At 42.8% G+C, this 288,358-nt stretch overlaps 1 protein-coding gene across 1 annotated transcript; it reads left to right on the forward strand.

Annotated features, from left to right (window-relative positions):
- Nucleotides 1-9,984: 9,984 nt before the first annotated feature.
- Nucleotides 9,985-185,601, forward strand: FGFRL1 (fibroblast growth factor receptor like 1). The gene is made up of 7 exons (XM_034064941.1): nucleotides 9,985-10,392; nucleotides 11,416-11,525; nucleotides 96,454-96,726; nucleotides 168,721-168,801; nucleotides 174,130-174,414; nucleotides 178,439-178,792; nucleotides 181,603-185,601. The coding sequence occupies exons 2-7, from the start codon at nucleotides 11,465-11,467 to the stop codon at nucleotides 182,010-182,012; spliced, it is 1,464 nt and encodes a 487-aa protein (XP_033920832.1). The 5' UTR covers nucleotides 9,985-10,392; nucleotides 11,416-11,464; the 3' UTR covers nucleotides 182,013-185,601.
- The last annotated feature ends 102,757 nt before the right edge of the window (nucleotides 185,602-288,358 follow it).

Raw genomic sequence — 288,358 nt, forward strand, 5'->3', positions numbered from 1 at the left:
ATCAGATTCAGACTTACCCTACTTTGTTGGAAAATACAGCTGAGTTTAGGTACATTGGATTATTTGGATTGATCATCCTTGTAATTCCTCCTGGCCTTGAAATATATTAATTTTTTTCCACAATGCCTGGCCTGGATTTCCATGTCTAAGGCTCAGGATGTGGTATTCCTTGAAGAATTCTTCTGCACTGTATAGCTTTACAATGTGTACAATTCCTTCTCTCCATTTATTCAAGTGCTATGCTCAAGTAAGGGTGGTTGTGCCTGTAATCTGGGTCTCTCAATTAATGGCCACATCAGGACCCAAAACGGTTCCAAAGTTCTTATCCTTTTCATATTAGCAAATGATTTATGAAGAAGACATTTGGGGTCTGGTTAGGAAAATGACTCCATAAAATTGAATGTCTTTAGTCTTGTGTGTCTGTTTTCAACTGAAATGATGATCCCTATTCCCTTGCTAGCACAGAAGAGGTAATACATCCATAAAGCTGAGCCAACAATGTATAGCAATATGCTATATATTGTCAAAACTCTTCATTAAAGCTCTGACACTAGAGTCACTGTGGAAATGAGGAAGAGAGCTTCATTTTTGGCTCCCAGATTCATTGTCCTGTTTTCCCATGGGAAGGGCTCTCACACCTTGCAAGGGCAGAGAATTTCCTCTGCAGCTGATGGGAAACAAATGTTCCCGAGTCATTCACAATGTACTTTTCCTAATGCCACTGCATGAAAATGAGGATGTCAGCTCTGAAAAACGACTCCACATATGTTTTACCCCACTTGGATATTTACTGCTCATATAGCCAGATGAAGGTTGATCCTCAAGTCTTTTCCTTTACTCTCTGCAGGGCAACCCAGGGATGAAGGGATGGAGACAGACCAGGATCCACCTTGGATTATGTATGAACGCAACAAGAAACAGACTCTGACTTGCACAAAACCTTTCATTCTTGCTTTGGTTGCAGACAGGTGAGTGCCTCATTTCTCTTGCAGGGCTCTTGTGGGTATAAAACAATAGTGAGCAGGGGGGAATGTAGTGATCTTTGTATCATCCTCTTCTCAACTGCTTGCTGGGGGTAAAGCAGCCTGTGGAGGAAGACATATCAAGTGACTTTGAATGGTTTATGCCATCAGGTAACCATCCACAAAGTGAGGATCTCCATGCTGAGGATAGGAGCAGGCAATCATCCCAGTCCCTCTCCTGCCCCGGGACATTGTCCTGCTGGCTACTACTGTAGGATCCCCTGTGCTAGGAAAAACCCATTACTGCCTTCAAATGTGCCCTTGACTTCACTGGAGTAAGGAAAAGGGGAAGTGAACCCAAGGGCTTGACCCATCAGTACAGGTTGCACTGCAGGGCTGGCAGTAAGATAAGTATGCTGCTGAACAGATTTGGTCTGGAATCAGCAAGGAATTACCCGGAACAAACCCAGCTTTCTCTGTACTGCTTTTAGGAAACTTGCATGTATCATTCAGAAACTGGGTTTCTTCACCAGCACAAACCTGGCGGTTGTAAAGATTTCTCCTCATTTCTTTTTCCTTCTATCCCTTCTTTCTTTTTGGTACTGTTTCTAGTGTGGATTTGTGGACACTCCCAGAACATCCCCTGCTCCCCTATGGGTTCTCTTGGGTTCTCTTTCCTGCAAACATCCATGTTCAGGTTTTAGTGAGAGTGTTGTTTTCCCTTTGATTTAGCACAGCCAGGAGTTATTCCATTATACCCAGACTTGTCTATTTACCCTCTAAAGCATGTTCCTTTTATTTACTCCTCCGGAGCTGCCTGTTTAATCCAATCTCTTTTCCACTGAATTACACTAGCACAATGACACCGGCCCAACAGGTTCAGCCTGGGTCATGGGTGGCAGAGAAAGGGGTGATATTCTTGTTAGATACTAACTCTAGTATTAAAAAACCCCATAGCATTTACTGGAACCAGTGAGTTTTACAACTAAAAGGGAGCTGCTGTTCCCAGTCAAAGGTTTTGCAGCACCTATCCCTGCAGAAACCAAGCAAATGAGGGTAGAAGTCTAGCTCATTTCTGCAGGAAGCCTGAGGTTTGTTGGAAGTCCTGGTAAATGGATATTCCGGGTCAGTCCAACCTGGGACCTCTTGGAAAAGGCAGCCCCCAAATTCACCCCAAAGCTCCACACCACAACCCTGGGATGTTATTCATCTGTTTGACCTCACAGCCATGTCTAACATGAATAACAGCACCCTGGTGAGCAGACCCTGGGGCTCAGAGCCAGCGCTGCAGTGGGGGCTGCACCCTGGATTGCCAGCATCTTTCTTCCCTCTGGCCTTGGGTTACAAACTGGGTGACAGCCGAGGACACCCTCTTAGGTATTTATAGCACATTTCTGCTCTTTTCCTAGTGTGTTGCATCTGGTTGCATTGCAAGACTGTCAAGTTCTTCATTATTCTTTCTTGAGAAACAGGGTTTTTTTGGTTCTTCATTATTAGTTTTATATCTTAATAGCTCTCCCAAGTAAACAGACACCTGCACTTTACAGAAACATGAGAAGATAAGTTCTCCAGCCCTTGGAGGTTAAGTTCTTATTTATATCTTTGATATACGATTTACTCTCTAGCCATCTTCCTAGTGAGATACGTTGTCACCTTCTAGCAACCCTGGATATATCTGCTGCTCACCAGGACAACAGCCAGCCCCACACTACTCCTGTTACTTTGGAAAACCAGAGCTGTGGGTTTCATAAAGGCTGGGTTAAGTAAGCAACAGATTTATCTTCGTCTAAAGATAAAAGCATTTGGCAGCAAACGTTGGCAGCCCTTGCATGTTTCCAGGGCTCCTTAGTGTGCTCTCTGCTCTTGCCTTCATGTGGGGATGGCTGTGGGGGTAGCTGCCCAGCTGAAATGGCTGTCTCTAATACCCTAGCCTAAGTAGACCTGGTGTGGTTTAACCCTGCCTGTGCCTAGGGATGGTGGGAGGGGGGGTCCCCCATGTAGGCTCTGGTGTGTCACATCCTGGTGGATTCTGTATCCATCTTCCTTGGGCTGTGGGCAAGTGGGCAGAGTGCCCAGTATCTCATTCCCTGGCAGGAATAATCATAGAATCATGGAATGGTTTGCACTGGAAGGGACCTTAAAGCTCATCCAGTTCCAACCCCTGCCACAAGCATGAACACCTTCCACTAGAGCAGCTTGCTCCAAGCCCTCTCCAGCCTGGCCTGGAATGCCAAGACTGAGCCATTGTGTTGATGTGGTTGCATGGACTGAGCCATTACAAGCCAGCACCCAGCCTGTGGCATCTGCTTCTGGGGCAGTGAATGTCGAGGAAGAATGTCCTAAAGGAAAAGCAGTGAGGATATGGATGCATCTCCCTGCAAACCTTATTGCTATACCCAAGCAGCCTGTCCTGGCTGGATCTGCACTTGAGGGAATCGAGGAGACTTTCTCAGCACACCTTAGGTGAAATTAAGCTCCTGCCAGTCCAGGCAGGATGAAGCAAAAGCCTCCTCATCAACCAGTGCTCCTGGGAAAAGACAGTGTGGTGCTGAGGTCCCACTGTCACCTGGGACACAAATCCTCACCCAGTGATGTCTGACCCCATCAAACTCCTCAGTAGGACAGCAAAGCCCTTCCACCCCGTTTCTCAGGCAGCATCCCATGCCAGCCTTGCCTATTATTTTTATTTGCATACAGATATGAAAAGCAAAGAGATTTCCAATGAGGATTGTTTCCGTATGGTTTTACGCATAGAGTAAACAAGGCATAGCTGTCGACTATATATTTAACATGTTTCTGGTGGTGTTCCCATCCAGAAAATGCAGCTGTGTTATATTCCTGATAAAGTGGAACTAATGTTCAGCTTCAGCAAGAATGTTAATAAATGAAAGACATTTCAAACAACACTGATTGAGGCAAAGTGTCATCTCCTCCCAAACTCCCCCAAATAAGGCTTTATTTTTTCTGTAGAGTTGCAAAAACTCTGGCATTGGACCTGGAAACCAGTAAATTTCTGCTCCTGGTTGCACTTGTATGAGCCTGAATTGGTTTCAGTGGGGTGGTCTGGTCACTGAGCACACGGGTTTTGCTGTTGCTTGCGCTCTGCTTACAGGTTCTTCCTTCAGATAATTTGGTTTCCCTTCATTATGGAGACCCAGACAGAAAGGGGGAGGTTGTGCTAGTGCCACCTACGCTGAGCCAGTGCCCCTGACATGCTGCATGTGGCTATTGCCTAATATCCTATCGCTGACAATTAAAACACAAACATATAGTCACATTTTTGGACCGAACTGGACAAACATTTCAAAACAGTTTATGCATGCAGATTTGTATGTTATCAGAGTGCCACACATGCACATGGAATTTATGGAAAATGCTGAGAGATTTGAAAGGAAATAGTTTGGGAAGTTGTCTTATTTTTTGGAACATAAATCCCCAAACAGTTTCCCTTAACATTCCTCACGTCTGTGCAGCAACTACTACTTGACATTGCTGGTTTTCACTCTGTCTGCTGAGCCTGGGCTTTTTTAACCCTCTTCTTTTCTTTGTTGTTTTTCACATCTCTCATGTTTGCTACATCTGTCTGCTAAACTCAGCATCAACATGGACAGACAAACTTAATTGCATGGGAGGTTGATGTGAAGGAGCAGTAGGAGGAGATTTAGGCCTTCAAAACTGTGGTCACCTCCCCAGATGAGATGTTTAGATTCAAGGATGCATATTCAGCCTTCAGCTCTGACTACCTGGACTGAGTAGCTGCTGAACAGATGAGTCTGTTGGTTTGATCAAGATTTTTTCTCACAACGATTCCAATGGCTCCAGTGGGATTATTCTTGTCCTAGCCAGATGTAAAAGGAAAGCAAAATCAAATCCTTCATACATCAGTGTCAGACTGACTCCGAGAAACCAGTGTTGAGTGATATAGAGGATAAGGGGCCTGAGGAAGGATGTGTTTATGGAGAACATTTGGAAACTTTAACTACTTGTAGTTTGAGCAGATGCTGAGTAAGGGAACTACCAGCATGAATTTAAGAGTGGAAAAGAAGAATGAGAGCATAAGCAAATTGCTTGAGGTGATGCAAAGGGATGTGAGAAAGAAGAATGAGGTACCATTAAAGAAAGCAGGAGTATAGTTCTTTTAGAAGAAGTCAGACCAATCTGACATAAGCCTTTTATACCATATTCCTCATCCAAATTGCTGAGCACCTTGCAGGAGCGTGGAACTGTTGTGCTGAGCGTCAGATGTGCTATATTCCTGGTGCAGCAGTTGTGGGGATATAGTGGTTGGGTGGAAGGGAAAATTCCCAAAATCTTGTTGGGAGACCTAATACCTATTCTTGGATCTACTGAGAGAAGCCAGACAAAAAGCAGACGAAGCCTGGGACTTGCATGTCCAAAACTTTCTCTGTGTTCTTCCATCTGCATTGCTTGTTTAAAACCATTCCTTGTGCATACCTGTCCTGCAGGAGAGGAGAATTTTGCATGGATTATGCTCTTTTATTATATTGGGACCTTCTTATACTCACTTTTAAAGGAGGGAAAGCTATCTTGGGCAAAATGGTCTAGCATAAGGCATCCCTGCCCATGCCAGGGGGTTGGAACTGGATGATCTTAAGGTCCTTTCCAACCCAAACCATTCTATGATTCTATGATACTATATTTGAAGCTGTCACCAAGGGTATATTGGTCTATACTTCTCAGGGCTGCCCTGGGATGCTCTGGCTCTCCTGCACAAGCGAGCTTTGCCTTTGAGAGAGAGGAGCTGTCCTTTGCTATAATCCAACTTGGCGACCTGAACTAAGCCGCTCAGCAGTGTGATGTGGACACTGAGACCTTGAACTTCACTTGGCAGCTCCTGGGAAGGCAGCGTGAGGGACTCGTGCTGCTCCTCCTTGGGATGGCATTCCCTGCGCGCTGCCCGCACGCTGCTCAGGGCTGTCATGTTTCCCTGGTGCCAGGGAGCACTGACACAGTGTGCCTAACCTGGCCAAGAGAGATGGGGTCTCCTGGCCAACTGGGGATGGTGGGAAGCATTTCCTGCAGATGCCATCATGTGCAAATTTAGCTTCGATGAGAAATCCAAGCACATTCTCCAGGCACAGTGAGGCCGGGCAGTGTGTGTGTGACTGGTCCTCAGGGGAAATGCTGGCAACCCTCTCCTGGTGCTACTTCAGAGAGGGCTCATTTGTGCCAGCAAAAAGCCCTGAAAGCCCCAGTGCAAGGGCCATAGGGCAGTGAGGCCTCACTGCATCCTGCACAGAACCCAAAGTTTGGTGGACAGGATATTTAACCCTGTTACCATCTTTTCTTCTTCGCCTGACAATGGTATTCACGCTTCATGTTGACCTTATGCATATGATGAACCATTTGTTTCTTTGCCTAGAGCAAAGTGTAGTCTAAGGGAATACATGTATATGTGGGGAGAAGTCATTTTTGGCTAAGAACAAAATACAGCTTTCACGACTGTATCACCCTGGTTCATCTTTCCACCTGCCCATACCTTTTCTCTGTATATTACATAGGCCTTGGTTATCACAGATAAGGAATATCACAAAACACTGCTTTCTCTGAAAAACACAGTTTCAGCCTTAACTACAGACCCAAGTGGACCAGCACAGTGACTCTGGTGGTATGCAGATGGGAAGGTGTGTGTTGTGCTCCTTGTCTGCCTGGTTGTGACATTTTCCATGCCGCCTTGTCCCACGCCATGTGCTTTACGAGAGCTGATCCACCCAGGGATATCTGCCCGATTAATCATGTTATTTATCTTTTCCTCCATGTCCAGAGTGATCACTTCATCCTAGATGGATGCTCAGGCTGACCCCACGTGGCTGCTCCCATTTGGTAACACGAGGAGGGCTGCATAAACGGGAGAATGTGCCTAATCCTGGCCATGCCCTTCCATCACCTTCACATGCTCCGTCAGCTGTGCCCAGCCACACAGTCTTGCACACCCTCTGCTCCGGTGGCATGTCCCTGTGGACCCGTGCCACGGGGCCTCGTGCTCTTGCAAGGCACCGGTGCCAACCCAAGTCACTTGGATGGCCTCAGCCCTCAGCCTGCTGTGTGTGATGGAGGAATTCAACCACCTGCAGTTTGAAAAGAAGCAGTGAAATGGGTTAAGGAATTAGAGCCTGGAGGTGTTGTGTCTGCCAGGTCTTCTGTAAAAGGCAAAACAATCAAGATGGAAGGGAGAAAATAGGGAAAAACGGAATTCTGTGATGATGGAGGTGAGCAGCTCCTGGGAGAAAAGAGGCAAAAAAGCTGGAAAGATTCCAAATGGTGGTTTCAGGCACATGAGCAAAGTCATTCTGGGGATGGATGCTCAATAGACCATCACAGCTACGCAAAACCTGAAAAGCCACGGTCTGGAAGAAGGGCTTTGGGAGCAAATGGGATACAAATGGACTGCTAGGCTCCTTCTCAGGCCACTTGGAGACATGTACTTGGTTGCTTAGCATTCTGTTTTGTTTGTCAGCTCCAGAAAGCTGTTTTCCCACAGCCTTGTCTCAGGGCCATGGAGCGCAGGAGCAAACCAGGGCTGTTGACTTTCAGACTACTCAATCATCCTGCACATTACAGCCAGCCCAGGGAAAACGTAGCTCTGCATGTTTCCTTATTTAGGTAGAAGTGTTTGGAAAACAGCATGAGATTCAGGTCCTGATAAACTAGGAGCTGTTTCAGGAATATTAATTGTCTTTGTTGTACCAGTGTTTTACAGTTATTCCTCCACCGCGGTATTGGGAATGAGATGGATGGAGTCTACAGCGTGGTTTTGGACTGTCATGCGCTCCGAAGAGCATGAAAAGTGATTGTGCTGACATTTTGGAGGCAGTAGGGGTTATTTTCAGGTTATTTAAGCATGGGGTATGGAAGCTGTGGGCTCTGTTCCCTGCCCCATGTAATCCGTTTGCAACATCACTTGGAGTCAGATTCCTAAAGAGGTTCTCGATGCCTAAAGGGGGATCTAAAGGTGTTCAGGAACCTGGATGCCTTTGAAAATCCTATGCACCACCTCTGTAACCCTTCATCTCTTGAAACTTCCCACTTATGAAAGGCTGCAGGAGGGATTTTGATGCTTTATTTGGAGGAGAAATGCCCACAATGGGAGATGTTGGAGCCTACAAAGGCACACATGGGATTTTCAGTAAGAGAGGGTGGAAGGAGTGGATCCATCAGAGGATATTTATGTGTTATGTCCAACCTGAGCTGGATGCTTGACACTGTGCTTGGGCACAGCCTGGGTTGGAAGATGGTCTCTTCTTCCAGACAGGAGCTGAGTCAGGGCCAGACAGTTCACCCCAGTCTCTCAACAGTCTGTGATAAGAAAGCCACAGTCTATGTGGGAATTAAACCTCAGGCTCTGTGCATGACCCAGAAAAACAAGGCGAGGAGCACGAGCTCTTCAGTAAGGCCCTGTAACATGGTGGGAAGCCCATTCATGATGGCCCAGTATCCTGCATCTGAGCCAGAACTGAGGCTGCTTTAGACATCAGTCCACATGGGAAGGGAAGGTTGTATAAACAGTTTTGGGGCTGGATCACCTGGATGGCAACGTCCTTGAGACAAAGTCCTTGATTCCTTTGTGGTGGAATGGAGGGGAAATGTTTCACATGCCATCCCTCGAGATGCAGCGTGTGGTCGAGCTCTCATTCTGGTACAAGTTGGAAGTGATTTTATCAGAATCCATGGCATGACTATGACCATGTAGGTCAAGTCCTGAAGGTTTGCCTCAGTCAACACGGTCTTTGAAGTCGATGAGGCTGAAGTTATTGCCTGGTTGGAGGAGTAGTCAGGCTGGGATTTCTCAGATGAATTAACTTTAATGTGGAAAATGATGATATAAATATGTAAAATATCAAAACAATACAGTCAGCTGCTTTCTTTGTTTCTGGTTCAGGGGGTTCTATGTGTCATCTTGAACGCTTTTTCACATTGATTTTGTGTATCGAGATTTAATGCTGTCAGGAAACACTGAATAAAAATATTTAGTAATAATAATAATAACAGAGGGTGTGATTCCATAATCCTATCAAAACGGACAAGATGGATGTTCAAACCACTTCTTGGCTTGCGTTTAGGGGTTCTGTGGGTGCCTATCAGCACTGGGACAGCTTAAATTTCAAGGAGGCCTTCATGCTGGAACGTAGCACATAAGAGATCTAATAAACAACAGCATCAGCAATAACGTTGTACAAAAAGCACAGCTATTGAGGCAGCTTTTTTCTTGTCATTTGTTTAGTCTGTTTGGTGAATTCTGCCAGGTTGATTTTTTGCCCTGTGAAGAGAGCAATTCGCTGTAAGAGCGGATGAATCAGCAGAGTCATGTTTGGAAGTAAATAATAAATAATAGTAACAGTTAATTTATAGGAGCAGACGCTTCCACTGTTTATTTTCCAGTTGATTTGGTTTAGCTCAGCCCCATCTCTTTCTGGCACGATTTGCATCCCAGTCGAGAGATCAAAACGACCCCAGCGATGGGTTTCAAGGAGGTGGGGGAGCTCTCTTGCATTGGGAATAGGACCTATTTCGGGGGGTTTCTCCACCACGGCTGTGGTTACGGTGTGCTCCAGAGGATGCAGGGTTAAGGGGGAGGATGCTCTGGGATATAGCGGGGCTCAGGGCCGGCACCGCGGGGTACCAGGGGCTCTCGGCACTGGGTCTCTGTCTGCCTCTCGGGCTGCGCCGGAGCTCCGAGGGCAGCCGCGCTTCTCCCCCTTCGCCGGTCCCTCGAAGGGTTAAGGGGAGCAGCGGCGCGGGCCGGCGGGGATGGGCGGGAGCTCCCGGGGATTGGTGCGAAGTTTGGAGCGGGGCGGCACCGCACCGCCCTCCGCCGCGGCTCGGCCCCCACAGCCACAAAGCCCTGCAGGGAAAGTGGCTTTATCGCTTGTTTCTCTCGCCCCGGCTCTTCCCCCCCCACCCCCCCTCCCCTCCTCTTCCCCAACCCCCCCTTTCCCTCCCCTTCCCCAGCCCCTTTCCCCTCCTCCCCTCGCTCCTTAAACGGGATTCCGGCTGGGCGAGCCGCAGGACGGCATCACCGGGCATCCCGCGGCGGCGAATCTGTCAGGTCCCCGCTGTCCCTCCCCACACACACACACGCTCAGCCCGACCCGGAAAGCAGGAAAAATAATTTACAAGGTCTCTGCCCCCCCTTTCCCCTGAGCTCCTCGTCCCAGTGCTAAAAATCGCCCCTGGGGAGGACGGGGGTGGTTGGTAAAAAGCCGGTGTGGAACGGGGGGAAGCCGCCCCGTGGGGAGGGCACCCCCGAAGGCAGCGGGCAGCCCCTTCCCGCCCCCCTTGAAGGGGGGGGATGAGGTAGAGGCCGGCTGCGGAGCGCCCCGCGGGGCGCCGTGGCCGCGGAGACATGAGGCGGCGAGCGGCGGTGATGGGCGCCAGCAGCGCACGGTGCTAGAGCCCCGCAGCAGCCAAGGTAAGTGCCCCCCCGAACCCGGCCGGGAGACCCCCGCTTGAGTCGAAGCAGAGCTGGAGGGTGTCGTGTACCCGTCCCCGTCTCCCCCCCCACCATAACCCCCGGCCCAGCCTCCCTTCCCCGACCCGAATATCCCGTTACCGGCGGGGCTGAGCCGCGCTGCGCCCCGGGTGCCGCCTCGGGGGGAGCCTCCGCCGCCCGCCCGCCCGCCCTCTCCTCCGTACCGGCTCCGCGCTGCAAGCGTCCGTGTTTGCTTTGCTGGATGCTGTACGCGGGTTGTTGTGTGTCCTGGGGGCACGGAGTGTTTAAACCGGCGAGTTTACAAGGGTGAGGAATTCAGACAGTGTTTAGAGAGTGAGAGTTTTAGGAGGAGAACAGGGTGTAATTAATGTAAAACCTGATCTACCCCCGGTTCGCGTATCGCGGCGAAGGCATCTTCAAGAAGCTGGGTAATTAAGTGCGGTTTTGCTTTGGGACGCACCTCTGGAGCTCACGGAAACAAGTGGGACTTGAGAGGGGAGAGGAAGAGGAGAAATCAGTGCTGCTCAGAGAAGTTGCGGAGTGGAGGAAGGCGAGTACCCAGAGCGGAGCCTGTCTGAGGGGCACTGAAGCAGCAACAGAAAGTTTTCTGGGCTGCTGATGGGAGAGGTAACATTCCTCCTCCCCCTTCCCTAAGTTCCTCCGCAAATTGTTAACCTGAAATCTTGTTTTATGGCCACTTGCTTTTTGTTTGCCTTTGAGACTGGTTCTGTACAGGATACCAAAGAATTATGCATTAACTGCAAACTTAGAGGAGCTCACTGGCCTCAGTGGGTTCTTGATTTATATCAGGTTAAAGCAGAGAGGAGGGCAAAGTTTTACTTGCTGAGCGCCAAGGAATGAATTACAAGTACGTTGCTCTTTCATTTGCTGTTTCTGCTCTGAAGTCCTCGCAATGGGTTTTGAAGCTCTGAAAAGTTGTGGGCAGTTTGGGGTTTTTCTACCCCCAGTATTTATTTTGCTCTCCCTTTCTCTTGCCTCCAGGTCTGAGAGGACAGTAGCCTGTGCGATACGGAGGGATCTGGTTTTCAAAATGGAATTGCAGTTCGCGCTCCTTTTAGCAGGGATAATCGCGTTCTCGGACTCGGCCAGAGGTAAGGAGCCCGTGCTCTGTGACTCGCACCCTTCCCTCCACTCCATTGGGATTACGCTCCAAAAGCACTCATGGTGCCCTCGGGAGAGACCCCGTAAGGGAGCTGCTGTTGGTGCTGTCGCCGTGAACTCTGCATGCTGCTTATCAGGGCCATTGGTTTGGATGGAGCGCGGTCCCTCTGCGTTTGCTGAGGTCTGTTAGGGGCAGGTGAACTTCCAGGGGCTTTTCTTGTGCATGTGTTAAAAACCACAGACAATTTTGAAGAAAAGCAACTGCATTCCTCTGTGGATCAGAAATACCTCTCCCCTCCCCTAATCCCTCCAGCCTCTGCCCTGTATATTCCCACTCACAACCTAAACAAACACATCCATTAAGTTCCTCGGTGACAGACAAATGACAGTTCCCAACAGCGAGAGCGTGTTTTAGCGCTGGGGCTCCAGCAGTTGATCAGATTTCAATAAACAGGTTACCCTACCAGAGGCAAATTGAAGTGCATTGACCTGGGAGTGACAGGGGGGTAGGAAAAATGAAGTTTCTTAATGGGAAGTTGCTTTAAGCAAAGCTCTGGGATCAGAGTGGATGGAGCGGTGGCTTTTCCTCCGCTCTCGCCTGTGTTGTACCTTGGTGGGTGCTGTCCTTGGACAGCCTGAATGGGAAACCATGCTTTCAGCTACGGTCACAAAGGAGGGGCTTCATTGTTCCAGGAGAATGGGGTATGGCTTTAGGATGCAGATTGCTCCAGCTGCAATTCCCAACAGTATCAGAGTTGCATGAATTGTTGAAAGACCTTTAAATCACCCAGCGCCATGGAGTTGCGAATTAAAAGATTTAAACTTGCCCTTTGCTTGGGCAGTAACTTGCCAAAAATAAACCTTGGGGCTGAGGGTAGGAAAGGAGAGGGGGAGCATTGCTCTAAAACCCCCAAGGTTTGGTTCGTGTGCTGCTTTCTTTTCCTTCTTGGCATTGGCTCCCAAGCAAATATTTTATGGAGGCAAAAGCGCTATAAAACGATTCGGCTGGAAGCTGAATGAAAAAGAAAACAGTATATAGGGTGTAAGTCCTGCAAGCTTGAATTCCAGGCAAGGTTTACAATGGAGACTCAGTTTAAGTTGTAGGCAATGGGCAGCCGTGTATGAATTAAGGTCACCTCATGGATGTCTATTATTGCAATGGACCTGAGAAGTTGATGGAGTTCCGGAAAAGATCTGAAGTGGGCAGGAGAAGACAAAAAGATGTTTGTCTCTGTAGTGAGCGGAGCATCGGCTGCTTTCCTGGCTGACCCTGTTTCAGTTCGGTTTGCACTTGTCTTGCTCAAACTCTTTTATCGCCCCTGGAAAATGAAGTGCTCTGGGCTGCTGTTGTGGGAAGACGCGATAGAAAGTTAACAGCCAATAATTGTGGGACATTATCATTTTTCCTATGGAAAAGTCTTTTTAATGTAACTTTGATAGGATCATATTGGCAGTTGGGTTATTTGAACTCTTTTGAGAGCTGGAAAATATCTTTCCTACAAGTGGATGGAGAGATGATCCTGGTTATTTAAAATGACATAGAAATAGAATTTAAAAAAACGGTATAGAAACATAGTTTAAATGATGTAGAAATAGGGTTTAAAAACCAATGTGGAAATGAAGTTTAAAACCCATGAAAACTGTCATTCATTCACATGCTGATATCAAGACAGGGAAGCTAAAGAAGAAAAATGTGTCATTGCTGTAAATATACACAAAATCCTCACTTCTAAACCCTGCTTTGGACCTCCTTAAGGTTGAGAGCATTTTTGATAGCGGAGGATGCAGATGGATGGTCAAAATTGTAAGTGAGTGGAGGTGAGATGACAGTCTTATTCTGTGCTGTCAAATATTCCCAATAATTAGATATTTACATTGGGATGATTTCAGGCTCTTGGAAAAACGTGCTGGGTTGTTAACGTGCCTGCAGATTTTTTCCGCATGTCTCATACAGTGGGTTCGGCCACTGGAGATGTATAAATGTTACCTGCTTCAGTCGCTCAGGTTTTATAGACAGCCCATGGGCCAAATCCCAGCCTGAGGTCGTGAGGCTTTCCTCTGGAGGAAGAAGGGCTCTTTGTTTTTAGCCAAACAGCTCTTAATACCTGTATCCTGATTGCAAACGAGATGTGTGTGGCCCAAAGCTGTTCCAACGCCTCCTGATCCGAGGTGTCAGAAGTTAAATAGGTGCTCACTGGCTTGCCATCAAGGGAAGAAGGTGACTGAGGAGGCTCTCAGTGAACGTACTGGTCCTTCTCATGCACTTGTATTAGGCAAAAGTACCTTGTGCTGGAGTTAGGATGTTAACTTGGAGCCGGCTGATGGCGTGCTGGTGTTGGGAAAGGGCTGTGCCATAGTGCATTTGCACAAGGGGGCAGAGTGAAGTTGCCCACGCGCTCCGGCTTTGCTATTTCCTGACAGTTGAGTGCTCAGCTGCAATCTTGCGTTAAATATTATGTTGTATTATTTTTACGTCTTCGCTTAGGTGATACCTTTTAAGGCAAAGGGCACCGCAGAGATGAGTGATTGGGCTGATGCAGCAACTTGGGTTTTTTCTTTCCTTCCCAGCAAACGGGGACGTATTTCCAGGTTCAGAGCTGTGCTTACCAGCTCTGTTTCTTCTTGTGACCCGATGTGTCACATCACTGATGCACAGAACACTGCTAGAAAAGGGATATCTTAGCAAACCAAGATAAACTCTTCAGAAACAGGCAATAAGTTCAAAGAAACCATGCAAAACAGAGAGCAGATCTGATTTTAGAGGTCCAGGTGCAGAACTTGCTGTGTCTGGAGGGATGAAGGAGAAGATACATCTGGCTAAGTTTGAACCAATGCTTTCAGGGTTGAAATTCAAAGACTTTGGCTAAGGGCTTGTCTACACCTGCAAATGCAATGGAATAACTCTTCCAAAAACCTTAATCTGGAATAATTCCTCAGTGACCAATGTTATTTTAGGCTAAGGATCTCCTGTTGAGAGCCAATACCAAAGAAGTCTTCTTCAGGAGCTGTTTTGGTAGATATCCAAGCCCCTTCTTTCCCTTGGGGGTGGAGAGAAGAACTTCCATGTGTTCAAAATCCACTCTTTGAGAACAAAACCTGCATGCTGTGGTTTTCTAAGGGTGACTATCCCTTCGGCTGACAGCCAAGGCATAGGGTAGCAGCTTCAGCCCAGTTGCCAGCTGCACCGGATAGAGTTGGTCCTCAACATAATAGTGAATGTCCGGTGGCTCGTCCCTCTTATCACTCCATCCCTGTTCTCTCCAAGCAGCCCTATACTGGACATAAAAGTCCTCAGCATCCTGCCCTGGCCCTCTTCTGTGGGGGGTGAATGCCATCTTGGCTCAGTAACCTTTAGTGACTATGTCCTGCAGCAATGCAGCTCCTACCACTCCACACCTCCGGTCGGATACAGGTAATACAATCTGATATTTTCCTGCCCATATTATCTCAGTGACACACAACGCAATATTTGTTCCAAATCTGTCAAGTTGCCATCGTATTCACATTGGTGACCGTATATGGTAACATTGGGATGTGCTTGGCTAGGTCGCGTGGCTTAAACAAGATTTCATATGGTATGCTCAGAAGTTTTTGGTAAGAGCAGCGACTCTTAGTGAGTAAACTGATATTCTGCTGGAAAGTAATTAGTTTGGATGTTGATTTCATTTTCAATGCATTGTGTAGGGAGGGGAAGAAAGGGACCTTAATTGCTTTCTGCTCTGGCACATCTCTGTGCGACACTTGGTTTGCAAACCTGGGTGATGCTTGCCTTACAGGGACTTTGCTGATAGGGCCACCTCAAAATACAGTGGTTTCTGCAGAAATAATGTTATGTGCCATTTTTGTTTCTCTGAATGTTGGAGAAAAGGGAGTAGGATACTAGAAGGTTCTTGTTGTTTTGTGGGAGAGGAGTTCTTCATTCTGGTGAACATATTTACCAGTCTGTAACTTCGGGATTTATGAGAGTGAATGGTGTTAAGCGTGGAAAAGATAAATAATGACAAGATGAGAGTGATGGTTGTTGGCTTCTGTTTTACTCCTTGGATGGTTGTTACCAAATATAACGATTAGGTAATTTCTCACTTGTGAAAGAGAAGCATGTTCAGATTGAACAGCCTGAATCAGGCTTTATGTAAGTCACTGCATATCTTCTGGTTAAGTTTGAGGCATTTTTTGAATGGTGCTCTTGGGGAACTTGCCCATGAATAATCTGCCAGCATGACTTGTACCTAGAGTCAACATGACGACCTAAGAAAATCCATCTTGTTTTCTTAAACCCTGGTTCCTCCCTTCTTCCATCGGCTGCTTTAAATTGTGGCTGAGTTTAAACATAAAATACAGTGTGCGTCATACTGGAAAATGAGGGTTGATTTTATTTTATTATTTTATTAGCAATATTACAAAAACTCAGCAAATTGCTCAAATAAATTTATATTTTCCTTAAAGTTTTTATAACCTTGTCTTCCAAGTCCGCGTGTTGCTTTGACCTTCATTAAAAGATGCAAACAGCAAATTAAAATACATCTTTCCTGTGATGAACTTGTACACAGCAAAGGCCAGACTCCAAAGCCTGACTCTTAGCCACAGGAGAAACTTTTATGTGCCGTGTGGTGGTGCTTGAGAAATGACAGGAAAACCGTTCTTTCAGGAAGAAAAAGTCATTCAAATCTAAAAAGCCAAAGTGACAGTTGCTAGCAAGAAGGACCCCACTTTTCAAGGTTTGGGACCACTGGTACTGATTTATCAACTAAAAATGAAGTTTGCCAGCTGGCATGAATTGCCTGGTACAGCTGATCTTTTCCAGTGACCTATCTAATAATTCCTGTTAGAGAGACAGTCTTGCCACAAGCAACGCTGGTATATCTGGGTGCAGAATACCCGTTATGGAATAGTGTGAATGCAGTGGAGAGGGTCACTGTCTGGCTGTGCGCCTTTGGATTAGTTATTGGAAGAGATAAAACTTTCCATTAAAAAAAGAGAATAATAATGCAGAAGTCTTCTTCTGCTTAGTTTGAATCTAAACAAAAACACCCCAACACCCTTTAGTCGCAGCTCTGTTCATTCAGTGGGAGTAGAACCAGTGGAGCTTTCTGATTTTCCTGAGACATGCAGCTTCTACTTGTGTCTGCAATGAAATGTATAATCATGCTGCTCAAAGGGTCCGTGCAAATGTATCCCAATGTTACAGGCATCAGTGGAAATGCTCCTTTCTCCTCTTTCTTTCATTAACCTGCTCATTTTGTCTTGTTTCAAGGCATTTGTCTTTTCTCTGACCTCTTCCTGTCTTTTCTGGTGGCCTGATCAAGCTGAAATGCATTTGATCTTGTTTTGAATGTTTAATTTGGATTTCCGTTCCTTTCCTTGTTCTCTGTAATCAGTCTTGACTTGGAGCTTTATTTAATAATAAATGCCCCCCGTACGTACTTAGCTGTATTTACCTGCCCTAATTTTTGCACCAAGGTGGCACAAGTAGATGATCTTAAAGTCCTTTCCAATCCTAACTATTCTATGTTTCTATATAAGGGACTTTTTTAAAGAGTAGAGCCAGTGTGCATGTAGAAGTTGCAAATACCCCTGTCTGATGCAAGCCTGTTGAGTCTGGTAACTGTGGCACTAAGGTAAGAGCAAAACATTCCCAAAAGTAAGCTTGAATAATCCGATCCTGCTGCCCCGATGTTGTATGAGATATGCAGATGCTGCCCACGCCAGTTTTAACAGGTTAGGACCTGATTCAGAACCTCTGAGTGTAGGTGCTGTGACTCCTACTCACTCCCATGGGCTCTGGATCCATCCCTGAAGGATGACTTGCATAGATTGTTTGTTATATCAACCCCTGTGTGGATCCCCCATGTACAACAGCAGGACAGATGTGGGTTAAGTGCAGTACTTTGGATCCTGCTGTTTGCCTGCTTCACCAGACAGCTTGGATTCCATATTTTTATTCCAGAAACACACTGCTTCTGCCCACTGTGGCTGGTGCACTGCCAGGGCTGAAAGCAGCTTGGAAATTCATCGCTTTAACTGCAAGAGGGGTTTATCCCCAAAAGAAAGGGTGCTGTTCTTCTGGCAGTGTTGCTAGGTGTGGAGGGGCTGAAGACTGGACCGAGTGTTATTTAGCAAGTTAATATATGCCATTTGCTGCTGAATCAATTCACATCTCTGATTTTCCCCTTATTTTTTTTCCTCCCTTTCCTAGTCAAATAAACACGGGCTGCATAGAGCTTGGTTGCTTGCCCTGATTACACAGTCTCCCCATTGTATCGCTGTAGAAACACAGTATCCAGCAGCGCTGCGAATAACCTAACGTTTTTATTTCATCCCGACCACTCCAATTTTCAGGGAGAAATTCAGCCAATAACTCCAGGCTGCTACTTCCATTAAGTGTTCAAACTTAATTTTGAGCTTCACTAAGGGAAGAAAAATGTAAATTGGGAACAGAGGCTTCTCAGAGCAGGTTAATGTTTCTCAGGATCGCTGTATCTCTGCTCTTAGCCTAAGAGTGGCTTCCAGCTTGATGTGACCCAAAATCATTTCCCCTTATGTCTGGTTAATTTATTTCATGGCAGATTTACACAATATTGGGTGTTCTGTGGGGTGACTGAGAAGTGAGTAATGCAGGAGGTGTCTTACCCTAGGTGCCACTTGGGGTGGTGGTGAGTTTGGTGGGTATTTTAGGAGCTGTCAGTGTTATGTGTATGTTAGATCAAACCACAGGAACAGCAGGCAAATGTAGAAATGTGGACTTGATTTGTGCAATAGGCATTTAAGCTCATATTCTCCTTGCTGGGTTTGCTCACACATGCCTGCAGAACGGATGTGATGGTAAGAGTCTGATACTGGAGTTGTGCAGACTCTTCCTGGCAATTGCGGGCTTGTTTGTTCTGCCCAGAACAAGATATTCTGGTGAGGAGAATAAAAGCTGGAGGAGGACATAGATGGAAATGGGAGCATTAGCCAACCTCCAAGAGAAAATCTAGGTTGAATTAGTACTGCTGTTCTTGAGACCTGGTGCAGCCAAGCCCTGGGGAGGATTTGGAGCGGGCAGCATGTGTACTCTGAGGAGGAGGCTGGGATGTGGCTTTTCCAAATCTGGGCTGTATTTCTGTTTTCAACTGAGTCCTCCCTGATGTCCTCCCCACGTATAGGTGTGATGCTTAACTGGCTTTGAGTAGAAGCATTCTGTTGTAAAAGGGGAAGGGAGGTTCCTTGTAGTAGCTAGTATTTTACTATTGCTTATATGGATTTAAATCTTCCTTTTTATAGACAGAACTGAGGATAAGTCAGCCCCAAAGGGAGGGAGAAGGGACAGTTACTCGGCCCCAACAGCCTCCTACAGCTGAACAAGCCAAACTCTCCAAGTTAGGCTGCGGCAGATGCTGGAGCAATGCGACCTGGTTTCTTTTCCTCCTTTTTCTTCTCAAATAATAGATTTATGTGCGTTGGAGTACTTGAGAAAACTACTTTTCTCTCAATTAAATGTGTGTGTTAACACTGGTTAAGCAATGACAAGTGTCAGACAAGTTACAGGTGTATGAACTGTGTGCCAAGGATGAAGGGTTAATGAATAACAGGACAAATGGCTGGATGTTGTGGAACATCTCCCCTGCAATACTGCAGACTCTGGAAGAAAGAACGCTTGTTTGGCATTGACTAGTCAATGTAAAACTAGTGGCTAATACTCCTTTAGAGTGTGGATAGCCTTCCAAGACAGAATGCTGTAGCCACCTCACTCATCTTCTGGTTGGGTCAGTGTCTCTTCAGCCAGACAAGTAATATTAGGAAGTGTTTAAGGTATCTTGGGACAGTTTAAAGTGGGAAACTGGGAGAAGAGTTTCCAATTCCAGCATCATATGGAGATCAGGCTCTGTGCTCTGATACGTTGTTTCGTATTTTAATATTCAGGGTCAAATATTGCTCTCCATTATAAAGGTGATGCTCATCCCTTTAAGTTCAGTGTGTTGTGGCTGAGTAGCTGTGAGTAGGATTTGAATTTATAACCTCACCAGAGAGGAGAAACTGGGCCCTTGTAAAACTAGGCTGTGTTTCAGTTCTGTATAGTGTGGCACCAAGCCACAGGAGGGTTCACTGTGATCTGCAATAGTTAATATAAAACTAGATTAACAGATGAGAACTGATGAGTATCTTTCCTCCTCCTGGTGTTCACAACCAATCAGAATTGCAGTATTGCTGGGTTTAATTTTGTTAAGGACTAATGAGAGTGGAGCTTTTGACTTAATGACAGGTGATTAGTGTTCCTTGACAGGTTCCATTGACAAGGAATCCTAAACGTATTAGGGAGCTATTTGCATATGCAAAGAAACTGGCTTTGGACAGTAGATTCCTAATTGCCGGATTTGTTATCTGAAAGTGTTTACCACTGCTCTCAGCACACAGCTATTGTTTCGGGGATACAAAGAGGCACAAAGAAGTAGTTGAGGTTTGTCAGAGCATTTGCTCAGGGGCTGGAGGAGCCACAAGGTAGGGATGGGGCAGTGTTTAATCCAGACCGAAGCAAGGTCCTGCTTGTATCACGAAGGCAGAACGTTTTTCCTGATTCCCTGTTTCTCAAACAGGGGCAGGCCAGAGGATTTGGAGGATTTCAAGCAGTATTTTGTGGTAGTGATGTATACAGGATTATTCCTGTCATTGGAATTTCATTGGAAACATCAGACTAGTCCTTTGCAGCTGGTGAAGTACCTTCAGGATATTTAAACTGAATAGTTGAGTGCAGGGCTCTTCTCCCCTGTATTCCTGCTGGGAGGAGAATTGTAGCTTCACTAACAGGGATGTGGATCTGTCCCTTTTCCCCATGTTTTACCACTAATCTCAAGGAAGAAAACAGCAAGGTGTACTCAAAAGTAGTCACAGCAATAGACCTGCGTATTTATAATAATCATTACTATTTATTGAGAGTTTCAATTGAAGAAGAAAGACCTATATGTAAAAGGAGCCCCCCCAAGTGCTGCTCAGCATAGGCAGCATTCCTCTTCCAGTATCAGGAGAAAAAGCTTGTCTTCCTGAAGACCACAGACCAGCTAAGTGGAGTTTGAGGCTTATTTTTCTTTTATCCTAGAAAATCCAATAAATCCAGTAAATTCTTGCAGTGTGGTCTTCCAAGAGTTTTTCAACTTCGCCTGACTCTCAGATTATTTCAGTGCCATTATAGACTAGGGGTCAAGCAAGTTAATTCCCCTAACAGTATGCTGCCCTGTTTTCAAACTGTGCTAATCAGGGGCTTGAGTCAAAGCATGGTAGTTTGCTCAGTGAAATTATTTCCCTGTTAGAAAACATTACAAATAGGCTCTGACTATTCGCATTGGCTTCAGTCACCGGAGTGTTTGCATCACATGTGGAACAAAGCCACATGGGGGTGTATCAGGGCACTGGTGGGGGCCCATTTCCCAGCTTCCAAGATTGAACTTGTGCAAATGGGCTGAAAACTAATCAAAGGAAAGAAAGAAATTGTTATGGTCACATTTATGCCTTCAGTAGGACCAAGGGAAGGCTGCGTGGAGCCCATCCAAGCTGTATCATGAATGTCCTTCCCTAAAGGAGACATTTGGTGGAGTTATTCAGTTACCTCTCCCCCTCACCTATGTGTAATTAACTCTTGTTTACTTTTTCCTCCTCCTTTCCTGAAGCTTATTACCACTGTTTAGGCAGAGGAAATGAATTAACATAATTTACTGGGATTTAGAACAAGACACATTCCCTCCCTGTACACTTACACACGCTCCCAGTTGCCCTCCCAGTGCTGTGCAGAGGAGCGTGTTTACAGAGTCTGGGTCCATTTAGGGAGAACAATACCCTGATTATGGAGGGCAGCCTTTTATTCCCAGAAACCAGAAGGAACCATTCGCTTTGAGCAGCTACTGTTCCTTGAAGGTACAGGCAGTGTGAGCTGCTGGAAGGGGGGAATAAATCTGTTGTGGACACAAACCAGCAGCATTGTTCTCTGCGGATGTTGATTTAAGGGTAGGGGTGAGAAGTGGTCTTGGGACAAACCAAATGCCAAGGTTATGATCTACCAGTGTGCAGAAAAGTGTTGTGACTTCCAATTTAATTCCCAAATAATAGATATGAGACTTCATGGAGAAGACCTTAGAGCGGCTTCCAGTACCTAAAAGGGCCTATAAGAAATCTGTAGAGGGGATTTTGACAAGGGCGTGTAGTGATAGGATAAGGGGAATGGCTTTAAACTGAAAGAGGGGAGATTTAGATTAGACATAAGGCAGAAGCTCTTCCCTGGGAGGGTGCTGAGGTGCTGGCACAGGGTGCCCAGAGAAGCTGTGGCTGCCCCATCCCTGGCAGTGCTCAAGGTCAGGTTGGACACAGGGGCTTGGAGCAGCTGCTCCAGTGGAAGGGGTCCCTGCCTGTGGCAGGGGTTGGGACTGGATGAGCTTTAAGGTCCTTTCCAACCCAAACTATTCCATGTTTCTATGATTATTGGTGCTTCCTGAGCTGGCAAGGTACTGCAGAGGCTGGGTGGGAAGAAGATGGTAATTGAGCCACCGAGTGTTTCTGTATGGTCTGAGTTGGGTTGAAAGGTGCTGTTATGTGGGAAATGCTGGTTATTTCTAATTGCAGTCATGCACCTGTGCCTGGTAGATAATGCTGGAGCCCTGTCATATGGAGCATTTGCTTCACATGATGTTGGGAAAGGTCAAGCACTTGATTTCTATCCTGCTAAGTTGGATCTTTAGTGGCACAAATAGGCCCCCCCCTTTTCCAGCCCAGCTGCAGCCACTCAGATCCTGGCAGTAAATGCTTCTCAGGTGTAATCTCCGGGTGGCTGAAGATGACTGAACTTGACTCCATCACTGTCCTGTCCTTGTCCTGCTCTGCTCCCAGCCTTTTAACTCCCTTGTGCCAGCATAAGAGCAATTCTGACCTTGCTTTTCAGTGTTTTGGGAGGTAACCTCGGCAAGAAGCCAACCTGGAAAAGAACGTGATGGATTAAATTGTTAGAGGAGCATGGCCTGAGCTCGTGGGGTGTCGCAGCGTGACCACAGGCAGCAAGCCTTTTCCATTCCCAATTATGGCAGGAAGGCTCAAGGAGGACTGTGTGTTTATGTGAACATTTATAAAATGACCCTTTAGGAATGTAAAATGCAGCAGTGTCCACAGTGCAAAATGGAGTGCCTGGAGTAGTGAATGTGGAGACTGGAAAATCAGATTTGGATCCCGGGTCCTTCCTTGGTAGATCCCATTGGAAAAAGTGCATATTACCATGGTAGAAGCTTCTCATCCAGTAGTGGTTTAGGACATTCTGAGCAGGCAGTAATTATTCCTCATTGGTTTATGCTCTTGGATCTGCTCCATCAGAGAACAGTACTTCTGTGCATTGGGAGATGACAGTTTTCACACTCTGTATCACGACAGCTTTCTGTTTGTCTCAGTGCTCCCTTGAAGTCTGGCTTGCTTTATAGAGAAATGGGAACCTTCCTTTTTCTGGCCTCTGCTTTTGGCTTCTGTGGGAGAAGCATCATTTTGGGGAGCTGGGAAACAGCAAGTTAATGCTGTCAGCCTTTGCTGACCTGCTGTGTCATTGCCTGCTTCAAGGAAGGAAGGAACTGCTCCATCATGAGCACAGCCAGCAGCAAAGACAGGCTGCAACCAGTGCTGCTGGTGTCCAAGTTCCCTCTGGTCGAGGCACAGTGTGCATCAACCCTGGTATCAAGGTGAACGTGGCCAGAGATGGAGACAGGTTTCCTCCAACCTTGGCTTTGTCTCTATGTGGACTCCTGAATTTTGACACCACTTTAGGGGGTTATCAAAATAAGACAGAGGAAAAAAAATCTGTGCAAAACATTCCATGTGGGAACAGAGCCAGTTGGCTGCACAGGTAAAGCTGCAGGGCTCCATTAACAACGCTTGTAGGGGGTTTCTGGAGTGAGGATGTTTATGTTGGCCTGTTAGACGTGGTGGGTGAATTCTGTCTGGGGATGATTGATGCATGTCTGATGTGATGAATCATGACCCTGCATCCCAGAGAAACTGTGGCTTTTGCTCATTGATCCAGTTGTTTTGTAGAGAGGGGAAGGTCCTGCTGCTTATCTCAGTATCTACATTAAGGCTGCTGGGGTTACTCCACATGGAAGGCTGAAGTCTGGTGCACCCAGGAAAATCAGAACTTGGTACTATGTGATTATAACTACTCATAGGCAGCAGGGATGTGTTTTTTAATTGAGATATCCTTTAAAATCTGCCAGATCTTCTCAGGCTTGGATGATACAAGAAGGGCAAGTACTGGTTCCCATCCTTGCATGGGACTTATTGCGTGGACTGCAATAAGACCAACAAGAACAAGGCAGTAAGAACCGCTCCAGGGTCCATCTCTGTGTATCACCACGATGGATTTCTACTGAGAGCGTAAGGTTATATGGTGATCTGTGGAAAATTGTGAATCTTGGCAGCAGTCCCTGATTCAAAATATCTGGGAAACCCTGAGCCGGGAGGCTGGAAATACATCTTTGGGGTTTCTTTCTCCAGAAGGAAAACTGGCATCGAACTTCCACTGAGACAAGTGTTTGAAAGGAGCAATGTGCAGTGCAGGATTCAAAGGGACACTGATTGAAACAGCAGCAGAGAGGAGTAAGCCTGAGTGGATTTTAATAGCCTCTTGATTTAGATCTTTTTATTTGCATACTTACAGGTGTTTTACCTCTGCAAGAGTAATGTAGATCCTATAGTAAATACAAAGAGAACCCAGCCAGCAAATGAATAACTTGTCTGAGGGAGATGAAAAATGCACCAGCATAATTGAGTAAGCTTTCTGCTGTATCCAGCCTTAAAACCGGAGCAGGGCCTTCTATGTGTGGCATGTGTTGGAGGGTATTTTGCTACAAGGTGGATATTAAGGCAGAGATCAAGGAGGACTACAACACCTAAAATGTTTAATACTGCTCTTGGAGCAGGTCAGCAAATGAGCAATGGTTTTGGTTGATAGGATGAACACAGTGTAAGGCAGAGTTGTTATTATAGCTGGTGTGACTTTTTTTTTCCAGTATTGGGGTTCCAATTGCACCAGATTGTATCAAAGCTGTTTTGTTGTGTTAAGGGCTGTCAAACCCAGAATGAATGAGGCAGCTACAGTCTTAAAGTTACTAATAGCTCTTTGTATAGAGACTTAGTTTTGCTCTGACAAAAGCTTCCTCCAAAAACCAATGTTCTATTTTACCCACATAAACCTGAGAAATGAGAGATCCCATATTCACCTGTAGCACCCTGTGCAAAGCAGATGTTGCCTTAGTAAGGATTTCTTGCTGCTGCTGCAATACTATGCTACAGGACAGATAATCTTGTGCCCAAACCCTGGGCAAGTGCCCAAGGTAAAATAGGTGCAAATGTATCATTCATACACAGGCTGAAGAGCTTGCACTGTGTACCTGATGTGGTTTGTATGTGGAATCGCAAGCCCAGGCATCCCCTCTCTGCTTGGTACAAACTTCATTGTTGACTTTAGCAAGACTTGGTCATTGCACCATGCTTGTTTTTTTATGGAAACAACTATCAAAAGTCCTCAAATGAAAAAAAAATTACAGAGATTATTAAAAATATTATCATAATTGCATTATATTAATAATAAATATATAAATATAATAATCATAAGCAGCAGCAGCAATGTGCTTCCATCTGTGCTAATAACAAGGTTGATCTAGTTGAAGACGTCCCTGCTCGTTGCAGGGAGGTTGGACTACATGACCTTCGAAGGTCCCTTCCAGCCCAAACTATTCTATGATTCTACGATTCTAAGCTCTTGCTGCTCCCTAACATTGCTCCACATCCCACTGGAGCCCATCATGGGTTTCTATTCCGTCCTGGAAAGGTGCAAAGAAAAGCCAACCTGAAATCCAGGGGAGAGGAAAAGGGTTGAGAAGGGCAAACTTTCACACAGGCACAGAAAAAGAGGCTCTTCCAAATGATTTGGTTTTTCTTGGAGAGGCTTGAGGTGGTTGGTTGTTGAAAGGGCATTTCAGTGGAAAAGGGCCAAGCAGCCCTAGGCAGAAACAACACCCTCAATTGAGAGAGATTTTTCAAACAGCAGGGCTGTTAAGAAGTAATTAAAGTCAAATAAAACAAGGAAAATAGTGTATGACACATCTGTTTGAATTCATCCTCTTCTGAATCCAGTGAAACCCATGCAGTGTAACACTGGAGACACGCAAGGGGAAGTACAAACCTGAGTACTTCAATGTACTTTTGCAACTGCAGAAGATTCTGATCTCAGACACTGTTTTTACCAAGTGTTTGAGCACACGCTTGCTTTTAAACTATGGAACTTTGCTTGTATTTAAAGAAACACTTGTTGAGGATGTGTTATACAGTATGCTACAGTTATTTGAAATACAGAGGAACTAAGTGTAGGCTAACGTGGTAGCAACTGTTTCACAAGGATTCTGATGCTGGGTTTTTCACCATACAATGATTTTTCTGGGAATGGAATTGGGAAATAACTCATCTTTCAGTTGAAGAATAAGAGAACCTAACCCATAAGGTTTCATCCTTGATGATTTTGAAGGATAGATAGAAAATACGAGTTGCGTGCGTCAACCTTGCTTAGGCACCAGAAGGGAAATAAAGAACCAAAGAACATTTTGAATTACTCCTCTAAGCCAATCCTGCTGTTTTGAAGTCTGCTTTATGATTTTTGGGTGCTGGGGGTTGCAATGCCTCTAAGAGTGCTGTGGTGTGAGGGCCTGAGCCTGGTTGTGCACCATCCACACTTACAGTTCTCTTTGCTTTGTTCCTCTGCCTCTCCTGCAATGTTAGCTTGGGAAAAACTTGGAAATAAAGAAAAAGAAAAGGAAAAAAATGACATTTTTTTGGGCCCAGCTGCATCACTTCAAGCTTTGGTGGCTGTTGAGGAAGATTTGTGAGGACTCTCTGGGGAAAAGAAGGTCAGGTCAGAGGTAGAAAGCCGCTTACCCTGCATGGGAGGCATTTATAGTGCCAGGGCAGCTCCCTGGGGAATGTCTGTCTGTCCGTCCTTCCCTCTGGGGCTGACGAGAGGCAGACAGCCTTCCCCCCATCTGTTCCCTCTGTCGTGTTATAAATGAGATGCTGAAAAGCAGCCCTTGGCCTTGAGACAGCTCTTCTCTCTCTAGCCCATCAATTCATGTCAAGCAAAGGTGTTTTATAACTATTTTATGCCATTTTCAAGAGCAGGACCCTCACAACCTTGCAAAGGCGAAGTCCAGCTCCTGTGCGAGGTGGCTGCCAAAATCTGTGAGTGGTGAGTTTCATGTGAGAGCAAACAGGGCTTTTGCTTTTTGTGATAAAAATCATAGAATCAGTCAGGTTGGAAAAGACCTTTAGATCATCGGGTCCAACCATTACCCCAGCACTGCCAAGTCCACCACTAACCCATGTCACTAAGGGCCTTTTTGCATTATTCCATGGAGAGTTGATCCAGAAAAGAGAATCGTTATTATAAGTGAGGGTGGGGAAAAAGACATCATTGTCCTTCTCCATCAGGACAGTGGTACCTGACACCAGCGTTGGACACGATCTTCTGTCTTCCATTTCTGATGTGCTTCAAAACCTGGTACCAAGAGCTGGTGGCTTTGCCTGGACTCCGTTGGTCCCTAATGACATCAAACAGCATTTTGAGTAATTGTTCACCCTTGTAGCTCTTGGCCTGTGTAATGGGTGTGAAGTCTGAGAAGTGAATTAGATAAAGAGCATACATAGCAGCATATTTCCCGATGGAGAACAGTGAGCTGATGGCGGAGGCTTTCAGGCCGTCTCTTACCCGCTCACCTTCTCCTCTTGTACCAACTTCCAGCAATTCGCCTGTGTGTTTTCTTAGGAACCAGCTTCCACCCAAAGGCTACTGGATTTCTCTTCAATGCTGGTTTCTGTCAGAGCTGATAAGGCTGCAGCCAGCCTGCAAAGATAACACAGGGTATTGAGGCTCCTTGGGTTTGTCTTTATTTGGATTTTTTAAGCAAGTCTTTGACACATGCTGAGAGCTGTCTGGAGACTTTAGGTTTAGTGGGTCTCTTTGTCTTTGGTTCCAAAATGCTTTTAGGGTGATTTCAGAGAGAAGAAAAAGAGTGCTAATGGAGCTGGTGAATTAGTGGTGTTTACTGAAGGGAATGGGGAAGATGGGCAGCTGGGGCTGGATGCTGAGAGCAGCTCTGGGTCCTGCTCTTTTGATGGCCCCAGTTGGAAAACATTCACCCCAACCAGGGTTTAAAGGGGGTGAGGAGCAACAGAGTCACCCTAAATGCCTGATCAATGGTAAAAGTGAGGAAAGCTTGTGATTCATTTTCTTTTCAACTTCCCCCCCAACTCTGGCTCTCCTTTTCTTGAGGTGTTATCCCTGTTTGGGCTGCTGGCTTATGTTAACCTGTGAGGAAATGTTTACACTTGGCTTATGTTAACCAGAAAGGAAAGTTTTGCAGCCAAAAATTGATTTACCTGCTGATGCTAATGGCTTTGTTATAGGGAGCCTGGTGAGCAAGGCAGATGCAGATAGAAAACATAACCCATGTCCTTACACAAAGATGTTTCTGTCGCCCTTGGAGTGTGAGATTACTATCCATCTTCAGCCTGAGCAAGCCCCAAGTGATGTAAGGTGTTCCCCCATGTTCACATCTTTGCAGTGACCCCGTGTGTCCCCAGCTTGCTCTCTGCCTGATGCAATTCTGTGAATGGTTGCATCATGGACCAGATTAGGACAAAGATCTGTCTGGAAATCACACCAAAAGAAAAGTCAGTCATGGTACAGCCCCTCTAGCACTGGGTTTTATATAGAATCATAGAATAGTTAGGGTTGGAAAGGACCTACAGATCATCTAGTTCCAACCCCCCTGCCATGGACAGGGACACCTCACACTAAACCATGGCACCCAAGGCTTCATCCAACCTGGCCTTGAACACTGCCAGGGATGGAGCATACCTGTCTGTTGCTTGTGACACCCCTCAGGAGGTTTGCACACATGCTGCTTTTCACTGCTATTGAATATTCACTGTTTTCTCAGTGATGTTTCTCCATGGCTGGAATTACGACGCCAAGCACCAAGTATCATTTTCAAGTTTCAGTGCAATTTGTGGGCATGTTTTAATTAGGTTTCACAGCACTGCTTGGACGAGTGTATTTTATGCCTGAAGTGTGGTGCAGGCAACCTCATAGAGAGGGTCAGGAGCAGTATGGGAACACAGTGCTTTTGTTACGCGCTTCATCCCAGCAAATCTTTCTTGCTCTTTTATGTAACCTGTCGCATATGAAAATAATTTCCAACATGCATTTGCTTACAAAGTAGCATTCTTCACACCAGAAATCCATAACAGTAGAAGAAACCGCTGCCAGATGTCTGTATTTATAGAAAACTGGCATGTTCTGTCTGGCGATGACAGAATATTTCAGGGTATTTATGAAGTGCTCATGTTTTTAGAAATACAGAAATCCATTCACTATCAGTAGAACTATTCATCAGACATCTTGCTTGCTTTATTTTAACCAGCAGAACACGTTTCTGTAGCTGATTCAGTACAAAAAAAAACCCAGCAAAAAGCTTTCCCTACCCCTCTGTCGTCACTGTGGTTCTTTTCTAGCTTTACAAACCTCTTCATTTTGGAGGGGCATCTCTGGCTTTAAAACAAATGTCACTAGAATCTCATGCAGCTTTGATGATGTACTTCTACATCAGGCATTTTTACTTGAGAAATAACTGTTCATCAGGCTGAAAGAATAATTTCTACTCCAGGAATAGATAGTGCAGCATTTTTCAGCTTTCAGAGGTTTTTTTCCCCTTAGATGCCTTGGGTAATATGGTTTAATGAGAGGTGTCCCTGCCCATGGTAGGGGGTTGGAACTGGATGATCTCAAGGTCCTTTCCAACCCAAACCATTCTGTGATTCTATGCCCCCTTGGTTGGGTTGTTACTGTGCCCAGGGTTGCACATTTGGGATCTGATCCCATTGAGAGTTAAATTTGGATTGAGCCAGAGGTGTTGGGGGGTGCAGGAGCCCCAGTGGTTAAAGTGTGAAGCCCATAAGAAATCGTGATCTAAAGATCCTAAAGAGTTCTGTTCCAAACTTCTGTAATAATGGTGAAATTGAGCCACTTGATGCCTCAGCCTCAAGGTTTTTGCTTTTACACCTGGTGTAGACATTGGAGAGTTTTCAGAGTTGAAGTTTTCAGAGCTCTCCACATTTCCTAGTTAGAACGTACTGCTGGAAGCCAGGGATGCATACCTGGCAGTACATAAATTGGAGGGATTTAGATAGGTGCCGTTATGTATTATGGTAACAAATGAGCTGTTCAGAAATATAAGCGAGAGGGGCTCCTGGTGGACTTTGCTATTGGAACACAATTGCTAATCTGTGCAATCTACATATCAAATTAATTGGGTTTGCTCAGGCTGTTGTTAAACACAGTAGCTTGCAATAAAGGCAGTGGGGGTTTTGCCTCCCTATCTTTGCTGCCTATTTGTTTTTTAGAGAAAATGCCTTTGATACATGTAAGTTATATTTCCGTGCATTACAAATGATAGATTCCTCCCCCATATCCTGTGACAGCCTTCCCTGGAGACAGACAGTCTGTGTTGTTTTAGTGAGATGAAGAAAGATTAACGGGAAAGGTTTTGCTAGTGTTTGCAGACTTCCAGCCAAAGGGAAAGGTTTGGATTGAGGATTTAGTGAGAATGAGAACTGAAAACTGCTGCTTGCACACAGGGCTCCCCTCTCAAGCGGGCAGCAGCCTGTAAGGAGCACCAGTACATCCCTGATGAACTTTGAGGGTGCAGGCTTGATGTACACTTGGCTGTGCTTCTGCTCAGGTAGACCTGATCCCCCTGCTTTTGTAGGCCTATAGATTATTTTCCTATAATGACCTATATTATAGATTATAATCTATATATATAATCTATACATAGATTATACATAATGTATATTATATAGATTATGTAGTAATCTATATAATTATGTAATAATCTATATAATACACTTGTGCTGGTGCATTGAGTCTTTGGCTGGGCAAGGAGCCTCTATACCACTGGGGTGTGTGAGAAGGTGAGTACATGTGGAGTAGGTGCTCCAGGGGATTCCTTTGTTTTTTCCAGCTTCCATGGGGCTCACCCCACCAGGCATGGACATACAGTCCTACAGCATGAAGCCAAGGCACTGTGAGAGGTGTTCAGCTTATAGATTCAGTGATCTATGTGTCGATGTCTGATCTGCCCTCAAAGTGGATGGAGATGTTAGTAAGTAGGGCACTGAGCTAGTATTGACCATCTCTCTGCAGATCGTAATGGAATTAGACACCTAAATTTAGGTGAATCCAAGAGCTGAGTCCTGGCCGTATTTAAGTTCCTAGGATAGTCAGTGGTGATGCTATGTATGGTTACTGCTCATCTATCTGTATGCAGTGGCAGTAATTAAAGCCTTTGGCTAAAGCACAGACAAGTCCTCACTGAAGTTTCTCATCCTGAGTCTGAATCTGGTTGAGCTCTAGCCCACTGCTTAGCTCCCTGATATCCCTGCTGAGGTTAGACCATCCTTACCTAGAGCCCCCACCTCCTCCCTGCTCGGTGTTGGTACCTGAGGACACATCACAGTTCACAGTGTCTGGACAGACCCATGGTACCTTTTGGCCACTATCAGCCAAAAGCTGCATCTAAGAGCTTTGCACACAAGCTGATTGCTCCTAAATGTGTCATATTACATGTATTTGAGGGAAGGGTGATCAGTTTATAACCCAGAGCTGGAAGGACTAATAGCCCTTGGGGTTTTCTCATCACCAGGAAGGAATTAGCAGCCCAAGCAGCAGGGTCTCAAGGACCTGCAGCCTTGTGTGGTGTTTTCTTTGTGGAGCACAGACAGGATGCACAGTAAAACAGTAAATCAGGTTCAAGCAGTTCTGTTTGATGAAAACAACATCATTTCACAGTGACCCTGAAAGCATTACTATTTGTTTAAGTGTCCTAGCCAGAGGGATTGTAGCTGGATTAAGGAGGAGGAGTTGTGCATGGTGAAAGCAAACTTTCTTGTCTGATTCATTACTGCAAATCCTGCCCTTGCTGACAAGGCTGGTGATGCACACAGGACTTGGTGGCCTTCACCATGGCTAGATATAGGGTTGATACAGCAGCTTCTGCTTTGTGTGAACCAGAAAAGGAGGGCATGGTGGCCTGAAGCCCCATTGTCATGAGAAGGAGCAACAAGTCATGGCAGCAGTTTGGAAAAGCCACCAATAAAAAGTGTTCTGTGCAGAGCCTTGATGGTCCCTCTGACAGCATGAAGGAGAGAAGGCTGTCCAGGCCCTGCTATACTGCAGAGCAGGATGTACCCGCATGGGACTGAGATGCATCATACCCTAAAAGCACCTTTTCATCTTGTAAAGGGTGGTGAGGGAACCCTCAGGTGCCTGCAGTCTGTCTGAAGTTAGAGGTGAAGGAGTCCTGATGAAGTCTGGTTTTGAGCACATCCTGGTGGAAATCAGGAGTGGTTTCTTTGAAGTGGTAAAGAAAAGGCTAATTTTAAGCCAATAAACGTGCATTCACCCTCAGGCTTCAGTGAATGTTAGAAGGATTAATGTGTGAACCAGCCCACTTCCTTACACAGGCAAATCTCCTCATGCTATGAAATTCAGCTTGTTGCAGAAGGCCCAGGTACCACCAAACCCCTGTCTCTTAAGGACTTGCATGGGAGGCCAAAGGTCTATAGACATTATGCTGCCTGAATGTCTGCAGATGGAGAAGTGTAATGGTAAATGAATCTATTACCCAGGATTGCTGATTTAACACCTTTCTTTTACCTCTGAAACAGGCTTCTTTCCGGGTCTTAAATCTGTGTTATCTACAGCTCCCTCGGTGTAATTGGGGATTTGGGGATTAGAGATTGGGAGCCAACATTCACTCCTGCTTTTCCACATTTTTGGAATGTGAGGGAAGAGGCTGGGGGTGGAAGAGTTCTCCTATGTGCAGTTTATTGGTGTGCCTTCGGTGGAGTTTTATTGCTTTGTTAAAAGATGCTGAGCTGTATGATTTATTAGCACTGCCACAGAGACTGTATTAATGATTATTTCACATTCCATGAGATCTTAGTGGGTCCTGCCCATGATGAGGTCAAAACGAAGGGGCATTTGACATAGTACTGCTTTACTTACAATAACAACTGATAAGGAGCCTACAAAATAAGTAAGTCTCTTTGACTGCAAGGAGCGTTATCTTGCAGCAGATATCAACACAGCCTTCCAGAGAGAACTGTTGACCCTTTACTGTGTGTTGTCAGATCTCTAAGAAGTGCCATGGCAAATCTGCATGTGTGCGCACACTTGAAAGTGCTTTTACTTGCTTAGGAACAGCCATCCCAACATACGCAATTACCCCTGACAAATGCAGGCTGCTGAACATATGGGATCATGGGGTTTGGTTGGGAATGACCAGGCCCAGTTGGTATGAAAAAGAGCTTGTAAACATTTGCTTTTCTTTTTCAGGGCTATTCTCTAGTAAAAAGTCAACATGACCCATTTGGAGCCTTCCGGAGCTATGGGTCAGGTCACTAAGCTGGGGCTGGTTAGGCTCAGATTCATACCTGAAATAGCTTGTGGTTCTTTGACTATTTCTGCTGCACATTCAGAGTTCTCTAAAAACATGTGGGTGTTTTGGACTGCAGCTTTCACATTGCTGCAGTGCTGCAGGAGCTGAAGCTTGAGGGAAATCAGTAATGATTCCAATTATTTTAATAATTAAACCCTTATATTAGGCATATATATAGGGATATATTAGGCAGAGAGCTCCATTTTGGATGATTGGCATCTAGCACTGTAGACCAGTTCCATAGGGCTGCATTTGACCTTGCAGATTTGGTTAGGCTAGCTTGGAGCGACAGATTGTTCATGGGTCAGCCTTGTCCTTGCAGCATCTGTACTGGTGGAATCATGGAATTGTTTAGGTTGGAAAAGACCTTTAAGATCAAGTCCAGCCTTAAACCTAGCACTTCCAGGTCCACTACTGAACATGTCTGTAAGTGCCACGTCTGCACATCTTTTGAATACCTCCAAGGAGGCTGAGAAAGTTGGGGCTGTTCATCCTGGAGAAGAGAAGGCTGTGTGGAGACCTCTGAGCAGCCTTCCAGTATCTGAAGGGGGCCTACAAGGATGCTGGAGCAGGACTCTTCATCAGGGACTGTAGCAATAAGACAAGGGGTGATGGGTTGAAACTGAAACAGGGGAAGTTCAGGTTAGATATAAGGAAGAAGTTCTTTATTGTGAGGGTGATGAGGCACTGGAATGGGTTGCCCAAAGAAGATAAATGCTCCATCCCTGGCAGTGTTCAAGGCCAGGTTAGACAGGGTCTTGGGCTTGGAATTAGAAGCTCTTAAGGTCCTTTCCACCTCTAGCTGTTCTATGATTCTCTGGTGACTCCACCACTTCCCTGGGCAGCCTGTTCCAATGCTTGACAACTCTTTCGGGGAAGAAATTCTTCCTAATAACCAATCTAAACCTCCACTCATGCAACTTGACGCTGATAACGCAGCAATCACACCCTGTGCTAGCTCTCCCTTGCTTCCAAAGCAGATTTTACACTGTTTTGTTAATTTTTTACAAGCTACTACTGGCCAAGCAGAGACATTCCTTGTCTGTTATTCACACGGAGAAATGCTTGATTAGGGCTTCTCTTCCTGGAAACATCAGTGAAGCTGATGCCCTGGATACTCTTCTGCAGATAAGATTAACATTGAAATCAGCATGCTTCTGACTGGCTTAGGGTGGCAGTTGCAGAAAGGCTGTTTTGGATGGAAATAAGAAGTTTTCCAAAGGATTTCCCATATAATTTGTCAAGCACCGCTTGCTGGTGGGTGCTGGTGGCAAAGAACTCACCTAATCAAGAGGGATACCTATTTTCATGTTGTTCCTTTTGCTGGCAGTGGCTGTGAGGGTTGCTGCTGTGAAGGGAATGAGTCACTCATCTGTTTGAAGCAGTGAAGAAAGGTTCAGTGTGTTCCCATTGATATAAACATGAAGCTGTGATGTTGGTGGTTTCCTTTTCTTTCTCTTTCAGTGTATTTGGTTTTCATATCAGGGAGGTCAGGAATTCATGTTTGCTGCCTTTGAGGAGGAAGGGATCATGACTTTTTTAGCCCTTTTTGGCTGCCCATCCCAAATTGCTGTCATCGGAGCACCACAGAGCCTGTTTCACTTGCCATTTTCATGGGGAACCTGCCTAAGCATTCAGCCTCATGGAGCTATTTTACTTCACTTGTTTTTATTAAAGTCACTGAGCAATACAACTGTGGAAGGCAGCCAGGCTTTGTTTCATGGCATTACAATCTGAAGGATGTGAGGATCAGTGTGCAGCATTAGAGTGGCTAGATTGTCCTGCCTGGAACAGAGCTGGGAGGTTCATCTACTTAGTCTTTTATGGGGGCACAAACCTGTGTTTGATTAAACCCATTCTAGCATCAGTCTATGTAATTATTTCCCTGCGGGCAAGTAAAGGATAGAGGGAAGCAGCTGGCATGTGATAGTCTCCTTTCAATAATCAGGAAACCTCATTTCCCAGCATTTTTCTTAAAAAATCCCACTGACTTAACCCCAGTGGGTTTTGCCTCTTTAGGGTCTCTTACTTAGCAAAATGCTGAAGTAATTCCTCTGGTATAGGACCGGTCCAGGAGAAGGTTCCTTTTCCTGCCCTCCAAGTGATGTAAGAGACTGCATCCTCCTCCATTGCACTCCACACAGGTAAATTTTCTCCAGTAAAGAGTTGTCACCTGGGACATATAAATCTAAATATAGGGAAAATTCAGATTGGATATAAGGAAGAAGTTCTTCCTTATGAGGGTGCTGAGGTGCTGGCACAGGGTGCCCAGAGATGCTGTGGCTGTCCCATCCCTGGCAGTGCTCAAGGCCAGGTTGGACACAGGGGCTTGGAGCAGCTGCTCCAGTGGAAGGTGTCCCTGCAAGTAGGAGGGGGTTGGAACTGGGTGAACTTTAAGGTCCCTTCCAACATAAACCATGCTGTGATTCTATGGTATGTGTGCATATTTAACATATAAACCCCAGCCACTGTCTTGTAAACACTTGTTGGCTGCTAGTCCTTCTGAAAGATGGAACAACGGATTTCACTCTCCAAGTAAAATCTGAACCCCAAGGGGCACATCCCCACCTGACATCAACAGCACACCATGGTTCTGTCATCATTTTTACTTTCATTGGATCTTTAATTAGAATAATAAAACCATCCTCACCCCCACAGAGACCATCTGTGGAACTGACTCTTTCTGTCTGATGCAAACCCAGCTTTTTAAAGCAGAAAACGTGTCTGAAAATAGATTGAAAGTGATGTAAAAGCCACACTCTTCAAAGAAAAACACCAACCCATTTTGCCCTCATGGTTCTGCAAAGGATTTTATCTTGTGCAAATGTGTTTCTCCCTCGGCCCCTTGCCCTCACCCGGAGCTGTAAGTCTGCTTTTGTTAGGCCACTGTTGCAGAGCTAAATCCTGGAAACGTAATTTATTCAAAGTGTTCTGCACACATGTAAATGGGCAAAACTTATTGACAGCTGAGTTAAAGTGTCTCTTTCTTCTGCGTAACAAGGCACTTCTGCTGAATCTTTCAACCGCTGGCTTTGTTCCTTCAGACGGGTGAAAAGAGCTTATAGGGGGGAGAAACAGGCAGGCAGGGAAAATACCTCTGGTTGTGTGTTGTGGTCTGCATGGTCACAAATCTGCACATGTACAGTGTGGCGGCACCTCTTCCCACACCTACATCTGCATTGCATTGCAAGGTGTATGTGTGATGCACAAATCTGGGCATGTATTTGATCATAGAATCCCAGACTGGTTTGGGTTGGAAGGGATCTTACAGCTCATCCAGTTCCAACCCCTGCCATGGGCAGGGACACCTTCCACTGGAGCAGCTGCTCCAAGCCCCTGTGTCCAACCTGGCCTTGAGCACTGCCAGGGATGGGGCAGCCACAGCTTCCTTGGGCACCCTGTGCCAGTGCCTAAAGATATAACAAGATATTAAAGATATAATGATATAAGAAGAGCTGCTGTGGCTGCATGGAAGGGCATAAGGTCAGTGTACGTGGTCCTTTGAAAAGCTCCAAGTGGCTGTTTGTCTACCTTCAACTGTATAAAATGACAGTCCCCAAAAGGCTCTTGGTATTTGTGTGTAGTATTCCAAGCACACAGCCGGCTGAGCTGAACTTTCTGCTGCTTAAGCACTCCTCTTTCCTCCTCCATACAAGGCCTTGAATTAGCTAATTAAAATCTAGTGGAGAGAGGGAACAGTCTGCAATGTGGTGAGCGCACCAGATTTCTGAGGTCATTGCTGGTACAGAGTTCCTTCACTCTGTCCCATGAAAAGATTTTTAAGTATTCATTGGAAATCTCCCATGGATTTAACTTCTTCCTTTGTTTTGCTTTGCAGCAAAAGCTTGATTGAAAGTGGCTGTGGCAGCAGTAATGCCTGGCTGAGTTTGGAGAAAACAAGCTCTAGACCCATTTAGAGGTTTCGTTTGAAAGCAGCTTCCATTATCTCCTATTAGGGGCTGTGGGTAGTAAGTAGCAGTGCGAATGCATGTGTGTGTTCATCCATTGTGACTTCTTTATCAGTTTTGGTTTTTAACCAGTGTTTTTTAGGAAGAGATGGTATTATGTTTTTATATGTATGTAGGTAATTAATGTCTGATAAACCTGAATCCAGATTCCTAGGGATAAACTTTGATGCAGGACCCTAGCAGTATTAAGCCAGTTGATTCCAGAGGTAAAATACAACTTATTCCACTCTATCCATCCCTCCTTCAGAATTTCTTCACCATTACATGGAAGAAAAATGAAGAAAATTGGTATTTTTTGCCCTCTGCTTTTTATTTTTTTGGGAAGACAAAATTTTAAAGCTAGAAATACCTCCTGGAATTGAAGACATCAGTTAGTGTAACCTGATCAAAGGTACCTCATGTTCTGTCAAGCAGTTAGCACCAAAGACACCTGTAGGGTAGAAGCAGTTCTGCCTGGGTATTGCAGCCCCACTCATTTTAGTGGTACTGGATGAAGATTTAGTTTGGCTTTGTAAAAGTGGAGTCGATCAAAACATGAAATGAGTACTTATTAACTAAGAGCATGGCTAGAAATGTTTTGTCTTAATCCTCAAGCAAATAGGGCACATGGAGGCAGTACTGGCTTCTGCAGCGTGTCTTAAGCAGGGAAGTTCTGCCTTAGCAGCTTGCTGTGCTGGGACAAAGAACTGTTTGTCAGCAGAGACTGTTTCATATAAAAATCATATTTTCAGGTGAGTTTCATTCTGGAGGCCCTTCTCTCCCCACATCCTTTCCTGCTGCTGGCTGCCTGCTCTCTTCTCTCACTTCTCTGGCTGCATTGGGCCAATCCGACTCATAACACTAATGCAACAAAACATTTTCTGCTGGATTAATGACCTGACTCTCCCTTCTTACTACATCAGTACCTAGGGAGTGACCACACCGTGAGGGGAGGAAAGACTTGGTTTGGTTTTGCTGTAGTGTTCCTTTGGATATAGGTCTCTCCAAGTTCATATAACCTAAATGCCTTCTTGGTGCTGGTGGGGGTTGCTTGGTTTCATCTTTGCATTTTGAGGCTCAGCTTGAAAGAGCTCAGATTTAGGTCTTTGAGTTCTTCATGGAAGTGAAAGGTCTGATTCTGTGGTGCCTTGAGCTTTCTATTTTTGTTAGGCTACTGATAGGAAAATGCCACTTGCTGTTTAGATTGATAGGAGAAAACAGCTCCTAAAAATACCCTTTTTGTGAGGGTTTTCCCTGACTGCTGGAGAAATGTAGGGAAGGCTCTGTGCTGGGACATGAGAGAGGCTAGAAGCAAGCCAGAGAGTGGGGGGAAAAGCAGTCAGTCTGCACTTCCAGAGCCTGAGGTGGTGGGAAGGAGTTAAGATGAATCCTATGAATCCTAAGGCAGTTTCAGACCACTCTTGTAGGTTCTCCTCATGGGTCATCCTTGCCTTGAGCAAAGAAGGTGGAGTTGGGGTGATGTTAGGCATTGTTCACCAGTCACACAATGCCTTCTTAAGCTGGAGGCTTCCTTTGAACAGGAATTTCAGCATGCTGGATGAAGCAGGGAGCTTCCAGAAGGGAATACAAGCAGGAAGGACCCTCGGGACTCTTTGGGATGGATGTTAACTCTATGCTATGGTGGACAAGAGGATGTTTGACTGTTGTCCTATGAGTCTGTCTTTCAAGAGCGAGACTCCTGGGCTGACCAAGCATTGTGCTGTGAGGATTAATATTAAATTAGCTAAAACCAGATTACCTAGTGAAGCCTCATTCTTGGAGGGGGGTGTGATGGGGTTGTCAGACTTGGGCAGGGCCTCCCTGTGGCTGCACTGATTTCTGTCAGCTTTATAAGTGCAGCCGTGAAATTAACCATTTAACCATGTAATGACTTTTTATTTGATTTAATCTTTCCAACACTATTTACGCACAAGCATCAGGAGGGCTGGGGTTTCTAATGCAGCACTTCTTTAGCTCATTTCCTGCTCAGCTGTTGTCCTCTCTAGCCCCATGTCCCCTGACCCGGTGGCAATGTGGCTTTTTGGAGGTCACATCTGCAGCTCTGCAATGACCACCTCAGCCTGCTCTGCTCCTTAGGGAGCTGGAGCCAACCATAGCCTGCAACCATCCGGCTTCTGGCTTGCTTCAGCTGTCATACTCAGCATTGACCTGCCTGCTATCGCGGCCATCAGGAACGTTATCTCTGGACCTGGTGTCTGATGAGGCCGTCCTGGGGCAGGAGCACTTACTGGAAAATGATTTATACTAATTAGGTGGCTCAGAGGTTTCTTGTGGAACAGTAGGAGGGAAGACACAAGGTCAGTCGTCTTTATTCTCCAAAAAGCCATCATCACCTGATAAAGATTCAACTGCCTTTAGGTTTTGAAGAGGATGTTTCATGCTGCTTCAGCCAAAGCGGGGAGTGAAGACTTCAATCTTGCGACCTTTGTTCTCTAAAGAGCGTGTCAAGTTTTGGCTGTGCTGCTGGCCTTGACTTTTAATTGTTGAAGAGGATGTGAGATCAGCCCTAAGTCTTTGTGCTGCAGCTTACCCGGTGGGAGAGGGGAAGTGCTGTGCTTCTCTGCACATGGCTGCCACGATTTAATGTGAAGCAAGCATAACCAGCCTCCCCTCCAAATAATGAGCTACCTCTTAAAAGCAAGAATTAAAACAAAGCAAGAATGAGATGGCTATTAGAGATGGGAAACCTGACAATATCAATAGCTGTTTTCATGCAGAGTGTTACACCATGATGCAATAGGGGATTGCCCTTAATATAGCTTGTCTTTAGCATAAATTTAATCCCCGTATGATGATCCAAACCCCACTGTCTTCCTCAGTGATGGCATGTGCTTGTGGGTATCAGAATCTGGCCTGACAAGGCTGCCTCATGTCTCAGAACCAGTTCTCACCCCACTGTGACCCAGCTGAAGCTGATGCACCAAGGGGAGGACACAACAGGATGGGTTTGTGAAGGGCTGGTATGACTATTGCTGCCAGGATTTGGGGAAAGGGACCTTGTTCTGTGTTTACATCAATCCTGATCTCTGAGAGGCATTTCTCTGCCTTGCTGTCAGCCCACCATGTGTTGTTCTGGTGGGGGAAAGAGACCTGTAGTGGTTTACAATCTCCTTTAGAAGCATATCTATAAATGAGGTGCCCTGTAGACCATGTAAGGCCATGCACTATCGCTCCATGTCTCTTGTGTGTACCATCCTGTGATTACCTGGCATCCTCCCCTTACCCCTTGTGCTGGCGTTTGCAAGGAGGCCCTTGGAAAGCAACTACCTATGCTCTGCTGGCTTTTCTAGACAGCACAAGTGATTTATTGCCTTTATATGCCTCTTTGGCCCTTTTACTTGACATAAAAACAGTGGAGTATGACTCAAAATTTCTCTGCTTCTCTGCAGAAAAGAGCCAGGCATTAGAAGGTGCTTCCTCCTTTCTCCCCCAGCATGCCAACCTTCTCACTCATGGTGGTGGACAGTCATTGTTTGGCTGATCTCACCCAGGATAGTGCCCAGTGTGTTGAGTAGTTACTGTCTTGGTTTCAGGGTTGCTGAGATGTCTCCTGTGGGGAATGGCACTCAGGAGCTATCTTGTTTTCTTGACAAACATCTCCTTACAACCTTGCTGTTCATGGAGGTGATGTGATTTTCAGGCTGGCCTGGAGCCTAGAAGTGAACTCATAGGCCTCAAGGAGCAATAAGTGCTGCAGCATTTTAACCAGCCCAGCCAAGCTCTGTGTGTGTGTGTACGTGTGTGAAAGCACTTTCCAGCAGGCTGGCTATCTGGAATGATAACCCACTTGGCCCAGATCCATTCAATTGTGATAGCAAGCTGTAATTCTCTGGTCCCATCAGAAAACCCAAGCCAAACAAAGGTATTTCCTCCTGAAAATAGCTTGTTTTAAACTGAGCACATGTCACCTGTAGTGTGTGAGTAGAACAAGCCTCTCTCAAGCTCAAAGCAAAGGAACTGCTGGGAAAGCTGAGGCCTGAGCTGGTGCCTTTGCATCAGTGAGGCATATCCCAGGTAATCAATCTGAAATCAGCTCCCCTCATTCCTCTTCCAGGTGCTGCTGCCTTTGCAAGGGTTATAGCAAAGGGATTTAAAGGCAGTGAACATGCTCATGATGGATTTGGAGGTTCTGTAAGCAAAGCCTCTAGCCTGTGGCTTGGAAACAGAATCTGTTCTTTTATATTTGCATTGTGCTCCCCTATAATTGGCTCTGGAGATGCTGGGCTGGCTCCTTTGAGAAACCAAGGAGCTTGCAAAGGTGTTGAATGATTCTAGTATGAGCTGAAAGGAGCTGTGAGTGCTTCACAAGCCCATCAGGAGTGAAAAGCCTGACTTATGGTACCAAAGCAGTTTTGTATCTGGCTAGAGCCCAAGAAGGAGGCAAGAGAGAAAGGCAAGTTTATGCATTTGCATTTTCCAAAGGTCTTAGAGCTTCAGATCATAGGATTGATGAAGGCTTTGAGTTGGGGCCCATTCTTATTTTACAGTGTCTGCAATCGTTGCTCTATTGCTGTCTGAAGAGCCTGTCAAATGGGGTCTTTGAGGATATATGCTGGGCTATGGGCTAGAAGACCTGGTGTGGGAATTGTCTGATCTGTCTTAAGTGCCTGCATTATGATGAGATGAACAGAGTCTCTCTATGCTCGTGGTACAGGGAGCTGAACACAGACAGCTGCACTGTGAAAATCTAGGCTCCTATTTGGTTTCCCAAACACAGATAACTGACTGGTACATGGGGAATCTTGGCCAAGGCTCTGTTACCCTGCAAGAATATAGGCATCCCATAGGTTCGGGGTCCTAACTGCCAGCTCCATATGGATGACCTGGGGTATCTTGTGCTGGCCTGGGCATTCTATGTGTGAAGTGACTTGAGGCCTTAAAGCCAAGAGAGTTCTCTCCCATCTCCATGTCTAACAATGGCTCTGACACTGATTTATCCTCACATGGTGGCAATTCCCTTTGGAATTATTGTGGGTCTTAGAATATGTCCTTCATTTACCACAATTTGAAAGCCCAAGGAAAATTAAAACCTGTGATTTCATATTTCTGTGCATTTTTTTCTTTCTCTTAATCCTAAATCAAGATATTTCTCCAGAAAACCTTTGTCAGCTTGCTGGAATCCGTTTAATAACACCCAAGCATGGGGAACAAGAAGGCAATATTGGGAAAATCATTTGTTTAAAACCAATGTAGTGAATTTTGGACTGACGTAAAGTAGCAGCAGCACTAAGCTAGGGCTTCAGTGCCCTGCATCTACAGCCATGATCCAGATTTTCATGGGCATGCATTGTGCTAGGGAAAGGTACCACCCACCCCAGGGCATCTCTTGCAGAGCTGTGATTTCTACCCACCTCCTCAATGTGATACGGTTGAAAAACACAGCGAAAAGGCTGGAGAACACTGTTGTTATATAGACCTCCAGCATTTTCTGTTTGCCATGGACCAGCCTGCCCTGAAAGCCCTTGAGCCGTCAGAACTTTTCCCTCTCAGCTTCCTGACAAGAGTGTGTGCACCACAGTCCAGAAAGACTCCTGCCAGGGCCCAAAAAGGAGAGACAGTGTTGCTTTGCTCGGAGTTGTCCTTGTGCATTTTCCTCCCTCTTGTTACTGAGATAAGGAGTCCGTGAAAGACTGTGCAAAGCACCATGTCGGTTTAATCAGCGTACGAGGGAGAAACTAGATATGCCCTGTTAGTGCAGTCACAGTCCAAGCATGAAATTAAGTGAAGGTGGGGGTGGATGCGATGGAGAGAAACGCTGTCCATGTCTCAAGCATGTAGCTGAGAGTCCATGGAAAGGGAGAACTGAGCGAGTGCCCTTGCAGAAAGCCTCTTGGAGCCTGGCAGGCTGGGGTTGCTGTGCCTTGCAATTATTGCACATAATAACCCAAAGTGGGTCACGCTGCTGTTTTGTGCGACGGTATTAAATGGCACTTTGGGAGAGTGTGCATGCTGATTACAGCTGGTGAGGAATGCCATCGCTGTAAGAGGGGTGGAAAAGAAGAAGTGAGTATGAAAAGATTTTCTTTGTGCCTTAAGGGATGTGAGAGTAGCGTTTTCCCCGTCACCGCAGAGATCAGTGGAGAGTTTCACTCACTCGATCCAAACATCAGACCCGGAGGCTGCATGTTGACATGGGATTTAATGCAACCTGTCTGCTTAAGTGCTCCTTGAAGACATGGGGCTGTGTGGTGGCTAATCCTTCCTAGCCTGAATTGCTGCATAGCAGTGCTGTGCACTGCCAAATGGTTCCTGTCCTTCATCCCAGAGCTGACAGTGTGATTGTGTGTCTGACACCCTTCACTGCTGAGAGAAGTGGTCCTACCTGCCTGCTGCCCCAGACCACCTACCAGCAGTGCTCTACCCATTCCTTAGTGCTGCTGTAAGCTGTAATAAACTGACCCTAATTAAAACCAACTTCAGCTACAGTAGTGATTTAGGCCAATGTGCAGTGCACCACTACAGCTCTACTTTCCCTTTATGGCTGTCTCATGTGGGTGCAGGATGAGGCTAGGTGAGCTACAAGTGACCTGGAGTCAATCCTTTTACAAAGAAGTTGATACAGGTTGAGGTTTTCCTGCCTGTCCTGCAGAGCCTCCCAGATTGATGGCTGGAAGCTTTATACCAAAGATTGCTCCAGGCTGTTGTTGTGGTTCTCTGCTCTTGATGTTCTGATGCACATGAGCCATAGGATTTTCTGTTGGTGTTGTCTATTAAAATGAAATGTCTTTTTGACAGTGTAAGTAAAAGGAAAAATTACTTAGAGGAGAATGTGATTCAGGACTCCCCTCGCAACTGGTGGAGAAGCCTTTCTTGACGCACTAATTTTGCCGTCAAGTCTGACATTTTGCATTTTCTGCAATGATTTTAAATTGCTATTTAAGCTTAAAAACCAAAAATGTTGTAAATTGAATTGCTTCTGACAATACCCAACTGTAAATAGATGTCACAAATGTGACAGTTCTTTCTGATTTGACAATTAAATGGGGAATCCACAAACAATGCTATTGCAGTGACATGCCATGCAGCCTCAATCTCTGCTGTTTAATTATCCTCTTTCTGCATACTGATGAAAGCACTTTCCAGCTCTCTCAGAATGAACACATTGAGCAGAATACTTCTATGTGCATCTTATTTTTGTCTTAAAGCAAAGAATTATTTTAGCAGCATCAGCCTACCCTTTGAGCTCTTTGTGTTCTACCTTATTCAGGCCTCTGCCCTGATGAAACTCACGGGTATTGGACCTTGTAGTGGAGAGGTCTTAAAATGCTTTACAGAGGCAGTTGGCAGCCTTGTCTCTGCTTTACAAGTCCAAGACACAGGGAAGAGCTTTCTCTAAACCAGGCAGCAAGGAAAAGAATCACAGAACAATTTGGATTGGAAAGGACCTTAAAGCTCATCCAGTTCCAACCCCCTGCCATAGGAAGGGACACCTTCCACTAGATCAGGTTCCTCAAAGCCCCACCTGATAGTGGCAGTGTTGTAGACTGGTGTTAGCTCAAACTGCTGCTGTCTGCTTTTCCTCCTATGGTTCTTCACCCAGGGCTAGATGTGCTAGCTACTAATATATGGAGAATGAACTGAATTTGACCTCGCTTATTTTGTGTGTACAATATAGAGGGTACAAATCTGAGTGTGTAATTTTGCAGATATGGAGACAATTCCCCAAAATAGGACTATGGGTGAAAGAATTTTCAGAGATAAGTGAAGACAGGGATGCTTTGCTGAAAGGGGCTTCTCCAATATGCTGCAGAATGTGATATTCTAGCTGCTGCTGCTGTAGCTGTGCAGCATCATTGTGGAAATCATGTCATGGCTCTTTTGTTTCTTATTCTTAGTTACACTTGATAGTTCTGAGTACATCAGTTCAGTGCTGGTTGGACAGCTTACTCCTGCTGTGGGAATGAGCTTTCTGTGAGCTACATAAAATCATATGGCACTTGTTCTGACCTGATGACATAGATCCTCTGCTTTCTGCCTGCTTCTAGTTGGGTTGGAAAGGGTCAGGAAGCAGCATATATATTGCTTTGGATGTAGTCCTCACTGCTGCTTTTCCCATTGTGGCATGCTGTAGGTCAGTCCCTAGCATAGGGGCATCAATCCTGCATGGCTGCAGGAATTGCTTTGCTCTGAAGCCATGCACAGAGCGTTGCCCTTCATCCAGACTGTGATCTCTGCCATTCTCCAGCTTGGTCCCCCAGATTCCCCACCTCCTTTCCTGCCCAGGCCCTTTGCATGCAATGCGGTGGTGACCTACAGAGCCGTCTCCCTGCCAGACACCCGGGCATCCTGCCAGCCGCCCTGCTCCCTTGGGCTGACAAAGGCTGGGGTTGCTGTGGGAGGAAGCGTGTGCAGCTCCCAATGGGAAAAGGAGAGCGAGCACTTTGTATCACTTGACAGGAAGGCCTCTGCTTGACAAAAGAGCGTTGCTGACAGGCTCCAAAAAGCAGCCTGGGGCTTGTGTTTCCTGAGCCAGCAAGACACTGCAAGCCTTAGTGCAGAGGGGTTAAAGAGATGGGAGCAAGAACAGGAACCTTGGGTGTTTGCGGACACTGGCATGGCTTCTGCTTCCTAGAAGGTGAGGTTTTGCCTTCATCCCTTCCAGGTTTTTCCCTGCAGCAGCTGGGGTATTCGGGATGCTTTGGGAAAGCACTTCCCCTTCTGCTCCTGCCTTGGAGGCTCGCACAGCAGTGAAGTAATCTGTGACATTCAGACAGCGGGAAGGGGAAGCTGCTGCAAAATGAAACAACAGCATCAGGAAGCGGCACCGTGCTCTTTCCCACTCCCAGCTGGGAAATGACAACACTACATTCGAAGTAGTTAATGGACAAGGCTCAAAGCCCATCGCTGGTCCAGCCCTTGCTGAGCAGCGATGGGTAATCACCTCCCTTGGCTGTCCCCAGTCGGTGCTGTCTGCCCAGTGGGCTCAGGGGTACCAGGAAGATGATACAGGCGAGATGCCAGCAAAGAGTCACTTTAACAGCAGGCGCTGCACAGTAACACCTGGCAAAACAGTTGCTTGGGTTTATAGCTTCTATGAAGACCCTGGAGGGTGTTTCTTTTACATTTCAATTCCTGCTGGTTATATTTTGCAGGAAAACCGGAGCCTACCCCCTTCCTTTTAAGGCGGCTGTTACTTTTACAGATGTATTGCAACCCAAAGTTTCACAGCCCAAATCCAGTGTGTAATGTGTCAAAGCGAGACTGCCGGAGGCAAGCTGACCACTTGGGCAGCCTTTGGAGAATGGTTTTTCTCTCCTCCTCCCATTCTCAGTGCAAATCAACCCTTGTGTGCAAGGCACTGCCTCTCCACACAGGTGTCTGAGTGCAGCAGGCTGGTCCTGCTTAGACTCATAGAATGGGTTGGAAAGGACCTTAAGATTATCCAGTTCCAACCCCCATTTCATCCATGGCTTCTCTTTAATGCACATGAAAGTGCGGGGAAGTCAATGACCCTTTTTGTTTGTTTCCAACCGTAACTTTTCTATGATTCTATGATAATCTGTGTATACAGACAGCCAACAGGCAGTTGAGCCATAGCTCTCAGGCAAAGGATGCAGTTTGTTCCTGGGGTAATATAATCCTAGAAGGAGAGATGCTTAGTTTTGTGGATGCTTGTGTTTGTTAGCACCGATCTGTCAGTGTGAGGAGGACGTGAAAGGGAGTGTGTAAGAAAGTTGAGGTATCATCTAACTGTAGGCATCTAATTTGGGTATCTAAGTGAGGACTTGGAGTGGTGTCTACTCTGTCCATTAACCACATGGGAGGGTAAAGATAGGCAGTCTAAATAGCTCCAGACATTTGAGCCTACAGGATAGCCCCTGGAGTGAAACAGTGCTGAAAATGCCATCGCTTTAATGGTTGGAATGGGGCTGGACAGTGCACCAACAAGGAGCTCATGTGCCAATGAAATGCAAGGGATCATAGCGACAGGTCTCAGTCATTATCCAGCCCTGCTAATCTGAACCAGAAATGTTTCCCTTACTTCCCTAAGAGCAAGCAAAAGCAACCTCACTTTTCCCTTCTGCAATACTTTCTCTCTTTAGGGGGTAAAGAAGAAATCAACCTGGCACATCAGGGCTGATGGCACCAGCCAAGCACCTTAACATTGACAGCAAGATCCATAGACCTTAAATCCTCAAAGGCAGATTGTATTCTTTGTTTATGTATGACTGCAATGTAAAACTAGGCAGGCAAAGCCTCTTGGAGGATGTTGTGAATGAAGTTGCTGTTTGACAGGAGTGTTTAAAAAGGATGAGTGCTTGACCGGAAACAAAATCTTGTCCACCAAAGACTCACCATGATGACTTTTGAGCCTAGGATGCAGCTTGTCTTCTGGGGATCCTAGACTGGGTTTTCCATTACTTGGAGCAGTTCTCAGGGTTAGGATACAGTTCCTGTTCTTTTTAAATCAGATTTATTCTATAGCAGCCATGTTTTTTTTTAGCATGCACCAACAATCTTAGGAAGTAACAAAGTTGGTGGAGCCCCACAAGTTGCCCCTACAGCTTCCAGCCCTTCTCTTTGCATGCTCTGACTTGATGGCATTACCCAAGAGATGCTGTCATCTCATCACTGCGCTGCCATCACTGGATATGTGGAAAGGAGAATACACTCCATGGCGTGTAGGTGTGTATTTGGTACAAAATACCAAGCTGGTCCTACATATTGCTGAGAGGTTGCTCTCGCTGTAATTGAGGGTCTCCCCATCCACTGGCTTTGTGGGTTGTCACTGCAGCCCTTCAGATGTTGGTGGCCTGAGAGGTTACCCCCATCTTCATGGAGCTGCCTTGTGCTCACACAGGGATGACATCAGTGTCTGTCCATGTCTCGGTGGGGTTTTTGGAGTTGCTTCTGAGTGTTAAAGTCAGTTTGTGTTTTGTGCCTGGTTTTTATCACCCAGGTTCCACCACTGTCAATCCTCTTCCAACTGCTTATGTTAATCCTCTCTGTGGCTATTTCTTTTCCTCTACCCAGCGCTGGTCTCCCCAGGCCTCTCATCCTGCTGTACAGCTAAATCCTGAGAGCACTGCACTCTTCACCTGCATCCTGAATCAACATGAAATGCCTGCAGTTTGTCTTGGCCAGGTGCACTAAGCAAGCAAAGATATTAAATGATGTCACCATCTACTGATGGTGTTGTTTTGGTCCTGGTTTGCTACAGAAAGCAAGAGTGCAGCTGTGAGCTGTAAAGAGGAGGCCCCTTGCATGCATGTATGTCTGGACCTGTGGTGTCCCAAAACCATGTTTCCCTATATAGTGAGTCTGATTTTGAAGTGTCTGCTTACTTATGATTGTGCAAACCTGTGTGAAGGCTGGGGTGACCTGCCCTTGGGTGATTCCTGCCCCTGCAATCAACCTGCTGTGGGACTGTGGCCAGGTCATTTCATTGCATGGTGTGTTTGCACCATACCTCATTTGATAGGGCTCTCATTCTGGCTGGGACCTTGGGGGAGCTGTCATAATCATGGTGTAAAACCCTATTGTGTCAATGTGACAGGGCTTTAACCTGTTTTGCATCACTGTAAGTGACTGTCTTGCCTGTAACAGAAGGACAAATATACACTCTCTCTTTTCTGTTTATGTAATTACATTAGCCCTGCTATAGAGAGTGAAATAAAATCAGGGACAGAGCTATTTTCCATCAGAAATCATAGCCCTATTGCATTGATATGAAAGTGCCTCACAAAGTTGTGTGGGCTTGAACATAAGACCCGAACAATCCTCTTGAAAATAAGGCTTTCTTAAGGCAATTTCCACACTTTAGGTGTTGCTGCTCTACATCAGTCTGGATTTCAAACTCTCTGAAACTGTATATGAAGCAAAATACCCACCTTCTGCCTGCCTCTGGATGGCAGGAGGGTTTCCATGCTCTTCCCTGCAGGCTGGGAAGGATATGGGCTTTAGGGGGAGTGGGCTGGATGGAGGAACAGAACTCAGGGAGCAAAATGATCTCGGTTGTGTTGTCCTCTTTGGAACAGGCTCCACATTCAGCCCAGGTCAATGAGCACTGTCTGCAGATAAAGAGCTATTCTGGTGAAGTGTAATGAGAGGGGAGGTGTAGATGCAATAAAGCCTTAAATATATGCAATACATACCCACAGCTGAGCCTCTTCTCCCTGGAATTGGAGCTTCTGATCTGTTTCAGGAAGTGGTCCTCCTTAAATTAACAAATCAGACAAAGCTGGCAGTAAATAAAGGGACTGGTGTGACACAGAGGCAGCAGCAGCTTTGCTATGGGAACACCCCACAGTAGATGGGGACACTGCCCACCAGCTTCTTAATCTGAAACCACCGTGTGCTCGTCTTGGAATGGGTTTTAAATAGCAAGTCAAGAGGGAAGACACATTTGTTTGGGACTGAGGAGGGAGCCAAGCCTGAGATAGTGCCACTTGCTGCAGTGTCTGCACAAGCACGGATGGAAAGAGAAGAGCCCCTCTTCCCATCATCCATGGATTTTTTGGCTTCAAAGGTGAATTTTTCCTGATAAATGCCTACTGGTGTGGGGGTTGGAGGAGGAAAAGTTGGCAACTGAGGTAAAGAAGCGTCTGTGCTTTATCTGATGAGACAGTGGTCCAGACTGGCTGCAATAGGTAGGTAGGGTGTGATGTAGAATGATGTCGTGGGTAGGGCATGGTGGTGATAAACTCCTGAGGTGGCTGGTGAGCATGGTGTGTATGTGTGGTGACAGTGTTAGTGGTGAGGGTGATGGAGCAGGGCAGGGTGTGACAGATGGGATAGAAGGGAAGGTCCTCGTGGTAATGGGAACTGGATCCAGGCTGTGTGCAATGAGGACGCCAAGGTTTTCAGGGGAAAAAGGATGGAAGGGACATCAAATACAAGCAAGATTTATGAAATGCAGCCTTGTTTTCTGGTGTTTGTGAACCCTTCAGCTGGCCAGGGATGGCTCTTGTCCCATCAGGTGTCCTACACTTTCATTTAAATAGTGCTTATGGGGTTTTCCCGATTTCTGCAGATGCTGCAATGGTGAATGAGGCCTTACAGCCAAAGCAGCTCTTTTGAGGTCAAGGGAGTAGAATCAGTCCATGCTCCTGAAAAAATGGTGGAGGAACCCTCTAAAGTGGGATTGTTCCAAGGTGCGAAGAGACAGGGGTGAACCTCACTTCCCAGCCTCCTGCAGTCATAAAGTCATAGAAACACAGCACAGTTTGTGTTGGAAGGGACCTCAAAGCTCACCCAGCTCCAACCCCTGCCATGGGCAGGACCCCCTCCACTGGAGCAGCTGCTCCAAGCCCCTGTGTCCAACCTGGCCTTGAACACTGCCAGGGATGGGGCAGCCACAGCTTCTCTGGGCACCCTGTGCCAGCGCCTCAGCACGCTCACAGGGAACAGCTTCTGCCTAAGAGCTCAGCTCAGTCTCCCCTCTCTTGGGCAGGTTCAAGCCATTCCCCTTGGCCTGTCCCTCCATGCCCTTGTCTCAAGCCCCTCTCCAGCTTTCCTGCAGCCCCTTTAGGCACTGGAGCTGCTCTGGGGTCTCCCCTTCAGGAGCCTTCTCTTGTCCAGGCTGCCCCAGCCCAGCTCTCTCAGCCTGGCTCCAGAGCAGAGCTGCTCCAGCCCTTGCAGCAGCTCCATGGCTTCCTCTGCACTTGCTCCAGCATTCCATAAAATTACTAAAGGTACTAAGTGTCCATTTTCACCCTTTGGAGGTTCCCTCCCTTGTCCTGGGGATTAACTGGGACATGAAGCAAGGAGGAGGTGGGTGCTGGAGCCTGGTGTCTGTCTCAATACGAAGAGGTGTGGGTCTGCTGTGTGACTGGGTTGCCTGCACTTGCGTCTCACTTGCACTCTCCAAGACATGAGCTGTGTCTTTTGAAGTGTATACCCACTTCCTTGTACCTATTTGGACCAAACAGATAAGAGCTAAACCTTCAGCCAGGAGTGCTCTCCTCATTTATTAGAGCCTTGACAAGTTAAATAGAGGTAGAGATTAAATATGAATGGGACTTATGTTGGAAAGATCAACCTGAAAGACATTAAAGAAAAGGGAGTTAAGTCAACAGGAAAGTCACCTGCCTAATGGGAGGAAAACCTAAGCATGGAAGAGGGGGGATACTGTTGGTGTTCTGGTTCCCTTGCAGAGCAGAGGAGCAGGGGGTAGGACACCTGAAAAGTGCCTGTCCTGTTTGGCATCACTCTGTTCATCAAGGGAGCTGCAGCCATGGAAAAGCACCATTACTTTAAACTTCCTTACGAGTTTGTAGTTCTGAAAACCAAAGCTGTCCATTTGTTCAGCTTACATGCAGTGCGATTAGTGGATCCTTTCCATCTGCTGACAGATTTCATCTGTCTGTCTTTAATTATTAATTGCTTAGTCTGCTAAACACCGTTTTCTCATTCATTATCTTTATTTATCATCAATACTTGTCTGATGGCATGCATGGCTGTCAAATCAAGCTAAGTATTACCAGTTCCTGGCGCATTTGTGTATTATTGCATGAGAACAGCTTTCTGCTGCCTGTTTAAATCAGAGGGAATGTGCACTCATGTTCATGACCAGATCAGGATGACTCCAGCTTTGTGTCATCATAACAGAAAAACTTGGACAACAAGCTATTTTTTGCTATTGCATAGGAAGGTTTTTTGATAATTGATGGTCTTTTTCTGTTTCTTTTTCAAAACCATTTACTGAATAAGCAAATGCCATTTTAAGGCTATTTCTTTAGCAAGGAAGTATGTTATAAATAGAAGGCAAAGTTCTTCATTCCAAGAAAGCTGCAAATCTGGACCACATCTGCTGACTTCAGCAGAGTCACACCAGGTTTGCACAACATTGCAGCTGGTCTCGTGTGTACTTAGACAAAGTTAATTCATCACTAGAGGTGATGGGAACAGCTCTGTGAAATGAAGCTTTCCTGAAACTGTTTTTGTTGAGACCAACAAACCTGTGAAGAGGTGGAAGTTCTGAGGAAAATATAAGTTGGAGTGCTCCAAGAGGCCAAGAGAGAGGAAGAGCAAGGCAGTGAGGTGCCCATCATGTTGAATTCAGGTTGCTGGCTCAAGATATGAAACTTCAGGTTCAAATCTCTGATCTTGAATAAAATGTACCTTTGAAAGAGGGGGAATGAAGGACACTTGACTCTGCATCTCCAACATTCACCGTCAAAACTGTAACTTCATTCCTGAATAAAAGCTGAAATGAGAGTAAAATGAAGAGAGAGAAGAAGGATGAATCATAGAGTCTTTGTAGAGTCATAGAATGTTTTGGGTTGGAAGGGACCTTAAAGCTCATCCAGTTCCAACCCCTGCCATGGGCGGGGACACCTTCCACTAGAGCAGCTTGCTCCAAGTCCCTGTGTCCAACCTGGCCTTGAACACTACCAGGGATGGGGCAGCCACAGCTTTTCTGGCAGTTCACATCTGGCACTAGCTGGTGCAGTATGTGCTTGTGCATTGCTTGCTGTGCTTGTGGAGATGTGCAGCCTTCCCTCTGGTGTCCCATGTGGCAGCCTTCATCCTTTTGAGAGCTTTCACAGTCACCTTAAAGGTGTGATAGCCTGCAGGACTCAGTATGTAGATCTTCCACCATCAGAGCTGGCTCCTTGGTTACTGAATGGTGGAAAGGCAAGTGGAGCTCATCCTTCTAGGTTGAAGCATGGGGGAACTGGGCTCTGCCACACAGATCCATCCTCCTTCTCTATCTTCCCTGGTCATCTGGTGTTGTGCTGGTGAGGTTGTTTATGCGTGTGCTTGGCAAATAGGATCAGTGAAAGGAACCAGTTTTAAAACCCCCAAAAGCTCAAAAAGAAGATAGCAGAAGAAACCTCCTTGAGAGCTGGTAATGCTTCCTTTCCCCTGTTGATTCTTCTATGCAGATTGTAAGCACAGAAGTCAAGGCGGGAGCTGTCTCTGGATCACAGAGTCCCTCTGATCTCACTGGCATCCTTGAAGAGATGTGTTATAAACAGGAAGGAAAGAGGGAACAGTCCAGGTCTTGTTGACAGAGAGTATGTGGCTATGTGACTATTTTTTGCAGGCAGGAAACCTTACCAGACCCAATAGCTTGGAACCTGGATGTGCTTCTGAGAGGTAGCCAACCTTTCCTAGTAGTAACCTTTTGCACTCTTGCTGTTGAAATCCTCACACTGACATCCTAACCCTGCTGGAGTGCAGCCTTTTCATTTCTTGGATGTGCCAGCGAGCTTTTCTTTTTGTTCCCCCTCCCAGTCAGTCTATTCAGTCCCTTACAGCAGGCTGTCCTACTGGGGCTTTTCAGTGCAATTAGATATTAGGTGTCAGGAGCAGATAATGGGCAAGCCCATATCAGGGGAGATGGCACTTAGCTAATCACTGGCTCCCTTTATCCTACAGGCTATTTTAGGGGGAAACAACAATGCAGGAAAACTCCCACTGTAGTGTCTGTGGCTGAGATTGGCTGCTCTTACATTGGGGTTGTGTTGGCATTTCCATTCTCGCCTCACGTGATGCTTTCCCAATGGCCTTGTTTTCACAGCTGCCCATGATTTGGAGCTGAGTGGCAAATCAGTGTAGCCACAGCTCTTGCAAGACCTCATTGTGGGTATATCTGTATTGTTTTTGTGTTGTCTTGTTTGTTTCCCCTGGCAAACCAGGGGTGTGGGGTGTATCGGAAAGGGGGATCAGCTATTTAGGATAATTAGCATCATCCATGAAACTTCCACGTGTTATATCAGAAGCATTTAGGGTTGAAATTGCATCTTTAAGTGGATTTAACCACTTGATTCCCTGAATCTCCAGCATCTGCCTAGTTTAGGTGTCTTACATCATCTTTCTGGGATCTGTTTCAGCAGCAGAGAAACAGAAAGTACGTTGAAGGAAACCTGGGATTGCTGACCTTACACAGATTCGTTTTCAAACCTTCTTTGCCTGAAACTAATTGCCTCATACTAATTAGGCCTTTCTCAGTGGTGAATTGTTGGGGAGGCAGCTGTGGGTGCTGTCAGTCAGGCTCCAAAGTCTAGCTCCTGGTGAAATGAGAGCCCAGTTGAGCCTCTCTGGTTTACAAGAGGGTTTGCTCCTCTGAGGACTTGCCCTGGGTACCGCAGCTGGTTAAAACAGTGGAGAAAAGCCAGGAGAAGCTGTGTAAGTGTGACAGTTTTGGGAAAGCAGCTTTAAAGAGAGATGGAAACTCTATCTTCCTGCTTGTTGCTTTGCCGTGTAACTCCTGAATTGCAGGAATTCCTGCAGTCCCAGCAAACCCTGTCTAATCTCTCCCAGTCCCTCACATATCGCCTCTGAATGTTTTCAATGAGTTCCCAGACCTCGTGCTTTCTTGCTCCTGATAACCAGCCATTGCTGGGATGCCAGAACCACTGCACTGCATAGTTCAGCTATCAACAAAAATACAGTGAGATAAAGGGGGGTTTTAATACCAGAGTGTCTGTGGTAATGCAGATGTCAGAGATACTCCACTGGCTTTCCCGGAGAAGTTCTTTAAATGGGTCAAGTTACTTTGGGAAAATAGTATCTAGCCCTTTTGACAGTGTTAACATCCATAAGAACATCAAGCAAACATTTCCTCCTGTTGAGGAGTCAGGCAGCCGTCAAATATACCCTTAGTACTTCAGTCTTGGCAAAGCAATACCACCTCCTCTGGGACTTTCCAAAGATAACCTTCTGGGTGCTGAGCATGTTTGGAAAGCTCAGAGTTGCAACTGAAGGTGAAAATGTGGCCTGAATGATGGGCAGTGATTCTTTTGAGAATTAAACTCATTTAGGGCCATATTAAGCCCATGAAAAAAAATAAATCTGTTAGAGGAGCTGAAAGATTTATTGAAATCACTGATTTCAATATACACTACAATACAAATACACTACAATAATTGTAGGGTTGCAGATGCCAAAGAGGAAGAATAGGGCTATTGGGTCTTCCTGCCAGACCAGGACTTTTCCCTGTGGTGCATAGTCTAGCAACCTGTTCAGTTGTTTCCAGTGATAGTTTCCCTTGCTTCCCTTCTGAGACTATTGTATTTCCTGATAGGAAAATTTAGTAACAATGACACCTAACTTCCAGTCTAAATTTTACTTCCATCCAATTGCTGGTGGATATTCAGTTTAATGGGAAATACATACTCAAAACAGAGAGAAGGGATGCCATGGGGTCCCTTAGATGATGTGCCATTGTCCATAGTACTTTCACCAGTGTGTCACTGGAGAGTAAATCTTGGCATTTATGTGTTCATGTCTGTCCATATCCACAGGTGTGGTGAATTGGTAGCTGAGATAGTTTATACAGCTTGTTGTGAGGAGCAGTTCCAAACAAGTTTTGTGTTGAGGTCTATGGCCTGTGAAATTGAGTAACGCAGGAGAGGTGTTCTTAGTGTTGAAAACAGTTCTTGGGAACCAGGATGGGCAGAGTCTCTTCCTGACATTACTACTAGTTTGGGAAAGCATCTTTAAGCTACGGTGAACTCATGAGTGAAGTAAGAGGTTTTCCCTCCTGGTCCCCATCAGAGGGGTACTCAGTCTCTTTGCAGCACAAATGACATGAAAGGCACTACTGCATGTGTCAGAGCAAATGTGCTCTAGGCATGTGGAAAGAGCAGGGCAGAGTGTGTCCATTTGGTTTCTAATGAAAGACATTTGAGCTAAGGCATTGGCATTTGAGATGTATGCAGAGCACTGTTGCACTGAGCAGTGGTGGCTTGATTGTATTTGGGAGTTTATATCTCCTATAGGTAAGGTACAGAGAATATTTGAGCTCTTTGTGCTGAAGAAGCAGTGGAGAAGTGCAAAAGGCAATGGTTAGGGAAGTCCAGGGGTTTATCTGTGGGTCTTTGACTCAGCGTGGGTCTTGTATGCCTTTGTGCTGAGTAGGGGAGGGAGAAGCAGGAAAGAAGAAACTGCAGTCACCTCCTCCATTCATGGGGATGCTATGGTTTATGGAGGGGGGTTGGCCTCAGCTGTGGAGGCAGCTGCCAGTCTGCCCCTCCTGACCGTTAGTTAATGCTTGTTAAATGAACACAACTTTTAGTTTAGGTTCAGCATTTCACTTGATAGCTCTCTGTGCAGCCACCGGGGCTGGGAAAAGGGGGGAAAGAGGAATCCCAAGAGCAAAAGCAACACAGAGAATAGTAAAGGAAGGGGAAAAAAAAGTATAAGGACATTGTTTCTAACAGCACTTAGTGGCCTAGATTTTCCTTTCACAGCTATTTCAAAAGTCTGCTTTATTGTAGATCCATTCAGCTTTTATTGGTATATAATGCACTGCGTGGTAGCAGCCACTGTTGTCTGCTCAGCTCTTAACATGATACTGTGCCAGATGGCAAGAATATAAACCTGCATTTGTACTCTGGGACTGATCAAAGTGTTTTTGCTGTTGTCACCCCTGTAACGTTGTCACAGATGTAAGGCTACTACACCCTGGCTCCCATCCCTGCAACCTTCCCATGTATAAATGCAGCACAGTGCCCCTTTTCATAGCAATATAATGTCCACATTCCTTAAATCCCAAGGATAGCCCTGTGCAGGGGAGGATGCACTGCAAGGTTGCACCAGGAGTTTTTTAGACAAGGCTTGTGCACGGGTGAGCATAGGGAGTGAAGCTGGCTGTAAGGAGGATACATCTCCACTAGATTTAAATCAGCAGCCCCCTTAGTGTAGCTGATTTACCTCAGTGGGGATCCCAGCTTGGGATCTGGGCAGAATCCTCCAAAGGAAAGGCATTTGGGAGTGATTAAAAGAAATACTGAAAACAATGATTGCTCCGTGGTTTTGGATGAACAATCCAAAGGAAGATTGGAGAGAAGCTGTTCTTGGTAGGGCGCACGGGACTGTGCATATCTATGGAGTAAAGAGAAATCTCACCCTGTGCAGGGAGGAGATGCAGGAGGATGGCACAGGGGTCCTGCTCTCTGCAGACAGTTTACTCAGAACAATTTAATTAATCTTTAATTAATTTTTCCTTTCCCATCTGCTTCCTCCCATCCTTCCCTGGCTTTCATTCCCTATTCTCACATCCTTTTTCTTGCTGAGTTTGTGCTAACACACTTCTGCAAAGAGCACTAGTAGCCCTGGGTGACTGCACCACAGGCTGCACTAAGCTCCTTCCCCTCTCTTGTTGCCTTGGGGAGACCCATGGGGATGCATTACAACATCAAACCCCATGGGGATGCATTACAGCGTAAAATTCCAGCAATATGGTCTTTACTTAGAGGGAACATTGTCTTTGCTTCAAGAGAAGGAGGGTGTCCTGTGGCCAAAAAAGTTGCATGCCTACAGCAGACAGAGGAGAGCAGATGAGGAGAGAGTCAGGAGTAGTTTTCTTACCCCTGCCCTCTAAGCAAACAACTTGTAAGGAGGAAGAGGGGGAAGATGATGTCCAGAGCCTGTAGGGAGAACGATGTCCAGAGCAATGTAGGGCTGCAGAGAGAGCAGCAGGTCCTAGGTGGGAATTGAAAGGGATCTGGAGAATTGAATCAGATGCTAATATCCAGTCTGTGGTGTTAGAGGTCTGGGAACACTACTCTTGCCTGTTACTTAAATGGCTTTTACAAGACTGCACTGCTGTAATCCCACCTTACACTGCTGGACCAGGGCCTCACAGTGTGGCAAGGTGAGATGATCCCCTTCAACATGCCACTGTGTATGAATCGCGTCTGGAAAACTGGTGCTGATGCATGTTGTGAAAAAGGCAAATCTGTCAGTTTTGTCCTCCTGGTGCTGCACAAAATTAGCAAATTTCTCTCATTTTTTCCGCTTTAGTCGTTTTTTTCAAACAGTTTGTGTTTTTCTCACATTGATGGTGAGGAGGGGAGAAGCAACCTGGATTGAGATGACTTATGGCTCCAGGGGTGGCTAACTTTGCAGGACCCTTGCAGGAAGAGCCCCCAGAGCATGCCAGCTCTAATCAGCAGAGCTTTCAAGAGATACACTGAGAAAGATAATGTTTTATTTATCCTTTCACAACAGGCTCATGGAAAACGTGCATATCCCAGACAAGGGAACTCTTTCTCCTTCCTCTGCCCCCCTTGCCCCATTTCAGGCTCCCCAGGAGCAGCTGGGCTCACTTACTCCTGCAGTCCCCAACAGTTTCAAATTCACTTCCCTCAGCGCCTTCAAAGGAGGTTTTGATAAATGCATTGCACTTTACAGCCAGCCAGGGCTCTAATTGCCAGGAGGATTATGATAAGCTTTTTTTCTTGTTTCAAAACAATCTGGAGGACAGACAGCATGCCCTCCTGGTGCAGAGCCCCTCTGCCACAGCTTGACTTCAGCTGGGCACAGGGGAGGCAACAAAGGTGCCATATTCACCCTGGTTATTGCATTAAACTGGTGGGTAGAGTATATAAGATGTAATATATAATATATAATACATAATAAATATATATAATGTATACAATACACTATATAATATATAGTACATAGTATATAACATGTATAAAACACAACAACTGAAGTATTGTCGACTGACACTCTCTGCAGGCCTATTGGTGACCTGTGATCTATGGGAGACTTTTGCCAAGGCAACTTCTCCATTTGCTGCCAAGTATCCTGGCACCTCTGGGGTCTCGGGAGTCCCAGCACCAGCCCTGCCTTATGGGCCAGGGAAGTGGAAACTGAAGAGGTCTGTCAGCCCCTAGGAGTGATTTCCTTTCTCCAGCCATTAGTTATTCCACATGTTTTTGTTATGGTGGTTTTTTTTTATCTAAAGGACATTCTTGCTCCTTTGCTGTGAAGTTTAATGACACTGTCTGGTTAAAGAATAATGCAGAGGGAAAAAGCAGAGCTGCCTTCAGTTGTGATCTAAAAATAGGGAAACCTACACCATTAAATTGAGAGGATTTAGAAGCATAACCATAAAGCCAAGAAGAGTTTGCCAGGAGCTATCAAGTGACACAGATTTCAACTCCTTGCTTCTTCTGGTTTTCTTCTTTTAAAGGTGAACTGAACAAGCTTAGGTTTCTGTTTTGCTGCTTTTGACTATAAAGAGAGTTCAGGGACTTCTCACTGTGACAGTTATCGATAGAGTTTCCTTTGCAATTTTTATTGATTTTTTTTGTAATATACTTCCAGCTCCTTACCATCAGCAGTAAAAAGGCTTTGTAAGCTCTATTTAACCCTTAAATATCCCAGTCTGGGACTGATGTACCTGAAATCTGTCTGGGAAAGGAATTAAAGGACTTGTAACCTAGAGGGGAGGGAAAAGACTGGTTTAGTGGTTACCTTTCTCCTCTGGAGTGTAACAAAGTATGGTTTAAACCTTTGTGAATCAGTCTTCCTGACTGAGCTGAGAGAAGTCCCGTTTGTCTGTTCCATCACCAGCATGTGCATGAGTTTCCTGGGTATGAAATGAGTATAATGTTGCTTCACAGAGATACTTTGACTGGAAAACACCAGGTTGCCTATAATTAGCTTCCTCTTGAGAGATGTGGCATCCAGCTCAGCTCTTGGAGTGGTGATTGGATTGCAGGCTCTGAGATAAACCCTCTATGTCTATGCTCTGGTACCAAAACTGTTAGTGATATCCTTTAGCAAGATTTACCCTGTGGACCCTTTTGGAAGAACTCTACTAGGAAAGTTCCTGTAGGTTGATCTTTATAGCACAATTCCAGGTGGTTTCCGGCTCAGTGACTGACCAACTCACCTTAATGGTCCCCATCTCTTCATGCTTGCAGATCACTTCAGCAAGGTGTTTTCAGACAAGATGAGTTCCACTTCATTGTCACCTCTCTACATCGTGAGCCAACAAAGCTTTGTTCAAACTCAGCACCACCTTTTCAAGTCTAGAAAACCAGTTTTGATACCAAAAGCAGATTCTCACTTAGTTGGCATCTTTGATTAAGAAATGTTGCATTTTACCCAATATTCTTATCTACTTACCTACCTTTGATTGCTCAATGGTTCAAGATGTGCTATAAAACCCTGTATAGAGCTGAGATTGTATACTTGGACTGGTACTCACCTTAGATGATGCTGTGCTGATTCACTATTGCTGTGTATGAAAAAGGGACAGCTTGCTGTCAAGGAGGGCCTTGTTAACCTCTTTTTTTCTGGACAGTCTCTTTGAATCAGCTGAAATATGGTTCTCAGATGCCTTGAGTACAGACAGAACTGTCCATTAAGCCACAGGCAGCATGACAGACAAACAAGAAGAGATTCAGGGAACTTTGATGGTGGTGAAAAGCAAAGTTATTCTAGATAAGCTCTGAAGCATACTGCCATGCGATAATACCAGGGCCACATGCTGGTTTGGGATTAAAAAATATGTAGGTATGCTGATAATGGGAATATCAGCTCTCATATTACCCAGTTTTTCTTTTTTAAGGCATGTTAATCCTTGATGGTTTAAAAGCATATGCTGAATACTGAGGATACAGTTATTTAAGGAGTGCTTTACCGGTATATAATGCTATGCTCTGCAGTCAGTGGCTTCCTGGTGTGAATATGGCTGCTACGTGTCATCCCTCACAGCTAAAGCATCCTCTGAAAACTGAAGAAGCTGCAGGCTTTCCCATATATGTTGTCTACATTGGAGCCTCCTGCATGAGGCTGGGATTGCTCTTATGCATCCTCGTCAGAATTAGTGCCTAGATAGTAGTCTAGCTGCAAGATGTTCAGATCAGAAAGGCTGTAGATGTGAGACAATACCTGCACATTTAATCCATTACGACTGCAGTATAGTGATGCTGTGCCAGCCACTGGCCTGGATACCAGCCTGAAAGTCCAAAGCAGGACGTAGTCAGGAACCTCTTGTATCAGGGAGGAACTTGTGGTTGCTGGTAGTGTGGGTCTAAACCATCCTGTACAGGAAGGAACACACCACTGGCTTTGAAAATACCTTTCTAGCCCCCATGCTGACAGCTGGATGCTGTTGTGCTGGTTAGCTTGATATCAGCTATCAACTTGGGTTGACCAACTAGCAGGGGAAACAGTTTCTGCTATCTTAAATACAAGGTACTGCCCTTCTTAAACTTACTGCATGAGGGAAGACACCAACACATGCATGGGAGAAGTACATGGGTATTTTCAATGTCCTGCAAATGGAGGGGAAAAAGAAGATATCACAGTATGGCTCAGCTTGGTATTTTGATGAGTGCTTCAATCTGAATTGGAAACATTACCTTTGGGCAGGTATGTTCTGCATGCTTCAATGGGATTAGAGATGTCAGAAGAAAGCTTTCTATTGATTCAAAGGGAACTGCATCTATATTCTGACCTGCAACAATATCCCTAGAGCTCCTCTAGCTGCTCTGTCATTTCAGAGCAATCCCATTTGTTCTTAACTCCCCCTCCCTGTCCCCATCGTCCTAGCACTCCAGTTTATTTAGCAGATGTTGGCCCAAACTTTTGAAGCAAGGGTAAACAGAGCTAAGGTCAATCTGAGAAACACAGCACCCCAGGAGAGCTGCTGCTTTTCACTGCTGCTGGTGAGCCTGTGTCCAGCTGGAATTGGGGGGAATCCGAAAAGACGTGGTTAGGATTAATCCCTGCAAAGGCAGCAGGGTTTATATATTGAGAAAAATCACACAGAACAAAAGTGTGCAACCTTAACATGAATTGGGTAAAGCTATACCCCTCTCATGTTTCCTCCCTTTGAAGACCTTGCATTTTGTATTCACAGCCATTACCATATGAATCGATGGTTAAAACAACCCCAAACCCAACATCTTGATAAGCATCCAACTACTCTTTACCAGTCCATCCTATAAGGTAACCAGAGAGAGTTCCTTTCACTCCAGCCATTGTTGGCAACACAGATTATGTTCTTCAAAGACTGTCTGTCTCATTCAAACACAAGGTCCATATCTTGACTGAACATTAACGTTACCTGATAGGCCCTATGTCCAGCAGCACCTTGCCCTTCCTGGCGAATTAGGCTTTATAGCAGAGTCACAACATGAGCAGAGGGAATAAAGAGCCTTTGTGCTCCTGCTGGGTCCATCCTCTGAAGCTTGATCAAGCACCAGGATTGATTACCAGGCTGGTAAAGACCTGATAACCTCCCGAATCTGTATGAAGACCCCTTTCTGATGACTTCTTCCTCTGACTTGCATTTCAGGCCTCCGTTTCAGTTTAGAAATGATTTTATCTGTCTTTCACTACAGTGCAAACTGGAGGAAGTTCACATGAGAACAGGCAGCAAGGGGAGCTTAAGCTTGAAGGCCACTCTATTAGTACCATACAAATAGAAATCAAGACCATAATCTGTTATTTACTGTGCAGCAATGATTAATTCAACTCCTCTCCTTCACAAGGAATTACCATTCACTTAACATCCATTAAATCTATTTATGAATACATAAAATTACATCAATCAAGTTATGAAGGTTGCAAAACAAAGAATAGAAGAAAATGTCCTTTTCTGCCTCAATTAAGCTTGTCTGCATGTGCCAAATCGTAGTATTTCTAACTAGACATTCTCCTACTGTTTTTCTCTCATAAGAATGTAGTTACATATTTCAAGCATGGAAAAGGGTCAGGCCAAATAATCCTGCTTGGCAAAATGATGAGCAATTAGAACTCTGTCTTCATCAGTCTTAACAGCTTGTTGATTCTTGCCATAACCACAGAGACTCCTGGTAGTTATTAGCTATGGAAGTCCTATATGTAACTCCTCAGTTTCTTTTGTTTGGGATAGCAAGAAATTTTATATAGAAAGGTTTTCTTAAAATGCTTAAGTTATGCAAAATTATTCTTAAAATGCTTAAATTTCTTAAAATGCTGATTAATTTTAAAAATGATGCTTCATTTTTTAAAAATGATGTTTCTTTGATGGAGATCCTGGCAAGTAATGGTGGATTTTATTCAGTGCCTCTTCTCCCCCTGCTCTACTGGTGCATGGTGGCTCCTAGAAGTGGGTAAGGTTTGTGCAAAATGCTGTCAAAGTGGGGCTGTCCTCTCTGCTATTTGTGTCCATATCAGCTGGAGGATGCTTGCCAAAAGATGTGAAATACTCTAAGAAACTGTCTCCTTTCCTCTCTATTTGGGAAGTGACCCAACATGCCCCAAAGCTCTTATTGCTGCATTACAGGAACTGTGAGGAGAGGTGAAACCTCTCCTCGCCTAAACCCAACAATTATAAACAAGCCATTTAGCCAAAACATAAAAGATGGTATAAATGGAAGTATGCCTTCCCTTAGGGTTTTCCATCAGAGGGTCTCTTTCCCTGACACCCAGCCCTGGGGAACAGCCTGCTCTTTTGTGTGAGCAATTCCTACGGGAGGTCTGAGGAATTCCGAAGCTGTCAGGCTGTAATACCCTGGGTTTAGCTCTTTTCGAGACAGCACACTGTTTTCCAGAGAGCGAAGCCAGATTGCTGGTTAAAGCTGCTGCATCTCACCAAAAGAATGCTGATTATTTCACAGTCAGGCGAGCGCCTGACCGGTGAAACGTGTGGGCTGTCTCCCGACTTCTTTTTTCTCTCTTTTTTCCCCGATTTGGCTTCTTCAGACAATGCCTGAAGATCCTTTGAAAGGGCCAGAGCAAAATCTGCTGACGGCTCAGGCAGCTGATCAGAGCCAGAGCGCCTGCTTGGCTGAGCAGAAAGATGACACTGCAGCAAAAATGTTACTTTAAGGGGAAAAGAAAACAGGCACAATGCTCCTGCCATTGTTTGCAGCCTCTGTTCTGGTGCCAAGCTCTGGGCTTAGGATAACACAGGGGTACCAGGTTTTAACCTCTCGCCTGCTTCCCGCAGGTGTTATCTTTGGTCTGAATAGGCAGGATGAGGTCCACAAATCACATTTAAGCCTCTAGCAGCCCCCCCTGGCTATGAAAAGACAACTTATAGTGAGTTCTGCTTAGAGGCTTAACAAGGTTTTCAGCAATTTGATTCTTTCTAGTGTTTCGGTGTAATACTGGGTGAAGCCACTGGCGCCTTCTTGCGCAGTGCTGAAATCAATGGATGTGGTTTGACGTCGGGATATTGTCCGGGTTCCAGACAGATACCCATCCTATGCTGAATAGGTACTATGGAGCAGGCAGGTCTCTCTGATTTTGTGATTTAACTATATTTCATCATTGATAGAAGAGTAAAAATACCCCATCAAACTGAAATGACTTTGGTGAGGCTCCCGTTTAAATAGTTATTGTTTTGAGTGAAAATGGTTTATGGAAGGAGAGCAAAGCGCTCTGACTTCAAAGCTTGTCATTGTAAAGAAATCTGATGGTGAGTGGTCACGCATACCTGAACGTCACTCCTCCTGCAGCAAAGCCAAAAGTGCTGGCAAGCAGCCTGGTCATGTTCCCATTAAAGTCAGGGTGAGAGATCCTCAGCTGGTGCAAATCGTGATAACTGTGTTGAAGTTGGAGATTAGCTTTGTTAAACTCACTGCCTGCACTGGGGGCTGGATCGAGCCCCTGACGAGCCTGTGGGAGCTCATTAAAACCTTCTGATCCTGCTATTTGTTTAAATCTCAGAGAAATCCTTTGAGCCCATGAAAATGTGGTACAAGTACAAACAAGACTTGCAGTGTTTCTTTTTGGTTTTCCAGGCTGCCTTGCCATCCTGTTGCACTTAGCAGGACATCCATAACTGCCCTGGTGTGCTGTTCGTGCCCAAGAAACTGAAACTGGTCATTTAGTCCTGCTGAAGGGTCATTCTTTTGAAGACCTATCATGCCATGTTGTTGTAGCTCAGTTGGGTGCTATCCTGGACCATTAGGACATGGTGATCAGAGCTCAGCAATGTGTCTCCCTGTGCTATCTAAGCAGTTCTGGTGTTCAGCTTGAAATATGCAGGCCACAAGCCATTTTTCTTCCCAGTAGATAGACAAGCAAAGTAATAGGCATGCATACTCACACCCTGCAGATCAGGTAGCTCCATCGTGCAAGGATGATGCGTTTTGCAAGGATAATGCAGCAGTGATGACAAATGGATGCCTCTAAGTATTTAGAGGGTGCCTGGAAGGCAGACAGATTATCTCAGAAGCACCTCAAGCTAATCCTGCTCAAGAAAACCAGTTTTACTTAGCCTCTAATCCACCTGCTGAAACGAAGGTGGATTTGGTATGCTTTGTTTTGGAAGAAGTGGGAAAGGAGATGACATGAAAACCTGCAGTTCAAGTCTGGAGATTGCTTGTTTGTCTTTGGGTGTGGAAAAATTGGAAGACATTTAATATTCATTGACCAGTAGTCATTTTTAGTGTGTTTGTGGAGATATCCTCCTGCGTACTTGGAAGTGATAGGTGTTGATGAAAACCCGCTGCCACAAACACTCCTTGGTGCTTTTGTCGGCGAGGGAGCTGTGTATTATTCTGCTCTGGTCACGCTTAATGGGAGGTTTGAAATGATTCAAACTTTTCTTCTTGGCCTCAGTTGTGAGCACGGTGTCAACAAAAGCATCAGAAGTGATGTGTACACAACAGGGAAGATTTTACAGGAGGAGGCTGTGATTTCAGCTGTCCAAAGGATGGCAGATCTGTTGCTTTTTTGAGATGAAAAAAAAACTACTGTTCTGCACTGGAACAAACCCAGAATGTTTCACATTTCTTTTTCCCTGCAAGATGGAATGTCAACAAAATGTCCCTTTTGGATTGAAAATCTTGAGCTTTTCCAGTTCTCCTGGCCACTGTTTGAGTTTACTGAAACGTGCAGTTACTTATCCCTACTTCTTCATGTGGCCATCCTGGCAGGAGGACTTTCAGCTATGCCTGTGTAGTGTTGCTTAGATCTCACTCAACGCTCTTCTGGTGACAGGGATACCTTCCCAGGTGAAGCTGTAGCCCAGTTTTGCCAGGATTCTCACTGTTTATGGGTGAACTCATTAACTGTCATTTAACCCCCCAGTCTGCACGATATATTTAAGTGAACATTAAGCTATTCCCCCTCCCTAAAATAAATCTTGGAGGCGTGCTAGCTGGCTCATTCCAGGTTGTTGTTTCTGTCATTGCTGGGGTTGTTGTCAGGTCATGCTAACCTAAACATAGATGTATACTTTAATTGAAGGAAACATGGGGCTGAGTCTTCAGCTAAGCTTCATGGCTGAGTTACAATTGCTTAGCTACACCAATTTACTTTAAACGAGCATCTGTGACTTTTTAAAGTGACATGACCCCTAAGAAAAGAGTTTCATGAAACATGGGCTCAGACAAGCCTGGACCAACCTATTGGGGAGGCAGGAATGGAAAAGAAGAGAAAGAAAAAAGCCATAACCTGCACTCTCACAGGGTTTCCTGGTGATGATGTTACCTGGGACTGTTCTGGTGCTTTCCCTTAGTGAAAACCTAACCACTTTATATATGTGAAAGAATATAAATACCACCATCTCCATTATACAGATGGGGAAATGAGGCAGAGAAAGATGAAAGGACTTACGCCTATTCATCCCACCAGGAAAACAACATCCAGGTCAGCCAAGTCCCAGTCTTTATGCTCTAATCCTTGGGCCACGGCTTTCCAACCACCTTGCACCTGTGTAAATAGGGAGGCAGGTGCAGAGCCCGATGAGCTGATCCCATTGCTTTTAGCTATCCATTGGGAAGACATGTACGCAAAGAGATGTCGTCAGAGGGTGCTTGAACAATGTAAGTGCTCCTTAACTCCTCTGCCTGCCCCAGACAGTATGGCTTGTGTCCCCCCATTGCTCTTGCAGTGTGAAAGCATGTAGTCAGCATGAGAGATTTCATGCTCTGTCTCTTGAAATCCAATACGGAGCAGTTGCCTTCTCTCCATCCCACAGGCTCATTACACAGCTCCATGTGTGGCCTCTCCCCATAATTAACCTGAGGGGGTTACTTTCCTTTTCTAATTTGTAGGAAGTGGCTCATGACATCTGTTGCAGCCCTGAGGCTCCTTCCTTCAAACCTTTACCTGTTTTTCATCGAAAGAAAAGGCAACACAAAGAGGTGTAACAATTAACTGACTCGAGGCCTGGCTTTGAAAATAGCATCTTCCAATTGCTCAATAAAAACTTACTAAGAGCAGAGGAGGGTGAATATACCTTTGTAAAGGGTACTATGGACTTAAACCTTGTAACTAAATATCTTAATTTGTCATCTTCTTAACACTTCAGAGAACAACAAAATCCAACAGACCTAGGAAGAGTTCTCATGTGTTTTGCTTCATTTATTCTGTTTGTTTCATGATGCAAAGTTATAGTAGCCCTCTTCCTGTCTCACCCCTACCCCTCTGCAGATTTGCACTACCTGTTGCATCTTACCCTAACTGAGACTTGGCACTGTGGTGAGCTTCCCTATAAAAACCGCTATAGAGTTTGATACTAAAACTTAAGCCTTTTGGAAGCAAGAAACATCTTTCCTGGACTTGAAAGTCAAAAGGGATCATTTGGATTCCCTTATTATGAATAAGCTTTTCAGTTTTTCTGTTGTATTTGGACTTAGGTAGTTTTTTGGCAAGGAAAAAAACCCAAAGAGACAGAAAAATGCACCAAACTATTCTATGGGAGGAAGATCACTGGGGTGGGTGGAAAGCTGGTTCTCACCAGACCAATTAGTTTTAGGTGACACTCTCCCAGTGTCACTTCTTGGAGCTCTTTATTATTATAAAGTCAGTATTCCCCAAGCCAGAAAGAGAGAAAAACTATAGAGGTGCATCTATGCATGCACAAGAGCTGTGAGAAAATACCTAAGTCTTGTTCTCACTGATTTATTGCAGGGCTTACACTGAGATTTTTGTGATCTAGGCTGTGGCTGTTCTGGGAAACATAAATTTCCATCCGGGACCTAGGAAGTTTTTTACAGTATATCAATTTTGATCTACTTTCATCCCAAATTTGCACTTTTCTTCAATTTGGCAGCTTCTGACTGAAAAGCAGGCAGCTGGGAAATGCTTGTGCCGTAATCTCAGCCGACCTCTTGCATAACGTGCTTCACAAATCTCACAGTAATTTCTGTATCGTTTCTATTGGGCACAGAATTGAAGTTGTGTTTAGATAAAGAACCCTTTAGAAAGCTGTCTACTTTGTGTATGCAGCAGGCAGTTGTAGCACGAGTTGGACAGCTTTGACCTCCGCCAAGGCTTGTGATACCTTAACAGCAGTTGTGTATGTGTGTACTGTGGTAACAGCAACTGAATGAGAAAGTCTTTGAAGTTCCTGGCTGGCTGAGGAGCAAAAGTCCCGTCGTCTTTCAGCACTAGTGGTGCTTGCCAGGCCATCCAGCACTACTGCAAATCCCCCTCCCTGTTCCTCATTGTGAATGCAGTGAGGATGACTGATAGTCAAAGTGCCATTTGCCTCCTGCTCTGTGAGCAGTGGAAGTAGCCTGGTTGACCCCGCTGAGATTCATATCCGTGTGAGGGTATTTTAGGTTTTGTGATTGTTACTGAGGACTTTTAAGGGAAAAGAATCCCTTCCTTCGTAAACTGAACTGCTGTTGTGTGAGGGTTTGCAGATGACTAATGCCTGAAATGTTGAGTTTTGTGGAACACTGTGTGCCAGCTCGGTCAAATTATGGCCCTTCCTCTTGAGCAATTTCACATCCAAGAACAGGGGCTCAGCAGAGCACAGCGTCTCCAGCAAAATCCAAAGACTGGTCTGATGGACCCAGGCCTAAACCCCTGCTCACTGTCTGAATGGGGTCAACTGTGTCCTGCCACATCCAGGCTATCAGGAAGTCCTCTCAGGAATGAACTTGTGCTCTCACCCTGCTCCTTGCGCACTGAAGTAATAGCAGTAATGTCACTGCTCCCTGTTAATAAGGACTATTGCTGTACCTAGGGTACAATATATAGCAGAGAAGGAAAATTCTTCTGCACAGCACTGCACAATGACAAAGGCCCTTTTAGTTTAAACACTGTATTTTTGAGAGATCTACCTGGCAAAGAGCTGAATGGCCTCATGATCTGTACAGAGAAACATATTTGGCAGAAAATACATGGCTCTGTTAATAAATAACAAGGTATATGTGAATACTGTATAGGGGGCTATAGCTGTGTAGCTGCAGGCTTGAGGGCTCTGTTCAAAGAGAAGGAGGGCTGATGGAGCAAACTGCGTAGGGTTCTGATTAAAAGTTGATGGGCTTGGATATAAGGAAGAAGTTCTTTACTGTGAAGGTGGTGAGACACTGGAACAGGCTGCCCAGAGAAGTGGTGAATGCTCCATCCCTGGCAGTGTTCAAGACCAGGTTGGACAGAGCCTTAGGTGACATGGTTTAGTGTGAGGTGTCCCTGCCCATGGCAGGGGGCTTGAACTGAATTATCTTGAGGTCCTTCCCAACCCAAACCATTTTATGATTCTATGGAGGTTGCTGAGCTGACTCTTCTGGAGAGGAGTAGTAATGCACATACTACTTGAAGCCATAGGATCCTGGGCTCTGTGTGTATGTGTGTGTGAAAAGGCTTAAAGAGGAAGATGAATACTTGCCACATCCCTCAACGTGTATCATTCTTTGCTTGTAAACATCAGAAGATTGTTTTGTGACTTCCTCCAGAAGAGCCACTTATGTTTTGGAAGGAGTGGAGAGGGAAGGAATGGGAGGGTTAAGGGACAATAAGAAGTACAGTTGACATGTTGTCTGCAAGTGACCTGTGACAGCTTTAACCACTAAAGCTCTGCCCTGTCCAAGTGCCCATCTGTTGATCTCAGATTTGCATTGTAGTGCCTGTGTCAGTATAGCTGGCCTCTTGCAAGAGGAGCTGTACTTGGGGAATTGCTGAGAAACATTGGTCAAGCCTCCCTTGCTCTTCTTCCTTCAGCTTAGTGTGTCCCTAGTACAAAATGCTCCTTCCAGACCTTGCCCTTACTGGCTGTTAGTTATCACAATGATATTGCCCATTTGATTCAATTTCAGGTTACACTACAGGCGCTAGTATAATCTCATGATGCTGTAGTGAGACAGAGATTTAGATTTAGACCTACTTAATGTGGAAGAAAGAACACTAAGAAGTTAGGGCCCAAGCCTTAAAACTCACATGTTTAATGGTAAATGCTTAAATCTGCTTAGACACCTAAATGTGTTGCCTTGTCCTGATCCATGAAGGCTGTTAAGCCTTGTAATTCCATGAATTTAATGCCAGTTTAACAGGCTGGCATCCCCTGCTCTTTGCTGGGGACCATCCTCTCCACAGAATAGACAGCAGCTCAAAATGGTTACAGGAAAGCCCTGATTTCACCCTAGTCAAGTCCTGTAGCAGATGATGAAGATGTAATGTTGTCATTCCCAGAACCATGACTCAGTCTCCAACACTCAAGAGGATATTGTAAGGTATTTTAAAATTCCCATTCGGGCTCTTGTTCTCTGGCTCAGGGTTCAAATTCTCAAGCTTACCACAAACTTGTCATCACAACAGCTAAAAAATTCCTTAAGGTTCATCTTTTTCTTTGTGTTAACTCATGGCTCCAGAAGGAACTTCATGAAAACATACTAAATATAGTTAACTTGGGATGAGAAGTTGGCATCTCAGAGAGTTTTACTCGAGCCCTAACGTTTACAAGCCTGTGAGAAATGATGGGCTGCGAGTGGCACCTTCTTGTTGAGTTGACTTCTGTCAGGAATTCCATAAGGTCAGCACAGCCGAGGGAGGTTGAGGTCACTCCTCACCCTCCTTGTGCCTCGTCAACAATAAAAGCACTGATTGCAGGTTTTCCTTTCGTTGCATGAGGTGGTTTGGAGAGAACCAGCTGTTATTCTCCTCCCCAGAGAAGCTTTTGGGCTGACATAACCTGACAGCAAGGGAAGTGGATAGATGTGGGAGGAAGGTGGTAGAGGAAGGCAGGCGTTGGGTCTCACGCTTCCCCAAACTGAATTAGATGTCTGTCACTATCACATCTTGAAGGGGATGGCTCAGGAGGCAGTTGACATAGGTTAAGCGCTACAAGAGCAGTAGAAGTACCATAGGAGTGCATGTCACAGTGGGGATGCTGTGACAGCCACTCAGTTTGTGTGAGTTCAACTCAATGTCACCATGGGGGCTGTTTTCTTGCTCCTCCCTGTGCTTGTATCACACCCCTCAAGACTCACTGGTGGTAGTGGATGGAACTTGATCATCCAGAAATCAAAGCGTGGCTGTGCAATAACCACATTATTATTTGTAGTGGTAATGGCAGTGGTGATTCTTTGTTATGCCTTAGTTATTAAACCGTTCTTATCTCAATCCGTGGGGGCTACATTCTTTGGATTTTCCTTCCTAATTCTCTGGGGGGGACCATGATGAAAGAAGAAAGAAAGAAAGGAAAGAAAGGAAAGAGAGAGAGAAAGAGAGAAAGAGAGAAAGAGAGAAAGAGAGAAAGAGAGAAAGAGAGAAAGAGAGAAAGAGAGAAAGAGAGAAAGAGAGAAAGAGAGAAAGAGAGAAAGAGAGAAAGAGAGAAAGAGAGAAAGAGAGAAAGAGAGAAAGAGAGAAAGAGAGAAAGAGAGAAAGAAAGAAAGAAAGAAAGAAAGAAAGAAAGAAAGAAAGAAAGAAAGAAAGAAAGAAAGAAAGAAAGAAAAGAGAATGAGTCATGGTTTGAGCATGTTTTGAGGGTGTTTTTGTTCAAGGTTTTTTCCAGCCAGGTGGAGGAGGGGAGTCCGGGAGGAAGGAGAGACTGGACACCTGAACCAGGCTAGGCAATGAGGGTGGTTGGTAATGAAATTCAGGGAATTCCACACACAAGTGCTTCTTCATCTCCCTCTGCTTTTATCTGAATGACCAGAGTAATTTGTGCAGAGGGATGGAAGATCTTGAAGGCCATGCCAAGATAGTGTGCTGTGCAGGGTGGAGAATAGGTCACTCTGCAAGCGTTTCCCTTCCCGTGGCAGGGAATTGAGAGATACAGGCATTCCAGAGGGAAAGGATGCCATTACTGATGTGTTCGTCTGTCAGTGCATGTGAGTGAAATGATAAGGTGCATCTGGCATGAGGTCTCGGTGCATTTCTTCCTTGTTTGCTGACATGGTGAGCCAGCGAGCTGCCCTACATTACAGCTTATTGGTGATGTACATGAAAGAATTCAGTTCATTGCATCTTTCATTGACATTGCCATGTAGGGGAAGTGGTTACTTCTGCTTTTCTAAAGTCCAATATGCATATTCTGTGTTTAAGAAGACTAGTTGGTGGCTCTGCCAATGCACAGCTGCAGAAGCACATGGGATAACATAACACCCATGAACTGCTGCAAGACATGGAAGTTTAGGATGCTCCTACCTCACTATTGGGTCTAGCTGAGGACTTTTGCAGGTAACATTTTTGGAGTGCACGTTGCTGGCTCATTGTGGCTGAAATGCTGAGTTTTGGAGTGATTTTGGTAATCCATCAGGTTCATTTGAAAAACCCCAACACACTGCTCTTCTGATCTGTTTCACAACTGTGCCTGGGAGAGTTTATCTTGGATCAGGACAGGCTAATTGTTGTACAAATAAAGAATGGAAGGAATAAAATTGTCTCTCACCCAGGGAGGTTGTGATTGCAGTTAACTTCCTTCAAATGAAAACCAACATTTTCTGATCTGGAGTAGTTTGGGTTTTATCTGTGATCTAGGTTATTTTTTACCAAAAAGCTTGAAAAGATAAAAAAATCAAATAGCAACTGCCAGGACTGAAATGAAACACTCCCAAACTGCTGATCCAACATTTGACCAGATAGGAAAATGTTCTTAGATTAACATATTGAGAAATCATTGAGATCCTCACTTTTCATTATTATTTGTTAATCCTCTTTGGAAGAGAATTTTCCTTCTGAAATTCCAGAAAAAAAAAACGAATCATCTTTGGAGCCTGGAAAACCATTTCCACCTCACTTTCCTTGCGGCTGCTGCAATTAGGCTGTTGTTGAGGGGGGGTGTCAGGGTATGGGGTTTTTTCCCAGTGTTTTTCCTAACCCCACTCTAAGCTGAGTTAGATGATCCAATACTAAAAACAGCTGAGTCCAGTCTTACATTCAAGCACTGCTATTGCTGCTACTGGCTGAGCAGCCCTTTCTATTTAATGATGAGGCCAGTTTTTGCAGTGCAGGCAAGGCCATGATTATTCTCTGGATGTGGGGTGGATGATCTCATGCTGTTACCGAAAGTAGGCTCTGCATGTGGTAAAATACCATGTATTTCGAGATACAGAGCGAGAGCCCTCATGGCTGTGGAGTAGTGTCATTCATGTCATTAAAACAGTGCCATCCCAATTCTGCTTTCATGAAATATGTGGCAATGCACACACATGCATTTCTTTATATGTGGAGTGGTGTCATGTCCTGATCTGCAGAGCCATGGGATAAAACTCATGCATTTTCACATGTAGGTTGTGTGTGCCAACATAAGTTATGTGTGCTGTTCAAGTGTGCATGTATGTACATATGAACTGCTAAGTTTTACAAAAATCTTTCATTTTGACTTAGAAAAGTAGATTTAAAATAGTTTTTAATATTTTCAGGCATTTGCTGCATTATTTAAACATCCTCTTTGCCCCCTGCTCTTTGTACCTTGCCTCCATTCCCACCAACAATCACCATTCTTTTCCATAGCAGGAATAGCTTGTTGGGCATGCCCTGTGTCAGAGTTTAGTGGGGGGGTTAACAGGAGCACTTAGGCAGCAGCGATGTTGTTGCTATATGGGTGTTATCAGCAAAGGTGTATCTGCACTTGGAGTATTGAGTTCTGGTGTCCTCAACATAAAAAGGACATTGAACTGTTGGAACAAGTCCAGAGGAGGCCACGAGAATGATCAGGGGCTGGAGCACCTCCTGTATGAAGACAGGCTGAGAAAGTTGGAGCTGTTCAGCCTGGAGAAGAGAAGGCTGCGTGGAGACCTCATAGCAGCCTTCTAGTATCTGAAGGGGGTCTATAGGGATGCTGGTGAGGGACTCTTCATTAGGGACTGTAGTGATAGGACAAGGGGTGATGGGTTAAAAGTTAAACAGGGGAAGTTTAGATTGGATATAATGAAGAAATTCTTTACTGTAAGAGTGGTGAGGCACTGGAATGGGTTGCCCAGGGAAGTTGTGAATGCTCCATCCCTGGCAGTGTTCAAGACCAGGTTGGACAGAGCCTTGGGTCATATGGTTTAGTGTGAGGTGTCCCTGCCCATGGCAGGTGGGTTGGAACGATGATCTTAAGGTCCTTTCCAACCCTAACTATTCTATGATTCTATTCTATGATTCTATGCACCAGCAACAGAGTACAAGTGAACTGTCCTGATACTGAGAGGGTGAGAGGGAGAGGATATGCTCTCTTGTGTTTTCACCTTGGCCACCAGCCAGAGGTCCTCCAAGGCACACATTTTGGTTGCTAATCTGTGCAAAGCCCTTACCACTGTGCTCTCATGGGTGTCTGTCTCACTGCTCAGTCTAAAGCTCACAGCCACGTGGTTGTCTGGGCTATGTGCAGCCTTGTGCTGCAGCTCCAAGTTTGGCATTGCAAACGTTCACCATCCGCAAGGTTCTGAAGCTGGGTGTGTTTCTTACATCCCAGGCTTGCAGCATGACACAGGCTTACTCACTGTGAACAGCGTGTTCACACAGGAAGAGAGGAACGGAGTCACTTCTATATGAAATCCCGAGTCCTGTGGGTTATGTGGGCTGCTTTCCCTTAAGGTTGCTGCACATTGTTTCTTCCAGCTCAGCCTGCTACCCATTAGTCCAGTCTGCCTCTTGCTTAGAAGAAGTGAAAATAGGGGGTTTCTTGTTCCAAAACAGCCTCTGAGCTGGTGGCCTCAGTCCAATGCACCTCCCAAAACACCCCACTGGAGTTGGCATGACAGGCACCTACTTTCCTTACCTGTTTAGCTGTAATACATCTCACAGCCTTCCTCTGTACTGCTGCATGGGGCTGGAGTTCTTCTGTCCTGTGGGACCCTGAGCCAGACAGTGCTGACCTCCCTGCATCCTCCTCCTCCATCATATCTGAGGACAGGTTCCCCATCACAGCAGGGAAATGCACATTCTCTGTATAGATGTGCTTTCTTCCCTGCTATCAGTGATACAAGTTCTATGAGTACTGAACCCCCTAAAATAAGTATAAATAAGAGAACAGGCAGTTTATAGGGCCCCTGGAAGTTCCCTCCTTTACATAGCATCTTCCTTCCTTTTTGCTCATCTCTTAAGACTATTTTCTTTTTGCTTTTACCAATTCCCTTTTCCTTTAGGAAAAAAATGGTGCCATTTCTGGAAGCTTTAGGGTCACAGAGTCAGCCCCTTCCTCCTGCTGGTACACGATTATCTGCCTGAAGGGTTTCATTTAAATCACAGCAAATTAGGTGTGTGAACAACTGCTCACTAGTGAAAGAAGGGTTCATATTCCAGTCCTGGGGAAAAAAAACCCCACCAGCCTTCCAAAAAACCCAGCTTCACATTATCATAGAAGTTACTCCAAAGAAATGCCTTTCACTTGTATAATGATTACTTCTCCTGGGACATCTCTCTGCAATAGCTGTTCTCTTCCTTTAAGCAGTTACATATTGAGGATATGATATCCTGCCAGAAGAGCCTTGATTGCTCTACTTCAGGCTAAATGAGCTGTAAAAACGAAAGGAGCTTTATAAGATTGGTGCTGTCTGCTAATTGTTCTGCAGAGAGGCTTTTGCAAGCTCCACACTTTGTGCTGGGTAAAAAGCTCTCATCACACAGTCGTATTTCTTTTACCTTTCTGTACTGGGAGGGATGTTTGTATTAAGAATGCCAGAATTGCTTCTCTTCACCATCCATGGAGGTATTTAGAAGACATGTAGATGTGGCACTTAAGGACATGGTTTAGTGGTGGACTTGGCAGTGCTGGGTCAGTCCTTGGACTTGATTATCCTAAACGTCTTTTCCAACCTAAGTGATTCCATGATTCTTCTCAGATGTGAGTCTGAATCAGAAGGACACTGACGTTTTTAGGGGAGGGGAAAAGAAGAATGAGTTAAATGTGGCATTTTGCATTGATTGGATTTACAGACATGGCTATGTAAGCACATCCACAGGCTGAAGTCTTCATGCTGAGGTAGTCCCAGTCCTTGCTGTAATGTCAGTTGCAGTTGGCATGTGGTGCATCCCCATGTGACTTTGTGTCATGTTGCTGTGCTGGCTTCTTAGAATGATGGATTTTCCCTGTTTCACCATGATTTTTTTTGTCTACCTGTCAACATAGCGTTTGAAAACTCCAAGGCTTGCTGAGCTCCTCAGGCATGGCCAAGGTTTCATAGGAGACAGCAAGTCCTGGAGATGGAAGCATCACGTGGTTGTCACGGTAGAGCACTGGGGGTCAAAACTGGATTCCTGATGCTGCCACTGAAGACTTGCAAGGCAGCCTTGCACAAGTTGTGCTGTTTCCATACTGGGCTGCATTACATTTGTAACATAGCTAATGTGAAAAGGGGTAAAGATGCCAGCAGGGACCTTGGCAGCAGTCAGTGTGATCTGATGTGTGATGTAGGTGGACCCAGTATTTTCTTCTCCGTGAAGTGTGTGAGGACACCAGCCAAAACATTTTGAAGCCTTTATATCAGAAAGTATCCTGTGTCATCCTTACGTTAACAGGCAGCTATGCAAAGTATTGTAGTCCTGATGCTTGTATTCCCTGAAGGGAATAGTGAGCAAAAGCATCTTCTAGAGAATTTCCCATGCACAAATGCAGTGGAGAGAATGAAACTTTTCACCTTCAAGGTGGTGTACCACTTGCTGCCCTGAATTCTGATTTTTGGATAGTTTAAGCCAGAACTTTTTACTGTTTTAATGTAAGTTTTATGTTTAAAGCACTGCAGTACTATACCTCCTCTGTGCTGGATGTGCTCCAGTCTAAACAATCTCCATTCTGCTTGCCTAAATTCCCTTCTATAGTTTCAGCTGAATGTGAAATTCTTTTCTGCTCCTCACTCTGAATTGCCATGTGCAGCTCCTTGAGGATGCAGGACAGCTCGAGAGCTCCTTGCTGGAAGTGGCAGCACCTCTGTAGTGTGTGAAGTGAGGTCTACGTAATACTTTGGATCTTTCAGGATAAAAAGCTACTCTGTAAATACTGTATCATTTTCATTGTCAGTCTGGATTCAGGAGTGAAATGATCCCACTTAGTTAAAGCAGGATGAAGTGTCTATTTTCATATTTGCTTAATTGAACCACTCGGCGTGTCTGCTAGTAATGGCTTTATTTGAAGCATGTGGTTCTTATGAGCTGTTAAGATACCAATAGCATTTGGATTAGTCTTTCTGCCAAGAAATCCAGGTCAATTCTTCAGGAAAATAAAAAAAATACTAAGGCAAACTTTATTTTAACAGTGTCTTGAGTTTCACTTTAGGTTCCACAAATATTTGTCAGTGTTCCTTTTGTAAGACCCATGCGAGCCCTTGGCAAGACATGAGGTCTATCTCCAGAACATGGAATATAAATAAATTCCCTGAACCATGCCGAAGAATTGGAGGTAACTTTAGCTCATGCAAGAGACCTGAAGCCAAGCAAAGGGTTGATCATAGCTCTTGAATTACTATTTGTATAGAGGAGAGGGAATGGGGGAAAAGCAAGAAACAGAGAGAGGAAAATACAAACAGTAGTAGAAGGTATGTGAGAGCCCACACCATCCTGTGCAGAAGGTGCAGGTCATTTACCAAGGCAATGACAGAAATGTGACTTCTGTCTGGATTCCAGTTGCTGTCTGCTCCTAAAGCTTCCAGAAGAGTTAACAATATTTTCTTATGCAGTAGAGGATAAGGGAGGAAATCTTACATTCTTGATGGGGACTGGTAATGCCATCTACTTCAGGACAAAAAACCACTGTGGAACCATCCTATATGCCCCCATCCCCCAGTTTCCTCTGAATACCTTTGATATTCCTGAAAGCTTGGTTTACTTCTGTGGTTTTCTGAGCTATATCTAAGAAAAAAGGGAGAAAAAGAAGCCCATGATGATTTCAAAAGGCTTGCCTATAGTTAAGTACTTAACCAGAGGTTTAGGGTGCAGGGCTTTTGATTTAAGAGCAAGCCCTGTTCCGAGGGGGGAAATAGCTGAAATTTTATCCTATCCCTGACCACAGATTGAGATTACCAAAGCAGTACAAAAGCAGGGAGTCAGAATGAAGGAGGTGTATTGAAGGAAGCGGGACCTTGGCTTCGAGCAACGCGCTCTGGTTGCTGGATCAGCTCCAATAAAAATCTGAATTCAGACGAGCTGAATGCCGTGTTTGTCTGGTTAAGGGGGAGGAAGGTGGGGATGGGTGAAGTTTTTCCTCTACCTCTAAATGTTAAAATAATGGTAGTAGGATGTGAAAAGTACACGTTCCTGAAGAATGTCCTGTTGTAATATCAGGTAGTTAACAACTGGGTTTCTTTCTTCTTTATATGAATAAGCTGAACAACTACAAAGCATGGATAGAGGTGTGAGAGGGGTTTGCTGGATGAGAACCCTTTCAATAGTGTCCGGAGATTTAGAATTGCATAGTGTCCATACCTGTCTATAGATTTAAAGCTTCCTACAAAACACTGGACAATTTTAATCTCCCTTTAAATTAATGGGAATTGAGTGTTGCTCACAAGATCAGACTGTCTCTTTGCATGAGGAATTTCCAGCAGTGATCAATGATCTTCATACCAGTCCTCAGTTGTCTGCAAATACTAAAGGAAAAGTATAAAAGAACCATTAACCCCCTGTTTTCTGCTTTCAGAGACAGCTGTCTGGGGCCCTGTAGCAGTTGATACCCTTTCTATTCCTGCTACGCTGTTCCTTACGTATGGTTTGGAAACAGTGACTGAAGTTTGCTAGCAGTTCCTCAATCTGGCTACTATGGACATTAAGGGGGGGAAAAATCAGGCAACAGCCTCCATCTGCAAAACTACTTCTGGTTTTCTGACTGGACTTAATATACAATGAGCAAAGTCAGATCATTTTTTACTTAAAAATACCCTCTCTCCCTCACCAAAACAGGAAACATCTTTCCAGGAATGCTTGGGAAAGTGTTTGGCTTTTGTGTCACTGAGATAACTGGAGAAAATATTAACTTTAAAGCTAGCAAAGGTTTATCCAGATAGAAATACTTTTCAGTCTCTATAGATGTAAGACCTGCCTCTTCCTTCTTTCTAATGTAAGACCGGTTTCTCCTCAGTGTATGTGTGTGCATCTCTCCATGGTGACATGAGCAATTATCAGACTATAAATGAGGGTTGAAATGCAGAGTGTGTCGCTTGGGAGCCTCTGCCCAGGGTCACATCCTGATCCTGTTACATATGCACCAGAGGTTGATCTGGTCTGTCCAAGGTACCATACCTCATCCCTATCATGGATAGCAATGCCCATAAATTGAGTTCAAGGCATCTAAAGTGTTTCAAACTCCTTACCTAACTTTGTTCATTCTTATTCTTAAGACACCATCCCTGGCAGTGTTCAAGGCCAGGTTTGACAGGGCTTTGGAGCAGCCTGCTCTAGTGGAAGATGTTCCTGCCCATGGCAGGGAGTTGGAACTGTACGATCTTAAGGAACTAGATCCTTTCAAACCAAACCATTCTGTGATACTAATATTTTTCTTCCCAGCATAGGTTTTTCTTAAGTGGTAGTTTCAGTTATGTTTTGGAGCTTCATAAAACTTGCTGAAAAATGCTTTGCAGCCCATTTCTTAATCCTGTTCCATTATATAGCTCGTGCCAACAATATGGTTTGGCAACTGGCTGTTTACCTTTCTGCACAATGTCCAAAGGAGTGCAGGAGGGACAGAGCCACAGTTAGTGCACACTGGCAGGGCGTATACAGGCATTTCTCTGCCTGCAGGTCAAAGAGTTGAATTACTTAGGAGGCTGTGCAGCATTTCCACGAGCTGCTGCTGAGCACAGGCTCCTGGCTAATGGAGGAGGAGGGGACGGATGCTCGAGTCGTTCCTGTACCAAGGGCTATGGTTTACACAGCTTCCTTGTATTGCACAGGGCTTTCCTGCCCTGCAGCTTGACTTGCTCCGTGACAAATTATTCCTTAATTGCTGGATGGCAGAAGAAAAGCTTTACAGCCCTGAGGTTATTCCTAACAAATCAGGTTACAGAAGCCTTGGAAATTATATTGAGCAGAAAAGAAGCACCATGGGGTTTCCTTGGGTGCTCAGGCTGTGTTAAGCTTCACTAAGGCAATGTGCTAATGCAGCTTGTTAAAATGCAATCGTACTTTAATGCTGTGGATGCAGAAATGAGGGTAATTGGCGAAGAGATGCTAGTGAAGCTGTTGTGATTAGCATGATTTGTGTGTGTGTCACTGCTGTGCTCAGGGCCTTCACCCTACTGTGCAAGGTGCTGTCTGAACACAACAAGGAGGCTGTGCCCAAATCAGTGGGATGGTGTTGGCCATGGGGACCACCAGAGCTTAGTTGCTGACTGTTGCTGGTGGGTACCTGATGCAGGAAAGCTTTAAGGAGGAGTGTGTGTGGAGAGAGCTGATGCTGATGAGGAGCTCCCATACAGGGCAGGCAGTTTGGCAGAAAACACCTATGGTTTTCATTGAAAACTGTAAAAAATGAGAAGTAAGCCAGGACTTCTGGGCCAGTTGGAAGAGGGCAGACCTCTGTTAGGGAAGATGTGATAGAAACAGTAGGAAGAGGCCAGGAGGATCCTTGAGAAGTGAAGACAAGTAGCAACTGTTTGATGTGGCAGGGAAGGGGAGAACTAGACGTGAAGAGAAGCAGATGTGGCCAGAGCAGTGCCTACAAAAATGGATATGAATGAGGCCAGAGTGCGCTTTGTCAAGGCTGGAGCAGAGGAGTCACGATGAAATATGATGGGAGTCTGGATGAGAAATGCAAGAGAGTGGAGGGACAGCCAAGGGCTGGGGCTTATCAGTGAGCTGCAGGAAGACTGCAGCTCACAGGATCTGGAGAGCTAGAGCAAAGTATAATATAACACTGGGGATGTGGGCCTGAGAGGCAGGCAGGACAGTAGCAGTATCTGCAGCAATTAAAGCAGGAGGTGGGGAGGGGGAGGAAGATTAAGAGCTCTGAGCTTGAGCTGACAGCTCGACTTCCATGAGATGTCAGGGAGACAGGCATGGGTTTTGTCCGGACAGAGAGAGACAGGCCCGGATGATCGGATCAGACAACTGGGGGCACTGATTTATGTGAGAAGATTAGAAGAGCTGCTTGTAAATATATGTGTAGCTTGGCTAAGTGACACCTGAGGGGACAATAACTGTCTGCAAGTGTATGAAGGGGTTGGATACTGGAGCCAGGAGGAGGGGGAGGGAACAGTTTAGGAGTGTAGATGAGGATTTCAACTACAGGCAGTGGAATACTGTGGAGGAAAGAGGGTGTATTGCCTGGATAGGGAAAACATCACTGCAAAACTGGGGAGGCTCTTCAGTAAGTCCTGAAGCCTGCATATCCATCTGGGTACCCACCTGCACCCCTGTTATCACAGGTGCCTGGCAACCTAATATTTGTCCTCAGAGCATCCCAAAGAGGGAGATATCCCTTTGTGCAGTTGTGGCACTTCAGTACCTTGTGTATTTGACTTGAATCAAGGGCCTAAGAATGTATCTTAACCATTGGGCTTTATTTCCTTTTAAGTGTCTCTGTTTTAAAGGCTCAGTCCTGGTAATAATACAGTAGGATTGATGAGAAGGAGAACCAACAAAACTCTCCAACCTACAGTTTGAGTGGTCTTCTCCATATGTTCCTTATAATATTTTACTCCTTATGAAGTTTTACCCTGTGAAGCCAAGAGAAGAAGCAGGCATTTGTTGCTCACTCCTACACGAAACTGCTACATCCCCAGTGTGGGGTTGTACAGGCATCGGTGGGAGACTGCAGGAAGATGTGAATTGCTGATGGGTATTGCACCTCTTTCTGTGAACAAGGTACATGGGGTGTCATCTCCTACCAATATCAAACCAATTACCTTAGTGTGCTAGCCAAAACAACCCCAACAGATGGGCCCCAAATAATTGTCTTTTCCATCTCTTCATGCAGACTTTAACTGCATTTCAATGGTATAACACTTCAGCAGAGACCACAGGTCTATTTGTTTTATCCTGCAAGGAGCTCATATTTGACCTTGGCACTCACAGTTGAAAGCAGAGCTCTCTGCTCTGACTTCCACTTCTGTTTCAGCAGGACCAGAAATCTGTGGGGCCTTTCTGAATATTTCCCTCCTCACCCAATATTGCTGAAAATGAGCCTGAAGTGTTGACAGACAGCAGCACACTCCGTGTGTAGGAATCCAACATAAACAGACTTGCCGTTTGTGTACTTGGACATGTTAAACGAGGTCTCTGCTTTGATCTTCCCTGCACTATCCTAAAGCCCAGCAAGCAAAGGCTAAGTAAACATACCTTTGATTTCAGGGCTGTTTGGAGCAGAGGTCTTGTAAAACTTTTATCAAGGGCACAGCAGAGCTACTGAAGTCCCTCTTGGACTGTAGGTGCTACAAGAGGGGCAGTGTGGTTTTATTGACCCTGATGTCCCTCTTTCTCCTTCTTTCCCATAATGACAAACATCTGGGGATATGAGCCAGCTTCCTGTTGATTGTAGCATACCCGTTTTTCTAGGAGAGACACCTGCTTATAATCTCCTCTATGGTGAATGGAGCATAAGCTATGTTAGACCCTATAGCTATTGGATCCCACAGCCAGTATAGCTTTTTGTTAATGCGTGTCATAAAGATGGTTAAATAAATCTCAGGGGATGCACTGGGGGAAAACACTCACATTACTAATCCTGTGTTTTCAGCACTCCTGAGTCAACCCCAGAAAACCAGTACTCTAGGTTTAAATAGCATGAATGTTATGAAGAATTGGGTTTTATTTATTTGCTTCCTGGTTTTAGCATATTTAGTGATTCCCCACAATAACAAAGGACACAAATTTCCTTTCATATTCAAATAAACTGGAGACTCTCCTTCGGGACTATGCCCTCAGAAAACAGACATTAACAAACAAGCACCTAAGATCACAAGATTTAAAAAAGAAAATGGTGAATGCTGGCAAATTCCCCACAAGGGATGAAACGCAAAAGTTATGTTGGCCTCTGCTTTCTTTTAGGTTAATATTTCTCTCTATCTGCTAGGGGGAATACACAAAGGAGGCTTTGGCTTCCCTTTCTACTGTAGGAAAATGATATGAGTGTAAGAAAGATCCCACAAAGATAATTTATTTTTCTAAAATTATCAATTTTCCATTGTTTTCAAAACTGAGAACCACTGTGCTTAGCAGTGATGAAACCCAGGCTGCTACCAGTGAGCCAGAGCTGTGGTCCTTACTTCCTGGGCCTTTTAATCCCAAACTTGGTAGAGCTCAGGATCAGAAGTTGGAGCATTTTGCTTATTGCTTCTTATGAAAGTGAGTACCAAATGGCAAATTCATTGGCCAACCGCTCCATGCCAACACTTGCCATACTTCCTGTAGGTAAAGCTGAGATTGTTGGCTAAGTCTGAGCTCCTACCAGTACATTGTGAGGCTAAGTGCATCTAGACTCTCTTGTCTTTTGTCCTCACACTTCTATAGCATGGCCTTAAATAATGACCTTTCTTACACTGCCTTTTCTGCCTTAGTCACCTGCCTTAATTTACTGTATGTAAAACAATGCCCTTGTTTTCTTGTCAGAAGTGAATTTTGTCTTTTGTCAAACAGTCAAACCCATTATTAGATAAAAAAGTGTTTTTAACAGCCCTTCATTTGTTGCTCTTTGATGGCGGTTCTTTGATACCTGAAGGGTGTGCAGCGCTGTATGTGATATATAACAAATTGATTTTACACATTTCCATTTTTTATCGATGAGTCTTCCAATGGGGTTTCGCTGTAATCAGATTGGAGATTACCATGGCACAGCCGTTGGGAAGGGATTGGAATTTACATGCAATAAAGATTAGGGGATTAGTGACTGATTAGGAAAGTGCTGGTTTATTCAGCCACAGGTACAGCAAGGGGTCTTGCATGTCTGCTTTTCTTCTGACCTTGGGTTTTGACCTCTTGACTCCTCACTTAGAAATGCCAGCGTGCAGCACAGAGTGATTTCTGATGTGGCTTCTTTCAAGAGCAAGTTCAAGTCATTGCAACAGTAAAAAGTCCTGTTCTTGGGAGCAAAGTTCAGAAATCCTTATGCAAGTGGACACTTTGCTCTGATGTCCATTGACCGGGACAAGCTGAGCAGACAGTGGCAAAGCTTCAATCTGGAGTCAGGAATTCCTGCTGACAGCTGATGGGATATGCGTGTGTCGGTACACGCACGCACGGTGGGGGATAAAGCAGCTATGTAATCACATGGGGAGACAATATTTCTCCATGCACAGCTTTTCCTAGATAGCTGTTATGCTCTCCAGGTTTCTCCACAGTCATACACACACACACTTGCAGGAGAGTAGCTGGGACCATACATTACCAGACTGTGAGGTAATAGGAGTGCACAGTGATAATCCAGTGTAGCTCTATCTACCTGATAGATATGATGTTACATGTCAATGCGTAGCCCGCCACTGCAACGACGTCATTTGGAATTACAGGGCAATTGAAGTCAGCAAAACACTCGTAAGCTGTGTAGTTGCTGGAGTTTGGGCAGCTCAAATAAAGCAACTGTGCTGACAGTCACAGGCTGTGCTAAATACAGGGGGCTGGCAGTTTGCTTGTGTGTCACATAATAAATAGCATCATCTTTCTATTCATGCAGATTTATAGAGATAAAAGGCAGGCAACATGGGATCTTCAGCAAATGTGAACTATTTCCAAATCCTTTGGATAGTTTGGGGAATTTAAATGGATTTATACTTGAAATATTTATTTGTAGTGTTTCAGTTTAGGCAGAATATACTCATTGTTAGATACCATTTTGGTAACATCATCCATCCTGAGACATGCCACACTGGTGTGCAATAGAGATTAAGGAAGCATACCTTCCTCCAGATGAACTGAAGCATCTTTTGAGCAGCACGGGCTGCAGTAGAGCTTTGGACATGGTATACACTGATTTTATCTGATCTTAGCTGCTGAACAGTCCTGGGGCTGTCCAGAAAAGCACCTGCTAATCCTAGGCACAAACCATGGTGCTGTGATTGGATATAGTAAGCCTAACAGAGCAACAAGTCTTCACTAACTCCTGCTAGAAAAACTAATAAAGTCCACACAAGAGTGCACTAACCCTATGAACAAGCCAGCATGTAGAAAAGGAGGAGCAGAGGAAATGGATCTGTTTGAAGCTATCCCAATAACAGGCAGGCTGCAGAAAACTGGACTAGCCTCTGTCCAAGGCACCAGCTGAGCCCTCAGACTGTGCCAATGATAACTCACAGCCAGCAAGTCACTTGCGTATGGACTTGTGCAGGCATCACTGTGTGTTTTACACTGTGCTGTGGCGCTGGTCCAGGTTTGATCCATTTGAAGAAAAGGTTACTGCTTTCCTTTGGGTATGGCCTGGAGCTGAGGCTGTTTCCTATATGAGATCTGACAATATTCTGCAGGTATGAAGGTTTCGTGCATTAAGAAGCCCTGGCTTCTGGCAGTACTATCAGGTATCATGTGCTTTTACTTCAGGTAGTGTGTGCTTCAGTGCCTGGGGAGCAAGGAACCAGATGTGAATGCTATAAAAAATCAGTGATGGTTTCCATGTTTTCATATGCAGAAGACTGTGTGTCTCTTGGGTTTAAATGTAAGTTTTCACTGAATCAACCTTGTGAACACTGTCTTTTAAAATGCATTTAGGTATGATCCCCTCCTGGGAGAGCTGTACAGGTGTGTCTACGTTAGCTTGTAGAATGGCACAGCAGGAACAAATCTTTAAAGTAAAATATTCGGTGCTGAGGAGGTGATGTTCACACTGTATTCATTTGGGGAGTTTATTTTGGATTAGCTCCAGTCTGGTCATGTACTTTGAGTGCTCATTAATAGAAATCCAAGAGCAGAGCTTCTGCTTTTTTACCAGGAGCCCCACTAGCAACTGTTGGCTGCGTCTGCTTTAGCGACCGGTGGGATTTGAAAAGATTGGATCGGTAAAGCAAAGCATTTGATGCTGGGGACCTGATACCCCCCATTACAGAAGGGTGTTTCACTTCAGAATAACCCTAGTCTAGTGCTATGAACTAAATGCCCCTTTGAACTGGAGCACGCCTTGCAGCTCAATGTCATACAGAAGCAATTCAGTTCATGCGCACCAAAACTGTTTCATGATGTGAAGTATAACTGGTTGGGATGATAAAAAATATATCACTCTAAAGCACATCCCTGGTCCAAACTGAAACACAAATATAGGCACATGTAAGGTAGGCCCTTCAGGTGACAGTTTAATTTGGAGGAAGCTGGATAGAGCATTTCCATCACACATACCATGAACTGGAGGTTTTGGTAGGGCAATGTTGAATGGTTTCAGGCAGAATTTTAAAGTGCTGCTGTCCCAAATCAAACTGATTTCCTATTTTATGGATATAACAACCCCATTACTATTGCTTAAAGTGTCAAGTATTTTGTTTGTACGGTTCATTTTAATTTGCCAAAACTATGATGCAAAAGATTTCTTCAACTGAAAAAAGAAAAAAGAATATTGAAAGTGAAATCTAGAGAAATTTTTGTTTCTTGACAAACGTATTATTTTCTGAAACATTTCTGCAAAACACTCCATACCAGGTCTGCTCTGCAGCCATTCAGCTAGAAGTGCTTTGTGCTCTAGAGAAGCCTCCAAAAATATCTTCAGTTCTTAAATACCACAGTGTTTATCTCTTTGTGGTCACCAACAAACAGTTGTCACCACGTTTTTGTGGTAACCAAACTTAGAAGCCCCCAGTGACAAGGGCAGAGCAAAGAGAACAGCCTCACCATGTAGGGCACTGCCACTGATTTCCCAGCAGCAAAAGGCTAATGGGTATTTTGGCAGTGTCTCCTGTTTGAGAGTGAGTGTTCAAGTCGCATTTTTTACTGAGCCCATAATGTCATAATCACACCTTTGCCATTGTGGCTATTGGAAAAGGCCAGTAGGAACCAGCACTGGATGGAAGAGTTTGAAGTCTTCTCTGGTTTCATCCCTTAGAGAGAAGTTTCTAGAAAACATGATTTTAGAGACTATTCTGAGGAAAACCAAGCTCTTGGATACAAGTGAAAAAGGCTCCTTTGTCAGTGCATGGCCAAAGACTTGCCACTGTGGAAGGCAAACCAGCTATTTAAAGGGCTTCATTCACATCATTCCCGAATATGGCACGAAGTCAACAATCGTGATTTCTGTTTCCCTGCAGACATAAACAATGACACTTACAATTTCCTGCTTGTGCAGTTCGCACACAAACGTCTGTCTGTAAGGGAAACGGCTAATTACTTATTAAACTATGTACTGTGCTTCGACTGGGTTAAATATTGACTACCAAAGTTCAAGGGGAATCCATGCCTCCAAACATGAACTTGGGTATCTTATTTTCTTGGAGCTATTCAAATAAAATGATTAGGCAACAAAATGCTGCACGTAGGCAGGAGAGACAAAGAAGTGGACAAAATCTAGAGCAGATTAGTTCAGAAGTAAAAGGCTGCCTTTGAAGCATTGGGTTTTGGAACATGGTTGTAACTGGTGGCTCGAACGGGAGTTTTTGTTACGAAATAAGTGAATTAAACTGAGATTTGCAGCGTGTCTGGTTTGTTTTGCTGAAAGTCTTGGAGATGGTGGGTGATTTGGCTGGGAAATCCTCTGGGCTCGTGAAGCAGGATTTGCATGGTTGGGAAGCAGTTGGAAGGGCAGAGTACAATAGCATTTATGTTAAAATTGGGGTAGATTAACCCCAGAAGCTAATTCAGAGCTGCCTGACTGGATTGTTTCCCAGACATTATGAGAAGCAAACAAGTGCCTCATGTTGGCAGGAATGGCCCCTGTGTGACTTGTGGTGGGCACGCTGGGGGTCGGGTTAGGTTTGGTGAGACTAGGCAGGGGATATGGGCAGGACTTTCTGTTGGGTTCTGGATCCTCTTGCATCTCTCAAGACAGAGGATTTCCAGCTTTCTTCCAGAATTAGGCAGTTTGTCCTTCCTGGAAACAGGAGTCTAAAAAAATGCCTTTTAATTTGAGAACCTTGAAAACATGTTTTAGTGCCACCTCTTTTGATAAAGCGCATTATTGTTCAGATGAGCTTGTCTTCCTAAATGGGAATGAAAAAGGTAGATTGTGGGTATGTGTGCCAACGCATCTTGTTTGTACTTACATCTTCTCTAAGAAGAGTTTTCTGGTTATCCATTGAAGTGCATACCTGAACTGCGCCGTCAGTATAATTTTTGCCTTAGAGTAGGAATATTAGTCCTCTCTTCTGGCCCACGCTAAGCCCACTGGCAGCACTTAAGAAACAATAAATCATATCTTTTATTCCACACTAGATGAGAAACCCTTTAGCATACAAAGTCTGTTTCTTCAAGAGTAATTTGAAGTAATCCTAACTCTCCTCTGCGTTTGCTACCTCAAAACCTAAGGGATAAAGTTACTATTTTTGTTGCTGAAAAAATGTTCAGCAACACTTGCAATTGAATGTCACCCATACACGTTTAATTTAATAAGATGGTAATTTCATGTTAAATAAATACCAACTGAATATTGAAAACATATGCTCAAAGGATTTAAAATCCATGTAAGAGATACGTATCTCATCTACTGTTGTTGAACTGCAATAAATCTATGCAATAATCAAGTGCCAATTGTTTAACGTACAATAACTATTTTATTAAATCTCAGTGAAATGCATGTGCAGGACACTTAATTAAATGGAACTTGTTCCCAAATATTCTATTTTTCTTATTTTTGGAACATCTAGAGTAGAAAATTTACTGGCAGCTTACACCCAAGGGGCTAGTTATTACTCATGTAAAAATATGGCAAGCACTTCTTGTGCTATCAATAAATATCCATTTCATCGGGAAAGTAGCTGCTACCTCAGAGGTAGGGAAGAAAGAGAAAATATGTCACTTTGCTTGTTGTGAAATGAATCCGCAAAGCTGTTTTCTCCATCGGGTTGTTGGGCTCAGCTGTGTAACCCAAGCTTAGAACTTGCTTATAGTCCACTATTCCCAAGGCTAAGCCTGAGCAGTCGTCGGGGCCAGTCAGCAAATACTTGTGGTGTTTTTGTGTTCCTCTCTAAGAGTCTTTGTTTCACAGAGATGCTGTTGTTTTTTCCTTTAATCTTTCGATTGTTTTTGATAAGCATTGTTCTTGTCTGTGGGCGCCTGTGTTTTCAAATCAAGAAGGACCCATTAGCTCATCTAATCTGATCTCCTCATGTCACATAGTAAAGCATTTGGCCCAGTTACCCCTACGCTGACCCCTACTTTACTTGGCTAGTGCGTACCTTTTGGGAATGCAAACTGTTTTGTTCTGAACATATGAAAAGATGTTGGATTCACCAGTCCTTTCAACTCCTTAATGGTATATATGAGCAAAACATTCATCCTTTTATCTCTCTCACAAAGAATTTTATAAGTCGGCTTTTCATATAATGCCTTTCCATTGTGCAGAGAGCCAAGAGTTCCTCTTTTAGGAACACCCACTCATGTTGACTGAAACTCTTGCCAGCATTGCTTTGTAAGCCCTTCCCTGTGGGATTTGCTTCTTGGTAGGTGTTTTGTCCAGCCCCCAGCATAGTGAGGCCTCTATCTATTGATCCATCATTACAGATTGAATGCCAATACAAATAATGGGAAGAGTGATGTGCAAGTGTATAATCCTCACATTGGTCTTGCAGAGAGGGTTAAACTGTTGTAGAAAGGGTTAAACTCCTAGCAGGATTTGTCCAGCCCAGCTTTCTAGCAATGGGTGACCCATAGTTAGCCAACTCTTAATTCAAGTTTAAAGCATGGCTTTTAGATGGGCCTTTCCAGCTATCCATATACATTCAAAGGATGGGAGAGGTGAAGGAAATCACCTTTGATGTGAACCCTCTTGCACTATGAATTTTGGAGGATCAGTTTTTACAGCTATGAATATGGTGAAGGCCAAATATTGCCTCGAGTGCTGATGTAAAAGGTGGTTTGGTTAGTGGCTGTTGTCCAACTCATTTGTCTCACTATCATAAGGAAAGATTTCTGTGCTTGGCTGTATGCTTCTCATAGGACACACATTCTCTGTGGTACCCCAGTCCATGATGTTAATTCCTTGCATGCATTGATGAGTTGTTTGGGTGCTTCATGGCAAATGACTTGCTAATTTGCTAACACAGCACTTCAAAAGAAATCTTATCTCCACAGAAAGTGAATGTGTTTGGTATTAAATAATAAAGTATACATAACCCATGGGACTCTTAAAACTTATTTAACTTCTTCATAAACTTTACAATACAGTATGTGGATATTATAAATTACTTTCCATTCCAAGAAACTGTCCGGGCTGGTTGACCTTCCTTGGAATTTCCTCTTTGTAATTATGTTTAATGTGTTAATAAAGTTCACTTTGAACTGTATGATGGCAAATGGTCTCATAGGACGTGGGTCAGTGCTGGTGCGCTCACCATATGTGAAGCTTGACGTTAGCATGCAGTTTAGTTGAAGGAATAACAAGGCTAAGTCCAAACAATTGTAGGAGAAGTATCTCCTCCCCAGGTTAGCAGTAAAAGGGGTTCATGGAAAGTTAGGAATGTGGAGTGGGAAATCATTTAGCTTTCACTGCTAGGTGTTACTAAATTATAGTGCTAGGTTCGAGTCACTATCAAAACACCATATATCTAGAGGGTTTTCACACAGAGCTATAAATCATGTTTACTGCATGTATGAGTTGAATGAGTGCACGAACTTTGCAATGCAGTCCAGGAAAATATAATTACATGTGTGTGTGTTTTTGACTGCAAGAAATACGAACAGGAAGCTCCAGGCTATTCCACTGGTGTGTCTTAAATACACTTCTAGAAATTGTTTTTGCTGCTTCCCGGAAATAGCTGTTTGCTGAAGCAAATTGGCTTTCTTGGGTTTTACATACCTCCTTCTGCCAAGAAGTGGCAACCACCATCCCTTCCAAAGCACTGGGCGGGAGAGCAGGAATGCTGGTAAAGCAGAGTCAGCAGCAGAGCAGCAAGTGGGGCTTTTCTGTGGTATAGGATGGTGGATATAAATTGAAAATTGCCCAGCTGTTCAGTAGGACAGGTGTAGGATCTGTCTTTTATATAACGGGACAGAATGGAGATTCCAGTTGCTTGTATTTGTAAATGAGGCGAATAAATCTGCGCACTTGTCTGCATGTATATGAGCAGAAATATTTAAAATAAATGAGGTGATCACAGCATTTCCTTGTTAATGTTTGACTGGGCTTATATGATCTTGCACAGAAAGCTTGGTATCTGGCTGGGCTTGATGGCTTCTTTCTGGGTGTACTTACATGTATTTGCAGATGGGGAAACTACAAGAAAGAAAACAACTTGTTGGAAAATGTAGGTTTAAATTATATTTTAAGCCTGATTGCACCCTGGCCCTTGGAACTTTTGGCATGATCCCTTCTAGTAACTAAAATGATTTGAATGTGATGGGGCAAAGTTATATTTAGTTTGTATTTGGAGAAAGAAGAACGAACAGCCACAGGGGGAAGCAGCTGCATTCCCGTCACTTCTTCCCAAGGCACATCCATGGATATCAAACTCCACCCTCCCCCTTAGCCAACAAATGATTCTCTCAAACTATTGGGTTGAGGACAAGGGGGAGTGAAGAAAACCTGCCCACAGAAGGTTTGTGTCAAGGCAGGGCTTAGCCTACAGTAACAGTTCCTTCTGGTCACACAAGCATGGTGGGGCTCGAAAGCATGTTTCTTAGCAGTGTCCTATGGCCATAGAGAGCTGCTTTGCCTAATGGAAAATTGCAAGAATGGAAGCAAGAAACAGTGGTTGTTTTCCCACTATTCCCACCATTGCCCCTCCTTCCCTGACTATAAACGTGTGAAAATCCATGTTAGCACTTTTGTTGGAATACCTGCCTGGGGCCTCGGTTTTGACCCCTTCTCACATATCCCATGGCAAAATGCTGCAGAAGTAATCACTGCCTCCAGGAGCATGAGAGGTTGTAGATTCTCAGCACTTAAGGACTGATTTTTTTCAAGAATCACTGCCTAATGGCTAAGAAATAAGGGGGAATATGGTGTAGGAACACCTCCTCCAGGATTTACAGCAGGGCTAAAGAGCACTGCTCTCTCTTCCTATGGTTTGAAAGGATCCAGTCTGGAGCTTTGCCCTGTGGGTGCAGGCACATGGCAATTCATGGACACCTCCCCCCCCCCCGCCCCCCCATAGACAGAAAGATGGTATAAACTGGCATTAACAAATATTGTGTTGGTAGATATATGAGCTCACAATTGTAACAGCCTCGTCTAACAGAATGATTCAGGCTTGATGTAAGGAAAAAATTCTCTGCAATGAGGGTGGTAAAACACTGGTACAGGTTGCCCAGAGAGAGGGTGGATGTGCCATTCCTGGAGACATTTAAAGCCAGGCTGGATGTGGTTCTGGGCAACCTCATGTCCCTGCTTATGGCAGGCGGATTGGACTAGATGACCTTTGAAGGTCCCTTCCAACCCAGACTGTTCTATCATTCTATGATTTCAGCTTTTGAAACAATCCCTTGTGGTGTTGCTATCCAGGTCTTATAGGTTTGCCCTGATGCATAACCCACAAACAAGGCAAATGGCCATAAAACATTGCTCTCAAAGTATGTTAAATCATTCCTGCTCACATGCAACACAAAGTTAGAGCCTAGGATGGCTGAGGTTGTGGCACTGGCTGCTTGAGGAGTAATTGCATCTGCTATTTTCTGCTGCATTAGAGCACAGGACAGCAGAGGCAGCAACAAGGGATGGGAAGTTGGCAGCAGTCAGGGTTCAGCCTGCTTTTCCCTCTTTGTCAGCTGAAGGTAAAGCAGCAAGTGCTTTCCTTTGATTTTGCCTCTAATCAGCTATAGCAATGCATCCACCATATATGACCATAGGCTCTGCTCTCAGCTGTGAGCACACACATGTCCCAGTCCTGTGGGAGAGACCACCAATGGACACCCAAAGTCACTCATGGCAAGGCTGCCAAGTTCTAAGCACTCGGCTCTTATGGCCATATCATAGGCATATTGTGGGCCAGTTCTTTAATGTGCGGCACTCCCTTCGGTACCAGTGGTGCACATGAGAAATTGGGGTGCTCAGAATGGTTTTACTACATCTTTTTTGCTCTGTTCATACAGCAGAAGATGGAGCTGCCATAGGAAATTTAACTGTAGGGTAACCTGAGTCATTCTGGGCAGGTTAATGTGTGGATTCAGAGTGGGAATACCGTATAGTGTGGGATTTCATGGTACACTGTATGATGCAGCTCTGTGTCAGCAGCACCAGCTGCACAAGGGATGCTGGAGAAGGGCCTTTTTACAAAGCACACTTCCCCCTCTCCACCTCCTTCCCTCTAAATACTGACAGTGCAGAGCAGGGAGATGTGCCAAAGTGTATCTTGACTTGAAGAGCATTCATCTGCCACTGCTGCAATCCGAAGGCAGGGCTGGGCTGTGCAGATACGTAGTGAAATAAGACCCGGTGGATGCCTGTACATTAGGAAGAGAGACGGAGATCCGTGACGATATCAACATTTTATTCTTGCTTAGACATCTACAGGAGGCCCAACTATCGCTGTCTTGCCAGGGCCTCTGAAGCTCTCATTGCAGAGAGAGAGCACTGCTTGCACAGAAAGTTATTAAGGCAAAGATGTTGGGTAGTAAAATGGGAATATTTACAGCACCAAATTAACAGAAGAAAGGTTTTAGCATCTTTATCCTGGGGCTGTACCTTATTGAGGAGCGCATGCAGATGTATCTGGCAAAGTACAGCACGGAAAAGGAGGGTGAGGTGGATTTTTATTCCTCATCCTGATAAAGTCACTGGAGGGGGGGGATAGTGAAGGGCTGCAGAGGACCAAGCTGGTGTGTTTCTTTTCAGACAGAAAGGCCCTAAGAAATGCAGCCTTTCCTAAATGTCATAAAGGTCTGTGAATAGATCCTGTGACAGGGCACGATCCAGAGATTCCTCAGAATGAAAGGTCAATCGAAGGAAAATGACATCTGGGAGAACCAATCTTACTGCTGACCCAAACATGTGACGGATCCAGAAGCAAGTCTGGTGCCATTGGGAAAGCTGCTTCTGCAGCCTGCCCCAGTGAGGCACATGACGTGACTGGGAAACTATCTGATTCCTCCAAGTCTCAGAATTCATCAGGAGTCAACCTGAATGTCGGAAGGAAAAGGATTTTGAAGGAGCTACAGCAGGTTTCCAAGTCAGGAGGAGGGTGCTGTCTCTCCAAAGTCCCTGCGTGACCTACACCAAACATTTTTTCCCTAGCACTAAATATAGATCTGTTTTTGCTATTTGAATATGCATGGTGTAGTATCCTGGCTCATGAGCAGATTGCAATGAAGCTACTCTTAAAGTCTGGTTTGGTTCAGTAGGGCTCTAAGGTAGAAAGGACCTCTCCAAGGGCCAACCCAGAATTCCAACAAGGCTGTGGAACTGCCTGGACATTTCTGTTCCTTTACACTGAGTGGGATGGTGCACCATGTAGGGAAATGTAACAGGATTTGGGGCTGGATCCTCACCTGGTATTGGTGAATTCTGCTTTATCAAAGCCAAGCACACATACACACCATCCTCCCGATGGGTGGATTTTCTCTTTAAAACACTCAGCATCATGGCTTGTGTCAGATCAGCATTCAAAGGATCTTGGCATTATGTCTCCATCCACAGAGCTGGAGCGTTCTCATAGCAGCCTTCCAGTATCTGAAGGGGACCTATAAAGATGTTGGGGAGGGATTCTTCATTAGGGACTGTAGTGATAGGACAAGGGGTGATGGGTTCAAAATGAAACAGGGGAAGTTTAGATTGGATATAAGGAAGAAATTCTTTACTGTGAGGGTGGTGAGGTACTGGAATGGGTTGCCCAGGGAAGTTGTGAATGCTCCATCCCTGGCAGTGTTCAAGGCCAGGCTGGATGAAGCCTTGTGTGATATGGTGTAGTGTGAGGTGTCCCTGCCCATGGCAGGGGGGTTGGAACTGAATGATCTTAAGGTCCTTTCCAACCCTAGCTATTCTATGATTCTGTGCACTGCTGGATAGGCAGGATTTCTCATGGTGTTTTGCCAGTCCCCTTGGAGAATGGAAGGGCACTGTCACTCTCGAGATGCAATCCCAATGGTGTTTGCAGAAGAGGTACAGAGATGAGTGTTATTTTTGCCAAGGACTGACTTCTTTAGAGTAAGTGCTCTCAAGATCCCCACTCTGGTTCTTGAGTAGTTCATCAGAATCTGAATGTGTCTAAGACCCGTTGTTTTAACCAGGCTCTTAGTTGAAATAATTAATGAGTTTCAATCTAGTTCATGACTCTCTTCTCAGCTTGAGCAGCATGTCTGCTCTCCAGCAAAGCTGCAAAACTCATGGGTGAGATTCAGCATGAGTAACTGCAACAGCAGTTCTGTAGTCATTCATGAGCTGGACTGCATGTGCTGCCTTAGTCATGCTGGAGAAAATTCATACAAGCATTGGAATAATAGGAATTAGTCATGAGGAAGTGCAAATACGAGCTCTGTAGCTTACCCCATGTGAGTCCAATGCTGCAAAACACTAGGAGCAGGAGTCAAATATGAGGGAACGGTTCCAAATCCCACAAACATCTTGTGGGTTTTGGGTGCAACTCAGCATCAGCAATCCTTAGCAAAACATTTTGTCCTTATGCAAGAGCAGGGCATTTATTATCACACCCATTAATAGATTGTTCTGGGAAGAGCATTGGTATTGCAGTTTGTGTGGGGAACTTGTGCAATAAAAAGGCAGAAAAGGCAGATGCAGGAGAAAGACTGCTTCAACTTTTTTGGGAAGAAATTCCTATTTAATTCAGCTGTGGGGCCATTCCCACTGCTGAAATCTTTATCACTTCTGTTTTTTGAGTGTTGGCCTATCCAAGTGCATCCTGTTATCGAATGGCAAACAGTGTGCTCACTCTGTGACATTCCAGGGACACTGTTTTGCATGAAATTATCACGTTTAACAAAGAACAAATATTTGTCAGTTGGGTCAAACCAGCAGGGTTGCTAAGGGAGTTTATGAAAATATCCTCTTTTGGACTGTAAACGATGTTAATGTGTCAGGTTATGCTGTGTCTTTTGGTGAAGTGCTACCCAAAGAGTACTTTGTGTCCAACAACTGCAGGCTCATGCATCTCAGCAAAAACCCATCTGGTGACTATTAAGGGGAATTACTGTACATACAACATGAAAGGATTGAAATATGGGGGGGTTAGGGGGCAGTGTTTTGTTTTAAGTGCCAGTGCTGTTACTAATTTTGCCTTCAGGATAGGTGTTAAGTTTAAAGCAACTACAGCTGCTTTACCAAATACAGCTGAACATTTTGTGTATTGGCCTCTTCCTTGCTATAGTAAAATGAGGGTGCTGTGGAAAAGCAAAAAACACTCAGAATCAGGCTTCCCTGGTGGATTATCATGAGCTGATGATGATGGCAAGGCTACGGCTTCATGTCTTGCACAAAGGAGTATCTCTGTTGGTTTATCCTTCTGTAATTGCCTGCATTTTAGCCTTGGTTGTAAGTGATTTTTGGTAAGCACCTTTCACTTTATCTCTGTTTAACAGTCAGTGCAGTGACCTGATTGATGACTTGTCTTTAAATCAGTTCTGTGTCACCAGCAAAAGCAGTAACAGCTCCTCCTCTCTCTGTTCTTCCTTAGGCCCCCCAAGGATTGCGGATAAAGTGATTCACCGCCAGTCTGTGAGGCTAGGGAGGACCATCAAGCTCCTGTGCCCAGTGGAGGGTGACCCCCCACCCCTCACCATGTGGATGAAGGATGGACGCACTATCCACAGTGGCTGGACAAGGTTCCGAATCCTTCAACAAGGGCTGAAAATTAAGGAGGTGGAAAGTGAGGATGCGGGGACCTACATCTGCAAAGCCACCAATGGCTTTGGCAGCACCAATGTGAACTACACCCTCATCGTGATTGGTGAGTAGAGCTGGAGAAAAGGCAGGCTTCACCTACTCTTGGATAAGAGAGCAAGCTGATCTCTGTGTGGCTGTCAGTGACTGCAGATTTGCTTTGCTAATCATTTACTGACCTCCACTCTTAACTGGCCCTTTCCAGTGTTTGAGGATTGCCAGAGCTGGCTACATTGCTGCACATCTTCTGCTGCAGCCGGCTGCAGGCAGATAAGATTACGCAGTGCCAAAGGTTACAAATAAACAGGAATGATGCAATAGTCACTAGGGTCCAGATCACAATGAATTCCACACAGGAAAGGCTGTGTGATAAGGAGAGGTCACGCTGATCTCTATGTTTGCTGTTGTAGTTCTCAAAACAAATGTTGAGGCACCCGTATAAAGGCATACAGCTGGAAGATCCATGTATTGAGCTTCTGCAAAGCATGGTGTCTTCGGGAATAATAATATCAAGGTTAAAACAAAGCTCAGAGCTGGCGTATGACCCAGGGATGTGCAGCTCCTGAGAAATCTCCCTGGTGGAGGCAGGATTATAAAAGCTTCAGATCCTGTCTTGGTGGCCATGGATCCACAGGCTGCACTTTTGAGCATCTTCAAAGGGCTTGCTTGACCTGGCAATGGTATTCTGGGGTTATCTTCTGAGCTGGGAATTCCTGAAGGCCCCTAAGATGCTTTGGATAATCAGAGATTTTGCTGCTGTGCCTGTCATGGAAATACGCTCATTGGTCCTTGTCTGTGAGAAGGGAAAGAGCTGGATGAAAATGTGTGTGCTGAAAGATGCTGAGGGAATAGAGAGGGTTACAAAGCATGGGGTGAGATCAGGTATTGCTCATCCTATTTCCTCATCAGGACTCCAAGTATATGGTCTACATAGTTCTGTTTCTCACAAACAGTGGAAGAGAGGACAGGATTTAGGGCATTTTCCATCTGCTGCTGGTTGGCACTTGGCCTGGTTTTGTTCTATTTCTCCTTCTTCCCCTCTGCAGTAGGAGTGCTGTTATGGACTCAGAGCATGTAGCAAACACTTGGTGCTGCTTGATGGAGGATTATCACCCGATAACAGGGTGATTCTTGGAGAATGCACTTTGCTTGAAAGCCAGTAAGGGAAAGAAACCAGAATGTGAATGTCTTATCAGGAAAGAGATGTTTTGGGGAGGGAAACCCTCTTGTGACACTACTTCTGTAGCATCAATGGCAGAGAGCCACAAAAGCCATCTTATAGTTTATATACTTTGCAGATTTGTTTTTTCCCATTCATCTCTTTCCTGTACATGTTCATCATCTTTGCTGCAGTGAAAAAAGTGGATATAATCTATAAAGTGTCATGTCTATACAGACTTATTTTGGACACACTTTCCAGACGGTTTGGTGCAGAGAAAGGGATGCTACAAGAGCCTGCTTCACTCCTGCTTGTGTTTTTGCAGTATGTGGAGGTTGCCAAAGTTTTTGATCTTCTGTATCATACAGCATCTTCTATAAAGCTCAGGGCCCAAGCCACATCCCATTATTCCAAGGCAAAGAGACATCGAGGTATCTGAGTCAAAGAAAGCTCTGACTATTCTTGGTAGCACAACAGAAACAAATGAAAGGGAAAAGCCTGGAGGCAGAGGGTAAAAGTTGGACTAGAATTCAGGAAAGATTGAGGCAAAACCTCCAATTCAGTTGCTCGGGGAAATGGGATTATCAAATTTAATTGTGTTAAGAACAATAGTGTTCATTATATTTGGCACTGAAAAGCCCTGGGCACAAACACTAGTTATTTAGAGCCTCATCGGGCAGCTATGGAAGGAAATGGCAAGCTCCCGCTGGTCCTCTGTGGGTGTGAGATTGAGCCCTGTGCAAACAAAAATTGATCACCAAGTGCCAAGAAAAGGGTAACTTTAAACTAAAAGTGTGGCAGACATATGGGCTGAGTTATCATTCATCTCCATGCATCCTTGTTGTAATGCTGCTTAAACCCAACACTTCTTAGGCTCTGTGCACCTTCCTTCTTTGACTAACAGTGTACCCTTGTGCACTGTTGTTGCTCAAACCATTTTTGATGGATTGCTTATGTGCCTTTTCTCCAGTGGTACAGAATGTGTTCATGTAATGTTTCAAACCAATTGCTTTTCACTAGAGCAATTTCCCCTGAAAACAAGTGCTCCCTCACTGTCTTTCTTGCCAAAGTCTGTGAGTAAACACATGGTATCACTGACTTGTTCTTTCAAGGAACCCAAATGTTTGTGTTGACCAGATGCTTGTGTTCATCTTGGTGAAAATGCTTTTGGTTGAGAGCAAATTAATCCTTTGTTGACTTTTGAGAAGGAGGCAGTGATTTAAAACCAACTGCATGTCAGTTTTGAGGATGAAGAGCAAATCGATGGAGCTGTTTTGTTTGTGCCCCGGAAAGCACAAACTTCATTAGGCTGAGTGGCTTTTTGAACCATATGGTCTTTTTATTCTCCTACTCCTTCAAAGGAGAAAAAGCCCTCTTATTCCAACTTTACTGCTGACACCAAACATGTAAACCCATGCAGGTGTCAGACATGGGCAAGGTGTTTAAGATATTAAAACTAGAATAGCATTAAAGAGTTCATTAAATGCTGGAACTTGGAAAAGATAAAACTGATTTTTACCTTAAAGCATCCTGGAAACTTAAGCAATAATATTTGGAATTGATACAGTAGCTCATTGAAAGGTTTTGGACTTATTCTATATGCTTTTAACAGAGCTCTGCCACACTGCTGGAAATGTCACACCTGCGTTATATACGTGTACACTGCAACAGGATAAGATGAAAGTTTACCCAATGTTCTACAAAGAGCTGAGACAAAATTTCATCAGCCCTGAACCTCTCTGCCTGCATTCAATGCTATATAACTCTTATTAATCTTAGCTCTGTAACCCATTATTTGTATAGGGAACCAACAAAAACTGTGACATGGTACATAGGAATAAGAAGGGCAATGGTTCCACCAACATTAGTGGGTGCTGGCAGACATGGCAAAGATGAGCTCCCTTGTCTCCATTGCAGGTCGGTCTCTGTGAGATGTATTAAATTTGGTATAAGCCTGTTTGAATGTTGCTTTGTGGCTTTCATGACTGATCTTGCTTGCAAGCAGCCAGCTCACGGCCTGAGCAGAGCAAACTTAAGTCTGCCTCTGCATGTCTGGTAGACATACCTACATGTTGCCTGGCCAGAGAACTTCTCAGTCTGCAAATGTGGATGAGACAGATTACTGTGATTTTACAATAGTAACTAAGGCAAAGAGAGGCCAGGTGATTAGTCCAAGGTCACATAAAATATGAGCTGTAGCTCAGAGTTGAGTCTACAACTCTTAAATCTCATTCTGAAGGACCGTTCCTCCATCATAACACTTGCTAAACTCTTTTCTTACTAATTTAGCATCTTTGTGCTGCTGTGTTGGAAGGGAGTCTTCTCTTATTCTAGTTTTTTGATCTTCTTTCTCAGACAAAGGTTTTGCCAACCCCGATGGTAGCAGTTGGTTTCTGCCCTGCTTATTTCCCCATCTTCTCAGACAATGAGGTCTGGATCCCAAAGATCCAAGGAATCCTTCTCTAATACATCCCTGCATGAAATGTAAGCCAGTAAAAGCAGATAACCAATATAAGTCAAATTTACAATTTCCTCTCCTAGCCAGCCTTAATAGTTTCTGTGGCTTACCACAAGATTTGGGATGCCAATTACACTGCAGACAGATTTACAAATGCTGGAAGAGGAACTTCTTTTTAATCAGTATTAAATCAGCAGTGCAGTTATTAAGTACAATGGTTCTTTTTTTTGTGGAGAATTATCTGTAGCTCATCAAAACAAATGTGCTGTACCTTTCCAGAAAGTTATTTTACAGTGATGCCCATGAAAATCTTGTCTTTAAGGGTTTTTTTCCCAGCTGAATCAATTCAGAAGAGTTGATTTATGATCTGCAGGTGTGAAAAAGTTACTTTATTTGGGTTTTAGATGCTTGGTTGAAACCTGTGGTTTCTTTACTGTGGAATAAAACTCCCTTGCCAGTGTGCTCTTAAAGGAAGCCTGAGGTCAAAGAGGAAGAAACACAATGTTTGAATAGCTGCTCACTATTTGAAAACTGCCCACCTTGTGTGCTGCATGGAGGTATGTTCTGCAGAGAAAAATAGCATGTGATGGTGTAAAACTGAAGCCTGTATCAGGCTGTGACCAGCTTGGAGAAACTGTGAGGCTTCACATATGGAGCCATCGCATGCTCCAGCCAACAAGCCATCCTGGGAAAACTTAGTCCAAATAGGTGAGATTTGCCTGACTTATAAATAACTGAAAACAAAGTCTTCTAACAAGGAAATGCTGGACAGCCTTCACTGCCGTCTCTTGCAATTGCTGTTTATTATTGCAATAATAAACACCATCACTTGTTCCAGAAGTCTGGTCATTCTCTGAAAGGAAAATTGTTGGTGAACAGCTGTAGGAAGGACTATCAGTAAATATTTATGCTGTAGCATAATGACCTCTTTCACTAATGCTCAGCACAGAGGACTTTTCACTTGCAGAAGTGTTATGAGCCAAGTCCTGCAAGGTGTTCCAGCATTGCAACACGCAGGGCTATTGCTACAGGTGCTGCCAGTAAATACTTCATCTTGCATCAGTTGCTCAACCAAGTGATGAAAGATCCAACTCTCTATTTTCGCATCTGCCTGCATGTTTCTTATAACCTTGCAGCAAAGAAAAAGGAAGCAGCAACAAGAGAAGGGTTTGGGATTGTCTTTGCGCTGTCGACTTCTTGCTTTGCTTAGGGTTTGTAAACTGCCAAAGACAAATCTTGCTCTTGTGCATGTCAACACAAGAAGGATCAACATTTAAATCCAAGGAACAGCTGCTCCAGTGTTTCTCTTTCTTGCCCCATGTCTCTGACTGCTGCAATTGCTTTTTGCTTTTCTTTGGATTTATTTGGAGGAAGATTTTGGTGAAGAACCCATCATCCATCCAGTCTGCACCCCCTCTTGTGCCTGGCCCTCTGAGAGACTGAGCCTCTTGGCTCCATTTGGGCTGTGGACTGATAAAATCTTGATGCAGAGAGCAGGAGGAAAAGTGCAGCTTGTTGTCCTACAGCTCTGATGGGCTGTTCAGAAATTGAGCTACATCTCATTTTCAAACAAATCAAATTTACCATTAAACGTCTGCTGTCTGCCTGCTGCAATTGATTGCTTTGAGAATCTTCCCTGACATCAGATGATTTATCTTTAAAGTAGCTTTTTCCTGCTGAGCCAGCTGCTATTTTATGCTTTTTTTTTACAGCTTGTCCAGAGACAGCTCTCTTTGATAACAGACGTGTGTGAAAAATTTGCATTAAAATAACCTCTTTTTTTTTTTTTTTAAACAGTCAGCATAAGTATCCTAAAAAAAAATCATGGCAATGTCTGAATGGGTGTTTATTTAAATGTGCTTTTTTTTCTGCTTACAGTAGTAGAAAATAATGTGTGAAAAAAGTGCCAAGTACAGTAAAATATGGTTTGTATTACAGTTCTCCATTGAAGTAATCAATCCACGTCTCAGAACTCATTTACAGTGCAAAAGCTGAGAAAACATTTGTAGCCCAGAGTCAGGTGCCTCCAGCCATCTTGGAAAAGCATGACAAATTCATTGGTGTTTGGGTTTTGGCCTCTTACTAAACTTGGGGGATCAGAGAGAGATGCGCTCGGCAAGAAGATGTGAATCAACATTGAGTCAGCAATGTGTGTACCAAGGGACTGCTAATGCTAAGCAAAAACTGGAATGAGTCAACTCTTAAAAAGGGGGGGAAAAAAGGTGCTGTATTTGCATTTGAAAAGAAGATGGTGTAGCTTGTGCTGATCGTGCTATGGAGTTAGCAATCCTTCTTTAGCGCATTTACTTCAACCCAAAGTGTGAAAGGCAGCCCATCCAGCGTGGGACCGTTAACACAATCACAGGGTCTATAATCATGACTAATGATGATTAGTCAGTTGTTATATGGAAATGAAGAATTCCTTGTGACAATAAACAGTAACGAAGTTCTCGTGTTTAATTTGCTAAGGCCCCAATCCGGCAGCTGGATCTACGTTGGTGGCCTCCTGTGCGTACGCAGTGTGATTAACACCAGATGAGGATCTGGCCATAGTCACTGATGCTTAGTAATGGTTATGTTGCTAATTAAAGCTCAGATTGTTTTTTGGCCTTTGGGAGCCTTAGTTTACTACTCGAGGCCTAGCAATTGCAATCATTACACAAGGACTTCTTGTCCCCGTGTGGTGTGGTGTCACTAGGTCACAGTAACCCCTCTGTGGAGATGCAGGTTCATAAGAAGACCTGTCTTCGTTGTGTTACTAAGTGATGTTGTCCTGCATGTCAGCCTGTGGGAAGAGACTGTCAATGTGCATGAACTGATTCCATTGACTAGAGGAATCAATGAAGTCCTTGGAACAGAAAATGTGTGTATTGCCATGTTTTGGTGCAAACTCATAGCTAGAAACTTGTTCACTTGGAAATGAAGCTCCTTTTCCACTGGAAGTGACTCATCATTGACTAATGATGCCCTCACCCAGTCAATGGCTCTTCTTTCTGGGTGTTTATTAGTGTAGACATCAGACACACACCCTGACCAGACTTGGTGTGCTTAGCAGCACAAACATGCTAAAAGCAATCTAAAAGCAATCAATCAAGAGTTCCTATCCTCTGAATTTCAGTGGTGCTTCATTTCCTCCTCATTTGGGGAATCCCACTCACAGCACAACAAAGTCCCTGTCCCCATATGCAGTATGTCTTGGACAATGTATGACCCATATGCAGAGTCTTGGACAATGTCCACTGTCTGGGAGAGGGAAGAAGGAGAGAGAAATGCTCCAAAATGAAATGGTGACTCTTCCTGGGTTGCTGTAGAAAAATGATTTCACTAGTTTTCATCATTTTGACAGTGCTACCTTAGATTGTTGTCACAACAGCCCATAATAATTTGTTCTTGAAAAGCTCTTTCTCCAGAAAAAGGTGATGATGTGAGTACCAGTATTAGCTGTAACTATCCTAAAAATGACTGATCAAAAATGTAGCACCAGGTGATTTGATGGATGGCTCTTGCTGAATGGGTGTAAAAGGCTGGAAAAATCACAGCTGGGCAGCAGCCTTGTTTCTCCAAGTCCAGATCCACAATGTAACTCAGTGTTAATGCTGTATAATGTCCACAGTTTTTACAAGATCTTTGTTAGGTTTTATTAGTTTCATTTGATTTTATAACAAACTTTACAGTATGCTTATCAATACATCATGTTCTGGCTAACAAAAGCCGCACTGTTTAAGTTGATCTCTTTTTTTCCCTTCGTGAAGCTGTAACATAGAAGCCAAGTTAAGAAGGTGACAACACCTGTTCACAATTTAAAGGAAATGAAAAGATTTTTTTCCATGGATGTAAGCATGAAATTCATACATATCTGTATGGATATATAATTTCCCACCATACTCCATCCTGTGGTAGACTGTGGCAACCAGAGCTGCAGCCAGTGTAAATTCGAGGCATGCAGGACATATGGATGTGTTTAGCCCACAATCCTTTGCAGATGCTTTGGAGTGTGTAGAGGCTGCTACACCCATGCAAATAATAAGCTGCAGCTCTGTTTGCTGCACAAATATTGCTTGGGAATGAAAGCAATATACACAATACTGGGCAGGCTGATATTAAAAGCGTGTTTTGATCTGAGCAATTTATGACTTCCTTCTATTAAATGATATTAATAGAATTAGCCTCTGATCCCAAAAAGTTTGTGGTTTACATCTCGGGTTTTTCTCATATGTCTGAGGCTAAAAACATCTTTTCCCTCTGACTTTATAAAATCATAGAATAGTTAGGGTTGGAAAGGACCTTAAGATCATCTAGCTCCAACCCCCTGCCATGGGCAGGGACACCTCACACTAAACCATGTCACCCAAGGCTTCATCCAACCTGTCCTTGAACACTGCCAGGGATGGAGCATTCACAGCTTCCCTGGGCAACCCATTCCAGTGCCTCACCACCCTTGCAGTAAAGAACTTCTTCCTTATATCCAGCCAAACTTCCCCTGTTTAAGTTTTAACCCATTACCCCTTGTCCTATCACTGCAGTCCCTAATGAACAGTCCCTCCCCAGCATCCTTATAAGCCCCCTTCAGATACTGGAAGGCTGCTATGAGATCCCCATGCAGCTTCTGTTCTCCAGTCTGAACAGCCCAAACTTTCTCAGCCTATCTTCATACGGGAGGTGCTCCAGTCTCCTGAGCCAGGGTCATCTTTGTTACGATCTTCCATACATTTAATGAACAGCATTTCCGTCCATGTGGACAGAGCAATTCTGATGTGCACAGCCACTGATTTGTCCACGTCTATAGATCTATAATGCTGCATCAGTGAGTAAAGCCATAGCAGTCCCTGGTCAAAGCAGGTGACATGTATGTATGTAAAAAGCAGGCATACAGATGGTGGTCTAGATTACCAGTCAAGATCTGTTATGACTGCAGGTTTTATGAGTATTTTGATTAATAGCATCCCTAGTAATGAGAAGCCATCAAGCTAGTTGTAGACCTGGTCATCAATGGTTTTGAGATATCTACCAACTTGCCAACCATCCAAGATGACCATCTTTCTCAAGTAGCAGCCTCTTTCAGTTGACTTTCCTATTGTCCTCCCCTTTTCCTGATTGTGTTTCCTTGGCACTTGCTCTCCATCCCTCTATTGCTTGCCAGAGGCTGGGGGCGAAGGACTTAGCATGGCCTTGTTGGACTCTGAGGACCACTGAAGCTGAGTTTCACTGTGACACAGTGTCTTCAGGACACAGTGCTCCAGAGAGAACTGTGCCCCATTTCCTAATGCCTAGGGGAAAGCTTTAAGATGACAGAGGGGAGATTTAGGTTAGATATTAGGTAGTTGTTTTTCCCTGTGAGGATGCCCAGAGAAGCTGTGGCTGCCCCATCCCTGGCAGTGTTCAAGGCCAGGTTGGACACAGGGGCTTGGAGCAAGCTGCTCTAGTGGAAGGTGTCCCTGCCTGTGGCAGAGGTTTGGAACTGGGTGAGCTTTAAGGTCCCTTCCAACACAAACTATTCCATGACTTCATGATCATACAGCTCTGCTGTTCTCTATTTGTCCAGTAAATACCACAGTTACTGGGGTTTTAGCCAAATTTCAGACCTATTGATATCAGTTAACTCAGAAATACACAAGTGGCACACTTGTAAATTAAGGCACAGTGTATAATATTTATTATAGGGAGAACAGCACCAAGTTGGGCTATTTTATAAGGTGAAGCTTGAATGTTGATTTTGGAGACTCCCCCTTTATGTGTAAACGTACATATGTACCACTGACTGCTCACATGGTGCTTCTTGATCTATGCATGCAGGTATGTTGCTTGTTAAAATGTAGGTTCTTCAGGAGGTATATTTTTACATTCCTGCAGGGTCTGGTTCTCTACCTTTCCTGTGCTGTCTTTGGCATCAGCATTAAGAAAGAGATGAAAAAAGAAGGAAAAAATCAACCAACAAAACTTCTGGCAATTAGTGTCTAAACCTATTTTTAAATCAGCTTTATTTTTGTTTCAGGAGAGAAAGAGAGCATTCTGCGTTGTGCTTGATGAACAATATCATTGTGCTAGAACCCTTTTCAATTCTCCTTTATAATAACGTGGGTTCCATAGTGAGAAGATCTGAGTGTTTATGTTATATACTTTTGGCAATAAATTTGGAAAAGAGGACGAGGGAAAAAAAAAGCACTAATCCCAGGAGTCCTGAAACCTACACTCCTTCTTAAATGTACCCTGTTAAATACATTAAGTCCCTTGCAAACATCCATCTATCAGCAGTTGAGAGTTTGTAAAAGGTGTACTTTGTTCTGAACTCCCTGCCCTACTGATTATGCACAGTTCTTTTATTCTGTGAATAGGATGACGACCCCTTAGCCTGGTAATGATGACAGATTTATGTATTTTAACACCCAGACGCTGCTGTATTTGCTAAGGGCTGCCAGACTCCAGCAGTGCTGCAACTGTAGTTTATTTTCATTGTCAGTTTGTGCTGCTTTTTAAGGTGTTCTGCAGCCACTGGAAGCAGTGCCGCCGCTGCTCACTGAGGTTGAGATGTCAGGATGTTAAGAGCATAAGCCACCATCCTTGGACTGTTTCCACTCATAAAACGTCAGTTTTACTCTGGTTGCACTCACGGAGTGGAACCTGCTCCTTGCACTGAAGCCAGGGAAAAGAGGGGAGAAATAAAACCCCTCTGAGCAGTAAAAGGAATCAGATAACATAGAATTTATCCCTTCACTTTCTACTCCCATGATGTATTTTGCAGCTCTCGAGTTAATGTTTTAAAGAGAAACTTCTTTTAATGTGTAGTAAAAGCAAAGAACATAACCATACCTTGCAAGCTTAGCTGGTAAAGCACTGTATGGGTCAACACATCTGTCCTCTGTGCGATGCATCTGTCTGTGATTTCTTTCGGGTTGTTTTAAATTACTGCAAGTAGGAGAACAATAGGGAGACAAACAGTGTGAACAATGCTGCTGTTCAATAACAAGCTAAATTATTAACAGGACTGTGCAGAGAATATTTCATGTAAATTAAAGGGAAACAAATTATTTGATTTTCCATTGCAATGATCCAGTGCAACAAAGGCAGTTGATGTCTTTCTTCTTTTCTTCTTTCCTTTCATCTTGCTGTTCCTGTGAGTGTATATCATTCTCTTACAGACGCACTACAAAGGTCAAAACCGTGCAGAACATGATGGGTTTGTGATCTCTTCATGCCAACCAAACCACTACCTCTGAGTTTATCACACAATTGTAATGACACATATAGAGCTTTTATGGACTTTGTTTTTAGGTTGGTTTTCTTACTTCCAATTCATTGTTTCCCTGAAAAATGTTGTCAAGTCAGTTGAACTCTTTAGGTGAGTCAGTTTTCTGCTTTATTGTCAACAAAAGGCTTGGATATATTTGGGATTAAATCCTCCATTATGAAACTAATTTGTTTTGGAAAAAGCACCACCACTGAATTCTTTGCTGAGTTTTCTTTGGCCCAACAGTAGATGTTTCCCTTCTTAAGGAGAAGCTGTGTGAGTTGGCATGTTGGTTTTGTGTTGGTTTTCTCAAAGGTAGAATAAATGATGGTGACCTTTCTGATGAAGCAAACAAGGATCTTCATCTCACCTTTGTTGAATGTGTAACTGATGGGAAAGGGAAGAGCTGGTGACAGTCCTTGTTCACTGGCAGGGAATTTGGGAATGGAGTTGGATGCACTTCAGACGCAGGCTGGGATTCCCAAACCTGTCTGCTGCTCTCTCCAGAGCAATCCCAGGAATCCCTTCGAGAAGAGGAATGGCACCCCCCCAATCCCAGCACAGGCCACTGTTTGTGCTCTGTTTGCAGTGTCTCCTGACAACTGCAAACCCACTGCAGTTTCTCCTGATAGTCTTTGGGTGTGCTTTGGCAGTAGAAACTCCAGCCCAGGAGAAAGTTGTGGGAATCTGACATCAAGGGGGTTTTTCCAGCTCTTGGGAGCTGGCTTGGTTTGCGTGTGGTTTCATTAGTCCCCTTTCCTTCAAAGAGGTTTGGAAGATGCAGAAGCCTTCCCTTGTGGGAAGTGAATAATATTGAGGGTGAATTTTGAGAAGCTGATCTGTGCCTTCAGCTTGAAACGCAGACAAGGTGCTAAATGTGCTCCTCCTGTACTGACAGACATGCTCCTGAGATGTGAGATGGGAGCTAAATAGAAGCTAAATAACCCATCCTGCTCACATTGGTGGATTGGTTGGCTTTGTCTGTGGGGATCCCATCATGCCCAAGGAAGCTGTGAATGCTCCATCCCTGGCAGTGTTCAAGGTCAGGTTGGACAGAGCCTTGGATGACATGGTTTAGTGTGAGGTGTCCCTGCCCATGGCAGGGGGGTTGGAAGTGGGTGATCTTAAGGTCCTTTCCAACCCTAACTATTCCATGATCCGATGATTCCCTGTCTTCTGGGATTATTTTCAGAGCCTCTGGGGAGGTGTCTGAGAAGCTGTAATCACAGCCATGTGAAAACATGTCTATGTGACCTTCAAACAAAACGAGGTTGTTCTCTGGGTGCTCTGTCCTTGGATAATTATGTAGAATTCTGTGATGGCCCCTTGAAACCTTGCCATGATAAACAAACAGAAGGGCAACAGCTTTCAGGGGTAGATCGGTGGAATTGCATCAGAAAGGAATTTGGCCACCCAATATCCTTGGTACTGTCAGAGCTCGTGTGTATCTCCAATCTCTTTGACAGGAATAATTTGGATATATTTTACCCATGTTCTAGGTAAACCCAGGGTCATGGACATGCTTAACTATAAATTAAACTGTTAAACCTTAAATACAAAAGTTACACCATATATGTGGTTATTGCTGTTTGTTTGACCCATGTTAGCTTTTCTTAGGAAATTTTGGCCTTTCTTGTGTTCAAAGCTCCACCCTTTACAGGACAGGCCTCCCACTGGGGGCCAGTTATGCCACCGTTCTTCATCTGCAGTGAGGGAGGGAATATTGCAGCTCCTATGACAGCAATCTCTGTTCCTTCAAGGCCATGTTGGCTTGTCCTGAAGGGGAAAATTAGTTTCTCCAGATACTTCCCACCTGGTATTTGAAGAAAGCACTGTTCTGTGTCTGGGGCAAAATCCCTTTGCTCATATGCTATGGACCACAGAGATAGTTTCAGATATGGGGAATGAAAGCCAACACGTTGCCATTCACTGGAATAACAATTCCTGTTATTTCTGCTGCAGACTTTTTTTTTTCCCCACAGTATTTTATTGCTTTTCTTATTGAGAGCTACCTCCCTGGAGCCCCATACCAGGTCTTTGACTCTTAGCACAGGGAGCCTGTTTGCTGTGGGGAAATAGCCAGTTTCTTATTCCTTTATGGAGTTCCGACCTGCCTTATATTTCACGTGTGGTACGATACCTGGTGCACAGTGATAACAATTTAACTTACTGGGATGACATTACTTTTGTGCCTTGTTTAGATGTGGTCCCATTGAGTTGGAAGGTATTTTCAGGTGTGCTCACTTCACCCTGCCTGTTTTGGGGGCTTTGCTATTGTAATGCAGTGGGATTTCTTCTGCAGTCTCAAATGCTACATCACTGCTGAGATGATGCAACCATTTCCTAGGTAATGCTTTGGTCTCTGCTCAGAGTGTAAAGTAGTGGGTAGATTTTTTGTCACTGCTTTTTTCAAACATAGAATCGTAGAATCATAGAATAGTTAGGGTTGGAAAGGACCTTAACATCATCTAGTTCCAACCCCCCTTATGGCATGACTGAGGCCACGAGTGAAATGCTTTTCGTGTTTTTAGTGAGGGAAGAAGTAGACCCCACTTAGAGGTCTGTGATTTTAAGGGAGGATGGTAAACTAAAACTTACAGTGCTTTATCTCAGGGGCTGTGAAAGATGGAAGATAAAGGGGAGGTTTTCAAAAGCAGTCAGCCAAGGCTGGGTCAATCCCTTTTGAAGAATTCCCATGAACTTCCATGGGATGAGTCCTGCCCTTGCTGAAAGCTTTTGAAACCTTACCTACCCATCCAGTGACACCTTTAGAGAAATGTGTGTGCTAAGCACACATTCCTGGGAAAATGTAAGTAGGGTGCACATGTGTTGAATACCAAGGAGCTATCTCAAAGCAGGTGTTTTGAAAGGAAATTGAGAAAACAGGTTTCTAAAGCAGTTTTAATGAGCTCTATTGGCTGCCCTGGTCAGGAGGGACACTACTTAAGTTGAAGCTATTTTTTCTCTCCTGTAAGCAAGGCCTGCCCATAAGTTGGCTGTTGCAATAAGCAATCCCTCTAACACCAGTCCAACACATTCAGCTGTTGTGTGAAGTCATGCTGAGTACAAAACAATGGCAAAGTTTTCTAGTGTCTAACTCAGAGCTTGTACGATGCTTTGGGATTCAGAATATGAAAGACATTTCTGTGCCACCTGTGGATATGAGCTGTAACTGCTGTAACAGTAAAATACAAGTTAATAAGAACAGAAGCCAGGACCTGAGACAGTCCTATGGTTGTAGTAATCAATTTTTATTCTTTTTTCTGCTTTAAGAAAACTCAGGCTCAAATATCAGGATCACTGCTACTGGATGTGGTCCACACATGCAGTTGACATTGGTCATGTCAGGAAATCAGTGGAGTTACTCAGAAGGAATGTATGTGAGTGATGGAATGACAAGTAGAGTGCTCTGCCCGTGTTGCGGGGTAACATCCCAATACCTGCCCTTGTTAGTTTCAGGACTGCTGGAATTCATCAGACTCATCTGAAGGGAATGATGTGTCTTGCAGTTCTGCAAAGGGAAATGAAGGAGAGAAAGAGCAAAAGGAGAAAAACATCAGGGAGGGATTTTAAAGAATTCCTTCCTTTTGCATTGCAGACACATTAAGTACTTAATATTTTAAGAGCATCTTCTTACTTAGAGAATCTGGCAAAGATGGGATTCAGTATGAGCCTGCCAGATTGATTTACAAATCGGCCTTACGAACTCCTGCTGCTTAAACATACCAGAGTACGACAATTAAAGCCAACATCTGGAATTCATTGGTGGAGCTGATCCTAGATAAACATTAAATGAATGTCCATTTCCTTAGCATTGGATTTCCTCTGGCTACCACAGCTTAAGTAGTGTCATCCTATCAGATAGAGCTGATGATGATAGCAGAGCAAATGTCAATGTCATGAGCCAGGTCTGTTTGTTCCATCTTTTAGCACTGAAACTAGGACTAAAGCTGGGCTGAAAAGACAGTGGTTTTTTACCACTAAACTGTGAGAATGGATTCCTCATCTCAATAAGCTGGGCTAGGCTGGTTGTGTGGCTGCCTTTCACTCCTGTGAAGATGGAGTGCTTCAGATTAGTTAGGTTAATCTCTCCTGAGGAACTTTGTCTCAATAGAGCTTCTCCTCTGTGTTTCCCTCAAACCTGTCAGGGTTACTGCAGTCTCCCTCCATTCTGCACATCGAGGGAGAGATTCTGTTTGTTCATTTGTTAGAAACAGAGAAAACTGGTTAATGAATTTGGGACTAAGTCCCAAGTTACATAAATGGGAGTTTTACAAACAAATACATGTTACAAACAAATACATGTTATTTGTTTCCCTTTGCAACAGATCTCTTCCCTGAGGCTTGGCTGGAGTGGGGAAGTGGTCAGTGCTGTACACGTCCATAGTGGTTGAGATGGAAAGCCCTAGAGAATGCTTCTCCTCAAGGCCAGGAAAAGCTTGCTTACCTTGGCAAGAATCAGATTTCTTTGTGCAATCCAACCTACCTGTCATCATGAAGGAATTGAAAAGCACCTTTTGGCTTTCAGTCACGCTCATGTTGCCTCCTTTGGTCACTGGAGGAGCAAAACATGATGGTCTCTGGGTGGTTTTATTTGCACAATCACTGTGTCCCCCCTCTGCAGCAGCTCAGTTCTGGATCACTGAAATGAAGGTGAGGAGAGGTGTTTCCATGTGGGCAGGCATTCTGGACCCCACAACCTGAGGAGAAAAATGCCCCTTTCATGGAAAACAATAACTGGTTTTAGAGGTGTAGCCTTTCACTAAGGTACATGAAAACCATTTTATCAGGTCTGTGCTCAGGACACCATTCTTATTTCAAAGAAACTGGATGAGGTTTGGGGTCTTTAGAAACTTTCTGGGAGTCAAGGGCATATATTGAAGTGCCTGATTTCACCTGTCTGAGACGTGAGGTTTTGCCCATAAGCAAACAGAAATGGATTTTGCAGAAAGCCCTCTGAAACAGCCATTTTCTGCTTTGGACTGCACAAGAGCTATACTGAAAGAACTAAATGAATTCCTGGTGCAGGGAATCCTCCTTCCAACCTTGAGAGAATCTCAGAAATCTCGGTTAGTGCCTGATTGGGTCTCCAGATCACCTCTGTTAGGCTCCTGGCTTCTGCTCAAAGCACAGTCTCTCCCTTGGGACCCCCATAGTTAGCATCTTCCCACTTTCACCAATCTGAGAACCAAGAGGTTCTCCTTCCCACTTCTTGCCTTGTCATTCACCTTCCTATAAGCATTAGCTCAACACCTTGGTTTCTTTGGGGAAAATCACGTGAACCTTTTCCTTTCCTTCCCTCCACTTTCACACCCTGTTGGAGGGAGCTGATAACCCTCAGCACGGTGATGCAGAGGAGCCACAAGCGGAACCCCTACAGTCCTTGCACTTTGCATTCTGACAGTGTGGAGTTGCCTGCCTGGGGAGGCAGAATAGTTTTTCTTGCTGGTTGGCCCTTTTTCCCTTGTGGGTCTAGGAGCATTTATCTGCAAGCTGAAACCGTACCATGAAAGAGTTCCACAGAGAGGAAAGATTCAGGTAAGTTTCCAGTTGTGTTATTTTGCTCTGCTGGTGACTTCCATCTGGTGGGTTTTCCAAGGCAGCTGATAAATATCTTTGTTAGGGTACCAAGAGTAGCCTGAAGTCTCAATTTCCCCCTATGGAAGGTAGACTTTCGAGGTCTATAAAATTTATACAGTATACTGTCTGATTTTATTAGCCTAATAAAAGAGATCATATTTTGTGTGCTTCTGTATCACTGGAAGTTATGACTGGGAAATCATTCTGCGGAGCAACAAGTTGAATGCTGTGATTGAAAACAGTGATTTATCTGAGCTGTGAAAGTGATAGACCAAGCAGATAATGAAAGTCCTTGAAATGCTTCAGCCATTTTAGACTATCCCACAAGGGGGCTATGGGTTATGCTGTCATTTGGCTTTTAGTTGCTGCTCATTAGTTCCACCTAAATAGTGATTTCTCCAGCCCATTCTTCATCTCTCAATTGTAACACTCCAAAGAGTGAATTTTCTTTGGTCTCCTTGTGTTTGAAAAGAGTTTTATGGCAACTCGTCTGCTTGTGGATGTGTAGCACATCTCAATACCTTTAAAAATATAATGACTTTTAATAAACATGGGTTTTCAGGCCCAACTATGAGTGGGAAGAGTAGGGCATAGCAGAAAGCAAGTCCCAGACTTTGTAGTCTGAACAGATGAAGTTGATCAAGGACTGGTTGAGTAACAGAGGTACAGAAAGGTAGTCTCTAAACCTTGTGCAGTACATTGGTGCATAAGTGGCCTCTTTATGACCTCTATTAGTTTCTTCTCTGCATTGTTTTTCTTATCTGGGCAGCTAAAAAAGGAAACAAAGCATTGGTCAGTAAAGCACATGTTGATTAATAGCCTCTGTTTCTATTCAAACAGAAGTTTGTACCAACACTGGGTAAATAGTTCTGCTTGGAACAGAGCAGGGCTGGAATGGATCTACCCTTTAGGTGCGTGTAACTTCTCCCTGTAGGTTCATCCATAATTTTTACCTTCATAATAAGGAAAATGGCTTTCTTACAGTGAAGAAGAAAAAGAAAATGGTAGAAATTTGAAGAAGGAATATTTTTTTTCCTTTATTTGGCTTAGTTGGAATATTTTTAGGTATACACATTTTGCTAAAATCATTTGTGTGCTAGTGGGAAAGCCTCCAGAATGACTATGTCAATGCACCAAGAGATCTGGGAGTGGAAGGAATTGATATGGTGTCACTTGGGTGGGATGTTAGGAGGAACAGACCCTGATGGGAACTTCTGCTCTTTCCTCTGGGAAAATGATGGCTGCTGCATGTCCTAGGCACAACCTCTTGCAGCCAAAGGGCAGCTGAGCATAGAGGTGAAGAGGCTTTTGGGCTGCATTATCTCTGCACTGTACCCGGAGGTGCTGTCAGGAGATACTACATCCTCCTGGCCTCCTCCTTCCATGCAAAACCCCACTAAATAGCTGTGTCTTTGCCACAAACATAGGTGAGTCCCCCTTACCACCACATGGAAGCAATGACTGAGCTCTTTGGCCTTTTTGTTCAGTAAAGGGCAGTGGAAGGTAAAGCTGAGGCAACTCCATTGCCTTCTACATAATTTTTGTGACCTAAAAATAACACTGTGGCCCCTGCGGTTGCCATTAGGGTTATTTAGTGCTTCAGCCTTTTATTTTTCCCCCTTCCCTTTCCAGAACGCTGGCGCTGCTGAGCAGAAGAACTGCTCCATTGTGCAAGCCCAAAGGAAACACTGCATAGAAAATGCAAGGAATTTTTAGGCCATGATATGTTTGGACTAGGAAACAGGGGACTTGGAGGAATGCAGAGCACGGTTCCAAAAATATTCCTTGCAATAGTGCTCTTGGTCAGTAACAGTTATTTTTGTTGGCCGGCCAGTGCCCTGGAGCAGAGGTGATGTCATTCCCCAGCATTGGTGGAGGTGGGAATACAGAGAGTGCCCTGTGGTTTTGCAAGGCTGGGAGCAGACAGCTGAGCCAAATGCCTTCTCCTGTCTCAAATGCTCTTTCTGTTGTAAAAATAAATGAATTAAAGAAATAGTGTATTGTGGGGGATGGTGAGGATGGCCTTAAAATCATTCACGGCACCATAGAAACATATTCTCCTTCCAGTATTTGAAGGGGGCCTACAGGGATGCTGGGGAGGGACTGTTCATTAGGGACTGTAGTGATAGGACAAGGGGTAATGGGTTGAAACTTAAACAGCAGAGGTTTAGATTGAATATAAGGAAGAAATTCTTTACTGTTAGGATGGTGAGGCACTGGAATGGGTTGCCAGGGAGGTTGTGAATGCTCCATCCCTGGCGGTGTTCAAGGCCAGGTTGGATGAAGCCTTGGGTGATATGGTTTAGTGTGACATGTTCCTGCCCATGGCAGGGGGGTTGAAACTGGATGATCTTAAGGTCCTTTCCAACCCTAACTATTCTATGATTCTATGATTCTATTACAGTCTCTTCATCCTAAGCGATCTCCCTTCCTGTTAGCTCTTCTGCTTTTCTCCTTATAGTGATGTGCATGCTGGGGGCGTGTTTTGTGTTTATAATATTATACTTCTTTAGTTATTAAAACTGATCAAATCATAATCAAATTATCAAATCATCACATGCCTCAGCATCTCTGGGTGTGTGAATATCTTCACAGTGATTGAAATGGGCTGATGCACCCTAGAATAGCTCTGAAGAAGAAAGCCAGCACTTCTATAGTAAATAGGGTAAAACAGTAAAATACTGGGACCTCTATCCATACTGTTGACTCTCAATGTTCATTGTGATCTTGGTGGTGCTGTTTTGGCTTTTAAGAGCATATGAGAGAGTAAGTGAGAAACTGTGATTTTTTTTAAAACACTTTATCTAGGCTGATATGATACAGTAAATACTGTGTGAACCCAGTGAGACTGTAACTGCACCACAGCATTCCCTACCCGAAATTATGTTCACACAGGTAGCTAAGCCAAATTTCCACTTTATCCCAGAGATGAGTGCACAGCATACTGGACATGAGGCAATGAGATAAGAAACTTGGATTTTAATCCTGGTTCTGGCATTTAGCTACTGGGTACCCTTACTTTCCTACCTGGATCATAGATATGCCACTTGTATACTTCCAGAGGGACAGTGTTTGTCCTCGCAGGGCTCTTACAGCATCTTTATTTAATTGTATGGCAAGTAGTAACCACACCAATGATGTTTGCTTCTTCACTAGCACTTGGCAACAGATTTGAGCTGTTTTGGATCATGGGAGTGGTCCAAAACTCTCCTGTTCAGCATTTTATTGCATGATGTTCCATACAGAAAGGAAGAACCTGCAAGAAACCACAGCACTGCCTTTCCCAGAATTCCTCAGTCAGTATCTTGGGGCTGCAGATGAAAGCAAGCTGCGTGAAAACAACCCAAAAGCATAGGAATGCAAAGGTTTCCTAACCTTGAAATGTAACGTTGGGGTTGATAAAATCCATGCAACGCTGACAGTTATACAGTGGCAGGAAATTGTTAAAGGTGTCAGGTTTTCCATTTTAATTCCGGGAACACTCTGGCAGTAGATTTCCTTGAAAATGCTGTTGAAAAGGTCCCACTTTCTAAATTGGAAAGATTTACAATTTACCTTTTCTGTTAACCTCTTGTTCCTCTAAAGGTTAAGTAAGGGAAATTCCTTAATACTGATAGCTATGTGACAAGGTTTCCTTAGCACTGGGCTACACTGGCTTTCTCAGCAAATGCATCAATGCAATGGTAAAAGAAACATTTACTTGCAAGTCATCTACAGGAATAGGACATTCCTTCCAGCCCTTTCACCAGCTTTGTTGTTCTCTGGATGCATTTAAGGACCTTAACATCCTTCTTAAATTGTGGTACTCAAGATGAGGTGGAACTAAATACAGAGGGATAATCACCTCTTTTGACTGCATTTTGCAATTTATCACTTTCATGGGTGTCATACGCCTTCAAAGTATTATACAATGTTGAGTGAATCAATCCTCAAATAACCCAGGAGAGAATCACATAGGCATATTCTGTTGGCAAGGTAGAGCTTGGTATACCAGCACAGCCAATTAATGCAGGACAAATCTACTTTGCTTGAGGATGGGCAGGTACATTTGGCATTGCTGTGGAAATCTGAATTCCTTTAGGATAACTGTAAAGCAGAATGGGGTCTGGTAGACTAGGCATCAACATGTGGCGTAAGACTTACCTGTAATCAGTACATAATGTCATCAAGTTTTGCTGGGGAAAAGATTGATCTTTGCTAATGTGAGGTTGAGGCAATGGAGATTGATGCTTCAGGTGCAGGATGGTTGCTGATGCTGAGCTTGGAGTGTGGGAGAAAGGAAGGATGCTCCAATGAGCTTTGGAGGTGTTATCCCAGGTTGTGGCGTGTGAAGGCTGGGGCAGTGCTGGAGTAGGAGCACTAGGACAAACAGATGGGAGCTAACTTGGATTAAAACAAAAGCATCTATGGCAAGGACTGTAAAAGATGTCTCTTGAGAAAGAATAAGTTGTTAAAGCCCTTGGAGGGTCTGGAAAAGGATCAGGTAATCTCAAGGAACAGTTTTCCCAGAGATCATCCACATCTCCAGATTTCTGTCCATAGCAGTTAAATAACCAGCTGCCTCTTCCCTGCCTGGACCTTAATATGTCTGGGACGACACAAAAGAAAATAGTTGCTTCTGAGGTTTCATCAGAATTTCTTGGATTATCTGCTGACTTTGGAGCAGGCATGGAAGGCTGTGGGCAGGCTATGTGCTGGGGAATATGTCAGGATTAATAGACCAGCCAGTCCCTTGATTAGCTCTACCTTGGCAGCTGCCTAGTAGCCAGCTTCCAGTATAAATAATCTTATAACTCTTGGGTTGATATTTCCAAAGCTTAAAATATGAAGGCCATACTGTGCTCTTTCTCAATATCATGACCTTAATAGGTTTCCAGTAAGAGCTGTAAAAGTTGTCCCCACATCCTCTCTGCTTTGTGACTTGAAAACATCTGTGCAACAGTGCACAGCTTACTGTCCAGGGCAGGACTGAATGAAGCCCATTGCCTAATTGGAGAAGAAAGGTCTTTGATGTGCCCCAGATTGAAGACATCTGATGGTCTCTTGAGTTAGTTGTTTACTGAAGTAGATTTGTAGTTCTGAAGCAAATTGTGTCAGAAACATTAATGATAATGGCTAATTATATTTAGAGTAGAATAGAACAGAATGGAGTGGAAAATGAAATGGAACAGAACAGAATAGAATAGAATTTTTCAGTTGGAAGGGACCTACAACCATCATTTGATCCAACTCCCTGACCAATTCAGGGCTGACCAAGAGTTAGCATGTTATTAAGGGCATTGTCCAAATGCCTCTTAAACACTGACAGTCATGAGGTATTGACCACCTCTCTAGGAAGCCTCATCCAGGATTTGACCACCCTGTCAGTAAAGAAATGCTTCCTGAATGGCCTGTCTAGACCTCCCCTGTGTAGCTTTGAATGATTTTTGTTTCTGTCCTTCAGATAGTAAAATAAACTGCAATCAGTTACTTGTTGGGACAAATACTGAAAGAGACAAACAGGACAAAGGAAGCAGTGGCACATTGTACTGCACTGGGAAAAGTGGATGGAGAAGAGGGATTGTAGAGGATCCAAAGGTCCCTAGTGCTTTGTTTTAAGGAACTCAGTGGGGTAGGTTATGGACACCTTATGCTGAAACTTAAAGCATCAGGTTTCTATTGATACATACTTCTGTGGTACCCTTAGGTAAGTTCCCAAATGCCATGAAAATTGAAACAAGGTTGTGCAGAGGCAGTTTTATACTGCTGGCTGGAGCATCAAGGAAAAATAAGCAACCTTTGGACTTAAGGGGTCCTGGAGACAAAGATGGTGAAATGGGGAATAGAGACGCCAACAATTTCCTGGAAGGGGAAGTCCCATTTGTCTCCTAGAGCCTTGCTGTGTATTGATACAGGTTATTGAAACAGGGTGTTACCATAGCCACTTCCTCACATTGGCATTGCAACACCCTCCCCCAGTGAAATTCCTGCCTTCACTTCAGTCATTAGCAAAGTCCCAGTTTCCAGCCAGCTTTCCCATGGGTTGCTTTGCAGGGCAGGACATTTGCTGCCAGGCCTCTCTAAAAAGGATTTCTCTATCTGGATTGTACCGTGTAGCAAAGCCGGCAGCGAACACTGGATTCATTTTCTATGTTATTGTTAGAGTGAGCTCTTTATAACCATTCAATTTTCTTTTAAATAAATCCCATTTGGAAAAACAAATCCTGCCCATAAAAGCAGCTCTCTGTGCTGGGTTAGTTTTCAGCATACCGTACACAGCTGTATATTTGGGTTTATGTCTCCAGGCTAAACTTTCATTCCTCTGTGCAGCCAGTGTATTCATGCCAGAGCAACGGCAAAGCTGTTTCTTGGGACTCTTAGGGTTTCATTTGGTCTAATGGCAGTAGGGAAGATGGAAGAGAATAAGGTGGGAAGGTGAATAAGCCAGACAGTTTGTCCCAGGGACTCGTGTGAAAGATTATAAAGGGCCCAAGGTCATGCCCATAAAGTCTAAGATGGTAGAGATCCCTGTGTCAGCTTTTCCCCAGTCTCCTAGGCATTGCACTCATCCTTCCACGCTGACTCCCAGGTTTTGCCTCTTTTTCCCTACTCATTCTTCTTCCTCCATGCCACCTGTGCACCATGGATGTAGAGCATCATCTCTGACCACATGCAGACGTGGGAGGGACATCTAAACAGGGTATCCATCATCCAGGACAGAAGTGGAACTTCTCTGTGACCACCACTTTTACTGTGCTCACAGAGGATGCTGGGAGGGCTGAGTCTGATTAGGAATAGATGCAGTTTGGTGGCACCCAGGACTGCATTAGAAAGTTCCTGAGAGCATCATCTATCCAAATAAAAGTATCTGACCAATGTACTCATGCTTCCACGGAGGACAATCCTACACAGTCCTACAACATGGCACTAGACATCCCAGGTTCCTTGCCTTGGATACCTTAGCTATGTTCAAGAGTTGCAGATGCAAGGGGAGAAAATATGGGCACTATAATTTTTGCCAAATTAAGGAAAATCTTCAGCTGTTTGAGCTTACTCACAGCAAACCCCAATTCCTGAAGGTTCCCAGAGGGTCAACAGCAGATAAATGGCTTAGACCATGTTGTGTTCATGAAAAATAATCCCACTCAGGACGCCCTATGTGTCTCCTAATTGCCAAGTCAATGCTCTTCCAGCTTGACTGCCTCAGTCCACTGGCCCTTCCTGCACACAGCCATGGGATGGGGAGGACCAGGTGAAGTTGTGCTGGTGGCATCTGACTGTGGGAGTCATTAAGAGCCCTGGGATACAGGTCCATTACTCTTAACTTCCACTTCAGTCAGCCTGGTGAAGAACCTAGATATTGAGGTGTGCTGCATCTCTTCAGTTCCCCAAGCCTTCCACTTCATAGCTTCATGCTCTCTGAGGCATATGGTTTAAGCTTCACTGCTTCCTACAGCCTGTCTCTTTAAATTGCTTTTTCCCCCTTTTTTTCCCTGCAAGAGGGAGATGAGAAGAAGCAACTGTCCCACAATTGCTGCCAATTATTTGCTGGCTGATGCTTAAATATAAGGAAAAGTCAGCAAAATATAGAATCTGTGCAGGGGGAGACAGATCTCAAAAGAAACCATGGGAATTGGAGCTCGTTTGAAACAAAAGCACCATTATTCATCATGGGCTTCATCTGAGCAATTCCAGTGTGTAAGGCACTGCAGACCTCCACTGTTGGGACACAGAATGGGATATTCCAGCTGGAATGAAAAAGTCATATGAAGATATAATTATGGAGTAGTGTGAGGCACCCTCTTCCTTTCCATCCTCATTACATCTGGAATTATTTCACACTGTTATTTAATAATGCTATAACAATAATACTTTGCAGTTCTTTAGCAATAGTTTAAAGGTCATTAGTGGGAAGTTACACTTAAATTATGTAAGATTATTTAAAAGTATATTTCTTTTCATTTCTATGTGGAATTCTTGAGACAGAGTCGTTTATTTCTGCTTCTGTCTATCCTGGATGTGAGAGAATTCAAAGACCTATTTCTGGATATTGTCTTTGTGGAGAGCTGGGGGCTTTTTTTCAGTGAGCTTTCAATGGTGGAAGGAAGCCTGGTTTAATACTTCAGCCAGAGCACAGGATGAAATCTTTTAAAGCAGTTTTTGCTTGCTGTAGGGCCTGTGTGCCACTGTTGAGGAGGTGGGGCAGGATTTTTGGACACTGCAAAGAAACCATATTGTTCTATATAATGCAGAGTGAATTCCTAGTGGGACTTCCTTAGGCCTCAGCGCACAAAGTTGGCCAAAGGCTCCTGTTCCTGCATTGCTTTTGACCTCCTGTTCATCCTTTCTTGTGTAAAACAATGCAACGGTCATGGGAGAAAAGTCCTTCAGTTCCTGTGGATCTTCACAGCTTGCAAAAGGTTCAGCATTTGTGTTGCTTCTGCTAAAACAATTTCCTTGCAGAAATAATTTAATGGAAATTGGAAAAGTCCCCTTATTTCAAGTGGCAGTTCTCAGGCTCAGGCAAAAGCAGCTGAGCTCAGGCTTTCATTGTGATTCTCCTGTCTAAGGAATTAAGTGAAATGTGTGTTCTGGTGATCCTAAAGTTTACTATGGAGTGGCTGAATGGGAAGACGCAAAGAGAAATAAAAGTGATTTGAGAATTCATGTCTTAAATATTACTGAAGCCCACAGCTCAAGCTCTCATTCAGGTCAGACCCTCAGCAGCAATTCACGTCACACCAGCAACACCTTGCTTTTCCTCTGGTAGATGTTTTACTTGCTGTGTTCATGTCCTTGGGGAAAAATAACAAGTGCCTATGGTTAGGGAGGTGATTTGATAGGACTGAAAGGGAAAATTGCTCAAGTTTTTAAGCTGAGGTAAATATTTAGTGCCTATGTCAGGCGTAGAGCATTTGATTTCCTTAGTGCATTACCTCTCCTTCCTCCCTCTCTTACCTTTCTCTGTCACTCACCTTTTTGTATGACATGGAAGTACCTGGTAGAGGTTTATGAACTCGAGGCTTTTACAGACCTTTAATTTGAAGTGTGGTGGTGTGATGGCCAGAAGCACATTGATAAAAAGCAGGATGCTGCCTCATGCACTCCCTTGGGCTTCAGTCTAGCCTGAATTGTCCGTTTGCTTGGGAATATGCCAAGCCTGCATTTGATTCTCCAGTTTCGAAATGTGCTCTCTGTCTCTGGGAATAACTTGCAGGTATTTTTCAGGATCCAAGAATTACACCATGGGAGAACTGGGTTTATGGCATTTTCTCCATGTTATTCTACTGCTCCGCCTGTGACCAGCAGCAGAGGAAACACCATGAAATAAATCCTGGGAATCTACTGCCCATTCCCAGCTACGCACTCTGCCTGTCCCACTGCAGAATTGGTCTTTTCTTCAGACAGCATAATTTGCCTTTATTGCAAGAAACTTGTTGATTTTCTTGTTTTGTTTATTATTATCATTATTATTATTATTATTATTACTGTTTTGTTCCCTTCAGCCTATTTTTATTTGTGTCCCAAATAGTTTTAAATACATTTGGGTCATTTCTTATTTATATGATAGTGCTCAGAGGTGCAAACAGAAAGCAAAGCCATGTTGAGCTGGTCCTTTCTCTAACATGTAGTAAGAAACAGACTTCACCCCTATGATTTTACAGGCTAAGTCAACTACACAGACAAATGGTGAGTGACAGCCCTTGTCCCATTTTACTGAGTGAGGAAACTTGCTTGAAGTCCCAAAGGAAGTTTGCAGAGGAACTGGAAACTGAGCCCCTATGTTACAAGTCCAGGTGCCATAGTCAGAGGTCTGTCCTTCTTTCCCAAAACTTTTTAATAGATGTTGTTTGTCTGCCAGAGAGGGTTTTTTTCTGATTTCCTGATATGGAACCTAAATGTTTTCTTTATGAATTTCATTCTGCTGGTCTCAGGTAGGTACAATGCAATAATCGACATCCCTTTCTCATTTGGCTTTGGCTTCCTACTATTGACAACACACATGGTACAGATAGATTGTTGGTGCATCAGGAATCTTCTCTGCTACATATGGGAGGTATTGTGTGTTAGATTTTTTTACTCAGGAAGGATTATAAAGTATATTAAAACAAGATATAATGTCTCAGTGTGAAGACATGGGACAAGGGTGCTTCCATGCACACATACCTGGCCCAAATACAGAGGATACAGTCTTTTTACAATTTAGAAGGTTCTGCTGTATAACCTAAACCCTGACTATGATGGATATTTCCCACTTTAATTTGTATTTTGGTTTGTTTTGTTTTTCCAAATTGTTTCTTTCCAAGTAACATGCAGTCCTTTGTTCAGATCTACTGCAGATTACAATGGTGCCTAGAGCAATAGTCATTGTGAGAGTAGGCCACGAACTTCCTTTCTGAACATATTCTGGAGTTTGGTGGAACCAGGAATTTCTGTCGGTAGATGGCTTCTGTGCTAAAACCCGTTCACACTTCCATAAGAAATATACGGTAAGGGAAATACCTCCATAGAAGATGTCCCCTTGAACAGTGTAACGTGTCTGTAAGGTCACTCTGACCAAACCCAATTCAGAGCAGGGGCAGAAAAGCTGAGATCCATGAAGGATCGGACTAGGGAGGGCTGTGCCCTGTGCTCACCATGAAGGTTTATAGCTTTGCAGCAAGAAGGAAGTTGTGTATTGAAAACTGTTTTTCTTTCCTTGATGAAACACTCCTACATGGCTTGCTCCACACATAGTGCTGATTTCTCCCCTTCACAGTATCTTGTGTGATACTTTACTCAGCAGTACTCAACACAATGCTTGTAAATAGTTTTTTTATATCCATTTTGGGTAAATGATTGCACAACCTTGAAGTAAGTGAAAAATGGAGGTTGTTTCCTCTGATTAGAGCATATTCCAGAGTAATGTCTCTGTGATTCAAACTGAAGGGAGTTATTTAGGTAGGCAGCGCACAGGAATTACGCACATCGGAATTTTGGCTAAAACAAACATCTTTGCTTTTGTGAAAAGCGCAATGAGATTTTTAATGATGATGAATGATCAGCACACTGGTTTTATGTCTTGCCCAAAAGAGGGATGAATCATAAATGTAAGAGCTGGAAAAGACTTACAGGAAGAGATCATCTAATCATCCCCAAGAAGACAGGCTCACATTAACTTCTGATGGTTCAAGGCACTTGAAGAACACTTCAGTAGTAGTAACTTAGTTCTGTTCACTTGATTTTTCCTCATGCTTTCAGTTTTTCCTTCATTTTCATTGCATTCCTGAAAAAGAAGACAGCACATCCCAATCCTTTCTCAATGACAGATGTTAACCAGTGCTCAAATCACAGAAGCCAGATTCTGCCCAAGACTTTCTGGTAGCTGCCAACCAATGAAGAATTTCATCGTTTGAGCATTTTGCAAAGATAACAACCACTGGATCAGTCATTTGCACAGTGCCAGGAAAATACTACGCTGGTTTTTACTAGGCACAAAGCTGGCATTTTCTCTGCAAGCTTTTTATGATGGTTTAATTTAAGTTTAGGAGGTAGCCCAATCATGTCTCTCATTTAAAAAATGTGTGTGTATGGGAATAGCTAAAAGTTAAGCAAATGAGTATAAAATGACATCCTTTCTAGGTAGGACTAAGCTGCCCTATAAAAGGAAGCTTTCTTTGACAAGATCTTCTAAATAGAGCCTTTAAGCTAGTTCCTCTGGCAAGTGAGGATTTTAAGAAGTATCTAGAAAGCCATCAACCCAACATCACCCATTATTTTCAGAGTTTCTGCAACTGTTTCCTTTTATACCATTTGGATTAAGGACTCTTCCATTGCACCAGAACTAGGGGCAGTGTTGAGAATTTGCCAGGCTCTTTAAAACCCTATGTAATTTCCAAAATAAGGAGAAAATTGCAGCTAGTGCTTATTTGGAACATGGCAGGTTGCTTCACTGAACATGGTAATGCAAGAGCGTTACTATGCCCACAGAGGGACACATATTTTGACAGAGCTGTGGCTATGCCAGCCTGTCTTGGGTGTCCTGAAAACTCTTTTCCTGTGTCCTGTTTTTGTAAGCAGGGATTTCTGAGTAATTTCTGAGGAGGAGACGTTGCATCATGGGATGGTATTAGGAAAATTGTCTGAGCAGCTGCAGCTGGTGGACTTCATCCCTATGCTGATGCTCATCCAAACCTGTACAGGATTGCCTCTCATTGAGGGTCATCAAGAATACCTGCAGCAGCTCATTGGCTCTGAAAACAGCAGAGAATTCAGCAACCATGTATTACAACCAACTCTTAACAGAAGATATCTCTCATTTGCAGATAGAGAGATAAACTTGTCCTTGACTTTAAAGAGGTCCTGCTCCAAAACACAGTTAAACATATTAACCACTCACTAACTTGGGTTTCTGTGAAATATCTGAGATCACTTCATGCATTTTTAAAAGCAATAATCATTGTTCACAGGGACAAATTATGTTGAATGTTGTGCTAACAACTACGCTTGCTGGCACAATGCTTTAATTCTTTGCAGATAAGACTAAAGTATATTATTCCAGGTAGCCAGAGAAGGGAATTGTGCATGTCCTTTACTAAAAGCAATGCTGTGGGCTGTGTTGCTTATCACTCATGTGGCTAGGCTGGTGCCAAGAAGGATGACTGATACCATTGCATCTTACATTTAGTTACCTAACAAGAAAATAACAACTCAAACCAGATATAAGGCTTGTTTGCATATCCATGTCACCTTGTGCTTTGTGCTCCTGGGATGTGTGTCTCATGGCCTGGATGGAGCCCCTGAACAATAGCTACAGAATAAATAGTAAGTTACAAAAACAACAGTCATTGTAATGACTGCGATCCTACATTGTTGAAATTCACAGGTTACCTAAAAGAATTCAGGAAAGAATAAGAAAAATAATTACTGCCATGAAATAATTCATATTATGCTGCTTTCTAGCCCAATCTAGTAGACCATACCAACGAAATGAAGGCCTTTTGTCTTATTTCTGAGACAGCACAGTGATTTCAATGTCTATCTTCTGTGTCTTTCTCACATGTCAAAGACCTTTCATTACCAAAGCAGGAGTCATCTATTTTTGCTTTAGTGCTTTTGGCCAGGATCTCTCAAGATGCTTATTTTGTGTGTGTTTGCAGCCAGGGATATTGCTAGTACTGGGGCTTACCTCAGGCAATTAGCCTTCTTCTTTACTGAGGCCTCAAACTGAGGCAGTGCTTGGGCTTTCACTGTGGTGTTCGGTGTAGTTGCTTCAAAATTGGAAGCTGTGTTAACTAAAGACTTTCACGTTTCCTGTGAAGAATATAGGCGATGTATCATGCCATGTGATAGGAATGCAGTCAGTATACATGTCCTGTGATCCCTTTTAACCTTCAGCTACAACACCTTAATGTACAGGTTATGTAGGAAAGGCCAGGCTCATCCCATGGATGTTTTTCTGTGGTTGCCTCAAGAGAGGAGCCATTTGGCTTCTGTGGACAAGACTTTGTATGATTGTAGAGCACCAAAGCTGTAGAGCTACTGCTGTCTGCTGTAAAACACAGTAGCTGCCTTTGCAATTTATAAAGAAACTCAATGAGGAGCAATAGTTGTGATGTGAAGGACTGAAGGAAGCTGGAGATTTCACTGAAAGCTGCAGAAGTGGGAGGCTGACTGCCCACAAGGTCTCTTTGCTGAAACAGCCATCTAATAAAAGTGGTATCAGCCAATGTTATGTCAGAGAAGCCAAATGAATGTTGCTTTTACCTGGGGATCATTTGTGTGAATCTCTACTGGGACTTTCTTGCAGAGAAAATGAACCCTAAGACTAGCTACTCAGCTGGAACAAATCAATTTTACTAGCAATAGCAGGATTTTGTGCATATGATTATATTCTGTGTTTGTTTGAGCAAGGAAGGGTTTGGCAATAGAGGTGTGCAAGTATAATGTTTCTGGTGTAGATGAGGCATCAGTAAAGAGGCTGTGCTGAAGACAGGCTGAATTACATTTGCTAAGTGGATGGAGCCCAGCAGGCAAATCACATTTCCCTTTAGAAGCCTGTCCCTGTGTACAGAACTGTCTGGTATCACAACGCTTTTCAGATGTCTTTCAAACATTGACTGTTTTTAAAACAAAGAAAGGTCAAGTGTTTCTAACACTGTGTCCACCCTTGCTATGTGGATCTCAGTGTGAAATCTGATTTTGCTGAGTCAGTGTCCCACATGGGGACATTGGCTCTCCTTTCTTACTATTCCACCTCTCATTTTGTCTTGGACTTTCCCCTGCAGTTCCTTGAGTTTACCATTTATTGATCAACAAACAGGTGAACAGAAGAATCACAAGGCCTTGTTATCAGGTTGACTCATTCTAATTAAATGCTCTCATCAGACACTCCTGGAGTCTTAATGAGGCAGAAGAAATCAGTGAGTGACAAAGTGCTAATGCACTCTGCAGTAATTACAGGCAGTGGGAGTATCTTTTGAGGTCCTCTGAACTGCATAGGTATAAAGGGGCTGGATGTTACATCCTCTACAGGGGAAAAGGAGGCTACCTTCGTATTAGTGATAAATGGAGAAGGTCTGTGGAAGGTTGTTAAACTATGTGCTGTTGTTGAGTGCAGAAATATGCCCTGTTTGCTAACTGGGGTTTTGGTGGTTTTGCTTGGTATTTTTGTTTTCTCCCTTTTGAGAATAATCCCACATTGTGCCAGGACTAAGTCTGATTTACCAAACTTTTGGGAATACACAATGCATAGTTCAGCCTCCTTGGAACAGTGCATATGAAAATACAGGACTGATGTACTGGCTCCCTTCCATGCCACTAGGATTTTGCAGGGTAAACTGAAGCACAGGCTAAGATCTTGTTGATGGTATGAACAGGGCTCCTTGCCATTCAGCACAGCTTCTCAGAAGGCAGATTAGCCAACCAGCGTCTGAACATGTTTTCAGCAGAGGGAGAATGCAGCAGGGGGACTGTAAACATTCACATTTGTTCTTCTTCAAAGAAATGGCTCTGCTCTCATTACTTCCCCTCTCTCCTCTGCATGGCCCCAGCCCTACCCTATTTAGACTCGTGATTTACTGTGCTTCCTTGAACTCTGACCCATGTCAATAGGACCTTGATGTAAACATCTTCCTGTGGCTACAAAGCTGTGACCTGTAGAAGCAGGTGGGGGGTGAGAATGGGGTTGGGGTGAGAGTCATGTCATGTGTGCAACCCTATTTTTGGTGCAGAGCCTTATTATGAAGGCTACGGTTCCTAGCTGTCCAGAGCAGCAAGAGTCAAAGCATATAGAAGTCAAGAAGAGCCTTTCTGTTGACTTGAATGATCTTTGGATCAGGCCATATGTTTGCTGTGCAAACTGGAAGACAGCCCTCATAAAGCCCACCAAGTGAAAGAGGAAGGTTTCCCTCCAGATACATGGAGGTCCCGCTCTGTGGGTGATCCTCCTTTGTGAATGAAAGCAGATATGCAGTTCCTTGTGCAAGATGTGCTGCAAAACAAAAGAGAAGCTGGCATTATGAAAGCCAGGCAGGGAAGTATCTGGCTCCAGACACGTAGGCAGAGCTCAGTGCCTAGCCCAGGAGATGTTTTGTGTTTTGTTGTTCTCATTGGTGCGGGTGCCAGTATCACACTACAGCCCATCTGGGAGGATGCAATGTGCTTTTCTGGTGAGCAGGAGTGGAAGGCAAGTGGGTGCAGAGAGATGTTGTTTTTGTGCAACTCCTGGAGGTTATTTGGAAGGAGTCAAGTGTCAATCAGTGGTTATGGTATTCCTTCCAACCTGCATTGTGGAAATGCCAGCAGGGCTGCTTGCTTTTCCACAGTGTTTAGTTTGAAATCAGGTTTCAGCCTGGTATCAGGACCACTGTGACTCTCACTATTTGTTATTTACTGATGAAGATGAATATTGAAATTGGTCTGGGTGCTCTATTCTTCCACCTGAGAATAGCTAGTTTTCCTCAGGACTGCATCTGTTCTCTATACATTTGTATTTGTAACATGATTTTCTCCAAGAGCCATTTATAAAGCCAGTATTACATGCATGAAATGAGATCTCAGACTGAAAAACTTGGATAACATGGTTGCTCTGAGAAGCTCAGATAGTCTTTTATTTTTCCCCAAAAATCTTGCTGGTAAAAGCAAGACAATTTCTGTTCTTTCTACTGACCTCAACTTCTGCTGAGCTCCTCTACAGGAAAAAATCATCTCATAACTGCATGTATAAATAGGTTTGCTTGGGTTTAGCCAGAACTCTAACTAAGTTACCTTAATTTCTTGTCCTTCCCAGCTTCAGCCAGGTAAAATGATTTGGTGTTTCAGCTGGCTACAGGGTGCTACAGACAGTGGGGACCTGACAGAGGTTTTTCTAAGGCACTATCACACCATAAATGCTCATTAACTTTTAAGTGAACAGCCCCTATCATGAAACTGTGACATCAGCTTTCCTGAAATGTGCCAGAATCATTCAAGACAGTTTTTGGAGTAAAGCAAGGACTCCCTCCCCCCTTGCATGCAGTTTTAGTTTGGCTCAGATGGAGGGTGAAGGTTTAGGTCAGCACTTGCATTTTGTGTTCATAGACAGCTGATGGTATTTGTCATCCTACCCAGAAGAAAGCTGAGGCAGAGGGCTGAGTCTGAATTCATTTGTATTTTCATGCCAGTAAAGTGCTAGTGAATTTACAGCTAAATTCAAGCAGCTTAAAATCCCAGGCTTTGGCTGAACAATGTTGGTATGATCACCATTTAAAGAGCAACCCCTCATCAGCTGAGCTGCGGTAGCCAAAACATCATTCTTATGCCATCACATTCACAGCATTTTAGATTTCCACGTTTAATTTGCCAGTGGGGTAGACAGTGATTATTTACTGTGACAAAGCAGTGGCTGTGATAGATGCAGCAGCTCCAATGCATTTTGTTATGAGCCTGTATGCTAAAAGAGAGTGTAGCAAGAGTTGTTCTTTTGCAGCTGCCAATATCCTAAGCCATAAACAAGATGCTGTGTATGGAAAAGGTAAAAAGCAAGTAGGAGTGTCACTGCATGTCAGTGTTAAGATTATGCGTCCCTGTGGACTCTACCAGCAGTAAAACCTCCCAGCAGATGCGTGTGGAAGGCATTAGAGGACTGGGACTGGGAAGCAATTACAGACAGGAGCAGTCACATAGAAGGCAGCAGAAAAAAAGTGTGGAAGAGGGATACAAAAGAAGAGGGTCGACATGCATGTGATAATTTGCTGTGAAGAGCAGAGGCATTGCAGTGAGTTGCACAAGTGGGACTTGTTCATCCTTCCTTGGTTGAAACCTCCATTGGGGTTTAGCAATAGTAACAGCAGAAAGACAAGGACTTGCACAGGCTCCTGGGGAAGAGCAACTGTCTTGGACAAAGGACACTGGAATCTCTAGTGACCTAGAGAGGAGACTGTGAATAGCATTATATTGGCATGCTCAGCATGTAACAACGATTCCTCAGAGTCCTACTTCTTGTTTATTGGGTGGGGTATTTTTCCTCTTTCTGCCTATCTCTGTAGTGGATATGAACCACAGCTGTTGACAAGGAAAATATGCAGTTGCTCTGCAGCAGCAAGAAGGAAAAATAAATCATTCTGCCCCCCAACCCTTCTGTTACTATTGACTTACCAGCAACTATGCTAAGGTTAAAACCACACAGAGCTGCATGCGTAAATGACAAGGAATTTGCTCTGAACTGGAGCTCTCTGCCACTCGTGACAGATAAATTCTCTTTTATTTCTAGTTGCATTCCCCTTTGCAGGCAGCTCAGCTTTGTGGTTGTTTCAGCAAAGTTGTTCCTATTTTGTGCCGATTCCATGTTGGGAGAGGATGGCTCTAGCAGGAGTGGTGAGAACTGGGCATTGGATTGATTGTCTGGAGCTCCAGAGGGAGTTGATTGTCCTCTGTGCAACCGAGGGTGGAATTTGCTCCTTGAGATGTTTAATGATGTAGTGCTCTTTATGCCAGAGCACTCCCACTGCCCCTCCTGGTTCTCCCAGCAGACATAGCTGCACATACTCCCCACACAAACTCAAGCAGATAGTAAAATTTGCCCCAGAAGGCATGCATACTTTTGTGAATAGATCAGATGTGACCAAGGGCACAATTTCAGTCTGTCAGGGACAGATCTTCCTCTGGTTTATGCTACAGATGCTCCTTCTCATTAGTGGAGTTACATTCATTTACGCTCGCTGACAGTGTAGCCCTGTATTTTAGATGACTTTGGGGATATATATTTTTTCCCTTTTTGAAGCCTTCTGCCCTCAGGCTGCCATTCTGCCTGGCAAATGGATGTTTCCAAACAACATCCAAAGCCAATCTCTGTGTCCTGTGTGAAAACAAGACTGACTGTATTCATTCTTACTTGTCACTCTCTAAAATATGTCTTCCTGATTAAGTTAGTGGACAAGAGCTAGTCACACACTACAATATGATACAAAGACTATAAAGATGCGTACTCTGCTCTCCATGACCTTTCCTCCTTCATGATCAAATTTTGTAGGGTTTTTTTATTATTGTTGTTAAATACCTTCTGTCTTGAGAACTTCTCTTCCTTTGGCTGTTCCTGCTGACTTCTTTGTGAGAACAGATCAGGACACGAGCAAGGACAGAATTCCAGGCCATCTTGCACAGACAGCACATATTTCTGGTTTGCTGTAACTGTTTATATCGGAGTAAGCACACAGAGGGCACGTATAAAATCTGGATCCAGCATATTATGTATTGTACAGCAAATTTGGTGTTATTGGCCTACACTGCCTTTTATTTGCCCATTAAGCCTTTAAAATCAAATAGTTTCATGAATTTCATGAGTTTCCACTCTCCAACTGGAAGATTGAAACTGGATTAAAGGATAAACCCAAATGTCATCACAATTGCTACCTATGCTACATAAGCTCTTTTTCCTTTTTTTTGGAAAAATGGTGAAATATTTGGGTTTGCTTTTTTGGGTTTTGTTTTTTTTTAATTATTTATTGTAAGAAAGTAGGGTTAAACATTGCTGTTTGCCAAGATGGAAGTTAATGAAAAGTGACAGATTTAAGAACCCGCAAAAGATTTGCTCTGAAAAAGCTTCTTCAGGCCCATGTTACAGCTCTACATCTATGTATGTGTCCAGGAAAAGGCTGGAAAATTTGTTTACTTAAGGGTGTGAAGATGCTGCTGAATGAAATGTAAAAGGTTGTACTGCTATAAATTCTCCTTTGTCATTTATTGACTTCTGTCACCAGTGACTTATATATCCTCTGGTTCACCAAGATTGCAGAGGCCTCAGTTTTATGTTTTGGTTATGTAGTAGTATCTTTTAAGGGGACTCTCTTCTCAGCCTTCCTTCTACTAAGGTATATTGAGTACTTTAACATTTTCAAGTGTTTTCTCCTGGTCTCTTAATTGTTAATGGCTCACTTTGGTCAAGTCTAGAACCAGAATTCTGTAATACTATTATGTATACAGTCAGGTCACCTATTAACTTCTCTAATATTCTCCTTGTATCCAAATAATGTATTCGCTGGCTTTGCCACAGGTTTTGAAAGAGAGTTCTAGTTGAACAGTCATCCTCAAGTCTCTCTTTTGAAGACTGAAGCTTTGCACTATTCCAGCCTCATGCACAATGCATAGATCTGCCAAATGGCCACCAGTCAGTAGATGATGCAGTTTATGCTCTAATGTTTATCTCTCTTCTCAAGATGTACAGTCCTTCTTTAGGGACTGTAGTGATAGGACAAGGAGCAACAGGTTGAAACTGAAACAGGGGAAGTTTAGGTTGGATATAAGGAGGAAGTTCTTTACTGTGAGGCATTGGAATGGGTTGCCCAGGGAGGTTGTGAATGCTCCATCCCTGGCAGTGTTCAAGGCCAGGTTGGAGAGAACCTTAGGTGACATGGTTTAGTGTGAAGTGTCCCTGCCCATGGCAGGGGGGTTGAAACTGAATGATCTTAAGATCCATTCCAACCGTAACTATGCTGTGATTCTATATACAGTTTCCACAGTTTGCTTTTGCTTCTGTCCTTTCAGTGCTAGTACTGACAGTTTTTCCTTCCACATACAGCAACAGGCTAATCCTGAGCTAGAAATGAGTTTCTAAATGCTGCATTATTGATTTTGGCTTGATGAGTCCCTGGTGTTTCAGTCTTTTAACTTGAATTTTTTACAGGCTGTTTTTTAAAGACTAAGGGCATTTTTCATCATCAGTCTTATTTTTTTTCAAGGAACCTGTATATATATGCTTTTCCTTAATGTTTTAGTATTCCTTTCACACATCATTTCAGCCAAGACAGGGTTTTTTGCCACTAGGGAAGTTCAGGCTGCGTGGGGTGCCCTAGTAAATACTTTAATTAATCCCTGGAAGCTTCCTTTTTCTTTAAAACCTCCAAAACAAAACATAAATGCTATGTTAGAGGCTTATGGAGCAGTCATTGTCTTTGCTAATGGCAGGGGATGATTTGCCATTGCAAATGGATTCTCTATGAAAAATCCCCATAGTTGTCCCAGCAAATTGGGCTGAACTTGCTGTAGATAAAGATTGTAAATCTCAATTCCTCCTTCACATGGCCTGGAGATGTTTAGTGCAGTATGGCACAGCCATTATAATCCTTCCAGCCTTCCAGACACAGCTTTATCTTTGGAGGACAGTAGATGTCTAATTCAGCATATCCTATGGGGAGGACTCCTGGCAACTTCCTGATCACCAACAAGTTAATTCTGCATCTCTCTGTTGATTCATCAGCTGCAGAAACTGGAATCTGAAGCTAAAAGTGGAAGCTACTTTAGGTTCTTCATTTGTAAAGAGTAATACTTTTAGTTTGTGTATAGTTTATTACAAACTCGGTGTAGGCTAGACCAGTCAAGCACACAAGAGACGTTTGTTTTGTTTTCTACAAGAGTACAGATTTCAGTGTTAGTTCACCTCCTCAAGTCTGTCAAATGATTGACTAGTATGTCTACTCCTCTCCTTCCCTAGTCATGCTGTAGTGGTGAGTGAGTAGTTACACAGGATAAGAGAGCACTTAGACGTCTCAAAAACATCATGCTGGACACTGTTAGTTTCTTTCTCTGAAGTTTAATTTCATGGAAGATGTGCATCAAAACTTCAGGCTTTTTGCATGTTACAAAGCCATGTAGATGCAGTTAACTTCCCCTGAAGTTTGTTTTCTCATCTAAAGCAAAACACACATGCCCTTTTAGCTTGACTGCACCTGTGTATGGCATCGCTGGGATTAATGCCGTGAAGAAAAAATAAGTGCCTAATCTTCTCTAATGAGGAAGCTGACCAAGGTGTGCCTGTGGTTTTATTAAATGTGCAGTGCAGAAAGATAAAAGGGACCTTAGAGGAGGAGAGTTTTGCTGGAATCATGGTCCAGTTGTTAGGCCAGTGGGGCATGCTATATTTTCCATGTCTCACATTGCCAGTAGGCACATGAGTAATCGTGTGGTGAGGGGAAGAAAGGAAGGGACTGAAAAGAGTGCAGAGGGTGAATGTGTTGCCGTTTAATGAACGCCGTGCTCTGGTCCAGGTGCTTGTTCCCAGCAAAGTGTCTGCGTGTCACCGATTATTTAGAGTCTCCAACACTTGCTCAAGGTGCCAGGAAATAAAAACAGACGCTGACACGTAGCGGGCACAGAATGAGATTGCAGCAGCGCAGATGCGAGGTTGGATTTCACGCTCCAGCGTTCGTTAACATGGCGCGAGAGGGATCGGTTTCAGAGAGGCCGACCGGGCTGCTCTCCAAATGAGGCGTTCCACATGATTTCACATCAAACAATCACCGGAGTGACACATTTGTTGTTTGATAATGCAGCGATGTGCTTGAGCGTTCATTGAGGATTTATTGATCCGGCTATTTTCCTAATGTGTTTTAAGCTGCGGTATTACAAACTCTGGATGGCGCGTTACCATGTTTCAGTGACTTGGAGAGGCACACAGCAGCCATTCGTCCTGATCAGTTACTGTCAAATACTTTCCCCCAGGCCCAGAAAAGAACTTCTCTTGCCTGGAGAAGTAGGTGTGTGCCATGAGAATGAAGCTCAGCAAAAACATATAGCACTTACTCTCCTGCCTATGAATTGCTAGCCACAGGAGTGGACCTATTTGGTGCTGTTTCAGTGAAGTATAAAATAAACCAATGTGTGGCTTCTCTTCTGGGTGTTTTCATAGTAAATCTGGCACTTGAGCCATGTTCAAAAAGGTTTGCCAGGGGCAGTAAGCCTTGCCAGCTTCTTTCATGATCCAAAGACAAGTTCTTTATCTGGCATTGCAAGAAACTTAGTGAATTTAAAATTGACTTATGACTTGGAGATGAAAGAAGTATGTCACAAGAAACCAAAAAAGCTGTTACAAAACAAGGCAATGGGAGTGTATTTTTTTTCCTAGTATTTAATTATACTGGAAACAAGGTAATTTCTAAGAGCCCCAGCACAAACTGAGACTCTGTTATACTAGCCAGTGTGCAGTGAACAGAAAGATGATTGAGGCCTCAGCTAATAGAGTTTGTGAAAGCTATCTGGAAGCTTTTTCCCAGTGACGTTTTCAAATGGAAAATGAAATTTCCATAACATTATAAATCCATTAATTCAGAAAACTTTTGATTATGCCAAAAATATCAGCTCTTCTGCTGAGAAAATCCTGAAGAAATTTTATTTCAGTATGCATGATTCAAATTAAAATGTGTTTTATTGAATCTGACTCAATTTACTCTGCTTTGAGTCAGTTCAATAAGGTATTAAGTTGCTTCTATTAATGCAACAAACACCTTCCAGCGGTTACGCTTCAGTCCTGCATTTTTTCCCATGTGCTGTTTCTGTAATGCAATACCTGTATCTCATGTCCAAACTTGTTTGATCCATTGCAAGAATCAGTCCTTCTGCATACCTATTAGAAGATGAAGTATGGCCGGGAACTACAGCTCCCGTAAGGCAATGTGGAAGAGGAGGAGAAGGCAGTCTAGTGTCAAGATAACAAGACATGAAGCATTTAGGGCTTTCCCGATACATGAAAATGAGCTGTTGAATTTGTGAGAGTATTAGCATGTTTTGTTTGGATTTGACAACGTGAAAATGAGACATTTTGATGTTTTGGTCTATTAGACAATATTAAGACGTGTAAACATTTTAGACCCAGGATATAAAACAAGTGTTGAAATGTCAGAACTTTCCATGGAGTGGATTTTCTGGATATTTCCATGTTCTTCAGTTTGTTCCATCCTCAAAGATGTTTCAAGAACTCTGTGTTAGTCACTTTTGCATACTTTTAACACACGTCTTTCTAAGGTCACTGGGCTATAACCATGGATTATTTATTTCAAGATATTTTGTATATTTCTTCCCGAAATTTTTCCATCTTCCATTTTCAGTTCAATGAACTTACAGGTTTGCATGGTGCTTGCATCAGAAATAACACAGAACTAATACTAATGTTCCAGAAAGCCATTTAACCCGAAAGAAAGACTCTGCTAGAAATTCTGTCTGGTTCAGATGAGGAAGAGGTCCCTAATTTCTTTGCTGCAGGGTATACTCTTGATATGCTACTGGAGATTGGCCTTAATTGGTTAGATCCATGTGTTTTCACAACCTGAGGTTGTTTAGATCCTGTCTGTTGGCTTGTGCTAATCTGTAAGTAGATCTTTAATGCATAAAAAGGGGAGTATAATTTATTTGTTATGCATATAAGTGCATTCTCGTTTTCCCAGTCTGAATCAATTCTCTTTGGAGAAGAGGGAATAATATGTCTTAAGACATGGAGCAGAGCTTACATAAATACCTGGAGACTTGGAAGATTCTGCAGTATTTATAAGTGATAACACTGCTGTGATCAAACAGTTGTGGTTTTGTGTTTGAACAGTCTCCTTTCTTTGTGATCTTGTGCAGTGGGTGTGTCATTGAAAAGAGGGATTTGGTGGTAAAATCCATCTCTGAAGGGAGACATGTCTTCTAAAGCAAGGCCTGTAAGCAGAGTAAGTAAGGGCAGTGATTAAAATCTACCCACGCTGCTTTGATGGTGGAGAGGGGTAGTGTTACATGAGGGGAGCATGCACAAATTACTCGTGCAGCAGATAAGAGAAACCTCACCCCTTCTATCAGCAGAGAAGACAAATATTTAACTTGTGCCTCCTGAAAAGTGATTCTTTTTTTATTATTATTGTAGAAGCAACAAAGGTACTAAATTCTCTTTTGATGTAAAGAGACCATTATAATTTGGGTTTTCATTTAATAGATTTATTTTACCTTCATTACAAAGAGCAATGGCTTTAAAAGAAACTTTGCCAGCTCTTTATTGTTGTGGTATCTCAGCCAAAACCAGGACATTTATAGGCTTGAGCTCTCTGCAGTGGATGGAGTGACCACATTTCTTGCCTCCATGTGCTAAGCAGCAAGAAGTAAACTTAGCATCCTTGTGCACTGTGGGCTCATCTCTTTTCTGCCTCTGGGGTTGGAGCATGGACTCAGAGGCAATAGGAAAGGGAGCCCTTGGTCATAGCCAGTGGGTCACATCCTGCCTGCAGGGCAGTCCTCATCAGGCGTCAGCCTGTCTGCTGCTAAAGATGACTCCCATCCAAATGGGAGAAGCCAAGCCAAGGAGAAAGTCCTGGCATCACCAGCAGAGAGCATCTGCCAGGCCTGGCTGTCACTGCATATTGGAAAAGCAGAGTCTTGTCTGCGTGGGGAATGGCACAGTTTCAGCAGATGACAGCCAGCACTTGGCCCCACCAGCCTTGACCTTTGTAGCAGGTGGGAGACCAGGCCAACGTTTGCCTTGGCCAGTCTAATCAGGGTTTATTCTTCATGGAAATGCCAAGAAACCCTGACTGCTCCGTCCCCATAGCTCACAGTGTGCATTGGTGGGGTATACTGCATGGCATCGCTGGCGGGATCTGACCCACTAACTGTCCTCCGTGGCAGCAATTGGTGACATGTCTTCCTCCTCATGTCACCAGTCATCTTGGGAAAAGCCTTAGTGGGGCAGTTTGTGCTTTATTTATTTCCCAGCAAAATCCTATTTTGTTGACAAATACAATGGAAAATACCAGCTTTCTGAACATCTATACTAAGGAGGAACAGCTTCATTTGTGTCAAATAAATCTATCACATATATATAAATGCACATTTTGTCTCTATATATAACATTTGTATGTATGTGTGTGTGGCATTAAAGAGTTAGTGCTGAACTAGACAGGTATTTCACCTTGTATCTCTGCTCTACAACAGTGGGCAGCTACCTTGCAGGGGACTTGGCTTCCTTCATAAGTGTGGGACAGTATTTATGGGAGGAGATTCCCTTTCTCACTCTATTTTAAAAACAATTTTATGAAGATACTTTCTCATAAACGTAATGGGCTCATGCTAATGCAATGGTGCAGTTCTAAAGTATATGTATGTAGTATATTACTGTATATATGTATTATGCAGTAAAACTCCAAGGCCACTTGAAGCTTTGTATTCTCAAGAAAGACTGGGAAGTCTGTGTTGCTTTGGTTGGAAGATGCTTGCACAGAAAGAGGTCAACATTTGGTTGGATTGACAACTGGAGCCCCAAATCTGAACTGGTGTAAAATACTAACACACTTTGGTTTAACACTTGGCCCATTTGTTAGGTCCTGTTTGGTCCAGGTTGAAATCTATATCAGTAAACTTTATATATGTTCAAGTGGCAGATTTTTCCCCTCACTCTTGAGAGACAAAGGTCATAAAGGGCATTTTTCTTGTGATCGTAATCCAGGTCCTGATCTTGTTTCCACAGCTAAATTTCTGGAATAACATAATGTGTTTAATAGATTTGCTTCAGATCTTTTGGTCGTGAATGATACCATGAAAGACTCTCCCATCCCATTTAGCGCACATTGCACTGATCCACTGAATCGAATTACAGGCTCAAAGAGGAAAATGTGCTTTTAAACATGTGTGTGCTGAACACACACTGGTTCAGCACGATGGATGTGGCATGCAACTTGCTGCAGTTTATTGTCAGAATGTTTCATTAGTTAGAGCCAACGACAGAAGCTGATGCTTGGACATCACCCAGTAAAGAAACCGTATCCCCCCTGCAGAAGGCACTTTGAGTCCTTGGGAGGACTGCAGTGATAGATATATGCATACATGCACATTCACCCATCCTGATACAGTAGATCTCCTCCCAAGCTTTCATCTAACTTTTGCTTTGGAAAATACCTCTGGCCATACAAGGGAAAGGCTACACCCAGTGAAGACTAAAGTCTATTCCTTTGCCTCTTTTAGTTCATGCTTAGCTGTGTTGTTTGTCACCTTGTACTTAGGGATGCACTGATATCCTAGCAGCTGCTGGTAGTTAACAGGAATTTATTTGAGAACCATTTAACATGAGGGTGACCTTGTGAATGAAATTCTGAATGAAATAGTTTGTTAGACACTTACTGCACAGTAAAGAGTGCTACAATACTCTCTGTTCTCAGTAGCTGTGCTGCTGTCACTATTCCAAGCAGTCAACAGTAATCATCCCTCAAATGTTGTACATCTCTTTTTATCAGCACTTTAGAAGAAATGTATTGTTCTGTAATTGCACTTTAATTGGGAAATGCTAATGTATCACTCTACAGTTACACCTGGAAGACAATGGGGATAGATGGGTAAAGGAGAATTTATGGTTGATCTCCACAGAAAGGAGCACTGTATAAGCACTTTGGTATGCTCGAAACTCTTCCACTATAGGTAAATTTCTGTACTAGAAGTCTTAGCACATTGACTCCTTGAGGCCAGAAAGCAGAAGGACACATGGAGAGTTCAGCACACTGCACACTAGGCTCTGTGAAAGGACAAAGAAAGATTATGAGACCTCTCAGAGCAGCTCCAGTTCTACCTGGTCAGGGTATGCAAGTGGTCTTTAAAACAAAACACAAGCAAGCAATCCCTTTTTAGTGTCTCCTACTAGGACATATATACACCATGGTGGTTTTTTTTCATTCCCACTCCTTTGTAAGCCCATCACAAGACAATTGCCTTCATCAGTTTTTGCTGGGTGCCTGAAGCCTAAATCTCAGATAGTACATTTTGACTTAGGTCTGCTGGTGCTGGTGCAGCTGCACTGATCCACAACAGTAACATGATCTAATTACTTCTCCTAGTAACACATTCACAAAACCTTTCTGTCTGTTTTCCCTGGCACTGGCAGGATTGACTCCACATGGGCAGATTAAATCTCTGTGAAGCCTGGTCCCTTTCTGTTTCGAGGATGCCTATATTTTGATGTCTCACACTACTGGTTTTTGCTCTACCCTCAAGTCGAAATTCCCAAGCAAAACTCTCCAGACAGGCAATTGGTAGCAATTTCTAATCTGCTGCATCACCATCTGTTGCTTTGCTTCTGCTTCATTGCTGCGTTAGTCTGGGGGCCTTGGCTATAGTGTGCCCTTGTTGGTACTTAACATTTGCTAAGAGGAATAGTTTACTGTTTTGCATTTTCCACTCTGTTTCTTCCCTTCTTGGCTCCAGTCTTTTGTCTTGTTTTCCCATTATTGGGCATGGTGTCTGGTTTCTAGTAGCATATTAGTAATGTAGGAAAAATGAACATAATTGCAAAAATACCACACAAAGGACTCATATGTCGCTTTCATTGCTTAATCCGCTTGCTGGGAATAATTGAATGGGATTCCTTTTGTTTTGTAGCTGCTTGATTTGCTGGGTAGAAGTCCCCTCCTCCTATGCCTGAGCCTGCAAGTACTGATAGGCAGACAAGCTTGAGAGAAATAAGGACCGAATCCAGCCCTTTGAAACTGAGCCTGCTCTGGGGAGTCAGAAATGCACAGCTGAAAGTAGTAATACTTGTCACTTCTCACATCCTAGGTGCTTTGCAGACATTGGCAAAGATTTACCTAGACCATGGTGTGAACTCTGCAAGTCAGTGATGATAAGCTCTGAGCTACTTTTGCAAAAGCCTAGAGTAAGGTGGATACCAGGGGGGCTCTGCCACTTGAATGGGGAGAACCTTTCCTAAGAGAGCCATAATTCAGTGGTATAGTAGTGGGAAATAACCTTAGAAGAGATCTCTTCTATCAAAAAGGCATTTCCCTGTATAGCTGTTGCTAGTTCAGTTTAAACCTCACTGGTCCAAATGCATGTCATCACCCTTGTTTTAGATAAATGTGGTTGTTCAAGGTGGGCTCAGAGCCACAGAGCTCCTATTCACACCAGTGTGTTTCAGCTTCTCCTCTGCACTACACAGTGATGTGAGATTGCCTGGTACAGCTCTGATAGTGTTAGTGTTCCTATTTACCAACTTCTCAATTGCTTTTGCATTTGTTGGTTCTATCCAGAGCACAGGCAGAAGTATAGTTGTAGGAGATCAGAGCAGGAGCAAGAGCTGCTGGAAATATTGAAGGGGAAAATGTGTCTGTGAGTTCCCAGACAGGCTGTTGGTGCTATACCCAAAACTCTGCGTATCTAAAGAGGGGCCTGTTAGGAAGCTGCAGTTACTATTGGTGTACTGGTTTGTAGTAGGAAAGAACATACTGAATGTGTGATGGCCCAGAGACATGCTTTGGGTCTCATTTGACCTGCTCATTGATGCAAACCTATCCATTGTGAGCATTTGTTCTTAATTGATTAACAACTGTTCATTTAATCCACACACAGATATTGTTTTTCTCCTTTTAAAAGTATAAACCAACTGGATATGAAGTCTACTAACACATGGGTTCAAACTCCAGCACCTGCTCCTAATGGGAGCATAGAGAAGCCTGTGTCTCAATGCTCTGTGCTAAGTTTGGGAGTTTTTCCTTCTCACTTCCCTTCCAGTCAAACCCAGTAACTAAATACTGTCTTGCAAACAAATGAAGTCTGCTTTTTTCCTCAGTTCAGGTATAGAATTAAGAAGGATCAGCAAAAAGGCATTTTTATATGCTGAGTACCTCTCTCTCTGTATGTTAAAAATGATTGTATATTGATGTAGATGATGCCATTGCAGAAGGGCTAATGTGGTCTCATTTGTTGGAAGCAGTAGGTTGTTTTGCCATGTGAATAGCATTGATCAGATAGAGAAATGTTGCTCACAACCAAGGGGCCTATGCCTCAAAAAGCTCACTGATATATCAGGGGCCATATAAAACACCACAAAAATGTTGACAGGATGAAGACAGGACCTTAAAGAAAGAGATTTAAAGAGCTCCAGCTGTAAACCTTATCAACAGCAAGATTGAGAGGTGACTTAATTGCAGTGTGCAAGTACTTCATGGGTGGAAGATGCAGGATATTAAACAGCTCTTTAATTTAGCAAAAGAAAGGCATAAGCTGACATAAGAGCTAAAAGGTGAGGCTGGACAAAAGTAAGGTAGAAAGTAGCCAGGCAGTGGAGGTGAAAAACCCCTGGGACAAACTGCCGAGGGGAAGGATGGACTTTCCATTTTTGGTGTCTTCAGCTTGTTTCTGGAAGCTTTCCTGGAAAATGTTTTTGCCAAATACAGCAGCACTGACTAGATGGGAATTCAGATTAGATACTCAAACAGTCCCTACTTGCTTTAGAGCCTATGCATCTTCTTGTCACACAGGAGTGTGAGACAGAAGATATAGCTCTGGAGGGAGGCTTGGCAGGCCTGGCTCAATCCCAGCTCTGATACTGGTCTATTTTATAAACTTGGGAAAATTAACTTTGAGTGGTCTTTTAAAAGGTTATCCAGGATATTCATACTGTATTTGGAAGGTTAAACACTTTTTAGTGTTTATGTGTAAATAACCTGGGTATATTGTTGCTTGGCAGAAGTGAGAGCTGCAAACGCTTTCCCTCTTTGTTATCCTGAAATAAGAATAATTATATATGTCCCAAAATAAAATCTGGATGCTCCACTGTTTTATAGTCAATTAGATTGCATACCTTCCTTTTCCTGTATGGAACTGGCAATACTTAAGCTCATCCTACACATGTAAAGTAATGAATTGTAAAAGTCATGCCTACTATTTCATTTTGGAAGCAAAGCAATTACTCTCGTGCAGTAAGCTTTTGCCTGTATGAAACTCAGCACAGGCTGTGGCAGCTTTATTGTGCAGCCCCACAACATTCCTATCAGTAATATATGTGTGTGTAGAGGGAGGGCGGGCGGGAGGTAATTGTTCCACTGACAGAAAAGATATAGACAGATGCACAGAAGCATTCTGGAACAAAAATGGGGCTGCATCCACTGAAACAACAGATGCTGCCTTGCAAAAATATTTTTTCCATTATAGCTCCAATGTCATCTCCCACTTATCTCTCAGAAGTGCAGAAGGAGCTCGTTTCAAGGGTACCTATTCTTGCCAGTGGCATTCCTCCTGCCTCGCAGCCTCAAAAAAGGGAATGGGTTTTTAACAGGCATCATGGTGGGGGGACCATTTGTCTGCGATTACGCCCGAGAAAGGAAAGAAACTTTTGTCCGAGTGAAAGGGAAGCTTGTAGTTCATTAAGCGGTGGAGGGATTAGCCATGTCGAGAGCTCTGCTCTGAAAAAGTGCTGGAGAGGGCCCGGGGAGGGGAGGTCTCTCTGTGTAAGAACTTTCTTCCTTTTCTCTTCTATTCTGTGGGTCTTTAATGGCTTCCCTGTGGTGGGGCACGGCATAAGTAGGGGATCCTGGTCTTATTAGCGGGCTTTGGGTCCCCCACCTCCCTTCAACCCAGCGTCTCTTTATCATTCTGCCAGTTCATTACGGGCCCCAGCCAAGTCTCCATTGGCTTGGGACTAAGCTAAAGAGAGAGAAAGAAAAGGGGGGGAGGGAAGAGGATGCAAAGCAATTAATTTGGGAGCATTCAGGCCTGAGAATGTAGGCCACTCCACAGAGAAACAGTCCCCTCGAAGAAAAGAGAAAATACGGACCTTTAACAATGTTTTCTTTCAAGGTTTTGGCTACTGTTGCATAAAACCCCTCCAGAGCTTTGATTTTTTCCAGTTCTAATTTGCCCGCACTGAAGAGTTTCTCCATAGAAATGTTTCCCTTCGTTAGGAGCTTTCAGACTTCCCCTTGATTCCCAAATGCTCCTGCTTTGTAAGCAGAGAAGCTTATTTTTTTAGGTATCAATAGTCCCTTAGGGCTACAACATGAATTTTGTGTGCAGGTAAATTCCCTCTGTCCTTGCTGGGAACCTTGGCTGAGTATTCACCACTATAGCAGGCAAGTCAAGGCACTAGGATTTGCCTCCTGCTGTTCCTATGGAACATTCTTTTTGCAACCAAAATAGTTCTTGTTCTTTCAGGGGAGTACGATCAAATGCAGAATTGCTTCAGCTTTAGCTGGCACAGGGAGCTGACTGGGGAGCCTGCTTTGCTTCCCTTGCACAAGCACTTGGAAACTTCTGGAAAAGGTATCATGGCATAAACTCATAGTTAGACATTGATTCTGGAGTGCAAACCCCTCTTTCCGGGGGTCTCAGCTCACCACTCATTCCTCATCTTGGCTTAGAGCTTGGCAACAACAGTATTGCCATGGGGCTGATGGCAAGATAGTTTTTCCGGAACCAACTCCAAGCACAGATGCTCTCAGAGCTATTTCCTCTGGAGCAGTGGGAGTTTTGGTGGGCCTGGAGGTCCGGTCTCGCTGCTTCACTATGCCTACATAAAGGCATCCAAATAATTTAGCTTAATGAAAGAGCCACAAATGAGTAATACAAAGAATACCTCCAATTAGGAGAAAAACAAAAGAGCAAGTTACATGTTGCTGTTGGTTATTTTCACCTCTGTGTACCCTCTCCCAGTAAATGGATGCACACATCTATGAATAAGGGGGTATACAGCCAAGTATTAGGCAGTTTAGGCGTCTTTAAAAGTTATTGAGATAAATGAAGAAGGGATGAAGATGAGGGGAGTCTTTTTGAGATGAGACCATGTAAAACCAGACATGTGATTCTCTGGCCTTGCATTTCTGTGCTAACTGCATTCACTGCATCATTGAAATACTCAGCATATGCTGCATTTCCAGTAGGGATGAGCCACAGCTGAACAACTCACATGTCAGTTTGACTAAAGAAATCTGGACTAATCTTTTAGTGTGTGTCTCCTAGTTATGGGTGCCAGTGTGTTTGTTGTAATCTGTTTGGCTTCTTCAAAATGCATCCGCCTATTTACTCATGATCTTACACGATGTAGAAGAACAGTGTTCACACAAACTAGTGCAGGAACTCTCAGTTACTAGGAGCAATCACAATTCAAGCATTTATGTTACAGAATTCCCACGGTAGCACATTGACATTTGATTGCAGACAAATGTAAAGGTGTGCCAGCGGGGTGGGAAAGGGGATCCACACTGTGTTGGCATAGCTTGAATCTATGAAATAGGATGAATGTGCGATGAGATCATTAGACTCCTAATGAGCAAGGTAAAAGGAAGCCTGTAAAGGTTGGGACATCGGCCACACCACTGGCATCTCGTTAAAATACAAGCAGCTTTTGCTCATACCTGCAAGGCTGCAGAAATACCCAGTTGCCTTCAGAAGAGACTGAGATGAACTGATTTTGCTGCTTCTTCATGTTGCCTTTCGTGCTCTACCACAGTGCTTCCGGGGTCTTCCGGCTCACTCAGAGCACCCTTAGGGCCTCGCATCTTTTGGAAATGACCTTTCCCAGTGCTGCGAAGGGCAGCAAAGGTGATTTGCTTTGCAGTGACCTGTGGTTAGAAACAAGGGTGCCAAATCCTTTTGCTTAAGCGTTTGTTTAGCAGCTCAGTTGCCAGTTTCTATCTAAGGGAAGGATTTAGGCACATAAACTGAACGCATTATCAGGAATGCTATCTTCACTTGTTTTCTTTGTTTCCCTTTTCACTTCCTTTTTGGCCAAGGTTAATTCAGAGCTCTCATGGGTTCCCACTGGAATGACTGGAGAATGTTTTTCAATTCTTTCCAAAGTATTTTCCAGCAAGGGCTGCTGGTATGAGGCACTGTAAACACCAGCACAAGGTTCATACTGGCAACCAACAGCTCTGGCTTCCAGTATTTTACCACAGGGTGAGCCATAAAACAGAGGGTGGTGGGTAAACTGAGAATATCGTTGTGGTGGATAAGGCTACAGGCAACATCTGCCTTTCCCATCAGTGCAAAGGCAGAGCAGCTACCCTATTTATTATTTTCAGCCATTCTATTTGCAGATGTGATATTCCACTGTATAAGAGGTGGTCAGTTAAATGGGTGTTTTGGAAAGTTACTTTCACCCTGAGTTTAGTCCTGATGGAGTGAGACTGAGCCAGGCCCTGAATCTAAGCTTGTGTCCCACCCTGGGCTGTCCCTCCTGCTGTTCTCAAACACAGTTTTGATTCATAGCCTTTAGGGAGAATGTTGCATTTTAATTATGGATGGAGCTAATCAATTAGATAAAATAACAGCCCTCTTGGGTTTCAGCACAGAACTCATACTGCATTTTTGCAATGATTCTAAACCAAATCCTCCCGTTTCTCTACTCCCTGCCCCCATATGTGTATTCCTTGGGATTTCTGGAGTTTGGTCTGGTTCAAAAGCAAAAATGCTAAGCAGTAATAAAAATCAAGGTTAATGTACCATAATATTGAGTCAAGTGACTTGTAAAAATTCTTCCTTTAGTTTCTTTCAGTTCACAGACATGAGGTTCAGAACTTTTTCCAGCAAATTTGCTATTGCAACATGCTCTTATTATGACAGCTTTTATTTTTAGAAATGTTGAGAATCTCTTTGGAAACTATTTTTAGGTTGTCTGCCCAAGTATGCTCGAGCTTTTTATTTTTGTTTAATTATTTTAGGCATAGTTTTGCTTTAATGTTGTTTTTATTTCGTGACATGGAATTTCTCTTTATTTTGCTGCTGAATGAAACCCAAACATAAGAGCTGTTCATTTGCTGATGTATATATTGAAAAAGTTTGGGAACAAGAAGCCTGGGGCCAGAACTTGCTTCTCAAATGAATTGAGATTCAGCTAAGGCATGATCTAACTGTTGTAGTTGTTCAGGATACATTCACATGGGTAGACCCTCAGATTAGTTTGTCAGATGCTGTGGGTGAGTGCTTATTTGTCAGGCCTTTATGCAAACCATAAAGAAGCAGTTAAAGTGCTGAAGCTGACTCCCTGCAGAGTGGAGGATGCTTTGCTCCATCCTTCTTCTGATCATCTGTCCCCTTCTGTTGTTTTGGGAGAATCTCCATGCATCCCAGCTGCTGAATGACAAATCAGGGCAAATCACTTTGCCTGTTGTTTGATCACTTATTACCTAGAAAGTAGCTTCCATCATTGTTTCAAATTATCCAATTGCTCTGATTCTCTTTTTCCCTCACTAAATCTTCCTACTGACAAGGCTCATTGCCACAGTTTAGAGAGTGTAGGAAAACAGCAGCATGCCTGTGATTTTATGAGGACTCCACAGTGGAGAAACGGGATATATTTGTGTCCAAGTCAGAATGACAAGGGCTGAAATGCATGGAAACATGTTAATCTCATATGTTAATGGTTCTTTTCCTGTCTCGGAGATGTCTGTTCTCTACTCAGCCGAAAGAAATAAAATGCAAAAGGAGTTATGAATAATGTCTGATTGAAAAGCCATCCCTGGTTTTAGATCTTAGAGCAGAAATTAACCATGACAGCAGCTCCTGGAAGGTATTTGTCAATGCTATTATGCAGAATCCTGAAAAATGCCTTTTTTTTCCTGGTAGGCTGTTATCAGGAACAGTTATGTGTTTTGCCTCAAGACTATTACTTCCATTGTTTTTGAACTTTACACCAGACATACTCTATCACAAAAATAATCACTTGTCTTGCGACAAAATAAACCCTTCCATTTCTTTCTTGTTTTCAAGGCACCTCATTATCAACTTTGGAAGGAAGTGGCATTTATAAAAAGATAAGTCATGTAAATAAGCTGGAAGAAATCTAATGAAAGTCCTTTGTCTTCTTTGGCAAGCACAGCTCCATTAAACCATGATTCTCCTTTGAAGCTTCAATTACCTGACTTACCAGAGCTGGAGCAGGGGAGAAATGGCCAATATTTCTGAACAATATGCATGTGTGTATGTAAGGAAAAGTTATTACCTTTTGGGGGGGAGGGAGGAAAAAGAAGTCTGAGCACGTTTACAGTTTGCAGGTTTATTGTATTGGCCAGCTGCTTAGCATCACAGGATGAAATTTATCCCTGATGTGTGTCCACTGTAAACATGCAGAACAGGGCCAGTAAATACCATCTATGGCATGACCACAGTTTGACAGCATGAGAGAGGTTTGTGCCCTGTTCCTTTTCTCACATACACATGGGTGCATGTGGGTGCAATTTACCTTTGCACCCACTTATGGCCACATGTACTTGGGGCTCAAAATGTCTCTTATTGTGTGCCTTGCATCAGAAATGCCTTGCATTGCTTCCACACTAGACTCTGTTACACAGGGCTCCTTAGGTGTTATTCTTTGCCACTACATTTATGTCATTTCATCCCACTGAAAGGTAAATGTCAAGTTCCTCTCACTGGTTTTAGAAGTGTGCCTCCACAACTTGCCTTCAGCGCAATGGAGTGATGGCAGATGCAGTTAGACTAGATATCATGGGGAGCAGTGTCCATCTAGCCATAGTGGCATGAGTCTATGTGTCTTATCATACTGTTAGGCAGAGTACATCAGAAGAACTGAGGGATCTTAAGTATTTGAGGAAAATCTCCCCTGTTAAATTCTGTGCTGCCTAAAGAGCTTCCTCTGAACCCATGAAAGCTCCAGGAATTGCCACAGAGAGGCATAAGACATGCAAGGCAATAAGACCTGTCTGCCTTCTCCTGAATGACACAGAGCCACACACTTTCCTATTCTTCAGTCACGTATTCAGCTGATGCACCAATGAGCTGTACACATGCAGCTCGCCACGGCTTTCTTACAAATCATTTTAATCCTTCTAAAAACTCTCCATCATTCTGGGCTGTGTAAATAACCAAAAAAAAAGAGGGCTAAAAACATGGATTTTCTGTCCTTGGTTGGAATGCTTCTCTGGTGTAACTGAGAGGAGAATTTGACCTGCTGTATCCGTTTTTGCAGAGTTCAAACTGTAATTCCAGGGCAGATTCTAATCTGTGCTTCTCGCTCATATTTCACTGAAGCTCTCAAAAAAATACACATGCTGTGGACTCGAGTGTGGCATTGCAAGCAGTGAGTAGCGATTATCAGGCCTGAAGGGTCTTCTGGAAATAAAGAATGAAAGCCCCGACAGTGATCAGATTGCTGAAGTGAGCAACCGGTGGGTGTTTTAAGTCTTTGTTTTCATTTGCTTGGAAAAGCAGGCCATGTTGGTCTTCAGAGCAAAAGGCAGTTATTGATAGTGCTACTAAGTGAGCAAAATAAAATGCTTTCTATGACAGTTACCAAAGGTTAGGTCCTTGGAGATAAAAAGCTTTTGTGTGCATGTACACTCCCAACCAAATCTTCCTGTGAGCCTACAGCAAGTATACAACAATGTGCTTCCCTTCTGAACTTTTTTGGGACATGGCATGGAAAGACTGTAGCAGTCTTCATGAAGTCAAATCCCAGATGGGTATTGGTTTCAAAGGGAACGATGACTAGCCAGTATGTTAAATATTTTAATTCAGTAAAGCCTCCTGTTCTCCTTGATGTTTGCTAAAGTTACTTTCAGCAGCTGTAGAGGAGAATGTGCACAAGAAACCGAAGGAGAATCCTGTGTCCTCTCCTCATGCCTAACCAATAAATTTTACCACTGAGTAGGCAGGCACAAGCCCCCCTCACCTTGGCCCATGGGCTTGGGAGATGAGCAATGAGGGGTGTGGATGGAAGTGGAGCCGCAAGCAGCTGGACCAGGTGACACTGGTGCTCTGAAATGTCACTTTAAAGGCTATTAACATAGTGAAGGCTTTTGAAGGCTGCTGAACTGTTTGTAGCATAATCCTTCCGCTTTTCTCTTGGAGCACTCTGCATGTTAAGCTAATAGATGCTTGTGCAGAAGAAGCCCACCATGCACATAGCTCCAGAGAGAAAAATGGCAATAGGTGCTTTAATAGCAGACAGTGGCAGATAGTTAGTGTTTGAGCTGTAAGTGTGATAGAGGCAGGCACTTGGGTCTGACCTGCCTCATTTTTAGGTAATTTGAATTTTACCTGGATCTGGGCAGAACTTCTTGAAAGATAAAAAATTACTAATAGCAGAGGTGGGGTTTTGGGGGAGAAGTCTGAAACTTCTTTACATTGCCAATACTTTCTGCAGTATTAGAGAAGAATCCTTCCTGCAATATTAGGAAGTTGTTTACAAACAGTCTTTGGAGAAAGGGGCTGCTTTTGCAGTCAATCAATGCAAACATCTTTGCTCCAAAGCAACTGTGCTGCCTTATGTTTTCTGTTGCTTTCTTCTGATAGTTTTTGGCTTCTGTAGAATTTGTCTAATCTTACCTTGCCTGAACCATGAATCAGTCTAGACCTGCTAGATTATCCCAAGGGATTGAAGGCAAGTCTTTATGCAGCTAATTTCTCAGTGATACCTCACTTCTCACATTTGGCTCCAGGCTGTCCTGCTTGACCAGACTGGAGTGAAGGAGGCAGGAATCTACTTCCATGCTGACTATGCAACAGTTAAGACATAAGAAAAAGAAACCTCTTTACTGTCCTTCTATTTATGAACCTGGTTTTGATACTCAAAACGTTCTCAGCTATGACTTTGCACTACTTTTATGTTCTCTGCCTTTATGTTCTCTAAGTTATGAGGCATTTAATTCATTTTCCGAGAGCATCTCTTTTGATTTTCACAGGGTGAAGCTCTAATGTGTCATTATGAGCTACACTGTGACTGGTTAAATTAGTTTCTTCTTAATGACAATCTTTTCGGTGCTGAGTATTTGATCAGCTTGTTTCTTTTCATTGTAATTTATTGCCGGTTATGTTTTCCTTCCTCAGAAGCAGTAATGTATGACATAAAAGCCAGCTCTCCCCTCCTTCCTGGGCTATGCTTGTCAACTGTGTTCACTCATAGCTGCTGCCATTTTAATAACCAGTTCCTGCTCTTAATGTATGATTAAAAATCCAGCAACCAAGACCCTTGTGAAATGCAGTGATTTTGCTAGGCAACCTTTCAATTTATCTTTCACCTTGGCAATTGCAAAAGAGGGAGGTATTAAACTAGTTGTCCAGTCTCTCTCCTGTGTAGACAATTAAATCCTCACCTTTCTGAGACTAGTTGATGCCTGCTCAGTTCCATCAAACAGCATTTCATCTGTTCCCACTGGAACCTTGCCTCCTTGTCCCTGTTGCAAAATTGTCATTCTTTTATCATGTGAATTGCTCATGCTGGAGTGGCTTCACTGTCCACCATTCCCACAGGGAATAACTGTTGCTGGAGGAAAAGCACTTGTCGCTTCCTCAGCTCTGGTAGGCAGGAGGTTGGAAAGGCTCCTGAGAAATGTGTTTTGTGGCCATGGCAAAGATGAGTGGCTTGTGTTAAGGAATCACAAGCACAGAGAAACACTTAGGGCCAGGTGGTGTCTATCTTACATGGGCTTCTCTCTTTACCAGTAGCACATGGTAGCATGCTTGTGGATTTGGTGGATTTGGCAGATTTGGCTTAATCTGATTTGGTGGATGATGTTGGAAGCTCATCCTTTGGTTAGATGATGGAGGCACAAAACAGTGTTTACTTATCTGCAGTGTGCAGACAAACAATACTTTTCTTTTAAAGCAGCAACTGTGATAACCATGTTCCCTAAGAATAAGACCTTTCTGGCACAAATTACAAATGGGGCCTTTAACTGTGAATACAGATCAGGATTTATCATAAACCCTACTACTTGTTAAGCTTAAAAAACCCCAAGGTGTAGATCAAATCAGGTTGCAAAGAACTCAGAAAAATAACCAACATAAAATACGTTGTCCTAAGGCAACATGTTACTAAACAGATGGTTTTGCATGTCCTATTGCCTCTCTTTGCATTGCTCCTGCTAACTAGATATTTCACCTTCCCATCCAGTAATACCCCTGTGCAGCAATGGTGTGATTTAGATTGGGTTTCAGGCAGAGACTTTGAAGGGTGAAGGTGGTAATTTTATCCAGGCTTTTTTCTTAAGTAATTTGTGTAGTTCCTTTGGTTGGGATCTTCTACAGCTTGTGCTTTACATTGGGTTTTTTTTCTTTTCTTTTCAATGTCATTGCTTCAGTCCTGTTGATATAATCCCTTAATATACAACAGAGACCATTTCAGCCCTTCAGGGACATGCCATTGGAGAACAGTTTCAGGTTATTGGGCCTTTCAGTGTTGTTCACATCCATTCCTAACAATGTTCTTCATCCATTCTACTTTGAACCCAATGAAACATTTTAATTGGCTTTAGTGTGCTTTGATCAGGCCTGTGATAGTTGTGTAAAGTTGCTGTCATGCTATACAGGTTGTTAAAAGGAGTTTGTATTTAGCCTCTCCTCCAAATGAATGCCAGTATTGCTCTTAGGTATTACTAACTCCTTATAGTAAGGTCCTGTTGCACAACTGGCTGTGAGCAGTTGATCAACCCCATGTCCAAAGAATGTGTAATCTTAATGACAACAGAAAAGGCAGAACTGATTTACCATGGATAAAAATTTGGGGCAGTAACTAGGGTAAATAACTTGCATTAGGCAGAACTGAGAAGCCATCAGCTCCTCTGTGCCTTATACCTATGCCTTATCCTTCTACCAGTTGTTCTTGAACATACCAGCTACTCCCATTTTAGACCAGTGAAAACAGTGTATAGATCTGAAAGCAGAGCCTGGCCTTCCATATAGGTATCAATTTGCCTATTGCTATGGAGCAACCACAGAGAAAAGTTTTTAACAGTACAAACCCCACATTGTATATGAGATTATGACAGGAAATATGGGATTGCAAGTTGAAACTGCATGGTAAATTTAAGTGAGTTATACACAGTGTCATACACACAACAACAGGCCTGTCTGTGCATCTATGCTCGTAGCAGAAAGGCTCCCAATTTGTCTGTGTTTATCCTCATATTACTCCCAGTTGGTGGGAACTCATTGCTCCTGGTTTCACAGGCAAGGTCTTGGGCCAGCAGCAGGGAAGGTGGTAGAGGAGAGCTTAGAGCCTGGCTGAGGCTGTCCTGTCTGCTCTGCTATTCCTCTTTGAAGGCATGGAAGGGCAAGAGACTTTGCTGGCCAAGCTCTCTTTTGAGAGATATCTCCAGCACTATGGTCATATATTGTGTTTACCCATGGAGGTGTGTATGTGTTCCCCAGCTTTACTGCCTCCAAATTAGCTTTTTAACTTCTTTTTTTAATCAGTACCTAAAAATGTTTTTTTACTTTTTTATGTTTTTTCTTTTTATAAAAGGCTAATAGAAAAAATCTCTTTCAGAGGTAATTCTTTTGCTTTTGATAAGATTAACCCATTGCTCAAAAAGCAGACAACAAAGTAAGTTTTCCATGGAGCAGTCAAAAACAAAACTGGTGTAAGGAATAATGGGTAATTAACCCTTCTTGTCTGGAGGAGACAACATGTAAAACCCACTTCACTACTTTCCCTGTGGAATAAAGTAGCAGTGGTGTTAACCCATGCCAAACATTCAAGTTTTACAATCAGCATTGTTATTATTATTATTGCAGTTGTAGAATTTGTATAGCCAGAGCAGAAGGCTTCTGAAATTAAGGTGATATTTCATCCTAAGACTGCTGGGCACCACCTAACCCCTCTTGCTATAGAAAGGAGATACCTGTCTTCTGCTCTCTTTTATATGGAATTGATGCCACACCTCAGTTTCTGGGAAGTTCCCAACACAGTTTTCATTTGAAATATCTGGTCACTTGAGTAACATGTAGCTTGGAAATAAAATAGAGGCACTCTTCTGCTTTGTTTAAAATGTAATCCCAATTCTTCCAACTTCAGCCTGGCAATCCAATGGAAAGGTTTCAGTGTGGTGCTTTATGATTGAATGATGTATTATGAAGCCTGTTTTGCATCTCTGGTGTGCTGACAGTGCAGCTGCATTAGCTCTTGCTTGTGAAGGGGCAATATGGTGCATCACCTTCCAGAAAACTTCTCTGGAGAGCCATTCTAGCCCCAGGTCAAGCAGCTGACCTTGGCTATCCTTAGGGATCAATGAACATTATATAGACTGTGCCAGGACAATGTGGGCAGGTTTAAATAGAGCCAATGGAAATCTGCCTGCTGCACTGAACAAGCTGGGTTGTGCAGGAGGGCCAGCTCTCTCTGTTATGAGAGGGTCTTGTGGAAGAGACTTCTTGCAGTTTGAAATGCTGACAAATTATGGTTGCACCATCCAGAAGTCAAATTAAGGAAGATTCATGCAGAGGCCGATACAGTTTTCCAGTGGTATGATTCCTGAGGGCTCATAGAGCAAAGCCAGCACAGTTAAATCCTGCTTTCCTGCTGTGTTATCTCAAAGGGGATTTGCCAAATCACCCTGACTTTCCTCTCCCCTATATGGGACTCCAAGGGAGCCTGTGGGAGTCAGCTGCGGGTACTGCTAACACAGGCTTTAGGGCATATAGGTAGTGGGATTTCTAGCCCTTGGAAATGCATCAGACAGTAGATCTTAGTCCAGGAGTTTACTGTAAAAGCAGTGACTAATCTGTGCCCAGATGTGGTTAGTTTGGAAGTACACAGGGATATGTAGTTAGACTTCCTTGCAACAGGCTGGTGATTGTTCAGTGAGATACTGGGCCAGTTCATTACAAGTCATACTGATACAGGAGCATCCTGACTGCCTCAAACACTCAGAGATCCAGTGACTTCAGCAGGGAGATGTAGCATCTCTAGCCTATTTTTCGTATAGAAAATATGATATTTTGGCCACAGATATGACCCAAAGGCCTGTACTCTTGTTAGGTTCTGAAGAGTTTATGTTTTTGAACAGGAATGGATCTGCTCTTTCATGTTTTTCAGAGCTTCATAGGTATAAGACTCCCTACTTGTTTTGAAAGAATATCTTTTATTTCAGCTTGTGAATTCCAGCATTTCCAGCAGAAACAGACAAAATTACATCAGATCATTACAAGAACTGTTTGGCTTGCCCTCAGTTATCTTCCCTGAGTCTTTAAAGGCACTCATGGCTGTGCAAACTACAGGTTGAAAACTTACTTCTTTTGGAGATTCTGCTTTTATTCAAAACATCATTTTCTTTAGTTGCTCTTCCTCTTTTCAATGAGTCTTCTTCAGAGCAGCCCCTCTCCAACGTTCCTCTCATCCCACTGCCATGATGCTGCCTTTATTCCTGGTCGAATTCCTGGAGCCCTCCCTCCTCCCTGCAGCATTCATGCGTCCCGGCACAGGGTTTACCCCAGGCTTCCCATTGCGTAGGCCTCTGTACTGCTGCCAGACGATACTCGCAGTATATGCTGCGGGTGATTCTCTCAGCCTCTGGAATGAATTATTTTATTGCTGCCAGCTTGTCAGAGAAATCAGCTTGAAAGCTGAGCCAGAGAGCAGTCCTGGGAGCGACCGATTCAAAGTGGAAGCAAGTCACCATTGAGCAAAATAAGTAGGGGGATGGATCAGCTGGATAGCACGAATGCTGTTTTATAAGAGAAATTCAAAAGAACCAATTAGGCTTCAAAAGGGAACCAGGTCTTATATTTAAAGCTTGTGAATATACAAATTGTGATATTCTAACAAAGCGCTGTCATTTCCCAGGTTTTGGGTTTTTTTTAAGGGTATAGTTTTCTGTTTAGCTGCTGCTGTTGTTGAGATTTGGCATGGTCTGGGGCATTTTTCTCTTCTTGGTTACCTCGTTGAGGAATTTGCATTCCCACTCTGTGCCTGTGCTTTGGTGTGCGTGCTGCCACTGAAAAGGCTGTGAGCCATAAATAAAAGAACAATATGACCACAAGCACCCCCTGCAGAGGCAGAAGAAAGGCATGAGTAAAATAATATGCCAAAGAAAATCGTAGACCAGATAATTTATCCATCCCTAATTATTTCTGGGCCAGAATGAGATACTTCCAATAGTCAGGAAACAGCTCTTTTCTTTTTCTTTAACTAGTGATTTCAAACCATCGGCCCATTGCACTTTGATTCCATTTTAGTTGTCTGTTTGTCAAGAAAGAAATCACCAAAGGTCACTTACAAGCACTGCAGAATTGATCGCGTTTAAGTTTCTGAAGCAGAAAGAGGTTTTTCATGCATTTCTGACACTTTCAGCCATTCAGATTCCTGCATCTTGAAAGAAAACACATCTCAGGTGTCACATTAATCTGGTTGGTATGAGATTATGGCTTGCAAATTGCTGGTTTTGGATGGGGGTGCCTGGTTCATTTAGGCGACTTCAGCATAAATAGCAGTAATAGACTACAGTGGTGCAGTCTGTCAGAGGACGGGACAAAAAGCTGTGCTTGTTAAAGCAAAAGGATACCCCAGAAGCAGGAAATTTAATATTATTAATGAAAACAGAAGGAATTATTAGGAATGTTTTTTCACTATATAGTCCCTCATTCAGGATGTATTTACCAAGGGGTCTTGCTGAATCTTTTTTCCTTGAATGTGTCTGCACCACTGCAAGCATTCCTCTGCTACAACCTGTGATGTATTTGTAACATTTGCATGTAATCTGTCAGGCAGGGCCTCTGCTCTAGAGCGTGGGAGTTTTGGGCCTGTGGGATTTGTAAGGCTACATACAGATGCAGAAGTTGAAGTCAGTCAGATTTGTGGCATGGATAGGGGTTTCCCCGGAGTTAGGAGAAGCAGAGTAAGCCGTGAGTACGCTGCAATCTGATTGCGCACAGGCTATTCTCACAAGGTTTCCGTTTTCAAGGTTTGGATGAGTTTTGGCATTGGAGTTCTCCTTTTAAGCTGATCCTCGGCAATTTTTCAAGGTTCACCCACAAGTCATAATTACTCAAGGGGATAACAGCACATGGATGCAATGAAATGCATTCATAAAAGTGCTTGTTTTTGTATTGATGGGGCTCTAACCGCCTGTTATCTCTGAGCATGATTTAGAGGGATGTAAATGTAACATCTCAGCCTTACGCATTCATAACTCCTTCCATCAAAAAATCTCGAAGCATTTTACACACAGATGTAAGCAGATAATATGTCCTGTTGTCTGTGTGGCATCTCCAACATCAGTTATCATCATTCTAAACCATATGCCAGGGTCTAGAGTATTCCCTGAAGTATTTTACTTACATGGGAGGATACTTGTAAATAGAATATCTGGCAATCTATGAATGGCTCACAGGATTTTAATCAACTGCACAGTTTTAAAATTGGCATTTAAATCCCTCTCACATCTGTTGTTTAAAATAGCCAACGGCGTGTGGGATACATTCAGTACACAATATTCATATGAGTATGGTAATAATAGTATACATTAGCATGGTCAAAAAAATAAGGTGTGTAACTGCAGTGCTTATTAAAGTAAGTAGAGGTTTTGGAGAAAACACTGTTTAATAGTAAAAAAATAAGTGTTCCTCCCCCCCCCATAATACTGAGATATATTCTTGTGTTTTGAATAGAGGACTTAAATGTTCCCTTTTGCACCCTTGGTGCACACTGTGGCTGCCAATGCCCTGCAAGAGCAGTCCTTATGGGGTGAATTACATAGAAAGCTAACAAATTGCACCTACTTTAGCTTCTAAATATCAAATAAGGTGAAATGGTCCTTAAAAAAGTAATTTATGGATCTTCTATGTAAGGCCTTAGGTAACAGCTAGTTTTGGTTAGGGGTTTCCTAGCTCTGGTTCATTGACAGGCACTGAAACCATTGCAGCCCTAGTCTGTCTTCTCAATGCATCTGTATGGTCTTCGTGCCTTTGTTCCCTATCTGCAAAATGTTATTACTCATGTAAATTCTGCCATTCTTTCTTCTTCTAAGTGAAGCCTTTAAAAGAGGTTCAGGATATGAAGTGCACTAACATAGGGTGTGTTGCATCTCTGACTGTAGAAGGTTCTGGGTGCTGGGGAGAGCTTTACCCTGACTCTTCAAACATTGAGTAACTCTGAGAATGAGCACCCAAAAGCTCTTGAATTCTAGCTAAAATAATATTGTGTTTCACATGTTTTCTTATGTAGCTTGTATCTTTGTTCCTTTCTGGTCCTACACTGGTGGTTGTTTGCTTACATGTGCTAGGACAGGCTTTTAAGAAACTAAATAAATGCAGTGCAAAAAAGCACAAGGGAATTTCTTTCCATCCCACAGGAATGACTGTACTACACTAGTCATTGTTTGAAGCGTGTTTTAGGAATTTGTAATGACAGCACTGGGATTATATAGTTAATTGTGGAGCAACCATTTTTACAATTTGTGTTTTACCCCACATGGAAAGCTGTAATTTACTCCAAGTAATTAGGTTAGGTTTAATTTTGGCACAACACAGGCTCATATTATCCCATGTAATATACTGTAATCCTCATGTTAGGTGAGGTGCCAAGTATTCCGTTTGTTTTGGGAGCCAACAAAATTGCCACTTGTCCAGAGTTGTTCTTGGACAGAATTGTGAAAGTGGTAACATTTTGCTACTTAAAGTAGTTTATTATTAGTCTGACAATGGTCCGGAGGTATAGGTATTATTTATTCATTGAACGTTATATAAAGGGTACATGGCACTTTGTATTTAACAGTGTATGGGGACAATGTTCAAAGGCTTGACATCTTCAGACAATGAGACGACTTTCCATCTTTTATGACTGGACCCAAAAATGTTAGTTTCTTTAGCTTCTGTCATGCTATAAACCATAGTGGTCAGAGAGATTCCCCAGCGTTCTGTGCCTTACTGAATAAGACTAACATCTTAGACCAGGTTTTTATGTGTTCTGTAATGTCCAATTAAAAGCTGTCATCCTTTGTTGATCTTTTAACACCTTCCATTTATAGGTGCTGTTATTTCTTGAAATCAAAGTTAAAGCATAATAGGCTAATGACGGATCTTGATGAGGTGTGATTTCTTGCCTCAAGCAAGCACACATGGGGCTTACTTTTCCCATTAAAGATGTTAAGCAATAGTCCTCTCTGAGAGTTTGCTTCGTTTGGTAATTGTCATACTCTATAAGATGTTTCATTTTCTTCCATAGGAGTTATTTTTACTATTCTACCAGAAGACTGTGAAATATGTAAGCCCATAAAGAATGTTTCAATAGTTTTTATTCTGTTGTTGAAGAAACAGCTGGATCCACATTCCTGTCTGTAAAGTCCAGTACTGCAATTCCCAGTTCATCATGATGGATTGGGTAATTCCACACTAAGGAATTAACTCAGTATTTGGAAGGGACAGGATTGTATGATTGATTATTTTTGTTTGATTATAAATACCATCCAAAAATAATTTGTGTACTCAGTCACTGGCATATATGACCTCTCTTTCCAACTCCTCTGGAAAGTTCTTTGTGCTGGCTATTTTGAACATGTGAAGGGAAATAGAACATGTATTGATGATGTTCCTGCATGTCTTGGTGAAGGAAATAATACAGATCGATCAGTGCTGCTAGGAAGGGAAGTGATAGAGGTATAACTTTATGGGGAACAGCAGCTGCATAGTGGTTAAAATAGAAGGCCAAGAGCCAGGTCTTATCAGTTTATCCTTGGCTCTGCTATAATCTTCTTCTTATCATTAACCTTGCATTAGTCCTTTCAGTGGCATGCCTCCCTCCCCCAACCCTAAGCAACTTATGATTGTTGAAGATGGAATTTTGGCCTATGTTCTTGAGTGGAGTGTTCATACCACTTCATTTTTGGCAACCATGTGGCTGAGGCCCTCTCTATCATTTCTTTGGCAGTCAGGGAAGAGAGGTAGATGTCAACCTGACCTTTTCATTCTCACTCCTAACTAGGGCATTGGAGGTAGCTTTCTAAAGTAAAGGATAATTTCAACATCTTTATTTGTCAGATGACAATTAAATTCACATAATTCTTCCATATGTTAATAAACTTATTGCAAGTAATAATAAATGAATATAAATATACATAATAATAATAATGAATGCAAGAAAATGATTATAAATTGAGATAGGCTGATTGGTGTTATAAATGAAACTTTTCTACAAGAAACTTCTCTCTGCAAGACCACCATCATTACCCCTAACAACAGGAAAGTGCTAAGAAATGTGTTTCTTGAGAGACCTTAATACATGTAATGACTGCAATGACAAGGCAGTAAACTCTTTAAACTGCGTCTGCCTTTTGTGCTGTGTGTGAACAATGTCTAATAGTGGGAACCTGTCTCTAAGAAATCCATCATTCTATCATGGTGCAAGTAACAAAAATAGTGTGAAATATTACCAGTTTGCTCAAGGTCTGGAAAAGCTGAGTGGCAGTTGGTGTCTTTTTGGTGCTACTATTTCATGCTCAGAATGTGCTGGTGACAAGGCAGAAGCCTAACCACTTGTCTTCTGTGATTTCTTCTCCCTTTCATCCTCTCCAGCAGTAGATCAAGAATATAACCGCAGACTGGTGCCTGTGGTGCAGGGCTGTCGGGGCTGCTGTCTGTGTGTGCTGGAGCATGCTGGTAAAAAGTAACCTCAACAACAGCAACAAAGAAGGAAGAATTGTTTTCTTGCCCCCTATGGAATGGAGACCTGAAGTCAGGCAGGAGGTCTTGGTGTCTGGAGGAGTCGACATGATGGAAGGCCTGTGATTGCTTTTTCAATGTAATTGTCATAATGGTAGGCCAGGGAATTGCAGTGGTTCAGTGAAAAGCTCCAACCATTTCTCATTGTGGCTCTTTGTGTGGTTACAGCAGGAGCTGGAGCACCCCTATGTGCAGATGTGCCATGACTGAGAATGTCTCAGATGACTTTGTAAGCTCTGTGGGTAGCAATAGACCACAAGGAACAAGGGAAGAGCCAAATCTTCAGGAAGGCTTCTCCCTCCACGACTTTATGGGAAGAGGTTGAGGAATGAGAGGGAGAAAGAGTTAGAAAATAGATGCAGATCTGAACCAGATACAGAGACATGGGCATAAAGAAAGGGAGGGGAGAGATGAACTCAGTACCAGCTCATAATATAAGCTGGCTCTAATATGTCTGCTATCCCGTAGTCCCTCCTTCATTCATTCTGTAGAAGGGAGTCAAGTATTCTTTGGTCTTAAAGCAGTTGCTTTTGATATATGTTCACCTATATGTTGAGATGTGGGAAGCAGCAATAACCACCACATAAGACCTTCATCATCTACAGGTAATAGATGAGCCTGTATATCATCATAACTTAAAAACGTGAGTTACTGATATAACTAGGGACAGAAGTCTTGTTCCTTCACTACGAAGCTTTGGTCTGTAGACTGTGGAGCCTCTCCAGTGCTTCAGGAGGCTGCTGGACTGCAAACGTTTCTTTTGCAAAGCATCCTTCTTACAGGGAGATTCCCAGTGCTGGGGCTCAAGTGAAAGCCATGAAAGCTTTTTGCATGGAAATTCTCATGAAAATGGCCAGAGCTGAAAATACCAAAAAATCCACTAACAGAACCATTTTTTATTTTTATTTTCAGGAAATTCCAATATCAATACCTCTGGTTATTTTTGGAGACAGAGGCAGTAGGCAGTAAAGTCTTCAGTGTCCATTACAGAGGCAAATTCTTTGCCAGTAACCATTTAGTTTGTGTTGGTTTTGTTGTGGGCTCTTTTTGAGAGAAGTGGAGTGTTCCTTGGCTGTGCAATCCTCTGAGTGGGTTTCTTCTTTTTCATCTTGAGGGGTTTTGTTTGGCTGGGCCTGAGGAGAGGGGGTTCCTCCATGAGATCTTTTTATTTCCCTCCAAATATTCCTGATCTCTTTGCTTTCACTGTGCCTTTCCAAATAAATTCTACGTACGTTTCCTGTCTTTTCATAGCACTGTTAATACAGTAGGTGACACTGTTAATATAGTAAGCAGATGGAGGAATAGTGAGCATGAGATGAGGGCTTGATGGAGGAACCATGAAAAACGTTCAAAGTAATATCTAAGAGTTACACCAGGTTTGTGTTAGTGGGATGAGTTCATTGGAGTTTTGACCTGTCTGCGTTTAACACAAAAAAGGGTTCAGTGAGGAGGTTTGGAAAGCTAGAACTCACCTATGGGAGGAAATTCAGAATCAATGAAAATGAGGACTTTGCATCTTAATCTTTGTCGTGATTTCTAATCAGCCTTGGGATTCATCTATGGATCACCAGTCCCACGGTCCTGAAGGCATAATTCAGACCTCACTAAACAAGCTGAAGAAAATCACAAGATCTCAGAAATGAGCATTTTGTTCCTTTTCCTTCAGGCTTTTAGGGTATATTTGTGCAGAGTCATTCTTTGCAATCACAGGTGTTAAGAAATGTTATTCAATAAAAACAACAACAAAAAAATTAGATTCCCAAGTAGTCACTTGTCAGGATCAAGATCCTCCAGAAACACCTCAAATATCACAAGATGAAACCATAAAATTCTGGCAGCTGGCAGCCTGGTAGTGTTGAAAGGGAAATCATCCCAGTAGGTTTGATGTGTTTCCCTTGTCATTGGGGGTTAATACCAGCTGAAACTCTAGTGAAACCTGGAGTGTTAATCCACATTAAGGAGATCTAAGGAAAAAAGTGCCTTAATCCCTACAAACCCAGTGATAAAGTTGTTACTGACTGCCCACATACATACCTTGTGGACCATTCATCTGGACATCAGATGAACCAGTCAAGATAAGAGAAGACTCCTTAAAACAAAGTACAAAATTATCTTTAACTTATGTTTCCCCTTAAATTCCTGAATTTATCTGAGATAAACTGCAGAGACCTACTTTTTCAGGTCATACTTTCCTGAGTGTTTATCTTCCATCAGCTCCATCATCAAGACTATTGGAAAATAAGTCAAATCACTGTCTAGTCTGAATCTATGATGTGTTCCCATCCTTCAAATTTTACTGGTTAGGCTCACCAGAACAAATTCTGATTCAACTCCTTGGAAGGCCCAAGACCCATCTCCCACAAGCAATTTATGTTTTGTCACTCACTAGGCATCTGCAGCAGTGAAGGACGCTGGAGAGCAAATATGATGTGCAGATATGATGCATCTGGGTAAATGCAGGAGTCAGCTCTTAAAGCTGGCGTGCAGAGATCTCTTTCATTCATCCATGGGAGAAAGCCTCATTATAATTGTTCAAGCCTGACAGGATTACATCACTTTCCCCCTCATTTCACTCCCTCCCTGCTTACCTCCCTCCTTTTATTTACACTCCTTGTTCACTGCTACGTTGAGAGGGGGCTCCCTTAATGATGCATGCTGATCGCTTCATTCCCCATTGCCCCCCCATCACCTCCCCCAGTGCTTTGAAGTGTGCTCAGGTCTCAGGCTCCAGTTCAGAGGTCACTTTGTTTATTTATGCAAAGCTGGCTCATCTGTGAAATGGGGCTTTCAAGGCCTCTGACATCAAAGACTCCAAAGCTGGTCCCATCAAGTCAGAGCAGGGACGGGCCTTGCATTATAACAAATTAAAGCAACTTTGTGAGTTATAGAGAGATATTACAGCTAGATTTCTTTGCTTCAAAAATGGTTGTTTTGACTCGTGGTTAGATGCTCAGCACGTAGTATTGGCCTGAAAACCAGTTATACCCATTTGGCTAAAACACAAAGCTTTCATGGAGAGTCTGTGGGTAAATAAAATTTGATCCTGGCTTGGTAACAGTGCATATTTCCTATCAGTTTCCCTCAGAGCCGGACAGTTATGCAGAGTTTTCCATTTATTTCAACTTGTAAGAAGGCATGGAACAATTCTACTATGGTAATAAACAGTAACTACACCCCACTTATGTAGTACTCTTTGTCCCATCGGAACCCAAAATGCTTTGGCAATTGGTGGAGTTACATATGGAAAGCCCTTTTCTGCAGAAATCCAGCCTATTTTGGAACAGGGAGTAGACCAAAAGCACACATGGCAGGAGATAATGGATAGAGCATTGTGCTTTCTGGGTTGAGAAAGGGCAATTTGGCCCATGACATCAGCGTTGATAATCAAGGCCTTATACACTCAGATACGTCAAGTCTTGTACAAAACCAGTCCAAGACTGCCTTTTCAGCCCCACCACACTTCCCCATCACACTGCCAGCCTCTCAGTCCTGTAGCATCTCAGACCTAGAAGCCAGCTTGGATCGAGATCCTGAAGCAAGAAAAAGGCAATGGCTGGAGAGCAGCTGGGCATCATGACACTGGGATGACATTCCTGATCAATGGTCTGATGCTTCTGGATCAATTCTGGCTTTGTCTTGTGTGGGTAGGTGTAGTATTTGGAGGGAAAGGGCTACATGCGTGTGTCCCATGTCTCCAAGTCTATCACCTGATGTGATATTGAGGCTGGTTTCTCGGCCAGCCAGCATGCTTTGCAATACCATGAAACCAAATTGTACAGTGAGGACACCTAAATCATGTGTGTGTTTTCTTAGCCTCAGATACTCGTGACATAAAATTAGTCAGTGATTATTTTTCAAGGCAGGTTTTCCACTTCGTCTTCCAACTGGCTGCTCTCCTAAGCCTGTGATACTCTCCAAGAAGGACAGTACAGGATGACCTTCCAATATAGGTCATAGAAAAGGGAGCTTGTAGGAAACTTCAGCAGCTCATCCCTCTTAGCCCTGCCTCTTGCGGTAATCTGCTGGCAGCAAAGCTGGCAATGCTGCATAGCCGGTCCCTGCTGCCCTTTGGCTGCAGGCTGAGTTTTCTGTGTGTACTTATCACCCTGACCTGCCTGCCTCTGTGGGAGGTGACAAAAGCATGAGTAAGAAATCTGCTTATTAGGTCATTTCTGAATATAGCTAAGACTTATGTAGTTCCAGCTACTAACTCATTTTGTACGCTGGTCATACACATCTGAATGTGGCTCATTTTTTTCAGGTCCACTCTCTGTCTAAGAAGAATATTATCAGGCCAGTTGCATTTGTAAACCTTGGTGTGAAATGCCAACAGCAGGTCTTCACATCTGGCACTACTAACCATGCTTCAGACTGCAGGTTTGGGATGAATCAGATATCTCTGAACTCTCAGGAAACTTGGCTTTGCTTTCAGTGTTGTAGATTCCTCGCTAGGAGTGAGTAAGCTGACCAAGGTATGTTTGCGGTATAGGAAGATACCCATCCTTGCTAGCACAGGGACTAGAACAACTGCTCAAGTGTTTCCCTACACTAGGAAACCACCTGATGTTAAAATTAAAAGTATAAAAAGGTTCTTCAAAACAGGGAGAGGCAGATTCTTTTCCATCCAGCCTCAGTACTAACTTTGGATTTAACTTTGGAATTTGAATCTTGGTGATACCTGAACTAGGCGAAGGTCTTCCATTCAAAGGGTGTTCCTGGGATATCCATCTCCCACAGTGCTGTTCCACTTTATGTAATAATAAGCTCTTTTTATCGTTCCTCTGAGACCACAGTTCAGAGCTTGAGACACTCTCACAAGGTGTAAGAGGGGAGGTTCAAATCCCCCTCTGAATGAAGCAGAAGAGGGACTTGACCTTGGGTCACCCACATCCCAGATTAACACTTTATCACTGTATCTGTCACTGGCTGTTCTGCTGCCTCATTCATACTTTTAAGTTTGACTAGAGATTCCTGAGTTTCAGGGAATCTTCCCAAAATGAGTTTCACCCAGTTTCTGAATCTCATAAATCATCTTTTTTCCCCTACAGTTCTCAAGTGTGAATGTTCAGATACAGTAAAAGCCCAATTCACTGAATATTGCAGTTCGAAGGAAGACTGCTGTGGTATCCCTTACCCAGTGTGCAGCTCCGGCGATGGGCAGGAGCAGTTTTGCCCTACATGAGTTTCCATGTTTGTGACATTTTTGCCATGAGACGTCTGCTATGTCTTGTTGTTGATGTTACCACATTCCTAGCAAACATGGAATGAGTTCCAGTGGATCCAAACCAACATGCCTGAATAATTCCAGTTATTTATTTCAATCTTGCTCCTCTGCCATTATCTGTTTCATAGTTCAGCATTAGCTATCCTGATCGCTTCCCCCCCAAATGTCTTTTTCTGGGCTGGGTGGGTTACTCCACAGGTTGGCGATTTGACAGGAGAACAACTGAAGAAGTATCTTCAAAGGATCAAACAGATTCAGGACAATTTTACTTACATCAAAAGCTTGGCAGCATGTCAAGAGGTGTTGAGAACGCCAGTCACTCCTTGTGTGTAGGCAGGAGGAGCGCACAAGGGCTGACATACTGTAACATGAGGCAGGAGGCAAGGGAGGATATATTGCTCTTTGTACATCAAGCTGAGTAGGATTAAGATATAATTGACAGAACATCGCCAGTTAAACATCTTAACCGTTTTTAAGATATTCAGCAGTTAACAATGGGCAGGAATCCTACATCCCTGACCACAGGTTTTCTTTCTTCTTCATTACTCAATACACTTCTCCAATTGTGCTAAGGGATTTACCAAGTTCTCTGTCAGAGAGCATCCGAGATTTAGTTCATAGCACTACTGATATTTATGTGAATAAAAATGTACAGGTGCCAGAAGATAATCAATTCAATATTTTGACTGAAAGGAGACAATCTGTCATATGCAAGCCATCATATAGAATGGGTATATTTGTATGCCCTGCACTCAGTTTGCCAAGGTTGTGAAAATAGATTTGTTAAACACGAGTTATTTACCTCCTCTGTAACAGAGGCCAACGTTGGTGGAGACTGGATGGTGCTTTTGCACTCACGGCACTGCATGAGAGCTGATGTTCCTAAGGGTGATTGTGGTTTATGCCACTTCTCTATGGTTTAGGATGGAAGGTGACTGGGGCACCAGGGAAAACCTTTGGGTTTCCAGCAGTGGATAGAGTTTGAGAGGGAGGTGGGAAGGGGCAGTCAGCTGGAGTGAGCTGCTCAAGTAAGAGCATAGCATGCTGCTGCCCTGACGATTTTCTTTTTCCCCTCGAAGTGACAGCTGTACATACCTCCAGGGGAAACTGCGCCGAAGTAACCACAAGGAGAAGGGAAAAATCCACCAGGGTCGAGGGGGGACAAACCCATATGGTATTGCAGCCTCTCCACTTAAGGGACAGCAGCAAATGAGAGCGGAGCATGTGTTGGCATAAAATGCCCCATGCTGAAGAGCTGGGATGATTTTCCAAAATAGCAAGAAACTGGGGTGAGGATGGGGTTAAACACACATTCTTCTTGCACAAGGACTGCACACGTGTTTATGCACTAAATACTGTTTAAGCACAAACCAGCTTCTAAAGAGCAGTTCTGATATTTGTACATTTTCTTTCTGGGGGTGATGGTGGTGTTCATGTATAAACTAAGTTTTTCCTCTGCTTCAGAGATTACAGGAAGAAATATTCCTGTTGTTTGCTCATGAAAACTTTTTCATATGGGTTTTAGACTTGGGTGTTTGGAGGGATTCAGAACTTAGGTCAGGTATTTCCACTTCTCTTGATTTTGTGAGGTTTTTTTACACCATTGTGGAGTAGCTCCTTATTGAGGTGAACTTTTCCCCATCCTTTACCTGACCTATCTCTGAAAATCATACTTTATACACTTCAGTATGCTTTACCTAGAATTGCATATCTCTTCACCTTAAATCCAGCTGATGTATGGGGCTGTGCCATCTGTAGAGCAGAGAATTAGCCTTGGAAGAGCCATTCTTTGCTGCACCATAACCTGTAGGTGCCCAAAGTCCCTCAGGTGGACATGGTGTGATGCATCGCTAAGAAAGGATGCTCTGAGTTGAGTGTTTGTGCAGGAGAGATTGGGCTGTTACTGGAGGAAGAAAAAGCTTCACATCTGGGCACTGCAGAGGTGTAAGGCCACCAGCATCACCAGGGTTGCAGAATGAGGCTCAGGGCACTCTCCTGCTCCCTTGACCCTTGTAGAGACCTTGTAGATGCCCACACCACAGTGGCAATTTGAGGTGGGAGCTATTGAAGAGGTGGAGGTTTTACCTTGTGGTGATTTCCATTTCTCCTAATAGTACACGGAACAGAGTGGATGCTGCTCTATAGTACTGGCATAGACAACTGGGGTGATAAGGACAAAGTGGTATGTTGTTTACACAGGTGGATGGGTGGTCTTAATGAAAACAGAAAACATCAAACCCACAACAAAACACAAACAGCTTTTCAATTCAGTGTTGTATTCTCCAGCCATAGCTTTGCTTTCAGCATCCCTTGAGGGCTCATTTGACCCCAGGCCTACTTGTTTTCCTGATTTTGTATAGAAGCTGAAAAGTGAATTAGTGGCCCTAATTCCACTGCTTGTGCTCTGTGTGACAGATCCCATAAGTCTTGCCTCAGCTCCTAGGTTTAATTATCTGTAATTTTGATTTATACCATTATTTGCATCAGATCAGCTCCTCCTAGGGAACAGCAACCTGTAAGCATAAACAAAGAGGCTTTTGCCAGCTATTAATGAAATGCTGATTAATCTCCTATTGCTTTGGTAGCCTGCCAAAAAGCACATAAAGTTGCAAACGAAACTGTTCATTAAACTGGCCAGGCTGTAAGTGCCAGGATGTGGATGCCAAATGTATGCTGAGTGTGTTTCAGATGCATGGCGTTTCCAGGAGCAAATGCAAATTTGTTATTGTACTGCTGCACTGCAGGAGACCTTCTTAACATATCAGAATCATATCAGAGAATCCCAGACTCATTTGGGTTGGAAGGGACCTTAAAGCTCATCCAGTTCCAGCCCCTGCCATGGGCAGGGACACCTCACACTACAGCAGGTTGATCCAAGCACCATCCAACCTGGCCTTGAACACTGCCAGGGATGGGGCAGCCACAGCTTCTCTGGGCACCCTGTGCCAGCGCCTCAGCACCTTCACAATAAAGAATTTCTTTCTAATACCTAATCTAAATATACCCTCATCATCCCTTTCCTTTCCTTTGCAGATGATGCCAGCTCAGGAAAGGACAGCCAGGTACCTGAAGGCTCCAATGGAGAATATGAAGATCATTCAGGGAAGCAATGGGGTAAGGAGCAGTGTATGGTTTTGTGTTTTCCTTGGCTCTTGGTTGAGTGCTGTTCACGTGACACATTTCTCAGTTGCTGAAGGAAGGGAAAAGCAGAGAGACTGGAGCGAGTTCTCCCCAAAGATGGTCAAATAATAAACACAGCATTAGCTGAACATGGTGTGATCCCATCCAAAGGTCTTTCTACAAAAAGCAGCCCATGATCCACTCTAGGGCCCCCTGCCATATACCCCAGCATGGTTCTCCTTTGCATTTGTTTTTCTGGGCAGTGACTTTCTTTTGCATGTGCAGCTATTACAGCTTTCATAGACTCTCTATAAAAGGCATATTGACTTTTACAGCAATAATTCCAAAAGCCTTCAGTGCCAACACAACAGTGCTCCCACTGAGGGCAAAAGGGAGGTCTGACTTCACTTCAAGAGAATTAGTGTTAGGCCAAAGCTGAGTATTTCTTAAAGTTACCCTCTCTTTTAGACACCTGCATGAACTTCTCTAAGCCCTGGCCTTTTTAAGAGTAGGATTTTGATGCTGTTGCTGAGCTTTGGGGAACTGCTCAAACCTCACTTGGAAGAGGTTCTGAATCACCACAAGACTTGCAGGTCCAGTGTTTGGTCCAAGCACTCCTGGAAGGACAATAAGTTGTCAGGCTGATGCCAAACAGCTTTTGGCCATTACTGACAGGAGTGTAATGTGAGTTTATGACCTCGAGGGATGAAACACAGCATTTCCATTCTGCTCTCGTAGTGCATCCCTCCTTTTGATTTTGCAATACAGAGGTGGTTTTGTACTACATTTGTGGCCAGGGAGTAACCTCATAGCATGATAGGGATATAACCTGTGAAGTTTTCACCATATGAGTCCCCACCACTTGAGCTGAGGCCAGTTATCTTCAGGGGCTGGCAAACAAGGGATGTTGTGTGCTGTGGCCAGACCACACTTGGAGGAGGCAGAGCCATAATAGCTTTGAGTTACAGATTCACCTGAGATTGAGCATGCACCGGGAGAGGGAGGTAACCTCCACATATTCTGGAGGATGACAACATTTTAGAGGTAGAGAAAGGATGGTTTAGATAAACTACAGGTCAGGAGTCTTTCAGAAGGGATTCAGCTGCTAAAATGAAAGGCTAGCATTTCCCCACTCTTCATTACCTGAGTGGAGACAGAAGCAGATGTTGCATGCCATGAGTGATGTGCTACTGGTAGAACTGGTGAATAAAGGATCAATACCACAATAATATTATGACAAAAGATGTGAAGCACTATTAAAATTACTGGGCATTAACAATCTTATATCAGATTGTGTCTTAATCTGTGCTGCCCTGGCTTGGTCCTTTGTGCTGCAGTGTTCCTGCACCTCTGCTTTTCCTCTTTTTCCTCCCTCCTGTTCCCTCTCTCCAAGCAGGGAAATGCTGGAGCAGGCCACGCACACAAGTCCTTTCTATCCAGCAGTGTTCACCAGCAAACCACTGGTGTGAGCTGGTGTGTAGGGAGGATCAGTGTGTATCTGCAGGTCTATGGAACACAATGGGTGAAAGAGCAGTTTGTGTTTACAGTCTTGGGCCTTAGGGAAGTGGGAGAGGAGAGGCATGATAAGAAAAAGCTCCACTTTGCTTTCCTGTTACCATCATGCAGTGGTATCACTGTGGTAGGAGGTCCTGCACCCATTAAGAGCAGGATGTGGGGAAAGATAGATACCCCCATCCACATCTTCCCACAACTGACTCAGCTCTGATCCAAAAGTCTTGAAAGTATTTTAATAGGACCCTTTTTTTGTGTAAGTCTCATGAAAGTGGTATTGACCATCACTGCATAGAGCTAATTATGGCAGATTGCAGCACATTGCATGTTTCAGCCTCCCTCTGTGTGAGCAGCATCTGACAGGAGCCTCTGGGACTGATCCATGCACCTCAAGGTGTCCCACAGGGAGAGGAGACGGCTGATTTCCTTCCCCAGTCTTTGTGCTGACAGCCTTCTGTTTCACTTAATTTTCATTAGCTTGAATAAATCTTCATGGTAAACAGCATTTCAGCAAGGAACCCATACACAACACTGCCTCTTTGTCCCCATCCACTTGTGTTTTCCCTTGCTCTTGTGTGTGGCATAATTTATACTGTACAAATGTGTGGTTCGTGTTTGTGAAGCAAACGCCAAGTGATGTGGAGGAGAACAAGCATGTGAAGTATAAATAACACAGAGGCACTTTGTAATGGCCTTTTCTGGCACTTCAACAAGCAAAACTCCTGTAAATGGCACAGATTTGGGGACACATTTACTAGCAGCCACTCAAAAGAGACATTTTCTCCCTCTCGCACTGCTGCTTCTTCCTCTTTCTCCTTTGTGCTTGCTGGGTCTCTTTTTCCCTCTTGTGTGTGTCTCTCTTTCTCCCTTTGGGTTAACTGGCTTTTCTAAACCTGTGCAATTCAGGCTTTTGTCAAGGAGACATTCAGGCCTCTGTAAATGGGATCTGGTTTCAGCATATTGCACACAGCTTGGAGTAGCTTTTGAGACCACATAATCACTTCACCTTCTTTTAACAGAAGAAGAAAGAAAGACAAAAAGAGCCAAAGAAGTTTAGCTTTACCTGTAGTTTGATATGTATCTGGGCAACAGTGTACGAGGAGTGAATGCAAAACTCCAGACAGATTCATGGGAGTCACAGCGGCAGGAAAAACAAATGTTATAGGCCTGGCTTTTTGGGAAGGAAAGAGAGTTTCTGTGTTACAATGCTCTTACTGAGCAGGGATACCACCAAGTCCTTCTGAAATATGGATGTGGAAACAGGGAAGAGGTAAAGGAAAGCGAGATCTTAGAGCCACTCACTTGACTCTTCACTCTGCAAAAGCAGTGTGACTGTCCTGTCTCCGACCTGCTCTTTGATATGCTAGTCCCATCCAAGGAATCCCCTTCTGGCGAGGATGTACCCCAACCTGGACCTGCAGTTCCTGGTCTCGGAATAAATTCCTGCCATGTTAGAGGATAACTGTTTAGACCCATTTCCCAGCTGGTTCTTAATGCCTCCTTGCACCTTGTAAGCATTTACTCCATTTCCACAATGACAGCCTTTGTCAGCACATTTCCCTGAGTTCAGGCTTCAACTTGGGCATGTCATTGCTCACAATATGCAGCTCTGACAGGGTTAATTGTCTCTCTGGGAGGGTGATTGGTTTTGCTAGGAGGGGGCCTCCTCTTGCAGTAGACCCCAAAGAGAATACTCAGCGATTTACGCACCAGGACCTATGGAGTGGGTTAGTATGTCACACTTGCTGCTCAGCTGTCATGGCAAGGACTTTCAGTGCCGGAGTTGCTCCAGTTCATTAGATTACACATGAAAGCCTCTCTGTGGAGAGTAAAGCATTTCTGAGCAAGAGTTTGAAATAACATGAAATGGCTGGGACCCAAAATGACAGCCAAGGGGACAAGGGAAGGCTGTGGAGACAGATGGTTTCCCCCTACAGAAAAGGATTCTGAAGGCAGGGGTATGCCAAAGGGTGTCTTCTTCCGAGAGGGAGGGATGTTGAGCAAGTCTGCAGGGGGGTGAGGACTACAGGATATGTTCACAGACCTCAGAGGGTAATGATTGCCATTCCTTAGTGCTGGGAGAGAGGAAGCTGCAGATCAGCCTCCTCCATCCAGCAAAGCTCCATTTTAATGCACATCCACAAGCTTCTGTCCCTCTGCCTTGGGCAGAAGAGCTGGCTCTCTAACAGAGTCCCACTGTGCCGTCCTGTAACTAACTTATTTGATATCTGAATCACAGCATTCTCAGCTTGCTTTCATATTTTATTTGCCACTGAGGTTGTGGCTTTCCAGTTGCCATTGGTGAAGGCAGTGGCTGGTGGGCATAATTCAACCCAGTGTGCCACAGAGCAGGCCACTCTTTACCTATTTCTCTTATTTCCCTAGGAAAAAATCAGGGAGAATTTACAAGGGGAGTGCAAAAATGCAGGGGGAAAGTCCTTTGGGGCTGAAGAGTAACATCCTGGTAAGCAAGAAATAGGGTTCAAAAGCAAAGGGAGAAATCTGTTGTAGAAATGGAGGAGAAACTGGATTTGCTAAAATAAAAAGACAGGTGAATTTGGCAGGGTGAATTTGGATGTAGGGGGAGAGTGCCAAGTGGGAATCAGAAGTGACGTTAATCTCAGCAGGAGATTGCACATCTGTGTCCCTGGACTGGCACTGCATAACTGAAGTAACTGTGAGAAACGTGTAATGTCTTCTGAATTCTTTAGCCCAAGATACTATTAGACAAGCTGTTGTCTTGCAACAGATCATGTTCTCTTGTTTCAACTGTCTTGAGTTTGTGCAAAGATCTTTTTCTTTCTATTGAATTTTTATTTGTAAGACCAACTCATGACTTCACAGGAAGATGCTCTGCAATGTCAGTAAAGCTGCTAGTGTGGGAAAGTGCCACCTCTTTTCCCCCTGGAGTTCTGACATAATCTGATTTAATGTTAAGTGCAGATTTTGCCAGGTAGGAACCTTTCATTTCCCTAGTATTCTCGTTACTGCCATTGAAAGTACTGGTGATTTGCTTGCTAAGACCAGGTGACTGTCTTGACCCATGATTCTGTCCACCAGCATCTACTGCTTCAGCTTCTCAATTTCTGGGGTGGACTAGCAAGAGGTATCTTCTAATGAACAAACTCAAGGAGGTTTTACTGGGTTTTTATTGTTTGTTTGCTTCTTTTGGGGCCTTTCAGTGTGAATACTTCATAAATTAATGCTGAATCAACTGCATACCTTCAAGTTCAGATCAACATACAAAAATCTGGCATACTTCCAAGACTTACCTACATATTGAAATGATGCTGACTCTTCTTAAGTCTTACAAATGCCAGTGAGAACTAAGGGGCAGAAGCTTCAGAAAATGAAGCTTCAAGTGACCATCAAAAGACTGAGAAAATGGTCAGCCTGACAGGAATCTGAGGTTTTTCCTTTGGTCTTGGCCAAGGGTTTGCATTTGTGGCATGGAATATGGTAACAATTATAATGTGATTATGAGGCCACATTTGGACTTCAGCTACAACAATGTGCTTTTGGTATTATTTTGTGAGATGGTCTGATGCAGTTGCCTTACGGACACTGAGAAATTTTAGGGTTGTGCTATGCAGAAAGCTAATGCTGTGGCTAGTGCAATAAGACATTTGAATACATTAAGCTGAATGTCTCCTTTCTGAAGGAAATCAGTTTGAGCTGATATGAGTGATACACTGCTAATGTCAAGCTGCCAAAGTCACTCTCAAGCGACTTTTGGCATAATGCTTGACAGCAGCATCCTTTTTTGCATGGCCTTTGCTCACCACAGTCAATATTTCATGCCTTTTACAGCCCGGCCCAGGTTCACGCAGCCTGCCAAGATGAGACGGAGAGTGATCGCCCGTCCCGTCGGCAGCTCCATCCGCCTGAAGTGTGTGGCTAGTGGAAACCCACGGCCAGACATCACGTGGCTAAAGGACAATAAGCCTCTCACACCCCAAGAGATTGGGGAGAACAAGAAGAAGAAGTGGACACTGAACCTGAAGAACCTGAAGCCAGAGGATAGTGGGAAATACACATGCCGAGTATTTAACAAAGTTGGAGAAATCAATGCAACTTACAAAGTTGAAGTAATCCGTAAGTGCAGCCTGTAGGGTGGGAAGGCAGGGAGGGAGCTTTGGGAAGGGGTTGGCTGAGTAAAGAAAGTGTGATGGCAAGTGTGCAGTGCTGATAGCTGGACACAGAAATTGGGAAGTGTTAAAGCATCGTCAGAGACAGTGAAAACATTACTGAAGGTCTAGAATAAACCTAACACCTAGGCAAAACAGAGCAACAACAATGCAATGTAGATGAAATAAAGAGAGATACTTAGAAAACAGTCATCTCTAAGGGCATCTATGTGATAAAAGTTAATTATTGTGTGGTTCAGTCTTATACTACCAAAACAATTAAGGGGTGATTGAGAAATAACTGAGAAAGCCCTTTCATGTACCATGGCACGTCTGTGTGTGTGTGTAAATATTTAGGATGGCCCAGAATTACTCTATCAGAGTGGTAAGAGGGTGAAACCAAACAATTGGCTTGACCAATTCAAAGCCCACCAAAGTCAGGTTGGACAGGCTTCCTCGGAGCAAACTGCTCTAGGGGAAGGTGTCCCTGCCTGTGACAGAGGATTGGAACTGGCTGAGCTTTAAGGTCCCTTCCAGCCCAAACCATTCCATGAGTCTATGATTCTTTACCTGAAAATTTAGTCTACATAGCTGTAATAGGAGGCCAGCTTCATTAGAGAAATACCCCAAAGGATTCAGTAAATACCTAGAGAGATTAGGCATACAAGGCTTTAGGGCCAGATTTTCAAAAACATTTGGACATCTGAAGGTTCAGGTGGGTATAAATGAGATACTAAAACAAGAGAAGTCTCACTAATGTCCTATCTATGTCTTTAGATGCCTACAAAGCTTTAAAGGTTCAAGCCTTAGAAGATGAGCTGTGGGGGATTACCCTTCATTGTGGTGGGGTAAACTACCCTTCCTACTATCTAGCTATGCTGATTCTTGCTCTCCAATCCCTGTTTCCCTGTTATTACGGAAGCTAATTAAACTCAAATCCTACCAGAGAAGAGCTCTTATTCTTGAATTATTGTGTTTTTTTCTATGACATCATCATAAGTTGTCATGGAAATGTACAGCACAGCCAGCTCAAGAAAGTGGAGAAGATGAGCTGAGTGGAGGGAAGGCTGAATAGCCTTCATTAATGAGGAGCAGGCGCATAGGGAACAATTTCCAGCCACATGGAAAACATGTTGTTTGTCTGCCTGTGCGTACATTTTAGCATGAGAAAGTTTATCCCAGTGAGAAATATTGTTCTTAAAGGTAAAGATCTGTTCTCTGATAAGTCCTTTCTCTAGAATCGCAGGAATTAAAAGCACATGTGTGGAGCTCTGCTGGGTTCTGAAGGCACAAACCTGCTGGACATCTGGGATTGATAAAGATGCAGCTGTGTGGAGACAGTAAAAACATATGTTTACACTAAAAACAGGAGCAGAGACAGGGAAATGAATCAAGCCCCATCCTAATGGCAGCTGTGGCATTTTCACTTCATCAAAACCAGACGGCACCAGGAACAAGCCCCTTTCTGTGTCCCTGTTTATCTTGGTTTTTATCAACTTAAAGATGTATGTAACCTTTGTTTTCATTAGCTTTTGCTGGCTAGGAGTGAAAACAGTAACCAAAGCTGGAACCAGAGTCAAGGAGATAAGGGCATTAAGCAATTTTCAGACATCTTTCTATTTTTAACATCATTCTGTGCAGCATTACAGGTTTTATTCAATTTCCTTCTTTTCCCGCTGCCCTGAGCCTCCACTCCTAAGTCCTGCTTATCTGAGACTCGGTCTCCCCAGCTGTGATTCCACTCGCAGTCCCAAAGCAAAGCCTATAGGGACCACTGTGGTATTTTTGTTTCCCAAGCAGCCCTCGTTATTGAAAGTATCCTGAGTTTTTGAAAGAGGGTCCATTGTTCCTTCCTCTCACCCCAAAGCCAGTGCTGGTGAGAGCTGTTTTGTTGCACGCTCAATCCAGCAGTGTTTGCTGTCAAAAGCTGTTGATGATTGCCAGCAGTTACCACCCACTGTGATACCATAACTTCTCTCTGTGCCTAGGATAGCGGTTTGCAGCACCTCCTTGTCTAGAAACTGTGACTGATCTCTCTGATGCTAACACACAAAAAATCCAAACATTCCTCAGATTGAGGGATAGATTTTTCCTTGGACTTTATGTGGTGTTGACACAACCTAAGGCTTACGATCATGCTGGAAAGAATGGTCTTGTGAGCCTCTTGTGTTTGATTTCCTTTCCTACCATCTTGTTTCCTTGATCAGCTGAGACAAAGGGTTTGTAAGAAACATTTCCTATTGGTTAGAAAAAACAAAAGTCTTTTGAGCTCTTTCTCCACAAAAATTTGCTCCATGGTGAGTGTGGGGATGGTTAGACTGAAGAAAGGAGAAATAAAAGCAGGGAGGTAAGGATGGAGTGAAGATATTCCTGACTGATACTGACTGTGGTTTCAGCTCCCCCAGCAGTGGATGATATGGCATGGGATAGCTTCAGTAGAGTTTTCTCCCTACAGGCCCAGCAACAGAGATGACAGGTATCTCCTGAAGGACTCCCAGACAAAAGATCAGACAATATCCATAGCCTGCCATTAGTCTGTGGAAGAAGGAGCTTTTTCCTGTCTGATTTTGTCTGTCCTTAGGGAACATTTGGGAAGACCAAAAGAAGAAGGAACATGTCTTACCCTACCCCTCACTGTCCCAAAACTAGGGTAGCCACAGTGATTCTGGTGTGGACTGTTAATAGATAGGTACTTGTAAATAAACTAAAACTCTGAGGTTGTGACCAAGAATATGTAAAGTTCTGTCATATTTGCCTGTAAATTGCACCCTACCATACATGGTGTAAGGAGACAAAGTATCACAGAATCACAGAGCAAGATGATGCTGGAAGTGACTGTTGGGAGTTGTCTGGTGCATCCCCTCTGCTCAAGCAGCATCTCCTAGACTCAGTTGCCCAAGAGCATATCCAGACAGCTTTTGAATACCACCAAGGATGGAGATGCCACTATGTTTTTGGGCAGCCTGTGCCAGTGCTTGCTCACCTTCATAGTAAAAATGCATTTCCTGATGTTCAAAAGCATCCTCCTGTGTTTCTGTTTGTGCCCATTGCCCCAGTCCTGTCCCTGGGCATCACTGAAAAAAGGCTTCCTCTTCTTTACACCCACCTTCGAGATACTTAGAAACATTGATAAGACATCATCAGAGTCAATATCAAGTGAACATTTACAGTGAAGTAATCATCTTCATTCGTGTTCGGACCTGTACTATTGCCCAAATATAATCCTGAAATGGGTTGTGACATTTTGGCTAATATCAGGCCATTTATCTTCCTCTGTTCAAGACTCAGGAAAGATCACTGCAGCTTCTGACCCTGTAGGTCAAAGTACATCATTAAGATCCCATTATTCTAGGATATGGTCCCTGAGACATGAGGATAAGTGGGAGTACAAGGAAAGATGGCCCTTTTTGTCATTTCAGAGCTGAAGCATATGAGCAAGGGAATGGGAAAATTCAGCAGTCCAGACTGGACTTGCCAAAGAGGAGAAAGGCCAGGTCTGACTTGTGTCTTGTCAAGTAATACCACCACAAACTGGGTACCCAGATCGAAATACTTCTTGAGCGACCTGCAAGGGCAAAAAATACCGCAAAGACAGAAAAACCTTTCGTAGTTGGTTCCTAAGACCCTTTTTGCTTAGAAGTTAGGAGTCCAGTGTACATAAGAGGGCTGAAGAAAATCTTCCAAAATATAAGGGCTAAGATGGAGAACAAACTTTTCTCCAGGTCTGACATAGATAAAGAAAACAAGAAGATTCAAGTTGAGTGTGAGAAAAGACTTGCTAAGCCTCAGACAATGAAACTGGAGAGCATCTACCGTTAGAGGCTTTGGCAGAGACTGGGCAAATTTATATCGGGATTGATTTGCAGAGATCTCAGCCTGCTTTAGTGCAGGGATTTGGATTAGACAATTATTCTCTATCCCTTCCACACCTTTTTCCTATGTTCCCGTAATCACACATTGACAAACATGGAGCTCCCTGTGTTTTTGTGCAGAGAGGACAAGGTCCAAGCCCATCCTGACAGGGACGCACCCTGTCAACACGACGGTGGACTACGGAGGGACCACATCCTTCCAGTGCAAAGTCCGCAGCGATGTCAAACCTGTCATCCAGTGGCTGAAGAGGGTGGAGTATGGCACAGAGAGCAAGTACAACTCAACCATCGACGTTGGGGGACAGAAGTTTGTTGTGCTGCCCACGGGGGAGGTCTGGTCCCGCCCCGATGGCTCCTACCTGAATAAATTGATGATTACTCGAGCCAAGGAAGAAGATGCAGGGATGTACATTTGCCTAGGAGCAAACACCATGGGCTACAGCTTCCGCAGTGCTTTTCTCACAGTCCTGCCAGGTGAGTTATGCCTTCTTTTCCCCACATCTGAACCAATAGTCTGCATCATGGTATTGATACAACACTGATGCTTGTTGGGCTCGATGGCTCTCTGCTAATTTAGGCTAGCCCAATTCTGATAAGAATGAACGTGAGGCTAAATCAACCTTGATTAAATCAACTGCTGCTGAAATCCTCTGTAGGATGTTTCCTTTTCTCTCTTCATGTGGAATAAAGATTCCAGCAAGGTGAAATAAAATGAATGATCTGTCCCTGTATGGAAGAGGAGCTGGGAAAGGATACTGCGGTTGCAGGTACTACATCACTTTTGTGATAAGGTGGAGGATATGAGAGCTACTGAATAGCAGTGCAGTTTGCAAACCCATTCCTTTACATTTCTCCTTTCTCTTGCTCTAATTTATATTGCTTTTACTGGTAAAAGGAGACAATGATACAGGCCCATACAATGAGAGAAGAATAAAAACTGTCCCAGTCACAGGGAAAGAAAAATAATAAGTGTGAAACAGAGAATTAGTTAAAATTCTTGCTTCGTGATCCCCTGAAGACCCTTGCACCAAACTCACAGCTGCTTCCCTCTCTCCACAGGCCTCAGAGCTGGTGGCCACATCCAACTGAGGCTGTTTTAAGGCAAACCATCCTTTGCCATTTACTCCTGACTTTCAAGTTCTGCCCTGATAAATAGTTTTTGTTGTTAAGGACATTTCTTTCTGCCTCATCATGCTGTGTGAATCCAGCTTCAGATCCACTTGTTTTAGGACAAAAAATCAATCTTACTGTTTTTTTCTTCCCTTCATTTTAGATGTCAGGTCTAATGTGGTGTCTGCAGTCAAGACACCAGTGACAGACAGGAATCATTAATTCTCACAGGTTCTTAGAACTGGTTTTCTGTGTAGGTAGTGGGGGAAATGCTCTTATAACTAAGGCAGCATGGCTTATTCTGCTCATTGATTGCCAAAGCTCTGCATTCAGGCAGCCTCTGAGAGTCACTAGCTTGAATTTAGATACTGACAGCAGGTTGCCAAGTAGGAGAATGCTCTTGGCATCTTCTTCTGCATCACTTAGATTTGGGACTAAGCTCCAACTAGAAGACCTGTCAATCCCCAGGAAAAGGCTGTGTGGGTGGGATATGACTCAAAACCTCTGGGGGTTTCTAAACTATGAGAGTCTGATCCAGCTCCCACTGAAGCCAGTGGGAGACTTTCCATTGACTTAAATGGGATTATAATGAGGCCTCATACCAGAACCAGAGCCTGGAGGCCTGTTGTTATTGGCAGTGACAGAGAAGGAGAACCCAGCTTGCCCTCAGAAACAAAGATGTGGTCACAGGGCCATGAGTTAAAACCACCATTTTGCTTGTAAATCTACCAGATTTGACATAGACATCTCCAAAGAACAGCACGGATGCATATCAAAACACTTTAGTTTCATCCCAGCAGAGGGTTTCTGCCAAATATCATGAACATTGTTGTTTTTGTGGTCAATTGATGGGTCAGTTCTCTGATGCTGCCTTGCTTTGCACAGGAGGCTGGACCAGATGACCTCCAGAGTTTCCTTCCAGCCTAAATTATTCTGTGATTTGCAGTGTTGGTGAATCAAAGTTTTATCTGTTAAAGTCAACAGTATAGGTCCTTCTGACTTCAAAGAGACCACATAGTATATATTTAATGTTTCATACTAGGTCTATTTGTCAAAGAGAGAAAAAGACATTAGTGTCTTAAAGAAGTTTGGCTTGACATATGTTTGACTGTAACATATTGGGCTATTTGGATAGCCTGTGGTTTTAAAAGTTTCTTGAGTATCTCCCTGCAAGCTGAACCCAGTCCCTAGGTATTTTTCAGGGCTTTGGAAACACCAGCTTGTAGCTATCTACATAGGGATTTTAATAGCTAAGATCCTACCCCAGGTCTGCTTTTGGGTATATAAATCAGGGTACCAATCTGAGAGCTACCAGGCTAACCCAAGCTGAGGCTACCCAGGGATGTACAGGCTGCCAACAGCAGAAAGTGGAAGGGGAAGGTAGGTCTGAAAGATGCTGTTTGAAGCATCTTATCTCCTCTGGTAGCTGGATTTGCTGCCCTTGGAAAGCCACCAGTCTCTCCAAAGAGACTGGTGGAGGTAGAGCCCATTTGCCATAGGGAGCTGGATGCACACTTTAATGTCATGGGGACTCCATGGCTTGGGCACCAAGGACGGACACCAGTTCACCTACGTTTTCCCCATCCTTCAGCTTTCCTTCCAGCCACACAAGAAACTCAGGACAACACCTTCAAAACACCACATTCATGTTCCCTGCTATGGCAGAGCATTGCTTGAGTAGTTCTATTATCACTAGGCATGGATACTAAAGAGTGTCTAAAGCACATACAGACACAGCTACATATGGCAGAAGCAAGTGGGGAACGTGCCATGGCTCTGCACAACCTGATCATGCCTCCTGGCTGCTGACACGTGTTGAGTGCTCCAGCCTGGGCAGCAAAGCCCACTCCATCACAGAGTGAGTGTGTTAGGAAACTTTAGGGCTGGCTCTAGTGCATCCATTAAAGCTTGGATAAGAAAATGAAAAAATCCCCCAAAGGCTCCTCTCCTGACCCCAAAACCATAGAAAATTAGTTGTTTGTCCTTCCAGGAGCACTGAAAAGCAAAGCAGTTACCAAACATCATGTGCTGGCTTGATTTCTCCCTTGTTACTTGGTCTGGCAGGGTTGCCAGACAGCCTGTACAAAAGCCAGCCCAAGTGTGACATCTGTTTTGAATCCACTTTGCCTGCATTTAATTAACTCTTTCTGTCTCTTTCCTGCCTTAATGTCCAGATCCCAAACCTCCGAGTGCACCTGTGCCCCCTTCCTCAGTCAGCAGCCTGCCCTGGCCTGTGATCATCGGCATCCCTGCCGGAGCTGTCTTCATCTTTGGGACAATCCTCTTGTGGCTTTGCCAGACTAAGAAGAAACCCTGCTCCCCTCCAGCTGCTGCCCCTGTGCACCGGTCGCAGCCCCGGGACAGGATCTGTGTCTCCCAAGTCCCTGACAAAGACTGCATCTCCTCCATAAACTATGAGGAATACGTTGCCCAGCAGCAGCATTTACTGTCCCAGGGGCCTGCACTTGCCCCTGCCATGGCATCCAAAATGTACCCAAAGATTTACACGGACATCCACACCCATACCCACTCACATGTGGAAGGCAAAGTCCATCAGCACCAGCACATTCAGTACCAGTGCTAAGAGGGTGGCAGTGTACAGTAGCTCGTTTGGGCTTTTCCTCGTGGTACCTCAGAAGAGACTGCTCCAAGTCAGCTCACACTGCCAGCAATAGGCAAAGCAGACAGAAAAGATTATATATATAATTTTAAATATATATATACATATATATATAATTGTATATGCGTGTGTGTATGTGTGTATATATATATGTGTATATATCTATATCTATCTATCTAAATATATATATAATAGAGAAAGACAAAAAGAGAAAAGAGATTTTTTGGTTTTGTTTTTAATTATTGCAATCAGGATGTAGCCAAGGAATAATGAAGGAACTCCAGATCTCAGCAGAGAAGCAGCCATCTCCAACAGTGGAGCCTTCCCGGATCTCTTAATCGAGGTGGCAACAAGTGAGACAGGATACAGGGACGTGAACAACCACTTCCTTCCTTGTGTTGCTACAGGAGCAAGAAGAGCAAGAGGTGACCATGGTGCTTTTCCAGAGGGGCACTGCTGTTCCTGTGCCTGCTTCACATCACTTGTTTTGGTGGGAAGCCCCCAGACCTGTCCCACTCTGAGTGACTGAGGTTTAGTGCCAAAGCACCAGGATACATAATTCACCTCTTCCAGGGCAAAAATATAACACAAGAGAGAGGCTGGAACATGTAATTTCTATTCACAACATGAAATGTTGAATGCTTCTCCGTCATGGTCATTTGGTCTGAAATACTAGCCAAGCTGATTGGCTTGGTATCTGCAAGGTGAAGGCATCATGATTCCCATGTGGTGTTCTGCAGATCAAACCAGAAATGCTCCAATCTCCCAGTCCTAGGACTCAGTGCCACTGCCAGGAAAAAGGAAAGAAGGAAAGAGGAACATTGTACAGAACACCTTTATATTTATATTTAAGAAATAATAATAATTAATAATAATAATAATTGAACTGCTGATGGTGAAGAAAGCAAAACACACTGTCCTTCTCTGATGGCTCACAGTGACAAGCTACTGGATTTTCTATGTCAATGCAAAATACATGAGAACATTAGGAAAAAAAAGTAAGAAATAAAGAGAATGAAATAATAACCTTGTAGGAAACAATGAATTTGAGATATTCACCTAGGTTGTGTGTGGTGGTCCCCTCCCCTCAGATAACAGTTTGGAAATGATACAGCTTCGTTGCAGTTCAAACAACAGTAAAGACAGAAAGAAGAGAAAATAAATAAGGACCATATTAAATACCTATATGGACTGGAGATGAATCCAATTGCAAATATAAAACCTTTGTAATTCTATATAGAGTTTAAACAGAAGTCATGTATATTTAATTTATTTTGTTAAACAAGAAAAAAAATGTATGATATTTTCCTCAGAACAGGCATTTCTATGCGTATTTTTGATCAAAGAAAATAAAGATTTTTTTTTCCAGGTTCTATAGATGCCATGCTCAGAATACACTCGATGTAGCATGTGACCAACTGTACTTCTCCCAACCTGGAGGGTCATCTATCTCTATGCCTTTTTACACTACCCATGTGTAATCTCTTAGCATCATCTCAGGTACCGCTGGTGCCATCCTTGTCCTTTTCAACTGGTTATATTCTGCCTGTGAAGGTCTGCAGTGGCCAGATGACTTCTCATGGATCCCTTGTCATCTTCATTATGAAGTTTCCTGCTCACAGGGAAATCTGTTTCACTATGCATTTTGGGGGGTGGGGGGAAGGGAAGGAGATTGTGTTTGTTTTTTAAGCACAAACCTCCAGTGGGGTTTCTTTTTAAAAGCAAATTCAGTAAATCAAAACATAATGATTTGTGTGCCTGTAAAATGAACTTTGGCCTCAGGGTGCTTGGGAAGGGGGAAATATGAAATGCAAGTGAAACACTTCATTTGTAAATGCAGCTGCTGAAGGAGCCAGTGGAGGGTGAGGTGGGTGCAATAAGAAGAGCATGTGGGGAGCTGCTCACACCATCATTCTGCCGCATGCTACAGAGAGGCACCCAACTCTTTAGAGGCTAAAATGTTCTTTAGAGAAGGCAGGTTCAGCACTCACTTCATTGCATTTCACTTCTAGTTTGCTGGTAAAAAACCCTGAAAAATTGAAACGTGCTAATTTTTAGGTTTGAAATTGCTTCTCTCTCAAAGCCTTTTTCCAAGAAAGAGATCCTCAACAAACCCACTGCTCCGTTTAGAAGTGAAACACTTTATTTAACCTGAACCTGAACAGTGCTTTGCTTTTCTCTAAATGTTTCTGAAGGTATTTGCTCTGGGTTGACCTGCAGTGATTTTTCTGCTGGCTTGTTTGAATCAGCAGCAAACCAAACAGCTCCTTGTTTGCTCAGCAGCAGTGCTGTGAGATGGGGCCCTAACTCAGTGAAACACATAAGCTCCCCATTCACTTTACCAATACATGGTGCTCCAAAAAAGTCCCTTTTATTGCCTTAGCCACCTGGATCAGTGGCTCCATCCCTGCCCACTGTTCTGGTTCTTTCTGGAGCTATCCATAACTTTGGCAAAGAGGAAGAGAAGGAGGAAAAGGAGGAGGCAGAATTAGAGGAGGAATACTTTCCTACTCACACGGAGTTTACCAACTGGCACTGTTGCAATACAGCACCACATAGAACACTGCTGCTTTCCTGACTGCTGTCGTAGGAAATCCATGTTATAACCTCTACAGGAAGACCATATTCAGGGATGATCTTCCTGTAGAGGTTATAATAAAGCAACCTGTTGCTATTTTTATTCATTTTGATCTCAGAAGGAGGGTTCAGTTAATCTTTGTTAACACAAATTTATGAAGTCCATAAAAGCTGAATTTTCTGCATCCCCTCAGATTCAGGGAGACTTAAATGTGAGCACTGGAGGCTCTGTTTGGATACAAGTCGTGGTTTAGGCAGGAGTTCTTAATGGTTCTAGTTTATTGAGTCATCTCACTGCAAATAAAATAAAAAGCTTCTACACTAAGTGCATCCCCTTTGTTTCAAAAAGGCAGTAGGTGGATATTTCCATGAGAGACACTAAGGGTTACATCTCATATTATGCCTATGAGAAGTTACTTGCTGCATCACAGTACTTCTCAAGCTGCACTGTGTTTGAGCAGCATTTGGACCATGGCAGAGGGCAGGATTAACCTGTAAGCCTGTGGCCCTTCTCTGCTCTCTCTGCCATGCTGCAGAGAAAGGGCTCTTCTAACACACCCTGTGTTAGCGGTGCTGATACCAGCTTCAAAGGTGGAGGTGAACACTGGTTTTGTATGGTTCAGCCCTAAGAAAACCCTAAGACACTGTCTTATGGCACTTTCCCAGATGGCAGCTGTATCACTGACCCTTAGAGAGAGGGTTGTGGGTTAAAAGAAGCAATCCTGCATATCTTATGCAGCACGGTCTTCCATGCTGAGCATAATGCTCTCCACCAGTGCCTTCTACCCTTTGTGATCCAGCTCCATCATGTTGTACCACAGAGCTGAAAACTTCATATATAACCAGATGGCTCCCATGGAAGGAGTGGCCTCTTCCTGCCCTTTAAAGCTCCTGCCTTTAGAGATAAATCTCTAGTGATGCTCATAGACAGATCTCCAAAGGCAAACATTGCAATAAACCACCCAGCATGAGCAATGCAACATCACAGCAGCAGCTCTCAACCATGGTTCTGGATGTGCCATATGAGGTGATATAAAGGTCTTGATTTGCCGAAAGCATAGGGTTTTCATCCTGCCTTGGATAATAGCTCCCTCTTTAAGCATCTCCTCTTGGGCACTCAAAGTAGTGTGAAATTTCCCCCTAGGAAAATATCATCATATGCCCTGTTTAAGAGGGGCTATATGTATTGTCTGGGCCTTGCACTGGCTTGCTGTGCCTGAGTGGGATTTGCATTATTGAGGAACTATTTTTGCCTTCACAGGGTACCTGTAAGTGCTCTTAAGAGTCACTCTGTCCCATCCCATGCCCTACTGCGTGCCATTTATTTTTAGGGCTTGATTGTGCCTTGCATGTACTGCAAAGTCTTCCTTAGTCTAAATAAATTCAATCAGGTCCTGTTTGTGTTTAACTTTGTATTTTCTTCAATGGGACAAGATTTGGTCTCATCTTCACACATGAACAGAGTGTGTTTAAAGAAAAGCGTAGTCTTGCCATTAGCTACTGATCCTATTTTGAACAGAGAAGTTTTATATGTATACATATACATATAGATGTACATGCCAGGCTGTGATGTGGAAGGTGATTATGCCTTGGGACTTCAAAGATCAAAGGAATTTTAGGCTTAAAACTCACCTTTGTTTATTCTGTTTGCATTACAGATCAAACATGGTCTTCCATGCCAATTTTTAAGCCTTGTATGGACAATCTTTGCACAATCAGCCCCTTTCAAACTGAAAACCTTTATCAGGCATTGAAAATATAAAGGATTATGTGATTTTCAATTGGTGGCAAATACAGTAACTGAACACATCAAAATGAGATGGGATGGCAGAGTGTGTCTATGTCTGTGGCTGTGTAATAAAAACTGAAGAGAAAAAGGAATAAAAGACTGGAATTGTGTTTATAGATGATAGAGTTCTGCAAAGTTACTGTGTTTTGAAGGGAAGGATGGCTCTGTGTGTGTGAAGGTGTGCATATGATGTTTTAGCTCACATCAGGAATGCGTGCTGGCAAGGCACAGCAGACAATAGTGCAAAATCACCTTTGCACCACAGCTTGGTCTGCTGTTTTTTGAAGGTGCTGTGGACCTAGCAGAGGTATTACTGGAAAAGGCTTCTATTTTTTAGTGAAAAGAGACAATTTTTGATCACTTCCAGAGCTAAATGCAATCGTTGCACCAGGAGCCAAACCGCAATTAGCTTTTGGGGTGCCTACAGTGGAGCAGGGATTTCAAGGTCAAGCCCAGCACCTTCAAGGCAAACATACGAGTGTCTCACTACTCACTCCATAGGCAGCAAATGTCCAAGCTGGGACATCTTAAGATCAGAAAAGCTGGCCCTCACCCAAACTTCATCCTGACCTGACCTGGACCTTGAACCCAAAGAGCCCTGCACAGAAATTGCACACTTGGGGTGGGAAAGAGGAAATATTTCTCACCGGCTCCATTTCTGTGTCTGTCTGAAACTCTTTAGACATGTGAAATACTGGGATAAAGCCCCAGGGGGGATTTGGCAGTGAGCAAAAGCTAGGATGTGGTCAAAGGTTAATGGAGTATTTATCATGGCTTTCCCATTTGGGCATCACCTCTGACTACATGGAATATACTAAGTGTGTTCAGGACTCCAAATTATCCGAAGTCAATGATTATTCCACATACAGGGCCTGTTCCAGCTCTTGCAGATGCCAGTGGGAAAAATTCCCTGTAATGTCCATTGGGAAATCAATGGGATGCATGGAGTCATTGTAAGGTTTTTACATTTTTGCTCTGGCTGACCTGTTGGTAGAGAAAGATGTGGCGGGAGTTAATGTCCAGAGTATAAAGCCAGACACATTTAAATGGGAAACACACACATTTTGGAAGGAGCCCTCGAAGGAAGGGGTAGACACTGTATCTTCCAAAATCTTCAAATCAAGGCTGGGTGCTTTGTGGACAGTGTGTTTTGCTTGGGTGCAAGGTTTTGGGAATGTTATTAGGATAAAGGGATACATCTGGTCCAGATGGGGTCATCCAGTGGTCCCTTCTGGCCCTAAGTAATTGTAGCTAAACTGCAGAGAGAAGGCGATGCAAGCAGAGGTCCTGGCTAGCGCTGTATCTGTACATGTGCACCCCAGAGCTTACAGCAGCATTTGGCACATGGCAGCCCTGTTCAGGCTGCACACGCAGCTCTGCTTGCCTCCAGACTGTAAGTGTGTGATCTCAGCACTTCCCAACATATTACTAACAGTCCTGGTGTTATTTATACAAACTAGGGCTGTGCATCGACATTTACTGTGTCTGCAAGGAACCCCTTGTGCAAACAGCAGCACAGCCTGTGTGTACACACAGCCCTCCTCCAGTAGCATTGCAGAAAATCCTGCTGGATTCGCTGCAGTTAGTGTCACAAAGGATTTACATGTGAATTTGAATGTTAACACATGCAGTTAATGGCCTGCTCAGTTGCATAAACTTGTTACTATATGTGTAAGTATCTCCACATTCTCTATTTGCCATGCATGGGAGGAAGCCAGGATCCTGCCCTAGCTCTGAGATGTACAAAGCTCTCCCCAGCACACATATTCAGACATGAAGGGTTATATGTTGGGTTGTACAGTTTGGCCAAAGTGATCCTGCAGGTCTAAATGCATGGGAAACCAGTGGGTGCGAGACCCAGAGAGAGAGCACTTGTGTGTTATTTGTGGATCATAGAAACACAGACTGGTTTGGGTTAGAAGGGACCTTAAAGCTCATCCAGTTCCAACCCCCTGCCATGGGCAGGGACACCTTCCACTACAGCAGGTTGCTTCAAACCCTGTCCAACCTGGCCTGAGCACTGCCAGGGATGGGGCGGCCACAGCTTCTCTGGGCACCCTGTGCCAGTGCCTCAGCACCCTCACAATAAAGAATTTCTTCCTTATATCCGATCTAAATCTAGCCTCTTCTAGTTTCTTTTAGGTTTCTTTTCAGTTTCTTTCAGGATTGATGGATGCACTGAGGTTGTGACAGGCATAGTCCCAAAACCACCCAGCCTTATGGAGCGATTCTCATCTATAGATCTCAGCAACAATTTCACAGGAAAAGAAATGTGGTGAGAGGGTACTGGCCAGGATTAGGGTCTGTCATCCAAATGTTCTGGGATGCACACAGGTCACCTACCAGGTCAGTTCTGTACTCTGGACCTGTTAGAAAGTGCTGATAATTAAGAAGCTCTATGTATCTCAGACTTTCTCCTGACCTTATCTTACCAGCAAAGCATTTCTTGAACCAAGGTGCTCAGCTTTTAAAGGTTTGCTGCAAATGTCAAAACAAAACCCTCAAGCATAGACCCCACCACCAATAATGTGGACTGTTGTAGTTGAAAATAGGAAATAATAAACCATATTTAAAATACCGGTGTTTCATTTACTGTTAAGTGGCACATGCTTATTGCATAAGCATTGAGTGGAGAGTCGAGGAAGGAGGATGCCCATTTTACATATTGCATTTAGCCAAGACACCTCTGTGTGTATTTACCACTTTCAGGTCTCTGGGAGCAATACATGGAGCTGTGACCTTGATTTGTCCTTATTTTAGCTTTCACACTTTATTTTCTCTTTCCCTTTCTGCCAGTCTATTGTAATTAGGATTTAACATATCCCCCAGTATACATGGACATCAGCAAAGCAATGAGTGTTCATTTTTTTCCCATTTTCTCTAACCAAATCCAGTCCAAAGTGCTATTTCTACCCAAGCTGATCTATTCTTTAGTGAAAGCAGTAATAAATAACACTTTAGACCAGACTTCAAAATGCCTTTTTTCCTTTGATCTGAGTAATTAAAGTCAAGCTGCTATTCCTGAGCTTTTTCTGATGGAATTACATGGGTTACTCAGCTCTTCATTTGTATGTTATTAAGCATTATGTTTTATTGCTTCTGTTCAAACAATTAGTACCTAAATACGCCCCATATTCTCATAAAGAGGCAGTAGCAGTGTTAATGTCAGTGCCCTGGTTAACAGCTTGTTTCCATCCAGAGTCCACCATCGTGCTCCTGTGCCATTTAATATCAATCAGACCTTTACTGATGCCCTTCTGAAGTTGTTCTCTTCTGCAATCATTTAACTTGTGCAGTGAAGTAAGGAGAAGTCAACCAATAAAGTCAAATAAAAACGGCATTTCTCTTAACACAGGATTTTTTTTTTACATTCATTGCAAGTTTTGGTTATAAAAAGCCCAATGTTTTGCGGTGATCGGTCATTTTGACGTTTTTATAGTGTTTTTATTACCCCTGGCTCATTTCCATACTAAAGAGAACGTTTGTAACAATACTTGCTCTCTCTGTTATGATTAGGATTGTGCTTTTGCCGCGCTTTGTTCGGCTGTTGCTGCGCTCAGTAATGCTCTTGGCACACGTCCTTCCAGACCCTGCGGTGTGTTTATTCAAAAGGAAGGAAAAAGAAGTGTCTACTAAAACAATAAACTACTACTGCTTGCGTTAACACGGCCATAACTTCCTTGTTCTGCAGACAATCAGTTAGCAAAGCTGTTAGGTAAACTTGCTCCTACACTGTTGAAAAAATAAATATTCATGAAGCTTACAGCCACAGTTTTCCTGTGCTTTCTTATCAGGTTGAAAATGGTGAAGGGTTTCAAAGCTAATGATTTAATCAAAGAGATAAGGATGGAGGCCCAGATCCTGAAACCAGTGTGAGGCGGGATCTGAAATGTTGCTGAGGACCTGGGTAAGGGTTCAAGGCAAATTTTTCTAAGTTACTTCAACGTTAATGTTATTAATACTGAAAAGTGAAAATATTTTCATTAATGCTGTCTAAGACAGAAGGTGAATGTGGAAAGCACCATGAATGGTGAGAAACAGCCATTAAAGAAGAGGGGGAGAGGTTATGTTGCAGCAGGTTTCCAGGATAAGGTCAAGTCATTGCTTTGGATAGTCTGCATGGGTTTGAACCTAGGAGGCTGTCACAGGCTGCTGCCCCCAGACCCAGGACAAACCAGAGCACTCAATGCCACCTGTAACAGACAATTTCTGTTGAGCACATCACTGCAGAACGCATTCCATTCAAAGCATGCTCTTGTCTTGCCTGGATTTGGAAGAGAAATAAGGGTCATAGAATCATAGAATGGTTTGGGTTGGAAGGGACCTTAAAGCTCAGCCAGTTCCAACCCCCTGCCATGGACTCAAAGCCCCTTTCAACCTGGTCTTGAACACTGTCAGGGATGGGGCAGCCACAGTTTTTCTGAGCAACCTGTTCTAGGTCCTCACCATCCGTGCAGCAAAGAGCTTCTCAAGATCACATCTCAATCTCCCCTCTGTCAGTTTAAAGCCATTCCCTTTTGTCCTGCCATTACACACCCTTGTGAAATGTTCCTCTTCAGATTTCTTGTAGGATGTGTTTTAAGACCCAGATTCATACTCCTGAGGCAGCAAAGTTAGGGACAGAGTAAGCATGAGATTCTTTCAATACGGAAGAGAAACTGGCACTTCCCACAGGTGGTTTTATTGCTGGGTGGAGAGAAAGACCCAAATGGTGTTTACTGTTGCACTAAAGCCAATGAGATAACCTACATTTGTCACCCAGGTACCATAAAACAAAAGGATGAACGTGGCTTTGGCACTGAAACACAGCAGTGGAAACTTAAAAAAAGATGTAGCAACACTGTGAAGTGTCCATTTACATAAATTTCCCCAAATCTTGCATAGACCTCAGCAAGGAGTTGTGTCTTCCCTTATGCTGCTGTGTCCTGCAGCACCCTATTGAGCCTGAGAGGCTCATGTTCCACAAGCCCTTGCTCTCGCTGCATGGCTTCATTCACCAGTTGCTGGCCCCAGCCCTATGCTACCAGGGGGACACAAACTGCCCTATGTCATGGTTCAGTCGGAGCTCACCAGCTTGACATCAGAAGAGGCACATTTTGATGTTTATCTGCAACTATGTGCATGCACAATAGAGGCTGCATGTAAAGACAGTTTAACCCATTATCACAGAGACCTGATTAAACATTCTTCTCTCGTTTTGGTGTCTCAAGGCCTAATACTCCCATATGCCACAAAAGATTTGTAAGGGGCCATAAAGTCAGCACAGCTCTGTTTGCATTTGCTGTTTTGGTTCCTTGACAGTGCTGCTGGGGCCTCTGTGCAAACATGGCTCTGCTGTCAGCATTTAAAATGCCAGCCCCTTCAGCATTTAATCATCTCATTTGCCATCTTTGCTAGAGCTGACACCTTACAAACTCAAAGGCATAAAATTACATAGGCAAAACAAAACCAAAATGGCATTTAAAAATAACTGACTTGTTAAATAATTTTAGGAGAAAAGATAATACATGTTGTGTAGGTAAATGCCTGAGTGCCCCTCCACATTTCCAGTGTCTGCACTCAAAACAGCTTTTCCCACTTATTCTTTTTACATCCCTGTGAATTCTTGCAATTATTACTATCTCTTTATAAAAGAGACATTGCAATACTGAGAAATTATAAGTTTGGGGTTTTTTTAAGGCAGGAAGAGCTGAGATTTGGGCTTGGATCCATGCACCAAATTAACGTCTGTCTGAAACCATCACCCCCCTCATTAAATCAGTAGTTCTTTGGCACAGGGAAGCACAGGACACTGACTTTCAGAGCATCCATGGTGGCAAACCAAGGCCAAGATCAATTATTTCCCAAACTGGAGCCAGTGACAGTGTGAAGATGCTGGTGTCCGTACTGGGGTGGCTGTGTCCCAGAGCTGAGCAGTCAGTGAAAGGCACAGCTGGTTTGTTACACCATTCAGGGCCTTGACTTAAACTTGCTTCTCCCAAAACACAAAGTGGAGCTGTTTCCCCAGCCATTGGGTGATGCCATCAGAGTGCTGTGGGTTGAATCTGTCCTTATGGAAGTCACTGGGAGTCATATACTGGACTATTTGAGAGAATAGCTCATTCCCCTTGAGAAGCTAGAAGCTTTTTGACAGCTGCTGTCATCGGCACTGATCAATGGCTCTTTATTCCCCTCTTTTTCTTCAACAACTGTGTGCAAGAGAAATATGAGGGGGAAATATGCTTTGAGCATCCTGGAGGGACTGTGCAAGAGGTGTTAATGTCAAAGTTTTGTCCTACAGCTACTACAGAAAGTTGGTTGTCTGTGGTTTATGCACATACAGTATTCAGAAGCTTTTATCAAAACCCATGTGTTGTCCTTAAGAAAGCTGGGGTGGGGGTGGGGATCATGATAAATAATTCATATTTCAAATAGTATTAAATGGATATTTTACCATACAGATTCAAATTATTTAATAAACACTGGGTAAGTCCCTCCAGGAGTATCAGACAACAAATGGTAGACGATATTTTGGCAGTGAAGAGAAGTGGCTGCTTCCAACAATTGTGGATGACCCAACTGTCTTGGAAACACGTTTGGATTGTTAATCTTGATAGGTTTTTGTTGCCGAGATTGTAGCTGGAGGCACAGGTATGGGGAAAACTGTATCAGATGTGGACTTTTTGTAAGCAGGTAGTGTTGAATTTTGAAATGTTCGGTGCTTCAGAACAAAAATTGAATTTCCAAACCCTTCAGTGCTTGCACCATCTAAAAAGCTTCAGTATAAAGACATATTCTTGATAGTTTTTAATTTTCCAGAAGCCAATGAAGAGAGTTTACAATACAAAACACATTATTGCTGGTTGCTTTAATAAATGTATCACCAGTATTGAGTGACAGGGAAGCCCATTTTGTTTCCAGAGTTGTCTAATTTGAGTTGTCCCATGGTTGTATTTGTAATACTTCAAGTTGATGTCCTTTTGTTATTCCACAGTGTTTGGACCTCAGAAGCTGGATGGTTTTTTCAAATGCAGTTGATTGAATGTTTAGTATTGGAGATGTGTTTTGGTCTTTGGCAATGTCTATGCAGTGTGTATGGAGGACTAGTCAATAATTACCATTTTTCCAAGAGGAAATATTGGACATTGGAAACATCCAAAGTCCATCAGTCTGCATGGGATCCACAGCCTGGAGTGCTCTTCTGGACAACATCTCTCAAAATTCAAGCAGTGTTTCCTTTTCAAACACACTCAAAGGATTTGCCACCCTTTAATGTGATCATAGGGGGGTTGTAACTCTAACTCAAGGTGTGGAAGAAGGGGTGCATACACTCCAATCCCTCCAAACTTTTCCAGCCAAAGCCCTGTAAGTTTTCCCAAATCTTGGCTCACTGAGCACCCTTGGCTAGGCATCCTGATGTTTTCTCTTGCATGGGGATGAGAACAAGAGTTGTGGACCAGGAAGGGAAAAGACACAAGTGACTTTAAAGTCCATGGTGAAGCTGTATGAGAGCTGCTTAGATGACACCCTGGACCCTCCTACCTCCTTGCAGCTACCTTGATTCCCCCTGGATCTTCAGCAGGTATGTGCAGGCTGCATTTGGAGATGAGGGAGACCTTATTACCCTGGGGCAGGCTATCACATCTCTCATTCCTGCTGAAAGGAATGACGACTGTGCTGAAAGGCTGGAAAAGATGGCCTGAGAATGGCTTCATCCGATGTATCGTGTGCAGGCAAGCTAGGGAGAGAGCAACTTGCCAGGACCCATATTTGGAAGTCTTTCATGGCCATCATCTGCCATCATCTGAAGCCAAGAATCATAAGCATTATAACAAGGAGATATACTTGAGCGCAGAGGATTACAGTTTTCTCAAGGATTGTTGTCATAAACCCCATAGTGGGTAGAGCTTAACATAGTTTATGATAATAACTGAGTATCACATTGCCCATAACATCAAAAAATGACAGCAAAATTCAGAAGCAGGTGGGCAGCTTTAATTATATAGGTTCCAAAGGGAATAAACACTGGGATGGTTTTTACTGTCTGTCTGGTATGAGTCAGTCCACAACGACCTTACTGGTGCGATTTGTTGAGAATAAAGCATCTAGCCCGTATTTAACCATGCAAAGTATCTTTTTATTTCCCCCCCTCCCACCCTGCTTGTGAGAACAGAGAAAATGGGATTTGTAGGAGGAACTGAGGGATGTATTACTGTCAGTGATTTGCACATATCAGGGTGAAACATCAGACGGAGGAAGTACCCGAACAGCTGGGACTGCAACAGATGTTCTCCAGACAGCTCTGCTTCATGAAGATGTAGTATAGTAATAGGTCATGTTACAGAAACAGAAAATTGAAAAGAGTGATTTTACATGCATGAGCACTGGCTCCACAGGCCCTGCAGTATGAGTGTCACTCAACAGGGAAAGGCAGCTGGGACCCTTCTGAAGAGATCATTGTGTTCCTTGCCACCAGAGCCTGCTCTTCTAACGTATATATGCCCCTAGAAGGAACAACAGGACTCCCTGTACTGAAATACAGAAGGGGTGAGTGCAAAATCCCCTTACTATTCCTGCAGTTTAAGAGTGGATTCTTAATTGCTTGGTGCCTCTGCTTCAAGGCTTTTAGTCTCTTCTGGTGCCTCTCTTCCCCTAGGTCACTGAGCAAAGAGTTTCCTGTATACTGACCTATGAATGAGAATAGCTGCAGCAACTTCACCTGACATTTCCCTTGATGCTTATCTTTAGTCTTCAGACATGGTCAGAACAGCCTGTGAGGGTAAAACCAGGTGGTGATCTCCCAAATAGAGCTCCATCACAATCTCAGTCAGTCAACCACATCAGCCCAAGGCCACCCAGGGAAGGTTCCCAGTGTGTGGACCTCTTGCCTTTGCTCTTGGTAATGGCTGCTGTTTGCATGCTCCTGCTTTCCTCTAGGAAGAAAGAGCTTATTGTTGAGGCAAAGGGGCACTAGACCTTCCTTTCCTTCAGACTGGAAGTGTCCTAACCACCAGGTCACAGAGGTTTTTGGGACCTATCCAGTCTTTTCCTTGAATCTGAGCTGGTTTGCTGCCAGGAATGCAATAATGATGAGGTCAGATGGGGAACAGGGAGCACAGAGAGCAATATCTTGTGCCGTTATTACATTTTTTTCCAAACTGGGCATTTATTGCTTCCACAACGAGCAACATCTGAAAAAAGAAATTGGACTTCTTCACTCTTTCCATTTGTGTACCTAGAGTAATTTGTTACTTTCCTGGCTGGTTGCTCTATTTTAATATGTGCCCCCTGTTTCCTTGATTTACTTATTTTCATTACAAAACTGAAGGTTGCCCTCTTGCACCCTGAACATTCAGTACTTTCAATACGCTGTCATTACTTTCACAGGTATCTTAAACAGCCGTTCCACTGTGATGCCCTAAAAAACTCTCCAACAGTAAATGGAAATGGACTCCATAGACTATTAAATATATATAAGTAAACACATTAAGCAAGCATTAAGAAAAGTAAGTACTCTTAACTCGGGTGAAATGAGACTGCAAGCACACAAGGGCCCCATAATGGCAGTTTCATTACAAACAGACTCCTGTACACATATGCACATGTTCCAGCTCTCTCTCCTAATATGAAAAAAGTGTGACCTGTCATGTCTTTGCATGATATCATTGCTCTGTTGGCATTAACATAATTACAGTACATCATGATGTGCCTGGGACCAAAGACATCACTGCCCCAAATGGAAAGCCCTCATTTTGTTCATCCAAGTTCATCAAGTTCCCATAGCAACCCAGAGCCCATCAGATAATTCAATAACATATTCAGAAACACATGGGGCAGCCTCTGGGGGTTTCTTAAAATGCTTGCATGCCCTTAACCACTAATTTCTGACAACAGAATCATTTCATTCACCCCTTAGCACACCTCATGCTGTAGTACAGCTCATTTCACAAGGTTTAGCTGGCCACTGACACTGCAAATGACAGTGTGGCCAGCTCTTACTAGGAAATCATATAGGCTGATTTAAGATTGTAATCCATAGGCATCCCACTGCCTGAAAGTTATTATTCAATTTTTTTAATGAATGCTAATGGTTAACAAGTACTTGTACAAAATTCAGGGAATGATTTGTGAGAAAAGAGGAACTGTGATTTTTTTCTAAAACATGTTTTCTATAAGACATTTATAATCAGTAATTGCTTCCTTACTTGGGATTTCAGGCTATTATTTTAAGCTTTAGAACATCAGTGACTTGTAGTGATAGAATGATTACAATTCTCTCTTTTCCTTATTTTTGAATGGTGTTGGCTTGGAAAACCTGAGCATTATCCTCACCTGGAAGATTAGGTAAGACATCTAATCCTTGCTGTTCCATGTTGTCTTGTATTTCTAGTCCAGACCAGTCCCGTGTTGCCATGTCTCTTTGTCCCTGACCTCCTCTTAGCCCTTCGCACTTCCCTGCCCTTTCAGAATCATCCTTGCAATAATGCCCAGAAAAATTCCCTCTCTGTTAAGAAAAGGGTTTAGAGCTGAAAAGCAAGTTGTGTTTTAGTAGTACCTTTAGAGATATTTTCCTAGTGCTCGTAGGATATCACTGAAGCCTTCCTTGACCTGTCCTGGTCACTGCATTCTTCATTGCCATGATTTTGGCTGGTTACAGGACTCCTCTGGGAGCTCCAGCTTTTCTACTGCCCAGGATTATGGATGTAAATCACGGCAGGGATTTCTGCAAGCAGCATTTGCTCCCAGTGCACATGATGGCACTTCACATGGCATTGAGTCATCCTCTGCCAACACAGCATGACTTTTGGAGCACCACCTGGAGGTGTCCAGTCATATCTTCTACCCGGAGCAATTTCCCCGGCAGGTGTAAAGGCAGTCATCCTGGGCTCCATGTTGCCTTTGCTGTAGTTCCTGGGTTGGAGAGTGGTGTGGTCTCTTGGCAAGGTCTCCTTGGCTCCTGATTAGTAGATTTTTTCCTGACTGAAGACTTCAGATAGGCAATAAAGACTGTACTGAGTAATCTGAGTGAAAAAGAAAGTTCATAAGGGATGAGAAATTAAGAAGTAATGGCATGCTTTCATAGAATCATAGGATCAGCCAAGTTGGAAAAGAACTTTAGGATCATCAGTCCAACCTTTACACCAGCACTGCCAAGTCCATCACTAAACCATGTCTCTAAGGCCTCATCTACATGTTTTCGGAACACTTGTAGGGATGGTTATTCTATCACTTTCCCGGAAGCCTGTTCCAATGCCTGACAAAGGTAACACCTGAACAGAGGCTGGCATAGGTTTTCTAAAAGCTTCTGAGAGTGGCAGACAATCTTGTGCACACTTCCAAGACTTCATGACCCTTTAGAATCTCATCAGTTATGTCCATAATGAAGCTGAAGGCCTGGATGTCCTGTAGTCTTTGCTAAGCACCTCTCAGCATCTCAGCAAGGCACCTGGGGCTGCTCATCCTGCTTTTATTCTGCTGAAATCACTGCTTTCTCCTGACTGCTGCAGTAGAGCATGGCAAAGAAATGGATAGGAAGCCACATGCTGTTGAATGCATTTATACTGAATTCCTGGATAATTTACTGGCTGCAGAGATGATACAGCCCAGAGTTCAACCCGTTAAAAAAATAGGTGTGAAGAGGAGTAGGGGGGAGCAGGGGGAAACACTTGAATCTTCCCTCTGGGAGGCTTTCCTAAAAAACATCCAGCTTGGCATGGTCTGGGATTCTTCAACTGGAAAAGCTGCAGATGGGGGAGACGCAAGAAGCTGTTTCAGGATTTGAGAGGCCTTTTTGAGGGTGAAGTTCAAGGAATAAATGGCCAAGGCCGGAGATAGAGAGAGAAGATGAAAGCAACTGTAAGAGCATAAAACATGGGATAAGTTTGGGGTCAACTGTCATAATTTATTATAACTGCACCTTATCTTCCAACACCACAGGAGCTACACCTGCATACTTAGTACTAAGCAGGAGATGTACAAAGAAACAAATTACTCGGAAGGAAGAGGAGAAAGCTGAGTTGAGAATGAGAGAAAGGGTCAATCCCTTCAGCTAATTCTACTCCCCATTTTAATTATACCCTTCATGACCAGTTTATATTAGAGGGGAGTATTTCCTCTCCATCTGTTGATGGAAAGAAACCTTCACTAGGGCTGGTTTTGCTGCGAGAGCAACTTTGCCTGGAGAACTCGGCCCCCTCAAGTGAGTAGGAAACTTGTTCCCCATCCTGTGAGAGGTTTCAGAGCTTTCATTTTTCCCCTCCTGTAATAAATATGAAGAACAAGTAAAACTCTGCAAGCCAAACTCTCCCCACTCCAGTTTCACATTGGTTCCACTGAAATTTTTAATCTGAAGCATATGGGAACAGTTTATTTCAGGTCTGATATCTAAAGATAATGAAAAACTTTTGAAAAGTTGAGTGCACTGCAATTTCAAAGGTGGTTTAGAATCAAAAGAGATGCTTCATTTCAGGGAAAAAAAATAACAGAGATATAGAGAGAACATTATGGCAAACAGAAAAGTATAGTTTAAAACTGTTTTGTCTGCAGATTCTTCTCTACCCAAATATTCCTGCAAGCAGGTTGGCTTCTAAAAACCCAGTTTCCAAGAAATGTTTCTTTTCTCATGCCAGTTTCTTGCTGGGGGGATCCTTATCTCTGTACCTCGTGCCTCAAACATTGCCCTTAGTCCTGAGTTGAAACAACACACAATGAGCTTTCTTGATTCAAAATCAGTCCATTTATATGGGCTGGACAAGCTGAAGTGAGCAGCAGGAGGAACTTCTTGGTTTTGCTATCTGATGAGACAGCATATGAGAGCTGGTGGGCAGCTTTTGCGCTGAGAATTACGAAGGAAGCTGTTTATTCCACTCCCCACCCCCTTTTTTTCTTTTAAGTGGTGAGAGGAACTGGAATAAGTAGTCTAACATCTAAAGGGAGAATTATATGAACCAGACACTGTCATAACCTGGAGCAACAGGCAGTTCGGTATATCCAAAATATAAAGCATCAGGTATTCTAGAGCCTGGGAGAGGATCCAAAACCAAGTTAACAGGGCATTCAGATTAAGAATAAAAGAGACCTTATTTGAGGAGTTATAAAATCATTAAAATATGTTCCATGTATAGAAGGAACAAGAGGTCACAGAAGCGGCCAGTTTGGCTTACGCAAGGCAGCAAGGGCAACACGTTGGCAGTACACATGCTAGACGATGCCAAAGAAATCAAATGTAGCTTGCTTCAGCTTAGGAAGGCCAAGGGACCAATAACACAAAGAGATTCAATTATAACTTGGTCAGTCCCCTGACGCTAGCATGTTTCTGGAGCTAGAACTGAGGCTTTTCCATCCAAAATAGGGTTCATTGTGTATGAGCCCAGTGGCTCACCACATAAAGCTGCCTCCCTCCACTCCGAGCTGGAGTTTAGGAGGTTTTTTTGGGCCATGGATGGGAAAAGCAAGCCAGAGACAAAATACATTGTGAGTAGTGTGAGGTGTCCCTGCCCACGACGGGGAGGTTGGAACTTGGTGGTCTTAAGGGGCTTTCCAATCGTAACTATTCTATGATTGTACATATCCTGTGGACTATTGCAGAAAGCCTGTTACACTCTCCCTGCACTCCGAACACACCAAAGCCCCATTCCTTCTGCATGAAAAACCCTTTACAATTACACCAGAAGTCCTAATGACCAAAGTCTGAGATGGTCTTCATTGAAGGGAGTCTCTCATGTCAGAGATGTGTAGGCTAATATTTGGTGCAGGACAACTCTGCACATGATACCCCAAATCTAGTATTTTTAGAGGGGAGGGAGAGGAATAACTGACCTGATTCAGCAGTTAGATTAAAGAAAAAGCCTCCAGTTGTTAATCCCACATGAAATTTCTCCTCTTCAGCATTTTCCTGGGTTTTTTTTTATAGAAGGTCTGGTACTAGGCAGAGCCATGCTCAGGGTGCTGGGGTTTGTGAACTACAATCCTTAGGAATTACCTAATTAGGATTTAGGAACAGGGTCTAATACTGATCCTTTAATCCTTCCCGTGAATCTAGTCCCATATGCATGGGCATTTAGTCTTTGGGAGTAATCCATGCAGCGCTGCAAGGTTTGGTTTTCCTAGCTCTGAAATGTGCAAGCTGAATAACAACACAGGATAAATCCCGTAAGAGCCAGGCTCTGTGTTTGTTTAATCCTTCTGGATTGCTGTTTCTAAATATTTATGTTACCTGAGATTTTGTTACAAACTTAATAATCTGCTGTTACAGCCGAGTAAGCAACAAAAACAGCCTTTGGTCTGCACAGTGCTTATAGAAGGGAACAGTCTTGAGTGTCTGGAAGGCACTTTGCCCATGGCAATGCACAAACATGCTAGTGTGGGGTTTTTGTGCGTGTAGGAGTAAATCACTTTTGTTATCCCTTCTGAAAAGTTAATCTGAAGCACAGTTTCCTGTGCAAAAATTAAAGGGAGGCTTATCACCCACATAGCCATAACTCTGTAGGTTATCTGGCTGTATTTTGTGGTTAAGTTGGAGTGTATTTTCAGAGAAATGTCTAATTTGATACTGTTTTTCTCTTTCTGTCTGTCTGCTGTTCTTCCCATTTCCCCGATAAGAGTCACTATTAATAGATATGTTATTAAATCAGCACTTGGCATCTCTAGTTTATAGTTTTAATTGAGAGAGGCATATCTGAGACATATAGAGTACTTTGTTCAGCTTCAGGCACTACAGCTTCAGCTTAAGCAATAAGTACCTCAGATACACTAGATCCAAATGACAGAGGAGAAGATATATGGAAAAATCATGGACAAATGAAAGAATCAGATTTGCTGAACACCAGAAAGCTCTGTAGCTCAATGGGTACACAAGTGCTGGAACTGCATAGGAAGGTTTCTGTTGGCAAAACCTGACATAGGAGGACCAGGCTTTGAACTGAGGTATCATAGACATTTATTGCTGGACATTCTGTCTTTCAGAGCAATTGTTCTGATTTAAACCCAATTCAGTTTAGACCTTGTCTGTACCTTAGCATGGCTTTTAAGGATTGAAGGGAAAGGAATAAGTAAAACCTTCCTGGACCTCTCCTCCAGGCCTTTTCTTTGACTAAAAGGGTGTGGAGATGAGATTCGGGGCTTAGGCTGCAACCTAATCAGATATAGCTTTATTCAGACTGTTGGAAGCTGACTAGTAACAAAAGCTGACTAGTAACAAAATCTGAAACCTCTAATATACAGACACAACTCTCTTGAATTTATGCAATATATTAGTAGATGTCCTTAGCAAATGACACACAAACCTGATAAAAGGAATTGTTATTTCTTCACAAGGCATTTCTACAAGAATTGTTATAAGTCTATCTAGCAAATTAGAGCTAAATACTCTTCTACCTTAGCTTCCCAGACCTCACCCAACCGACACCATCATTTTCAATCTTTCTTTAGAAAGACCTTGTCTTCTAAAGCTACCTTTCTGAATCTTACCTTAAATGGGATCCTGGGCTAGCAGCAGTTTTCTATGCTGGTGATTACCATTGTCTATAACTAATGGTAATTACCATTAGTCCCTGTGGATGTCTTGAACCCATGGCAAGAAAGAATTTGCACTGCCAGAACCCACCTGCTTGTTGTCCAGCCCCTTGCCTTGCAGATGAGCTCTGGTATGAAATGATCCAGGCCCACCAGCATGTGCTTCTCATCAGCAGCAAAGGAAGCTGAAGCTGATAGGGTCAAACTGGATGAGGTAACCGTTTTAATCAACAAATCCCTAAACACATGAGAGGTGCAGCTGCTGAGCAGATACAGTTATCCAAGCAGCTCAAGGGAGGACACCAATTAGCTTGCTGAAATGCTAATGAAGAGGCAAGATTGCTGAAGCAAGGCTGGGGCATAAAGACACCAGTGTGGAGGAGCCAGGGGAGTTGGAAGAGGAACCTGACTCCATTGGGGATATGGTCAGAAGGCTTGGAGTCTGCAAATTCGGATCAGAGCCAGAAAGTGAGAGAAGCAGCAGGACTTCTCCAGAGCTGCTGCTCTTGGGTGTAGACTCTGGTGCTGGCCCATCCGGTGCTTTGCCATGGGCTGTTAACAGAGTTCTTACATATTTGAGTGTTTTGGCTTATTAAAGCCTACCAAGAGGATGTTTCTTGCCTCTAATTAATCTCTCCTCACTCTTCATGTCTCACTTCACTCTCTTCTTTACGATTCCCCATAGGCCTCTGGCTCTGGAAATCTCATTATTACAAACACCATCTCTTGCTCCCTTCAAAGCTCACATCATTACAGACCCCAACTGTTCTTGTAAGAAAAGCAATGGATCCATTTGAATCTTCTCTTGGGCCTTCCCAGGCATTTTAAGCTGTTCAATTACTGGACCATCAATTACATGAATTAGGCATAGCAGTGAAATCAGGACCCACTGTCTGAGGTGCAAATGAAGCAAATAAACCTCATCCTTTTCCCCAGCAAATTTACAATCCACCTGCATGTGCAACATTGGTTCTCCAGAGCCTCCTGTCGGAAAAATACCATTAAAATGGCATAAAAATTAACCACTCATTGAAGGAAAAGTGAGTCTAAGCAGCACAGGAACACATGGAAGGGTGTTAGCTTGGAAGTCCATGAACAGTTTCTGTCACTTCAGTTTGTAGGGTTTTTTTATTCATTCTATCAAGATCTAAGATCTGAGAAGATGATGTGTATAGGAGGAAATGTTACTGAGCATAGAATTATAGAATCATAGAATAGTTAGGATTGGAAAGGACCTTAAGATCATCCAGTTCCAACCCCCCTGCCATGGGCAGGGACACCTCATACTAAACCATATCACCCAAGGTTTCATCCAACCTGGCCTTGAACACTGCCAGGGATGGAGCATTCACAACCTCCCTGGGCAACCCATTCCAGTACATCTGGGTGTTGATCAGAGTGCAGGGGTCATCCTGTAATATCCTATAACATTATGTGTTGCACAGTCCTAGTTGAAGGACTGACCTTTTTGCCCTGAATGTTTTTGACCTGAACCTGTTTGTACTAACATATATCGTGCAACACACTGGAGACCTGGTGTAAGTTCTCAGAACCAGGGGTCTAGGGCAAAAATGTGATGTCCTCCCTCCTGGCAAGCTCCTCAGTGCAGGTGATACCCACCAAAGCAGAGAGGGTATTTTAGAGAAACTCTTGTCCTCTCACTATCACCAGTGGGCTGCCCATAGCCCACCCTTTTCCCTCTACCAAAAGCATCAGTCCTTGGTGGTTTCACAGGTGCTGTGCTTCTGTCCCTGTCTAGGTGCTGAACTTGTGAGCATCCATCAGGTCTTTGTGTGGATAGTTTCAACCTTTAAATTCAATGACTGTGTACCAACCACATGAAAATTCTTTGTCACCCACCATGGGTCTTGAGGTGTGCGTTCAAAACCAGAAAGATCCAGGCTGAGAAACCTCTGCTTGATAGAGTAGCAAAGCTGCTGAACTTCAGTAGGACTCCAGCAGTGATGAATTCTGACCTTCACATGAAATCCAAAGCACAGCAAGCAAAGGTGTCTCTGTGTTCTCATTTAAATTTTACACTTGAAGTGTATACACACATTTTAAACCCATTTTTAATCCTTGCAACTGAACCATTCAGCTCTTGTGTTTCCACTGAGAATTCAAGCAAAATGTTTGACAGAGTGTGAAGGAACTGCTCAGCATCATTAAAGAAAACAGAGGTAAGGGGCGAGAGTGTGTGACCCCTGGAAGAAACAACCTGCACTGAATGCATCAAACAGTAACATGTTACCAGAGAAGAAGAGGATTAAACCACTTAAACCACACTTGAAATCACATATGCCTAGGAGTAGAGAAATTCCTTCCTAACTTGTTTTCTCCCCATATAACTGTTTTCTTCCTATATAGTTAGTCTTCAAATATACTTTCTGTAGTGAGCTCATTTGCCCCAATCTAAGGAATGATGTAACTGGTTTCTTTCAGTTCCCACTTCAGTGCAAATTCACAATACCCTTGGACTTCAGGGGATTAAGTTCCTGTCTTGGCCATGGTCCAGTCACTGGTCATTGCCATTTGTCCATTATACTAGCATTCCAGAAAACATTTTATCCCCTTCATTAACTCACAATTGACCAATCACATAAATCAGGTTAAGGACTAGTGGACATATCTACAAAGAAAGGAGAGAGTCATAGAATGGCAGGATTAAAGAACAGGTTGAATTTGATTTTTCTTTTTAAGATCTCTATTCTTGAAATGGCAAATAATGGCCACTGCAAGAACATTAATGAAACCTACCACTCTTTTGTTCACACTTTGAAAAGATGAGAAAAATAGTTCTTCTAAAAGAAGCCCTCAACTTCTTAAAGATACATAGCTTACTTCCATCATCATCTTTAAAACCATTATTTACATACATATATATATACATATTTACATAAATACGTATTTACATACATCAGTGAATGTGTGAATATGTGGATGCATAACTGCATGTCTGTTTTGGGCTCACTGTGCTACTAGTGCACTGTTGTGCTGCTGTGTAGACAGCTGAACACTGGTGGCCCCACTGATGCAAGGTTGTACTTGGGTCTAGTTGAGCCTTTAATTCAGTAAGAATCAGGAAAATCTTGGCACTGATTTCACTGAGAGCAAGACTGTGTCTTGCATGAAGTCAACTTGACATCTTTATGTCTGATATGCTGGTATCTGAGGAGAGTTCTAGTGCAGTGCTGTGACCTCTTCTGCTTGAACCCAAGGACCTCAGACCTCCTCCAAGGTAACAATTAGGGGTGTAGTTTTGCATCCTGCCCTTCCCACGCCTCCTTCTTTGGCCACACTGCAACCCTAAAGCTATAGGAGAATGATGAAATTCCTTGTGTCTCCTGGTATTTGGAATACATATTTTCCTTGGTTTGACTTAGGGAAGAATGTTTCCAAGAATGTAACTGGATGGGTTTTAAATTGTAGACTTTGCCATGGGCCATCCTCCTAGCTCTTGTGTATGTGTGACCAGCATGTCTCTGTCTGTGGGCAGGACCAGTAAATGCTGCCTGATGATGAGTGACTGGTGTGCCCACATCCTCCCCATCCAAGGCCTGGGCTGCTGTGGGCTCCTGGAGAAGAGGCAAAATATGTGTTTCCCTTCTCCTGATGTCTGTGCGGCACGATTTTCTGTAATGCAGTGTCTGTGTTATTTTTGTGTACAAAGACTGCACTAACTAAGGGATTTGGACCCTACAAGAAGACAGACATTCCCATTGCAATATTCACTTCATCAGGAAAGGGAAATTTAAGCTACCTAATCAGTGCAGGACCTATTTTCTTTTCACCTGAGGGCAATAGGGACTACCATGACCCAGTATGGCAATAGGGGTGAAAGCATAGAATCATGGAATATTTCAAGTTAGAAGAAACCCATAAGGATCATCGACTTCAACTCCCCACTACTCACAGGACTACCTGTAACTAAATCATATACCTATAACTAAATCATATGACTAAAAGCAGGGACAGTATAGAGAGCTTTTCCTCCTCCACAGCCTCTAGGCAATAGCCTCCACACAAAACCATTTCAAAGGCCCAATAACACTGCTTCTGTGCAGGTTTTCTATCAGTCAGAAAGCATGGAGCTTCTTGACTCAGGTCTTGGAGTTCATAGATGAAAGCTTTGGGCCGTATTCATTTGCATCTTTAAACAGAGATGAGTCTGATGCCGCTATATTTGGGATAGGTATGCACATTTGCATTTCCATCCATGATGCAGCTCTTATGGGACCTTTTTATGGGAGCTTCTGTGACACTGCTGTTAACTGAAGAGACTCACACATGTTCTTCTGGCCTTGTGAGAAGCTGGCATAGCAAAAATGGTTTCAGGACTCCAGCCATTATCTTCTTTGTCAAAATTGCTGACTGTCAGTGCTATGTATGTAGTGGTGAATGTGTTTGATCTTTGCCTGGCATTGAGACTTGGCTTTACCATATAATCCCAGTCACTCTCTCTATGTCTCTCAAGTGGTGGCCATGACAAAACTGCTCACTGGGAGCTGCTGACTCCTGGCTTACACCCAAAAACTGTCTACAGCAATGCTAGCCAGTCATGGACAAAACCATGACAGCGGCTGTTCTAGCAATCCACAGTAAAGACAACAAAATTGCCTTGACTGAGAGTGCTGCTTGGACTGGCTTGTCAGCTGGTATAGATGGAGCCAAAGGTTCTGAGCACTCCACTCCCGTGACCTAGTGCCTGTATTAGCACTGACCTAAGCTCTTCCTCATTAAGCTCCTGATATCTTCTGCTTTTCTGCTGACAACCACTATCTCAGAGGAAAACTGGAAGATCACTGAAGGTAGATCAACTCCATGACAACAGTCCTCTCAGGGTCTAATCACTGTGATTAAATAACCATGCAAACACTCTTCCTGAGAGCACTGTTCAGTGCTTCATTAGGTGCCAATAATACTGGGATATACTTTGCAGAGAAGCAGATGATGGTGATGTACATGATGGTCACCCTGACCTCCACTGAATGAATTGAATGCCTCCATTGACTGGGCCACCCTCCCCACTCCTGCATGTTTCTTGGGGGCCATGGCTTTGGTTCATTCATCATCTGAGGAAACAGCTAGTGTTCATATCACCCTCTGTGGATGACTGCAGTGACAGGGAATCTGGCAGAACATCCTGTGCAAAAGGTGCTGAGCAGTGAACCAATTCCTGACTGGGGCTGAAGTGGAAAATCAATGATCCAAAGGCCTCAAAGGCTCAAGAGGGTGGTATGGAGACTATGGCTCTGATAAAGTTTTCTTGGGCCCTTGGAGGAGTGTAAATCTGGCTGATGGGATGTAGGAGATGATATTGGTAATATCATCCTCCTTGATCTAGTAGGGAAGGACAGAAAACTCCAGTACCAGAAGTCTCAAGACCCCTGGAAATCTCACATGGCCTTTGGTAACACTACCAGGTAAACCCGAGTCACCTGCCAGAAGTCTTTGGTGGGATCATGACCCTGTTCTTCTTGGATCTGGTACCTAAGGGTGAGGAAAGGAAGGAAAACAGAGATCCTGTATGGCCACTTTCCTCATTTTACTACTTGGGGTTTTTTGAAGGGGAGGGGAGACACTTTTTGTGATGTAGATACATGATCAATTTATACAGTGGCATACATGCATCAGTCTGGCAATATTTATACTATTAAAGGGTTCTGACATGTGCCAGGGGGAAATCTAAAATGATGGAGTGAAGAGGCTGGTCAGGGTCTAAATTTGCAGCAGCTGCCCTGATATCAGTAGGACCTAAGTTAATCTCCTCAATATCAGTGGACAAAGCCCAGATTTATTATGCATTTTAATGCCTCATCATATTGGGACAGGAAAAGTTGGAAGTCAGCATGAAATAAGTGTGGAGGGTCTAAGGAATTGAAGTGGTCCCTTGCTTGAGATTCATTGAATTTAGTGCATTAAACGTAGACTGATTTAAAATCCCAAATGCTATTTGGCATCCATCTGGTGCCTAGATGATGCCTAAGTAAGAGCAGTTTTTCACCCATTACTTTTAAGCAGTCTTCCTGGCAAAAGGACAATGACATACTGTGCTGTTATGGCATTTGCACCAACTTTTCACTAAGTACTGATTTATGTTTATTTAATCACCATTACTGGTTTATATGTTATGCCTCATTTCTTTAAACAGTATGATTTGCTCTCCCCCCCCCAAAAAAAAAATCTGAGTAAAGGATTTATGATGGAAAATCCATAAATGGTCCCTTTTGTTCCACCTAATTGAATTTTGCCTCCTGTTACCATTACCTTATTCCTGTTCACAGCACAGAGAATGAAAAACTTTGGCAAGTTTTGGGGTGAGTACATCCAAGAAGTTAGAAACCTTGGCCTTTCTTCTGGAAGGTATTGTGTAAAGCAGACATCCTGGACATATCCCTGTGCTTCCCCCCTTCCCTTCTGCATCATTTCTGTAGTCAGCCTGAAGCTGTAGCATAGCCACCTTCAAGTGTTCTGTAGGATAGTTTCTCAAAGCCACTTTAGCTCTAAAAGCCCTTCTAGATCTCTTTGGTGTATAATCTCTAAGAAATGGTTCACACAACACTGGCAGTCTTTAGGTCTTGGTTCTTTGGCTCTTTCATTCAGGAGTGATTCCAACCCTAGCAATCATCTGGCAGCATCACATTGCACCTTTGTATTGTGCCTTTCCTGTCTTATGCCACCATAAGAAGCAACAGTTTGGTGACTTCACTCAGAGCCGAAGGCGATGTCCATGAATTCCTGCCCAAAACGGACCAGTTTTCTTCATGTTTTTTGTTTTTAGCCATGCTCAAGTGCTGTCTATTCTCAACAAAGAAGCGGTCCTTTGTGTGGTAATGAACTAGCCAGGCTACATATAAACTTTCTTCTGGAAAAAACATGCTACTCAGAGAGGTCAAAAGCCCTCAGTTGCCAACAGAAATATAATTTAAAGAGTAGGAGGCATTTTGCAAAAGAAGCATCTGTGCTCTAACCTAGCGCCACAAAAATGAATAGGAAACTCCCTGTGGTCCTAAGAGCAAAACTGAAATCCTCCAGCCCTTGCTCAGCTGTTGTCTGTGCGCTACTGAAGTCTTGGGATATGATTTGCATTGGGACATGGACTTTCAGGTGTTTGGATGTGTGAATGACTCAGTTTTTCATTTCACAATTGTCCAGACATACAGAGAGGTACCATTAGGAAAGGAGGGGTCTTTTACATGAATATTGTTCCTAAGGACAGCAAAGGACTGAAAAGCTGGGACAGGTCTATTGTGAACTACATGGTACATGTTTTGCCAGAAGTTAGGGATGTTTTACTGGATACCCAAGTGTATACATGAATATACCAAGTGCAGCCTGTGTGCATCCAGATAAACTTAGAAGATACTGGACACTGACACATCTCACTTCCAGTTAAATCCTGCCAGAGTGCACACAAGAGGTATTGCCCTAGCTGTTCCACCAGCAAGATGTGCACCCACTGGTGTTTACAGGCCATCTGTTAGGATGGCAATTCATAAAATGCAGCTAGCACAGATAAGAACGAAAAAAGATTTTCTGGGAAGAAGACTTTATGCCATGAAGTACTCAGGAGTTATCAGGTCACTTAGGTGGCTTCTGCCTCATATCATTCATTCAGACAATACAATGGTAAAATCCTTTTGCTGGATTAAAAACATGACTTTGTGAGATATAAATGAGGATAGGTCCTCTCTGCAAACATTAGTCTTCACAAAAGTCTGTCTCATCTCAGGAGTAAGGGCATTCTTATGGATCCAATTAGAGAAAAACACTGTCTGGCAAGGAAGAACAAAACCTATAATACTTCTGATTATACAATGGCAGCTGGAATAAGATTTTCTCATATGGGAACATGTGAGCTCAATGTGTAAGGAGAAACTGGGCTTGTCAAAATTAATTAGAGTGAGAGAAATGGCCTATGGTCAGAAACTGCATACATTGTCCACTCCTGGCTTCTGGGGTTGAGCCAGACTCAGAGGTCAGTGGGACAGCACCCCAGAGGCAGGAGTTCACACTAAGGGCTTCTCACTGGTGGAGGTGAGAAAACTGTGGGCTTTCTCTGTCATTAAAACTCTATCTCATCCTGGTTACTGCATGGTGGTTTCACCAGGAAGTCTGGAAGAGCCCTCTAAATAGCTGTTAGCAGTGGGATGCAGGCCAGGGTGTTGCAACGAAATGTACACATGCTGGAGGCTGGTTTGGACACTAAGAGGGCCATCGCGGGTAATACATCAGAGCCATCCACCTGAAGTACATAAATGGCTATAATTACATCAGCATCTAAGCACCTCATAGCACTCCTCTAAGCTAGAGATTTCCTGTTATTCCCAATTTATATGGAGGCCTTGGGGACAAGGAGACTATAGGATTTCAGCAGGATCTAGATGTTCAGTTACCCTTCCAAGACCTACCCCTGGGGACATGTGTATCATCATCCAGGAATGGCCTCTGAAGGGCTGCCAACCGCCTGTCCTCGAGGTGGTGGAGCCAGAACACACTTGCACTGGTGCACTGACCTGCTGCACTCCTGTGGGCACCAGAACACACAGGGTTTGGAAGCTGCTCTGCAGGCAGTGTGGAAATAGATGCAGATCTACCAGGAGCGTGGAATAGGGTGAGAAAGTTGTAGCATCCTCACTGGTACCATCCATTGAACCATTCTTCTGATCTCCTGAGTCAGCAACCTGGATCCTGGAGAAATATTCCCCTAACAATGGCTCTCAAGGTGACATAAGAACAATTCTATTTTTCTTAACCTTTTGCTGGACTAAATAAATGCACTTAAAGTAGAATCGTGAAGTGGTGGAAAAGGTCTAGAGAGAAAAGCAGCAAAAAAGGTGCTGCATGTTACCAACCTGCACTAGTGCAAATGTATGTGAGACAGCTACTAACTAGGATAACTTCTACATAAAGTGAGAGTGAGGGATTTATAGGGGTTTTGATAAAATAAAACATTCCTTTGTGATCACAGATAAGGTACTTTATCCAATTCTTTCTAGTTAACTGCAGGATAATATTATTCTTTTGCCTTCCGTATTTTGTGCTTATATCTTATGCTTCCTGGGACAGAATCTGTCTTGAAGAATAGCTAAGGCTTCAATCTCAGCTGAGGTTTATAAGTGTTATTGCAAATACAAAGTCTGATCAGTGCATTCACTCTTCTGTATCAAGCCAAATATTACTTGTCCTACAGACCTGAGATCTTTGTTTCTGGCAAAAACATGGAGGTGAGTGCCATAAAAATTCTCAGTATTCATTTTATGGGTGATCTCCCACCTTATGCAAAGGGAAATGGACATAACTCAAAGAAACAGAAGAAAATCCCCGCTTTTCACCCGACATAGTTATTTATGTTATTGTGATCCCATCTGAAAGGGCATCATGTACCCTACTAAAGACCAGGAAGGGTAATGTCTCTTGGCTCTCTTCTTGAGGCAAATATACAAGCGGTATCTTGGGCTCCGATGTATGCAATCCTTTGAAATTTGATTTGTCCCTTGGTCCTGTTGCCTGTTATGTGGAGTGGCAGTGGGTGGAACTATCACGTTGGTGTCCCCATTGGTGACCGCTTGTATTCCAGGAATGCTCTGTAATACAACCTGCCTCATTGTTGACAGCCAAAACTTTCCATGAAGTCCACAACCCCCTTTTCTTCTCCTCGGCTTGCTTACTTATTAGGAGGCCAGTAATGAAACAGGTGTGCTTGGAGTGTGAGGATGTACCACTGCACCAAAGTGCAAGGCTCAGCCATACCAGGAGAAGGCACTTCCTAGAGAAGAGCTCTCTTGCCACTGTATGCAGGCTGCCCTTATATATCCATCATTGCTTGGTATAGTACCCAAGGGCAAAGATCTGACCAACTTCTAAGCAGGCAGTGTGCCATCTTAACAGATGGGCATAAACGGGGCAGCCAAGATGCCATGTATGTGCATCTAGTACGTTTTAAGGGTTGGATTCCAAGCCAGGAACGTCGGAGCAGCTGTCCACCCTCAGTTTACGTGCCTATAGTTTAGGGGGATCTGCCACCACTAATCCAGCTTCAGAGCTGGTTTAACTTTCAAAAATTAAAAATAGCAAGCACTGCCCCATATGGAGAGTGAGTCTTGACCCATTTACATCAAGGTTTTGTGTGGGTGAATGGAGGGAGGGGTACTAGCATCAAAGAATGGCAGGGTGGGGAAGCACGTTGACCTCCATTTGTCTTTTTATTGGGATCCACTTTGGGATTCTGTTAGGAATGCTTCCAGACACTAGCCAGCTCTAGCCAGGGTGCCCAAGACAGGATATGAGCTCTGCTGGAAGCTCTCTATTCCCATGCACTGGAGAGGACCAGATTATGTTATCCTGTTCATAGAGTCATAGAATCATAGAATCACAGAATAGTTAGGGTTGGAGAGGACCTTAAGATCATCCAGTTCCAACCCCCTGTCATGGGCAGGGACAACTTACCCTAGACCATGCTATCCCATGTCAGCAGTGGCTGGATCTAGCAGCTCAGATTTGACATGCTAAAGCTCTAAATGCCCCATACTCAAAATTGAATCTGCTAATGATGGATGTGTCACCCAAGCACTCAATCTCTGCAAGAAATATATGCTGGTGTTGCAGAGATGTGGATGCAGCTCTTCACAGGATGGAATATGATCTTCCCTAAGTCCAATCATCAAATCAGTAGGTGTATTTGGAGGTTTGGAGCTTGAACTGATAAAGGATTTAGATTGAAAAATGTCAGTCACTTAAGAACCTACCTTAGATGTTTATCTACTAGAGAGAAAACCAGACCTCTGAGCTGGGGGGCCGTGGCTTGTATACTTCACAGATCATTTAAGAAAAGATGTGGACCAGCTAACACATGGGTAGCCACCCTAATTAACCCCAAGGAAAAGCTAAATATGGGTCTGTGTTTGCAATCTTGCACCTCTTGAAACTTGGGGCAGTGATAGCCCAATGATTAAAACATCTCAATTCAATATTCATCCAAAGTATGGAAATCCTTACATAGAATCACAGAATGGGTAGGGATACCTCACACTAGAGCAGGTTGATTCAAGCCTCGTCCAACCTGGTCTTGAGCACTGTCAGGGATGGGGCAGCCACATCTTCTCTGCACAACCTGTTCCAGTGCTTCACCACTTTCATAGTAAAGAATTTTTTTACTTATTTTCCAGTTTTTCAGCATTGTAAATTAAGTCCCATAAAGTGTGTGAATTTGGAGCTCATATGAGAGACAGATACACAGCAAAATGTTGAACAGTGTTGAGGCATCATCCAAGGGCCTCTCTGCACACTGTAGTGTTACATAGCATTTGTAGGTTATGAGTGACCTATTGGGATATGTCCATCACAGTGCAGTTATCACAGCCATGAAAACTTGCACACCTAAATGTGGTATGTGAGTTCTCCTGAATGACTGGGTTTCAACCCATTCTCTATGAATAGCATGTGTCTATATGAGCGGTTTCCCCATTTACTGAGAGGAGTGTGTTGCCTCTCTGCAAAATAGTTCTACACAATTTAAGACTTATCTTTGGGGTGCTCTAGTGATGATAATTTGTCCTATTTGTTTTGGGTGGTGACTTTCTTCTAAGTCTCCCCACATAATCTCAGTACATTTTATTCACCAGCTGCAAACACTGTGTGCTGCAGTGGAAACCAGGGAGAATAATTTCTGCACATGCACACCTGGAAATGGCATTATTAACACAAAAAAATAAGCAGAATAAGAAGAAAGAGGACATAACATATATAACTGTTAGTGTTGCAGAGTTATTGGAATACGTTAAAGCAGAGTAACTTAAAACTTATTGTTACCTGTGATATTTTATGTATTAAAGATTTCTATCTATTTCTATTTAAAGATGATGCTGTGGCATCCTGAGCATGGACATGGGCAAGATTTTGATAGCCAGAAATGCCAGAGCTCTGGCAACAGAGGATTTACCCGGGCTCCAGCTGCTGCCTAAATAGAGGAATGGTCTGATTTGTGATATTCATTATTTATCTAAAGTGATGTGGAAGTCTTCTTCAAAGCACAACTAACAGTTAAAACCAAGGTGAGACTAAAAATTAGTATGACATAAAAAAGAGTGAGTAAAATTGAGTGGCATAAAAATACATCATACAGGTTCATGGTTGTTAAGGGCAGCACATGAACCTTACTTGAAACGAGATGGTTTCCCTTCTCTTCCTCATATTAAGCTATCACCATTAGTCTTGCTTCCCCTTTTGCTGGCTGAGCAGATTTCTGCCTCTGTAAATGAGAGCAGAGCATCTTCATCAGAAATGGTTGCAAACCTCTCACTTTGGGGTGGTTAGGACTGCTCTGGGAAGGAATTATGACTACTTACTTTGGGAGTAGCATGGAAAAAGTCAGAGTTATTTTCCACCCAGGCTGGAGCAGGGATGTCCCTGACACCAGCCTGCCCTGCATCCTCTGGTTCCTGTGGGTGACGTGGCTGTGCCAGTGTCATTCCTCAGCCTTGGCATTCAGAGCACTCAGGTTTAGTGTATAAAGAAAAGATCTCTGTTACTACAAAGCAGAATAAGGCTTTGCTTTCAGAAACCTTCTGGACTTCTCCTATTCCCCAGTCACTACAACACTCCAGCACATACCTCGTGAGCCAGCTTTCACACTGCTTCTAGGAACACACAGAATATTCAACCAAAAAGTCATGCATCGTCTGTTTGACCTCTTGGCATTTGTTGGCATAAGTTTACCTCATAGCTACTATTTTCCTAATAAATTCTGTTTAGGGTTTGTTTTTCAAGTTTAAATGGAAAATCCCAAATTGTGTCATGAAAAGAGTAAACACTCCTGTGTGTTGAACATGTTCTGTTTTCCATCGTTCTGCTGCCAATGTCTGGGGGTGAATAAAGACCCAAACAGACTGAGTGTTGAGAGTGTTGTAGAAGCAGGCAGCAGCCAACTTGGAGTCTGGAGCTTATGCATTGCTGCAGCAGCTGAGTTGCTATTGCTCTGATCCATCCACAAATGATTAATAATCGAAACTTTCTCCCTAATTAACAAATGCAGCTCTCCCTGTCCCGATGAGTTGTTAGAAGGAATGTTCTTTGGAACAAGTCCAGAAGAGGCCACGAGGATGACTGGGGACTGGAACACCTCCCATATGAAGACAGGCTGAGAAAGTTGGGGCTGTTCAGCCTGGAGAAGAGAAGGCTGCTTGGAGACCTCAGAGCAGCCTTCCAGTATCTGAAGGGGGCCTACAGGGATGCTGGGGAGGGACTCTTCATTAGGGACTGTAGTGATAGGACAAGGGGTAATATTTTAAAACTTAAACAGGGGAAGTTTAGATTGGATATAAGGAAGAAGTTGTTTACTATAAGGGTGGTGAGGCACTGGAATGGGTTGCCCAAGGAAGCTGTGAATGCTCCATCCCTGGCAGTGTTCAAGGCCAGGCTGGACGAAGCCTTGGGTGATACGGTTTAATGTGAGGTGTCCCTGTCCATGGCAGGGGGGTTGGAGCTAGATGATCTTAAGGTCCTTTCCAACCCCAACTATTCTATGATTCTATGATTCTAAATGTAATTAGCTGGTACAGTGCACTGGGTTGAAAAAACTGTGTGAAGAGATTGTGCACCTTCCACATCATGCACCTCTTTACCATGGTGCTTGGAGAAGTGGTGGTGTAGCAGAGTTCCCTGGGGTTTTTATCATTAGAATCTGAGCTCTGTGTGTTTGCAAGGCAGTCAAATCACAACACAAACTCGGAGCAGTATTTCAGGGAAATAGAGTGACTAAATTCCAGAAAGGCCTTGGGAACATGGGTGGATGATGAGGTGCCTGAATTCAGCACACAGGCTCTGCTGAGATGCTCCAAACTTCATCTCTGCTGCATGACACAGCAGGTGACTAATTTTCCTCCAGAAAGTCAAAGTAAACCTGCCAAGCCCTGGCAAAGCTAAGATACTTGGTGATGTACATGAACCTCAAAGGATTCCCATACCAGCTATTCCTCTCCCTCTCCTGCCTACAGACCAAAGTTCAGGGGGGTTCAGATAATGCCGGGGCATGACCTTTGGGGTCAGCTGAGTGACTCATGTGGCCATGAAGAGAACCTCCTCTTCAGTTCATCTGAAGCTAGGCTATCAGTTTGTGCTTTGTTTGCAAGGTCAAATAGCCTTTACGATATTAAAGCAATGCACCCCTATCAAAGCTTCCTCATTGTACATACACAGTAAAATATTCATTAGGTTGGGGGAGAAGGGGAGAGATGAGCAGGAGGATGAATATTGTTTTCAAATCCCAGATCTCAGGTGCATGTTTTCACCCCATGGCAATGTAAGAGAGTTTGGAGGAAAAGCAGACCAGCCTTGAAGACCTTACAGTAGCAGAGGATTCACAACTGTATTACGTGCCCAGCTGCATGGCAATATTTAATTTGCTGTGTCAATTTTATTCAATGTACTATTAAGATCTGCCTCCACATTTAAGTGCTAGTTTTAGGTTGAAGAGTACTTGTCTCAGACACAATCCAGATCCAAGCTAGTGTATATCAAATCAGAATACAGCCTTAAAAGGATGAGTTTTTGAGGCAGACTTTCTTTTGAGTTATACTATTTTTACCCCACTGATTTCAGAGCGAACACCTCATTTTCCCTATAGGGAAGGGATAGTTTTTTTTTCTGTATGGAGCCAACATTGAGGACTCGCTGATGCACAAAGGTTCAAGCATGCCATGTCCTTATGTCTGTGGGGGCAGAGGTATCTCCTTCCATCCCTCCAAAGGGACCTGATTTCTCCCAAGGTGAGTTTTCAGATCCTTCTTACACTGGGAACAGCACAGCTGAGTTTCCCAAAACTGCTTGTCACTTCAGAAACTTTTGGCTCTGGGGTCTGTCCTGAAAGCTTTTCTTGACACATCCAACGATAATCCCAAGTCTGCCAGAGGGACCTCAGAGCCAAAATATTAATGTTTCATTTGTCATTTCTGTCTTCACTGAATTTAGTCATGCTCTTAGCTAAGAAGCAACATGCTTCTGCTGGGAGCTGCTTTGCTCAAGCCTTCCACTGCTCATGCCCAAGGAGAGACAAACCAGCTCCCTTCCAGGCTGCCTGCTTAAGGAAAGCAGGAAGGTGGATAACAGCTAAGGAGCTTTTTAACACTCCAAGAGTTTTGTCTGGTCTTTCTCTTCACTGAGCAAGCTTATTGGCATTCAAGACACATTCAATCATGCTTAGCAAAAAGGCAGCATTTTAACAACTAAACAGCTCATTCACCTAAAAACTCACATTTTCCAAGAAAATATGCCAAGCTGGTTTGAAAATCTTCATGTAAATGGATCATGGGATATGTATGATAATTTCATTACTTTCCATGACAGTTACTTTGAGGATAGCAACATGCTTTTCTGTATTAATGCAGCAACTGATCCATTTTCCAGAAACCCTTACCTTATAGTAGGTAAGACAAGTATAGATGTAAAATACAGGACTTACTTCATCCACATGCAAGTCCAGCTGTTTCCAGATGGAAAGATGCCATAGTTTCACAGTTCATAACAACAGTGCGTAAAATTTTAAAGCTGAAATTGTATTTCTCCCACATACTGACTGCTGTAGATGTTGTCATAAACTGCACGAGGTTTACAGCTGTGTGACGAGGTGAGAAAGGGGACACTGACTTCACCTGTGAGTAGAAGGTGACCAGCCAGATACTGCCTATGAAGCTATCTTGTATCAGTGATGTGACCCACATTCACTTTTCCAGTTCTTCCCATATAAGATCTTTAACAACTTAAGTTACACTAGGTTGGATATTCCATAAATGGGTTTAGGAAAAGAACATTTAACAAAGAAGCTCCCTAGAAAAGCAATGGAAGAGTTCATAAGACTAGGTAGGTGAGGGTAGTGATTGAACTGGGAAAAAACTAGCATAAACTGGGGGTTGGCACTAGGTAATCTTAAGGTCCTTTCCAATGCAAAACAGTCTATGATTCTATGATAAATATGGGCATGTACCAGACTAGTTAACAATATAGAACAAATAATTGTGCACCAATGCTGACACATAGTTGAAGAAAACATGGAGTGTGGGATCTGGTGAGAAGAAAGCGACACTTAAACATTGCTCCATAAACTTGATTGTCTGGACAAAAGGATACTGACTGATGGAAAAGTAACAAGAGTTACAAATAATTGCAAACACTGGGATTAAGAAGGTGTGAGTAGGGAGGAGAAGACAGGTCCAAAAATGGGAGTGTTAAGAAAAATGGGAGCAGAGTCATAGAAAAGGCAAGTGGAAAACTGAGAGTGTAACAGGAGAAATAATGAGATCCGCGACAGAAAAGCAAAGTTACACCCTACTTCATGGCACAAAAGTCGGTTTGAAAGGGTTGTTTTGCAAATAATGTATAAGAGATCTAAAATAGCAACAGTTTAGAATGGCAGTGGGCCATGTGGTCCATCTACCCACTGTATCTGTCCACTACGGGATGTGTTTTCCCTCCAAAAGCTGGTCTGACTCATGCTTTAATGTGTTTGCAGTTGCACAACTGCTTTTTGGGTTTCTGTGAAACATCAGACATTTCTTTTAACCTCCAGCCTTTGCTGCTGTTTACGAGCTTTTGATAGTGTTGTTTTGCATGTTTGAGTAAGTGAGAGTCAGACCCTATGACCCTGTGGGCTGGAAGGAGCTTTCTCCTGGCTCACTCAAGGACTATTAGATCCATTTAACCACATAAATGTCCAAGGGCCAAATTCAGTGCCACTGGAGGCAGTGGGAAAGTTGCCACTAGTTCAAATGGGCCTACAGATTAGAGCCAAAACTTTCCTTGAGCGAAGATACAGAGATACTTGTACTCTGTTCAGCTCATGGAGGCTTGTGTTTTGTGCTTCATTTCCCCTTTTCGGTACATTGTGGAAGAAGGATGGATGAACATCCACAGGATGTGTATAGTTAGTGTAAAACTTATGCTCTTTACAAATTATGTGCACTTAAGAACTGAAGTCATTTAAATTCAGACAGGTTTTTCTTAAAATGACAGCTTCTATACAGAGTTCTTGAAGATCAAGTGCGAACTTGCTCTTCTTGAAGAGAAAGGTCCAGAAGCAGAAGTCAGTGGGATCCAGAAGAGTTTTTCTATTCCAAGAAAAAAGCAAGACTGCAACTTGAAAGACATTCCTGCACAGTGAAGTGGGGGCATATCAGAGGTCTCATGACCCCCACCGCTGCTGAGGCACAGCATCGTCAGCCCACAGCCACTTTGGACCAGGGGCAAGGAGAAACAAACAGAGACAACATAAGAGTAGAAGCCAGAAAGTTACTTGGCAAGAAGCAATTTCAGTTGTCTTCCAGTTCTAACGCATTTTTTTTGGATTTGCTACTCTTTTCTTTGAGCATCCTGAGCATAATTAAAAGTCCATTTATTTCACTAGCTTGTACATCAGGCTAATTATATCCTGTGCATAGCATGCTTGGACTCGACAACCCAAAAGGGACAGCTAGAAACCAGATTCATTAAAAAGAGTTTTTCTTTTTATAGCACTATAAAAACTAATGATACAGTTCAGTCCCAAACCCTCAATAACCAAATTTGTATGGCACAAAATCCTCCAAATTTGGACTTCCTAGTTGAAGCTTCAAAGATTTTTCTCTCCTGTATTTGTTCTGTCTCTCCACCAGTCTCAGAGGACATCAGGTCACTATTTAATTTAATGGTATCCAGAATGAATTAGCTGGTAAAATTAAATGATTGTTTTTCTATCAACAGTAATGTCTGTGTTGGCCCAAACTGATTCAGGAACACATTGATTTAAAAATTACATTTAATTCCAATGTAATATGGCTCTGAGGTCCCTTTGAGTGAGATCCTTTAGAAACATAAATGTAGTCACTGCTGGCCTCAAAAGAATTTATGTGCTGGAGGCTCTGATCCTACTGAAATAAATCTGTGCCTAGATGGAGAGCTCTATCTTGAGGAAAGTGCAGCAATGCTGATGATTATTGAGCTAAAAATTATCCCATTTAAATCTCAGTTCCCTGGCTAAGTTTGTGAAGCTAACAACTCCCCTGATCTGTAAACAGAACAAAGAGAGCTGCTCCTGAACCTCATATCCACAATGGCACTTTTACAGCCATCTTTTCTGATTGCATCTATGCCATAAATAACCCAAGATAGCCCTTTTTAATAGTTGTTTAGGAACTAGAAGCATTACTAACATTTTCCAGGTAACAGGACATTCACTTTTAAAAGGATAGAAGAATGTAAGGATTCGGGGCATGACTGAGAAATGTTATCCCATGTCTGTATACTCTGGCTGTTTTCCAAAAGCTGGCCTAGCACGGCTCCATTTATGTGCATATACCACTTGGATATTGCCATGGAGGCAGATGTTGCCTAATACAAGGCTGCTTTACGAATCCTGTCCCTAAATGTATTCTGCATATGGTTTGAACTGATTATGTGGAAGCATGAGCAGCATCCTCTATACCAGGTCACCTATGAACACAAGCTGCCCAGAAGTCATCAGACCCTTGATATATGAAAGATTCACCCCTAAAAAACACCAGCTTCCTCTACATTGCCTATAAGTATGTTTGAATCTTCATAGAGGAAAGCTTTCCCTGGCAAAAGCAGGGTCCCTTGACTCTAAGACCATGCAACCACTAAATGGCAAGACCATAACAAAAGTGCCTGGGGGGGAATGTGGACAGACAGGGTGTCCGATAGACGCAAAGCTGAACCACAAGCTTATTTCAGCAAGACCAAAGAGAAAGCTACTGGAAACAAAAAGCTTTCATTAACTTGTTACATAGCTGGATTTAAGGGCAAAATTTGCAAAGAGAGTTTGGAAACAGACTTATACCAGTTATGTATTAGCAGAGTAGCAAGAAGGTTCGTTTGAAGCTCCAGACATTGGAATTTAAGTCAGAAAGTGTTCATGGAGAGGAGAAAGAGCTATGGCACCTTCTCTGTTGCCTTCCACCAGTTCTTTGACAGAAAGTCTTTATCCTTCTGGAAAGGACTAGCAGCACAATTCCTTTCCATCCCAAATATTTGTTGGAATGATTTCCCATTTCAGAAACCAAAGGAAAAGAAACAACATTAATTATTTCTAATTAAATAAAATTAACTTTTATGTTAGCCTCCCCTTCAAGCAGCACATTTTCTTACAAAGGCTAAGCTAAGCTTAGATAAGAAAACATACTTTATAATCGATATATTTTCCAGCATACGTGTTCTTTGGCAACGATTTCCAGTTGCCTCTTTCGAGCGTGTGTCTCTGTGCGGATACGCGTGTATGTGTAAGCGTTCCTGTTTCAGAAAACAGAGTTGTTGGACATGGATAGGAATGTGTCTGGCATCTTTAGAAGGAAGACTCAGAAAGAAATCAGGATTTGAGTGAGTTTTGCAAGATATCCAGCTCTGACTATTTTGCGGTTAACTTTCCATTCCAAAATTGCTCATGGTGAGCTGTCCAGACCATGTCTCTTACCAAAGAATTTTTGGAATCGTGAGAAAACAATGAGTTAGCCGTTAGGAAAGATTAACCTCCCCATTTTAATCCTTCCAACTATCGCTTTACATAAAAAGAACATTCATGTCTAAATCACTGCTAAAGACTCTTGGATAAATTTCTCTCTAGCCTAATTCCACTGAAACTGTCACTGCTACATAAACTATATGGTGATTTAATGTGAGCTGGCTACAGTTATTATTGCAATAGTGTTAGAATTGCCATCTAATATTGGAGTCCTGTCAATGCTACTACACGCTGTATTTACACAGAGAAATCTTACAAGCTAACCAGACAGGATTGAAGAGAAAGGAAATATTTTTATACTTAGGCAATGAAGACTCAAAAAAGAAGATGATTTGCCCACAAATGAATAAGGAATTTGGGAATGAACATGAAATAAACCCAGGTCTGCTAAATCCCACACCATCCCACACTGCTTCTTTCCAAAGCACATTAGTGTTTAATTCACTGTGGAATGGGTAAGTTGTCTGTTCTGATTTCACCGGTGTATCCACAACCAGAACAAAATGTAACAACAATTCAGACTAACTGAATAAATAATTTCCCAGAATAAGTCTGCTGGCAATCCCTTGTATCAATAGCATTTTAGGCCTCAGAGCAAAAGGTGCTTAGTGCCTCTCAGTTACTCAGGCATTTAAATCCCTGCTGCTTTCCTAAAAAGGGCCAGGTTGGACGAAGCCTTGGGTGATATGGTTTAGTGTGAGGTGTCCCTGCCCATGGCAGGGGGGTTGGAACTGGATGATCTTAAGGTCCTTTCCAACCCTAACTATTCTATGATTCTATGATTCTAGGCTCCTCAAAGTATTGGTGGTTGTCAGGATTCATGTTTTAAAAGTCAGAAACAAAAGCTTCTATCAAGTTGGTTGGTGGGTTGGGTTTTTTTAACATTAGAAAGCTATCCCTGTTTGCTCAGGATCCTACCTGATAAATACATGTCCAATCATTATCAGTGCCAAACTCCCTGACTGGTGACATAAAGTTGGCAGTGATGACCTTGACATCTTCTATCCATATGGTTACACAAAAAATCTGCACACTTTAACCCATGGCTGTACAAACTGTGGAGACAGCAGCTGAATCCTCATGCAACGGCAGCAATTTGGTGGCTCCAATGTGGTGATGAGACAGCAGCCAGCTGTGCTAGTAGCTACACATGCCCACCCTGTGAAATTTGCCTGTTGATCATCAGAATGCAGCTTTCAATCAGCACATTGTGAATGATTAAAAAATGGCAAAAAAATGTCCATCTAGGCTCTGTTGTCAGTGCTTTGGGAGCCCAATAACACAAGGGACTAACACAGATTGCATTGAAAACACTATGGAAATGCAGACGTGTGCAATGATCTGGGTAGTGTAGTACAGAGTACATGCGTGCTCTATGCCAGTGGCTCTGCAAAGGGAGACTTTCGCTGTGGAAGCTCAACAGCTGTAACCAGTTTGGTTGCGGGTTTGCCTCTGGCACCAAGTGCTGCAGTTCTTTAGCTAGCACCAGTGGTCATCACTACCCTTGACAAGAAAAACAAGCTCACAGCAGGGGGACTGACAGCTTGTGAGTGTTATGGACAGAGGCAAAGGGAGACATTTCTGGCATTCTAGTCTCTCCATTACAGCAGTGCACCAAATGAAATCCTGTATAAAGAAAGAAAAGAAAGAACCATCTTGTTTCGAAAAGCTGCTTTTCTACCAGGATAACAAGCCTGTTAAAATCACTTTTGTTCTGCTCCTTTTGCCACATTTCTCCCCTAAAAGAAATGCCTGACTCTTTCCCCTCTCCTTGCATGGTGATGACTATCAGGGTCAGATGCCTTGTTGCAGAGGTGGAAATTAAGTCCTTTTCTCTGTACCAAGTCTATCTAGTTGCGTAATGTGTCCAGTGCCTCACCTGCATCACACAGTAGGGCAATGCACAATGACCTTTCAGGTGCTTTGGAAGAGGTCATAAAACATCTGCACTCTTCAGTTATTAAATACAAGATTTGCAGTTTTGAGAGTTATCTTAGTAGGCTATTCTTGTGTTCTAAGATGTTGAACACTAATGAAGGCAGTTAATGGGTATTGAAATGATTGAAAACTGGCAGAACAACTGGACTCAGAGAGTGGTCATCAGTGATGCAAAGTCTAGATGAAGGGCAGAAACTAGGGGCCAGGTACAGAAGCAGTACCCTAGGGGCCAATACCTTGTCCAGTCCTATTTAACTTCTTCATTAATGATCTGTTTGACAGGGTGATGAATGACCTTAGCACTTTGCCAGAGGGACCTCAACAGGCTGGAGAAATGGTCCAAAAGGAACCTCATGAAGGTCAACAAGAAGTGCAAAATCCTGCCCTTAGAAAGGAAAAACCCCAGGTGTCCATGCTTGAGCAGGGGAGTTGGATGAGATGATGAACTGAGGTCCTTTCCAACCTCAACCAATTTGTGATTTTGTGGTTGGCCATTTGAAAACTCTCCAATGTTTTTCTAGCTGCCAAAGCATGCTGTGTTGGTGCCTTGGCCCTGGTGAATGTGTCTGGAGTCTCTTTATCTTTGAGGATATTTAGGGAAATGTAAAGCACAGCAGGGCTTACTCCTTTTTTCTGATGAAAATAAAAAGCATTTCATGTACAACACTGCTCCCCATCTTCTGAAACAGCTGAGGGCTGCTTAAGCAATGCCCTTCCTAGGTGAAGAAGGAGTTTCTATGATATAAAAGGTACTGTCAGCATAGTTTTGCCTTCCCGGGAGCTAAAGGTGAAACAACCACCTTTGTCTTTTCAGGATGTGCTGTGTCTCCCAATTGCCTTTTTCTGTAGGTGTACCTGCTTTGGGCTGCTACACTCACTGCAGAATGTCTCTAGCTGCGGAAATATCTGTAGTGACAACAGGGCGAAGGACGTGTCAGAAAGCACAGGAGATAAATGGCACAGCATCCATGCTAATGTTCTCACTGATAATGTAGCCAGAGAGTTAAGATGCATTTACTTCACTGCTGAATGAAACAAATCAAAGAAGGCATCTTCTGTGTCGATGCAAATTAACCAAATGGGAGTTTATTTTGTTTTATCGCTAGTTGTTTTTTACAGGAATTGGGAAAATTGATTAATATCTTGACTTCTTTGGATTTCTTATTGTGTTTTGGTGCAGTGAGAAGCATTGCCTGGTGAAATGATTTCTGAGATGGTTATTGTCTGTTGAAAAAAAAGCAAGAAAAGCAAAAGTGTGCTTAACTTTTGGAGCTATTACCAACATCTGCTTCAATTACACCTTCAAGTCCCTTGGAGTGTAATGCTGGGAACCATCCTCACCCCCAAAAAAGGCAAAGGGATATTAAATTGCTCCAGAAGAATGTAACTGTGCGAAAAAAGAGAGGTGACATCTTTTTACAAAACCATAAATGGATCTGGTCTTTACTCAGAGCATTAGCACCAGTATTACATTTAAGGCTGAGGAGCTGTTAAATGTTATAGACTTCATATATCTAGATACAGAGTTATATGCACAAGCAGGCTTCAAATATAGATGACCTACATTTGCAAACTGGAATGACTACCATTTCATCTGCTGGCAGTGGTTGGGTGGAAGTACTATCATCCACCACAAGACAGATGACCTCAAGTCCACAAGAGCTGCATGACACGTCCCTTCAAAGCCCTGGCAAGGATAATGCTCATGCCTAGCACAGGGCATAAATGGTTTTCCTGAAAGCACTAAGGCTCCTTATCCTCCCAAAGCCAGCTCCAAAAGCCAGGAGCATTAGTTAGCAGAGATAACCTAGTGTATAAAATTTCCTTATGTAGTTGAGTGGTTGATTTATTTTTATTGCTGCGACTGAACTACACATCCAGAGGAGATTAAGCAGTTGTCTAGTGAGTCCTCTGGGCATAGCCTGGGCTACCTATTCCCTCCAGCAGTTCTGCATCAAACCAACAACAATAGGCAAGGAAGTGTCAGTTATCAAACAGGCTGAAAACACTTTCCATTGTTAAGTAAAGGATTTCCTTATGATTTCCCACGCCAAATAATAAATTGCAAGTTATAAAGTGTGTGCCATGACGATCCAGGACTACTGTGGAGAAGATTTATATTAAAACTGAATGACATCTTTACCATCTCCTGCTGTAGCTGGCTCAGAACTATTTCTGTTAGCTGCTAGGGTTTGGCTCTATTCTTTTTCCTTCTTTTTCTTCTTCCATTCTCAACTGAAAAAGGTGGAAAGGGGAATGCCATATTTTGCATCTGGATCTGACAGCTTCCACGAGGGACAGCTCTATGGTGAGGAAGGCTTGTCCTCTAACTGACAGAGTTGTGGCACAGCCTGGGGGGGATGAAGCCATACTTTTCCATTCTGCAGGAAGCAAAGAAAGCAAACTTGTTCACTGTTTCATGAATACTGTATATGTTATTGTGAAGAGTTTAAATATTGGGTTTTTTTTCTTCCTGTTCTTCCTGAGCTGGCTAAAAATTGCAAATGCTCAGGGAAAGAAAGAGGGTTGTAAGGGAACCCAATTCCCTTGGGCAAGCTGTTGTACACATGTACAGGAAATTGAATGTAGAAATTATTGCATGCAAGGCTGTTAAAGAAGTGACGGGGTTATAAAACAGATCTTTCAACTGCTACCCGTTATGGACATTCCAATTGTAAAGGGTCACATTTTAATACAAATCTGCTGTCCCAAATTACATTTGTCTTTTTCCATAAACTAGAAGTTGACAAAGATTTACGGGAAGGTAATTTCCCTCCTTGTTATTTTAAGTCATTTATCTCCTCTCTGAATTTCCAAAGAAGAAGTAGAAAAACCTACTGGTTTGGTAGAATTTATTAGGTTGCAATGGTATAACTGCTTCTGTTCTTGGGCTGCTGAAATGTCCATGAAAACTCAGGGTCGTTTTAAACATAACCTAGCCTTCATGAAATGGGTAGAGTGGTGCTGCAGAAATAGAACACAAAATCTGATTATACCTGATGCAACTAATTTATTACATAAATCCTGCCTCCCTGATCTGATGTTCCACCATTTGCTATGTAAGATCATAACGCACACTGAAAGTGAGATGCCTTGTTTCTAAATAACAGTGACAATGAAGCAGCTTGATATTCAGATCTTTACTTATTACCAGTAATACTGATTATGCTTCCCTTTCTCTGCCTCTGATTTTCTTCCTGTTTTCAAGGCAACAGATGAAAAGATGTCTCAAGGCCATCTGCAGAATTAAATTTGAGATTGCAGTGTAAATAGGTAGATGTGGTACCAGTTAATTTAATTAGTTTTGAAATAGGTAAAAGAAAAAGAAGCTCACAGCCCCATCAATGAAACCATATTGCAGAGGCATGCTAGTTTGTCCTATTTTTTATTTCCTGAAATTCATCTGAATTTTGCTATCGGCAAATCAAAAGCTGATTTTCCAACTTTAACACCCATTCTAATCTAAATCCTCTTTTCACTTGAAGCCAGACACAAAAAAAAAAATGTATTTTTAAACACTGCTGCTCAACTCATACCATGGCAATAAACGTTTCACTTCACTGTTCCGTTTCTATTCATTATTCCCTCAAACTCTGTAAATGCATAGAACAAATCCCCCGAGTTTTGCTTTTAAGTCAGCAAATTCAATTTTGGTGACTCTATGCAAACTTTGAAGCTCCAGTGAGGCCAGTGGCTACAAACTGCAGCTCATACTTTGTAGAGGCTTAGCCTTGATTTTGCAGTGCTTTTGTGTAATCAGTCAATTAGAGCTGTGACCAGTGATCCATATCAGCAATTGATAGCGAACTGCAGGATTGGTACGCTTGGAATCCAGGTTTCAGTCTTTCTGGTTAGGTTGCAATTCCTAAACATTAGCAATGCTAAAGGTGTTATGTTATTTCTTCAACTTCTTGACTACAAACACCTGTAGTGAACTCTGTATTAATTCCAGAAATTCAGCATATTGTTTCTTTTAATATTTCCACCTACACTTGCACTATGAGGAAATCCTTCCCTGATGGTTTTCTGTAACATCATCTGGAAGTGGAAATAAATGCACTGATACAATTACAGTCAGCTATCAGCAACCAAATCTTGCCAATACAGCTCAGAGTGTATTTGTTTAAACTCTGAAATAGTGCAGTTAGATTGTTTTATCTCTTTGTACAAGCATAACTTTTAAAAGAATATTAAGGCACAGTAAATCTTGTGTTAGTGGCACTTAAGCCACATTTAACAAGGCACTTTAATAGCTGCAGTTCTATAAGAAAGAATAATGAAAAAAGAATCAGAGGTTAACATTATTTTATAATTTCCCCTTTCAATAATCCCTTTATATCAGGTTTGCCGAATTCTTTGTTGGTATAAAGTAATCACAATTACCAACAATAGATGTTGAATGCAAATATGTTCTCCAGCACTTACAATTACAGTAATAGCTTTATTTGCAATTGATAGTGACTGCCATTGCCTTTAAATACTCAAATGTGCTGAAAGTCAATTGAAGTAAATTTGAATTAAATCTTGCTAATTAATCTCTGAGCATAGTTTTAAGTACTTTTTGAGTTTAATAATGGAAAAGCCGTCCCAACCTGAGTGGTTTTGTACATGCAATGGGGAGACATGCACAGGGCTGAAGGAACTTCCAACTTGTATGCATCCCTGAGGGCAAAATAGACCAGGAAGGAAAACAGTGTGGGTACAAAACAGTCAGCATATTTGCTCCATAAAATGTCTGTGTTTAGCTACATTTGCCCATAGACAGTGGGTTCAAGGCAGAAGGATGCTCATGATGATGCCTGATTGCTTCCAGCAGAGACCCAAAGAGGGAGGTCACAGTTCTGGGGTAGATATCTAACTGGCCTCTCCAGGCTTGGGGACAGAAGTCCCTCATGGAAATGGCTGTCCAGAAGGAAAATAGCACCAGAAGGAGAAAAGGGGGGGATGTACTTGAAACTCAGCTGTCTGCAGAAGCCAGGAAGATGGGTGAGTGCAATAGGAACTGCTTTGTGGTTGGAGAAGGGAAATCTTGGGCTTGTGCCACCGGGATTGTTTCTGCTACTTCAACTGACTACATCAACTGCTCTCCAAGAAGGAAATGGATCTCTCCTTGAGAACCAGATCCTATCACCTCATCTGCATACATGGCTCCCCATAGGCCTGCCTATTGCCAGGCAATAAACAAGAGAGTTGACTTTCCAACATCCACCTTACAGGGTGTCTCTGTGAAGGATGTACCCCAGTCTTCAGAGTCCTCCTCATCTTCGCCACAAATATCAAGTGGTGTTGAACAAACTCTGCATCACCTTATGTGCCACAGGTCTGCTCTGGCCCTCTGATAACTAGTGTCACATCAGCCCATCTTACTGCCTTTGCACCACATCTGGCTTGCGAATAGGTGCCCTGGGCCACTTCAGGCACTTTGGCATTTTAAGGGCAAAAGTATGTAAGCATCTGAACCCAAAATGAATATGGGTTAAGTGACTGAGCTCCCTGCATGAGGAGAATGGCATTCAGGCCACAGACAAGCCAAAATATTTTATCTGGATATGTAGTTCATCCTTTAGACCATGCATACCTGGTGCAGGAGGCAGGTAGCTTCAGGAGTCAAATGGGATGGGGTTCACCACTGTTTAGTCAAAACCTGGAAAGAGAGAGAGTCTTAATCTTTTAAAAACATGGTTGCAGAAGAGGTGGGTCATGGTTTTCCATCACTGTCTCTTCCAAAAATAGGACAGAAATCAATCTAGCAGTGAGGACCAGAAGTCGTCTGCAGAAGAAGGGCTTTTTCCCATAGGACCTTTTTGATGTTGTCTGCTTGCTTATCCTAAGCAACTTGATTTGACTTCGGTATTAAGGGTGTGGGCATGCGAGGACACCTCTTCTGGGCTCACATCCATCATCTCCTACTCTTCTGGGACATGATGGATCTCAAGAAGGATTTGAACCCAGTGGCTCAGTTCTGAGTAAGGGACTTGACCAGCTGGGGCTTAAACAGAAAAATGGCACCCTCCTGTGGCAGTGATTTAGAAAAGAGAAAATAGCTGTGACTATTAAGGGCAGGGTCTAATCCTGTCAGCATGCGCTACCCATGTGCACACCCACCAAAGGAGATTTCACAAGGGATGAACGTGCCCCTCTGCTTACGTGAAAAAATAGCTATTTGAGTGCTGGGGCAATGCAGGCAGTGCACCAAAGCAATCAAAGACCCTCCAAGGTCAGGCAAGGAGGGCTATGTTGAGTTTGGAGGCAACCGTTCAGCTGCACGGAGCCACTGTGGATCCCAAAGTCCACATCCGGCCAGCTCCGAGAGCCTACATCCTTTTTTTGGACTTGGCTCTTTGTCAAAGCCATAGGGTACAGTGCCTGCATGGACTTCAAAGGGAGGACACCAAATGTGATTTGGCGCAGGCAGTTATGACCATTTATTGCTACCATCTTTCTCAGATACTGCTGCCAAGGGTTAAAATGTTTACATGCCCCCTGATTTTAAATGGACTGGGTTGCATGTCAAATGCCAACGAGAGAGACAGCTGGAGTATCTAAAGCAAGAGCTTTGATCTTGGTATCTGTAAAAAAGAGGTCATTTGGTCTCCCCAGGAAGCACAGACATTTAGAAGGTCCCTGTACAACTCATGCAAGTATTTTATTAACAACAATTTCTACTCACATTTAGGTAGGTTGTATTACTACTTACTAAATGCATCCTACGTATACGTATATACATATCTCTACGAATATATGTGTTTGTATATATATGCATACATTCTTAAATACGCAAACTTGTGTGCTTGTGTGATTGTCTGAGTGCTTTCTAATGTCCAGTATTTGTATACAGACTTACTAATCTACCTAACCTACTTGCAAAATAATGACGATGTGAATGTCCTGTTTTATATTTAAGTCAGTGATTGCAGCAATAACCTGAATAATTCATCTGTATGCGAATCTTTGAGCAACGCTGTAATTGTAATAAGGGTATGCAGCGTTTTCAGCAATATGCAGGCATGAAAACACAGACTTCATTGTGCTGTAATCACGTCTGACATTGATTCAGAAGAGAGGAATTCTAAAATACAATATTGCACAGGGGAAATATTTCTATTCTTTTAGCGGAGGATTTTGTGGTTAGTTCACAATGCAATTAAAATAGCCACCAGATGTTTATGACTTCAGGCAGCAGTTAAATTTAGTGTCCCTGATCGCTGTCTTTTGCTTCTTTGTCAGAATAAATAAGTGTTTTTTGTGCTGGAGGAAAGAAAAAACCCTTAAGTTTTAAACATACCAGGGGGTGGTGGTATGTATTTCCATTTGGCAGTGCTCATGTTGTTCTATGACAAGCTTAAAAGAAATTATAATCTTAAAGTTAAAAGAAAATCTCTCTCCAGGATGAAATAAACATATTTACTTAAATGTGAGATGAAGTGTACAATATCTTGTCATTAAACCAAAGTGATTTGTGAGAAGCAGTATTATAAAAGTCTGTGGTTTTCCCAGAGTATCTAATAAACACAGAAAGATACTCTTTTTTTCCACTGAATAATAGGATTATTAGTATGCAATTTATTTCTAAAGACACATTTAAAGCGAGCCTGCTGTGCTCATATTATGGTAATTTTCTGCAGAGTCTATGATTCTTATTTGTTTCAGGGCTATTAATTTTGAGGCCACATTATATTCAAATTATCTTTGATTACCAGGCTCAATAAGTGGTAATAGTTTGTATTTCATCACCCAAAAGGAAGCTAACGATTTTAGTTGCACACTAACATTTTGAGAAAGAATTTATTGGAGCTCTGCAAAAAAGATTAAAGAAATGAGGTGCAAAAAGTTACAGTGAGTTGCCCAGGAGCTTACATAGAGAATTACGAGAGCTCAAGAGGGACAGGGGAGAAATAGGTACTCTCCTAAGTTTAATATGTTGTATTTTACTACTCAGTCATGTTTGAGATAGTGTGTTGGCAAAGTCATTGATAATTTAAGTGTAAGATTCTGAAGTATCTTAATTTGGAAATACATGAAAGAAATTTGTATGTAGCAGTTTTAAATAGTTAAATGACACAGTGGAAAGAAAAGGAGAGATAGCAAGAGAATTGCTAAAATAAAGTCTATGAAGATCTATGTTAATGCACAGAAGCTGGCAGTTTCTCACCTAAGCCTGGCAGCATCATGAATCCAGGCTAGCAGGGGGGTCCTCCAAGCATTTCAGAAACAAGTAAGTGAAGGGATTTGAATTTTCTTGGTTCTGCTGAGCCCTGATTACTCAAAGATTTGATGCTCAGCACCTAAGGGCATCCAGATGTGATCCCCAGAGCCTGGAGCCACCCAGATTATTGCTCCTCTTGCAAAAAACCTTACACAGCTGCAGTCAGCACACATCAGTAACCCTTTGGTGCCAGAAGAGAGGTGAAGCTGTTGGGTTCTCCCAAACTCCCCCTTGCACTGTTGCAGGTGGTTGTCAAAATCTGAGAGCTGCTGTGAAGCTTTTCAGCAGACATTTTTCCCACTGAAAGCCTGCTGCTCTCTCTACTCCCATATTCTCTATTCTAATTGTGCTTCTGATTGCAATTGTTAATGCCAGGAGCTGCAGCTCCGGGTGTGCTCACCAGCTCCTGCCTGATAGGCTTTAGAATAGAGGGCCTCAGCAGCACCCACAAACTGATGTGTGATGGCACATCAAAGGCTCAGACACTATCAAAGCCACATTTGTCATTAACTCCTTAGTGTCTCTATTATAGCAATGGTTTGGATTGGTTAGGGAGATGAGGGAGAAAGTGGGTTTTTTTCCATACAAATTTAGCATGCTGTGGATTTAGGATTTGCAAGTAGCAGGGGACTTGGGCAGGCTTTACCAGTGGTGTTCTTCCAGCAAATATACACTTCAACTCTACTGTTACACTGTAAAGGGAGGTGAATGGAAAAGGATTGCAACAGGATGAATAGCTCATCGCCCAACAACCAGAAAACTGCATTTTTGTAGAGCAGTAGTGAGTCACATCAGCTCAGATCAGGGCATGACACCAGAACTGACACCTACACCCTTGTGTCTCATGGTGGGCTGCCCGTGGTAATGGAAGAGCTTATTTTGCTGTCTCTAATCCTGGCAAGTCAATTTAAACCCTGAATGAGCAATGATACCCCTGAGCATGAAGGTCTCCAATGGTATTATTTATAAAAAAAAGATATTTTTTTTGGGTTTTAACCAGCTTTTCCTGGTTGAATAATATTTCTTGATAATATAATGCAAGGGTGGCATAGAAATATATCACAATTCAAATCCCTGCCTCAAACTGCTTTTAGATCTAATGTACACAAACTTCTCTGTCTCAGCTGCCACTGTTCTCCCCAATCCAACAATCTTCATGATGTTTCATTTTTAAGCCATAATATGTGTTAGCTAGCATTTAAATCAGTGTCAATTGACTTAATAACATCTCCTAGTCTGTGTTGAAGAACTGTCCCATTATTGGCACTCTATCTCTTTCCTCATATAACCACCCAATACATGTATTGTTCTTCCATAGCTAGGGAGAAGTACAATAGTTCCCTTTATTGTATATTTTGATTAATTTCCAGCATGAATCAGTTTTTGTGATGAAGAGAGTATTATGGGACTTGATTGAAAGCTAGTATTTCCTTCTGTCATGTCTCAGTTTGTTATCTTACCTGTGCTACAAGAAGTTCCTCATTGTTTTATTATGAGAAGCTAAATAGTAACACCTGATTTCACAGCCCGAGGTTGTTCACTACTTAATGTGGTTTTAACATCTCCTCCCTTCTCTCTGACCCCTTTTCACCTATACTTTTCAGCCTCACTTCAGATTTAGGATCTTGCAGACACTTACCCACTCAGATATTCCCACTAGGTTAATGGGACTGCTTAGATGTTCAAAGTAACTCAAGTACTTGAGTGTGAGCGTTTGGAGGACCACAATGTGAAGCAGCAGTGACTTGAGTGTATAACAACCAAGCAGGCTCCAGAAAAGCTTTTCTGGCCACAGTGATTTGAATGTGCTAAAATTCACAAAATGCAAGGCAGATGTGTAGTGATTAGGAAATCATGTTGGCTACGAGATAAGAAAGCTCCAGTAACTTCTGAACCTCCCCTTAATGTTCTCCAAGCAAAGCTGCACTGGTAACAAGGTCACCTAATGCTGAATAATAAATAAGCAGGGAGGCAGAATGCAGTTGGGCACTGTTCAGAAATGGTTTGAATAAAGCCTGGTTTCAGCCCGCTGGAGCCGTAGTAAGGCTGTTTGTGTAACAGCCTCCCTGTTGCCCAGAAACAACACATGAGACTACTGAGTGTCTGCAGCAACTCAGATCTGGTTTGTTTGACTTGGACGTGCAGTAAACCTGACTTTTAAATGTTACTTCAGCTTTGAGTCAGTGATTACCCTTTTACAAGCCATGCCTGGAAATGGGATGTTAATTGTTGTTAATGAGTCTGTCCACCTGAGTAAGCTCTGCAGGGCAGAACTCACAGAACATAATTGCTCTGTGTTGCCTCCAGCATCCCCACTGCTGACCCAAATGTCTCTTGCATTTAAGAGCAATGGCACCAAATCTGCTTCTTGAGACCTCAGAGCTTTCTTCTCAATCCAGGACAGTAGCCAGTTTCTGTGCCTCTCTCAGTCCCAGTCCCATGTGATTTCTGGAGCGGAATACTGCCAAGATTCAGCTCTTGCTGATGTCTTTGGCACAGGGAGAGGACATTGGTGAATACAGTGTTATGGGATACTGAATAGGGAAGGGAGAGTTTGTACTGAGCTGGAGTTCTATGTACCTATGCAGTATAATCAATGGTCTAGCTATGGGTGAAGCTGCTTTATCTTGATGGTATTTTGTGTGCACTGACAAGTTTTGTCCCATTTGCTTTGATCGCATTTGCATTGACCTTCCTTCTGCCACCATTGCTTAGGACCAGTTGTTACTGCATTTCTTTTCAGTCCATCCCCATGCTCACTGGTAGAGAGAGGTTTCGTAGTGTACCTTCCTATGTGGCCCAAAAGTAAATACAAAAAGTACATTCCTATTTGAGACAGAGATGACAGTTTTAGCAGTTTGAAAGGCAGGGAAGCTTTTTAATTTGCTTTTGTGGGTGACACCTGCCTAAACACATGTTCTGGTGTTATTCGTATGGAAACAAAACAATGTTGGGACCTGTGTCCTTTTGGTGTCATACCTGACTACACCCTTTATCTGCTTCTAGCTCAGCAGTTTTCCTGTGCGAAGTACAAAGTCATACACATGGGATTATTCCCTAAATGACACTAACTGACTACTTAAATTCAACACATAGCCATGAGAAGGGCTAACGAGGAGAGACAAGACTGCTCCTGGAAAATTCCCTGCGAGCAGCTGCTCAGCTAAGAGGGCTATCAGCCCTGGAGATCAAAGCTGGCATCACATGAGGAGGTGGGCTCTGATTCAGATAACCAGCTGTATGGGCATCAGCCTCTATAGAGGACCTCTGCCCGTACTGCCTGTCTCCTGGGAAACAATTCAGCTGGACAACATTGCATTCCCTGTCCAGATGTATTCTTTTACTGTTGTTTTAGATCATATGTGTCAGCTTGGGCACAGTGTCCATATGTCTGTGTGTTTCCAAACTCATTTCCACAAGAAATCAAAGTTAATCTGATATACAGTCAAGTCTGTCCATGATCAGCCTCATGGAGCCTCAGGTTCAGCATCTTCATCTCACTGGTGGAACAGTTATTTAAGCTCAGTCATCCTCCAGAGCTGGAGACTGAGGGGTCTTTCTGCTGACCCTCTGTGTCACCTTCACTGTGCTGCTCTCACCTTTTGGAGTGGGATGTGTTTCCTTTATCCATACCCTGATCTACCAAGGCTGAGCTTGTCCTTATCCCTGCCCAATGCCAGGACCTCTTTCTAGACCAAGGGTGGTTCTCAGCCAGTTATGGACCAGGGCTGGGACAGAGATGTGCTGCTCCTTTTGGCCACATTCAAAGAGTCCTAATATTTAAAAAAAGGAAACAGGGTGGAAGGAAAAAACCCAAACCCTCATGATTTACAGTGAAGAAGGATCGCATTGCATGCTATTAATGCTCTAGTTAAAATCACCTCTGTTTTACTGCTCTTTATGCAGGTAACTCTGCCAATCAGAATTTAATACCTCATTGCCCAGAAATAACGACCTCAGACGTACACAGGCTCATTATCAATTGGCCTCTTTTTAGTTCATTTGACATGGTCTTGGCAAAAAATAACCCCACAGTTGAAAGGCACCACTATCTTATGTCACTGTTGCTATTAAAGGACGCGTTCTGAACAGGGTCCAGCCCATGTTTTAGAGGTTTGAAAATGTTTTTTCTCATTACGGTGCTGCTGTCGGGTTCAAAGCAAATTCAGCTGAGGTGGGATTTAACCATCTAACTAGAGTCCCATTTTGTGGAAAAAAACAAAAAGAAAACCCAAACAAACCTAGAAGAGTTAAAAAACTAATTTCACTGTCGTAAAAAAGTACATTTTTCATAGAGAAAGGATGTGTCCTTATTTGTAAATCAGAGATGTCATAGTGGTCTTTTCCAACCTAGTGGATTCTATGATTACTCATATTACTAGTTGCACTGAAGTTATTAAATCTCCCTTAAATCATTCCCATTTAAAACTGCAACTCAAGTGTCTGAATCAATTTTTTGGAAGTTCAAATGAAGATTTTTTTTTTATTAACTTTACAAAAATAAATATTTTGTATCTTGGATGGCAAAGACTGATCTGTAGCTCAAAAAAATGGGATTATTCTGATAACTGCTTATGGACAGATTTTATCCCAACAATCATGATGGGTCTATGTCTCCTATCTTTATCAGGACCAGAATCTAGAATCAGCCCTAAAACTTACAGCATCTGCTCCTATGAATAGAAATCTTTGCTCTATAAAAGGTTTGTAGATGAGGCTGGAAATCTTTTATTAAACTTTTATTTAATCATTTTGCAGTTAAGGAATAGCTTCTAAACGTGCTTTTTAATCACACGCTTATGTTTGAATTATATGTTTATCTGTATATTTATACTAATACTTCTATTTGAATTAATATTTACATTAATATTTATATTAATACATTAATATTCACATTAATATTTCTGTTTCTATGTCTATTTCTTTTTCTATTACTATTTCTACTTCTACTTTTATTTCTATTTGTATTTGTATTTATAATTGTATTTCTATTTACATTTATAATTGTATTTCTATTTACAATGATAATTGTATTTCCATTTGCATATATTTCTATTTACATTTATGTTTATTTAAATATGTAAACAATAAAGGCAATGTTTGGAATAAGCAATGTAAATAATGATAACGGAAAAACTCCTCATGTTGGACTGTCAAGTGCAGTTATTGACTTGTTCTTTACCTGCATGCTAACTTTATTCCTTTGGAAGATAAAAATATTTCAGGTTTCTCATAGAAGATGAGCCTGGTCTAAGTTAATAGAAATTAGATGAAAATTACAAAGTTGCAGCTCGACTCAGTTTCATACTGGATAGTTTGTGTTCACATGGCTTTTAATAAGCAGGAAAAAATTAAAATACCACAGAGTCTCATGTTAATTACCAGAAAGATGCATTTGCAAACTGTAAACAGTTTATTCATGCATGTAACATATAAATTAAATGTACATATGAATGCACATATTAATTATATATACATATTAAAATATATAAATAAAATAATTATACTATGTAAAAATACCATTAACAATTAGTAATATAGAATTGTAAAAAAGTGCAAATTATTTTTACATATTTGTTTCAAGAGTTATTTTCAAACCTACTATTGAAATACTGTTATGATGACTATAAAAAAGATATTATCATAATTTATGTATTATATATATAATATAATGTACATATATAATTGTACTTATATTAGATATTATTGTTTAAAATGCATTTTAACATTTATTGTTCATATTATTAATGTCCTCTTCAAAGCTGGAGAAAACATCAAACTTTTTAGTGCTTTATGCTTAATATATTCTTTTATGTCTAATCATATTGCATTATTTTTTTCCCATAAAATTCTACAATTCTAAGAAGGAATGTTTCTTTATTTTGTGGCATAATATTACCGTGACTGAATATATGCAGTGCTCTGCATGGGCTGTCATAGTCTGATTGTACAACTGTGGACGTTTCCTGGAATTTGTCTATAAGAAAAATACATTGTACACAGATCTAGGCTTTTTCAGAAGATTTTTTACATTTATCCCAATTATTCCCATATTATTATTTCCAATTCTTTTCAAATTATTTCCATATTTCATTTATTCCATAATATCCAGACACACTTTATTGTTTCTCCAAACTGACACAAAGTTTAAACAGCAGAGAAAACAAATCAGGAAAGATTAATTTAAAACTCAACAGGATAGAGCTATGTCTCTTTTCTTTTAGACTTTCTATGTAACTTAAAAATAAGCAGAAGGTGTTTTAGAAATTGTGATAAATGGCGTTACCTACCTCTGGACAAATGAAAACAATTATGCACAGAGCTTTCACTTCCACTTTTTCCCCCTCTGTTATTTCCCTTTTAAATTTCACTGCAGAACTTCATCAATAAATTCAGCTGTATCACAAGCTTTCCCTTTTGAAAAAGAAAACCCATCCTTCATCCTTAATGCCTTATTTAAGATCCACTGTCTTCTGTCCCTAAGGGGATTCACAATACAGCATGTTGAGCTATTAACAAGTATTAGAGCCTTGGCTCCTCTTTGTTGAGCCCAAAGGCCGGTAATCACATTTTAAAAAGTTCCTAAAAATTGAAACATTCAGAGGAAACAAACATCAAAGATTTTGATTAAATCACAACTTTGGGTCTGTTGAGAAATAGGAACACTGGATTTGTCCTTCCTCTTTGAGGTCAGTCATAATCATGGCAACGTTGATGTTTTTGTATTATTCCCATTCCCAGAGTTCTGGTCCACTCTCTCTGGATTTTGCCTGATGTCATTTTAAGCTTGACCAGTATACGGTGAAGTTCAATGTAAATAAATTCAAGGGCAAAAGTATGGGGTAGTGACATGTCCGCAAAACAAAAAATAAGGCTCTACAACAGCTGTGTGGTATCAGTTTTGCTTGATGCTGCAAAGACCTGGGGCATTACGCAAGCTGACAAGAAAAGATTTGATGCATTTGATAGCAGGTGTTTAGGAGAGATCAGTAATGTCAAATGGCATCACTATGTTGGGAACATCAAGTTTCAGGAGAGAACAAGAAAGGAGAAGATTATGGACTCCCTAACAAGGAAGTGGCTTTGATGGGCTGACCATCTACTGAGCGTGGATGGTAGGAGGTCTTGTGAGCTGGATTTGTTTCTCCGCGCTTCCCAGCCCATGCTGAGGCTCATCAAAAGCTTGGGGAAGTCAGTAGGAATATCATGTAAGTTTTGATGTTTTAAATTGTCTGCCAAGGATGGAAAAGCTTCAGGGCTTTTGCTTTACTGCTCACACATGGCGGATGTATTTAGTACCCACTGACCCACTGGGGAGGGATGAGGAGGGGAAAAAAAGGTGAATGGGAAAGGGTAAATGAAAGACATCTTTTTGCAAGATGCTGCTCTCCAGCAGGAATATTCATATGAATCAAGGATTTCAAAACCAGGCCTCTAGGGTTTTGTAATGCAATCTTAGGCCATGCAGACAAAATGGGGCTTAACAGACTCCAGAGAGCCAAAATCTACACCAGTAGGCTCCATTGACTTCAGTGAACCTTGCACAGATGTGAGGGTGGAAAAGTCCCCTGTTCACATTTTCTCACAGAAACAGCCTTTCTGCATGTAGGAGAAGAGCATCTCTTAGAAAAACGAAGCCTGAAGAAGGTAACTTAAAACAGATGGGAGCAAGAAATAATAAAGCCAGGCCATATGGATAGAGTGGACCTGCTCGAGGCAAGTACAGCCAACTGTATTATGATGTAGTAATGTGTGAAAGAGGCTGTACTAATGTATGGACTATCTGTAAGTGGAATTTTTGTGTGATTGAATCAAGAAAAGGAAATGTGCTTTGTCCAAATGGTAATAAGAACCATATTTCAAAAAGATCCATGTTGAATTCTTACATCAAATAATGTCAAAAATAGCTCACCATCCAAACTGGGATCTTACCTTTTTCTTATTTGTTTTTAAAACTCTTGAGGTTTTAAAATGGTCTCCTTAAATCTGCATCTGGTAGAGTTGAGCCTACTATTTTCTTTTAATCATTTGAAATCTCTTTAGGATGCAGAAAAAGTAGATAGCAACGATAATCAGCCCTTTAAGTCATCCAGTCAAATCTGTTAGCAATAAACATGTATCACTGTTTTTGAGCTGGAATGTTTTGCTTTACTTTTCCATGAGCAGCTTAGGATAGCCTTCCAGAAATAAACACAACTAAAATGTGGCACTTCTGGTGGTAAAAATGTTATTTCTCTGCAATATTGTATTCTGCAATTCAAAAGCAATATTGCAATCTGCACTTCAAAAGCCAGCACAGGAACATTAACCAATGAGTCCATGAACAGAATGTGTTATGAAATTAATTTTGAAACAATAATAATTACCCCAAGCTATTTTCAGTTAAAGTTTTTGTTCCAGCATTGACTATAAGAAAGTGAAAATATTTATGCAGGCAGCTAACTGGCTTATCAGACATCCAGAATTCAGAAGATCCCATGACAGAGCAAACACTCACATGAGTGTGAGGGGAAGGACAGACTGCATTTAGCAGGACCACAGCATGCCAGGGCTCTGCAGAATGAGACCTGGGTTAGAGCAATGACATTTAACAAATTACTGTAGAAAACTGATAAGGGCATGATCCTTTTTTATGCAGCAGATCATGCATAATGCCTGCTGTGCCTCAGGTCCTTTTCATAACTATAGAATGAAAGCTCATGGCAAGATGCTGACAGATACCACAGAGCAAGCAATAACTCCCCCTGCCTCAGGCAACCACACTCATGCAGCCAGTTTATACCTTGCAGCCTCGTTTGGTAATGCTATCATTCATCCTCTGTGGTTCAAGAGATGACATAGCATTTGTGTAGGACACAAAGTTAGATGAAGAGCTGATTTTTGAATGGTAAGATTAACTCTTATTGCATTACAGTTGAGCTCTGACAAAACCAAAACACACTCTTGTTTAGATACTGTGCGATCCTAAGCTACATATATCTGTGTGTGTACACAAAAATAGAGAGAGAGAGAGAAAAACATAAGGCGCTTTGGCTACAAAGGTGTTTTAGAGACATTTATAAAGTAATCTTTGACATGTATAGAGAATTCCTATTAAAAAAATCTTCCATGTGAGCCTAGTGAGGGACTATGAAACAAAAAGAATGGAGAGATTCTTTTTTCTTGCATACTAAGATTGGATCCTGACCCATTAAGGTCATTTGGGGCCTTTTCTAGCAAGGTCCTTGGAGACAGGACCCCAGCCAATAGCAGCTAGATAATGGCACATGATTGATGCATGGACAGAATGTGGCATGTGGATAATCTTCCAGAGAAAGTCCATGGATTCCCTGCTGAAAGATGGGACAAGAAGGGCACCACCTTCCTTTTGCGTGTGAGCCCCGAAGGATTTGAGAGCTTCAAGATCTGACAGATAATTAGCTGAAGAGCTGACAAACTCCTGGACATGTGTTTCTCTTTCAGTGACCTCCTGCTCTGGTTTGTCCTTGGCACTTTGGCTAAAATGAAGTTACAGCAGGTTTAATCTCTAAGGTTCACCAGCAGAGACCCATATGCCAGGGGAATATGGAGCATGGCAGAGAGGTATCACTTCACATCCCTCTAGCTTTTTCCCTGGGAAGAGCACATAAATGGATCTATCAAGGTTTAGCACACTTTTTCCCTATCCTATTCAATGATAATTGCAGTTGTCTAATATTTAACCTAAATGTTCTACAAAGTTCATGTTTATGGCTCATAGATGGTTTCCTATATATCTTCTGAAAACTGGAGACATGCAGTCTGCCTAGAGGTCTATCTGGATCTTACCCCTTTCAGTCAGGTTAAAACCTTCACTCTCAATTCTAGGAGCAGTAAGGCCACATCACTGTGCTAGTGGGAAGTAGCATCATGATCTGTGCATATTTCACATGTTTCTGCAGGGGTGGAGTATGCCAGTAAGTTGTGATTGTTTGCAGGTTTGCAAATCTAGCATGTTGTGCATATCCTTTAATATTAACCTATTTAGAAGTTATTATAAATGTAGTGTAGTTGTCTTATTTTTCCTGAACACTCTTGTCCAAATGTTCTTTGGAGGTCAAGGGCAAAAGCATCTCCAGCATAAAAAAAGCCCAGCTGTGCTTTTGCACAGAATGATAGCAGCCCTTTCTGGGAAATGTCTCTGATTACATAGCATTTCTCACAGAAGCAGCAATACACCATTTTGTTTGGGGGTTTCTGGAATTCCAGATCATAGGATAAACATAGTGTAGCAGACTAGGGGTAATGTTAAGTGCTAGGGTTTCCAGTGAAGGTGCAATTCTGCAGGTGAGACAGACTGAGCATCTTGGCCACAGCCAACTGTTTCCCAAACTATATAAATCCTTCTGTTTGGGAATGACTCTTTACGGAGGATTTTGTTGCCAGGCCAGAGAGTGCCAATAATCTCAAATCAGGGAATGGCCTCATTGACAGGAAAGGATTTTTGTGGCAAAAGGTTTCGCTGTGGCAAGAAGACCTTTAGAAGAATGCTGGTCTCCTCTGTGTCTCTGTGCTCATGAATTTGGCAGAAATTAAGGGAGGAAAAGAATAGGCTTAGATTATACCTTCTGGCTAAATGCTTAGTGTTTTTTGGTCAGAATAATACCGTTTTGTCAAAACAAAAAGTCATCTGACAATTTTGATTAACTTGTCAAAGAAGATTATAGGGATATTTTTAAAATATCCTTTCTCTGTTGTGATAGAGAAAGAAAATAAAACATTTGGCAAAAACATGCCAGCTATATTCCAATGGGGATGGCTCAGGTGATGGGCAATAGCTGGTTTTGGGTTTTTTTCCAAGCTGGAATTTCTAAACATATTCTTTCAATTCTGACTGGGAATGGGAAAATGCGAAATGTCAGATTTTCCGTAGGATAGAATCTCTATGTTTGACTCAGTTTTAGGACAGAAATGAAGATGAAGTTGTGAATGCTCCATCCCTGGCACCGTTCAAGGCAAGGTTGCATGGAGTCTTAGGTGACATGGTTTATTGTGTGGTGTCTCTGCCCATGGCAGGGGGGTTGGAACTAGATGATCTTAAAGTCCTTACCAACCCAAACCATTCTATCATCTATGAAAAGTTACAACAAAACAGAATGTGAACACATGGAAAAGAAAACCCAGGCACTTTAGACCTCAAACAATTTCTTGGTTTAAGGGGGAAACCACAGAGGTGCTCATGTCTCTTTCAGGGGTGCATGTCCAAGAAGATGGCACTTTTCCTGCTTACACTGATTGTCCCTGCTGTAAAATCAGAGGGGACATGGTGACTCTTTGCTTCCACAGCATTTTCAGAGAGAATCTGTGAGTATAAATTCCACAGGATTTATAGAAGAGGAAAACAACCACAATTATCGGTCCTCATGAACACAATGTGCTCTGGTAAAGAAATAGCTGATGGCATTTCAGTGATGAAGAAACAGAATTGGGTGTATAAATCTTTCAAACAATACCTGGCGTACCATCAAAGGCAGGTGAGGAGGGGACAGGAAGGGTGAGGTTGGCAACATTAGACACCAGTTTAACTTCTGAAGGTCTGAACAGGGGAGTATCCTTTGCTCCAAAGACAAATTTGGCCGATGATAAAAGCTGGCATGAATTTCAGCAGGTGGACGTTTACAGCTCCCCTGCGCCAACATGAGTTTTGTTCTAGGTGACTAACAGGAAAAAGCATGGGGTTATGTTGCCCGTCCCGTGGTGTTGTGGCAATGGTAGGTTGCCTGGTTTGTTAATTGGTCCAACAACACACCACCGCTTGCTAGGATGAAGACCCTCCACAACCAAGTTCACAGAATCATAGAATGCATTACTTTAGAAGGAACCTTAAAGATCATCTAATTCCAACCCCCCTGCCATGGACATGGACACCTTCCACTAGACCAGGTTGCTCAAAGCCCCATCCAAAGTGTCCTTGAACACTGCAAGTGAGAATGCTGGAGCTAAATACTGTGTTCTTATTTGGCCTGACCGTTAGAGGTTTTCCTGGAGGAGCTTATGGATTGGGCTTAAGTTCATATTCAACATGCATGTACTGGTGTTTGGCACAGGGCTGGAGCAGGACTTTACCATTTCTCTTCTGACTTTCCTGGCCACATTGAGTTTTCATTACTTAGAAGTTAATCACTCAGGTGTTCAAAGAAAACCTGTCTTTTTCAAGTCTGAAAGCTTTTCAGTCATCTTTGGGACACTTGCCATAAGAGCAGAAGTATGCAGCTCTACCTCTAACCCATTGACAGTTTAAGACCCTTCTTGCATATATTTTGGACCTTTTCACACTACTTCTCTCTCCACAAGACATTTTTCATTACAGGCCTGATCCTCTTCATCTGCAAAGCAAACCTCGAGGGAAAACAATATTTCCAGATGCATCTGTGCAAAAAAAGACAAAAGTTATTTTCTGACAGAAGTGTTTTTCATGTTTTTTTTTTCTCTGAAACACCGTGTGTAGTTTTCATTTTCTGTGTTGTCATCAATGGTACTTTGATGAGACTCTGTCTATGGAGGGAACAACTTGCATGGCACGTGGCTTTGTTCCTTAAATACATACTTCTGCTCAAAAACTATAGACCAGGGTCAAAACTTCAACACTCTTAAACTAGTTAGGAACCTAGCTGGTCTCATTGCTGTGACCTCTGAGCACCCACCAAACTATACAGAATACATCTGTTCCATAGACAGCAAATGGGACCTGTCATTACCTGAATCTGCCTTGCCATTCATGCACAGACAGTAACCAAACCTTGTGCTAAATCTGTACTGCAACAATACAACCTGTACCTCTGTTGGGAGAAGAGATCATGAGCCTGCAGGACTTGTAGAGTAGAAGGTTCAGATTAAAGATTGCCTGTCCTGAGGATTCACAGTCTAAATAACTCAGCAGTTGCAATGGGGGATGCTCTTTTTAGTGAAATTCAAGGTGGCAGTGTCTTTGGAATGCAGCTCTTGTTTGCACAATGGAGTCTTTACACCAGCGTTTGCACAGCTCAGCTTCTCCTCTTAAGCTTTTAAGACCTTGAGGTCTTTGAAGGGCATCAGTGATTTTACTCACCAAGTATCTTCTGCTGTGTGAAGGAATTGCTACGTGTGGCAGAGTGGGACTGGCTTTTACCAGATGAGCTTTGGTCTGGGCACATAACAAGTGATATTCATTATGCAGGCAGCTAAAGGGGTTCCCCCTGACACCCTTTGCTTATGTCCCTTCCCATAGCAAAGGAGCTATTTCAGCAATGTTTAGGAGAGCTGAAAAATATTTAATTAGGACTATTTTTTACCCTCCTGTTAATAAAGTAAGGGGCTTTGATGGCTTTGGTCCATGACAAGCCTTCATTCTGACCAAAAATAGCATTCACTCTTCATAAGAACATTACAACTGCAAATTGTGATAACTTGAGAGCTAGGAATGAGCACCGATATCTAAAAATGTCCCTTTTCTACAGCACTGAGAGATGAAGGCTAAATCTGGATATGAAGCTATGGCATTTTTTACTATAAACAAATGCTGTCAATGACTGAGTACTTTGATCTGTTGGACCATGAGCCAGAGTAGATTTGTAGGGAGATCTTTCATTGCCAAAACATTGGGAGGAGGGGAAGAGACAGGGCTTAACTGGAGCCTAAAGGTTGCCAGATCAAGAAATTAGCAGATGGATTGCAGATGAAGGTGGGAAAGAACATGTGCTGTAGTCAATTACCCCAGCCCATCCAGGAGGTGTGGTTTTTTGTATTTATGCATACCCCACAAGAATACATACATATATTTATTTTTCCATATATATATATATTAAAACATGTGCAATGCCTTTCTGCCTGCATTGCCAGGACTACCATGCAAATCAATTCTCAGGGATTTATAAATAAACATATCTCATTGTGTTTTATCTACTAGATCTTGGAGCTTACAGGGGAAAACCATCCCCACCAAGGCTTACACAATTGGCACAGTGACACCCTCTCTTGCCTTCGGTGACTGCTCCCATGCCAATGTATTAACTCCCCAAGACATCTGTGCCCCATGTTCTCCAAATCTGATCTCTTCCTGCCCAACTTCCTTGTTTGTTTGGAGTTACCATCTGTTAATTCCTTTTGTTATGAAGCTCGGTTTTTCCTTCAAGCCTGTATTGGGGTGAGATGGCCAACTGTGGTTTTAATGAGCAAGAGGAAGCTTTGTCAACATGGATTGCTACACTCACAAGAACAGCGACCTTCTGTCCTCATTTTGTCCTCCCTAACATGGCTAATGACAGCTTCTTGCAGCAGCTGCATTAAACACTGAGCTCAGTCCTGCAAAATAGTGATCATATCTGGGAGATGCTGTGTGAGACTTTCCAGGGTGCTCTGTGTTTCCTGGAAAGTGATTAGTCCTAAGAAGATCGAGTTGTCCAAATCTCATGTCACTAAACTAAATCACAACTTTTCTTTCTTTTGGTTAAACAAAAGCTTGATTCACGAATTAAAATACATGATGAATCTGATTTTGCCTCTGATCCTCTGTATGTTCGTAATTAAACAACCAGATCCTTTTATGAATTGAAGCAAAACTTCTGGGGCACAGTGAGTTTTCACTCCTAATCATGTTCATTTCCATCAATGGGGCTAGACTTTAACTGCACATTAATACAGACAGAATAATGGGATGACACACAAATACACTGTTCTTGCTGGACTTTTCCAACGATATTTTTAATTGTAAGGACAGCAGATATTACTCAGACTCAATTGACTATTTCTGTCCTTTACTCTCCCATACTCTACCATGCTCTTAAGAATAATAAAACTATCTTGCTGTAATGTTGTTATTATTAAGGACTGATTTTACTGTGATGCCACAGGAAGAATTGGAAATACACTTTCCGTTGTTACTGATATGACTGAGTCTATTTCCTCATGTGCAAACAGAAAAATTGTCAGATACTTTACTTAGAACTGATCACTTAGAAATGATTGCTCAGAAGTCATCAACTGTCAGCATCAACAGATTTTAATACAAACCATGTCTTCTTCAGTACCTTTTTTGTTGTTGTTATTTAGATTAAAATGTTTAAACCAAAAAAAGTGTTTAAATCTTGATATAAAAAGGGAAGTGAAGACAAATTCGGGGACAATGCAAAAAGCTGACAGAAAAGTCAGTTTGGATTTTTCCTGTGCACAGAAGTTTTCCAGAATCTCTGCCACATTCGCTCACTTTGATACCAAAAAGATGTTACCGAGAAGTCAAACTGAATTTTATCCCAGGCCTCCTAAAAACAAGGATGTTTGACAGTTGTGGGAAAGGAGGGAGTTCAAGCTGTATCTATTGTTTGTGTAAAAATGCTTCATTACAAAAGTTAAATTACTCATAATGATTCATGTTAATTTGTTATTTGAATCCTCTGCAGTCCCTCTTTTCCCAGACAGAGCTGGATGACAGGAGATGATAGGGATATTGATGGAGCTTAGAGCAGATGTCTGCTGAAACAAATTCTGATTGCTGCTGATCTAGATACATATTTTCATTTCTTTCAAAATCAAACCTACAAGCTTCAGAATTCAACACAGAAAACCAGTCCTTTCCTGATTTTTACTTTGATTATTTTAGAAAAAAAAACCAAAACCAACACAATGTTAAAATGCCAAAGAAAAGATTCTCTAAAATGAGAACAAAGCCAAAACAGCAGTACTTTTAAAACAGCGTTTTTCAACAGAATGAAAATTCTTCCTCCTTCCTATTTTCTTAAAGCAAACTACTGACAAAATCAGTATGCTTCCTGAAGTGTTTCATTTTGACCAAATTTTCATGCTCTGGTAGAATATGGTTCTACTAAAATGATTGGGACTGGCTGAGGATGAATTCTTTGCTTCTTTTGGGTTGAAGCCCCATGGAGCCTACCAAAACTGATTTAGTCTTTCCTGGATGGTGAGATGATTCCAATAAATTTAAAATAAACAAAATCAACCAACACCTTAAATTATTGTGACTCTCATCCAGAAAGTCAGCCTAGGTGGACACTAAAAAAGAGAGAGAGGTGTTGGGTGAGGACATGTTATAAAGACAGAATTGTACTCAAATAATTGAGTACAGCCTAGTGCAAGCTGTGGGCTTGGCAGTCTTCAAAGCAGCATGCAAAGGACAGACACAAAGCAAAAGATGGATTGTCTAGAGAAAAAGATGCACACTACATGTGAGGAATTAATCACGCATGGAAAAGCCAAGTATTTCCTGCAGGACACAACATCTACCTGCTCCTGTTTGTATTAACAACAACAAACTGATCTTAGACTGGGCAAGAGGGAAGAGCAACTTCCTACGCTGTTCTAGGTTGAGGGGAAAGGGTGGTCCTGTTTGGGGAAGCTGGATTTGCTGGGAAGGTTTTGTGTTAGAAGAGGAAAAAAGAAGGGATGGAGGGAGAGATGGGTTCAGCAACAAGAGGTAAGTCAAGAGGAGACAAGACGAAAAGAAAACTGTTGACATCTCTTGAGATGGGGCCCATTTCCACACGAACCCCTTGTACCACGTACCAGGAAATCAGGAGAGGTTACAGAGTGATTTCTGTCCTTAAAATAAAGACAGATTCATTGCAGGTGGCTCCTGTTTTCTCACTAGTTCATAAATATTTTGTTTAGCTGCACAAATTCCCTGGAAGGGACAGGCGTGTTGGCAGGTCAGAGAACCTGCTGTTGGGTTATATCATTGTTATGAGAGTCATGCTGCTAAGGAGCTTTGAGTTGTACCCCATACTGAGAATAGTCTAAATAATCTGTGACTCAAAGCATCTCTCATCAGGGATCACTGTGAACATAAGCAATTTCAGCTGACCCCACGAGCTAAACACAAACATGTCAAGATTTCAATAGCAAGAGAACATTTGTTTTAAATACCCTGAGTGTGAAACCAGGGCCAATGAGTAACATTTATTTAGCAATTGTTTTATTTGCCTGATGTTTCTTTCTTTAATTTTACTGCAGAACACAAACAAGTATGTGCTGGAACTAGAATGGTGATTGGAAAGATCAACACAGTAGTCAACTCCTGGTTACGCAGCAGCATAAACTAGAGTGGTTTCCAAGACAAGAGCCATTACTCCAGATTTGCATGGGTGTTATGAATCCAGCCCATCCTCTCAAGGGAATGTCTCTTACTAACAAATGAATTAACCTATGAACCCTGTAAAATTAACTTGCAGTGTGGTAGGGCAAGAGAAAGCTTGGACTCTACAGATCTTCTCTCTCTCAGGCTGGAGATTGTGGCTTACAGAGGGAAAAGACAAAGTGTTCTTTACTACCAACTACCCCAGGTGTTGAGGCTGACCACTAGTTTTCTGAAGCTGTCACAAACCCGGAGGGATCCACAGCCAGCAGCAGACACCCAAAATGTGGAACACACATAGATAACATTGCAGTCAAAATGAGGCATCGAGCTGCTTAAGATAGATCTGTTTGGGACCCTAGCAAGTCTCCGTATCCTTACTACCTCTCCAGCTACACCTACAGTGTACTGCAGGAATTGGTTCTTTAAAATAAATCACTTTTTCAAACAGTAAATTATGCCTTTTTTCTAATCTCTTTTTGGACAAGAGTAATTGCCAAGAGTGCAACCGATGGAGACATTAAATGTGGGAGCTGAATAATGTTGGGACCAGATAAAGTTTTCTGGCTTTAAATGAGCTGAACTCACTGAGATCTGTGTCCACAGCAAAGGTATTTTGCAAAGCAATAGAGCTGGCACACTGTTCTACTTGTACCAAAGTATCAAATGAATTTCTGCTGTAATATATTCTGCAAAGAAACTAGATCAGGAATACTGAGACACAGCTCAAAACTACAACGTGTCAATAGATTCAGAGCAGGAACAATGCCAGGTTAAAGCAGAGCAAATATTTGCAGTACAATATTTTATTCAACAGAAAATTCCTCAAGTTTCTTTAATAGATAATTTTGGCTGATAAAGCAATTCTTTAACTGCAATGTTTTATAAGTGCTTTCAGAAGCACTACTGAGTGCTGTCAGGAGGACAGACTGAGATTTAAAATGACAAACACCCAGATACAAACAGAGCATTCATTTTTCGATATGTCTCTGTAACTTTTTTGTAGTTAGGCACTTGGAAGGATTTTTAAATGGTAGGGATGTCCTCAACCCAAAAAATGAGACCCTGGAGCTTTGTATACAGCTCCCTCTTTTTTCAACTTATTGGTCAGAACCCTGGGAGCACAATTCCCCAAACTCTGGAGGGAGTTTGAGTCTGAATTTGAAATTAAAGTATATCCATTGAATATACCTTTTTATTTACCGAAGGAAGCCAGGTTCAGACCACATCATGTTGAACTTTAGCCAAATATCCTATAAGATCTGACTTCAAATACAAGAAGGCATGCCACCTTAAGAAAATACTTCTCTTTCTTCTTTGCAAACAGATTTTCTTTGCTTTTCTAAGTTTTGCCCTTTTCACCACTCAAAGCATGGGTATTCAGTTGATAAATGGGAGACCTTTTCCAGATAAAGTCCTTCTTGGCTACACTTATGCTGAGAAAAAATGTAAATATAATTTGTAAGGGAATCCAAAATTTTCTAGGAATGCTTTAACTTTACAGGAGTGCTAAATTCTTCAGACTGAACACGGTCTGTCCAGATGGCTTACTTGGGGATATGCATGCTCACTTCACCAGAGGAAACCCAAACTAGAATTCAGGAGGGTGTATTAGCAAATCCCACACACTGAGCTATCCTTATAAATACCTAAGGAACTAATTTATAGCTTACCCCCAAATATGAAAAGAAGAATGCACTGATTTTTCCATAGATGGTTAAGTGAAAAAATATTTCTCTACAATTTGTTATTACTTTGAGATAATATAAATTAATCCTAGCCATACAAATGGTTTTGCTGGCAGAGACACTCAAGTAGCTTAACTGAAGGGCATTTCTCTGGATTCTAGCAACACTTTAGGATAGCAAGCATAAATGCTTCTCTAATATTAGATGGGATTCATTTATCTGGCTGTGATATTTCATGCCTATAACGCCTTTAAGCAGGAGTCCATCTATAGGGGGAGGATGCTACAGACATCTCTGTTGTCTTGGCTTGGGGAGGAAGTAAGCTGGTCTGCAGTACCTGAGTCAATAGGAAGATCTTAGCAGAATAACAAACTAGACAATAAAGGTTGAGATTTTACCCCCATATTTTCTGTGCAATCTTCTTTGATTTTCACTGCTGAGACTCTCATTTCAGGGCTGTGTTCCTGGTTCCCAGGCAAAGCAATATGGTCAAACATCTGACCAGAACTGCACCCTGAAAATACTCTGTTCATGAAAACTGCCCTGAACTACTGAATTGAACCAGCTCAGTGACAGTAATGGTAAGATTTCAGAGTCATACTCAAAACCAGCTGAAAACTCTTCAGTCTGATAGCCAACATCAGCACTTTGATGAAAACCACTGTGCAAAAGCTGTTTGCTTAAACTTAATTCACTGTTCAGTGAGTATTTTAAAGTAACCATTTTGGTAGAGCTGTCGCATAAACAAAGACTTTCTACATATCACATAATCAGTGATGTGTAAATGATCACCCCCTATGCTGAAGTCTCATGCAGTTGCCAGCATGTGTGCAAGGGTGAAAGCAGTTCCTCATGGGAAACCTGTGCAGAGCCTGGTATTTACTGACTTTCATGCTTCTGCTAGACAATGCTATGATTACATTAATGTCATTTCTGTCATTTAATACTGTTGCTAACCCACATAATTGTTAAGGGACTACACAGTGCAATTTAGCATAATTAAGACAATTATACAGTTAAGCACCATGAGCAGTCAGTAGCTAAAGCTTTTGCCCAGTGTAAGGAAACCCAAAGGCTCTGTACACTGCAATGTACTTGTTGGCCACCCTCACGGTTTTGATTGCAGATGAGTATTAAAGTGTCTACCATGTGCTCACTGTTAGGCAGTAGCAGATCCTCTATCTTTTTACCAGGTGGATGCTGTTGTCAAAGGGAGATGGGGATCTGAGCCTATTTCCATCACCCCATAGGTAACCACATGGGAACTTGACCTTCAAGGCTGTTATTTGAGCCAGGCTCCAGATCTCACAGAGGGAAGATACTTAACACATTTCCTCTGCATTTCACATCCATCTGAAATGTATTTAGCTAACTTTTGAGGTACCTTACATGTAAAACCTTGAACCACAATTGTAACCTCTCCAGTTTCCCTTATTCACACAGTATTTGATTTGGATGACATATTTTTACAATATTTATTTTTTTGGCCCATTTTGAGACTCTCATGTTAATGCCACAAGAAATTCGGTCTCCCGGATAATATTTCAGACATGGAGGGAAAAAATGAAAAACTAAAGAAAAAGAAAAACCAGCCGTCTGCATCCACTTAAACTACATTACAATAAAGCTCAGTTAAAATCTGATCAGCAGCTTTTTTTAGCCTGTGCTGATTTAATATGAAAGAAATTAGTGGAAAACCTAAAGGCTGAAAGGAAATTTTTGCCACTGTTCAAAACAGGACATGAAACCTTTAACATAATATTTACACACATTATGTTAAATACTTTCTGCAAAGTTAAAGTTTAGCGCTGCCGGCTGAAGACAGACTGGGAAGGACATTTGTTTATACTTAATAAATCTGATTTTGAGAAGAAAAACTTTTGTTCCTTTTTCTCTGCCTATGTATACACTGGCATTGACAGAAAATTCTGATTTAAAAGTATGTAAGCATCATCATTAAAATACTTCTGAGCACTTAAGAGAGAGGATGCCATTTGTTTTCTAGTTGATGTTGTGTTTTCATCTTGGCCTCCATGGTTGCTATGATTTATTATCTCTGGTGGTCTACAAAGTCCTTGAGATTCTTAAAGCATCACAGCTTTGAGTGATCTCTGAGTGTAGCTTTTTTTGTGATCATTGCTCATAAACTTGCCCGTGAATTTGCTGACCAAATATTTTACTATTTGTGGAGGAAGGTGTTTGCTGAAAAATATCAAATTATAAAAAGTGACATTTTCACCAACAAGCGCTGACCATTTTCCCTAGGGAAAATTTCAGGGTCCAGAATAGAGCTGCTGTTCACAATGAGGAGGAGATGGACTTTTTCCAGGAAGCAGTCCATAGTCCCCAGCCCAGCTCCTACAGAAAGACTTGGAAGACAAAAGATCCATCTCCTGCTCCATCTGGCCCTGAGCAAGGACAGGCATAACAATCCCAGAGTCTTAAACCCTGGGCTTTCAGCTAGAAGGAGCTGTATGGCTGGTACAATTTGAGCTCTGCAAAGCTTGAGGACATCTTGAAAAATCAAGGAAGCTTTCATAAAATAGGAAAACAGCTTCCTACTGACCTGCAATTAAAATCATGCCCAATCCCATGAACACGCATACTGTTTATTAAGAAAGTTACTAAGATGTGCCATAGTTCCCAGGCAGAGGTGAGAAAGAACTCTAAACTCACCATCTATTTCTTTCATCTGAGATTTATCATCTAGCCAGACTACTCCGATCATTAGCACATCAAAGCCTTTAAACCTCCCTGATGAAAAATGAAGAGTTTTTTTAAGCCCCTGGTATTTCAAAGATCAACTCCATATTTGTAGATTTTGAGATCTATATGGAAACTGTGCAGTCACCTTCTCTGACATCTGCAGAGCATAGCCCAGAGAAGGTTGCCCAGCAATTCCTAAACCAGTTCCAGTAAGTTGCGGTTGACTCAGGGCATCTTTCTCGGAAAGACGTTCAGTCTGATTTAAAGATTATAAGCAACAGAGAATCCACCACATTCTTTGGCAAGCTGCTGGTTACAAATAGGGCAAAATCTCACCAGCAGGAATGGGAGTTTTGGTTGGACTCACATTTAACCTGTATGTTAAACATTAGAAAAAGATCAAATTATTAAAGATTCGTAACAGAACTGGGTTATAATTTACTCCTTTCAGAAATCATAAACCTGTAATAATAAATCAAGCAAGAAACTGGGTATTCACAGGTTTAAAATTGAGTTTTTTACGTCAGATTAGGGTGCACAAATATCCCTATAAGGAGCATGAGATTATTCACCCAAGATACATTCTTTTATTCTTTTTGAAGCCTAAAATCTTAGCGCTCAGAGGGAGCATCTTTTTAAGATACACAAGCAAATCAAAGCATAAAGAGTCTGCCCCTTTAACTTTGCTCCTAATATAGGTCTCCTCCTGATGCCAGTAAAAGTCCTAGAAAAACATGAGCTACACTGTTCAGAAATTGCTTGTATGGCAGGACTGCCAACTGAAAACTGGAGATATTTTATCTTGCCATGGCCCCAGCTTGGGCCAATTGTTTTGCTATACTGACAGGCAAGAAGTCCTTACTTAGCCCTATGAAAAGCAGACAGGCATAATGTAAACAACATTTCTGTTTATTCCAGAGTCAGAAAAAAGCATTCCAAGAGAACAATAAATGTGGGCTCCCATGTATTGTTTACTTATCTTTAAGAACACTGTTATTCCCAAAACAGGCTGGCTACTTCTCCCTTCTCTTGGTCAGTTCCTTTTGCAAATGTGTCTCATCAACTTCAGCTAATGCATCACTGAGGTTTGACAGTAATCACTGACTTTCTTTCTAAAGATAATCTGTGTTTAAAAGCTCTGTTATATAATATGCAATAAGCCAAGAATATCTTGCAACATTTGGAAAGGTAGGGCAGTAATGTTCTGCCAGATTCCCTCTCAGCATTTAAACACGATTTTTTACATGCCAAAAGTTCCTTCAATTTCTAATGACTTGTGAGCTTTGAGATGCGTATTTTATATCTGAAAACAATTAGAGATGACAGTTTAGAAAAACTTGTCTGTGTTTTGGGACATGTTTGTCACTGAAAAAAAGACTGAAATTCAAATATGTGTCCTGGCCCCTTGGGAAAAGGTCAGTGTCAATACAGAGAGAGTTTCCTTCACAAGATAATACAGGAGGAGAAAGAAGACGCTTCAGAGCCATCCCCAGAACAGATGGGTGAGAAAGTGCTTCTGGGCTTGAAGAAGCAAAAGAGAATGGTAAAGGTAAAGAAAGGGTTTACAGTTTGGTGGAAAAGAACATCCTAAAACAGGGAAAGGATATAAAGCTGAAAATCTGGAACAAAAATAAATGAAAGGACATCTAAAATATTCACAGGAGAGAGGAAAGGGTTTAGAGGGGAAGTTTAGAGCTTCAAGCAGGGCATTAAGGGTGGGACCAGAGATATCAGCGAGCTAGAGGCCAAACAAGATCCTCCATTATTCATTAGCTGAGCAAAACGTATCTGTTCAGACCAAGGGAGCAGAGAACAAGGGTCAAGAGAAGAAATTCAATAAGAGAGGAACTGCTGGGTTAAAGCGTTAAAAATATGAGCTGCAGTGACAAAGGGCTTATTTGGGCCAAACAGGCAGGGATAACCGGGAGCTGCTGTTGCAGCCATAGCCCAGGTCATGCTGACCCCAGAGATACAGCATGCAGGGGAACGAATGTGTACTGGTATCAGCAGATGAATGGGTCAGCAGCAAGGCTTAGCCTTGTGAGCAGAGCAAGCACCGACCTGAGGGGAAGTTACACAACATCTTTTCTGCAAAATCTCTGGATGCAAAGGATCATCATTCAGCTATCCAAACACTCAGGTCAGCACTGGGTGGAAACTTTAATAGAACTCTTGTTGCCATTAGACAAACAGCTATAGGTTGGTTTCATTTTATCCTATAGATTAACTTGGTTTTATTCTTGTTATTAGATGAGAAAACATTACTGAGGGAATACTCCCTCGTTTCTCTACATCATGAACATACACTCACATTTTCACTACAATTTATGGTATTACTCCAAATTTATATACTTCTCCAGTTGTGCATTTAATGACATTGTTGTTCTTACTTAATGACTTGTTGCTTAGTTAAATTAATTTGTTCCTCTTTGATAGCTGCATAATTATCTTACATATCTAGAACAGAGCAAAGCTTTTAAATATGAAGGGAGAAAGACATGCAAAGGACAATCCTTCAGATCTGACTCCTTGGAATATTTGTTCCAGATGAAGCAACACTTCAGAACTGATTTGTTGCAAGCTCAATAGCAAAAGACTGGAAGGCTCAGAAAGAACAAACCATAACTGATATCTGCAAAGTGTCTCCTCTAGTACAAAGAAAATGGAATAAAAAAAAGACACGTATCTGCTTGTAACCTACAAAACATGCCTGTTACCATTCTGATTAAACAATGTAGTTTTGCAATTTTAGATTGATTACAGTGAAAGATCTAAATACATTCCATAGATGCTACTAACTATAGATTTATGGCTATCTAATCACTGTTATCTCAGTACCTCTGAATGAGAAAACATGGCATTTAAGCCTAAGACACTATCATCAGCCAGTATGTTGGATGAAGGTTTGGGATAGAGCCAAATTTCTCTCATTATTCTGCTGGAAGATTCAATACTTCAAAGGGTAGTATCTTTGATATATGGACATTTATAAATGTCTATGAAGATGATGGACCTGGTAGCAGCCTTTATTCAGGGAAATTGGGAGAGCAGAAAAAATGCTTTTTTGTTTAACAATGGAAGTTACTGATCATATAGCTGATCTAGATGACATATGTATCTATTAAGCTGTCTTTGGTGGTTTGGTTGGGATCTGAAAACACACCATTATACTGCTTATATTTTGGCAGACCTGTATGTGTCTGCACAGAAACAACCAATAGCAAGTAGAAAACGTCATGAAAAGCATTCTACCTGTAAAGAAGAAACATGTCATTATGACCAAGGACACTGACTCCTAGCCCATTGCTGCAGGTCTCTCTCAGTTCTCCGTAAGAAAACATTATTGCACTGTAAAAATACCTGTCACCAATTTCTCCTTCCAGTGAAAACAATCATGCATACCAAAAGTATTGGCCACGAGCAGGCAAATATCAGCAGAGGAATGAAGTTTCCTGGGAGAGAAAGGTCAAGCTGATATCTACAATCAAGCTGGAACAAATAATGGAGGTCCTCACAAAACTCAGCAATGGCCAGAAAATAATTAAAACAATATCTAAACAATTGTTGGAGACCTCTAAAAAGGAGCAGAGTCAAAATTCCAGTTTCCCAGAAAAGACAGACATGAGACCAGGTTTTTGGGAGCAGCATGAAGGGTGTCTGAGCAGATTGAAAAACCCTGCTAAAGTAAAGACTATTTTGACCAGCACATATAAAGAAATTTAGAAAGCTGCACTAAGACAAACTAAAGATTCATGTAGCACAGAATCCTTTCTTTAACAACAGCCAACATTAGCAATGTAAGGCAGAAGTGTGAAAAAGCCCCAACCTAGAAGGTGATTCTTCTACCTCTGCTCTGCTGTCATAGCTTCTGGCACTCAGTTAATGGGACTTTTGAGTCGCACTCAGTAACGGATCAACATAATGCTGAGCAATGGGGTATGATGCATCACTCATAAAGAGCTTCTCACAAAAAATGGGAGGCCTTTTCAACTGTAATTTACTAAAGCATTTCAACTGAAGCAGGGCTCAAGGAGCTGAAAAGAAAAAATAACATTAAAAATTAAAAACCAGCCTTCTAAATAAATCAAATGTGGACTTGGATCATCTAAAAGACTTTAGTGATTTTTTCGTATTCCAGCTTCCATTTAGAAACATCATATGAAAGAGAAGGCATGTGTCGGGGTCAGGCTTTTGTGAAGGCATATATAACTCAGCCAATCTCACATCCCAGAAGGCTGGCTGGGGGTTTTATCGTGCCTGTCAGAACAGAATCACCCTAAACATCCTGCTTTGAAAATCATGCACAACACAGGTACTGTACTGCTCATCTAAACCTTCTTGAGATCTGCCACCAGTCTGAGCTAGACAGATGACAGGCTACAGCTGGATGGAAACCGTGGGAGAAGAAGACCGTAAATAACAGGGAGAAAGTCCAAGGAGACCTCTGCAACTTCAGCTTACATAGGCTTTGATTCAGAGAAAGGCTTGCAGAGCATAAAACACTCACATAGTCTATAGATGTTTGTCTGAACTCAAACGTGCCTCTTAAATCAGAGAAGAAAGGCTCAGGATACCTCAGGGTAGGGAAGAAGTTGCTGTGGTGCTCCAGTCAACAGCTCCTCAATAGGAGAAGGGCCCACTGTAGCAAGGAGGCTGGAAGATGGCATCCGTGAGCCCTGATGGACTCCTCCATCCCCGGCAGCAAGAGAATCTAACTTGGCTCACGGCTTTTCTGAGATAACAGAGGAACAATGAAACTCAAATTTCTTATTTTTTTCATTATTTTTTTTTAAGAGAGAGGGAAAGATTGAGGAAAAAAGTTGGCAAACACTCAAAATTCAGCAAATGGACCAGATAGAAGTCATTGTTATGAAATTTCTTTGTTTCATGGCCAAGACTGTTACGCATCTCTGGCTCGACAGAGAGAGCATCATGTGTCTTCATGGAAGCTTCTTTTCTATCCAGGGAGCTGGACAGAGGGAAATGAAACTTCAGGCAGGAGCTGGCTTGAACGAACAGCAGGGGTCAATTCAGCCTGAAGCACAGAATGCTAGGTGTTTATGTTTAGGAATAGGGGACACTGTGTCTGCTGTATTGTGTTGCTCTTAAAAATGGAAAATGCCCCAAACGAGGAGAAAATACACCAGAACAAGATCTGTAGTGATTTAAAGTGACAGCTTTTTGCCCTGAGGAAAGAGCCTGTCCCATTTGGGAGGCTCATGGAGCTGGTTTTGGATGGCTAAGCCTGCCAGGTTGAGAACATTATTTTCAATCCAGATAATACCACGGAGCATTTTAAAGCCTTTGAGCAGAACTTCTTATTTTCACTACTGCTCTCTGATGGCAAAGGAAGTGGGCTGTCAATAAGAAAGTGAGTGCAGAGAAACGTGAGTTAGCTTAAGAAGATATTTGCAATGAAACCCAGTGGGAAGGAGAAATCTCCTCTTACAGAAAGAAAACAGAGGCTCTCTGGAAGAATCAGTTGTACAAATATTTTTCAATAGACAGTTTTCTGTGTCATTTTTGGCTTCCACAGGGTTTTGACTTTACATACAAGTCATGCAGAAAATGTGATATAGATTTTGGCACTGCCAGGTAAAGTAACAGGCTCTCCTTGGGAAATTTACTTCCCTGTAATAAATCAAATTGTAATCCCAGTCCTTTCTGTTCATATGTGCATACTGTCCTCACACAGTAAGCATTAGCATGTGTGCTCCCTGGAAGAAATATATAAACACAGGTACACAAATACTGGAGATGCCTCCTGAGCCTTTTAAACATTGGTTTTAAAGTGTTTTGTCCTGTTTGTTAGATTCTGTGAATCTAGAAATCCCACACTCACCTCTGTGTCAGCAATCTGATCGCATGGCAGTAAAGTTCAATAGCAGTTCACCTGTTTACATGCATCAAACCTGCCCAGAAAGACTGGGAACAGCATATTCCATTCCTTTGAATAGAGAAAGAATACCCCAAAAAGACAGTAAAATACATTACAGCATTTTCCATAGTGCTGCCTAAACTCAAGTCCTTCATATGTGGTTCCTGAAAAGAAACACAGAAGTGTGGATCTTTTACAAGCTTTCTACATAGTTTCAACTGAAAACAAAGCTCACTTCTGCTGAAGAAGATATTTTCAATTTATAAAAGGTTTCTCACACATTCAAATAGGAAACTTGTAGGAGAGGTATTTTGCTTGGTGGGAGCAGAGCCATGGAAAAGAACAGGCTGAATAACGCTTGGAAGACAGCTCTGAATGCTGCAGTCACCCCCAAAAATGTCACTGGATTATTTCAGGTTTCTGTCACAAGAACCAGAGTTCTTGTATCATTACAGAGACTGAAATGGTTGTATTAGAAAGAAATTATCTCCAGGAGCTAAACAGAGCAGGGTTTGCAAAAATAAAGGAGACCCATCAGAGATACACAGAAAGACCATTTCCACATGCTGAAAAGAAGATGTGTTTGAATGAGATTTGGCCAGATCTGTAGGAGCTAGAATGGCCTTCTAGGGGAAAAGACATATAAACCCTGTTATAAATAACTGAATCTTTATCTTCTCTAAATTACAGTGGAAATGTGCTGTGGTATGGAGATAAGCATAACACTCTGGGCTGCAAAAGCTGGAAATACCCAGCTGCAGAAAGCACCAGAAAGGCTGTAGGTAGGGAATGTCTTGTAGCACACCTGGAGAGACATCAAGGACAGATTTTTGGGAAGGGAGCTAACCTGGAAAGAGCTTGGAACAATAAGCAAGGGAACTGACTTCAGTCTTGTTAATGCTGCATCCACAATAATGCTTTCTGCCAATGAAACATTAGGTTGCCATCTGCTTTTCCTAAGGAAAAATAACTTTCATGGCCCCCGCTTGGGCTAGCCATATAGACCAGAATGCAGCAATGCTTATTGGAATTACACTTTTACCTGAAGGCTACCAACAGCTGTCAGCACAACACAGATAGTAAGGAATGATTATTCTTAGTGCCCTAAACAGTCTATAATCTTAACAGTTACATGAGATTTCTAGAAAAAGATCCAGAAGAGTTAAGCCCGTATACAGAGAGCAAAGCAAAACCAGAATCCCTCTGTCAGCCCACTGTTGTGTTTGATTCTGCCTCTCCAGATCTTCTCAAGAACATGTTCCAGATCCATCCCACAGAAACTGTGTGGCTCACTGCTCAAAGTAAACACGCCATTTGCAAGAGCTTTTGCATTTCACACTTTAGACTGAGTGTAAAAAGATCATCACTGAGAAGCTCATAAACACAGACACATTTGGAATGCTGAGCTCTGTACTCACTCATGTTTCACTCTTTATATTGCTTCATTAGAGGCTCATGCTCAACTGCTCCATCTCAAACTGTTGAAATCAAGCCTTTGTGATGGGAAGAATTTGCACTGAAACGCAGCCTGGGCCCATGAACCATGTCTCTAAGCTGAAGACAATTTGATAGATGGGGCACTGACCACACAGGTGGGTTCAAAAGAAATCAGTTTGGAGTTCTGGATAATTTTGAAAGTATTTTTGATCAATGATGTTTGGAAGTCTCAGGAACATTAATTCCATAGTCAGTTTGCCAAAACATCTACCTTAGACACGATTTATGAGCATACATGTCAAGATCTATTTAAAATCCTTTGAGACTTCCAAGTACATGAATAACACATGTATCATTACTGCCCTTTTTTTTAACACAGCATCATATAAATCAAGTGAGAGTCCAGGCTTTCTCAGCTAGGGGAAACCACTGAACTTAAAATAACAAAGGTAGAACTTATTTATTAATGTACAATATCCAAAATTCCTATTAAGTTCTGTCAAGACCAGTTTAATACAGCACACTCTCAGGAACTGAAATTAACACATACTGACTTGGAGGTCAGTATACTGCTTCACTGTATCTGTATTTTTCATTTGTAAGCTAAAGGTTAGGAAGTCCCTGGTTTCTCTTCTGAAAAGGTGCAAAACTACCCTGTTAAAAAATAGAAATACCATCTTATTGTACCCACCGTCTTTTCACTCAGTCATTTATCGCCTTTCTTGTGTCAAGGTACCATAAGGTGTTTACTTAATTTATCAGAAGCATTTCTGCATGCTCTCTGAGATGATTGGTTGTGAATTAGGAGTCTTAGGATTCCTTGTTAACCAGTTCATGCTGACTGATGGGGACTGTTGTCAGTAGTTGAAAATGTAACTCACGCTGTAAAATGGATAATGGTAGTTGAGGACACAGCAAAGAAAATTATGAACATTGCCATTTTCATGCTTCCAGACAGTGTCAGAGTTACATGATCAAAGGCTTGGGATAAGCAGTTATGTTATAAGAAGTCAGCTATTATGAGTGTATATCAGAGCATGCCGAGACTCTATCTAGAATGGACACAAGTAAGTTAGGACTGACTTTTTTATTATTTATGTTTTCACAAACATCTGATAAAGTTGCTAAGAGCATTCCTGCACTAATTGAGTCTTAGAGAGGAAAAGTAATCTTGACTGTTGTTCCTTAGATAATCATCCAACCAACACAATCATAACCCCAAAGTCTTTATGAGAAAGTAGGAAAGAGTTTGCAATTTCCTTGACTGATGATAACATCCCGAATGACAGGGACCAGTGTGTCACTTTATAAAACCTTAACCTCATTCAAACTGGTTTGCTTGCCATTTCTCCAAACAATTGCAGTTGGATCCCAGCACAATTACTCATTAAATCAATTGCATTTACTTTTCCTGTCAGGACGACTCATTTGAACCTTTTTGGAAGATTCCTTTCCCATCTTTGGCAACACAGAAAGGCTAGTTTTGTTAAAGAAGATTATTCATATGTGCTCCCTCTCCAGTTCTTCCTCTCTTACATTTTTTTATGGGGCAGTGAAAAATACTTGTATTTTTTGCTCTTCTCCCCCAGGACAGCTTAGTGAGTTGTTTTCATTTAAAAAACCTTTCTCCATCTACCTACTAAGCCATTTAAGTAAGCAGAGTTAGCAACTGAATGAAGGACAGAAAGGAACACTACCAAGATGCTATTATTCTCCCAGGGCAAACCACTCCTCTATCCCCTTGCAAGGCAAAGCACCCAAAATAGACCTGAGGACATATATAGAAGTATAGATGTGAATCAACAGAATGGTGGGAATGGGACCACTTTGCTCACCATAAGGGTCCTGAGAGACATGCAGGAGGCAGCCTCAGAATAGGAGCAGCACATATCCTGAAGTTCTGCTGTCATGGGATGGCACCACGTTGCTCCTTGGCTTTGCCAAGGCTCTGTCTGCTTCTGGTGCAAGAGGAAAACTCTTCTCAGATCTTCAGGCACATCTCCATCTTCATCAAAACTTCCCCTAATTCTGGCCCCTTTCTCTACTTACTGCTTCTCATGTGGTTTCTTTATCTTCAATTCCAAGTGCAAAAAGCTGACATTTTTTACTCTTTCTCAGACTCTGCATTCCCACCTTAAACACCCACATTCCACCTCCTGCCTTTTGTTCAGACTCTTGCATACTTCATGTTAATCAGTTCTCTTTCTCATTTTCTACATCATGCAGTAGCTCAAAGCCTTTGCATTCCACAGTCGAGGTGGGTCAATTGAAAAAGACAAAAGACACATCAAGGTGTTTGTCAGGGAAGTATACAAAGATGTGAGCAAACAGCTCAGCAACCTCTCCACTTCCTGCATATATAACAAAGGTGTCTTAGCATGCAGAAGAGATGCACTGCAGATATCCGAGTAAGAGGAAAACATTGCTAATAATCACATCCTGCCTATAAAGAGTCTTTGTACTAAGCACAACCTGACTAATATTAGCTTTCTTTGCTGAATTACTTCTGCACAGTTTTAAGTTGACTCTTCCTTTAGCACTTCTTGCCATATTTAGTATCACAGTGAGTGTGCAAAACTCCAAGCCTCACATTCAAGTGGGGCCCCTGGGATCTGCGATATCTCAGAACAAGAGATCAAGCAAGAGAAAAAAAAACGTGAGAAAGACCATTCCACCCCCAAAATTATTACCCCATCAGGTGAGGCAAAGTTACTGGTGCATTTACTTTTGACTTGAACTTCACATGAAGTTCTGGAACAGTCCAGACTGAAGGACTGCTGTCACTGCCTTGTGAATGTCATACAACCCAAAGACTGAAAGATTTATCTGTTAAAGCTTTACTGAGGAGGATAACAAGGGAAAGGAAAATTAGATACAGAAGGAGATTACATGTGACTTCTGAGTTTACAAAAGAAATGTGATTTGGCAAGTCTGAGCAGCAGAGATGCTGCTCTCTGAGCTGGGGTTAATTTCACTAAAAGAAAACTATATCTTTGGGGAAGAAAAAAAAAAGAAAAAGACTGTAAGTCCGTAAAGACATCTCACAATTGAGAACTGGCACCAGGCAAAGTCATCCCCCTCTAAATGTTACCTGGGGGGATTTAAAGTAGTTTGAAATTATATATCTCTAGAACCATATTTCATCTTAAAAGAAAAAGAAATTGCATCCATGTATATCCATACATTACATATGTACATCCATAAATGTTTCTTCTTCTGTGTTGGTGTAATCATAAACCATTTGTATTATTTTTTCATAAGTACAGCATAGAAATTACAGTGGTGGCTGCAAAGAGCCTGAGGGCTTGAACCTAAAGAAAGTTTTCTACTTCCCCTGAAGATTTAACTGCTATAGGGAAAAAGGATGTAGAAAGAAAGGTGTCAGTAAGAAGTCTTCAGTTAAGTTTCTTACCAGGTCATCTTCCAATGGGTACAGGCACTGAAGTCTCTGCAAAGAAGGGCTCTGCTTGGAGGTGATCATTGTGAAACACCCCAGAAGTGCTTGCCAGCTCCTGTCTCCTCTAACTGGCATTATAGTCATGTCAACAGTGGTGCTCAAGACTTTCCAGGCTGTGCAGAACATAAGCCTTGGCTCACTAACACATATATTCCAGTTGAGTTTTGGTGGGCCATTTCCACAGCAGTTATAGTCACATTTCCATCAGAAGCAAGAAGGTTGGGGCTAAGCATGGATAACCAAAGAGAAAAACAGAATGATGGATTATTCTCTTTGAAGATGGAAGATAATGCAAGCCAGGTGATGATCAACCCTGGTCCTATGCCCTCTTAACATGTAGAAGGAGCTGGAGTAAGATTTGGAGACACTGTATGAGTGAGGTGGAGGAGTGTCATTAGAGATGGCAGACTGCTGTGAGGATGTACTTGCAACGATAGATGCTTTTCACATGGACTCCAGAGCCAGTGCAGTAAGAGCCACGTCTGTGGCCTTTCCTATGATTGAGCACATAGGTGGAAGGTTTGTAATAATCTCTTTGGATACTCTTTGTTTCTCCCTTTTGTGGATTTCTCACAGCTCTCTATCTGAAGATACAAAACCAAATCAGCTTGCTGCTCTGAGGAGACTTTCTCCATAGCCTATCTCTCTTCCTACAACTAATAAGGAACACCCAGCTAAGTACTTCTCATGGGTCTGTGGTCTCAGAGTGAAGACTGAATGAAGACAGACTTCCCTATTCTTATCCGTTACATCAAATCACACATTGATCTATAAGAGTTTGGCTTACTTTTCAATAGTTTAGAAGTGTTGTAACATATTAACTATGGTTATGTTAACAAAGGAGCAACCACAGATGTTGCTAACTGAGATTGCTGCTGAGAGTAGGCAAATGCTCTGGAATCAGTTTAAGTAGAAACTAATCCTAAGAAAAGCTTACCTAAAATTTCATTGCTAAACTGTGTACAGGAGGTAGAAAGAGCTGACAGCCAATTAAATACACTGGAAACTGAAGGGAAATGTGGAGGTGGAAGAAAAATGGAGATATTTTGCTGTTGCCCTTGAGAAAGTCATTCCATCCTGAATTTCTCCAATGCCTTATCCTTTGTAAGGTTTCAAAACCAACATTTAAAAATATTAAGGATAACCCTGTCTGAAAGTTAAAGCCCTTTGGGGGAGAATAAAAGAAGAACTTCAAAGTAACAAAATGCTAAATCTGGCAACTTGTTTCTAATGGAAGTAAAAACCTGCGCGATTTAATACTTGAAAGTGTAATAAGAAGAGAAATGTCACACATAGAGTTCAATTTCTACCCGTGGAATTGTGCCCCTGATTTAACAAATTCCAACTTAAATGCTTCCACCACAACTGAAGAATGTTTTACTGACCTCGAGCTCATTGTGCAGCAGAGGTCCAACAGTATTGCTAGGACTGGGATCAAAGAAGCAGAGGTTTTCAAAGCAGCTTGCTAGCTTGATGTGAGCAAAATCCAGCTGGGTAACATTCTGCAACCCAGTGAATGCCAAACCCCCATTTTATGTGGACTTTTACTAGGGATGGCTTTATACATGCTGCATCAAAATCTATTTTCACTTTGGATAAGTCTTTGGCCTCTCCTTCATTAAAGGACATTGCTACACATGATGCTGCGCAGTGATCTGATTTGTCTTAGACCAAAATTCAGTCTTGCAGGATGACCACTGGCATCCAGCTACACTTCCCAGACTGACTTCTGGTGTTATGGCTTTCCTTCAGTCATGAGCAGAATCCCTTCTACATGTAACACTGCATGAAATCAATGGATTATTGTTCGTGCAAGCGAGCAAAATCTAGTTTACCTGTACTGGGGTTAAAATGTCTTTATTTAATTATTACTTTTTCAGTATTCACATACTTGAGCACCTGATTTTAATACACTGGACATGGGACAGGATTCTGAATGCTGCCACCAAACAGATGCATGTCCTGAACATTGGTCAGGATCTCTCATAAGGTAACACTTTATTGTAGTAAACATTATCATTTCTGTGCCAGGTTACTTTCAGCTCTGCACAGTGGGAAACTGCTGTCTTGAATAATAGAATGTCTGCAAGTTATTAAATGTTGACCATTGAACTACTGGTATCTAACAGGGATGTTAAGATTAATGTTTATGATGTCGTTTAGAGATGAAAGCTGCACCGAAATGTGATTTATGGTTCAGCAGTAGAGCCAGCAGGGCTAACTAGTGGGAGCAGCTTGGAATGGCAGTCAAGTATGAGGATTGACTTGCTGCGTTGAAGGCTACCTTGGTACTGGTTGTTCTTACTGTGCCACGTCAGAAAAGTGCCAGGGGACCTAAACCAGGAGATTTACTGTGCTGGATGGTTTTGTTCTAGATCAGCTGACATAGATATCAGCTAAAATGCAGTGGTTGGGCAAAGATATCGCACGTCACAGTGATAAAAGCATGTCTCAGTGCACCTGCATGAGTACCCAAGGAGAGCAGGCATAGTGACACAACAGCAGATTAAGGCTTTACCTGTGGCATGAGCTATTTCTTAATTGAGGAGGAGAACAGAGGAAGGACCAGGCAAATTCCCATCTTTTACAGACATACATATTTTGGTGCTTGTAACAATTAGCATATCTGTGCCAAAGGCAATTTGCTAGTCTCTGTCTGTGCTGATTTTGGCCATGTCTTAGCTGCAGGGAGGGCGAGCTTCACAGCATTTTGCCATTCCGAGTTGCCTAGTTATCCATATTACCCTCATCCGGAAACCAAGGAAGGCAATCAGATGTACGCACATGGTAAGTGCAACCTAAAACCTAGAAGCTGGGAAAGGTTCCCACCTTTTGGGTGTTTCCATTTAATTTCTGGAGGGGTTTGGTGAGAAATTTGGCGTAAACTATGAAATCATAACATAGCAACATGACATCCATGATTGATGTAAATTATGACACCTCTCAAGATATTTCCCTCTCTCCTGCAGTGTCCCAGATATCTTAGCCAAGCAGATGTTCACCATTATTTTGAGCCATGGAAAAATGTAGGATTCACACTAAAACAAATAATACAGAACATGGAAGATGTCTGAACTATTCTCTGTTTGCTTTGCCTTGCAAGTAATGAGGAATTTGTTTTTTCTGAGTCAGAGCTGGAACTGGAACACAGACACCTCACGTTCTGGAAGGACCTCACTCTTCAGAACCTCCAGCCACCAGGAAAGATGAGGCCTGCATCCCCCTCTCAAAGGGCTGTCCTGTTTTTATGCAGAAAAGCAACACATTTATGTGAAACAGAAGAAGAAAGAAGAGATATCTTTGGTGATATTCTGCTCAGTTTCTTGTTCTGGCACATTACTGTGTCCAGTGATTGCAGGAGGAAAGGAAGACCTGGCAGCCCTTAAGATGCAATGGCTGCCGGTTCCATTGCCTTTCTGGGGGTAGTGTTCGTTCTCTAATTATAACCCCAGTTCACTCTCAGCCATGAAGCTTTCAGTTTCTATGAGATTTTTCAAGACTTATTTCTATCTAATATAAAACCTTTAAGTTTTCCAGGAAAACTGTTGGTGGCAAAAATCCGCTATTGTCCATTGTTGGCACTGAAGAAAGGCTGTTGGAACATGGCACGTAGATGTTCCCTCCCACCTTTCCTTCCCAGTGTTAACAGTGTTATCTCTGACCCAAATAAATGCATTGTTCCCTGAAGCAGAGAGAATAAAGTCATTTTGGACTGATAAGGCTCCTCCCTGACTATTCCCTGCTTGGATTCCATTACCAGAAAGATGGTCCCCATCTGACTTGGCTGTTCTTCTTGGAATAACCCCAGATCTTCTCTATACTCCAAGCAATTTGACCTGTTTCCTTCTCTCAGCACATTTACCCATGAAGCACCAGAGAGCAAAAAGTTTATCAGAGAAGGGAGGTCCAAATTGCTCTCCAAGGGCTCACCTTATCAGGAGATGCAGTAATTACATAGGGTAGGTTTTATTCAGCCTGTTTGCAGCATGTTTCAAAGACAACACGGCTCCTGGAAATGCTGCCATTTCAGCCTCTCGTGTGAAAGGCGATGGTTATTGCATGTGGTTTCTCCTTCCACTTCAAGCCAAGCCAAGCATTACTGCTCAGCTTGCACTGTTCTCCATGGTAAAGACAGTCCCAGGTACTCATTGACCTGGCCGCCCATCAGCTTTTCCCATGGAGCCAGCTCTGCAGTGTAGCCAATGTCTAGCTCCATCCCTCTTTGCCAGGCATGGGAACGTGGTGGGTCGGTACATTCTGTGCAGCCTCAGGAAACGGCAGTTCTGCTGCAGGTCAGGGTTTGAGAAACAGACACCTTTTCCCTTTTTTTTCCCCTTTTCTGGGGATTTTCTTTTTACTCCTTTCTCCCTCCTCACCCCACACTTTCCCTGGGCCTCTTCCAAGAACAATCCTGGTGCCATTCTCTCCAACCAAAAGCACAAAGAGCTTCTTTTACTGACCCACAGGCTGTTCAGGATACAAAGAAGTTAAACTAACAATGCTGCGATGCAACAGCCCATTACAGACAGGTCTGGATGAGCCACAGAAATAAAGAGTAGGAAGGGATTTAAGAGGCCACCTTCCCCTCTTCCCCAAGGCAGCATAAGTATTTCTTCTACTACATTTTCCAGTATCTCTGTTACTTTTGCTTCTGTAGAGTACTGCAAGCTCTCCATTCCTCCCTCAGGAATGGTATTTATTGCTGTGATTTATCACTCTTTGAAACAAGTTTGCCCAGCCTTTGTGCTTATTAAGAGAATACACCTTTAATTGTGGAGTTTAACCCCAGAACCTTCTGAAAACAGCATTTTTAAGCACACATTTAATCAAAGAGGCTAATATACCTCTTTGAAAGAGTTTCTGTTTCAAGATCTGTGTTGCCTAATGGCTAAGCTCTGACAGAGTGAATGCTAGATGCACTTTACAGTGAGTGGCATCATTTTCAGGTACCTGCTGCAGTACACAGAGATCTAGAAAGGAACCTTGAAGACCTAGAGGAACTTGGAATCACTGTATCAAATTGCTTAAAACATAAATGCAAATGCTAATAACACACTTGGGTTTGCACTCATCCATGGTTAAGAGCAACACCATCTCAGCATTACTACCCTGACATCATCTCTCAGAGATTTTTGCTCCTACAGGCAGCCATATGAGAGATATCCACCTGGCTACCCTCATCTTGCACAAAAGTGCAAAGGGGCTTGTCCCCTCATCTCTGACATAGGCCCAAGTGATGCTGAGTATCCTCCACTGTCACTTGTGCCTCATTTGCAGGCTGTTTTGACATTTTATCTATTTCACTCTGACTACAAGGCTGTTCTCATTGCTTTAATGATTAGGAAAGGTCTTCTATTTCTTTTGGACTAAACACGAACACAGAACATGGCACCATCTCTTCACACATCTTAGCATACCTACAGCATCCACAGCACCTCTAACATTGTTTTAGGTGCCCCTGAATTGTGGCAGCCCAGATATGTGAGTATGAACAGTCCCCAAGGGCATGGTGGTATGGTGAAACCAGGACCACCATCCCGACTACTGTGAGAGCTCCTAGCTCTGGGAGGAAATCCTTACTGGACACAGAGGCTGCAGAAGTACCTGATGGTGATGCTTTGGCTCTTCCACAACATGTGCGCAAGACCCAGGGAGCTCTGACTTTTATGGGAAGGTGAGGCACTTCCAAGGGCAATAAAGGAACCTGAAAGAACACACAGCACACATAAAAATGCCCAAACTAGTTTGTCTCCTACATCTCAAAATACAGAGGCCGCTGGGGACCTACCTGGGGTTTTCTCTGCTGTTGTACAGTGTGGAGGCCAGCTGAGGGCTTCCTTGCTAACAGATAAATAATGTTCCTCCAAAGAGCCTGTTAAGTTAAAGTTACTGTGATCTGAACAGGTCTGCAGTCTGCAGCTGCACTGCTCTTGTTTTGCATTCACCAGCAGCAGCCTGCAGGTTCCTTATCCCTCACTCAAAGCTTGATGCTCTCCAGGACAAGGGAGACCCGGTCACCCACTGCATGTCACTCGCTGCATGTCACCCTGCCACTCACCAGAGACATGGGGCTTGATAAAAGGGCCCCTGTATTCTGTCTCTGTGCCAACACCATGAACAAAACATCACCACCATTATTCTCAATGGGGTCAAAACGATTTTCACATCAAGGTCTGCAAACAGAGGAAGCCGGTCATCTACAGGGTAAATATTAACAACCTTTAGAACTATTTGTAACCTAATTAAATGCTTTATGGGGTATTTCCTGTGCGTGTAAAATCTGGACACTATTCCTGTTGGGTACAAATCTGTGGGTGTATTAACTGCTGTAAGATAAAACAAAGAAAGAAAAATACAACAAAAACACAGTTTTAATTGTAAGGATGTCATTTCAATGGCGAATGGATTAAACAGATTGGAGCAGCTTAGTTCAGCTTAACCCACAGTTTCATAACACTAGATGGAGATCATTGTTGGCTGATAGCACTAAATTATTAGTAAGGTTCCTGTAGTTCTTTTAGGGAGGGGACTGGTTTGAATCTCTAATTCTTCTTTAACCAAACCCATTATTCTGAAGTTTTGTTCAATATGACCTGGAACAGCTTCAGTCATGACTCAATTCAAATGGAAACTGAACTGAAAAATGCATTGGTTTCTCTCTCTGGGCTTTACTGAGTAATTTTGTAATAAAGTTTCATGGAAACGGAAGCTCCAGACTTTCACTGTGTGAAAGAGCTTGGAAATTCCAGACGTGTTTCTACCCAAATCAGAGAAAACCCCAAATACTTCAAGATTCTACATGAAGGAGAAATTATCCCAAAGATTATCTTTATAGTTCAGTGAAATATTTAATTTTTTAGAAAGCATCATTTAATTTCAGCATTTTTAAAGGCTGCTGCTATGCAAAGCAAAGGAGATCAAAATAAAACCATGTTTCAAAATTAAAGGATAGAGGGCTCCATGTCTAAATGTCCATATAGTTTTAATTCTTTTATAACATTTTATTAATATTCTTATGATAGGAAACTAATTGACCAACCTTTGTGAAATGTGTTACTTTTGGAATCTAATTCAACCTAATTTTGTTGTTTCAAAATTTCTCTCCACTTCTTTGATAATAAAAGGGGCATTAATTATCTGCATGTGGAAAACATTTTCCATGGAAAGAGTTTTTTATTAATGGTAAGACTATGTGTGAACATCACAGGCCAAAAATAATTAACAAAGCAGTTGAGGACCAGTTTCCATTAGGTATGGCATTAGATATGGTACACGGCTAACTTCAAACACAGAATTAGCTTCACAGAGTTAATGGGTCTAACAGGACCCTTTTCCATCATGAAACGAGGCAGCAGGTGTTAACTGCTTTATTGAGTTGGAACATAAGACTGTAGACTCAAGATCCGATCTGTGCTCCCACCTCTGCCATAAACGTGACAGGTGACTTTTTGTACATACAGGTGTTAAAAAGATGCACAGCATCAAATCCAGCTTAGACGCATGAATAACAATGAAGGTTTGAAATTCGTGAGTGCTCTTAAGAGATTTGAGCACACCTACACAATGAAAGTAGCTCACCAGACAGAGAAGAACCTCCAGTTCAGTATCAACATATAAGGGATATTAACACCCTGAATGAGTCTTATAGTAATTAAAGCTGCTTGCTGACCTGTTAATCGGTGGAGAATATTATCCAGGACATGATAGAGCCAAATAACAATCCTGTTCCAAGACACAGTCAGGCCAGCATGTATTTATTTATTTATTTATTTACAATAACATCCTAATTTTAACTTATAATAAAAACACCTGCAAACTTCCAGTGGGTTTAGTCATCTCTGACTGATGCAACTGAAGCAGAGGAAGTGAAATCCTGGCATTATCTATGTAAGACTCTATTTAACACACATTTTCCACTTGCAGGTTTATATTACGGACTAACTAATCAATGGAAACATTGTGCTGGCATCTGTGGGTAAAATCTAGACCTTGATGTTGACACCTTTAAAATATTTATGGTGGTTATTGTACCAACACTTTATTGATCTTTCAGCCAAGTTACACACACGTGCCCACGCTTTCAAAACCTGGTCTCTCAAACAGCCTCTATATTGCTGGGAGCTGCAGCACATATCAGATTTGCAAGAACAATAAATTAGTGCAACTTCTCACCCCAACTTCAGATTTAGTGTGCATGAATGCAAGTGATGTGCATGTTTGGTTGCTAACATGGGAAGAAGCATGGGTCCAGTTCCACAGAAGTATTTGAAATTAGTGACAGGACTTGTAAGGATGTGTAAGGCTTTAGTCCAAATTAAATAGGTGTTTCCCTCATCTGCACTACATCAGAGCAAATCCAGGCTGTGCCTGGACCACAGGGCAACACCTCCAAATGTGAATGAGTTGTTCTGGATCAGAGCACTGATCCAGGACAACTCTCCACAGTGATAGCACAACTTGTCCATTTCCCAGTGTCATACCAGCACAGATGTGCAAGGCACAGTCAATGCTGCTCTGAATCCATGTAAACCTTCTCCTGCTTCCTCTCACCTGCCCTGGAGCTCCCCATTTACAGTATCACAGCACAAACAACCGGTGGTTTTTGAGCCAACAATTCATCTTCATCACTCACTCCAGCAGTGGGATGGGATGAGAGGGAAGGGAGAGGAATGTCCACTGTCTGGAGGCACCTACACCATTGCATGGAACAGCAAACCTGGATAACACCTTCCTGTGCCCCTCCTCACTTGCAGAGCATGAGAGACTTGAAAAGGCCTTGGTCAGGGTAAGTGCTGTTGAGCAAGAACTAAAATATCAGTGTGTGATAAGAGCTGTTCTCAGACTACAGCTAAAACACAGCACTGCACCAGCTACTAGAAATAAAAGTAACTCTTTTCCAGCTGAAACCAGGACAATTGTTCAGCCTTTTGCTATTGCCTGCTACAAACTATCCTGTCTGCCTCAGTTCCCACCCCTAAACCACAAAGGCAGCATTCCCCTTCCAGCTTATCTCTTTACCTTGAAATCCTATTCAGCAGCTGCATATTGCAGTCTCTTGCTACAAGCCATACATTACTCCAAAGCCAGGAAACTTCCCTTGATCACAGACTGGAACACAGAGAAAAAGACATTACAATTCCTTTGACAAGACCTCATTTGTAATTTAGAAGTTTTCTTCAGTTTATTTAGGGTTTTTTCCGCAGCAGAGGGGAAGTGAACAACGATCCAATTTTCAACATACTTTGCTTGCTTGAAATTGCAAAATCTAGAAACACCCCAGGCAGACACATGGAAAACTGCTTGTATGACACTGGTCCAACCCTTTTCAAAGTCCTGTGAACATTTAATTAGAATAGGCACTGTCAAAAGTGCAGACACTTCCATGGGTGTTTTCCTTCTGAGCTATAGTCTCCCCCTATTCATATGTAGAAATCAGATGAGTATCCCATTCATTGTCCAGCCAATTTTTCCAGTTAGATCTCATAGCCAAAATAACAGCCTTATTTAGGAACAGCATCAGTATTTTAACAGTTATAAAAGGCAGCTCTGTGTCCATCTCTAAATATTGGCACTCAAGCTGCTTGGTTGGAAGCAGTAGCCTTGTATATATGTATACTTACAAAGATTTTCTGTTTCTGTTGCTGACAGAAAGAAATTACTGTTCTTCTACTGAATAAGCAGGTCATTGTTGGATTTCTCTCTTCCATTGCCTCAGTCACTACAGATGTCTTTAAGTCAAGGACTAAGATATATTCCTTGGGTGTGGGGATTGCTCTTGTTCAGTAAAAAGCTGGCAAATGAAATATAGCAAGCTTTGCACTATGTTGAAGTTAATCCTTAAATGCATGGAGTGGGATGTGTGTTTAAATCTTGTGCTTCAGAAGATTTCTTGTGAGTTTTATTTAGTGGCCATATTAAAGAACTCCTTTGCAATGGTTGAGTAATACCTGCAGCTCCCCCCAAAAGGGTATGAACATAAACCTAAGTTCGATTTGACCACAACACCGAAGTCACTGTTATGACTTGAAACTGTTGCATCTACAAGAAGCAGTAGGTTTGCTGCTGACTTCTCATTTGTGGGGTTTGAGAGAAGAGCATCGGGTGTATAGGTGTATCCATGTGGCATGGATGCTTGTTCTTTTGTCACACGAATGAGTTCAATGACTTGTCTTTGCACTCTGCAGGTCTTCCAGCAGCACTGGCAGAAGACAATTCCAAGAATAGCAGGAGGTGGAGAATACAATCACTTCTCATGGGAAATTTTCCCTAAGTTTAGTTGTTGTTCTGTAAAAATATGTCTGCCTTCAACTTGGCTGCACCTCTGCCCATAAGAGTGGAGGGACCATTGGTCTCAGTACATTTCTCTGTGTGAAAGAATGCGCAGACCGATATTAATTCATCTTATGACCTTTATTTTCAGTCTTCTTCTGATAACCTAAGAACTTGCTTCATAAATCCCTCATTACAAATTATTTTCTTTGGCTGTGAAAAAAATGTGCTGCAATAAAATCTTTTTCTTCCCCCTCAACCTCTTTTCCATCTCATAGCATCTTTACTAAAATGTGGATGCTACAAACAGACATAGCATTCCAGGATCTGTCCAATTAAAGCTTTTAGTAGAGGTAAAGTCACATCCCTCACTCATCTTGCTGCTCCTCTGCTTGCCAGGAAGAATCATGTCTCTCACAGTGATGTACGGAAGAAACCACTTTCATCTTGACATGCACTTAGCAGGGATAAGTTTTTACACATGCCAACATGTCCCTATGTGCAGTATTATAGAGATACCACGCCATGAGAAATTATTAGAAGTGGCATATTCAATCGCTTGTAGTTGCAGTTAAATCATCAATGATGTCTCAGTGACACTGTGAGTAAAGGCTTGTCAGTGTTTCCGTTATATTTGTCTGTGGTTTCGAATGTTTTGGATTACATTAGGAAGAAAAATGCAACTTTTCTCTTTTTTTGCCAGACAAGATCTAAATGACCATGGCAGGGGGGGTGGAACTAGATGAACTTAAGTTCCTTTCCAACCCTAACTGTTCAATGATCCTATGATGCTATGATTTTCAATAATGTTCTAACCCATATTGTGTGTAAGAAGCAGCACAATGTTCCCACACATGGGGTCAGCTCACTGTGATGAGGACAGTTTTATAGCTGCCTTTATTTCCTTGAAATGCAGTGAGAAAACATGAGGATTTTGTTTCTGTTATTCAAATGTTGATAAATCAATGGTCTGACTCCCGGCTTTGTGAACTTCTCCTGGGAATCACAGAGGACTCCAGCAGGCAGGTGCCCAGCTCCTCAGGAAAACAACAGTGTATAAGATATTTACCAATGGCACATTGTCTCCCAAATGTTTGTCAGCCATTCAAATAAAAATCTGATTATATCTCAAGCTGCAAAAACATCGTTTAAGTAAATTGCCTGGGGAGAAGAAGAGTGGAAAGATGCGAGTCATGAAAGTAGCTAAACTGTTGGGGGAAAAGAATGTGACAAACTTCATTTGTTTTAAATTCGGTAACAATGAGCAGAGCCTGATGCCTTCATAACCAGCTCTACTGGATTTAGATGGAAGAAAAAGTGACTTGTAAGACTAGCGAGTGCATCTACAATAGGTACAAAGATGTTCCTTTTATGTCCTTAACACATCTTGTGTCTTAGCTTGCTATTTTTCTGTATATGTATGTACAGGTATGTGTGTACAGAAGCACATCATTGTATGAAGTGTAATACCAAATCTTGGGCATCTGTTTTCAATAACACAGTCACAAACATTCAGGACATAAGAGATACACATGGGGCTTGACGGTTGCAGAGATGGAAAAATGTGCCTTACAGAGAAATGTCAGGCACTCTGGTGAAGTCCTCAGAAAGATCAAGGGGGGGATATGATTTCAGTGTCAAAAAGACTATGCTTTTTCTTTAAAGACAGTATATATCAGATATCAAAAGGGTTTTAACATAGCACAGAAAGACTGAAAATTAAAGACAAAAACATCCTAACAAGAAGTATGTCACAATTGTCTAACAGAGTGGGTGAGTCTGAGGAAATATATCGCCAAAGGAAATGGTGGTTCCCATCTTCTGAATCACAGCACTTGAGTACGTGTAGATGTTACTTAGTGAAATATGATGGCTTTCTCATGACAAAGTGCAGAGAGGAAACAAATATGGCTCTTTCATGCCTTAAAGTATGTAACTATTAGGTTGATCAATTTATGCTCTCCATTCTCCTTCCCCAAAGCGCCCTGAGAAACTGACAATTTTGACCACCAAACTCTATGCTGCTGTTCATTAGTAATTAATTTTTATTATGATAATGCCTACAGTGCAGAACACAACATGATAGCCTCAATACAACCATACTATTTCCATCTAAGGGACCTTGTGTTGTCATCCACAAGAAAAAACCCTTCAACCGTGTTATTTCTCATTGGACCTATCAGGACTCTGCAGAGACCCAAAAAGTCTCACAAATTCCAAGCGGACGCAAGTGCCTAGGAAAGCACACAAATGTGAAGAGGAATATAATCATCACACACATTTATACATTTCTATAAACACAGTTAATGGAAGAGTTTCAATCCCATCTCCCTTTTACCCTAAGGACTATCTGCTGTATTTAATGGGGACCCTCTATGCAGAATAGCAGGTATATATGCCATATATGCAAAATAGTAGTACTCCAAAGCCTCAGTGTCTACCCTTGTCTTTAGCATCCTCTCCTTCAATATATGAGTCGAGACCACATATGTGCAGACACAGAACATCTTGGGTGGGATTTTCAAAAGCCTCAGTTTCCACTCACTCTGCAGCTACTGGAGCCAGCTGAAGGTTTATGGGAAGAGAACTAAAGGATTGCTTGAAATCCCATTCTTCATACCTACCACAAAACAGACTCTAATAGCAGTGTACCTTCCAATAACTTGCCTAAGCTACTGAGCTTAGGATCACAAGTGGCAGCCTGTTACACTGAAGTGGTTAACATTTGCCAGAGCTTGGCTTTCTGAATAGTCATAGACTGTTGTTTTAGACTTTCTTCTCTGGTTTTCATTTACAGCATTTTCCCTTCTTTTAAATCTGTTACATTTTTTTATTACCTCTATTTCAAGATTTTAGTATTTCAGATATTCTGAGGCACATTTTGAGGATATTATTTGACTCCAATAAGTAGATGCATGTTTCCAGCTATGTTGAATGGCAGTGAAGCACTGCAATTCTTTATTCTGTTACGATAGTACAATCTATAAAAGTCTGGCTTTCTGAACAGTATGCTGTATTTAAAACTCTGTTTTAACACCCAGGAAAATAGATTTAAAGCTATGTATGGGTCATTAAAACAATCAAAGAAAACAAATCATAATTAGCCTTTCCCAGGGGGAAACAATATATATATTTCATCTGATATTCAATGCTGATTTTTTATTAAGGAAATTTCCTTGACTGTTTTATTTTTTCTCTCTTCCTCTATCATCTGTTTATTTTATGTTGTCTTTCAGTTATCCACAATGGCCCTAATACAATTGCTTTTGTTGTTGCTCCAGGATGCATAAGGCTTTTGTGCTGAATTTATGAGTTTGTGGAGAACATCAGCACTGGTGATGGCAGACAGCCTCAGGCTGGTGGGACTGCTGGTCTGGAAGCAGCATTGCTGATGCCCTGGGCAGGGAAACATTCCAGTGCAGAAGCCTCTGGGCAATACTGACTGCAAAGATATCAAACCGTGATGGCTCCTTCAAGCTTTAATTTCAACAAAGCTCAATAAGCCATAGCAAATTACAAACATATCTGCTCTGAGATAAAATGCAGGGACTTTTGCAATGCCAACTCTGTTTTCAACCACCTTTAGTACCTCCTTTGCCTGAAAAGAAATACAATTAAGCCTACTGCACATGGTTTCTCATACTTGAGGTCACTTTATGAAAATATCCGGTGTGCTAAAGCACAGTCTGCCAGAGGAAGCAAGCTGTTTATATTCAGGTGCAAGAACAAGCAGAGGAGAAACCCCAAGAGTATTCCTATTTTGTTGAGAACAGTTGGCTCTGAGTTCATCCCATTTCCTGGAGACACTCAGAGCTGCCCAAACACCTTACGTAGTCTACACAGAGACAAAAGAGGATTTCCCCATGAAAACATCACACCTAGATGCAGTCTTTCTTTGCACCATGCATAGAGGTTGCTCTGGTAAGTTGGGAGGGATAAATCAGAGCTAAAATGTGTGAAGCATGACCCAGGCCACCCAGGCAGCACAGAGATGCTCAGCATCATAGATTGCCCAGGGAAGCTGTGAATGCTCCATCCCTGATGGTGTTCAAGGCCAGGTTGGACAGAGCCTTGGATGACATGGTCTAGTGTGAGGTGTCCCTGCCATGGCAGTGGGTTGGAACTGGATGATATTAAGATCCTTTCCAACCCGAACTATTCTATGATTCTATGATCGCACCCATGGCAGAGCTCTGGGAAGGCCATCATGTTCTCTGAGACCTGTGTTTTGAATTCAAGTCTTCCATGAGCTCTTATAGACTGGTTTATGAAAGGGAAAGGATTGTAGCTCACACATCACAGCAAAAGAATGTCAGAAAACACTTGCCTTTGAAAACTGGTAAAATCCCATAGGCTCCTCAGGGTGGGAGATACTACAGATGACATCTGAGAAGTGAAAACGAGATGGAAGGGTACCTGTGAAACCCCATTAGCAGCTCCCTTATGAGCTCCTGTTTTGCTGGTCTGAACCCCTGGCAGGGCAATTTTCTAATGATATGAATCACAATGACAGGACAAATGAATTGAATCAGCAAAGTCCCGTTTCATTTACAAGGCTCAGTTTTCATTATTTCCCATTGCAAAGGAAGTGCAAGACTAAAACATCTGGTCCTGTCGATGGGCTTTCAGCCAAAGCTTCAACGTCTGCTGCTGAGCTGAAACAACAGCAGCCTAATCTCAGTATTGTCTTTAGCTTTCTCAAAAACTCTTCCTCCAGAGCAAGACAGAGGAAAAAAATCCTTCCCTCAGTGTTCTATTTCAGGCATAGGATGCTAAGCTGCAACCACACACCAACAGAATCCTGCTACTTCCGAAAGGGAATAAAGGTTCAGACCTGAGGGGTTATCAGGGAAAGCAATTAATTTTTCTCAAAAGGTACTTTTAACCAAGGTTAGCTTAAGCAGGAAGTGGTACCTTGTTTCTAAACACATGGGAAATGCTCCCAGGGAATGTGTGGTTGTAGTAAGAAACATGGAGGTCCCAGTAGAGACGAGGATTTTTTGTCTGACATCCTGACAAGATTCAGAGAAAGATGTATTTCAGACCAGATCCAAACTGGATTCTGACACCTGAGTGTCTACACAGTGGCTGAATGCAGATAGTTTTATACATACATGCAATTTTACACTTCTGCAATGTGCCCCATGTCACTTGTGTGAATCACAACTGATTTTAGCACCTCAAAGGCCAAAAGTCTATTAAATATAAGGAGATGAACAAGCTGGGTGTTATTCTGAACAAGATATACTCAGGCCATTTGTTAGTAAAAATATCAGAAAAGGCTCCTGGATCAATCAATCTAAGCAAGTTCTGTCTGTTTCAGAAGTTATTTCCCACCTGGAAGTAACAGTTTTTCTCAATGATAATAATGTCTGAAAATAGTGCCTACACATTGAGAAAGATGGATAGCAAAGAAGAGAAGAAAGAGATGAACTGATGTGATAGATGCCTACCTCTGCTCTTGTCTTTGCCAGCAGGGGCTGTAGTGACAGCTCAGGTTCTCTCTAGGTAAAATCACATTAGTGCTCCCTTGGATATTTGGGGTTTAAATCTCTGGGATTGATCTTGCAGAGAGGACAGGGTGATTAAAAGCAACCTGAAACAGTAAGAAATTACTTTTCATTAAAAACACCCAGCTCCCAGGAATTACATTAATACCCAGGTAAAACACTGTTTAAGCTCCAGTAGCAAACACTTTTCCATGCTATCCAAGTGTTGTAGCACTAAAAGGAATTTGATCTGATGCTGAGAAAACAACTGATATCCCAATCTCAACACTGCCCATTAAACAGCCATTGCTAGTCTAGGTGCTAGGAAGTATTTCTTAAGTCAAACATGCCACAGCAGATGTGGCATCTCACCTTTACTGTACTCACAGGCATTTTTGGGTGAGTTTTCAGACACTTGAAAATACATTTCCTCCCCCTTTCCCTCTTCCCCCTCAGCAGACAAACAAAGCCAAACACCTCTACAGACTCAATTTAGCTCATCCATAGCAGGCAAATTCCAGACAACTCATTCCATTTTCATTTCCTTCCTTTTAGTTTTTTTTTATTGCTCACAGAATATGAACTACACAGAATAGGCCAAAAATGCATTAGTAGCCTCTTTGTTTGTCTTTGGACGACAATACTTAATAAGTTAAGCTTAGCCTATAGCAAAGAGGCCCCAGATGGTCAGGTCTGTTCTAAATAAGCCATTTTTATGAGGCCAGGATGTCTAAAAGAAGCACACTTCATAAAAAGAGAAAATGTGCAAGACAGAAGAAGTGCAGAAAATCTCCCTTACAAAACCACTAGTGTTCAGGCTCTGTATAAACATGATTATCACAGAAAAAAAAATAGGTTTTGCTAGTATTTTTTTCCTTTTGTTCTTTTATTTTTTTTTCAGGTCTAGAAGGAAATATTTTAATCATATATTTATACACATTTCCGTTCTTCTGAACAAGAAAAACCTCAAAGTTTCCCTTCATTGGATGTGAACATTTACCTGATAAAGTGACATTTGGGATCCTTAGCAGTGAGGTATACACTTACTAGTAATAAATTAGTTTACTAAAATTGTATCATCTTTCCAGAGAGAAAGGTCTCAAGGGTGTGCTCATAACTTCTTGCTTACAAGGAGGAAGAAATCTTCGATCCATGCAGATCTCCAACCTAGACTGTACTGTGGCTTTGTAATATGGAGATTTAACCTGTTTTCCCTTGCCTTTTATCCCAGTCTTTCCTGAAAGTGTTCTTTAAAAATCAAGCCAACAGGGAAATAGGTGAAAGTTTAAAGGTTTCTCAGTACCAGGGGATAGCATCATCAATGTACATGCATGAGCAACACAACTACTGGTATCTGCTTTTCCATGAGTTTGTGTCTTTGAGTTGGGTTTTCAAGAGTCAAATAGGATGCAGGATCCTGCTGCCATTTCTTGGTGAATGTATAAACCCCATAATGTATAAACCCTGTTGTCTGAGATGAAAAAGGCCATGCTCCCATTGCAGCCTGACCCTCTGTTGCATACTGTACTGAGACAGCCATTTTCATGGTACAGGGAATTTTGTTTCTATTCCTTTTAGTTCCAGTCAAATGACCTTGGAAAGTCTTAAATGACCACATTCTCCCACAGCTCTGAATGATCCCTAAGCCCTTGCTTCTCCAATAAACCAAACAAAAGATGCAAGAAGGGAATATGCTCTTATTCATACACAGAATGACTAGAGCTGGCACAAATTCCTATCGTTTTCATCAGCTGAGTAGCAATACTATTTCTATGGGGCAAAGAAAGGTTCAGGTTTCTTAAATGTGTGTCTCACCAATTGCTCCAGCTATAATAAAATGTCATTGACTCTATTGATTCTCCTAATTGACAAAGGTGAACCTTAAGCTTATTCATCACAAAAAATGTCAAGTTTAGATAAACTGATTTTAACAAGTGTTTGAATAATCAGGGCTTATCCACAGCCTCAGACATTGTCAGCCTGTGTTGCAGCTTCTAATTTTTAGGCACCTTGTGTCTACTTGCCCAAGGATTTGCCATATCACTTAAAAGAAGTAGTTCACAGAAGCTGGCAAGCTGAGCAGAGATACACCTGAATGAGCTACCAGAAAATGCTAAATGAAGGGCATTTTTTAATGGGTAGAAACCTCTCTCTGTATTTGTGTTGTAAACCCTTTCTTACAATAAGGAGTAAACTCAGGTCAGCTCTCCAAAACATGGTGAGAGAGAGTGTGGGAGAAAATATCACAAGTATGGGGATTTTCAAGATGAACAGTTTTTGTTGTGCTGTGAAGCTGGGTTTAGGTGTGTAACTAAGAATTACCAGAAACAAGGAGCAAACCAAACATTTCCATGCTGGATAGAATTCTCCTGTTTATTCTAGAGGACTTTTGTTTTAGCAGGGGTAAGCAGACACAATGGTTGGTGTCTTTTCCAGGAGAAGATTAATACATTTTCATTTTGGGTCAGACTGTGATAGTTTTCTTTTTTAATTCCCAGTTCTAGCAGCAAATTGAAGAATCAATACTCATCATAAGTCTAATTGTGTTGTCTCTATTCTTTTACCAAACACTCCAGAACACCACACAAAAAGTGGGGTATTGTAATAGAAAAGAGAGTGTGGAAAACTTGCTACCTAACAGCTTATGCTGAGGACTGAAAATATAGGTAAGATGCAAAGTGTAGCTGAGTCTTATACACCCTGCTGTGTGCTGGGACATAAGCTGCTGTTGTTCAACTGCAGTTCTCAACAAATATTGTTATCAGAGACATTAAATGAGATGACAAAACCTTGGTGCCCACATGTAGACCACACAGAGATTTCTTCCAAAGGGTAAGAAGACAGTGAAGACCTCTCCTGCAGCAAATCTACTGCCCGGTGCCTTATTCCACACGTATTCAAAGGCAACATCTCACTTTTTCTTTCAGAGGGTGAATAAACCATCAGGGTTGGACACAAAGTGCAGGTGCTACTGACATGACACAAATGCAGGGGAGAACTGCTGAGCCAGATAGAGTTAAACACTGACAGATGACAAATGTCGAATGCACAAATTACCCAATCCATTATTTCACTATGTTACCCTGAGTGTAATCATTGATTAAATGCTGGGTCATCGATTGCTAAGCAATGTTTAGCTTTGTATCATCCCAAAGTATCTCTTATCATGGGAGTGTTCAAATGTTCTCAGTTGGCAGCAGAAACAAGACAGTTGCATTAAGTTAAACCCTGAGATTAAATCTGGTCTCCAGGGCAAAGGCGGAGTGATTAGTACTCCTGTTTATAAGCAGAGTTGCTCTAATCTTTTACTTACAAATTTCCTCCTCCATCTGTTATCCATCAGGGAAGTGAAGTTTCAAGAAATTGTGCAGATGGCTTTAAGGCACTCTATTTCTTTTGCTAAGCAATGCCTTGGCCTGCTGGCCAAGATGTGTATCTTGGAGATGGAACTTAATGTGCAGAAATTGCGCCTTTTCTAACCTCTCCTGTTTTCCACCCAAGAAGCTGCTCTTGAAGTCCCTTTCAAGGCATTTTTCACTGCCTCTTCTCTGTAGAAAAAGGGCTCCATTGTGTTGAAAGATGCAACGTGCAGTACCTGTGCCAAAGGATTAAACTTTCATCATCTGGGTTTGATGCTTCTGTTCATGAGAGGAAATGAGTGTTAAGCATCCACTGCATGCCAGGATATATTGAAAGATCCCTTTAGCAATCCATGCCAGTGTTTTAAAAATAGGGCACATTAAGGTCTTTTGCACTACAGAGCGCTATGTCTTTCTTCTTAAAGCAAAGCTCCCTCATCATTTGTGCCTTTGTAGAGAAATGGGTCAATTCTCTGTAACTTTAAAAATTATAGCAGTAGAAAGGAGAAAGCAGGAAAGCAATTGAGGAAACAGAGACAAAGAGGTGATAACAAGCAACTCAACAAGAATGTGTTTGCTATGCATTTTGGCACTAAGAAAGGACAGGGTAGCTTTGGGCAGCCCACACATTTAGTGCAAGACAGATATCACATCATTGACAGAACCATAAATAGTACCAAGGAAATTACTCCCTTGAGAGTTCTGGGGCAAAAATCAGCCCTTGACTTCTGTGAATGTCAGATTTCAGACCAGAGTTCACAAAACATTAGGGTTAAGGTCTGTAACAGTCAGTTCCAGACTTGGAAAAGAATTCCAGTCATAACCAGACAGTTTCCTTTATCACAGATGTCTTCCCAATGTACATTTCTGTACCTATATACCACCTTGTGAGTGAAGTACTAAGAAAAGCCATGAAGTACCATGTAAAGTCTGAGCCCTTTGATAGAGAGCTCCATGACCTCACAAGCTTTTAGCTTTCTTATTCAGACTGTAGCCCATAGGATTAAGGTGATGGTGTTGTGATGCCTTAGAATATCACAAGAAATGCAAATTAATTCAAATGAAAACCACCATAAAATTCATAAGCTCCTAAAGATACAGGGTCTTTTGCAATAAACAGATATTAATACTTTTTGAAGGTGACCCTTGCACATGCTGTTGAAAACGGGGTTGCTCTGTGAACAGCATCCTGCCAGGATAGAGCCACGTACTTGTTTTCATCATGAAAGATTTACAGAGCATGTCGTTTGAGGTTAATTACTCTTGTAGTAGAGTCACAGAATGGTTTGGGTTGGAAAAGACCTTACGATCATCCTGTTCCAACCCGTTGCCATGGGCAGGGACACTTCACACTACACCATGTCACCCAAGGCTCTGTCCAACCTGGCCTTGAACACTGCCAGGGATGGAGCATTCACCACTTCCCTGGGCAACCTCTTTCAGTGCCTCATCACCCTCACAGTAAAGAACTTCATCCTTATATCTAACCTGAACTTCCCCTGATTAAGCCTAAACCCACCACCCCTTGTCCTACTGCTACAGTCCCTGATGAAGAGTCCCTTTCTCACACTGCATAAATATGTGTGGTCAGACTCTTTTTCATCAAACCTTAACCATTCAATTGAAATCAAGGCTCAAACATGTGTAACTTATGCACAGTTTTGCTTTTTCCATGTTACATCTAGCACATCTAGCAACACCGAAGGAAAAGGCTCTCTTATTACCCACCTATATATAGAAGCCTAGGATGGGTAGCGGAACATGGCTTGTAGAGAACAGGTATATGCTCAGACAACTTTTATATACAGATTTTGCTGTAAGAATTCTGTTATTTGAGAGAAAGGAAAACCATTTTTGTTATTAAGATATAGAACCAAGGGCAGCAAATCCAGGTGAAGTTCTTCCTCCTGTCCAAAGTTTTCTATGTCACTCTAGGCAAATCACTTCACACCTCACTGTTTCAGGTCTGAACTCCAGAATGAAGACAACAGAGGTTCCTTGATTCTCTCGAGTGTGCATATGCATATAAAAATGTATTAGAGTTTTTGTTTAGATAAAGAAAACACTCATTTTTAATTTGTGAAGGCCCCAGTAAAATGGAACTGTCTTGGCTGGGCTGTGAAGTGTCTTTACAATGCAAATATAAATTACTCATTTGAGCCATTAGCACTCCAATTTTTCATAAAGTGAGATTCATTTCACCAGCTAAAAGCTGGAAGTCTAATCTAAGCTGGCCATCTAGGCTCCGGCCATATGCAACAGAGACCAGCATCTCCAGACAGTCATTTTTCCCACTGACAGTAGACACCTGGCACTCCATTCCACTGCCAAAACATCAGCATTTGTGTCACTTGAGATGCTCTTCCACTGCACAGCTGGACTCCAGCTGCCACCCCAGAGGAGCATGGGTCTCCAGAACATCCCAAGTCACCTCTGCTGGTCCTGGGTTGTTGTCTCAACATCCTACTGCTCTGCAAAAGCCCTTTCACTGATGTAGCCAAATAATTACACAAAGGGGGAATTCAGCTTGAGTATTAAGACACCTAATTTAGATGTGTAATGTAGATGTCTATGTGTGAATCAAGAGCTCAAGCTTCCTTTAAAGGCCTGGCAAAGGTACCATCAGCACTGTCAAAGGAGCAGCAAAGTGATTCAGCTGCCCTGGAGCAAATAGAAGTCTGCCAGCTGAATAGCTTTGTAGACTCCTCCAGCTACACAGACCTTAGATCATCTAATGTTTTGGATTCAGAAGATGTTTTGCCCCTTCCAGAACAGCACAGAATTTACTTAAGAAATTAATTTAATTTCTTTATTGAAGAATTTACAAGCAGCTATTGGCAGGGGAGTTTTTTTGCTCTATTAAACAATTCTCTAAACCAGGAAAATGACACAATCCCTAATGTGTAAAATTTTCAGCAGAAAGACTGCTAAAAGATAGCAAGCAGATACTTAGCAATTGCTAGAAGAATGCTAGCAACACTGTTCTTTGTTTTGAGTAACAGTAAGGAAGCCCTAAGTGCTAATTCCTCATAACACAAACATCTGTCTCACTTGTATTTGGGAATTAAACTCATGCTCCTTCTTCAAACTTGCACTTATTTGGTAACATGGCAACGTTAATGGAAAAACAGCATTTATACGTCTGGCAATTTAGCTGCAATGTTAGTGATAGTGAATGGGGGATGAAGAGGGGGGGTGGTAAGGGTTGAAATAGAAGAAGCAGCATCTGACAAGTTTTAAGAAGCAGGTTATGAAAGGAGGCCTCCAAAACCATCTGCCAAAGTGTCAAGGTGATGGATTTTTAAATGTAAATAGATATTGTTATTTTTTTTAAACTCCATTTAGACTGTGATGTGTGTGACAGCAGTACAGCAGGCACAAAGTATAGAGACAACTGAGCCACACGGCACCCTCTTGCAGACTTTGTTCATTTATTAATGTGCAAACAGGCAGGAGGCACCACCAGGTGACAGCCTGAGAGCACCTGTCTTGCAAATGCCATCCTGGATGCAACCCATTTTTGCTGGGTAATATTAGGATACCTTAATGAAAAGGATCCCCTGGAGTGGCACTGACAGATACTTACATAGAGAACGTAGCAGGGTTTTCCACAGCTCCTTGAAGGAAATCTCTGCCTGCACATTTCTCCCACGTGTGCTTTAGGGTCATATTTAACATTCAAAACAGTTTTTTCTGAGGTCTTTGTTAAAGATGGATGAAAGACCAGAGCCTGCAAAGCAGGATACAGCTGTTCCCACCCCTGTGTGATGACCTTGGACTTGTTCACTCTCTCACTGTTAGAGAAACACATTTTTGTGTTCCTATTGAGAAAGGTATTTAACTGTGCCTCATTTTAGTGAGTAGGTGGGTGAACAAGGGTCTCCAGTTACAGGTAAAGGTAATTTTACAGGTAAATTACAGCAAAAGGTAATTGTAAAGTGTTTCAGAGAGAAAAAAGAAACTTCTTCTGTTTTGAAGTAATGAGCTAACCTGACTTCAGCCTTTCATCATATGAGGAAGAGCAGAACAAATTCTCATTCTTATATTGGTTCCTTTGTGAGGAAAACCACAACCTTTTCTTTGATAGCTAGTCAGTGGAGGAATTCATTAGTGATACTAGAGGTAGAAAAAGAAGTATCTAAAACCAAATCTTTCAACAGTTGCACAAATGCACTTGATCTTGGAGTGCAAACATGCAAACAGTGCTTCAGCAGGGATGGTCATTGCATTTGGGATACCTAGCAAGATCATAGAATCATAGAAGAGTTAGAGTTGGAAAGGACCTTAAGATAATCTAGCTCCAAACCCCCTGCCGTGGGCAGGGACACCTCACACTAAACCATGTCACCCAAGGCTCTGTCCAATCTGGCCTAGAATACTGCCAAGGATGGGTAAAGAATTTCTTCCTTATATCCAATTTAAACTTCCCCTGTTTAAGTTTTAATCCATTACCCCTTGTCCTATCACTACAGTCCCTAATGAAGAGTCCCTCTCCAGCATCCCTGTAGGCCCCCTTCAGATACTGGAAGGCTGCTCTGAGGTCTCCACGCAGCCTTCTCTTCTCCAGCCTGAACAGCCCCAACTTTCTCAGCCTGTCTTCATACAGGAGGTGCTCCAGTCCCTGATCATCCTCATGGCCTCCTCTGGACTTGTTCCAACAGTTCCATGTCCTTTTTATGTTGAGGACACCAGAACTGCACACAATGCTCCAAGTGAGGTCTCACGAGAGCAGAGTAGAGGGGCAGGATCACCTCCTTTGACCTGATGGTCATGTTCCTTTTGATGCAGCCCAGGATACGGTTACTTTCTGGGCTGTAAGTACACACTGCAGCTGGCTCATGTTCATTTTCTCATTGACCAACACCCCCAAGTCCTTCTCCACAGGGTTGCACTGAATCTCTTCTCTGTCCAACCTGTAGCTGTGCCTGGGATTGCTCCTACCCAGGTGTAGGACCTTGCACTTGGCGTGGTTAAACTTCCTAAGGTTGGCATCAGCCCACCTCACAAGTGTGTCAAGGTCCCTCTGGATGGCATTCCTTCCCTCCAGTGGATCAACTGAACCACACAGCTTGGAGTCATCGGCAAACTTGTTGAGGGTGCACTCAATCCCACTGTCCATGTCAGCGAGAAAGATGTTGAACAAGACTGGATCACAAGGATCAGTGTGTTGGGACCAGAGTGTAAAGGCAGAAAAACGTCTTCAAAATACAACAGTCCTTCCTGATAACCCAGGTTATTCAGGCTTCTCTCCTTCACCAGTGTGAACCAGGTGGGACTTTTCTAACACCAGCTATCTGTGTCCATTCTATTGTTGCTGACTTGTCTGGTGACACTGCTGGAACACCTGAGCTCAGCCTCCCTATATGTATCTGGGCAATGATGAAAGAAGGGCACTTGCTGTTGACTTGTCACAGTCCAAATCTACACTTCCTTCAGCTTCC

This window comes from Melopsittacus undulatus, chromosome 7, assembly GCF_012275295.1.
Source record: "Melopsittacus undulatus isolate bMelUnd1 chromosome 7, bMelUnd1.mat.Z, whole genome shotgun sequence".
Classification (NCBI taxonomy): domain Eukaryota; kingdom Metazoa; phylum Chordata; class Aves; order Psittaciformes; family Psittaculidae; genus Melopsittacus; species Melopsittacus undulatus.

Excerpts from the sequence above, each read along its gene's own strand:
- FGFRL1 (XM_034064941.1), top strand. The coding sequence starts at position 11,465 with ATGGAATTGCAGTTCGCGCTCCTTTTAGCAGGGATAATCGCGTTCTCG. Across the intron at positions 11,526-96,453 it reads GTTCTCGGACTCGGCCAGAG|GCCCCCCAAGGATTGCGGAT; the intron begins GTAAGGAGCCCG and ends GTTCTTCCTTAG. Across the intron at positions 174,415-178,438 it reads TTACAAAGTTGAAGTAATCC|AGAGGACAAGGTCCAAGCCC; the intron begins GTAAGTGCAGCC and ends GTTTTTGTGCAG.